The 288,358-nt window shown below is 43.3% G+C and overlaps 5 protein-coding genes and 1 long non-coding RNA gene across 16 annotated transcripts in view; 4 read left to right on the top strand and 2 right to left on the bottom strand.

Moving 5' to 3' along the window:
* The window catches only part of MCM2 (minichromosome maintenance complex component 2), a 20,352-nt gene extending 5,605 nt beyond the window's left edge, over positions 1-14,747 (top strand). Inside the window, exons 6-16 of the mRNA XM_028719195.2 lie at positions 2,765-2,972; positions 3,915-4,049; positions 4,810-5,001; positions 6,080-6,173; positions 6,722-6,972; positions 8,150-8,276; positions 8,515-8,627; positions 8,938-9,180; positions 10,476-10,658; positions 11,623-11,778; positions 12,645-14,747. Coding sequence (XP_028575028.2) covers positions 2,765-2,972; positions 3,915-4,049; positions 4,810-5,001; positions 6,080-6,173; positions 6,722-6,972; positions 8,150-8,276; positions 8,515-8,627; positions 8,938-9,180; positions 10,476-10,658; positions 11,623-11,778; positions 12,645-12,755 — 1,813 coding nt within the window. The 3' untranslated portion in view covers positions 12,756-14,747. The remainder of the gene's footprint in view (positions 1-2,764; positions 2,973-3,914; positions 4,050-4,809; positions 5,002-6,079; positions 6,174-6,721; positions 6,973-8,149; positions 8,277-8,514; positions 8,628-8,937; positions 9,181-10,475; positions 10,659-11,622; positions 11,779-12,644) is intronic.
* A 6,209-nt stretch (positions 14,748-20,956) lies between these two features.
* Positions 20,957-74,289, top strand: PODXL2 (podocalyxin like 2). The gene is made up of 8 exons (XM_028719193.2): positions 20,957-21,744; positions 47,598-47,888; positions 57,434-58,359; positions 62,031-62,105; positions 68,157-68,313; positions 71,564-71,625; positions 73,426-73,605; positions 73,780-74,289. The coding sequence occupies exons 1-8, from the start codon at positions 21,693-21,695 to the stop codon at positions 73,987-73,989; spliced, it is 1,953 nt and encodes a 650-aa protein (XP_028575026.2). The 5' UTR covers positions 20,957-21,692; the 3' UTR covers positions 73,990-74,289.
* Positions 74,290-80,879: 6,590 nt separating this feature from the next.
* On the bottom strand, positions 80,880-82,163 carry LOC144327014 (uncharacterized). Its single transcript, XR_013391989.1, has 2 exons — positions 82,030-82,163; positions 80,880-81,740 (listed from the first exon to the last, which is right to left on the bottom strand). It is a non-coding gene; the product is annotated as an uncharacterized LOC144327014 (long non-coding RNA).
* Positions 82,164-82,182: 19 nt separating this feature from the next.
* ABTB1 (ankyrin repeat and BTB domain containing 1) lies at positions 82,183-119,583 on the top strand. 3 transcript variants are annotated; one of them, XM_077924971.1, is made up of 12 exons: positions 82,183-82,308; positions 85,169-85,231; positions 86,730-86,785; positions 89,784-89,928; positions 90,691-90,850; positions 91,873-91,918; positions 94,063-94,179; positions 104,478-104,593; positions 107,825-107,923; positions 109,019-109,186; positions 113,827-114,027; positions 116,007-119,583. In XM_077924971.1, the coding sequence occupies exons 4-12, from the start codon at positions 89,894-89,896 to the stop codon at positions 116,211-116,213; spliced, it is 1,149 nt and encodes a 382-aa protein (XP_077781097.1). In that variant the 5' UTR covers positions 82,183-82,308; positions 85,169-85,231; positions 86,730-86,785; positions 89,784-89,893; the 3' UTR covers positions 116,214-119,583. The 3 variants fall into 3 exon arrangements, with proteins under 3 accessions (XP_077781097.1, XP_028575027.2, XP_077781096.1); XM_028719194.2 differs by having other exon boundaries at positions 82,196-82,578; XM_077924970.1 differs by lacking the exon at positions 82,183-82,308 and adding an exon at positions 82,741-82,759.
* Positions 119,584-137,601: 18,018 nt separating this feature from the next.
* Positions 137,602-285,430, bottom strand: MGLL (monoglyceride lipase). 8 transcript variants are annotated; one of them, XM_077924964.1, is made up of 8 exons: positions 285,296-285,316; positions 216,553-216,691; positions 197,252-197,358; positions 159,942-160,078; positions 155,023-155,133; positions 152,218-152,307; positions 143,858-144,073; positions 137,602-142,538 (listed from the first exon to the last, which is right to left on the bottom strand). In XM_077924964.1, the coding sequence occupies exons 2-8, from the start codon at positions 216,675-216,677 to the stop codon at positions 142,413-142,415; spliced, it is 912 nt and encodes a 303-aa protein (XP_077781090.1). In that variant the 5' UTR covers positions 216,678-216,691; positions 285,296-285,316; the 3' UTR covers positions 137,602-142,412. The 8 variants fall into 8 exon arrangements, with proteins under 8 accessions (XP_077781090.1, XP_077781089.1, XP_077781088.1 ...); XM_077924963.1 differs by lacking the exon at positions 285,296-285,316 and adding an exon at positions 218,369-218,671; XM_077924962.1 differs by lacking the exon at positions 285,296-285,316 and adding an exon at positions 217,306-218,341.
* Positions 237,372-286,094, top strand: KBTBD12 (kelch repeat and BTB domain containing 12). Of its 2 annotated transcripts, XM_028719182.2 has the most exons (6): positions 237,372-237,506; positions 243,919-245,101; positions 247,093-247,363; positions 252,186-252,336; positions 271,930-272,127; positions 285,365-286,094. In XM_028719182.2, the coding sequence occupies exons 2-6, from the start codon at positions 244,023-244,025 to the stop codon at positions 285,529-285,531; spliced, it is 1,866 nt and encodes a 621-aa protein (XP_028575015.2). In that variant the 5' UTR covers positions 237,372-237,506; positions 243,919-244,022; the 3' UTR covers positions 285,532-286,094. The 2 variants fall into 2 exon arrangements, with proteins under 2 accessions (XP_028575015.2, XP_077781086.1); XM_077924960.1 differs by lacking the exons at positions 271,930-272,127; positions 285,365-286,094 and adding an exon at positions 263,402-264,206.
* Positions 286,095-288,358: the final 2,264 nt, after the last annotated feature.

The raw sequence follows: 288,358 nt of genomic DNA, 5'->3' as shown, positions 1-288,358 counted from the left end.
GCTTTAGAGTAGACCCATTGAAATCAATGGGACTCGAGTTAGATCATCTGATGCCTCCCTGATTTCAGTGGGTCTACTCTAAACCTGAGTAAGTCTGAATCCAAACCTAGGTGGTGCAGAAAACACAAGTTGTTGTTTAGTCGTGTCCGACTCTTCGTGACCCCATGGACCAGAGCACGCCAGGCACTCCTGTCCTCCACTGCTTCCCGCAGTTTGGTCAGACTCATGTTTGTAGCTTCGTGAGCACTGTCCAACCATCTCAACCTCTGTCGTCCCCTTCTCCTTGTGCACTCCATCTTTCCCAACATCAGGGTCTTTTCCGGGGAGTCTTCTCTTCTCATTAGGTGGCCAAAGTATTGGAGCCTCAGCTTCACGATCTGTCCTTCCAGTGAGCACTCAGGGCTGATTTCATTAAGAATGGATACGTTTGATCTTCTTGCAGTCCTTGGGACTCTCAAGAGTCTCCTCCAGCACCATAATTCAAAAGCATCAATTCTTCGGCGATCAGCCTTCTTTATGGTCCAGCTCTCACTTCCATACATCACTATTGGGGAAACCATAGCTTTAACTATACAGACCTTTGTTGGCAAGGTGATGTCTCTGCTTTTTAAGATGCTGTCTAGGTTTGCCATCGCCTTTCTCCCAAGGAGCAGGCGTCTTTTAATTTTGTGACTGCTGTCACCATCTGCAGTGATCGTGGAGCCCAAGAAAGTAAAATCTCTCACTGCCTCCATTTCTTCCCCTTCTATTTGCCAGGAGGTAATGGGACCAGTGGCCATGATCTTCGTTTTTTTGATGTTGAGCTTCAGACCATATTTTGCACTCTCCTCTTTCACCCTCATTAAAAGGTTCTTTAATTCCTCCTCAATTTCTGCCATCAAGGTTGTGTCATCTGCATATCTGAGGTTGTTGATATTTCTTCTGGCGATCTTAATTGGGATTCATCCAGCCCAGCCTTTCGCATGATGAATTCTGCATATAAGTTAAATAAGCAGGGAGACAATATACAGCCTTGTCGTACTCCTTTCCCAATTTTGAACCAATTACTGTATTTTTCGCCCTATAGGACGCACTTTCCCCCCTCCAAAAATGAAGGGGAAATGTGTGTGCGTCCTATGGGGCGAATGCAGGCTTTCGCTGAAGCCTGGAGAGCGAGAGGGGTCTGTGCGCACCGACCCCTCTCGCTCTCCAGGCTTCAGGAAGCTCTGTGCAAGCCGTGGGAGCCCTCCCATGGCTTGCGCAGAGTTGCCTCTTATCCTGAAGCCCAGGCGCGCTGAGCAGTCACGCCGGGGCTTCGGGTAGCTCTTCGCAAGCCGCGGAAGGGCTCCCACGGCTTGCGCAGAGCAGCCTGTTCTGGGGGCTGGGGTCGGGGGAAACTCGGGCTTTCCCCTCCGCAGCCCCGCGTCTGGGGGTGAAATAATTTTTTCCCCTTTATTTCCCCCCTCCAAAAAACTAGGTGCGCCTTATGGGCCGGTGCGTCGTATGGGGCGAAAAATACGGTAGTTGTTCCATATCCAGTTCTAACTGTAGCTTCTTGTCCCACATAGAGATTTCTCAGGAGACAGATGAGGTGATCAGGCACTCCCATTTCTTTAAGAACTTGCCATAGTTTGCTGTGGTCGACACAGTCAAAGGCTTTTGCATAGTCAATGAAGCAGAAGTAGATGTCTTTCTGGAACTCTCCAGCTTTCTCCATAATCCAGCGCATGTTTGCAATTTGGTCTCTGGTTCCTCTGCCCCTTCGAAATCCAGCTTGCACTTCTGGGAGTTCTCAGTCCACATACTGCTTAAGCCTGCCTTGTAAAATTTTAAGCATCACCTTGCTAGCGTGTGAAATTAGTGCAATTGTGCGGTAGTTGGAGCATTCTTTAGCACTGCCCTCCTTTGGGATTGGTATGTAGACTGATCTTCTCCAAAACACAAGTACCCCCACCCAAATTAGGAGAATATTTAAGGAGATTGAGAACCTGTGTAGACCACATGTAGTTGTGCTCCAGCCTTGATTGGTAGTTGGAAGTCCCAGCAAAACCTGGACGGCCTCCGCTGGCTCCTTTCTCTTGTTGTAAGACCTGAATTCTCCCATTCTTTGGAGACCATGAACAACCCTGGAGAACAAGAGGCTCCAGAAAAATCCCAGCCTAGAGAGTAGGCTACTAGGGGCAGGAAGATTGTGAAAGGAGGGAATTTTGGGCAGCTGCAATGGAGAAGGGAGTTCATGGCTTTCTGTACACCCAGCGGATCACACCTTTATCTCCCCCTACCTCTGTCTGGCACCTTTGACTGGTCAGTCACCTGACTTAATGGTGACAGGCGATTGAAACTGTGCCTCCTAAAAGACCAAACGTCAGCTGACAGTTGGGCATTTAGGAAGTGCTGAGCCAAGGGTCCATAAGTCCTGTGCTTTGTGCTTCAGAAGAGCTGAGCCCCAAGGCTTGCAAAGTGTCTTGCACGACGTTTCCCAAACGCCCAGCAACTAGTTGACTGCTGCCTCCTCAGCTCTAGTATCCGCCTGGGATGTTGTAGCTGCAATTCTTTCCTTCTCACTCCTTGGGTGGCAAGACTTCTGATGGTTGTGGTGTGTGTTTCATTAGGGAGCTGCTATGAATAAGAACTCGTTTTCGTAAAATAATCCATTCTAAGACAGTGAACCTGTTTTAATTGCATTTCGATTGCCATGATAGCCTGCAGACGACTGCGGTTATTTTTCACTTCCCTAAAGTACGGGATCTATCTCAACAGTTATTTATTTCGCTTTTTCTCTCAGGCAGCTGCACTTGAACCAGCTGATCCGGACGAGTGGAGTTGTGACGAGCTGCACAGGGGTCCTGCCCCAGCTCAGCATGGTCAAATACAACTGTACCAAGTGTAGCTTCATCCTAGGGCCTTTCACGCAGTCCCAGAACCAGGAAGTAAAGCCAGGATCCTGCCCAGAGTGTCAGTCCGTGGGTCCCTTTGAAATTAACATGGAAGAGGTAAGCAAGGATTAGGGTGATTTTAGGAGTCTAGCTCCTACTGTTTTATGTCTTAAAGACATGCATATGTCATATATAGCTGGGACAAATTAGCCCAGAGCTCAGCTCTTTCTTCTTTGCTTGGAGGTGTTTAAGGAGAGACTGATAAGCCATAATATTCCATTTGACCTAGTCCAGCTTACCCAGACTGCACTGCTGCAGGCAACCCTATACATCACCTTCCCAAAGAGCAGTGGACTTGTAATCTGGTGAACTGGGTTTGCTTCCCCGCTCCTCCACATGCAGCTGCTGGGTGACCTTGGGCCAGTCACACTTCTCTGAAGTCTCTCAGCCCCACTCACCTCACAGAGTGTTTGTTGTGGGGGAGGAAGGGAAAGGAGATTGTTAGCCGCTTTGAGACTCCTTAGGGTAGTGATAAAGCGGGATATCAAATCCAAACTCCTCTTCTTCAGTGGCTTCTGCAGGGAATCTGGCATGTCTTGGGACCTTGAAGGGTGATGCTTTTGTTTAAAGTATTCTGAACTTTGTATGGTGGTGGTTTGGGGAGTGATAATCTGCCTTGTGTGGACACTTCACAATGCAGTAGATACTGTCTTTTTGCAGCTGCGTACTGACATGGCTACTCTCCTGGAGGCTTCTTGTGTGGATGTAAGGGCAAGGGGCCTGTCCTTGCATGAAAGCATAGAATGCCATACTAGTCCTCATAAATTCAGTGCTGATACATAGAAAACATTTGTACCATTTCTTTCCCTACAGAGCCAGGCCTTACAAGGCTTTGGGCTTGTAAACGTAACGGGAAAATTATCTAGAGAGACCTGTTTGCAATGCCTCTTTTGATATTGTGGCATTTCCATTCTGAAATGTTGGTTGATGTGTGTCTGTGTGTCCTTGTCCTTTTTGTTGCCTTTGACATGCTGGCTTATTAATACTGTTTCCCCACAGACGGTCTACCAGAACTACCAGCGCATCAAAATCCAGGAGAGCCCAGGGAAAGTGGCAGCGGGCAGGCTCCCTCGCTCCAAGGATGCCATCTTGCTTGCCGACCTAGTTGACAGCTGCAAGCCAGGAGACGAGATTGTGAGTACGATGCCAGAGGAAGGAGAGCGAGAAATCCAGAGAGACTACGGCACTCGCCAAACCATTAAGAAAATGGTCTGGTGTATAGAATTTGAGAAGGGGGTGCTTGTTATCTTGATTAAAATTGTACTGTGTGTATGAAGCATGCGCCTTAAATCTGTCAGAATGCTAACTCAAGGCTTCTTAAGCCCCCCCCCCCCAGTGGTTTTGTACATTATACTCGATAGCAGAAAATAAAAACTTGGGTCATTTCCATATTTTTGCAGATACTTTTTTTATCTGCATGATGACACACGCACCTGTCTAGGCTTGTAGGCTGCCAACTCATGTTTACATCTAGATTCCTTGGAAATTAAGACTCTTGGCATGCTGTGCAGAACTTCAAAGAAGCGAAGGCGCTGTTGTCAGCAGAATAGTTTAAAGGAAAACAGATGATGATGGGTTTTTTCCAGGTAGAAGTTGCAGATGTTGTGTTAATATGTCATATGCATCACATCTATTAAACAGAACAATAGTGTCCAAGCCACTCTGAGGAAACTTCTTCAGACACTTAACTATGCTTCGAACAGCATCAAATAGAGTTAGCAACTTGTTTCTAGAGCAGCTCAGTCACGCATATGTCACCAGGATGCCAAAATGCATCTATCGACTCAGCTTGGCTTTTCATTATCTTCAATGTCTCCTTTAGTTGCAGGGATTTGTCTTGGTACCAGTGACTAAAGAATCTCTCTCCGCACCCGCACCCCTTTTTGCCTTTCAGGAGCTAACTGGAATATACCATAATAATTATGATGGATCTTTGAATACTGCCAATGGGTTTCCCGTCTTTGCGACAGTGATCATGGCAAATCACATTGCCAAGAAGGATAATAAGGTGGCTGTTGGGGAGCTGACAGATGAGGACATGAAGGTCATCGTAGGCCTGTCCAAGGATGAGCAGATTGGAGAGAAAGTGAGTTTGGAACCAAATTCACCTTTGGGTTTTTTGTTTCCCACTTGAGGACAGGGAATGGGTTAACCAGTCAGAAACTGCATGGAGGAACTTGGCATGTAGACAGTTCCAGTGGGTTGCAGGTACTCTCCCCAAATATTTTCTGTCGCCCCATTTGTTCCTCCAGCGTTTAGCTACGGTGTGTTTGTATTTCATGTGTGCAGGAGAATTATTGCTCCCCTAGTAGCAGGCTTTACCACCCCTTCACTTCCTTAGTCTAGCTATTCATCCAAAGGCAAGCAGCCAGTGTGGTGTAGTGGTTAAGAGCGGTAGTCTCGTAATCTGGGGAACCGGGTTCGCGTCTCCGCTCCTCCACATGCAGCTGCTGGGTGACCTTGGGCCAGTCACACTTCTTTGAAGTCTCTCAGCCCCACTTACCTCACAGAGTGTTTGTTGTGGGGGAGGAAGGGAAAGGAGATTGTTAGCCGCTTTGAGACTCCTTAAAGGGAGTGAAAGGCGGGATATCAAATCCAAACTCTTCTTCTTCTTCTTTTGATTCCAAGAACAGAAAGGCCCACAGGCTTCAAGTAAAAAATAAATAAATTTCCCTGCTACAGAACTCTTTTGGAGTGGCCAATATGGTTCTCCAAAAAAACCTTTACACAAAATCAAAAGGTATGCTCACAATGTGCAGTTATAAGGTGCTGGGTCCCCTAACCCTTTCCAAATTAGCACATATAAATATGCACATTTGTCTATTTTATATCCCACCTTTCCTCCAAGGATCTCAAGGTAGTGCACATGATTCTACTCTTCTCTATTTTATGCGCGCAACAGCCCTGTGAGGTAGGTTGGACTGAGAGACTGTGATCCATTGAGCTTGCTGGCTGAGTGTCTCAAACCATAGCACCACGCATGCAGTCATGCACACCATTGTTCTCTCTTACCGCTGCATATGGCTGATGTTGCTATGCAAGTGGAACAAGGGCTGCACCTCTAGAGCCTTTAAGCAGCTTTTCATTGTAACATGGCTGCTTCTCTTGCTACCTCTTTGTCATCCAAGATGACGTCCTGAAAACAGCTGCTGCTTCCCTTGCAGATCTTTGCCAGCATTGCTCCTTCTATCTACGGACACGAAGACATCAAAAGGGGCCTGGCTCTAGCCCTGTTTGGAGGAGAACCCAAAAATCCAGGTAGGTCAAAGAGCTTGTTACCCAAAGAAGCTGTCTGATCAATATTGCCTTAACTGCTGCAGAGGTTATCTCTATAGTGCAAAAGGAAATTACACCAGAGAGGTGTGACTTGACAGACAGTTTTGAAAGGCCACTCTTAATTTTCAGTGCTGTTCACTCATCTCATTACAATCAAAAGAAATTGGTTAGTCTCCACTTTGAACGTTTTGCAGAAGACCTTTCTGCCCAAAATGTTTGCAATATATGGCATGATTCTAAAGTTCCCAGAGCTTGATTGGGAATTCTGTCCATTGTCCAGTTACCTGCTGGCCTGGTTTTTCTTTCCGGGTGTCTGTCCTTTCCAGTTTTATGGCCCTTGTGAAAGGATACCAGCACAGCATATCATTCTGCATTGTTTTATCTTTTTATTGTTGAAATACCTCCTTCAGTATTACGTTGTTCCTCTAGAGGGCAGCACTTGAGTTCCACATTTTAGCGTACAGTGCTGTACATGAACGATGAGCTTTTAGTTAGACTCGCTTTTTGTGTGTGTCGTTAAAACGCTTTAGGAGGGAAACATAAGGTCCGTGGTGACATCAACGTCTTGCTTTGCGGAGATCCTGGAACGGCCAAGTCTCAGTTCCTCAAATATGTGGAGAAAGCGTCCAGCAGAGCGATCTTCACCACGGGCCAGGGAGCTTCTGCTGTTGGTCTGACTGCTTACGTGCAGAGGCACCCTGTGAGCAAGGAGTGGACCCTCGAGGCAGGAGCCCTTGTGCTGGCAGACAGGGGGGTTTGCTTGATAGATGAATTTGACAAGGTGAGTGCTGATTTGGGCGCCAGGACCAAGGTAGATTTTGAATAAAGCTGCCTGGGCCGTCCAAGGCCTGTGAACCTGCCCATAGAGGTCAAGGTTGCAGACTCGGATCTTTGACCTGGAAGCAAAGGAGACACTAGTCCAGCAAAGCATTTAGCTTATTTATTTGTTTTTATTTTGCAAGGTTCATATGCTGCTTGATTGTAGCAAAACCTCAAAGTGGTTTACAAAAAAAGAATGAAACAATAAAATTAGCAGTAAACAACAACTATTTAAAACACCAACTATTCCCCCCCCCCCACAAAAAAAAATTAATTGCATAAGCAATGGATTACTGAAAGATTTAATGGTAGCGGAGTTTAGATAATTAAAAGGAGCTAATTAAAAGGAGTAAAAAACAAACATCAAGAAAGCAGTGGGAAGTCAAGAATAAACTTTGTATGTTAAAGAAGTTGTATATTAGGATAAATACTTTGAAATATTGTTGGAGACTTAATAGAAATGAGATAGATAGATAAATTAAAATCAACAATAAGCTGAAAAACCACATTGAAACACATGTCAGCATTTGGCATGTCTGGATAGCCTTGCCTAAACAAAAATGTTTTTAGCAGGTGCCAAAAAGTGTACAGTGAAAGTGTCACCCTGTTGTCAATAGGCAGGGAGTTCCGAAGAGTGGGTGCTGTCAGTTTCTTATTATATGGTACCTGTAACAGTGCCAGGTCCACAGATTGAAGCGGTCAGTGGGCATATATGGGGTAAGGGTAGGATAGATTTTAAAAATATGAACAATAAGTAAAATATAAACAGGTAGCACTAGCTTTTGAATTCATGACTCTCTGGGAAAATGCTTCTCTCAAGAAGTTGGGAAGAGAATATAGTGCAATGGCAGGGCACATGGAAGGTGCTAGGTACAGACCCAGGACCTCTGTTGTTTTTTAATGTAGCAGTTGAAAGGAAAGGCCTTCTGCCTGAGACTCTGGAGAGCCACCAATAATCAGAGTATGGTGCTCAATGAAGAGATAGTCTGGTCTGCTATGGGGTTTTCTGTCCTAGAAAATTCCCAAATAGGTAAATAGCTAAACATAGTTGCTTGGAGGCTTCTGGTGATGTCACTCTTTATTATAAGTATTCAGGGGCTGAGTTGCTTTGGTAGGTGAATGCCTTTGTCTTTCTTCAGATGACTGATCAGGACAGGACCAGCATCCATGAAGCCATGGAGCAGCAGAGCATCTCCATCTCCAAGGCTGGCATTGTCACATCTCTGCAAGCTCGCTGCACCATCATTGCTGCTGCCAACCCCATAGGTATGAGTCGGGCGTAGGAAGCTGTTGCTCTTCCACAGTTGCTCGAAAAGACGCACGCTGTTGGCTTCACAGCTGCCTTGTTCTTTGGATGTTCTGCTGTGTGTTTGTAGGTCTGGCGAGGGGGAAAGGAGTCTGTGACTGTAATCAGGGGTGCAAAGATGAATCGGTACCAGGAAAGGGGGAAAGCACCGATCTTTGGGTTCATCAGCTCTTTCTAAGCCGCTATCTTTCCTTCTAGGTGGGCGCTATGACCCTTCCTTGACTTTCTCAGAAAACGTGGATCTGACTGAGCCCATCATATCTCGGTTTGATATCCTCTGTGTGGTCAGGGACACAGTGGATCCTGTACAGGTATGAGGCTTTGCAAGTTCTTTATGACTTGAGCAAGGCTTGAGGACTAATTCGCCAAGGGGCTACCACTTGGCATAGTTTTATGAAGGAGCAGTGATAAATTCTGCATCCCAGCAGCCTTGTCCACTGAGGACACTTTGGATGAACGCAGCTGCTTAGTAACACGGTCCAGCTCTTGCATATCTTCAACCCAGGGCTGCCCTTTCTCTTTTCCTCTACGTTGCAAGTTGCTTGGGGTAGGTTTTTATCTTTTGGGACTTCTAAAAGACGTGATTTCATTGCCTGTTCCCTCTTCAATGACTCGTTGCAGGACGAGATGCTGGCTCGGTTTGTCGTCGGCAGTCACATCAAACATCACCCCAACAGCAGGGACGTTGCGAACGGAGACTCCCAAGAGATTGTCCTCCCAAATACTTACGGCGTAGAACCCATCCCACAGGAGATCCTGAAGAAGTACATTATTTATGCAAAGGAAAAAGTCCACCCAAAACTCAACCAGATGGACCAGGACAAAGTTGCCAGGATGTACAGTGAACTCAGGAAAGAATCCATGGTAAGCAGACATGGCAGGAAGTAAGGTGATAACACAGGGCAGAGGCGCCTCCACGCCTTGCTCTGCTCCCTAAAGATGCAGGAAACTGAATTGTTGGGCCTTGTGCAGATGATACCCCTCTCACCTGACAAGTGAAGCAGCTCCAAGGCAGCCCTGGAGCTCCTGTCTCTTTTTAGAAGAGTTTTATCTGCTAAATCATTCAGCTGGGAAGTTGCTCATCTTCTGCACATTGTAGTTTGTCTGCCAGCAGATGGCGCACTCTATCTAGTTGTCGGTAGCATTGAACTAAGGCAGTGTCCGCAAAACCCACCTAGGGGGTCTGCGGCTCCATTCACATAACAAAAAACTACCATAGAAATAACACACACACACCTCCAAAGCCAACAGCAACAGAGGCTCTGCAGGACAATTGGGAAGCACTGAACTGAGGTGTACTGGAGGAATTCGTTTGCTCCATGTTTTTAATCAAAGCCCAGTTCCCAGAGGATCTTCGTAGAATGGGATGTTACGGATCAGTCAACACTGCCAGCTTTTTTTCTTCTGTCAGCTTACAGTTTTGCACAGCGATCAAAGGGCTGCTTCTCAAGTTTAAATGTCTCCCTGCCCACCTTGCGGGTGACAGCAGCTTCAAGCAGCTAGGAAGCCTGATGATATGATTTCTGCTCAGGCCTTCCAAGTGGGGCCTCAAGTGATGGCTAATTGCCCTCCCAGGATCTCTTCCCCTTCCATCTCTTAAGTGTGATTTCCTGCAATTGGCCATCTGCTTTGAAAAACAAGGAGAACAGTGCATTACTGGCCCCAGGGTCACTTCTGGGCCACATTTGACACACCTGTGTGGTGACCATTGGCCTTCTCTACTCGCTTGGCACTGCTGTCACTTGTGAGGGAAAAAATATTTTTGAACTGAAAAGTTGTGTGTGTGAAGTTTAATTTCTCTGAAGTTTATCTAAATCTACAGCACTTGAATAATATTTTTGAGCATGCAGCTCAAGGGCAGCTTGAAAGGCAGCCCTCTGGTCATCTCAAACTGAGGGACTGAATGGACAAGAGTGATGTGGAACATGCTTGTTTTGAACCAAGCCTTAATCCTCTTTATTCATTATATTTCTGCTAATCTCCCTATACTCTTTATATGTCTTTCACTGTGTTTTTACTGAGTTTGTCCAGCTTCTACAATATACCACTTCACAGCGGGCAAAAGGGGCTTACAAACTGATACGTTGCCAACATGCATAGGCAACGAGGTCAGAAGCAAGCTCTTTGCAAGTTGGGACGCTCCTTCTCTCTCCCTGCAGGCGACAGGAAGCATCCCCATCACTGTGCGGCACATTGAGTCCATGATCCGGATGGCCGAGGCCCACGCCCGCATGCACCTGCGGGACTACGTAGTGGAGGACGATGTCAACATGGCCATCCGGGTGATGCTGGAGAGCTTCATTGACACGCAGAAATTCAGTGTCATGAGGAGCATGCGGAAGGTATGTGAGGCTGCGCTTGTGGGCTGCGTAGATGGGAGGTCCTCCTTTCCTTTTTAAAGGAATATGGGGTCAACAGCTTCAGAACTTCAGTGTAATTGGGGTACAGGGGTATACCCAAACAGTGGCTCAGTTCTTTGTACATGTTTATATTGGCCTCATTGGACCTACTAACTAGGCAGACTGAAAACAGCTAGGGGTGGTTAGACTAAAGACCCTCGTTATTTTTCCTGAGACGTCAAAGCCCCTAGAGCAGATGCACTGATTTCCTGTGTCAGTAGCCTGAGCCTATGAAACAAAAGAACAAGAGATCCCATGCAAGTGACTTTCTCCATTCACTGTCCTTTGCAGTAGGATATATATACAGTGGTACCTCTAGTTGCACGCACCTCTGGATACGTATCCTTCAGGTTATGCACGCGGCAAACCCGGAAGTATTTTTCCAGGTTTTGTCACATGCGCAGAACAGGCACCTCGAATTGCGAAAACCTTGGGATCTGACCAGAGCTCCGGAACGGATCCTGTCTGCAACCGGAGGTAGCACTGTAGTCCCCTTTTACGTTGCTTTCTCTTGGTAGCACCAGGGGATGGGACAAGTCAAATGACAGCAGAGTGTTAATGTCGCAACTGGTGGATATAGGAGGATATTCCAGAATGGTGGCAAATAGATGGGCTAAGTGCAGCATAATGTGGAACCCTTTTGATTAGTGGCATGGTTTTCAGGGTGAGTGGGAGGTCAGCCAATGTCAGCGGTTCTCCCCTTAAAAACTCAGTAGCCAGCCTTCTCAAAAAAGTCCAGCATTTTCTTCCTCAGAAAGCCTGTTCTGAGGTATTTTTCTGTGGTCAGTGGATGATTCCTTTCCTTAAAATGGCGTCATCACTGGAATGTACCCCCCCCCCACTCCTTTTAATCCGTGTGATGGTCTTGATGACTCTCCCAACCTTGCTTCCTGTTTTTCCTGCACAGACTTTCTCAAGGTACCTCGCCTTCAGGCGAGATAACAACGAGCTCTTGCTGTTCATTTTGAAGCAGTTGGTGTCGGAACAGACAATGTACCAGAGGAATCGCTACGGCGCTCAGCAAGATACCATTGAGGTGCCAGAGAAAGATTTAGTTGATAAGGTATGTGGGTGACTTTCCCCCAACCTACTTGCTGTGCTTGGGAGCCTAAATACCCTTCCGAGGCCCTCCTGCGTTTCCTTTCTAAGCTTTGGGCAAATGGCCTATGAGCATCGGTTGTTGCAAGGGGAAGTGTAATACAGTAGCACCAGGCAGGCCTCTGGGCTTCAGCCTCTGCAACAACTTCTTTGGACATTGCACACATGTCTTGAAGCTTTAATGCGGGGGATGATGAAACAGTAACCCTCTAAGGTGTTTCTGAACGACGGTTCCCACCAGCCACAGTTAAGTGTTGCCCAGTGGTCAGAGAAGTTGCAATCCAGCTATCCTTGGAAAAAGGACCTCAATGCGTAGAGATAAAGATCAAGGAAACTAAAGAGGTGTCACGTTCAATTTAGTAGCATTAAATCCTTGTGGATAAAATGTCCAAGCTGTAGCGATCACAGAAACAGATTTAATGTGAAGCAGAGTCTTAGTGGCCACCAGCCTGGTGGGCTGTGTGCTCCCTCCACTGCTGGAGACAGCAATGCTTCTGAATGCCTGTTGTTTGAAACCACAGGAGGGGAAAACGTTGTTGCACTCATGTCCTGCTTGCAGGCTTCCCATAGGCATTTGGTTGGCCACTGCTGGATTGGCCTTTGGCTTGATCCAGAAGAGCTGCTCTTCAAAGATGAGGCAAATACAGTTATTGTGTCCTTAACTCTTCAGTCATCTCCATTTCTGTTCTCCTGGTTGTTGTTGTTTTGCTAGACAGATATGCATTCATTATGAATCTGTTCTTGATTAAACTATTTGGAGCTTGTGGAAAAGTCTGGCAAACACACCTCTTTATATTATTCTCCTCTCTCTGCCCCCCACCCTCCTCCCAGGCTCGCCAGATCAACATCCACAACCTTTCTGCCTTCTACGACAGTGAATTGTTCAAGATGAACAGGTTCAGCCGCGACGTGAAGCGGAAACTGATTGTGCAGGCATTCTGAGGCCAGCAAATTCCTGAGTGGCTCCGGATAATAAGAATTTAGAACTGTGCTTCCGCCAGTGGTGCAGTGGTACACAGGCTGTTGCAAAGCAGAATCACAGGGAAGATCTGGATTATCTGCTACGAAGGGCTTGTGCATAGAATAGAATGGAGCCAAATACTCAAACTCCTAAGCTTAATTGTAGCTGAGCTTGCTGGATGAAATGTTGCAGGAATGGTTTCCTGCTGCTTCCTAAGTTTTTGAAATTTGACTCCACTTGGGCAGGTTTTTCTTCTTCAAATTACCTTCCTAGATTGATTAAACTTTAGCGGGTAGGGTTTGGGCACCCAGTGACCAGACACAGTTGAATTCTAGCTCCCATAGTCACTGACCTGTTATCACTGTTATCAGGGACTGATGGGAATTGGAAAGCTACACTGGGAGAGCCACAGGCTAGCCAACCTGGTTGCAAGGTTCTGCCCTTCTGTAACTGGGAATGACTTTGTTTAGGCTATCCAAACAAGCAGAGGGAACGTAAGCGCAAGTTGTACTCCATCTCTCTCCATTTATTATACAGTCCAAAGCTGAGCGCACAAAATTTTCACACCTTGAAGAAATGTGTTGTTTCTGCACATGAAGATGGCTCATTAATCTTCTACAAGGTAGTGGTGTGTAGACCCCTCTTCAGACACATGAAAACAAACAGGCAAAGCATTTTCCCTCTTGATTTGAACGTACAGATAACGTTCATAAGTCTGTCATTGAATTAACAGTTCCTGATCTATTGTATGTATGAAAAGCCCAAACTAGAACTTCTCTTCAGACTACAGTGTATCTTGAAGTACTTCTTTCCTATTTTGTAAGGCTGCTATGCACTTGTCTAGCAGGAGGCAGGTTTTGTGAAGTTTGTTTTGAAATGGAAAATAAAAGGTTTTTCCTTCTGTAAGAGAATATTAAATTCCTAAGTCCTTGTGCATCAACTGCATGTGCTGCTCTTCATGGAACGAGAGAATTTGCTGGTCTCTTGCCGCCTGAGCTTTCTGGCAAATTGTTTGTCTGCCCACTCAGCCTGCCTGTGGCAAGCTTAGAGACCCTTATTGTCTCATCAAAGACTGAATTGGAGACATTTAAGCTAGACAGAGCTGCACCTCCTTCATAGTCATTGACTAGTGGCAAAAAACAAACCAACTCAACAACCACCACTTCACAGCTGGCTGACTTGCTCCCTATTACATTTTCAACACTATGTAATTTGGACTTCTTTATTTAACCCCCTGAGTGTTTTTCTGGGTGTCTCATTGCATTACGTAAAGATGTTTCGGAGCCAGTTTTATATCTGTTTTTGGCTGGAGGTTGCTCCTCTTCTTCCTTAGGTCAGCTCATAGACAGTAAGTGCTTTTTAGTGTTCTCTTCCACCATATTTTTAGTGCACCGAATGAAAATGTTAAAGAGCAGAGCACTAGTCTGTGAAAATTCAAACCTAGGCCTCTTCCAGAAGCAAACATACTTCTAGAAGAATAACAGGGATGTGCTATATGCCAATTTTTCAGTGCCTGACTTTTACATACTCTAAGCTTTTTAAGACAGGACGAATAATCTAAATACATTGATGGCTGTGGGGCTTCTGTACCATACTTAGTTCTGGCAATACTGATAGTAACTAGAGCTTAGACTCAAATGTTGATGGAAATGCAGCCAGCTCTTCCATCGCCACTTCCCACTTAGGGGACATGTTGCTTTGTCTGGTCTCCTCTGCCATCAGCCAGCCCCCTTCCTTGCCAACCTTTGTGCCTTAATGTCTGTTTGTAATGTTTCCTGATTCTCCAGAGGTTAATTTGTTCTCTTCTGCAAGTCTGCCAGTCCACAGTTAGTCCTTCATTAGTATCCTGTATTATTTTACTCCGTAAACTCCCTGGCCAGAGATGGTTTATATTCTAGTCATTCTTCTGTCCACTTACTGACCTTATTGAGATTTGGTTTGATGATGGAATAAAGTTTTATATGCACAAATGAGCAGGAGCTTTTGAGATGGCTGCTTGATATATTGTATATTCTTCAATATGGCCACTGTACCATAAAAGTTCTAAACATAATTATACAAGATCCCCGCTGCCTATACAGGATCTAGTACCCTGTTTATTCTGAATGTGTTTAATATTGAAGGGCAAGAGAACTACCATTATCTTCTGGAGTACTTGGCATGGCAAGTTGCCTTGCCCATGCTGATTAAATATTTAATGATAGAATATCTGCTCTATGCTTCAATAGGCAAATGCTTTCTCTGGAAAGAATGGAAGCACAGTCCTGGATATCAGCAATCATCTCTACACTAAAGCTTGCTTTTGGCTTACTGATGCTGACTAAAAAGAAAATACTTAGCATGTTTGCTAGAAGCCTTGCATTCTCTCTCTTCTGTGCCCCCTTCCCCTTCTTGGTTATATATAGAAATATAGTGTTATATAAATCGTGGTGGTTAAACCTTTGATCTGCTATCTTAAGGTTTTGATGATTTTATTGCACTGATTTGTCATTTTTCCTGTACACAAAAAGTAATCCAAAGGGATTCACAAAATAGTATTGAAGGTTAAAACCAAAATACCATAAAAACTCATTTCTGCCTATAAAAGCCAGGTCTAGCATACCCCACCCACTGAAGAGACCACAAATACCTAAAACCTTCCAAATTAGGGGCCAGATGGAATTCTGGGTAAAGAGAAACGGGGGTCTGTACAAGAGCCCCCTCCCCTCCTGCAATTTCCAGCAACTGGTTTTCAGAAGCAGCGTTTCCTCTGCCTATGGAGGCAAAGCCAAGCCATCCTCCAACATACCTTTTCTCTAAACTAAAAAGATCCCAAATACCACACCCTTTCCCCACAGGGGAGTTGCTCCATCTTGCCCAGCCAATCTTTCAAAGAGAGTAAAGTTTGAGATATCCTCCCCCCCCCTTTTTTTTTTTTTTACAACTTCAAATTATAAGCTAGACACAGTAATCATGTAAGATGCCAGCTCTTAATGGGTCTGATCAACTGGTTTATTTATACAGTGGTACCTCGGGTTAAGAACTTAATTTGTTCTGGAGATCTGTTCTTAACCTGAAACTGTTCTTAACCTGAAGCACCACTTTAGCTAATGGGGCCTCCTGCTGCTGCTGCTGCATGATTTCTGTTCTCATCCTGAAGCAAAGTTCTTAACCCGAGGTAATATTTCTGGGTTAGTGGAGTCTGTAACCTGAGGTGTCTGCAACCTGAAGCGTATGTAACCCAAGGTACCACTGTATTAAGTAGAAGAAAAATATTGGAACAACAATTCTTCAGTCCCTGGAGCAGAATGAGCACAATTCCATCTCCCCAACCATGGTCTGGTCTCAAAGCAAACCTCTCACTATTTCCCCCACACACCTTTTTTGAGTGGGAGTGTCAGTGGGGCGATGATGATGATGATGATGATAATAATAAAAATTATATCCCACCCATCTGGCTGGGTTTCCCCAGCCACTCTGGGCGGCTTCCAACAGAATATTAAAAACACGATAAAGCATCAAACATTAACAACTTCCCTAAACAGGGCTGCCTTCAGATGTCTTCTAAAAATCAGATAGTTGTTTATATATGTCTATAGTATGTCAAGTACAAAGTTCAACAGTCAAGAAACAGTCCCATAGAAGTCCTGGAACATCCATGCCAAGGTCCATCAACGTGGACTCCAGCTCTGCTTCCCTTCTGCACTTTGCCTGCTGACTTGCAGCATCTGGGCTTGATGAGGCTGTGACCCTCACCTGTTCTGAACCTACTCCAGCTGAGGAATCGCACACCTCCTCCCTGAGCTAGTGAGCCCCACCTGGCCAGCCTCAGCTTCCCAGAGCGTTCTCTCACTGCTGCCAACACTTCGGAGCCTGCCTTGTTTGTGGAGATGGGTCTCTCTGGTTCTGATGAGAGGTCCTGCTCTCCTGGTCCCTGCACACTGACCCCCATCCCCTTGCCATCCTCTGTCATCCCGTGTGTACTTTCTGCAACCCCAACCTCTCTTTTTCCATTCCCAGCTTGCCCCAGTGGGTCCCAGTCACAGCTGCACCCCTCGCCAGGATCCTCTTCCTCCTCCCCTTTGTCTTGCCAGTTCATGACAGCGAGTCTTTTATGAAGAAATTGGCATGGAGTTGTTAAGACCCACACCGTGTCTTTTCTCAATTATGCAGTTGTTACTGCCATGATTTAATAGCTCTCCATTACGCTGAGCAAAAGCTTCTCTGCAGTGTTGCTGCTTCAGCACAGCCCAAGCTCCATTGGGAGCTCAGCTCAGAGCTGCACTCTCAACAGCAAGGAAGCTGCATGTTGGCTAAGTAAACCCACAGAGGTTATGTCTGGCCATCTTCTTACTGTTCACCTTGCAAGACTTCTGGCTGCTCATTCAATGTATTTGTGCAGCTGGCAAATAAGGTTAGAATATTTTTAAATGGTTGAGAACGACAGTATCTGCAAGTTGTGTTACTGAAGTGCCTTTCCTCCAATTTGGCCGAAACCATTCAGGAACTTTTTGCTACTGTACTATAACAGTTATACAGCACTCCTGGAGCTTAATTATTACAGCTAAGACTCTGTGTTGCCATGCATGATGCCATAGTGGAAATGCTTTTCTTCCAGTGCATGCATGAAGGCAAACTGGAAAAAGAACAGCTCTGGATTTGCTGGCTCAGCTTAAGAACCAGAGGTTTGCATTGACACCCAAACAAGATTGCTGCCCACTCAAGATGAGCCCTGCTTTGTTGTTGTTTAGTCGTTTCCGACTCTTCATGACCCCATGGACCAGAGCACGCCAGGCACTCCTGTCTTCCACTGCCTCCCGCAGTTTGGTCAAACTCGTGCTGGTAGCTTCAAGAACACTGTCCAACCATCTCGTCCTCTGTCATCCCCTTCTCCTTGTGCCCTCCTGCATCCCCCTGCCAAGTTATGCACCTAGGCTTATAGTTGTACGATTGCAGCTCTTGGGCTGGCCCTGCTGCCAATATTTATGCCAAGATTGTCCAACTTGAACAATTGCCATGTTGTTAGAAGTAGGTGGCAACTGGTTCCTCTATATTATTGCTTACATGGAGTGTGTCTCTGTTTTAATTGCTTCAGCTCAAGATAAAGAAGCCATAACACGACAGAGTATGTGCTTTATGTGCATAGTCTCAGGTTCAGTTATCAATACCTCCTGTTAGGAAATGCCTCTCAATAGCCTGGAGGGCTGCTGCCAACTGCAGTATAGGAAGAACATAGGAAGCTGGCTTACACTAAGTCAGATCCCTGGTCAATCAAGCTCAGCACGGTCTACAATGACTCTTTCAGCAGGGGTCTCTTCCAAACCTCCCTGGAGATGGAAAGGACTGAACCATGAACCTTCTGTATGAAAATCATTAGCTCCACCAACAAAATGCAGCCCTTCCAATAATCTTCCCAATAATATTATATGCCAGAGTCCAAAATTAATATAAATTATTGCAAGGGTCTTCCTCTCTTAAAAGTGTGGTAGTTTTTATAATTTTGTGGTCAAGGGACACGGTGCCTTTCTAATGTCCTCATAAATGTATAATTGGGATGTGTGATGCAATTTGAAGCATGTTGATGCAAAGGTTCTTTTGCAATGCTTCTAGTCAACAGGACAAAAGGGTTATCTTCCACCACATATAATCTGCACAGTTAGTGAGACAGATAAGAGGGCCATCAGAGCAGAAGCAAACTGGAATGCAGTATGATCTAAGCAAGCCCACTTCAGTCAGGATTTGGGAATCACTTGTTAAAATGACAACACAGGTGACAGCTTATCCTGGTGAAGCTCCACCAGAGGAATCAAATTGTGTCCCTTTTACATTGGAAAGGTTGTAAGATTCAAGGTCCTTTTCTACCTCTATGCTGGGTGACCATTTGTGAATGATTTGTGGACAAAGGTGTTGGCAGTAATCTCAGATACATTAATTTGACACACTCCTCTGTACAGTGGAACCTCGGGTTAAGTACTTAATTTGTTCTGGAGGTCTGTTCTTAACCTGAAACTGTTCTTAACCTGAAGCACTACTTTAGCTAATGGGGCCTCCTGCTGCTGCTGTGCCACCGGAGCATGATTTCTGTTCTTATCCTGAAGCAAAGTTCTTAACCCGAAGCACTATTTCTGGGTTAGCGGAGTCTGTAACCTGAAGCGTATGTAACCTGAAGCGTATGTAACCTGAGGTACCACTGTATTTAAGAATCACCCCCCCCAAAAAAAAATGGATATTTTTTTTCCACCAAGAAACTAATGTTCTTACTAGCACTGAGGTGACTAAAACCACCATGGGGTACTAAACCAGTATCAGTATGCTAGTGTTTGGCAAGTAGTGTTGCCTGAGGAATTAAACCTGCCCCTGCAGAGAAACTGGGGGGAACAATGGTTCAAGACCAATGTCTAGAAAGATGGTTTCCTTTTTCTCTCCTGCATGAACCAATTGATGCAAGTCTTTAGCCTCAGCCATCTTTTGCCTGCCCTGTGGTTCTTTTCATCCTTTGAATAGGTAGTACTCTTTATAAATCAAGACTCATCAGAACTCAGACTTGTACTCTTTTTCTTGTTCATTATGTTTAACTTTGCTTTAAAGATATTTTTTATGGGCTTTTAAAGTTCTCTTGTATGTCATGCAGGAAGAACTGTTGTTCAGCAACTTACGAATAGAATAAATGGGGCTTAAAGGTAAAGGTAAAGGTACCCCTGCCCATACGGGCCAGTCGTGTCCGACTCTAGGGTTGCGCGCTCATCTCGCTCAAGAGGCCGTGAGCCGGTGCCGTCCGAAGACACTTCCGGGTCACGTGGCCAGCGTGACAAAGCTGCAACTGGTGAGCCAGCACCAGTGCCGCACACGGAAACGCCGTTTACCTTCCCACTATAAAGCGGTACCTATTTATCTACTTGCACTTAAGGGTGCTTTCGAACTGCTAGGTGGGCAGGAGCTGGGACCGAACAATGGGAACTCACCCCTCCACGGGGATTCAAACCACCGACCATACGATCAGCAAGTCCTAGGCACTGAGGTTTTACCCACAGCGCCACCCACGTCCCTGGGCTTACTCCCTAGAAAATATGTTTGACCATCTTTAGCAATACTTCTTTGTTGATTAAGTTTAATATCCTGCCCTTCCTCTCAAAGGGGCCCTTGCATATACATACATGCAGATTTAGTAAATTGTTTAATTGGTTGAGGCCAAGATGATTAATTCCCTAATGCATGGATAAACATATTTCCCCCAATATTATTGCAACCTCCAGGGCTGCGCCTTGGAGCTGCAATTAGGTTATGGAGGCGAGCCCTTGTTATTCCTTGCGCCAGTGCTTTTTTTCTTTAAAAAAATATGTTTAGGGGTACTCTCATTTTCCTACTTTTAAATGTATTTTTAATCTTTGTTGGAAGCAGCCCAGAGTGGCTGGAGAGACCCAGCCAGATGGGCGGGGGTACAAATAAGTTGTTGTTGTTGTTATTACTCAGATTGAAATAATGCCCCTCAATGAGGCCAAACTTAGATTCACATAATATTTAGGGGTATGCATACTCCTGCGTCCCCCCAGAAAAAGCACTGCCTTGTGCAAACCTAAGTCCTAGCTCCTCAGTGATAACCAGCTACTTCTGTGACCCACAAATAACCGGTGGAGATCCCCTTCTCTAGCAGGATCCAGTCCCCTAAACCTTAAAGTCATAGAATCATAGAATCAAATGTAGAGAGGGAAGGTACCCCAAGGGTCATCTAGTCCAGCCCCCTGCAAAGCAGAAATCTTTTGCCCAATGTGGGGTGCAAACCCACGTCACTAAGTCTCGTGGTCTACCGACTGAGCTATCCCTTCAGATAACGACGCTCGCAGGATCGTAGCGTCGCCCACGAGCGCGAGAAGCGCCTCTCCAATGGCCTTCAGCTTCCAAAACCTTCCCAGTTTCCGCCCAAGCCCACGCACACACAGAGGCTTTTGCCACCTGAGTCAGCTCCAGGGGGTCGGCACCCACAATAAGATATCTGTGGGGGCTGGGCCTCCCAAGTCGATGGGCAAAGTTGAAGCCCTTCATTGCGGACCCCGCAATCTTCAGGGCGAGACCCTAGGGCTGCTGCAGGTTCTTCCCCGCAGGTTGCTCGCTGAATAGGGGGGTGCGCACCCGCTCCGTCTCCCTCTAGGACCCCGGCGGAAGCTGGAGCCCGGCCGCGGCCGGAATGCAGACCACTGCGCAATGCACACGATTTCTAATTCAGCAGCGGGGAGATCCTCGGTCGGCGGCAGCCGCCGGTCCTGGCGCGGGAGGGAGGGGGCGTGGTGGAGAGGCGAAGGCTCCCAGGAGCTGCTGCTGCTGCTGTTGCAGCAGGCGAATGAAAACGGCTGCAGTTGCTGGAACCTGAACGCCGGCCGCCCCCGCCGCCCCCTGCCCATTATTATTATTATTAGCCTTTGCTCCTTGCATTGGTCGCCGCCTGCGTTTGCTCCTTGCGCACACCCCTGAGAGAGAGGGGCGGGAGAGGCGCACGCGGCGGGGTTTGCAGAGGGAGCCTGGGCAGCGGCCAAGGCAGCATCTCTCCGCCGCTTCGGGCGGGTGGGGGGCTGTGGCTGGTTTTGGAGCAGAACCACTCGCTCGTCTGACTGGCCGCGCACTGCAAGCAGCTCTGCCTCTGCCTCTCCTCGTCGTCGTCGTCTGCCCCCCGCCTTCCCCCCTGAAGCGCGGCCGCAGGGAGGGGGCGCCCGGAGAGCGGGGTGCTGCTGCTGCTGCGGGGAAAGTTGCCGCTCGCTGGCGGGGAGGGAGGGCGATGCCTTCTGAGCGCGAGCTGCCGCAGGGGGGTGATCTCCTTTCTGCGGCCGGGAGGGGCAGAGCCCCGCGGGCGGCGGCGGCAGAAGCAGAAGCAGCAGCAGCAGCAGCAGCTGCACAAGCCGGGTGCGACTGAAGAAAGAGGCAGGCGAGCAGGAGGACGGAGAAGCACCATGCCGCCCTTCTTCCCGCGCTGGGCGCCGAGGCTGCTCCTGCTGGCCTGCGGTGAGTCGTTTCCTTTCCCAGGAACCCGAGAGGGATGCATCGGGAAGCGCAGATCCTGCGGTCCCCAAAGGCAGCCCCGGACAAAGGAAGGACCCCCCCACCGCTGGGGATCCGAGGCTGCCTGCAGCGTGGGTGGGGATCGCCGTGGGGGAACCCCACGCTGGGGGTGGATCGGTGGGGCAGAGGATCTGGTCCTCTGAAGCAGCCCGGAATGGATGGTGGTGGCCTCGGGGTTCCTAACTCGGGGGCGTTTTTTCCTGGTATAAGGCACGGGTGCGAGACAGCAGCTTGGGCGATTGAGGTGGGGGGCAGAATGGAAATAGAAACCGTTTTCCTGGAGGTGGGGCTGGGTCGCGCAACGGGAGGAGGCTCATACACCTTGGCAACCTCTTAATCTGGGAAGAAATACACATATAAAGGGGGAGGGGTTCGTATTAACTTTATTTCCAGTGCCAGTGTTTGAAAAGGCACACTTTGCGCGGGGGAAGGTTATTTATATTCTTGGAAGTTCCCGCTGTTGTTCCAATTCACCATGGTAAAGTATATACCGACCGTACAGCTTATGTCCTTCCTTCCACATTGCTTTCTGCCTCCCTTTCCTTCAATGGAGTTTAGGTGCTTCTTATTTTAAATGCCTTTTCCAGTAGCAAGGCTAGTTGCCATTCTAAAGGCGATGTGTCACCCCTTATTGACCACCATTGATGTTTCAGTCAGTGGGGTATCTTTCTATGAGGAAAGGTGTTTCTGTCATATGGGGCCACATAATACTTACCTGTAGAAAACAGCCTGGTGAGAGTGTCTCAAAGGTAAGCATTTTGCCGTTCCATTTTAAGTTTTACTTTATGGTGCCATGGAAAGTCATGAAGCACCTGCCCTGGCACTAAATAATGGCTTCTTTGTGTGGTGGAGCAGGGAGTATGTCAGTCTAGGCAACCTGGAACTCTCTTGTCACGGAACAAAACTTTGCAATTCAGAGAGTTCTAGCCCAGTTTCAATGCTGTGAAATTCAATGCTGCTTCACACACCATATTGGGAAGTGGTGTTATATCATGTGGCTACAAGCAGCAGGGAGCTACAAGAAACTGCAAATTCACTGCAGCCTATAGCCATATAACACATGGTGGGGGGTGGGATGGGGGTGGAACATCAAATGTATTTATTCAGTGCCCACACTGCAAACAGTGGGTGATATTTTTCCACTGCTGTTCCTCTCCATTTCAGGGAGGAGGGAGGGAATTACTATAGATTTCACTTGGACATTTGCGTGGCATAGTTGTGATGGGCATTGTGAATTAGCATGGAATTCACTAACGCCAGCAAAAAAATAAATATAGTGGTTAAGAAATGTAGTAATTCAATTACCCTTTCACTGGAAAAAAAAATGGCTAGTGAAGATTTGGCTGAAATGACAAAGTTAACTGCATAGACCTGTTTAAGAGATGGGCAGCAAGTAAAGACATTTGAGGGAAGATGGTTTCCTTTCAGTGACTTAATGGACCTAATATGTGTTTGGATATTCAGAATGTTGATCTACTGAGAGTTGTTGTTAATATGGATTTCTATGTTTCAGTAGTGGTGTTTATTGTTTTAGGGGTTTTTTTAAGGGATGAAGAAAGCGTCCCTAGAGATTGTTGAAAATAGCCTTGATGTAGTACAGTTTCTGCGTGCCAAAGCTGAGTTAGGATTCCTGCATACTGTATTTTCCTCTAGGGACTGCATCCAGAATTACTTTGTACTGCACTGAGAATCATTTAACCTATAACATTGTCCTGTCACCTTTTCCCCCTTAGGGTATTTTGATTGTTTCTCTTTCACCAAAAATATGCTGTCGAGAAGTCCTGATACCAAATTAGACTCTAGTTCTAAAGAGCCTAATCTGTAAATTTTGAAAAGGGGGGTGGGGTATTAATTAAAGCCGATTAAGTACAGAAGTAATTATAATTAGAATAGGTAGGAGGCCTGTGCTTCTAATTTTGTATAATCTCATTGGAGATATTTAAAGACGGAGACCCCTTTCAAAAAAATAAAACGAAGAATGTTGGAAGGGGCTATTTTTCTTAATAACGTGAGTGAACAAGCTCAGTTTTGTAATCTTGGTGAACAAAGTAAAATGGAACTTTGTAACAGACCATTAAATGTTTTCTTAAAAAATATATAATTAATCAATACAGTACTTGGCAGCAATTGGCCTGGAAGAATGAAGACCATCTGGTCATTCTGCCAGTGATGGGATTGGAGCAGAGCATGGTCACCCTTCTGCTTGTAAATTGTGTTTCATCTCTTAAGTATTGAGAATAGATCCTTCTGTAAAGAGACACAAGTAAAGTTATGTTAGCCATGTTGGCCCCTGAGGGGAAAAAATCCATGTTAGAACAATATCTTTCTCAGGCCGTTCAAAATATCACAAAATAGTATGCCAGCTTTAAAGTCCTGCAGAAATCTTTTATCAGACTAGATTGTTTATTTAAAAAAGGGGGAAAGGAGAGAAAACCTGGCCGGTGGTAACACCGTAAGTCTGCAACTGGTAGTGGCTTTAAAAAAGAATATGGGAGAAGGTAGCAGCCACTCAAGTGAGCCCTTCTGGGGGCTATGCAGGCAACAGGCTTCACCAAGGCCTAGTGGGAAGAAGAAACATAACTGGCTGATTCTCCATCTCTGAAAATACAAAAATCTGGCTGTTACCCAGGTTTATCTCCATCCATTAATGAAGCACACAGGTTCCTTGATAGGTGGGGGGGGGGGGTAAGAATGACGAGAAACTAGGGCAGGAGTTCCTTAGGCATGGCACCACCACAGAAAAGGCCACGTTCCCACCAGCCTAACCTTTTTTGGAGGAGGAGTATACAGCAAGACCTTGCAGCAGATATTACACTACAGGCAGGCTCATACAGGAAAAAGATTTCATAAATTCTCTCCCCACTCACTTAGGGCTTTATAGGTAAGAACCAACACCTTGAATTTTCTGGTCACAAATTGGAATGCAGCAGAGTTAGTGAAAGGCCAGTGTAATATTGAAGCACACACTAGATGACATTCTGCTCTAGCTGCAGTTTCTGAACCACCTATTATTTATTTAAATATTTCTATACCTTGATTTTGTAAAAAAAACATACAGCCTATAGAACATTACAATAAAGTCTTATAGAACCCAATGGAGCCATTTGGGATCCAACTTCTATCTAAATAGTCTCTGTCACATGCTTCTTGGTGTGATCATAGAATATGGTAGAACTCTGGGACCTCAAACTGTTAGTTCATGTGGTGTTGCAACAAAGCCTTTAAATAAGTTTGACTGATTCCTAGCAATAGGTGTTTTTCTACAGGGGAGGCAACAGGACATCAACAAAACTGCTCAAAGGTTTTTGATGCTGTGTTGTGTTGTGTACTGTATAGGTAAAGCCATGTCATATTTCTTAGTCCTCCTACAACTCATGGCAGGTGATAGATGGGCTAACAAAACACAAATATATGCTTTCCATAGATGGCAGCAGGTTCTAGACAAGACTGATTTGAAAACTCGGTGGGCAATCCAGTTATAAAATGGTTGATACAATCCTTGTGCCAAGTCCTCTTTCATTTAGTGAAAGTCTATTATTATTTTAAAAAAAACAGAAAGGCAGAAGTGGAAGCCTGCAAAAAAAATTTCACAAATCCTTTGTTTGCATGCACACACTTACTCTTTGTATTCATGCATCCCTATTCACTCCAGTTACATGTTATAATACTTCTTTATCTGCACCCATTTCCAGTTTTCTGAGACAGCTCCCCTTTTCTGAAAATTAGAGCCATTTTTTAAAATTGTGTTTTGGATACTTAATTTGTTTTATTATTCATTTATGTGATTTTAGGCTTGTAAAATAAAACAAATGAAGATAAAATAAAAAAATACAGCAAGACAAAATGCAGCATTAAAACAAAATCAAATAAGTTCAAAAGTAGATAAAATAAATTTGAGAATGTGGGGGGGGGGGAATCAGTAGAGTTCAATTAAATGATTTAATGCAAGGATGGTTACCTCCTAGTTCAATGGACCTAATTCTGTCAACCAGTAGCATTTTTCTGCCCTGATGGGGATGGAAATCACTCCCTCTCCTGGGAGGTGAGTGAGTGGAGAGGGGGTAATAACTACCCTTTAGCTGGTCTGTATGGATGGATTCCCTTGAAGCCCCCCAAAGTCTTGCTGCCTCTGATTTAAGAAGCTTGGGAAAATAAAAGGTCTTAGCGCCTGACCCAGAAAAGTAATCAAAGTTGGTGGCCAAGTAGACTTCTCTTGGGGGGACATTCCACAACTGGGGTGCCACTACTGAAAAGGCCCTTTCATCTCATCCATCTCTGTCCAGCCATAATTAAGTGCTCTAACATTTATCCAAAGCTTGCTTAACTTCACAAGTAGGCAAATAATAAATGTGGACCTGCAAAGAAACTCTGAGGGGGGCAGGACAGGGCAAAGGGGAGAAAGGGCTTTCCATCTTATCCTTCCGCTCCCTTTTTTCTTTTTTCTTTTTTGGCCAATTTTTATTGCTTTTCAAAAAAATTAACAAGTTCACATCAAATTACAGTGGTACCTCAGGTTAAGAATTTAATTCGTTCTGGAGGTCTGTTCTTAACCTGAAACTGTTCTTAACCTGAAGTACCACTTTAGCTAATGGGGCTTCCTGCTGCTGCTGCGCTGCCACTGCGCGATTTCTGTTCTCATCCTGAAGCAAAGTTCTTAACCCGAGCTAATATTTCTGGGTTAGCAGAGTCTGTAACCTGAAGTGTATTTAACCCGAGGTACCACTGTAATTTGAATTTAATGCATTCTTAAAAGTTGACTCCCCACCCTTGTTCTCCCTATCTTGCTGCATTATAAAACATTTATTTATCTGCTTACCAATTTATGATGCTGCTCATCTCACTGTCTTAATCCCTAAATCCCCATGTTAGCTTCAAGACTGTAAGGTTTGAGCTCACTCCTTTTCCCATTTGGACCTGAAATGCATAGTTTTGCCTTGGACTCGGGATCAATATGGCAGGCTGCATTCATCTCTTGCCCACAAGGCACTCTGTGCTCTTCAGTGGCGTAGGAGCCAAAGGGAGAACTGAGCATCCTTTCTCTCCACTGTGGCCTCAAAGAAACTTTGGGGGTTTCTGCGAGGCTGAAGGGAAGCGAGTGATGGGCTGCATCTTAATTTCAACCACTCTAAACAGCCAAGTGTGACCAGCTGGGACTAATGCCTGTATGCCGTCATCTTGTGGCCCTCCAGATGTGGAACTCCCATCAACCCCAGCCGCATGGCTGATAGTCAGGAATCATGGCTGTTGTAGTCTATCCACATCAGAAGAGCCACAGGTCCTCCCCCCCCCCCCCATGTATATAAATTTGGCCTTCACAAATCTTTGTTTGTTTATTGCAAATTGGGGGGGGGCTGAAATATTGGTACAGACCATTTCTGTCCCTAAGTTATTAAGAGGTTGGGGGGTTGCCTTTAACATATGAGATTCACTAAAGCAACAACTGGGTATTTTAGGTGTAGTTCAATATCTAACATAGTTTTGAGGTTGCCTTTAAGTTCAGCTCCACAGTTATGGGTTACTGAGATGTGGAAAGCTTGTTCCCATCCTTGGAACATGGTGGCCATACTGAAGGAAGTGCTTTCACTAGGAAACATTGGCACATCCTTCTGGAACGGAAGCCCTGCCAGGCTGGAGGAACAAGACCATTGTAACATTATGGTAGAAAGAGTGCATCAGACATTAAGTGTTAGGACATGTAATTTCTCCCGCCCCGCCCCATAAGCTTCTCCAAAATCTTCCTTCCTTCCAATGCCTACAGAGGCATTGCAATAACCTCGCAAACGCTAGCCCTGCTTTTTAATAGGGTTATTAAATTCAGCAAATTAAAAAGTCATAAAGCACTCCACAGCAGCTGTTGTTTTAAGACTCCAGATGTATAAGCGATTGGGAAATTGTAGCTGTGTTTGGACAATGATATTAAGTCAATATTGACAGGTGTTTTGCCCATCCATGCAGCTCCTTCACTTCTCAATTTGTGACATGAGCAATCAAATCAGGAAGTTTCTATCCATAGCAGTAATGTGGTTACCAGGTTCAGAACAAACGGGATATTATACCATATTTGAGCCATGGTTTTAATATCCCAGCTTGTTCTGAAGCTGCTGGCCATAGTTTTCCAGGTTGGCTAATTAGATATTTCCTTGTTTAATTGTGGCTTGTGTGAAGGGGCAGAAGACTCGTTCATATTTCAGCTTATTAAATTGAGAGATATCATCCCTTTCCCCCCCTTACTTCTGACCATGGAAAGGAAAAAGCAATGTGCCTGGTTGATGGGACACCCAACTATCATGTTGTGAATGAAATACTTTCATCGGCTTTGATCAATGGGAATTGTTCTTAAGTAAATGGAAATAGGATTTCTCCATAGTTTCTCTGCAATTCCAGGCCAACACTTCTAGACTGTAATAGGACATGGGTAGGCAAACTAAGGCCTGGGGGCCAGATCCGGCCCAATCGCCTTCTAAATCCGGAATCAGCATGTTTTTACATGAGTAGAATGTGTCCTTTTATTCAAAATGAATCTCTGGGTTATTTGTGGGGCCTGCCTGGTGTTTTTACATGAGTAGAATGTGTGCTTTTATTTAAAATGAATCTCTGGGTTATTTGTGGGGCATAGGAATTCGTTCATTCCCCCCCCCCCAAAATATAGTCCAGCCCACAACAAGGTCTGAGGGACCAGCCCCCTGCTGAAAAGTTTGCTGACCCCCATAATAGCACAATGCTAGAACTTTGTTGCAATGTTACTGAATAACTAGGATGAATAACTAGGATGGTTTGCCCAGGTTCATCCCAGCAAAGGTAAGAGTCCCTTCCCTTGAAGTAGTGCCTTTAACTTCCCATAATGAGATCTTCCATCTGCCAGGCACAAGATTGATCTCGGTCCTTGAGACTCCCTGGGGTTCTCATTCACGTAATGGCTCCTAAATAATTTTATGGTGATGAGAGGTAGCAGATGCAATCTGCTGCTAACTAAATTCTTAGCCTAATTAATAATCAGTGAAGGTTGTGGCCGTTCAAATGCTTGAACTGATTTTCCTGCTGCTACTGGGAACACGGATTTTATTTCACCAGAGGTCACATCAACATCACATTCTGAATACACATTTAGAGCACTTTACTCCCCCTTAAAGAGTCCTGAGAACTCTAGTTCCTAATCCTAGTAATTGTAGCACTATAAGAGGCAAACTACAGTTCCCAGAATTGCTTTGGGGGAAACCATGTCCTTTAAATGTATGGTATGGATGTGATCTATAGTGAGGATGGGTTCTATTGCCACAATAGGTAGCCTCAAGTTTTCTCTGGGAACTTAAGTTTATTTCTGGAATTAGCGGAACAGGAATTACACCGCTATTGGAAAAGTTATATTGGAAACTGAGGGTAAAAATGTGCTGCAGGCTGTGTTTAAGCCTGGCACTCCGATGGCATAGTAGCAGGCATTCCTCAGCCAAACTACATAGAAGTTGATTATGTTTACTACACAGTTTGGATGAATGAGCACTAGAGATGAGACCTTTCTACAGAAGGACATCTCTTTTCCTTCCTCGGTCACCCTCTTCTTTTGTGTGTACAGTGCTGTGAGATTCCAGAGGGTGTTAAATGCATCTTCCTCCTTTCGGCTATCTTGCTTGACTAATTCCTTGTTAGTTAATCTGCTCGACTCCAGCAAATTGGGATGGCTACACATCCAACACAGTCAATCTTTCTAAGGAACCATTTCTTTAATTATAGGCACCCGAGGTTTAAATAACTATATTCATACTCCAAGGGAGAGCTCCAGGTGACAGAGTATGAATTAGAGCACACATTCCTCCCTTGTGCTTGAAATGAGGAACAGCCTTGTAGGATGTTGTGGATAAATAGGCAAAATGGGAGCACTGAAATTGGCCAAAAGGAAAACTAAATGGTCTCCTAGAGCCCAGAGGCTATGCGATTTGCTCTCAGTTCTCAATGGTACAGTAATTTGAATGAGCCGTCCCCAAAGAATAAGGCTAACATATCTCATTTACATGAATATAGCTTGGGTGGATTCACACATGAGGCAAGGGGTAGCTGGGATTGCAAATCTTACTGCTTCTGGGTTGTGCTTTTCACTTGCAGAAGCATTCATATACTTTCTCTTCACCAACTCTCCTTCATATGATCTGACATACTGTAGTGGGCAAGAGGACCCAGAAAAACACTGTGCTGTGGCTGGGACTATTGCCTTCCCTGTAGCTCCCTGTGTTGTTTGAGCAGCCTAGCGTTACGCTTTTCCTACCGACTTCTCTGCAGGTCTAGGAGAGGACCATTGCATTGTTCTTCTCCGTCAGAAATAGGGAAAGGTGCCTTCACAACCCTCTGTGGGCAGTTTTGGACCTTTAGTGGAGGTTGCTCATTGGCTGTGAGTCCTGGAAGACCTGCTCCCTGGCCTTGCAGGCCCCTGCCTGGTCTGGTGAGGTCCTGACTGACACCCAGTTGCAAAAGCTGAGGCTGCTGAACAGACTCTTGGGTTGGGGTATTTGTGTGTGGGGAGGGGGGTGTTACTGTTGCTGATACTAATTTTTTGTGTCTCTATTTTTAGAGCTTCTTTTGATGTATGTGGAAATTGTTCAATTTGGTTGTGTACTTTTTATGTGTTTTATTTATTACTGATGACTACTTCTGCTATATTTGTAATTATGTAATTTATTTCATGTTGTAAGCTGCTTTGAGCATGGTTTTCACTATGGAAAGGTGGCGATGAAAATAAAATGATGTATGTATGTATCTACGTACGCTCTATTTTCCTGCAAGTGTACGGGATCTCTGCTGCCCTCACTCATCTTTAGGTTCTTGGGATATCCATGCATAGACATCCTACTTAGAAACAAATAGATGAGTGTGCTCCTTTATCTCTTGCAATGGAAAAATCGGGGGGTGGGGTGTGCTAGCAGTTTCTTTCCATAGGTTGACAAAGAGGTGGGATTATAATTCCAAAAAAACCCAGGATTTTTTAAAAATGCAAAATTAATTCTAACAATCTGCTGGTTTACAGTCTTGTGTGCCACTAGTCAATATTCATGTGTCCCCTACACAACATCATGGGTCGTTAAACTGGCATTTGCTTCCCTGCTTTTTGCTACTAGCCCAGAAAATATACAGGGCTCCTGGGAATGTGGGTGTGCTAGAATCTCTGTGGGGTGCCTGCCTCTTTCCCGGCTTGGTCTGTGCCAGAGGAATGCTGACCTCTCGCCTATGTTTTCTGCAGTCCTAATTAGAAGTGATTGCTCTGCTGGGCTTCCTAATCCTGCATTCAGAATGTTCTACTAATAAATGAGAGACTGGCAGCAAAAGTTGTGGGGGGGGGTTGTAGATATAGGGGTGCAGGACTCATTTCCTATAGAGAAGGAACCAGGGTCAGATGCTTTGGAATAATCATGGGGAGATAGACAAAAGGGCTCTGTCTGGGCTCTGAGCTCTCTCTGTGTTCACAGGCGGAAGCCACTGAGATTGTGGCTTTCTTGGTGCAAACCTGCAATCCTGGTGAGCCTCCAACATTGTGCGTGCAATCTGCACTACGTCCTGCACCGCCAACGTGGAGCAGCAGGATGTCAGCCCAATAAGCACCACGGACACGATTGCAGGAGCCGCTTAAGCGTGGAGTTGCCTCGTACTGCACCATTTCTTTGTCAAGACAAACGGCTCATCAGGCACCTGCTTTTTTTGACTGCGGAAGAAGCGTGTCAAATCACGATGGCACAACATTTCTGCCGACTCAGGGATTTTAAAAATATATAGTTAAGCTGTGATAAACTGCAGGAAACAATAGCTCGGAAGAAGGTGCAAGGATCGTAAAGCCCACAGACAGCTCCTCACTTTTCATGTAGCCAGATTTTCTCCTTTCTAACCATTAGAAATGTTCCTCTTCTACTCAGTTGGGAATAAAATGAAACTCTCAACCACCCTTGCTCTCATTCTGTATGAAAGAACACAGATAATAGCATAGGAAAGATGATCATGGGTTGGCAATGTGTTTGTTTATAGCGCTACTTCTGGATTGGATTTGCAGCCCTCTGCCTGTAAGAATTATTCTGCTTGATGGTGCTAAAGATCTGTCTGTCGTGGAGGCAATGTACTGGGGCAACAGGGGCCAGATACCACCATAAAGTTTACAAATAAGAGCACAATGGGTTCAACCACCCCATTTCTTTCCAGCTTCTCGTAATCAGTTATCCTGCCTTTGGACATGGAAGTTCCATTCTTCATTATCATATCTGATAGCCATTGACAGACCTTCCTCCACAACCTTGCCTAATCCTCCTGGGGGAGTGGGTGGGTGCAAAAATCTAAACATCCTGTGCTAATGGATTACATAAGCCAATTACACATTTGTGTGAATAAGTAGTTTGTTCCATTTTTCCTGTATTTTTTGCCTGCCAGTTCCACCAAATCCATGCGGAGCCACTGTATTTTCTATAAATGATTCACTATTTCCCCACTGTAGCTTAACTCACTGCTATCCTGCCCTCAAATTTTCTCCCTGACAATGTGTAACAGAAGTTCCTTGGGATCTCTGCCTGCCTTTTTCCACCAGTAGCTTGTACATCAGGGGACATCAGTGGCAGATGCTTCTTTTAGCTGATCATTGTTCCCCTGTCTCAAGTGATTATCAATAAATGACCGTTTTGGACCGAGCTCCGTATTTTGAATAACATCTGCTGGACAAGTGCTTGGGCACAAATTTGGGGAGTCTCTCAAATGAAAGCCTGATATAAACTGAAGCAGGTTAGCATGGGGTCCTTCTATGAGGTCCTACCTCCCCGTTGGCATAATCTTCACTTGTAGATTGTTCTGAATGAGTACTTTATCTCAAGCAGCAGATATTGAGGTACTATAAAGAACAGGAATAGCTGTTTGAGTTCATTTACACAAAAAATTGTGCCCCTCAATAACACTCAAGTATGGCAGTAGTTACCGCCTGCTGCCTCCGCATTTATTCATCACTAATGTATGTAGGAGATAGCCACTGTGTCAAAATCTGAGTGGACCAATATTTGTGGTTTCCCATCACCTTCATTAAAGCTGCTGTTCCTCAGGCAGTCAAACTGGGACAATGAGGCCTGCGTCTTCTGCCTTTCCTAACTCTTTGTCTTGTGAACCTAGAAGAATAACTTTTATTTTGTACTGTGTATCTCCGTGTGGCAGGAATTTGCCAGAGGACAATGTTTTTACTCTGGAAGGAAATTCCTTATTTATTATATGTATTTGGGGCAGTTTAATTACACTTGCTGCTCTGACATTGCTCTAGTTCGTAGGCTAAGTTGGTAAAGATGTGTTGAATTCCTGGCTAAGGGCAGAGAGGCTTAAGTGCTTCCACACCAGCCTTTTTAATAAATCAATCTATAAATATTATTTTTCTTTTTTTTCCCCTACACCAGACTTTTTATTCAGTGTTGCTCATTCATCTCTGAGACTCCAGGTGACATTCCTTCCAAACCATTGCATTCCTATCTCTCTCCCCTATTTGTTTTTTTAAAAAAATGGCATTAATATAGCCTTTGTTTGTTATATTTCTTTCCTCCTAAACATCGTAGACTCCACGTTATCCACTTGAACCTCACAATTATCCAAACTGCTTTGTCAGTCTTTATATTCTAAAAAAAGGGGTGGGGAATCTCAGAACTGGGGGCTGAATGGAACACCCCAAGCCAGGCCACACACCCTCCCCGGCCATATCTCCTATGAGTCCTTATTTGAATCTTCCTTGGGTGTTTTTGCTGGCCTGGAATGTGTTCTTGAGCTCTGATAATGCTTCTTGGTTGCGTAGATGGCAAGATGACAGAGGTGTGTGAGTGTGTGTTGGAAAAAGGCCCTGCTGTACAAAGGTAACATTTACCGGTACCTTCATTACTCCACCCACCTTTTCCTCTGGAAGGATGCTCAGGAGGTTCCTCACCCCTGTTCTAATGCAGCTTAAATAATATTTGGATCCCCATTTTCTGCACCTAAGATAAGCTAAATGTTCCCTGCTCATTTTGTTATATGTAGCAGGTACTGGTATCTTCTCCCCCTCCCACCATGAAAGTGTGATTCAGAAGTATCCTTACTCACCATGAGTTTGTAAATGATACTTCTCTTCTCAGTCACTTAACCAACAGAACTCCTATTAGCAGAAGACTCAAATCATTTGTAAGAGGCAGTCCTAAGATTACTGGCAGCTCTTGCAATCTGACTCTTTCAGTGTATATGGGAGTCCCTGCATGGTGTGTGTGTTGAGTGAGCTCACTGAGCGGGGAGCAGATGGCACCAACTACCAGTGCCCCAAAAGTCAGCTCACACCCTTCTGGACATACCTTGATATCTGTGAATCCAGTTGAACATGTGAAGCCCCACACCCCTCAAAAAAAGAGTGTGTGTGTTGAGGAGCTTCTCTGCAGTCAGAAGAACCCTGCACCAACTGATTGGAAAGCACGACCAGATGGATGTGCTGATGTTGGTGATGCGGCTAGTTTTTGTCTGTTTGTTTTGTGGGGAAAGAGCTTTACTTCTCTTCCTATTGGTGTGACCCTGGGAAAAGTAGGAAGGCAGATGGTTTCAAGGCTTCCAACCTCATAGGCATTTCTGTTCCTGGTCATCTTCTGTGGCTGTAGGTTGGAGACTATAGGTGAAAGTGCCCCTCGTCTTCCCCTAGGAAAAGGACTTGTCTTATCCTCATTCCAAGCTTTCGGAGGGAGCTTGCCCCCTCTTGCTCGCTGGCTCGTGGCCAAATGAGATTTTTTTTAAATGCCTGCTGCTTCCCTCATACCCAGGACATGTTGTTAGCACATTTAATCCTTACATTATTATAGTTGGAGGTAGCGTGTGTTGTGTGTGGTGGCATTCTCTCCAGTATATGCTTACCATAGGACTCCTTTCATTATTTATTAATGCATTGTTAATTATTACATCCACCTTTCCTTGAAGGTAGTCAAGGTGGGGTGCATAGTTTATTTATTCCCATTACGTCCTCAAAACAGTCCTGCAACCTGGGTCAGGCTGGGAGAGTGCCTGATCACCCAGTGAGCTTCCTAGCTGAGTGGGAAAATGAACCTGAGTTTCTCAGGTCCTGTTTGTTATTACTTTGATGGCTGTATGACACATTTCACTTGGAAACAGAAAATCCATATAAGAGAAATCCAATTTAGCCCCACATGTCAGGGAATTCAGCAAGCTAGGGGGAGAAGCTAAATTTGGGATATAAGCAATCAGTATTGGTGGTGTATTTTAGTTAAGAGGTTCAACCATTATGCCATACTGTGGGGTTTTGTTTTGTTTTGTCCTGGTTGCTGGCTCTGAGAGTACCATTGCCTTGGTTGGTGGCTATGAAGATGGTCAGCTAAGAGGAGGAATTTGAGGAGAGGATTATGATGGCACTGCCACATGATAATAATGCTGGGGTCCTCCCTGCCACAACATAGCCTCTGTGGATTTAATGATGCTTTCAGACACCCCCATTGGCAGGATTGGATTAGATGACCCCTGGAGTCCCTTCCAACCCTACAGTTCTATGATTCTTTTTATTTATTTAATTGCAGGCTTTGTGGTGGGGCGGTGGTTGGTTTCCTGTTTTGGGAGAGTGCCTACCTTTTTTGTCTGCATTTTATTTGTTTTTGGTTTTTGCAGAGGAAGGGTATAGGTGTTTTGCCTGTTTTGGGGTGCATTCTGAGAAACAGATATTTCATGGTTTCTGCAACAGATTTTCAGATGCAGCCCCCAATCTCAAAAAGGTTGGGGACTCGCACAGCTGGGCCCAGGAGGTTTCAGGGTGAGGGTACTAAAGTTGTAGAGCGGAATACAGTGCCAGGTGCCTGTGCGTGTGTCTGTCTTTATAATTTCGCTGGGAAACTCACTTGTCAAAGGCCCTCCTGCTTTTCAGCGTTGTTCTTTGTGTAACCTCGTTTCTTACATTCTAGTCAGTGACACTCACGTTCCATTACACTGGAGTGTGTTCCCCATTCTGGGGTTGCCATATGGCAGGCTGTAAACCAATTAGTCCCTCTCTTTTGGCTGCCTGGCTTGGCTTGGCTTGTTTGCTTCTTTAGCTCTGCTTCAGTGTTACGCCATGGGCAATCCTAATTATTTCAAATGGAAAAGTTAACACAGGCACTGGCAACCTCAGGTCTGTTTTCATCCCTCTGTGCTTAGGCCTTAAGAGGCTGCCATGGTGTGCTGGCAAATGTGTTTGTTCTGCGCAACACGTGGCTTTTTCAGCGTAGGCCTGCACACTATATAACACTTCTAGGCCCTTTGCCCATACATATCCCTTAATGATGTTCAGTTTCTAGCCTATTGGCATCCTTTCTACAGGCTTTTAATCAACTTGTCGTCGTCTCTCCCCCCCCCCCCCCCCAAATGCCCTGGACTTTATTCCATGCCTTTTCTGGATTCTTGAGCTTAGTCTCACTTTGCCTCCTCGGCCTAGTCCAGGCCCCTGACATGGCTCCAACACTAAGCCTCCTGACTCATTCAGCCCCCCTGTCCAACAGGTGGTTCCTCCTGATAGGTTTCCTTTTGGCTTTACAACTGGCCTAGTGTTTCCTTGGAGTTTTGTCCTTTGCTCTGTTAACTGTGTCGCTGCTTTGGGGATAACCTGCATCTGCTGTCCTTTGGGAATGGGCTCCCCCCCCCCACCATGCCACAGCTGTTCATCTGAGGAACAAGTCTCCCTTTCTTTGACAGCCATCCTGTGTAAAATGTATGCTACAATCCTACCGCTGTAGTCTTCTTGCTGCTGTTCGCAGAATTTTGATTTCCTTTTTATTCCCTGGTAGCTTATTTTTACAGAAGAACTGACCTCGGCTGCACCCACTTTGCCAGCTGAATTCTGTGAGCGATTCCCACAATCGCTTAAACTGTGATAAAGCTCCTCTCATTCCTGTCTTCTCCTCCTCCCCCTAACTGTGCCGTGATATGACTTTTAAATAGTTGGAAGGCAATTTGAGTCACACATTCACCGCCTTTTCATGCCTTGCGATAAGCTTCGCCTATGCTGGCCATGATGGTTAAGGTTTGGCCAGCTTCACTTTACTTGGTTCCATTGTAAAGGCATAGCCCTCTATGTTGTGGTCAACCCAACTGTATATATATGTTTGTGTGTGTGTTGTATTCTGTTTGGTCTGGTTTAACTCTGCCAGCTATGGTGCTTCAAATATCGAGGGGGAAAGTTTCAATTAATGAAATCCGTAACCCCACCTCAGATTTCTCTCCAATTTGCAGTCAAATCATTGCTCCCTCACAGCTGTCTAAACTAGGATTGCCATATTTCAAAATGTTGAAATCCAGACAGAAAAGTTGTTGAATTTTTGTGGGGGTCTTTGGGCCAAAGTTGTTGAGCATTTTTTAAAAAATCTTAAAAAAATAATAATGAAGTTTTTGAGCTATTTTTAAGGAAAATTGACAAAACAACACTGACGACAGGGGTTGCCATACGTCCAGATTTCCCCAGACATTTAAGCGATTTCCGCCGGGACACTGCTTCTAATGGCCGATTGCCAGCTATGTCTGGGAAATTCCAGACGTATGGCAACCCTAGTCTAAACTGGCCTGAAAGGTAAAGTGGGCCAGGTCAGGCCCCCTGGTCTGCCACTCAGTGAATAGCTTGTCATTCCTGTAATTCACTCACTAGGCCTTCCAAGGAAGTGAATTTCATATTCCATTTTTGCCTGGTCTGAGAATATGAGCAAATTTGATGTTAATGTACTTTGTCATCTGGCAGAGGTGTGATAGTGCGATTCCAGCGCATGATGATTATCATGACTTGCCCAGTTCTGCTTGGCCCAGGGCTGTGGCGGCAGACAGGTCTGATCTGCTTGGCATTTTAGGCTTCAGAAAGAGGCCAGAAAATTCTCTTGTCCGCTGTACTGCAGTGTAACTGATGCTTGCATAAGGGCATATGGCTAGGCTTGAGGCGCTCTGTGTTGGGGCTAGCCTAGAAACCACACAACTGGTGCCATTTTGGATTGTTTGGTATGCTGAACAAAGGATCAAGGAATTTATAAACTACACACAAACAAAGCAGTGAAGAAAGAGCATGTTCTAATTTTGTGCCGTTTCTCTGTATCAAATACTTGATGCAACAAAATTGTTTTATCTGTTAGATAGCTAGAATGTGTTTTATGCAAGAGACTGTCTAGATTGCTCTGCTGAATGCTTTCTTAGAAAAGAACATTCTGCCCAGATTAGCAGAGGAAGCTCAGGACACAGATTGGAACAGAGAAGTCTTGGGCCTTGATGCAGTTATTTCCCTGAGGCTTGTGTTTATTTTCAGGTGTCTCGGTGGCTGTAATAACTTGTTGGTGGCAGCTGTTAAGAAGCATTCCTTGCTAGTAAACTGGAGACTGCACAGCAGCCTTCCCCAACCTGATGCTCTCTAGATATTTTTGACTGCAACTCCAATTAGCCCAGTTGATGTCAGGGGTGCCAGGAGCTGCTGTCAGATTGGGAATGGCTGTTGTGCATGCTTAGGCTGAGTGTTTTACTCCTGTACAAAGGCACCACGGAGTCTAAAGAAAGGGAAAACTAGAGCAAACTCCTTGGATGCCTGAAGTCAGGAGGCCAGGCTCAATGCAGAAGAATTAGTCAGGAGTCTTTCCTTCTTGTGGAATCCGAAAAAGGATCTGGCCAGGGCCTAGAAAATCCTCGGTGTCTGGTTACCTTGGATCTTTTCATGTTGGCACCCAGGAATTTGCTTGGGTTTTAATTTCTGAGAATGGAACAAACCTGTTTTAAAATATGCTGTGTAAGTGCAAATGATGTGCAGACCCAATCATAATTGTAGGTACAGTCAGGAGATCTTTGTCTTGTTCCCATCTCTCTTGGAGAATAAAGCCACTCCCGATCTAGAGAGGGGGTGGGGTTGCGGGCTCTCGACCCCATCAACAATCTCGCGGGGCTAGCGTCAGCCCCGCGAGAAGCAGGGATTCCCCCAGCTCATCAATAATCACCGCCCACAGCGGCAGCCAATCGGCTGCCGCAAGGGGCGGGCCCGCCCAGGTTCACTTAAGGTCGGGGCAGCCCTGGCTCGCCCCTTTCGTTCCCCAGCTGCGGCGGTTTCCCACCCACCCGCCCTTAGGCTTTAGGCTTGCATTTGGACTTTGCTATGGGCCTTGGCTGGTCGCCGCAAGGGGCCGGGTAGGAGTTTTTCCATTTGGCTCAATTGGCTGTATTTCTAGCCACTTGGTTTTTTCGCCTACCTCGTAGCAAAACGTCACAACTCCTGGTTTTGGCGGTTAGGCATTGGCAGGGGTATTGCTAAGAAATGAGGACGGGGGGGGGAGGAACGCCATCACCTCCCCCAAAGATTGAAGGGTAGCTTCTTCCCCGCTGCCCCCGGACCTCTTTTGAAGCAAGGGGCTGCGGGGAGGTCGCTTCTCCCGGTGCTCCGAAGCGGGGCGGGGGGGCGGGAACACCTGCCCCAGCTGCCCCGCTTCTCCCGCTGCTCCGAAGCGGGGTGGGGGGGCGGGAACACCTGCCCCAGCCGCCCCGCTTCGGAACGCTGCTCCGAAGCGGGGCGGGGGGCGGGAACCTCGCACCCCGCCGCCCGGCATCGGAACGATGCCCCGATGCCGGGCGGTGGGGCGGGAACCTCGCACCCCGCCGCCGGGCATCGGAACAAGGTCCTGGACCTCTTCTGAAGGCAGGCGGGGGCAAAAGTCTTTGCTCCCCCCGCCTGCCTTCCCGGGACAGCGGAGACTTCTCCGCTGCCCCGGGCGATCTTAAAATGCTGGCGGGCGGGAGCGAAGCGTTCGCTGCCGACCCCCAGCATTTTAAAATCGCCCCGGGACAGCAGGGGCTTTTAAAATGCTGGCGGTCGGCAGCAAAGCCCTCCTGTCCCCGGAGCTTGCGGGGCGGGAGGTGGGAAGAAGGGCTTTTCTTCCCACCGCCAGCCTTCAGAACAGCCTTCTGAAGGCTGGCAGTGGGAAGAAATCCCTTGTCCCCCCCCCCCAGCCTTCAGAAGAGGTCGGGGGACAGACTGTCCCCGGACCTGGTCTGAAGGCGGTTTCCCTAGGAACGCATTAATTGATTTTCAATGCATTCCTATGGGAAACCGTGCATTGCAAGACGAAAAACTCGCAAGACGAAGAGACTTGCGGAACGAATTAATTTCGTCTTGCGAGGCACCACTGTACTTTTTATATAGTCAATATAGGCACAGAGTTAAATTTTTTAACATTTTCTAATGGTGGTGTGCCTCGAGATTTTTTTCATGAAACAAGTGTGCCTTTGCCCAAAAAAGGTTGGGAAACACTGCGTTAAAGGACTCCGGGGGGCGTCGCCTCGTCCGAAACCTACGGAGGCTAGGGCCTAAAGCGCCCCCCCCGAGCGGTGACCCCCTGGGAGGCGCCCAGGGATGTGCATCTCGGGGGCTCCCCCGGTTGGTGCTTAACCCTTCCCGGTTAGACCGGATAGTCTGGTAGGGCCAATGCCTAAGGCCAATACCGCTCTTTCCTGTAATCAATAAAGTTGTGGCCATTTTCGCCCATTAATCTTAATTTGGTGTCCGGTGTCTTTATTTACTTCATCTTGGGGATGGGGAGGGAATTGCCACGCAAAAGGTAACAGTACACTGAGTCTTCACTCAGTCTTTAAAACATCCCTGAACAAGTCCAAAGAGACAAATATCTTTGTATAATTGCACTGGCGCCTCTCATAAAGCCTCGTGTCTTATATGTCCTTGGCAGGACTGAGACGCACTCTAGGCTGAGGTACGCATATACAGGCCTATACTTGTGTTTTGTAAGGACTTGGTTTGTTGTAGGCAAAACATATGTGGATATTGCTCAGGGCAATGGTATTAGTAGTATACCAGAGGTTTTGTAGAATTGGTGTGGCTCCCAGTTGACAATGATAAAGCTGAACCAGAGTTCAAATCCCTGCTTTGCCATTACCATTGCTCAGTGAGCATTAGACATCTCACAATCTGTTAGATCTTTAACCTGCTAGCTGGGAAGAATATTTGAAGGCAGGTAATGAAGATTGTAAAGCATAATCTTTACACATTGATACTTGCATATAGCTAGTGCTGTTTTGTTAGAGCTATGTACTTCTTGCAGGACCAATTTGAGCAATAAAATACCAGAAGGCAGGGCTGAGTTTGTTTTGCATCGGTGGAAATTTGCTGTGCAAATTAGAGTTACAGTAGCGCAAAGCAAATCCAAGAACTTGGCTCTCAGATCCACCAAGTTTTGCAAAAGCAAATTTTCTGCAGCTCAGCTTAGCTGAAGTCTTGAAATTCCCAGGGTTAAGTTCATACTCAGAGAGGGAAGTAAATGTCAGACTGAGCCCACTGCTGATACTTTCACAACTGCTAATTCTTGTGCTTTGGCTAGCATTTCTTTTCTTTGGTTGAGGATAGTAGCCCAGCCTGGTAAACCGGATCATGAATCTTAAAGGGTTTAAACTGGGTAAACAGTTCAGTGTTAAATGAGGGTAAACAAACTGCTGGGAACAACCTCTTGCACTAATGGGATTAGCTCCCCTGAAGGCCAGGCTCGTCACAGGTGACCGCATTTTTAAGCTTTAGGACTTTTATAGAGAATGCGTGGGGAAGGCAGTAGACATGAGAGATGTTTCCAGCACAATCCTGTATATGCTTACTCGGAAGTAAACCCCACTGGCAATTACAGAAGAAGAAAAAGAGGTACTTAAAAATCTAAGGGTGGGTTCTTCAACAGTATTTTATAAAACTTTTAAAGATTTAATGGTCCCATATATGTCTAAACTGTACAATGATACCTTGTTGTTGTTGTTGTTTAGTCGTTTAGTCGTGTCCAACTCTTCGTGACCCCATGGACCAGAGCACGCCAGGCACTCCTGTCTTCCACCGCCTCCCGCAGTTTGGTCAGGCTCATGTTTGTAGCTTCGAGAACACTATCCAACCATCTCATCCTCTGTCGTCCCCTTCTCCTTGTGCCCTCCATCTTTCTCAACATCAGGGTCTTTTCCAGGGAGTCTTCTCTTCTCATGAGGTGGCCAAAGTATTGGAGCCTCAACTTCACAATCTGTCCTTCCAGTGAACACTCAGGTCTGATTTCCTTAAGAATGGATGCGTTTGATCTTCTTGCAGTACATGGGACTCTCAAGAGTCTCCTCCAGCACCATAATTCAAAAGCATCAATTCTTCGGCGATCAGCCTTCTTTATGGTCCAGCTCTCACTTCCATACATCACAGCTCTCACTTCCATACATCAATGATACCTTAGCTGGAGATTTATTGCCACCAACCTGGAAACTATGAAGAATTGTATTAATTCCCAAACCTTATAAGGTAAAGGATCCCTGGACAGTTAAGTCGAGTCAAATTTGTCTACGTGATGTGGCACTCACCTCCGCTTTCAGGCCGAGGGAGCCAGCGTTTGTCCACAGACAGCTTTCTGGTCATGAGGCCAGCATGACTAAACTGCTTCTAGTGCAACAGGACACTGTGACAGAAACCAGAGTGCACAGAAACACCGTTTACCTGCCTACCACAGCGGTACCTATTTATCTACTCCCACTGGCATGCTTTCAAACTGCTAGGTTGGCAGGAGCTAGGACAGAGCAATGGGAGTTCACCCCGACATGCAGACTGCCAACCTTACGATTATAAAGACCCTTCATTAGTGGAATCATATCACCCAACTTCTCTACTCAACTGTCATGGACTGGCTGGATGCAGAGTAGTAATGGGAAGCTCCAGCTGGGGAACCCCCAGAGAAGAAGAAGGGGATTGGTAATGAGATGGCGATGAGTGGTCAGAGGGAGAAGAGAGAGCAGACTGGAAGGAGGAGGTGTCAAGCTGAAGAAGCAATAGGGTTTGGTGAGCAGGAAGACCCTGGGGCAGATAACATTCTAGAATCAGAGGCAGGAAGGGGGTGGGCAGGAGACAGAGAATATGCAGAAGAATCCAGGGAGTCTCCCTCCCCTTCCCCCTGGAACAGTCAGAGAAACGAAGAAGGTAGAGTAAAGAGAGACAAGATGAAGGAGCCTTAGGCTGCTGGAGAAGTAATGTCCATTACTTTAGCGGGTCTGCTCTGAGTAGAAATAACATTGCATCCAGCCCATAAAGTTTGAATTGGTGCCAAAGAATTGGATGAATGGAAATTAAGATTCATGAGATCACATTAATAATTATTTGTATCCCTCCCTCTTCTCTCACTGAGGGAGATATACTTTTGTATCCAGTATACTGATGGATAGCACATGAAACTGTATAAGGCTTGCCCAATGTGTAAGAGTTCATGCTCCTCGAGTTTCAACCAGGTTAGTAAACCACTCCTCACCTTTCTTGGCTGAGGCTTCAATCTGAAACGCACTTACTATTGCATTTCTGTTGAACTCCATAGAATTTATTTCTCAGAGTAAACATGCTTAGGGTTGCATTGTAAATGTAGCTGTGTGTAATCTGGTAATAACTTGACTGCTGTTACAGTAAAAGCCAAAGAACCACTGGTTTAAATATAGAATACATTATATTATGCAATATGGCCAATTGGTGTCTCTCTAGTTCAGTGTTCAAGGAACAGAACATTATTTACCTAATAAAGAGGTATGAAGCAACCTTGCCACTTCCCCTGCCCCTAGGAATCTGTGTTGGGTTTATTTGTAACACTGATGGGAGTTCCTCGAGAAGGAAAGAGAAGGTGAATCTTGTGTCTAACACATTACCCTGTTAGGCATTTTTGACATGGTGTTTGCAACCCACACTTTCATTTTTTTAACAGATATATGCATAGCAGATCTAAGAGGGCTTATGTACTAATAAAACTGTTACATACGTATGCAGTAAATGTGTGCTTTTTAACCATGTGTATCTTACAGGTACATGCACCAGGGCACTGTGGTTTGCCACAGCTTTGTCACATGTACACATTGTAGCAAAGACATCTTTGGCTGCATAGCAAATAAGGTTGCCAGTCATACACTTTCATTTCTTTGTGCCTCTGTACCTATCCCATCTTATGAACTTGTGCACACAAGGGAATTAATACAACTGGGCAACAGGGTCCTAGTACTAGGGCCTTCAAGCCAGCACAAGATTCTAGCACCACCAACAGTGCAGCATAGGCAAGCAGTTACATGGCTTGGATAGGGAGGTGGGTTTGATGGCATTCTGCTGCCTGTCAGGCCCATTGGAGTCTGTTGTCACATTGAGATCATGGATGAATTGGGAGTGGCTGGTGGTTTTACTCAATTTGACAATCAAAGGCTCGTGCCAGTCATGGCAGCTTGCATATCTGTCGCCACAGCAGATAAACGGGATTAGTCTATTCTGAGTGCAACTAGTGTGTGTTTGTTATCTCACTTGCATATGTTTATAGTCCAAGCACAACAATTATACACCCACACACCCACACCCACACCCCTCTCTTTTGGGGGTCTCAAGATGCTGCTGTAGTGCTAATAATAGCTCAGTGACAGCTGCTGTGTGAAGGCATAAAAATCCTAGACACAATTCTGTTCTATCTCTCTCTCCTTGTAGACTGAGCTAGGAGAGTGTTCAAGCAAGATATAATCTGACCTGCAAAGGCATGCTGCATGCTCTATAATGGAGCATATTTTGGGATGTTTTGGCTTTAGTGTCTGACTGACTCAGCTATGTGCAAATAACTCTTGGTGAGAGTTGTCCATCCCTTGGGATGGCCAGAGAAGCCTTGGTTGGCTGCTTTATGCTGCAGTGCACTTCTTTTCAATGCTGCTTGCTCCTGTCATACTTTTGCTATCTCTGGTATTTGCCTTTGTCTTAGTTGATCTCCTTTAGCTAATTTTGTATTATTGATCTAAAATGAGAAAGCACATAGGGCAATTAAAAAGTCTCCAAAAATAAGGATGAATGAATCAGTTGTGGAAAAGCTCTTGCAGACCAAGCATTATCCAAGGCTCAAAAAAGGCACTCCCTTTGATTTCAAGTTTCTGGAATGAATAGTGTGTAAATTCTCCCTTCTGTTTTCATGTTTATGGAGTCCCAATCCAAAGACTGCTCTGGGTACCAACACCACCCCTTCTTAATACTTGCCCATTTGCTTACATGCTAATCTAACTTGGGTAACTGCTGCCAACCCACCCCTCTGTACACTCTGTACATCTAGACAGATATGGTCTCCTGGACCATAACAGCCAGGAGTAAGATGGATGTAGTACATGCACACCTTGCTTGCTTACTTCACATGACTTTCCAACTACAGCACTACTTTTTCTCCCTATTTTAATGAGTAATGTGTATTGAGCAATAGCAAAGCTTTGCTGTTTGATATAGTTTTAACACAGGGAATAGGATCTGGCCAGTTAAGTGTGCTCTCAATTCGCTACACACACAGTGTGACAGAAAAAGATGCCCATTTCAAAAAGTGCTGACTTTGACACAAATGAAAAATTGGGAGCGCTCCAGGTTATTCTTCCTTTTAGCTGTGGCTTGAAGTTTAAAGCTGCGGCTTGAAGTTTCCATTCCTGGCATGGTGTCAGGCTCAGGAAAAGTGGTAGTGGTTTGCCCAAAATGGCCTCGGGGGCCAGCCTCTGAGGCTTGTCGGGTGTCATTAGGCCCACAGCCTATAGGTTCCCGACCACTCAATTAACATAAACTCCTAAATGTGGACACATCAAAAACAAACAAAACAATGGATTGTGAGAAATCAAGACAGTATAGTTATTTACGTAAATGTCATGGGTCAGGGTGCAATTCTTAGTTCTAAAGAGTTTATTTTACAGAGTTAATTCTGTCTTGGCCTGCAGAGATAAGCACATGCATCTCTAGAAACTTGGTATGTCAAAATGAGGGAAAGCCTTCTTATCAAAGGGACAAAGTCTTTTGCAGTGCAGTGAAAACACAGTCCCTCGTTCATAATGAAGGATCTCTCTTTAGAATATTTTGAAGTTGTAATGAACAGTGAGTGGGCAGTTACTGAGGGTGTAATTGCTCAGGGTGACTTGGAAAAGGGAAACTGAATTTTAGAATTCCTATTAGCATAGTGACCAACCAAAGATCTCACAGAAAGATGCAGTAAAGGAGGATAAAGAATTGTGGTCAATGTAGAATCTGCCCTGTTCTCATTGAGGGACCAACGCATAGGGCAAGGCTAGTCGATTGTTACAGCACCAAGGACAGCTCTTAGTGAGTACTTACTACAACATGGGTTGTATTGAACTGAGCTCTTTTGTGGCTCTGCCTCCAGTCCACCTCTCCTAGGCTTTGTCCCCTTGTGGAAGACTAGGGCCAGCCTTTTGGTCAAAAGGTAGGCAGTTCTGTGTATCATAACTTTCTGTCTGCTGTGCTCCTAGCAGCACTCAACTGGCAAGGTATGCTATGGGGGGGCACTTGCTCCTCAAACCTAGGTGAAAGTGCTCATGAGGGTCCTAGCTCCAGTTCTGTGGGCTCTGGTGCTGTGAGAGTTGGATTAGTGGACTCCTGCCTGTCAACCTGAGGTTCAGTGGTCCCTCAATCATCAACATAGTGCTCAGAGCCAGGAACCCAATTTGACTCCTTAGCTTGATAGTACTGTACCCTCAGAAAAAAAAAAAAACAGAATTGGTGTCTCAGTCACTGCTAGACTCCACGACCCACACTCTGGAGGAATTTGAGGTGGGGGAATTTAATTCCTTAGTGAATTAAATATATCTGTTTCTGAGGTCACTATGGCTATGAAATGAATACGCAAAACAGACTATTCCCCACCCCACCCCTCTGTTTGCAGATGGGAATGGGAAGCTACTAGGTTCTGTCACTGAGACGTCTGATGATAGTTCATGCATTCATCTGCAGTATTTCAGCTTTTCTCTCAAAAAGGCTTAAGGGCTTTCTAGGCAGTCACTTTTCAATGCAGATACATTCATAGTTACCCACTGGTTTGTGCAGAGTTAAAAAGGGTTCCTTCAGGTTGCTTCACTTGCAGCAGTATCTTATTTTCCCCGCAGTGGATGCATTGTGGTTTTCGTACCTGAAAATGACGTTCTTCCCCCAGAGAGTATATTCATCACTTTTGTGTGATTGCTGTGGATAATGCATTTATACCAAAGTGAGTAAAAATGTTACTGTAAAGGCAGAGAAGCCTGTGACTGTCCTTGAGAGAATGTATGGACAACTCCACATGATCAGACCAAAGGCCCATGTGTCCAGCATTCTGTTCCCACAGTGACTAACTACATGGTTACAGGAAGCCTGCAAACAGGACATTGGAATGCAACAGCACTCTCCCCAGCAGCTGGTATTCTGCCACATTATAATTCTGCTTCAGACATTGGAGGTAGAACATAACCACCGTGGCTGGTGGCCATTGATAACCCCCACCTCCATGAATTGTATAATCCTCTTTTAAAGTCATCCAAGTCATGGGCATAGCCAAGGGGGAGGGCAGCTGCCTCCCCAATAAATAAAAATCAATAAAAATACATAGCTAACTGAGGTTCTGCCCCCCCCCCAACAAATGGCCAACAATCCTGGCTATGCCCATGATCCAAGTTGATATCCATCACTAACTCTTACAGGAATGAATTCCATAGTTCAACTATGTGCTTTGTGAAGAAGTACTTCATTTGGTCCATCCTGAGTCTTCTAAAATTCTGCTTCATTGGCTGGTTGTTGGTTCTAATATTATGAGAGAGGTTTTAATATTATCTACCTTTCCCCCACCCAAATGCATAATTTTATACACCTCAATTATCTCCCCTCCTTACCCGTCTTTCCCCTGAAATGTTGTAACATTTCTCCAGACCTTTGATCATTTTGGGTGCCCTTTTCTGAAGAGAGAGAGAGCTCAGTTACTTTCCCCCCCCCCTTCGAGGTTGTGTATGATTACTAAAACTGATATTGCTCTCATTCTTGTTTGTAGGTTCTTTGTGCATCTACTGTGCAGTTTCAGAAGATCCTGGTACTGAAGGACTGACTTCAACCTCCTTCGTGGATTTCTCAGCAATGTCTCACTTAGAGTCTCTAGATACCAGCAAACAGCCAAACTTGGAGGTGTCAGAACCAGACCTTGTCCCCAATGCCCTGCTAGCCTCACCTGGTTCAGGCTTTTCCAGCGAGGAGAATGAAGATTCCAAGATCCTTCAGACCCAGTATATTTGGGATGATGGTGGAGACATAAATGATTCCAGCTTGTATGTGGGACAGTCATCAGGTAGTCTGTTTTATCCCTCTCCCCCCCCCCTTGTATGTTGTTGGGAAGACCTCTGTTCTCTCAAATTGATGTGATTTGGGCTGAAGAAAGATGGGATTCATTTTAACTTCATATATGTTTCCATTGAGTTGTGTGTGCAAAGCTTAGGAGTCCCATGAGATGGAATCCTCTCATGGGTGCTTCCAGGCAGGCATATTCCAGGACTTTCTAATAATTGCTCTTCCACTGTTAGCTACAAGGAGAATTGCCATTGATTTTCCACACTTTGGGAGGTATAGAGGTGTGGGTGTAAGTATCATGCTATAATACAGATCTGAAGCTCAGAAATGGCTGAAATGGTGGCAGCAAAGTGTTTTCAAAATCAGTTTTACAATTAATGCATTAATAGTGCTAATAAATAATAAAAATCACAAATTTTAAAATATTGATAAAATGGTGCTAACAGGAAAGGAAATAGAGAAGGAGCACCCAACTATCAGTAGATTTGCTGCCAGAGGTATTACTGCATGTGTAAAAACTATGCCTCTTGGAAAAGACTGAAGATTAGCAATCAGCCGTGGATATTGTGCTCCTGTTCCATTCTTTACCAGAAGGTTTTCTGTGGTAAAAAGAAAAAAAGAGGGATAGAGATAGAAGTAGCATATGGAAGACGCAGGTGAACAACAATTTGGCAATGACACTATGTAAATGAAGAGTGAATTGTGGCCATTCTACAGTAAGCCTCCATGGTGGGGAAACATGTAGGTTGAGTTGGGTAGGTTTGGGATGAGGGAACAGATGCCTCCTTGGGATTAGTAGGTTGTGGGAAGAGTAGAGCTGATGAGGCTCCTGATCATTGCCATGCAAGCTGGATAGTTCAGGGGGACCTGTGGGACAGCTTCTGAACAGGAGTTTCTTGTTAAATAAGCACTGCACATTCTGCAGGTCTGCAACCAATACAGTGGTGCCTCTCAAGACAATCTCTTCGTCTTGCGGTTTTTTCGTCTTGCGAAGCGCGGCTTAGCGGCTATTAACGGCTTTAAGAAAAAGGAAACAAACCCGCAAGAACTCGCAAGACGTTTTGTCTTGCGAAGCAAGCCCATAGGGAAATTCCTCTTGCGGAACGACTCAAAAAACGGAAAACCCTTTTGTCTAGCGAGTTTTTCGTCTTGCGAGGCATTCGTCTTGCGGGGCACCACTGTGTTATGTACGAGTATAACACTGTAGTGATATAACTAATACATGGAAGCTGCTGCTGCGTTAGGACTTGGCAGAAATAGTTGCTAAAATCTTAATCCTCCTCTCTCTACTCCCAGTGTTTTATAGAAATATTGCCTTTCCTCGAAGCCTCGTTTTTCAAAAGATATCCTTTGCCAAAAAAACCCCCACAACCCACCATTTTAAGAGTGTGCTTTTGATATGCCTGCTGAGTGAGATATGAGGTGAAAAAGGGTGTGAGCGTATTTGGTTTTTCTGCAAAGCTCATGAGATTATCTTGTGCAATCTTGACCTGATTTTCAGGCATTGCTTTTTAAGTACAATGCAAGAAGTTGACCTTCATCCTTTATTGCCACCCCTACTGCCTTCTGTGCTTTCATTTTTCTCTCAGTGGATACCAGCCTAGTTTGAGTTTCGTCTGTTAGTAGAACACTATATCCTTTCAAGTTGTCTCTTTCTATAGACACCTGCCTGAAACAAACTTAGCCTTCTGCTAGGATAAAGACTACATTAGCAATAGCAAGCCATCTTATGGTTCCCTCTTGGTCATGTTATTCTCATCCACATATATTTATGAACCTGATTGAGGTAGAAGGAAAGAACCCTGACTCTCCAACATAACCTCTTCCCTTTCTAAGAAGCTGCTATTTATGCATTGCAATCATCCATGTTTTCTTCTGAGTCTGCCTTTTATAATTTTGCCAAATGCTTCTCTAGCCTTTGGCTGATTAATACTCTACAGCCTTTTAAATGTCTTTGTGGGAGGAGGGTTATTGGTTTGTTGTTTTTGTTTTAACTATTTATTTGTTCTATAACCTTGGTATCTTGTGAACCACCCTGAGATCTTATGATGAAGGGCGGTATATAAGTCCGATAGATGATAGATAGATAGATAGATAGATAGATAGATAGATAGATAGAAAATAAGCTGTTGTGTTTTCCACATGCCTGTTCTTTGTATCCATGGTAGATGTAGGTAGCTAAAACAGTGCAAGTCTGTGCATCTGTGGCACAACGCTAGTGTTTAGAAGCAGTATCACAACCTCCTTGCTGCTGTTTGTGTCTGGACTAAAAGCACCTTTGGCATATAAATCATTGGGTAGCTTTGGATGAAAGAAATAAAAGTTCAATAACCATCTTTGTCAGAAGATGAAGAGAAAAAGGAACACTCTTGCAGAGGCATCCCAGAGCTGGGAAGCTAAGATTTTCATACTGGGCCTAAATTTTTGAAGAAACTATTCAAAATATAGTAATGTGTAACACTCGAGTCTTAGTGTAAAAGAGAGAGCGGCGAGGGCAGGGAGGTTCTGGCATAACTGTGAGGAATCATGAGCTGTGAAATACAGCATTTATCAAGATGTTTGTTATCTCCCCTGTGTTTTAATTTAGTATTACATATTTACTAATGGGATAGAAAGGTTTCCTGTCACGATATTTAGACAGTGCTGGTGTTGGAGCTTTGGGCAGTTTAATTGTGATTCTTCTTATGTGCAACGCCACAAAAAGCTTTCCTGTTCTGGTGTTCCGTGCAACTGTCATAGTATTTTGACAAGTTCTTGGCATGCATGCTAACCCAGTACCTGAAAAATATGCATATTACTAGAAATACATGTGGACAACTGAATAGAACTTTATGTGCTTTGAATAGACTTGGACTGCTTAGGTACATGCTTTCCATTTCCACTTGTACATAAATACTTGCACGCTTGTGCTCCATTTTGGGCATTATTTCCTACCTATACCCATTTTATTTTCTAACTGTGAAGCATTTGTTAAGGGTTGCATTCTTCCAAATGCCTATACATCCACACACACCTGGATGCTTTGGACATATCCAGGCATGCTTATTTCATGCTTTCCCTCATGTGATCACTTAAAGAAACAAAACAAAAAGTTATTCTTTTATCAGGAAGCCCCCTAAACCAAACCAACCAGTCAAATAAACTGTGATTTATAGCCCAAGTCTGGAGGGCTCACACAAACTATGGGAGGATCAAATGTTCATTAAACTGGTCCCGTGAGGAGTGTGAGGGGAGCATGTTAGCAATGGTCTTGCTCTTGATCCTCTACTGTACAGTCTACACCATAATTTGGAGGACTGGAAACATGGCCCCTAAACCAACTCAATGTCTTTATGGCATTTAATTTACTTAGTTTGTACAACATATTGAATTATTCAACAGGTTGAGTGCTGATTTCTGTTTAAAAATTAATTAGAAACCCTGCTGCTTATTATCTTGCAATGAATTATAATAAGTGGTTCTAAATCAGAAATTTGTAACAATGACTTCCATAAGCAGAGCAAGACAGGTTTTTAAGCACCGCCTGTATACCAGTGTTGTAGCAATATATTGGTGTTTTTCCAACACACCACATGACAGTTCTTTTAGGAAGTACTATACAAAAAATGGTTGTTGTCTCCCCCTCCCCACATGACCTAAGGATATGAGGGCGCAGAGCAACACTTCTCCCAGCAAAACCACCCCTGCAGTGCCACTAGTCATGAACTAGAATTGGTGGGAGAGGCTTGTATTTCAAAGGGCTCTGCCAGAATGCTATTGAAAAATTTTGTTCGTTGTAGCCCTCCATGGCTCTTAGCGCATACATAGACAGAGGAATAGCACATTGTGTGTTTTGAAAGGAAGAGTGTCTCACAACAGCCCCCACTCAGTGAATAGAGGAAAATCCAGCCTGTGTTGCTTACTGACTAACCAAACTAACAAACTCAGTTTCAGGCACTTCTACTCAGCAGTAAACCCAGTTGGGTGCAAAGGGACTTCTCAGGTAAATGTGTTGCTTCCTGCCTGTACCCCTCACTCTGGGTCGCCTCTTCCTCATAAGTAAGCCCCACTGAGTGTAAGGGGGTTTCCTCCCAGGTAACTCCACCCAGAAAGGAGAGAATGGAGAGAAATGTTCACCCAGAAAGGAACAGCAGCAACAATGAAAAAGAAATGAAGCAAGGAGGGGTGAGGTTTGGTGGGTGAGGTTTGGGGAGCAGCACAGAAGAGGAGCTAAGAGACAGAGGGAAATGGCATAGTCCCCAAACTATGATATGGCAAATGCATGTTGCACGGCACAGTGGCATGTAATCATTTTAGAAAACCTTTCTATGTTACTACTGGTTAGGAAAAAGCAGGTTTTAGCTCCAGGAAAAAAAAATGAAATGTCACCCAAGCAATGGAAATGTCATGTGGTTCATACCTCAAAAATGCAGGAACAGGAAATCTACAAGATGAATTTGGAGACGGTGCTGATAAGCCATTGGTTGCTAATTGCAGCCACTTTCTCTGCTTAGTTCCAGATACATTAGAGGAACATTGAAATCGACTAGGGGCGAATCTATACTGGTCGGTTATAATGTTAAAAATGCATTATAAAAATGTGACACCAGAGGCCGCCGCAGAGCAATAATCCGTCAGCAATGGGAAATTGCATTGAGAGCTATATATCATGGTTTTTTAAATAGCCTTTAATAGCGTTTTTACAGATCTGTGTAGATCCAGCCTAGATCACATTCTACATAGCCGCTGGTCTAATCAATGTCATTCCCAAAGGGAAATGTTGAACTTGCTCCTTATAAAAGGTTATCTGAATGTATACATGAGCATATGCTCTATCCGGTAGGTGCCTTCAGCAACACTCCTTCCCTCGAGCTTGTGCTGAAAGCACCTGGTTTCTGTGCACAGACTGACAACAAATTTACATCTTTTAATCTCATCTTTAGCCAAGCATTAATGAAATTAAGTGTCTTGTAAAGACAACACCTAAGAGGCTTAGTGCTGAGCAGCACTCTGCCTGGGAACTGCTGGCGTGTGTCCGTAGTTTCTTTTGTGCCCTGGGTTTAAATGGACAATGGCATTTTAAATAGATCATTCTTATGCTGGGTTCTTTCTCCCTATGCCAGCATGGTCCAATTTAAAGGTTAAAGTTCATTGGTGACCAAAAATTGCAGTTGCTGATGGGACACTTGTTTCATTACATAGATGCTTCTTCCAGAGGTCCTGCTAAATGAGAGGTGGGTAATCTCACTCATTGCTATTACAGATCCCATAACACAAGATTAGAGTGTGAGCACTAGCTTTCTGGCCAAATTCCAACTTTGATAATTGCTTTCTGTTTCCTCAATATCATCCACTCACCTGTCTTCAAGGCCTCTTTACACGTGGCATTTTTCCTACATAGGAATCTGTGAAGAACGGAACACAAACTGTTGTTTGCATTAATAATTGTGAAGGACAGCACAAGCAGAATTATTCTATGAGCAGATGTGTCAAGAATTAAGCATGCCTTCCTGGATTGTGTGCTTACCACAAAATGAATATTTCTGATGTACTTTACAGGTGTCAGTATACATTCTTCCCCCACACCACCACCACATGGAGATAGTTTGTGTGTCAGCAGTGTCATGTATGAAATGGCTCTCATTCCTCCTCCATTTGTGTAGTATAAATGGCATCGGTACTTATTTGATCCTATAATCAGTTAAGTGTTAAGAGGTAGGCATACTGACTTTAGAATTGTTTTATGAAGTTGATGGACCATTTTGGAAGCTGGTCGTAATAGAAATGAATGTTCTCTTAATGGAAAAGCAAGAGAAACCTTTTTTTTTTTTTAAATAAGATGGCTTCTACTTAGCAGTAATTCAATTGCTAGTTAATATAATTTCCCTCTGTTTAATCAGATAAATCTGTTACAGCCAGATTGCATCTCCTAAAAGTAAGACAGTGGGCCCACCCTTTTCCAAGTATGGTTTTGTTGTTGTTGTTGTTGTTGTTGTTGTTGTTGGTTTGTTTGATTTAAACTTACCCACAGATATACATGGGTGGTTAGGAAAAAATAATTATTAGATTAGCACTACCATGTGGGCAGTCTTTGTATCGACTGCAGACAAAATAGGTGGAGCTTGACCATAGGAGAACTCTTGCATCAGACCAAAGGTTCCCACAGTGTGAAACTAAGTACCTCTGGAAAGCCCAGAAGCAGAACATTAAGGCACCAACCCACTCCTGTTGTTGCTCACCATCAGTATGCCTCTGAACCTAAAGATTGCAATAGTCATTGTGACTCATAGCCGTGAATAGCCTATCCTCCATGACTTTGTCTAATCCCTTTTTAAAGCCATCTAAGCTAGGACTATCATTATGTGTTTGCGCAGTGACTTCCATAAATTAATGATGCACTGTGTGGGGAAAAAGTGCTTCCTTTGTCCTAATTCTCATGCTGGGCAAGGAGATTACCAGCATGAATCACTTCCACACTTCAATTTATGATCAGTTGTTTGCATTTTTACCAGATTCTGAACACCTTTTAGCTCCTGTATGGAACAGACTTTACACTGAAGTGTTTCTTGGCGGGTTCCAGGTGGCTGCTTGGTTGCCATAATATACGTATGGCTGGCTTTTCCCTTTTTAAAGAAATAAACTCTTGGCTTTAGTGGTATTAGATTGGGACACTGTTTTGTGCCTCTTATATTTAAATTATTAAGGAAGATTAGGAAGCAAAAAATGGCTGGTCGTACCTTGTGAATTTTCCTCTTATGATCTAATTGATCTAATAACTGGTAGCCTGTTTTGCCCTTTATGCATTTGTTTTAGTATCTCCATTCACTCAAAGATAAAATGTATTACGAGTTGCAAAAAGGAACACAAGCAAAATCTCCTTTCACCTACCCTTTAAATCATTGTCTTTGCATTACCTTAGGCAGGGCTTTCCTTCCCACTGGGGACAGGTTATGCTTTGGTTTTTTCCAGCAAGCTATCCAATGTCCATCCTGAGGACCTTAAAACAGAGTACATCACAGAATCATAGAGTTGGAATAGACCACAAGGGCCATCGAGTCCAACCCCCTGCCAAGCAGGAAACACCATCAGAGCACTCCTGACATATGGTTGTCAAGCCTCTGCTTAAAGACCTCCAAAGAAGGAGACTCCACCACACTCCTTGGCAGCAAATTCTACTGTCGAACAGCTCTTACTGTCAGGAAGTTCTTCCTAATGTTTAGGTGGAATCTTCTTTCTTGTAGTTTGGATCCATACATCATTTCCTTAGGGAGAGCATATAATATTCAGTTCATGATCTGTGGCTCAGACTTAGGATAGTTACTTCATGAATCGCATCTGTGCTCTGGCCAGCACCGTTTGGATTAAGATTTTCATCTGAAGTTAGTAGGCCATCTGAATGAAGACTGGCAGGGGCAGCCTTGGATAAAGCAGCAGGCTTGTGTGTGTGCCCGCCAGCTCAGAGGACTAAACTAACATGCTGTGAGCTGTGTAGCTCGTTGAGGGGAAAAAGGAAGTATGGCATGTGAACAGCACTGAAGTGAAGACAGTAGCTTGCACTAAACGAAATGTTGAAACACCCCAAAGGTAGGTTGTGTTTACGCGACACATTTTGATTCTGGTGCAAATGGAGCTGCTTTTAAGGCAAAATATGATACTAAAGCTGGTTTAGAGTTTGCAAATAGAACAGCAGAGATACAGCATATTAACATAGTCTAGAGAGATCAAATGACCACAAATAGGAGCCAACAGAATAGAAACCATTCTCTTCTAAGGTATCTAAAGCTGCATTCACAATAAACACAAGTCAGCAGCATTTGTATTAATTATGATGTTGTTACAGAGTGCATATCTTTTTATCCAGAGAGGTGGTATTCACTGCCACACAACAACACCCCAGAATTATGGGATATGAATTGGACATCATGGCAGCAGTCCAGCAACATGTGCACTTAAGCCCAGGTCAGATACTTAGTGATAGTGCTGATCAGCTGTTGTTGGGGAAACTAAATCAAGCCCCCTGCTGCCCTTTGAGCAGCTGTTTGGCTGCATCACTTCTTCTTTTTTCTTATTCACTTGGGCTATGTGCATTCAACTTGATTGGGGGAGAAACCCTACCCTCCTAAAATTCCATAAAATTGGAATGCGGAAAGTAGTGCTGAGGGGAGTGTGTGTGTGTGTGTGTGTGTGTGTGTGAGAGAGAGAGAGAGAGAGAGAGAGAGAGATGCTGTGGGATTCGCCATGGTGTCAGAGTTCCTTCGCCATGAGTATGTAGTGCCATCTGAGATTCTCTGTATCTTCTGTGTGAACTTATAGTATATCAACATTGGCTGTGCATCAGGGATTAGGTACGTTGATTAAATGCAACCCACCCCCCCTTACTCATCACCCTTTCACAATGGACTTGCTTCTTCTATGTGTGCAATTGGGAGAAGGAGCCAATGTGGGCACTGCAAGGGGTTGCCTGGCTGGAGCTAGTCATGGGTGACAAGGCTTTGGATGGTTGCTGGGGTGAAAAGCTTCTTCTTTTGCCCACTGGTCGACAGGAACTTTACTTTTTGCAAAACTTGGCGGTCATGTAGTGAGGTTTTCACCCTCATTGTAGAGCTATGTAAGTTGAGTATAAGCTTTCGCCATAACTTTATTTGTTGGAAAGGGAGGTGACTTGGGCAGGATCTGTAGTCAAATGGAGGAACCACATAGGGGATCTTAGGTGGGGTTGCTCCAAAGACTAAGCTCAAGCTCATGGGACTGAGTGAGGGTTATCAATAGGCACACAGGTTGTGGGCAGGGGCCTGTGCCAGGGTGGGTCCCTGATGCCTATATAACTCTCTTCTTATTCCCCCAGCCTCTGGGCTGGGGAGGGATTCATCATCCAGCAGTTGGGCTGTCCAAAAACTGGATACTTGACCTAAGCTATACCACCTGGATTATTACCATAATCAATAAAAGTTGTGTCCAGTGAGCAATTAAACTGACTATGGAATATTTATTTCACTGTAGGGTGAAGGTGAGTAATAAATAAATAAAACAAAATAATCAATGTCTATATTTAGATACTCAGCCTGTTGAGCATGAATGATTGGCAATGAATCATTTTTAAGGGTTTATGACCAATGTACATTGTGCTTCATAAATGGAGTTTTTTTTTCATACTCTGGAGAGTGTTTTGAACAAAGAAGAAAAATGTCAAGGGGGAAAGAATGAATGTTTCTAATGCGGGTGAATGAAATTTGCATGTACCATCTACATGGGAATGTAAGATTTTAAGCATTGTGTAGCTTTGCTGGGAAAATGGGTTTTGACAAGCAATTTGAAGTAAACTGAGAGAATAAAGCTGCCTGGGGAAGTTCAGCTTGAAGGAGCTGCAAGAGAAAATTGGTGAAGTCTTTTGAGACAGAAGGAAAATTTCAGGTGAATAAGGATGGTAGATCAACTAAAATAATTGGTTGCTAACCAGACATCTATGCAGTGTCATATAAGGTAGAAGAAGATTTCAGGAGTGTGTTTCCTATTTCCCAGTCTTCCTGGATTGTTTGTTCATGAAACCTCTTCTCCTCCTCTCTTTAGATTACAGTTTTCCACTAGCCTCCCAGAAGGCCCTGCCTAAACGAAATGGGACACAAGCTAAAAATCCTTGGGAAACATCCACTCTCCATCATCCATCTGATTCCCTTGAACCTGACTCTGAAGCTCCTTCCACCAGTGTCCTTGAGGAAGAGGAAGGATTACTTCCTATAAACCAGTCAAGGGGACCTCCTCAGAGCAGCCAAACACCAGACGCTTTTCCTGAAGCACCTAGCCAGGACTCATTGTTCTCAATTCTTTTCTCCACAACAACCAGCAGAATGGGTCCAGTGACTGAAACAGCTGCAGACAGGCAAGAGGAAGAATCTGCTCCTGAACATGTTTCCTCAGGCTTTGATCTAGGGAGCAGTATGGGACCCAGCCTCTTGCCTCTGTCCTCCATTTTGTCAGCCACTCCGAAAGCACCTCAGCTTGTCTCAGAGGTCCCTGTCGAGGTTTCTTCAGAAGGTACAGTAAGAGGAGGGGTGGGACTCAGAGAACCCATAGCAACAATAGGTACAGTGGGAGCCGATGTAAAAGAAGTGGAAACCACAAGAGGGGAGAGGCAAAAGCCCATAGCAGGAGCAGAAATGGGACAAAGAGATTCCATAGAAGGGACAGTGGCCCCAGAAATGTCTACAGCGGAGAAGACAGGAGATGATTTTCTAAGAGCAGGATCGCATGGGGACAGCACTCTTGTTGCTGAGACGTTTTCTAGGTCTGCTAGCAGCCCATCAAACCCCAGCTCTTCAGTGGGTTTCTGGGACTGGACTGATAACCCAGCTCCTACTTCCACTTCCACTCCCAGTCAGAATAGAACAAAGCTTCCAGTCGCAGCAACTACTGCAGCAGAACGGAGCTTTGCACTGCAAACTGAAGATGTCCACACGGCTGTGCTGTCCACAGGAGTGCCTTGGAGTTTGACACAGGTAATATTCCTTTGTGTGTGTCTGTGTGCATGTTGAATATTTCAGTTATAATCCAGTGTTTCAAAGGCAAGGGCAAACAACTTGCATACAATTACTTAAATTTCCTTCATGCTAGTACGAGTGTGAAATGGCCTTTAAATTTTTAAGCAGCAACATAAAAGGCATGAACCTGAAATGCTGTAGAAGTATAGCCGTGCTGAGATGCTGAGGTTTAGGAGTAACAGCTCTTGAGTCCAGGTTTTATAGTCCAGGAATTTTCAGTTCCTGAATTGTAGGAGACATCCCCTCTTCTTCATTGATTCCTTCCAACTGCATCTTTTTCAGATTAATTCTATAAAGCATACACTCCTGTTTCATCCAATATCTAGTAAATGGTACTCGTGTATAAAAGGCTCCTCATTTAAACAAGAGGGAATGTTTTTCTCTTCCTTTGAGCTGTGGGAAATCAACCTTGATTTGCTGCGTTTTAATACATTTTAAATCATCGAAACAAATTCTATGCGGTTATTGTCAACGTATTTTGTTCCATAGTTAAAGGTTAGAAAAATAATGCTGACAAACAGATGTATTTCAACCTTGAAGTTAGTTTCAGGGGAATTAATTCTGGTGAACACGCAGTATTATTATTTTTATACAGAAACTAATATTCTAATCTGCAAAATGAGAAAGTCAATTGGTACTAAAAGGTAGACAATAAGAAAATGCCATGAATATGAGTCACTTGTGGTGTATTGTGTAGAAGAGGTTTTCCCCACTGGAGCAATGTGGCCTTCAAGTGCATAGTTGTGCATAAGAACAATTAGTGCTCTATGATGGGTGTGTAGCTTTATATGTGGATGGGTCTTTGAGGACCCCATAGTGAGAATGCATTCATTCAAATGGGCCACTCCTGTGATCAGGCAAGGCATCCTAGCATTTAGTTCCATCTGGAAAATAGCAGAGTAGATTTGTCTCTGTCAAAAAAGAAAAGGAGGTGGTGGTGGAATGCCACCCTGGCAATTAGCACAAACTGCCTCATCATCTTATTGTGTTCGGTAGAGCCAACCAAGGATAGGTTGCGCTACAGAAATAAGTGATACTCCTTCCCAAAGAGGTAGTTCCAGTCTTTCAGTTAAAGTGTATGTTCGTGACAAGAGAGGAGCAGAGGAAACTTTCTGCTTTTGTCTCTTATTTTTTTTATATGGAGACCATGAAGAATTGTGTCATTTTCCCTGTTAACAAGCAAGCATTGATTTTAAATATTTGTAAGCTGCCCTTCACTTAAAAAAAACCTCCTAGGTGCTCATAGCCATAGAAGCAATAATTGCAACCATAGGATAAAAACAGCAGAAAAAATTAAAAGCATTTCATACAATACAGCTAAAAACCAGCAGCATCAATAAAAAAAAAATTCCCACAGTGTTAAAAGATGCTGGATAACGTTCTGCAAAGCTGGACAAATAAAATAATTTTCACTCACACTCAGTGCTGGTACGATATGAGGTTTGGCCCCAGGGAGTTTCCCTAGGAAGGGAATTTTAAAAATATGCATTTTGACTAAGAAGTCCCTCTTCCTGGTCATCACAACCCTAATGTTACAAGGCAGGGGGACCTGAAGGAGGTCTCTGATGATGAGTGTAACATTCAGGCAGGCTTCTGTGGAGAAGGTGGTTCTTTAGACATTTCCTTTTAATGCATGCTGCTGAACGTGGGAAAGAATAGACCTTCACTCACTTCTTTACACAGAATTTAGGCCAAGATTTTGGGAAACAAGATTACTTTCCTATATGCCAGCAAATGCTTGTCAAATATATTATTGCATGCTACCCCAATCTCTGAGTGGTGAGAGATTCCAGAGGTGCCTGCACTTTACCTAATGTTTGGTTTCCTTAGAATGAAGTGGAGGCTGTGGTGTCTTTAGAATATATGTCTTTATTTATACATATATACAATCTGAGCATAGGATGAAGGGTCTCACCCCAACAGATCTTGCCTCTCCATTAAGTTTTCATACAGGCTCCCAGGTCACAGATCCAACACAGAGCAGATGTGTGTTTGTCTCCAGTATCAGCCAGTCCCTCATACCGGCCAGGTGAGGGGAGCAGAAGAAATGCCTAACCCCTCCTGGACAGCACCATCACTTAGTTATAGCTCTTGCAACCTAGCTCATTCTTTGAGATCCTGAAGAGAGCACTTAAATAGTCAGCTAATCCCATTATATTTCAAACTAGCAGCCTCTTCTACTAGATTAGGGCGGTCCAACTTTTCATACCAAGTGGCCACAAGAGAACTTTGACATGAAACCTGTGGGCTGCTCACTGCTTTGTCGTGGGGAGTGATGCCAAAATTTGGCTACAACACTCTTCCCCCTCGCCCAAGCCCCAAGCCGAATAAACATGGCACCAGGCTTTGGAAAGGCAGCATGAGTTTCTGGCAGGGTCCGAGAGCCCTCCCACCCAGTGGCGTAGCGTGGGGGGTGCAGGGGGGGCTGGCCGCACCGGGCGCAACATCTGGGGTTAGGGCAAATCCACGGGTTAGGGGGCGCCTTGCCCCGGGTGCTGACAACCCACGCTACGCCACTGCTCCCACCTCCTTCCCAAAGCATTTTAAATATCTCAAAAAACACTTGATCAGATCAGATAAACATGCCGGTACTTGAAAGAAGTGGGTAAGCTTGACTGGGAAGGGCAAAAAGGAAGGGACAACCAAGATTTGATCCATAATCTGTACTAGTGTCTTCAGAAATGAAGGCAAGGGGGAGTGCAGCTTATTTGGCAGCCCACTGGAGCCACACCTGCCCCTGTTCAAACATACAGTGGTACCTCGGGTTACATACACTTCAGGTTACATACGCTTCAGGTTACACACTCCACTAACCCAGAAATAGTACTTCAGGTTAAGACTTTGCTCCAGGATAAGAACAGAAATTGGGCTCCGGCGGCGCGGCGGCAGCAGGAGACCCCATTAGCTAAGGTGGTGCTTCAGGTTAAGAACAGTTTCAGGTTAAGAACGGACCTCCGGAACGAATTAAGTACTTAACCCGAGGTACCACTGTACATCTACCTTCACTCTTAAGCTGTGTACACACAACATTTTATTCTAGAAACAATGGAGAATAAGCACTTGTTTTTTCCCCACATAGTCCACACCGAATCTGCGTCTATTGACCTCCCCCCCCCCGCCCCGCAGCACTTCTTGAGAAACTGGTTTCATTCTGAAAACAAAATTTCATTGCAGAATGATTCAGCATTACCCTGCAGAGTGTGTCCATTTGAAAAGAGATGTAAGCAAGGAGTGTGTGTGTGTGTGTGTGTGTGTGTGTGTGTGTGTGTGTATCGACACCTGCCCAATGATGTTGTGAGTGGCCGTTTACCAAGATCGCAATAACTTCTTCATTCACCTGGGACATGTGCTGGGAGGAAAAGGCATGGAAGGTTTTCAAACAAGTATCAATCTAGATTGAAAGCAGCATTGTGAGAATGAGCATGAAATATTCTGGATTGAGGAAAGCTACATTTTTGTGCTATAAATGGGTTAGTGGTTACACAGCCTTAGACACCTCATGGTTTCAGCATGAGACCTTGGGAGAAGTGGTCTAGAAGCACAAGGCAGTTTCATATGTTCACAGGTTTATACTACTTCCCAAATAATTTCCTGCTAAATTCATGGAGTTCTCTGTGTGTGTTTTTCAGGTGACCTGCAAGGACTGGAGCAACCTGGCAGGCAAAAATTACATAATCTTGAACATGTCTGACAACATTGACTGCGTGAGTGGCTTGCTTTTTTATTAACATTATTTACTACATTTCTGTCCTCTTTTCTTTAAAGCTAAATCCAGATGGCCAACATTCAATGCACTGTGAACAAGTACTAGAATAATAAGTTATTGATACTAGCAACTCCATGTGAATTTTTACATGGAAGGAAGTCCCATTAACTTAGTAGGGTTTTGTTGCCAAATAAATGGGCATAGGATTGCAGCCATAGTCATCTGTATCTTATTGGAGTAGCATGGGATCCAGCCTTGAGGAAGTGGCAAATACACCCCTCTGGGAATACATGGATCAGGCTTTTTGAAATGTTGATGTTGATGAGGTCTCTGAAACAGAGGCGTGGATCTTGGCTTTCTCACATCTCATAGGTGACACATAACTGAGATTTGAGCGGGAGCACTCATGTCTTTTTGAAGTTCTGTAAGAAGCAACCCTGCAACTTGTCTTTCTAGGTAATTACAATGATGTCACATCTAGGAGTATAAAATAATACCCTGATGCTGCCAGAGGAGATATTTGATAGGCATGACCAGATAACTAATTTAGGCTAATATGCAGTAAGATTCTGCTTTTGTCAAGCAAAGCAAACATTTATTTCAGTAAACATAATGTGTAGAATAGTTGATATACCATCTCCAAACCACAGGACTCCAAACTTTAAGCTGCTTATGTACCTGCAAATAACAGTTGCTGCAGATTATTCCCATCTTCACAATATATGTACAGTTAGTTGCAGATCTGGCTGCATGCAGTGCCAATTGGCTTACAGTTGTAGTCCCTTCTGACCCCCTCCCTGGAGCAGTTAAAAACCTATATTGTGCTTTTCTTTCTTTTTTAAAAAGGTGCTTCTTGAAAATTCACACAATTATCTGTTCATCTGGCACTTTTTTTAAAAGCACAATCCATTTGAGAACATTGTTAAATAGCTCCCAGGAGGAAGGGCTACAGCTGTTCGCCAATAAATGCTGTGTAAATGAACTCTGCTGCAAAACCCACAGAACTGGTTTACCTTATGCTTTGACCAGGAGGGGAGAAAGTCTGTCTTTCATCAGTGCTGTCAGTATACTTCCAGGGCACAGCAACTTCAGTTTCTTCTGTCTGTCTCTATGTGCCCATAGAATGAATTTCTGTCTTCGCCTTTAGTCTTCTTATACAACAGCAGAATATTAAGAAGAGGAATAAGCCCATCTGTGAATCCAAGCAACCTATCTTGTATTTCCTGTACACAATGGCATGCAACATACAAAAGCATATTCTTGTTTTAATGCAAACACAAACAAAACATAATTCATCTTCATGTGTTTTCACACACATACACATGAAAACATTTGACCAGTCCTGGCTGGACGGTTGGACTTAACCATTATTATACAGTAGTTCCCAAGGATCTGGATCGGGGTAACCAGTGCTTTTGTAAGTTATTTAAAAATGAGGTGATTGTACTTCTACACTGATAAAAGTGTTGTGGGTGCCAGCACAAAATGGCTGCCATGGTCAGCAAAAAAAGAAGTGCCGGTGCTCTGGGGATAGCCAATGTGGTGCCTTCCTTATGTTGTTGGATTCCAACTCTCATCAGCATGGCCAATGAGAGGAGTCGTGGTCCAGTATTAAAAAGAAGGCACCACACTGGCCACCCTAAGCCAGATGAACCAATAATATATGGCCCTTGCTCCAGTCTCCATCTGTACCTAGACATGTTCGGTTACCTTAGTGCCTTGGCATAGGTGGACCAGAAGGCAACAAACTGACTAAGTGGTTGTGGGTAAACATAACTGGTGAGTGAATGAACTCGACTGCTGGCTGATTGAGCTGGCATAGCAAGTTAAACTTACTTTGCTTATTTATTTACTTTTATGGTTTTTTATTCTGCACCTTCATTACCACAGTAGCTCACAAATACAAAAAATAAAAATAAAAATGCAATATACATAATATGAAAACATACAAAATAAAAACAGCAAAGGACATATCAGTTAAGAATTCAATTCAGATAAAACCATTTAAAATTTCAGGTTTTAATGATTCTTAAAAGCCTTGGAAAACAAATATGTTTGTGCCCAAAAGGTGTCACATAGGTAACAGACAAGCCTTGGGAAGGGTATTCTAATGGTGAGGAGTCACCAACTTCCATACCTCAGATGGTGACAGCACCTGGAACAAGGCTTTGGATGACAATCTTAAAAGACTTGACAGAACTGCTAGATTGGTGGGCGATTAGCTAGGTGGGCTACAAGCTTATTCAGCTAGTGAAGTTTTTATTAATAAAGGTGGATCGCCTCCTGTATGAAAACCAGCAATTTATGTGTTTGGGCTTACACGTAGGCGGATGCCACTGGAATTACATTACTAAAATAACACTATGGTGATGATAAACAACAGTAACACTAAGAACAGAATAATAATAATAATAATAATAATAATAATAGCAAGCAGACATTTTCCTCCTGAACCATCTAGAAGGAGAAAAAATATGGTTATTAGTCTTTTCTATTATTTTAAAGTTGTTTCTCCTATTTGGGGCTGGTTTAGTATTTGAAGTTTATATAAATTTAAACTATTGAAACACAAAGGAGATGTTAACTTAGAGCTCTATTTTTGCAGAGTTTTAGTTCGAGAAAATAAATAGTAATCAGCTGTTGATTCAGAACAAATAGAAAACTTCTGCAGGCATTCTGATAATTTTAAATTCACATGATGGAAGGATACCAGGTATCTGTAGTGAGAGTCAGAGAGAAAATGTGCATTTACTTGCCTGGTTGTAATAACTGGCTCATTAAACTTATTAAGACTTAGCTAATTTTGTTCTAATAGTTATAGAAAGAAACCTGGCTTATTTTTCTCTGGTAGTTACAGAAAAATCAGATAATGTTCTTTTTTACACATTCACACTTATGCGCCAAAGGGTTAAGGTATTCCTTTATTGTTGCGTCAATGATGCTAGAAATAAAAGCAAACAATTCCCAGTGTGAGTAGTTCAGAGTTCCAGCCTGCTGCCACTAAATCTTCTTTAAGTGCCTCTTTTGCTTCCCTGTTATCTTGTTTACTATCTAGTGTCTGTTAACCAGACACATTCCTCTAATCCATTACTCTTCCATCAATCCCATAAAGCTGCAGTTAATTGATGATCTAAAGTCCCTTTTCTGTTAAAGATCTCCATTCATAAGAATGTGTAATGGAGCTGCTTATGAGAAACCTTTCTCTTTTTATAGTAGCGGTGAGGAAGTCCTTTAAAAAATTGTGAAAATGAGAAGGTCAAAACTGTATTTCATAATTTTAAAAATAGAACACCCCTTATCTAACCCACTCTAGAGCAGAAATTTATTTCAATTTTATTGTGGACATGCTTTATTTCCCCTGGCAATCTACTACTACTGTGTTTAAGGGCCTTAGAAATCTGCATGTCATATTTAGCAGCCTGCCACAGAATTGAGTCATATATACAGAACTCTGACTATATTCAGGTTTTTTTAAAGTAGGGACGTTCTTGTTCTCATGTTGTGAAGAATAGCTTGAATAGATTGGTCCTGTTTAAACTGCCTTTTCTGCCAAGGTTGTGGCTGCTGCCGATTTTGAGCTGCTTGGTAGAAATGAAATATCTTATTTCTCAGTTATCATATCTCAATCCTGATAGAAAACTCAGTTCTTAGAGTGCATATATACACACAGGAGAGAGGTAGCAGCAGGTTTTGGAGAAGCCCAAGGTTTGCAAAAGTGGAGAAAAAGTAGAAGTTGGCCCCCCTTCCCAAAACTGCCCAAGGAGAACTGAATATGCTAAACAGAATTTGTTTGACTGCTGGACGGGAGGGAGAAAAGGAAAACCAGGGGGTGAGGTGGAAAGACATGGAATAACCTGAAAGGAGTCATGGCTTGCTGGCTAAAACAAAATGAACTTCAAATCAAGATGGTGTCTAAAAGATGGAGCATTTCTGTCTTTTCAGTACATGTCATATGGAGCTAGTGGCAGTAGAAATTCCCTTTTAAAGATCACCAAATCCGATCGAACAATTGTTCAGTTACTTTCTAAATACATTATGCTGTCTGAATATAACTGTGCTTAGCACCATCCTCATGCTGTCTGATATATCCTGGGCCTGACAGCACTAGCTGCCAATTTGTTTCTGGGCCTAATTAAAAGTGCTGGTTTTGACCTATAAATCCTTAAATGGCTCAGGAACGCAATACTTCAAGGACTGCCTCTCTCCATATGAAGCATCCTTACCCTGTGATCATCATCTGGGACCCATCTTCATGTGACCCCCTCCATGAGTGGTCTGGAGGGTAGCAACACGAAAATGGGCCTTTTCTGTAGTGGCTCCCCATTTGTGGAATGCTCTCCCCAGGGCGGCTTACCTGGCACCTTCGTTACATATATTTAGGCGCCAGGCAAAAAGCATTCCTCTTCTCCCAAGTCTTTGGCTAATTAAACAACCCAAGGCCTTTTAAACTTTTTCTGTGGGGGTTACTGTTTTTGTTTATTGCTATGTTATATATTTTTGTGTTTCACCCTGTGATCTTTGGGTGAAGGGTTGCATAGAAATGTAAATTATTATTATTATTATTATTATTATTATTATTATTATTATTATTATTATTCGACATGTATAAAAGCACTGGTGCTTTCCCCTCGTTTCTTTTTGTGCAACTCATGTGAATGGAAAGACTATTTCCCTGTATGCAAAATTTTTTGACTCATGCTAAAGAACTTTGTATGGTTAATCTGAACTCTGGTCTGTTGGGTGGCTGCTTGGAGAGGCATCATTTATGCTATGGTTATAGTTGTGTGGCCCCAAGCTTGTTGCCCCTGAGGGGCCTTAACACCTATGTCCTCTCTCCATTCCCCTTTTGACAAGTTATTTGCCTGGCCATGGCAACATAAGTTTTCCTCAGCTGGCGTCCATAACCTTCGCCTTGTGAGGTGCGGTGCTGATGGGTCTTTGTGACTCAGGCCTGACTCCTTCTTGTCTTTCCCAATTAGGCCTATGCCTGCCCTGAGCGCTTGAGGTTGCCATAGCAACCAGCACTGCTAGCTCGTATTAATAATCTGGGTGGCCTTTAGGTTGGCACAGCAACTGAACAAGAATAGAAAGGGAGAAGTGGGAGAGGTGCTGCCAAGCGATGTGCATCATGTCAGTAGAAAAGGACCATTCCTATTTGACCTACAATCTGAGCTGAATGATGAGGCCCCTGGACTTTTATAAACACTTTTATTACTCTTTGTATCTTTCCGTTCCTCCAAGGAGCTTGGTGGGAGATGTACATAGGATCCAAGTGATTTCTGACCCCGGCTTGTTTACCTCAATGCATCAGGCACCTCTGGATTCTTATACATTTACTGTGATGCTATTTCTTTCCTTATAGTGGGGGCTGAGTTTTTAAGGTGTTTTTTTTTTCTAAAAGAGGAAAGTTGTTGGTTTTCTATGTGATTTTCCTTCTCCCCAACATTTCAGGTGACAATTTTCCATTTTGATATAAAACCCATTTCTGCAACTGGAAGACTAAAATTAATAAGTAAGTAAGAAAGAGTTTGAATTTTCCAGTTACAGAAATGGGTTTTATATCAAAATGGAATATTGCCACCTGAAATGTGACTTCAAGGTGAATAAATTCTCTTCATACAGGAAGCCAAGATTATGCAACCAGATAGTATGAAATGAATTAAATGAATTTTTGGTGAAATTAGGACCATGAAACTGGGTTGCAAGTAAATCTGCATTTTGAAAATGGCAGCAACCAAGATGGACATACCACGCGAGGGCATTATTAGGGAACATAAGAGGAAAATATTTGAACAGTAGGTGTTTGCAGGAAGAAAACAGGAATTGTAGTAAAGGAGTGGTTTGGTCTGCAAAGTGCCATTGCTGTTATCTGATATCCTCCATAGGCTTGGCCTTGAGACTGACCTAGGTCTCCTTTCCTGAAAACCTGCACCCAAACCCACAGGCTTTTTTTTCCTGCTGACAGGTTTGGTAGGGTGGGAGGAGTGTCTGCATTCAATGGGATGCACCGACTTCTGTTTAAGAGACTGACAAATGTTCTTTTTTGCAGGAGGACTTCCGTGTGGAGAGGGGCCTTCAGTTGCTGGCACTGGTGGATGATGCTTTCTCCAGGTATGAAAATGGATTGCAAGGCCAATGGTTGATCTCCTTAAGCAAACCCAATGAGAACGACAAACATCTGCTAATGACCTTGGCTGGAGAACATGGTAAGTTGTTATAGAAGGGCAAAAGATCTGAAGAATGTCTCACTATACTTTTGATGGCTCCAATCTTTGTGTGCTATTTCTCAATCTTCCTCCATGTTTGCTTCTTATTTCCTTTCCTAGGGCGACCTGTGATTCACAGATAACACTTTTGTCTCTCCATCCAAGTTTCTGAACTCTACTCGATGCATTTAAAATAGCTACCACTTCTTTAGAGAGGAAATTATTATGCTGATAATGATTATTTATTCAGTTTTTATACCACCTTTCCTCCAAAGAAGCCCAGAGCAGCAAATTTGTCAGTATTAAAACATTACAATAAAAATTCTAACAGTTAAAAGCAACCTTTTAAAAACAGTTTTAAAATTCTTAAAGCAATCACCTTGGCTCAGTCGGTAGAGCATGTGACTGAAGTTCGTTGGTTCGAGCCCCATGTTGGGCAAAGATTCCTGCATTGCAGGAAGTTGGACTAGATGACTCTCATGCTCCCTCCAACTCTACAATTTTATGACCTACTCTCACAACTAACAGTTTATGGGTGGCTAGCCAAAAACAGATTCTAGAATGTGATAGCTAACACCCTTCCCTTAGTTATATGGTGCTGTGGTTGCCAGAAGTTTCTTATTTTAAGAAAAACCCAGTTGCAAAGACATATTGATAGGCTCACGCCGAGTAGGCATCCAAGCAGGGAGAAGATAGCTAGCGCTCACAGCAGTGGCAATTGGGTATGCAAGTTTGGAACATGTTATGGTTAATATATGAGTGACACCACAAGCAGTGTCCCATGTCACTTTTTCTCTATAATCTCCCCCATAACATTTTAGTAGGGCAAAACAGTGGAACATGATGTCAGTGTTTCCCCATTGAAACGCGGCTGCAAGTACAGTGGTACCTCGGGTTAAGTACTTAATTTGTTCCGGAGGTCCGTTCTTAACCTGAAGCTGTTCTTAACCTGAAGCACCACTTTAGCTAATGGGGCCTCCTGCTGCCGCCGTGCCACCGGAGCCCAATTTCTGTTCTCATCCTGAAGCAAAGTTCTTAACCTGAAGCACTATTTCTGGGTTAACGGAGTCTGTCACCTGAAGCATATGTAACCTGAAGCGTATGTAGCCCGAGGTACCACTGTATCTGTGTGCATGTATGTATAATTCTTAATGCTTTATTATTTCAAATTTGCAATGGGCAACATTTCAATAAAACTGGCACCATAACTGCCACACCAAATGCAATGTCTTGGTTCAGTGGAACTGTCGCAGTGGTGGGTCTTTGTGAAACCATTTAAGTGAGCAGAGGAAGAGTTTCTCTGCTTTGCTACCCCCACCAAGTTGATTACTTCCAAGGCTACTTAACTTAGAATATTTCAGTCACTCTGTGGCTACCTTTCTTGAGATTTGTACAGAGAGAGACCAAGCAGCCACCAGTGCTGCTACTCAATTTGAGAATCCCTGTTAAGTGTCTCGATGCCTCTTGGCCTGAGGCTTCTCAGTCCACTTTGGTCTCTATGGAAACAACACACAGTAATGTGCTTCCTTTGCGGCCATAAGCCTAGGATGCTCTAGGACATATGGTGTTTATTTTGTTTGATTCATTAGAACATTCCATCCGTTTTGAGACAGCATACAACAAATACTAAAGACATAACATCTACATGAAAATAAAAACATAAAAAGGAAAATGCAGCAGGTGATCTGTGTGAAATATATAATAATATGTAGTAATATTGAAACACACTAGCCTTGGGCTGCCAAGACAGTCCCTGCATCCCTGCCTTGAGGCAGTTCAGGGGAAAGAGAAGCGTTGTTTAGATCCCCATTAATTTTTGTCTATAACTGGGCAACCTTCTTCCTGGAAACATGCGTGGCTTTCCTTATGCTGCTGAAAGTGGCTGCAGAAAACTTTGATAGAAAACTGTTGCAGTATCTCTAGAATTCTAAAATAATTATCTCAGGGCAGCTTGGAATGGTCTCATCTGTTTGCCTAAGAAGATCTGTTGTTTTTCTTTTCATTTCATTTCATTTATTTATTTATTGAACAAACAAAAGGGGGGAGGCAACTTTTAAATAGTACATCATGTGGTATTTTACTTTTCATTTTTTAATACAAATCACTAAGATTGAGTCTAGACATTTACCAATGGTAAAAAGGATCATAAAAGTACATCACAGTCATTGTTAAATAAACTACCTCATTAAATGATGACTTTCAGCACAATTGATACGAAGCCATTTGTTTTTTCCAATCATATACGGTTGGTATTGAATTTTCAATGGAATGTAAATTAATCGTTCAGTAAGGGCATTTCTCTGTAATCAAAAAGGGCTTGCCACTCTAGTAATCACTGGTGATTTTGGCAGCTCCCAGAACTGGGACTATGTGTCAAATTATAGACCTTAGCAATATTGTGAACTAAAGTAATCTCCTCCACAAATTGACAATCAGTTGGTATAAAAGAGGCAGAAAAAGAGATGAAGTTCAACACACCTCTTCTTGTCCACATTCTCCTTGGCTTATACCCAACTGACTGGGAAAATAACCATGTTTGACAAGAAAGCCATGTAAGAGCTGACAAATGGTTTTCTAGACATTTCACTGTGTGGTCACTACTACAGATATTGCCAGTCTGGGAAGAAAGCAAAGCTGATAAGCCATCCATCATTTTCACTGGGATACCCTCCCACATTTCTGAGAATCATAAGCTATGGTTCAGGTACTGTCAGATTTGGCAGTGGAACAATCAGTGGGGAAAGAGTGGATTCAGCAGATCAGATTTGAAGTGGAAGCACTGATTTGCGGAGGGAAGCATTTTATATTTCCTGCTTTCTGGATTCCTTTATTCCTCTCTTTCATCTGTCACTGCTTACATACTATAGCTGTCAACCTTCCCTTTTTTTGCGGGAAATTCCCTTATTCCAGCGCCGTTTCCCGCTGCTTCCCACTGCTATCCCGGATTGTTGGATATCCTATAGACTGTCCCTGGGACAGGTGAGCCTGCTGATCCCTTATTTTCGAGGCTGCTGATCCCTTATTTTCAAAACTGAAAGTTGACAGCTATGTTACACACATTGTAGCTGATGCTCTTGAGTTCTGAAATTGATCTAGTGCTCTGAAAGGTGTATCCTGTATTATTATATGCTCAGGAAATTCTTCTTTAATACAGGTATTCTTCTTCTACAGAAATGCAAGTGTATTAAAGAAGAGCACATTGAACTAATGTTTCTATTCCCCCCCCCCCTCCATGTGTTTCATCCTCTAGGAGTTGTCCCAACAAATGATGTTCTCCTGGCACTAGGTGACATGCGGAGGAGCTTAGCTGAGGTAAGACCATGTTCAGTCACACAGCAGACAATGCAGTTAAATTGCCCACCTTGAAAATTAGCCCCATGCTCTAGCCTAGCTGGGCTCTGAGCCCGGAATAGGCAAAGCAATAGCTCAGCATTCAGTACAGAAATCCCTTCTTTCCTGTCTAGTAACTGCTGAGTCATCAAATGCCAATTTCTGTTAGCTATGACTGATTCTGTGGATTGTCTCTTTACACTGTGCACTTTTTTAAAAGTTACCATTATAGTCTTTTGAGATCCTGCTTGTCCTTGCTGAAAAGCATAGAGAAATGCAGAAATGATTTTCTGCATCTGTCACACCAAAAATCACTTGGAGCTTTCTGAAGATGTTCCTGTGGGGTCTTTTGAAGGCATGGTGAACCTATAAATCTCTTCTATTCACTGTGCACGGGGATTCATAGTTTTCTTGTTTGGAGCAGCTGAACTTTCACATTTGATCTCTGAAATGCCTTTGTCGTCTAGGAAGCTTATCTCATTCTCTGTTCAAATGAAAATATGACCTTACATTGTCCTTGGGCATGCTTTGTACCCAATCTACCGTGTTACATGGACAATGTGAAGCTCTACAGCACTTTAATCAAGGTCACAAGAACTTAGAAATTGGCTGAGGGCCTTTCTGCATGATCACATCAGCCAATGTGTAATATTCTCCCAAGTGACTTCTTAGTGATATCGAAGTGATATCCTATATATTTTGTGTGAAATAACCTCACTGTATTTGGATAGCTGTGTTGCTGTTTGCATCTTTTTTTTTAAAAAAAAAAATCTTGTTAGTAGATAAACATAGCTTTAAAAGAACTGAAGAAAGAACAAACAAAAATATCCCTAAAAGAAATGACTCATAAAATGCTTTAGACATTGAGAAGAGGTTTGCTCCCACTTGCAACAAATTTAATCACAAACACTATCAGTTGATGTCTGTAACTTTCCACCCAATAATCACAATAACAATGGACTTGCTGCCTGGAGGAATTCATTTCCCCCAGCATTGTGCTCTGATTGTTCAGAAAATGTGACATACTACTTCTGCACTGTATAAGGCAGAGACTAGTGGAATGATATCTGTGAGCTGGAAATTACCTACAGAGTTCACAGAACTCACTACAGGTGAGATCCACATGTGTCTGCCTACACTGTAGGAATGCATAAGCAGCAGACTCAAAAAAGAATGGCTCCCCTTTGATCAGTTTCTTTGAACACCAAAACCCTTCAGCAAGAAGTCTTATTGCTTGATTCCATGGCGGCCAATTCTGATGGCTCATTAGAAAGGCTCTTCTTTGGGAGCAAAATTGGAGGGTAGGGGCTAAAAGGAGCCCCCAGTGGATGATCTGTCTCACAGACCTGAGCTTCAGAACCTGTTTTTAGAAATCAAAAGAAGAACTGCCTCTTCCTTCTTTGCCAACATAATATGCACCCCATCTTCTGTTATCAACTCCTGATTCCCCACAATCTAGCAGAATTTCCTCCTACAACACACTGCCTCCATCTCCGAACACATATGCCCTCCATTCATTGTCCCCATCCAGGGCTACGCTGTGCTAGAGCTCAGGCCAAATGTCTTATTTTCAGTAACCAAAGATTTGAGTTTATTGTGGTATGCAGTATTCATAATCCATTTTGACTTAGTCATCTTCGGAGAGAAAATATCACATCTTACTGCAGTGATTCACTTAAAACATTAGCCTAAAGATTTCTAGAACAAGTTGCCTCTGAAGAAGACAATTTATGCAACAAAGTCCTGAGAACAGATTGGAAATGCATCTATTTTTGTTTTTAGATTGGAATTCAGAACTACACAACTACTTCAAGTTGCCAGTCACGTCCCAGCCAGACCCATAGTGACTATGGAAAGCTTTTTGTGGTGCTGGTCATTATTGGCTCAATCTGTGTCATCATCATTATAACAGGACTGATTTACAACTGCTGGCAGAGGCGCTTGCCCAAAATGAAGAACATGGTGAGTCCCAGTGTGGCATCTGACTTGAACTCTAATTCTTCGAAGGATGGAGAAGGATTGTAGGAAGTGCTTCCTGATTTGCCTACCTTCCTTCCTAAATGTCAAGCTTTTGAATAAATAAATAAATAAATAAACATTTTCTCTCGCATCTTGTTTGTCCCATTTCTTTTTCAGTCACATGGGGAGGAGCTACGGTTTGTGGAGAACGGCTGCCATGACAATCCGACCTTGGATGTAGCCAGCGACAGCCAATCAGAAATGCAAGAAAAGAAGCCAAGTGTGAATGGTGGGGGAGCTGTTAATGGACCTGAGAGCTGGGATGTCCTCATTAACAAGCGGGCAGGCGAAGAGGGAGATGTGTTTGAGGAAGATACACACCTTTAAAAGAGGAGTCGGGTGTTTCTGATTGCACTCTTGTTTGACTTAAGGGCCATTTGGTGAGGGTGGCTCCTCAGGAACTTATTTTTTCAGGTTTGGAACGGATCTGCCCATCACGGTCCTGAGGCACCATCACAGTCCTGGAGTCGGAAGGGCCACCCTGAGCAGAGTGGGTGGGGGGTGGGGCGTGTTTGTGTGTTGCTGTCAGTAGCGCCAATGTTTAATCACTTTTAAATGCACTTGCTCTAGTTCTTTGGTAGGAGTGGAGGATGGCCAGGTTTGAAAAATAAATGGTATCAAGGCTTAGCATTGCCCCAGAGTGGTGTTTACTGAAGGATTTGTCACAGAGGCAGTAGGCCAGTTCCGCACAGGAAAAAGTGGGTTCACAACCTGTCTCAAAAGGTACAGTGGCAGCAAGGAAAGACGGCGTATTTCTTGTCTAGGCTTGGGATATGATGCATTAAGTCAGTCTTGCAATTCACCACTCACCTTGTTGCCCAGCATGAGAAACTTTTCCTTCTAGTGAATGACCAGCAGGATTTTCTACTCAAGCTGCAAAGTGGTTCATAACTGTTAAGTGCTGGGCTGACAGGTGTATTGAGTGAGCTGGTAATTTTAAAAAACTTCTCTGTAAGGTTGCTATTTAGGCAGAACAAATCTATTCTGCTCAGGTACCTGACAGAGCCCTAATTTTAGGTGCTAGCAGGATATTGCATTGCCCCTTCCCTTACTATGACATTTCGCAGTAACAGCACCTTTTGTGGATCCAAACCTAGTGGAAACTGAACTGATCTAGCTTGGTTGATCTGAATCCAGAAAAGTATTTTTCTAATACAGAATGAATTCCTGCTATCACCTTCACAAGTTTTCTGGACTGGCAATTAGAGATCAGAATTTTGGGGCAGCAATGGGCAGGGAAGCCAGCTGGGAAGTCTCCTTTACTTTAGTTAATGCACTTACTATAACAGCTACGCTGATTGCTGCACAAGTCTTGTTTGATTGACCTTGAATGAAACAGATGGAAAACTTAAGTGTCCTCTTCTGTACCAGTGGAGTAAATTTTGATTTCATCTACCCAGCTATATGCCAGGAATAGGTCAGTTTAAACAAATGAGGTTAGTACCTTAGTACAGTAATACCTCTGGGATCAAAACTAGGCTCAAGGGCTGCCATATGAATGCTTTGTTAGCATGCCTTGGGCAAACTAGAATGCCCCAGGCTTCTTTGAGAAGCACTTGCATATGCAGAACCTCCCATTTTCAGTGCTGATGGCTGGTCTCAATATATTTTTGCTTCCTTTTCTCCAGAATGTTACTCCGTTACACACATCTCATGGCTTGTCTCACTTCAAAAGGAAAATGACCAACACAAAAACTTGTTATGATTGCCTGTCTGGCTCAACCGAGTTGCCATTAATAATACTTGCTCTTTAACAGAACCATCACACACAAAGATTCATGTATATTTAATGGAGATTGCTGATTAACTTGTAATGGAAATCTGTTAGCATCCAATCCGTAGCTCTCTATGAGCACTGAAATCTGATCTCCCAAAGACATAAAGCAATCTTGTCAGCACAGTTTAATTTCACATATAAATACTGCATAAATCTTACATACAGTATTGCAAGGATTCTTTTTGTAAAATGTTCAGATGTTAGGCAACAGTATTGGTTCCCTAGCCAAATTCCAACTAAAATATTCAATTTATGTGAATGTCAGGATTGCATTTTCTCTCTGCAGGGAAGATATGTGCCAGGAAAACTATCTCTAAATGTTTATTCTTTTTCATGGTTTGGATTCTATGCAGTCATATTGCTGCACAGAGCTCATTCAGGATTTTAGAGATCTTTTACATCTTCCCCTATTTATTTATTTTACTCCATGGCTTCTTCCATTTTGTCCTATCTTAGGGTTTATGAGAGCAGTTAGTCATTATCTTTTTGGCTGTAGTTTATTACTTGTTTAAGATTTAACACACACATACACTATTTCCTCTCTACAATGAGTTAGGTTTGTACTCATCTTTGTTATATACATGGAGCCACACTGACCTCTGGTGGTGGCTGGGAAAAAGGATTAAAGGAAAAATAGTTTTGTTCTAGCGCCGCCTTCAAACACACAAAACACTATGATTTCAAGATGGAACGGTTAGAAATGAAACTACAGGCCAACTCTACTCCAAAGTAGATTAAAGGAAGCCAGCAGAGCACTTTCCAATGACATCTAGAATTAAGCTTGTGGGAATAGTGATGATAGACCTTGAGTCTTTAATCACATGGATTTAAAAATTAGCATAGAGCAATAATCCTGTTGGCTTCACTACTCGCCGTATGAAAAAATAGAGGAAAGGGAGCAATCCTTAATTATTACTAGAGAGATGTTTTACTGGACCAGCTTCTTTTGTTGGTGTGAGAAGTATGCAAGCTTTTGAATGACGGTAAAACTCTTTAAACAGTTAGAATGACCTCACAAACTTTTTGAGTCACCTTCTGATTTAATGCAATGTCATGCTATCATAAGATAATTCTTTGTAAGCCCACCATTTTGAGGACTGTATCATCTAGTACTGTAGATGGTAAACCACTTTCAGACAAGGAGATGTGTGTTCCTACAGAGATGAGACATTACCATTCCCCTGGATGTAGGGTACAAGTGAGAGACATTAAAATAAATGAAGGGGCTGTATAGTCTTAGTCCAGATACTACACCACACAATTATCTATGCTAAGCATAAGTAAGAACCCACACTATGGTTTCAGCTTCCAAATGTACAACTCTGCCCTCAACTTCTAAACTTCACAAATTCGCTTCTTTCACCATAGTGCTCCATAGAGCAATGTCCTTAAGTGATTTGTCAGTGGTTTGTGAATTCAGACATAAGGGCAAATTACAATTGGTACAAACTGTGGTTTGCAAACCAGCTTCCAGTGTTGGTTTGATATAATGGTTTACAAAGGATTTATATTATGTCTGAATATAGCCAAATAGTCACAAAGAGAGATGCTTCACTCAGCTTCATGGACTACTGCCCTTACTTGATGCATGGTTATGACATTCTAGGTCAATATGTAAGGAAATGCAGGGGGGATATGAGAATTCTTGGCAACTCAGCATGGTCGTGTGGTGACAGCCTTGCAGTTTGAGAACCACTGACTCAGAAAATATCTATGGGCTACCTAACTCAACATCTGGTGCAGAAGCCTCTCTGCTGATTGTTCCAGCAGTGGACAAGAGTACAGATTGCTACACAGATGTCTCTCAGCAGGACTTGCCTCGGACACTGATTTCTCATGAATCTCTGATGAAAATAAAGCATACTTTTCCACTCTCTAAAACCAAACACAACTCCCTCCTCCCAACTAAAAAAACTAATAAAGGCTGAGAAATCTGCTGTCCTAGTTCTTTTGTTACATGCTTGTGAAGATAAAGCCTCTGATACTACTATTAGCCTTACTATCCTGGCTCCTACACTGCTGTATTACATTAAGGATATGAATGGGATAGTGTGGATCTCCAAATCACTGCAGTGATTCCCAAATGAGGGATTGAGAATCAGCTGGATAAGAGTGGGATGGATAGATTGCAGCAGAGAGCTGCAATGGTTGGGGAAGAATTATAAATCAAATTATTCTGATTGAGATGATCCCATTAGAAAGACAGACTGCAACCCTACACCCACATAAAATTAATTGAACTTACTGAGACATATTTCTGAAAAAACATGCACAGCATAAAATGTACTGTTAAATTTTAAACATTTGGGAAACGCTGCACGATTGCTTCCTCTCATCCCCGAGTCTTATTTTTCTAAGGAGACTGAGAAAGTTGACCTTCATTTGGAAAGATTCCTTAATATACATAAAAGTAGGGTTCTTTTCTTGATGGAAATTTTGCATACTCCAAAATGTGATGGTTTTATCATCTGTCATTTCACTTGCTAGCAAATGTTCCTTAGTCACCAGTAGCACTTTTTGAAATAAAGTTTCTGGTCAAAATACAGAATCTCCTGTGTTCATTTTCCCAGCATGTATTAATGACTTAAGCCTCAGCTTGAAGAAAAAGATTGCTATGTTGTATGGGTGCAATATTTGTACATGCACGATGCATGTGTTATGGTGAGGGTTGAAATTTGCTAAGGCATAATCAATCAGTCAAGAGCTCTGTGCTAGGGCTAAATCTTAGGGGTGTTAAGTCTCTATAAGAGACTTAAGCTAGTTTTTAGCTCTGCCCAAGCAGTGAAGTTTAGAGGGGACATGGTAAACCAGAAATCTAGACTAAATCCCAATTTTAGAGAAATGTTTAAAAAATCAATATATAGTTCTGTACAGTAGAGTCAGCTTTAGATTATAAGGTAGGCTTAGCTTTTAAATCAAGTTCAGTGTTGCCATTCTTTGAGAAGTGGAAAGTGTGAAGACGGAAAAGTTCATTTTTCAAAAGTTGCTTTATTGCATGTGGGGCACCCCCACACCACCCCCAGGTTTGAATCTTCAGGAACAGACACTTATAAGAATAAGTTAACATTTCAAAAATGGAGGATTGAAACCATACACTATCAAAATCACTCCATCATTGGATCTGTTTAATGAAGACAGTAGAATTTTTGTTAATTTATCGTTTTAACATTTGTAATGCTAAGTATACCAAACAAATACCGTAAATTTCGCTCTATAACACGCAGATTTTTTCTCCTAAAAAGTAAGGTGAAATGTCTGTGCGTGTTATTGAGCGAATGTGTGGTCCCTGGAGCTGTCTCTCCGGAGCGAAGGGGCAAAATAGGCAAAAATCAGGCAAAAATAAGATTGGGCGGGCGGGCGGAGGGAAGAGGGAAGGCGGAAGCTGTTGCTTTCCTGCATTCTGCCTCAGGGTCTTACTGCCCACCCGCTTCTGTTGCTGCGTTTGCTCAAACTCAACAAAGAGCAGGGAATCCCCTGCCCTCCTGGCAAGCAGAGGGTTAAGGAAATGATCGAGTCCTTCTAATTCTTTCCTAGTCACACTGCGTGCAGGCTCCAGCCCACCACCTCCTCCTCTCCGTGCTCTAGGGACTCGCAGGCAGCCGAAAAACACGCAAGTGGGAGAGAGAGAGAGAGAGAGAGAGGGCTGGCTTGGGTGGGGTGGAGGGGACTTTTGCTTTACAATGGTAGGTTTCTCATTTCTTTTCCAAAAGCAGAGAGCCCTGCCCCCAGGCCCCCTCCAAATTACAGCTTCTCCAAGCAATGTACTGCTGGAGGGAGACAGTATGCTTGTTTGGAAGAGAAACCCTGCTTCCCTGCTCGTAAGTAACAGCAGGCTGGATTGCAGAGTGAGACATGGAAATCTCTGGATTTATATGCTGTATATCAAATATCTTAATCTATACTTTCTAACACGGCAGGTAAATCAGAATCTCCTGAGCCAGGAGGATTACAGCATCTCTCCTCTCCCCTTCATTAAAAGCCTAATACTCTTCTTTGAAGAAGTATAACGTGAGAATGTTTTTTATATATATTTTTTAAAGTTCATTTCCTCATTGTGCGCTATACACTGATAATTGCTGCCACAATAACAATTGATTGAAAATGGAATTTAGCCCCCCCCCCCCATAGAGAGCTGTTCTTCAAACGTTTAGCCTTAATACAGTGGCTGATGTAATACCCTTCTGCTTCACTAGGCATTTTATATAGGGACATTAAAATTGATTTTCTACATCTTGGCAGATGAAAAAAAGTGTGTTACATGCCCTATTGCCCAAAAGTGTGCAAGCACAGAGCAAAGGTTGCAGTGACAGAGGTGGCCAAAAAAGAAATACTGTAAATAAAAAAGAAATCATACTTCATATATCCTGTCTGTTTTTTCCTTAATAGGGACTTTTATAAGCATGGATCCACAGGATCTTTGCACTGGGTCACCCCAAATTCACCATCAGATAACATAGCATGTCCATGGCTACAGCCTGCACCAAAAAAATCACGCACCCACTGTTGCCTAGGGTCGCAGTGGTGCAAAAACGTGGTTACAAAGCATGGATCCACATGGATCCTCAGGATTTTTGCATTGGGCTACTCCAAACTCACTGTCAGATCACATGTCTGTGGCCACAGCATGAACCACAAAAATCATACATCCACTGTTTCATTTAGAATATTTTTTTTCTTGTTTTCCTCCTCTAAAAACTATGTGCGTGTTATGGTCTGGTGCGTGTTATAGAGCGAAAAATACGGTAATTTCTATGACTCACACTATCTTCAACTGCATGTGCAAGAAAGGTGACTCAAGCTGGGTTGTTTATCTTATGCTGCCCTGTCATGTTTTGCCATGCAGAAAAGACAATCATGGTATACTTTGAACCAAAGAACTCACTTTGACTCAAACAAAAAACCTGTTCAATATCAGGACTGAGTTCCAACACTAATATAAAAACAGTGTTTGCCAAGAACAACAAGTGTTTTATCTTCCTATTTTATACTGGGAGCTTGACTGTGGCATCACCTATTTTATTAACTAAACTGGAGATAGATGCCTTGAAAAAAGAAATTTTCTATAGAATTCAGAGGACTCTTACCACTGAAAGACCACCAGTCCCTGCTTGCCTGAAGCACCCCATGCAAACTGATCCATCCAAAACTCACTTGGTGGCTCTGCCCCATTACCACCAAAGCTCACCTGCTTTTGGCTCTGTACTGAACAGGTATTTTAAAGGCACAAGTTGGTAACTCTTATGATTATATGTATAGCTATGAGCATATACAAGTGCTATTTGCAAAACCACAAAAGCTAGTAAATGCCTCCTGGATGGACCTATGGGAAACTCAAGTGTGGGGGCATGAGCACAATAGCCCTCTCACTGTTGAATCCCAGATTCAGGTAGGTAGCTGTGTTGGTCTGACGCAGTCAAAATAAAAATTGTCCAGTAGCACCTTAGAGACAAACTAAGTTTGTTCTGGGTATAAACTTTCGTGTGCATGCACACTTCTTGAATCCCAGTAGCTGGTATTGATCCTGGGGATACCATACACCCCAATGACTAGTAGCCATTTGATTAGCACTCTCCATGAATTTGTCTAACCCCTTCTTTAAATACATTCAAATTGTTGTCCATCCCAACTTCTTGTGGAAGTGAGTTCCAGAGTTTAACATACACTGTATGAAGTAGTACTTCCTTTTGCCTATCCTGAAGTTTTAACCACTTAGCTTCAGTGGACGACTCAGGTACTAAAATTATGAGAGGGAGCAAAACGTCTCTCTATTTACTATGAATAATTGTACACACCTCTATCACGCCTCCTCTTACCCTAGTTTTTTACCAAATTAAAAAGTCTCAGGCAATTAGCAGCTTAAAATGCAACCAAGCCGTCGCCTCCACAACTCTTATTTGTGAAGCTGTCATCTGCGGGTAAGCAATGGGCGTCCCAAATGTACACGCGGTTTTAAGATTGCCTTTCGGATTAAAGCTGGTTTGAGGGGAAACACATCAAGCGGCAGTATTTCTCAAGAAACTACAAGATAGCTCTGGATTGTGTGCACACGGATTCAACAAAAAGTGGGGGGCGGGGGCGGCGCCTGCATTGGAAAGACAGAGAAAAGGATAATGTGGTAAAAAACCCCAAAACTGCACCAGCTTCCGACGTCCCTTTCCGCATCTTTTCTAGCTCAACATCTCTTATTTTGGAGACGAAGAGAACTGAACCGAACAGTCTTCCTTCCATACAATAAAAACTTGAGTAGGAAAGCGCATGGATGGCTGCCTCCCTTTTCTGCTTCTCCTACTTGCTTGCGGCCCTGCAACGAGAGACACGGGGGGTTTTATTCCTCCTAGTCTCCTGACATTTTTAATTTTCTTTCCATTCCTCTGGGGAGAGGCCACCGCGCGAAGAACACGGCGTCAGAAGTAACCAGGAAGCTCCCTTCCGCGTGCAGACAAAGTCATTGTCCGCTTCAGCCTCGCTCCGACCGAGGCTTCCGGGCCACAGATTTGCAGGCGGCATGGGGGGCGCTGGAGGAGCCCGAACTTTTTAAAAACACGAAGCCCTAACCCTTTTGAAAACAATATCTATATATACAGACGCACAAACGCCGGTGCTAATCCTCGCTCTTGGCACCGGAGAGGAAGAGGAGGTGGCGGCATCTAATCGCGGGCGAATCACAGAACGAAGCGAGGCGGGCTCTTGTGCAAACGGGGCGCAGCAGGAGGAGGAGGAGAAGCGCGCGCGGCGCCTGGAGAAGCAGCAGCTGCTGCTCGCCCGTCCGAAGCTTTGCCAGGCGGCGGCGGGAATTAAAGCTGCACACGCATGACGCCGGCCTTCCGCAGCCGCTGCCCGGTCTTCTAGTCTAGGCTGACCCAGGCGAGGTGGGCGGGCCTGCGCGCCGCCGGGTCCCCCAGGAAAGGGCGGGGAGCGAGGCCGGCCTCCTCGCTGGTGTGGAGCAGCCTCTCCGGCGCCGTGTTTACATCCGGCGCCGCTTGCCCTGGGCTGCCCTGCTCCTCCTCCTGGGCCTGGGCCTGCTCCTGCTGAAGCCGCCTTCGTTCCCCTAGGCCGGGTCAATGCGGCGCTTTCCGGCGGGCTATGGACACCAGCGACCTCTTCACCAGCTGCAAGAAGGGCGATGTTTTCCGAGTGCGGTGAGGCCCCCATGGGGTGGGGGGTGGGGGACCCCCGGGAGAGGGCCACACCCCCCCATCGGTGCTGCGCCTTGGCAGAGGCTGGGGCTAGGGAGCTTAATAGGGGGCTGTCCCTTGAGGTTCCGGTTTGGGGAGCACCTGAGTGGCAGGTGGAGGTTTAGGGGCTGCCCGGGAACTTAAGGTAAACTCGTCTATTTTTCCCCCTAGCTTTCCTCGAAGTTTGTTGTGTGTGTTTAGGATGTTTAGATGCCTCTTCTAGACAGCAGCAAAAAGTGCTGCTTGAGAAGTAAAACTGGGAAGGTATTTAGAACAAGCTTCTGGGCTTGTTTGCACACCTGAAAGCAATAACCTGGGTGAGAGGGCTCCGGGCATGTACAAAGTGCCTTCGGTAACCCCAGCTAATGCCTTCTCCACCCATCTAGGCTTAAAGGGAGGAGAGACTTCCAGATAGGAGCTTCGAAGTTCTAGGCGAGGCGGATTTCTGGCACACACTACTTTTAGAAAGCAAACGTGGGGCATAGGGGGAGTACTGGCTGGGGCTGGAAAAAATAGAATGGAGGATATTGGGCACAACCAGGGATATTTTGGAGGGAGAATGTCACAGAACTGTGAGGGGAATAGGGAACAAGCATGGACTGGATAACTTAAGAGTTCTGTTGGGTGTGGCAGCTCTTTGGTCTTCAACTGGTGGGTTGGAACCCACGACTGTCACAGCCTGATCTAACATGTTGCAGCAGTAGCAATACCATCATACAAATATGTGGTAATTTTTTTGTTTTAATAAAAAGGTTTCCAAATGCATGTTTTGGTTAAAAGTTGAGTCCTAGGTCTGGGAACATAGAAGACTATTGTGGCAGAGAATAAGTTAGGGGGCAGATAAATAGTTAGGAAGCAAAATTCTTTGCAGAAATTCTTTTCACCTGCCTGTATTTGCCAACCTTCCCTCCCCAAGCTACTCATATTTGGCAGTAGAATGGCTGCTACTGTGTTGCTTCATGTCCCTAATGGGAGGCCCCAAGTTCTTGCTGTGTTTTTAAAAAGGAAAACAACTTTTGCCTCTTCTGCCTATCAGCTCAGCTTCCTGTCCTGAAACAGCTGACTACTTTAGATATCCCCTGAGAGCAGGACCAAAAAGAAACAGACACACAAAAAGGCAAATGGTATTTTAAGGCTTTATAAACACATTTTCTCCTTTTTTAAACTGAAGATGATGTAAAATATAAACTATATGCTGCTTTTCCACACACGTGTGCCCAGTGTGACTCAACATAATACAAGCACTGTCACAAAACACATCATTACAAAGACAAAACAGTTAACATGACAGTAATTCATGAATACAAGAATAAATATATACCAATCGTATATTTAAAACAACTATCAATTAATTTCCTGATTCATTGCATTAAGATGTAGTAACAGCCAGAAAAGTAATGTTGATCACAATATTATATCAATTCAAATTCATTGTGATGTGCATAATCACCATAAGTGATGCTATCCATCAATTTCAATGTCAGTCTTAAGAACTAGTAAAAATCACAACACTTACAGCTTTCAGGTGCAACACAGTTTACAAGCAGAAACACAAAAAAGGGCAACAGTAGCAACATACTTGGAGAACATCAACCAGTTGTTGTTTTAAGGTTTTTAAATAATGGCTAATTTTTGCTCATGATTTTAAAATGTCATTTATATTTAAATTCATTCTACCCTCCCTCCTGCCCTTTTATTTTATTTTTGTAACCACCCTGTGAGATAGTCTAAATTCAGAGACAGGGGCTGACTTTATCCCCAGTCCTAGTCCAGTACTCTTAACCATTGCACCATACTAGCTCTGTTTTTTTAGGGCCTTTCCAGAAAGCAAAATAGAAACACAAACTATTTTTCTTTGTGTTTTCTGTGCTCCTGATAATCTGCATATGCACTGTTGTGCCCCCATAGAATTGGTGAGGATATTTGTCACTAACTTCTTAAAGGAAAAAAAAGGGGGAGGGGAGGTGTGTGCTGCTGTAATGTAGAGCCGGAGTAGCCCATGTGATGCCTCCAGATGTTAGACTAAACCAGGCTTCCTTAACCTCGGCCCTCCAGTTGTTTTTGGCCTACAACTCCCATGATCCCTAGCTAGCAGGAGCAGCGGTCAGGGATGCTGGAAATTGTAGTCTCAAAACATCTGGAGGGCCAAGGTTGAGGAAGCCTGGACTAAACTGTCCATCATTCCTCAAATGGCCAGGGCTGATGGGAGGTGGAATCCAAAAACATCTGGAGGGCAGCATGTTGGTTTCTTCTGATATTTCGGAAATTACACATACTTAAAAATCAATGGTGGAGGTAAAGGAGAATAAATGTAATGTGGGGGGAAATAGCCTTGCTGTTTTGTGTCCCTTCTTTTAAAGGTTGCACGGGCACTCCCAAACTTTAGTATACTGTGAACTGCCCTGAGATCTTATGAAGTAGGGCAGTCTAATCTAATAAATAATAATTAATAATAGGGAAAGGGGCTTTAAAAACAGATAATTTCTGAAGCTGTAGCTGAAGTGAGTTAGATGAATTCTTAAGTGCTAAAGCTGTGCCCTTGTTTGTCTTTCAGATACCTTCTTGAACAGAGAGATGTTGAAATCAATGTCCGGGATAAATGGGACAGTACCCCTTTGTGAGTGCTTTGGCCTTGAGACATACATGCTGTTTGGTAACTTATACAGGATTTAAAGAAATGCTTTCAGGCATTGCAACAGTTCCTCATTTTACTTCTGTTGTTGTGTTCAAAAAAGAAAACATTTTTTCTTATATCCTTCTCCTACATTCTGCTCCCCATTGTCTCAAGTTTTCAGTGTTCCCATGCTGTTTTTTGTTGACAAGACCTGCTGTTGGAAATAATTTTCCTCATTCAGAACAATATTCTGGAAGGCAAGTGAATGCCTGCCACTGCTTTTGGGATAATTTGTGGCAACCATTTTACTAGCATTTACTAGCATTCTAAGAAGAGGCTTGCTCCAATTGTGCCATTGGCTCATCTTGTCTAGCTCTGGTTAGCCGTATTGTTCTGGGAAAGTTGCAAACAGGGCATGAAGACGTCTTCTCTTGTTTGTCCCCAACATATGTTCATCAGCACTGTGCTACGTCTGTCATAAAAGAAAGTATAGAATGGGAATCCCTGGAGTTGTACAATGCGCCCTTGGGATATTGTCATGTCAGCATTTATATGATTGCATTAGCTGCTGATCTGTTTCCACATAAAATTCAAGGTACTGGATTTTATGTTGAATCCCTAAGCATCTTAGGACCTAGGTTACTTTTCCTGTATGAACTTTCCTATCACCTGTGATCATTGCTGCAGTTCTATCGCCCTCTGAAGTGAGATGAGTGGGAATTGGGAAAGGGATATTTTTCATTTTGCTGTCTCCAGGGAGGCCCACCTAGCACTGACTAGCCTGTCTTTACAGTGACAGATAAAAGACTTTGTATTCACCCAAACCTTTTAGTGTCAACTTTTAGAAGTTTTCAAAAATCTGGGATTTACATGCAAGTTACTGCTGCCTTTATCTCGCTAATGGAAACTGCTCTGAAAGTCTTGACTAATAGAGCAGGCTATAGATACTTGCAATAGAAATAATAAGCATGTACCCTAAAGTTCTCGTTGGTAAAGCTATCATACAGTGTGGGGCAGATTTCACCTTTCTCAGTGCTGTCCCATAGAACTTGATGGGAGCACTGAAAACCAAGGCAACTCTGTTTGCATAGTCCCACCCCTTCATCTGCATAGCCCTAGTTCACATCTCTTTTTTCTACTTGCACATGAAGCAAGTGTATATCTCATCGCTAGAAAAAGACCCTTCTTATCTTTGTCACAACAGAAAGAAGTGAGAATGCTATGGAGACGACTGGATCAATTTATTGTAAGGAGTTAACACCATGGGGGAAGCCAACGTGGTGCCCTCCAGATGATGTTGGACTACAACTTCCATCATCCCAACCATTGGCCATGCTGCTGGGGCTGCTGCGAGTTGCACTCCAACAACAACTAGAGGGCAACACATTCGCTGTCCCAACCTAATGTGATTTTAGGATCTTAATTAGATTGCAAAGTTGGTGCTGTGGGAGGACTTTCATTTCTAAGTGTCTCTTTCTTAACTCCTTCCTTGTGTTAACAGGTATTATGCTTGTCTCTGTGGACATGAAGAGCTTGTGCGGTACCTTTTAGCCAATGGTAAGAAAAACCTGATATGCTTCTTCTCCTGGAGACTGTGTACCCAATATATATGGTCACCTGTGTGTCTCTAGAATTGTCATTGAAGGTACACCAGAATTAAAACAGTATAATCCTGCTCTGATGGGAAACTGCATACCGTATTTTTCACCCTATAGGACGCACTTTTTCCCCTCCAAAAATGAAGGGGAAATCTGGGTGCGTCCTATGGGGCGAATGCAGGCTTTCGCTGAAGCTTGGAGAGCGAGAGGGGTTGGTGCGCACCGACCCCTCTCACTCTCCAGGCTTCAGGAACACATCCGCAGCCTAGGGAGTTCCCGCAGGGCTGTCTAGGCTGCAGATAGCAGCCTGCTTCCCAGAGCGCCGGGCATGCTGAAAGCAGAGCGCCCGGTGCTTCGGGAACACATCTGCAGCCTAGGCAGGTTGCGGATAGCAGCCTGCCGCCCAGCGCGAGGAGAGCCCTGAAGCAGAGCGCCCCTTGCGCCGAGCAGACATCCGCAGCGTGGGGAGTCCTGCAGGAGTTCCCCGCAGGGCTCCCCACGCTGCGGATAGCAGCCTGCCGCCCGGCGCGCAGGGCACCCTGGAGCAGAGCGCCCCGCGCGCCGGACAGACATCGGCCAGCCCCACAAGCTCGGGGGACAGCAAGGAGGCGCAGCGCCGCCATCCCGCTGTTCCTCGACCTGGTTCGGTTTCCCCGACCTGGTTTTGGGGGGAAATAAAGGGAAAATTTTTTTCCTTTATTTCCCCCCCCAAAAAAACTAAGTGCGTCCTATGGGACGGAGCGTCCTATGGAACGAAAAATACGGTAGTTGCTTTTGACTTGTTAAGCTAATCAAACAGCTAGAATCTTATTTTGCAAGGAAAACTTTTCCTCTCATGGTAGGGTGTTAGTACAGGGCTCAGTTTTTTACAAGTTTGTAGTACTAGCCCTAGCGTGACATTAAAATTGGATCTTAGCCAATGGGGAGAGCTGCTATTTTTAATCTAGTCTGCTTGCTGCCATTTTGTTTAATAAAACGCACCTAAAAGTAAATGTCCATTTGATGTTTTACTACATTTTATATATGCTGTAAGCCACCCAGAGTGGCTGGGGAAACCCAGCCATCATCATCATCATCATTATATTATTATTATTATTATTATTATTATTATTATTATTTATTAATCTCATTTTTTACTTAAAAAAAGAAAAAGTTAAGGCTCCTTGTTGGTACATTTAATATTTCTGTTCTCATCATAGCACCCAGCAGGGCAAAAATAAATGGATTTAGTGTTTGGCTTTACTAGAAGGAATAAATTCACCTGGAATACACTGAATCAGTAGCTGCCACCATTTATTGAGTGACTAGTAGGAACAGTTATCACCAGGAATATGTGCTTTTGCTTGCAGATCTATCTAGGTTACCAAGTAACAAGTCTGCCAGCATCCATTCTTGAACCACCCAGCTCCCAAGGGCATTATTGTGCTGTTTCTTAGTAACTTGGCTAAAAGGACAAAGGCAATAATGTAGGGCAGAGCTTTCCAAACCTTTCATGTTGGTAGTACACCTTTTAGACATGCAAGATTTCACGACACAGTAATTCAGTTTTACTAGCAAACAAGAGGTTAAACTAACCCCTTTCCAGCCCTGGGAGCACCGTGGGGAGCATTCGTGTGACTCACCTACACACTGCAGCCACTAATGTGCAGACACTAATGTGTCGCGACACACAGTTTGGAAAACTGATGTACAGTGAGATAAGCTTAGTTCTCTCACCCGTACCATCAAAATACATTGATTTCATTTAACCAATGTTAGGTCTGTTGTTTAACAGGTACAAAGAATATAAATCCAGTCAGAGAAATAAAACAAAAGCGTGGTTTCTAACTTTATTTATCAGACTATTTATAAACCACCAACACAATTATTGTTGAGGTGGTATACAATACAGTCATTGAAAATAACAGAATTGTACAGTTATAAAATCATAAGATGACCCAGGCTGAATCAGATTAAGTCTTTAAAAACACTTGGTGAACCAAATATATTTTCAGCAGGTGACAAAACATCAGGATTGTAGGCGCCTTTCAGATTTCCATAGGAACAGCATTCCAAACTTGGTATTAGATCATAATTCATAGCTTATAGCTAAAGCAAATAATAATCCTTCTAGGTATAAGAAATCCAAATCATGCTTTGGTGGGGTAATGTTGAATTTGGTAAGAAAGCTTGTCATTGAACATGCAGCTACATGCAGACTCTATTAGAAATGGGTATACTCCAACCAATGCAGACACAGACTTGAGAGAGAATTATATTGAATTTGGACAATAAATTTTATATTCCTAACTGTAATTAAACACGCAATCAAAAAGTTTTAATTTTTCTGGGAAGCTTTTTAGCTTGCTTCTAACTTGTATTTTACTAAATATTTACAGTGTACTTTAAAATAGATTCTTTTCTCTGTTTTTTAAATTGTAATAACGTCTCTCCAAGGAGCTCAATGTGGTGTTCATGGTTCTCCTCCTCAGTTTATCCTCTCATCAGCCCTGGGAAGTAGACAATGACTGTCCCAAGGTCACCCAGCAAGCTTCATGGCTGAGTGTGGATATGAACCCTGATCCTCATCCAACACTCTAACCACAATCCAGCTCATAGTGTAGCACACTGGATCACAGTGGTATGGGTGTAGCAGAAATGTTTTCTGTGAAATATTGTAGAATGTATTCAGCTTCAGGCAGCTATTTTCTTTTAAAACTGAGTAGTCTTGCAGTTGTCCCAAGGCAGAAATTAAGAGACTGGATATTATGGTTGAATGTTAATTTTACTTCATGAGCTCTGCTTTAGACCAGAAGAACATATGAAAGTACTTGTAACGAGGGGTGAAGGTTGCTCAGTTGTTTAGTGGAAGCAGTTCTTAGTACTGTTCTGCAGAGAAAGACAATATCACATATGTAAATGATCTGTCTCTTGTAATATGGCTTCAAACCTAAATGCCAGTTGGTATTGGTTTACAGGTGCCAAATGTGAAGCAAACACCTTTGATGGCGAGCGTTGTTTATATGGGGCCCTGAGTGATGCTATTCGGCGGGTGTTAAAGGAGTACAAGCAGATCACAGCAAAGTGCATGAAGAGAGACTACTATGATGTCTTCCTTCAACGGTAAAGAGAGAAGGGATGCCTTCACTGCAGGCGGTTAAGCATTAAAATGCATCTGTTTCCATTGGACTGCCACGCCCACTCCTTGGATGGCTGACCCCTCTTGCTTGTTTTGTTTCAGGAGATTCAAAAGATTTATTATGTTCTTGTCTTATGGAGGCTCGCTTGTGATAATGACAAATCTGTCAAGCCACTGTTAGTACACAGTAATTTGAAAGTTTATATATATATATTTAATTCCCTCCCCACTGAAAAAGCTTCTCATACAGTATACATGATAAAACTGATTAATCACAATCTACTGCGTAGGTGGCAGAAGTAAATAAGACTACTTAATATGTGTGTGTGTGTGTGTGTGTGTGTGTGTGTGTGTGTGCAGTCCTGTTTATGGAATGCTGTCCCCAGGGAGGCTCACTTGGTGCCATCATTATATTAGCTTTAGGCATCAGGCAAAAACATAACTTTTTCTTGATGGCGTTGAATCATAATTTCCTGTGGCCTTCTTGAGTGGTTCAGATTCTGCCTTTTTAAGAACAAGTTTGTCATTTCATTTTTTCACTGTTTTTCTCTGTGCTGGTTTTAATGTATGTTTTTCTTTGTTTATATATTGTAAGTCACTTTGAGTTACCTTGGTAAGAAAGGGACCAATTAATAAATAATAAAGCATTATTTTAGAACCTTGATTTTGAAGGAACAAGATTCTCGCAGTTGCTGAGTCCTCCAGTCCAGTTTTTTTCAGACTTGTTGTTCTCATTCTCCTTGCAGACTTCTGGAACAGGGTTACCAGAGTGACATTGTATTCATTGTGCATGGGAAGTCTTTCTGTGCCCATCGCTGCATTCTCGGTGCCCGGAGTGCATATTTTGCAGAAATGTTTGAGACCAAGTGGAAGGGGAAGAATATCATAGCACTAAAGCATCCATTGGTGAGAAGACTCAAGCTTTGTTTTAACTGGAATAGTGTCTGCAGTTGGTGCTTGCTTTATGGTTTCATGTGCCAAGTCTAGACCCTGATTTACGCATGCATCAGAATGAGACAGTAGAGTGGACTGTACCACTTAAGACTGTGGGTGAGGATGTTATTTCAAATACATTAAAAAACATAAAAATCAACTAACTAAAAAAACCATAAAAAGCAACTAACTCCCTGAATTAACTAACTCTCCACTTCGTTGAGAGGAAGTGGTTCTGGGCTAGTCCTCTCACTTCTATTCTCCTTTTTTCTTTTTTCTTTCTTTTTTATTTGCAGTGAATATTGTTAAATTTGGAACACTCAAAATGGGCTTCTCCTACTTGCAGTCTGAATGGCACAGTCCATTCTGCCACTTTATTCTGCTACACGAGTACAAAGCCTGATGTTACTAACTAATCAAGCTTCTTTAAAACAGTTTTACTTGGATTATCTCAGCAATGTTGATCTGGAACATCGTATTGAGATTTCATTGTGACTACTGTATTGAATCGACCCTGCCTGTTCCTACTGGTAAACATAACACACAAGCTATTCAACTTCTCACAAAACAGGTTTTCGTTTTTTTAAGCTAACTATATAAGTGGTTATCACAACTTGTGGTCAGTTCCACAAGTTAATTACTTTTTGAGTAACATTATTTAATGTTGTCACATGGTGCAAACGAGCTGGCATTGAGGAAAAGGGAGATACAGCTAAAATCTTGCCCTTTTTGTTGCTTGCCTCTCCAGAGTTAGGACTACTGCAGAATCTCATGGGCCCTCATTACCTTCTAGTTTGAATATAGCCAATGGGGTGCCCTCTGGAAGTTGTTGTGGACTTCTGATCATTGACCTGAAAGGCTGGGGCTGATGGGAGTTGTAGTCCAAAACACCTTAGCTACTGCTGTTCTAGCTTGTTTCTCACTTATATCAGTGTATAGTTCAAGCCATGGCAAAATGCAACCTCTGTAAATAACCACTTTCATTCATTATATAGATCAACCCAGCTGCCTTTGGTTCCCTTCTCCAGTACCTCTATACAGGTAAATGTGGGCATGTGCTGCATTGTAGTGCTTACAAGTGCTGCATTTGGATTGAGAATAACATCTTGCGTATATATACTTTGCATAATTATTTCAAAACGTAGCTTGTCAGAAATGGCTTGGGTGACGTACTTTTTCTCTTTCTCTTGCAAAGACTATACTGATGGAAAGCATTAGATACTGGGGCATAGAATAACAGCATTGATGGAGAGGCATGGAGCTGCACAAGTTGTGTTGGACCTTGCTAGAGTGAGATTATGGGGGATTCGGGTTCTTTTCTCTACCATCGTGTTTTTGCTTTGGGGTTAGCCACTCACCCACCCAAGCAACAATATTTTATTGCCCAAATACATTGTCTCCCACCACCCAGCTGATGGGTTTGTTTGTTTGTTTTGCAAGTGCTGTATCAAATGCAATAAGGCCACTGGCATTGCTAGTAATGATTGACACAACTTTGTGTTTGGACATATTCCTGGTATACCACACTGTTGCTCTAGTTTTACGTCTAAAAGCGTCATGGCATTAATCCCCTTTATTTCAGCAACAGTTACTTGAAATGTTGAGGCTTCAATTCTAAACACACTTGTTTGGGAGTAAGTCTTTCTGCAATTCAATGAGACTTACTCCTGAGTAGACATGCAAAGGATTCTGCTGTCTAGAAGATTTGTTTGCTGGTTGGGCATTCTAACCAGGCACAGACAGTGCTAACATGTTTTTCTACCTCCATTTGCATATGCCAATAGGGTTCCTCCCAATTCCAGAGCACAGCTCTGGATTGGAGCTACCAAAGGAATAGCAAAGAATAAACGTTTGTCTTATTTTTGTTTGTTTTTAGTGAACAAAGGTCCTTATCCTTCACTAGACAATGGTCATACGTTTCTGGATATTTGTACTCAGGAATATGTATGAATCTGGCTATTGAAGTTGCTCCTCTTTTTGCTTTTATAAGACAGGAGTACCTTGAAATACAGAAGGATACAGAAAGTGACACATGCATCTTTATTTAACATGTGGGACATGTGGATTAAACCTATAGAAGGGATTCTGGATTAGCCTTCTCTACATTTGCTCATTGCTTTGGGCAGATGTATGTGGGAAAGTGGCATACCAATTGAAATAATAGCTACATTACAGTGGTGCCTCGCAAGACGAAAAGAATCCGTTCCGCGAGTCTCTTCGTCTTGCGGTTTTTTCATCTTGCGAAGCAAGCCCATTAGCGGATTAGCGCTATTAGCGGCTTAGCGGATCAGCTGATTAGCGCCTTAGCGGATCAGCTGATAAGCGGCTTAGCGGATCAGCTGTTAAGCGGCTTAGCGGATCAGCTGTTAAGCGGCTTAGCGGATCAGCTGATAAGCGGCTTAGCGGATCAGCTGATAAGCGGCTTAGCGGATCAGCTGATAAGCGGCTTAGCGGCTTGGGAAAAGGGGGGGGGGGAGGAAAAAAACCCTGCAGGAACTCGCAAGACATTTTCGTCTTGCGAAGCAAGCCCATAGGAAATTTGTTTTGCGAAGCACCTCCAAAACGGAAAACGCTTTCGTCTAGCGGGTTTTCCGTCTTGCGAGGCATTCATCTTGCGGGGCACCACTGTATTGTAGTTATCAGAATTGACGGACTTGTATGTAACATTTCTTGGCTTTGTCATATGTAGACATGTGCATCCATATTTTATTTATTTGGGTGATAGTCAACCAAGTTGTGTATCTATAGTCTATTTGTTTACTTAGGGCGGCATGCATCTCTGTCATATTCTTTGTAGACTCATTGCAATTGATGGACTCAAGTCCACTGATTTTAATAGGCCTATACCAGTATCGCTAACATTGGATGTCACCCTTACTACAATTTTGTACTGTTAATCCATTCAAGATGGTTTGCAGTCTAAAATAAAAAGATACAAAAGGTAAAAAAATTTTCTCAGGACATATATCTGAAAAGCAACATGCAATATGGCTCAAAAGAAGTTGCTGTACTAGCTGTACAAGTGATCTTCTCAAAAATATAAATGCAGTCCTTCCTTAAGTCACAGGGGGGTGCTGAAACATAAATTTGCAGCTGTGGATATAAGGATGAATTTTACGTGTTGGTGAATAAATAATAGGGAGAATTGAAAGGGTCATTTGCTTTCTTTTCTTTTCTTTTGCCAGGCCGTTTAGACATAGATGTAGAATATGTGAGCGACTGCAAAAGATTGGCAAAACAATGTCGGCTCCAGGATCTCATCGAAGACTTGGAAACCAAGTGTAAAAAGGTGCATGAATTTGGTAAGGTCCAAATTGCTCAGACTGGCATTTTATATAAGAAAGTGGAAAGCTGCCTTTTTTCTGAACAGCTTATATTAATTAGCTAAAAATTCTAGTAATAACTTTTTTCTGTTCCGCTGTTCTCCTAAAGTGCTCAAAACAATCACAGTACACCATGCAGATAAGCAATTAACAATATGAAATATTCTTTAATTTATTATTATTATTATTATTATTATTATTATTATTATTATTATTATATTTCCATTTCTATACTGCTTTATAATTTAAAGAAAAAATTCTCAAAGTGGTTTACAACAGGTTAAAACATCAAATAAAACAATGCAGAATAAAGCATTAATGAAGAGAGTCAAAAAAATATCACGTATACATTCAAAGCAATGTAATTAACAGGAAACTAAAATATTATCTGAAAGATTTCAAAATAAAATATTACAAAATAAGTCAACTACAGAATACACATTTAGTGTAGTGAAGTTTTAAAAAAAATTATCATAGAATATATGAATATTTGGAAGGGACTCAACCCCCTGCAATGCAGGAATCTCAGCTAAAGCATCCATGACAGATGGCCATCCAACCTCTGCTTAAAACCTCCAAGGGAGGTGAGTCCACAACCTCGCGAGGGAGACTGTTCCACATTTCAAAACTTAAACATTTCAAAAGAAAACATTACTATTGGAAGTTAAATATAATATGCACATTTGAAACTGCATAATTAGCAAGAGAATAAAATATTGTTTAGAACATACCTGCTGCTATTGCTGCCAGTCCTGCCCATGGTGGTTGGCAGGTGTGGAAGCTCAGGCTTGATGACTTGTACTAAGAGACAGCTATGATGGTCTCTGGCCTTTTCAGCAGCCCTAGCTTTTGTAGCTGGAGTCAGTCCTCCCTGCCCTCCCAGGCCAGGGGGGGAAAGGCCTGCAAGGCAGGCAGCAGGTCTTCCAGGATTCACAGCCAAGATGGGTCTCCAGGATGGTAAAGTCAGTCAAGAGCAAGATCCAAAATTGCACAGTGAAAGCCCAACCAAACAAAAATGTCTTCAAATACATAGTGAAAAGATTTCCTGATTGAGGTATTCTAGAATTGTAGCACCCACAGAAAATGTCCTGCCTTCTGTAAGTTACCCAATGGATATTTTGAAGTGGTACAGAGAAAAGGAACTTCCAAGCTGATTTTAAAGCCCATGCAGGCAACAAAGTAAGTGTTCCTAATAGTTATTTGGTCTTAGGCCATCTAGGATCGTCTTCAGTGTCTCACATGCTGTACTGCAGTAGTCTATCTGGGAAGTAATTAAAGTGTAAATAACAGGCCAAATCTGTTGCTTTTAGAAACTGTGTAGGTCTTGCACTAACATGGGCAAGATCTTCAGGCTTATAGGTGCAGTGACTAAGGAGAGGTAGGGTAGATTCATGTGCCCTTAATTTGGTGACAAATTTCTGTCTCCATTGTACATCAAGTTACTGTGCTATGTATATACTAGTGGGTGAGCACTCTAATGGGACATTTAATTGTGTTTAGCATAAGCCTTTGTAGCATTTCTGTTTTCTAGAAAGAGTTGTGATATGTCATAACAGGGACACATGGGTATGGTCCAGCAATCTGCTATTTGAATATTACCTGCCTAAGGACCATTCCCATGATGTGGAATATAAATACTTGGAATAATAAGCAACTCACTCAAAAAATGGCTTAGTTATCCATCTTTGTACAGTAGTGCTATATTCTGAAATGCTACATTATTTGACACTGTCATGGTTTTAAATGTATTCTATTGCTGTAACCCACCCTGGGATCATGAATCAAGGAAGAACAGACTAGAAGTCAAACTTAAATATTTAGTGGGGCTCCAGGCCATTTCTAAACTGGATGATATAGGTTGCAGGAAATGAGGCAAGCAAAAAATTCGTCTCTAAACCAGATACGATTAATCTTGAACTGGATACTTGAGGAGCTCCCTCCCAGGCTTAAATATATAGGTTGTTTGCTTGTTTTGTAAGGTTAACTGTAGATATCAAACAATAATGTATTGTAGTAATGCTTGATAGATGCAGATAGATATTTCACACCCTGTAGTGTATGTTTTCTGCAAGTGTGTTAAGAATAGTTGAATTTCATAACCCATGAGCATAGTTTAATAAAAACCATGCTCTCATCAACTTAAAGAGATAATGAATAACTAATTTAGCTATATTTGTGTTAATGTTTGATTATATTTCAGCATCTCTAATTACACAGTTTTTCAGTTCTTTTATTTTAGGTTAAGCTGATTGATGCTAATAAACTCTTATTCCCAGAAATGCATAGTTATGATTTCTTCACGGATGGAAAAAGTCAGGTGGTTAACACAAGTTGCTTTACTGCCTTGGTTGTGTACTAAGACTACCACCTGGTGTCATCCCTGCCACCCACCCACACACCCACCCACACACCCACACACACCAAGGTCCATTGCACCAGTGGAGTTGCTTTCTCTCTTGGACACTTTGAAAGGCTAAGGCTGTCGTTTGTTTTGTCATATTAGACATCAGAATTTAAATAGTTGGCCAGGCAGATCATAAATTTACACTTCTTTAGGATTATTTTGTACTCTGCTTCTCACCATTTGTGAGAAACCCTTAAGTGATGAAAGGAACAGTTTAGCTTGCTTCTATATGCTGCTGTCTTCAAAACTGAAGGTGCTAGAGCATCCTTTATTGACAATCCCCTCTTAACATCTTCTTCTGCCACTGCTGCCTTTAGTACTGGTAACACTTAAGCTTTGACCCTGGCATAGCTAGCCATGTTGCAAAAACTACAAAATATACTATATTCCATTCAGCTTCCCACTTTTCCCACTGGGGAAGAAGGAAGCATTTGGACTGGTGTCCTAGAGGCACAAGTCCCTTGCTTTCATGCGTCTGGACCCTTGTTGGTGCTAAATGAATGTTAATTGCTGCTGCTGCCTTGTCCATTTTCTTGACACTTTATAAATGTGAGTTGATCTTACTGACGCTGCTGTCACCAAAAGCTATTTACTTTTGACTGACCATGCTCACATTTGTATTACATCTGTTCCGAAATCTTAATTACTGCAATATTGCTGTCATAGATTGAAAGATGCAGCCCATCATAGTGGTCCATTTCCCAGAAACTTGTGATAAAGTGCTTTACCAAAACTCATGACACAAATTGGTCTTTTAAAAACTCTCTGTGCCATAGACAACACATCTGGAGGGGGGGCGGTCTTGAGAGGAGGAGGCTGCCTCACTTAGCTGTTCTGTTCTTCAGCTTGCACTTCATCTGCGTTAACTAAGCACTTCAAGCAGAAAATTGCTATCTTCTAAATGAGCTAGAAACTTCAAACAAAAGCATCTCCATATACAGCCCTCTGACAATGTTCTTTTTCCTCTTCCAGAAAAGAATATCTTGCTGCTTCTTAGTGTCTCCTGGATAGGAAATATAGGCTGACTCAGTCCTCCTTGAAAGCAAATTGCATATGCTTTTGGCTTCTGAGTTTAAATTGGCACCAGGCTGCCAGTTTCCCTTTGGAACAGTTCTGTGAATGTACTTGAAACAGATTCTGCAAGTTAAAACTACAATAAACAAATTGCATGCACCCACCAAGTAGGGGAGAAATCTGTTCCTAACAACACACATGTACCCAAAGGCTAGGTAATCTGTTAGGTTGATGACTGAAATAGTGCTGAGCCTTAACTTTGTTCGCATTGAGCCTGTCACAATTGCAAAGCATAAGGAGAGGATGTTAAGGAGAGGAACCAGACTTGCCACTAGGCACACAGGCGTTCATTTTAGTCTCTTTGCATCCGTCTTAAGAACATGCTTTGTCAGGCCAATAGTCCATCTAGCACTACAGCATATTTTCCACAGTGGCCAGCCAGATGTTTCTAGGTAGTCCGCCAGCAGGATGTGAAGTCAACAGCTGCCTTCTGCCTAATAATAATAATAATAATAATAATAATAATAATAGTTTTATTATTTATACCTTGCCCATCTGGCTGGGTTTCCCCAGCCACTCTGGGTGGCTCCCAACAGAATATTAAAAACACAATAAAACATCAAACATTAAAAACTTCCCTAAACAGGGCTGCCTTCAGACATCTTCTAAAAATCAGGTAGTTGTTTATTTCCTTGACATCTGATGGAAGGGCATTCCACAGGGCGGATGCCACTACCGGGAAGGCGCTCTGCCTGGTTCCTGTAGCCTCACTTCTCACATTGAGGGAACTACCAGAAGGCCCTTGGTGCTGGACCTCAGTGTCCAGGCAGAATGATGGGGGTGGAGACGCTCCTTCAGGTGTACAAGGCCAAGGCCGCTTAGGGCTTTAAAGGTTAGCACCAAAACTTTGAATTGTGCTCGGAAATGCACTGGGAGCCAATGAAGATCCTTTAGGACCGGTGATATATGGTCTCGGCAGCCTCTCCCAGTCACCAGTCTAGCTGCTGCATTCAGGATTAGTTGTCGTTTCTGGGTCACCTTCAGAGGTAGCCCATGTAAAGTGCATTGCAGAAGTCAAAGCGGGAGATAACCAGAGCATGCACCACTCTAGTGAGACAATCTGTGGGCAGGTAGGGCCTCCGCCTGCGTACCAGATGGAACTGGTAGACATCTGCCCTGGACACAGAACTGACATGCGCCTCCATGGACAGTTGTGGGTCCAAAATGACTCCCAGGCTGCTCACCTGGTCCTTGAGGGGTACAGTTACCCCACTCAGGACCAGGGAATCCTCTACACCTGCCCAACCGCCTCCAAACACTCCCACCTTCACTGCCCTCACTGGTTCTGATTTAAAAGAGGTAGAGCTGGGTATCATCCACATACTGATCAACACCCAGCGCAAACCCCCTGATGATCTCTCCCAGCAGCTTCATATAGATGTTAAAAAGCATGGGGGAGAGGACGGAACCCTGAGGCACCCCACAAGTGAGAGCCCAGGGGTCTGAACACTCATCTCCCAACACCACTTTCTGGACACGGCCCAGGAGGAAGGAGCAGAGCCACTGTATAACAGTGCCCCCAGCTCCCAGCCCCTCTATCATCCTGCCTCTGAAATTTGGAGTTTCCAGTTACTCATCGTGTTTGTTTAATTGCCTTCTGAATCATCACTACATCCTGTGGCAGTGAATTCCATAAACAATTCCTTGTTTTCCTTTTTCTGTCCTGAATTCATTGGGTGACCTTAAGTTCTAGTGTTGCATGGCAGCAATAAGTCCTTGTGTGGGTATCTGTCCAATATCTTTTACAGTGAAAATTCATGCAGCTTCTTTGAAATTTCCCTATGCTCCTCCTAGTGATCCTTTCACTCTTCTGTCATCTAGTTGCCCAACTGTCTCCTTAGATTTTCTGCTCCCATTTAAAAATATGTCTTAACACTTTTATAATAAGCTACAAATTCTCTTTTCTGTGCCTCATCAACTTCCACTTGTTTTGCCTAAGTTTATGCTGTCCTCATTTGAACTAGACACAACTTCTTAAGGGAAGCCTTAATCGATCAATCAATCAGTCAGTCAATCAGTCTGTGTGATGTGCTTTCTCCAGTGCTTCTTTTAATGGGGATTAACATCCTAAAGAAACTTGAGCTCCTTGATTTTTCCTTCCAGTGAATACCCCCATTTTTGCAAAATTAAGTTAATTCATGGTCTGATGTATCCCCCAAGAACTTCAGGCAGTTTACTCAGTTTAGACTCAGTTTAGAAGTGGACATGGGATCATACTTGACAGTATTTGCTAAATAAAAATGATCCCAGTACAGTATGTGTTTTACCATTAAACACATGTTGCTTGAGTGTCCACACTCCTCGGCTGCTTTCCAATTTTTAATGCTCATCCAGACACATCATAGAATCATCTGAACCAGGGTTTCCCCTCTCTGTTTCTAGTTGAAAATATTCATTTACACGTGTTTATAAGTTTCAAAACAATAGGTTGGTTGGGGTTATTGCAACTTTATTGAGGACTGAAGGAAGCTTTTTGTAGAGATTAAGTGTTCAGTACAATATGATCTAGTGGAGGCATAGGCAAACTCGGCCCTCCAGATGTTTTGGGACTACAACTCCCATCATCCCTAGCTAACAGGACCAGTGGTCAGGGATGATGGGAGTTGTAGTCCCAAAACATCTGGAGGGCCGAGTTTGCCTATGCCTGATCTAGTAACTCTGTGCCAGCAGATCTAATCTATCTCCCTTCCTCTTCTGTCTTCTACCATAACGTAACCCTGATGTAGCTCCTCACAATTAACAAAAGGAGGGGCAGGGAATTGTCATTTCCTGAGATTCCTGTTGAGAAGTTAGTAGTCTCTCATGTGAGAAAGAAACAGTCTTTCCTCCTACCCACCACCTTCATATGTTGAAGCAAAGTTTCAAGTGGCAAAAGGTATAATTTCTTTACCTGCTGACAGTAATGGTGTATCTGTTGAAAGGCATTGTATTGCCTGTTTAGAATCACATTTCTGAGGCATATACAACTCGTTAATTTGGGGCAGGAGGGTTGGGAAGAAAGATATTGTACTGTGGCAGTCTTCTTTCACCCACCTCTCAATGTTGTGGTAAGATGACATCCCTGTGTAATCTGTAAAATGTCAAGAGCAGCAATTTATTATGGCAATGTGAGTCACCTGAGATTTGGAGACAAGTTCTAAATCCATTGAGTCACGCTTATCGTACCACCTCTTGTTCTGATGCAGAGTTAACTTAGCCAGCTCAGGAGTAACTTCCTTTTCTTGCTGAACTCCCAAGTGTAAACCAATGAAGACTTTTGGTATATTTCTAAATAGTTTATCATGGCATGAGCTTTCAGCTCTTGGTTACAAAACCTCTTTCCACGATAAACCACTTATAATACCAAAGGTGCTGAAATAGCAGTTGTGTTCATATTATTATAAACAAGTTCTCTGTATTAACAAAAGATATAAACAACACTCCCTAAAATAAAGACCACGTGAGCTGGGTGTAGGAGGAGGAGACAAATAACACTGTGTAATAATCACAAGCTGAAATCAATATGGCATCATAAATACATACTACTTGTTAATGATTTAGTATTGATCACAGCAGCTTGCTTTACTGTACCAAGCTATTCAGGTGCTCCTTCTTCATACAGCAAGGCTTTGGAGACTCATAACATGTAGGTAGTACTTACAGTAAGGAACTATATATGTGTACATGCCAACAAGTGCCCAGACATGCACTAAACGACCACTTCTTCATCAACAGTTATTGATCTATTCCCTTACTTTAATTCTTGGAATGGCTATGTAATATGAACAACAAGGAAATATTCATAGATGATGAACGCAGATGATGGCTGTGTTAATATGAGCAACAAGGAAAAAGCAGCCAGGAGCCTCATACTTGCATGCTCCCTTCCCTCTCTCATAGCAGAGAGGTGGATTTAAGCAGAGCTTAGTTTCACTTTCCACAAAACATGGCTTGCTTTTATGAGCTAGAGATTGTTCTTTAAAACAAGCTCTGGTTAGTCTTTGAACAAGCCAGCTTCAAACCATGGTTTATGAAACTACAGTTGTGTTATACTATAGCAGGGGTGTCAAACTCAAATTCATTGGGGGCCGCATCAGCAGTTTGGTCACCCTCAAAGGGCCGTGGTTTGGTCACCCTCAAAGTGGAGGTTTCCTGAATGCATGTAAAGTGGAGGTTTCCTGTGTAGAACGGCCGGCGCCGTTAGAGGGCAGACATTCTCTGGCTTGTAGGCTGCCGCGCATGCGCTGAAGAGGCGGCTTTCTTGTGTCAAAAAAAAAAAAAGCGAGAATAAAAGGTGAAGGCTGGCGGCGGCTACACGGGCCACATGACGAGGTCTGGCGGGCCGGATTCGGCCCGCGGGCCTTGTGTTTGACACCCGTGCACTATAGTTTCCAGTTCATAGGTAAAGGTAAAGGTACCCCTGACCGTTAGGTCCAGTCGCGGATGACTCTGGGGTTGTGGCGCTCATCTCGCACTATAGGCCAAGGGAGCCGGCGTACAGTTTCCGGGTCATGTGGCCAGCATGACTAAGCCGCTTCTGGTGAACCAGAGCAGCATGCGGAAACGCCGTTTACCTTCCCGCCGGAGCGGTATCTATTTATCTACTTGCACTTTGATGTGCTTTCAAACTGCTAGGTTGGCAGGAGCAGGGACCGAGCAACGGGAGCTCACCCCGTCGCAGGGATTCGAACCGCCGACCTTCTGATCGGCAAGTCCTAGGCTCTGTGGTTTAACCCACAGCGCCACCCATGTCCCTTCCAGTGCCAGTTTCATTAACTGTATGATTTGAAGTTGGCTCAGAGCTTGTTTAAAACCATTATTTCTCATTCGTTCATATTGCCAAGTCAGGTTCCCTAGAAAGGGAAACTTAATTCTGATGAACTCATTCTCCAAACCACGCAGGAAAAGTGAGCATGGTAGCTCAAGGCAAGGGGAGGGGAATGTCTGATCGTCCCAATAGATCCTTCCTGCTCTTGGATTTTATGCTGAACCATGCTTTAGTGTTGTGTGCAGATTGGGCCATTATTTCCATATTTGTGAGACAGGCTTCCTTTAGGAGATTCAGTTAATTGCCAGGGCAGGTACAAGCTCTGTTCTGATCTCGCCCAACATTGTTTTTGTGGTGTATTCCTCCCCCACCCCTTTGGACCATAACATCAAGTGCCAGCTTGTTTTCATGCAGTGCAGTGGAGTGCCTTGGTGCTCGTACAGTAAAGCAATCCTTTATTTCCTAAGAGTATTTGATCCCCTCAGCATTTATGAAGGCCCATCCAACCCTGAGCCACCCAGAGTTTGGGAACGAGCAGCACCACTTGACTTTTTTATTATGATTCTTTGTTGTCCTTATGCTAGGAGGGTGTTCAAGTATTTTTTCCTCTTTTTGAAGAGAAGTTCACTATAGTAGTAATCCTACTTGGCATTTATATAGCCTTTCTGAGAATTTAGAGCACTCTGTTTTACATTCCTTCTGCAATCCTTGGAACAACCCCGAAAAGTGGGTCAGTGTGAGCCACCACACTACAGAGCTGAAGGCAGTGGCTTTCTCAAGGCCCCCATAGTGAGTGCTGACGTAAAATTGTAGCCAGAGTTTTTACAGCTTGCATGTTTAACCAGTGCACATCAATGTGGTTTTAGCATGTAGGAGAGAGATTGGGAGCGAACAGTGTCTTTCCCAAAGAATCATGCTAAATGAGGATAAGCTGCCCGATTTCTCTCTGCTCCCTGTAGATGTTGGATCCCGAGGGTAGATAGAGGAGTTCTGTTTAACATGGTTAAACTCCAGAAATGACTAAGCGGTTGCATGGCAATTACCAGGTCAGATGTGTTCGTGTTTTTCTCTGAAACCATTTTCACATGTCCGTGAACACCCCCAAAGAGGTCACTATGGAACAGAGATGCGAGGAACCTGAGGGCTTCCAGGCGTTGTTGGACTTCAATTCCCATAATCCCTGACTATTTCACATGCTGGTTGGGCTGATGGGAGCTGGAGTCCAGCAACATCTGGAGGGCACCCATTGGCTCTCCCACTTCTGATCTGGAAGCAGTTTGATATTGATTAACCATATAAAGATGCGGAATTTAATACCAGCAACTTAATGGGGATGTGAATGCTGCTGAAGAGAACCATTTTTGTTTGTCTGCCTACCTCATGTAATCTGTTTAATGTATGAATGGGTGATGGGTGATATCAATAGAATTTGCCATTTTTAAAATGCACATGTTCAGTTGAATCGCTACATGTTTTTGGGCACTGATAAACTCCCCCCCCCCCCATCTTTAGCTGTGGTATTGGTGGTGTGTGCATTGGTGCCTGATCACAGATATTAATTCGGCAGAGCATGTGCATACTCTCTGGTCTTGTGGGGAAGATGGCAAATAAGAACTTGCCTTTGGCTCTCAAGATGCCTTTTTGGCCAACTAGTAGGCATGATTCCCCCCTCCCGTCCCCCCAGCAGTGTAGTCATAAATCTAAATCTCAAAATGCATGCAAATCTCTTACAAAGGAAGGCCTACTGCTCTGTGAAAGCAGTAACAGAAGCAGTCATGAGCATGAGTTTTGTGTGGGAAAATTCTACTTGTTTTTCTGTAGCCAGAGCTTTTCAAAGGAGGAGGAAAACATAACGCTTAGCAGTCTCTTCCATATTTTTTTTTAAAATGCTTTATTTATTTGCCTAACATTTGCATATAAGGGGTGTGGGCCATCCTTGAATTTTAAAAACATCCCCAGATAACTTTATCCATCACATTCCCAAGAGGATGTCCATATAGTCTTCAGGATTCTATACTTTGGAATATATATTTTTTTTTTTGCCTCTTCCAGTTTCTTCCAAGCCAGGGACCTGTGTGAAGGTGCTGACGATTGAGCCCCCAGGTAACTCGCGGCTACAGGAAGACCTGGCTCTGCTAGCAGACTGCGCCCTGCCAGCTGAACTCAGGGTAGGAAGTATATGTTTTCCCCTCCCTCTTCTTACAGGGTCCTGCCAGTTAAGCCCTCAGGAGTCCTGCACTTCTGCAATTTGTTCTGGTTTGCTCTCTTTAGGCTGTGCAGCAGCCACTCCGCTAGAGTTGAACGTTGTCAGCTTCTGCTTCCATGGTGTCAGGGCACCAATCTTGCTGGATTCCCTTACATCTACTCCTTTCTGCTCCCTCTCAGGCATCCACGTTGCTGTGTGAAAGAGGAGATAGTTGCCCGGAATATCTGCATGGGAGCTTCCATGCTCCTCTGTACTTTTGGTACATGACTGAAAGTGTGTGAGAGAGGTTCCCCCAATAAAATAAAAAAAAGACCCGGGTGGTCTGCTTTGCTATGTCTAGGCTATTCCACTCTCTTACAGCCTGTTATTCTCCTATATTTGGTAGTGTGAAATAGAAGTGGCAAATGCCATGCCTTGTTTGGTCCTGAAACAGCCATTTGTCTTCTTCGCTCTTCTTTGGGAGTCCCAACATACTGTGGTCTCTCTCCATGAAGTAATACTCTAGATTTGGCCTGTTCCATTGTTGGTCTTCTGTAAGAACGTGGCTAAACTATCTTGACTGTCTCAACTTTCAGGAGAGCCTGTGACCAGAACATGAAATGTGGTGACATATAAGCTGGGCATGAATTAATAGCACTGCTCAGATCATTTTATTGTAGAAGTCCTCAACTTTTGGTCAAAAGGTCTTATTTTCATGGGAAATCGTTTCTGGCCTCTAATGATATGAAAACAGTGAGGTGGGAGAGATAAGGGTGTGCTGCATGTATCTTGATCTTCTGGTTCTACTTGCTTTGGTGTTAGGAATGGGATTCCTGGATATTTTGGATTCTTAGTGCCAGATTGTGCTGCTTTATTGTTCCCTGGTACAGCATGGTTGCTTTTCTATGGCTTGGCACTTTGCCCGTTGCAACATGGTGCAGATCATGGATGCAGGAAGTGCTCTTGTGCATAGGCTTTCTGTCGCACATTCTCGAATTTCATAATGACCCACAGGGAAAATTTTGGACACCCAAATGAGTTCAGTCCAGTGCCCAAGGGGAAGATGCCTGATTTCTGTTTTAGATTTGTGGCAGATAATTGAAGCATGTCCATTTGCCACTGTGGTGAAACCCTGTGACTGCACTGATCAGTGTTTTAATTCTCTTGTTTTCTGCGCGCTAATGTGCGATTTATATGTAGAACCCTTTTTCAAATTTTTATTTGCTTTAAATGGGTTCAGCCCTTTTATTGAATTTGTAACTAAACTAATAAAATATAGCCCTAATATTCGGGAGTTTCTGTGCATATAAATCTGAACAGTTTATTAAAACCTCCTGCTTTCCTGTGCTTAAGACAATTCCATGTGGTAAATTCACACCGAGGAAAGGGAGCTCTCTTCTACTGGGTTGTCTCTTTGGCACATGCCAAGTTACCACTGTGCTGCTGCCACTGGCCAGCACCCACGCGCCCCCTGCGTCCTGTATTGGAAGTGACATCCCCCCCTCTCCATCCCCATTGGCCGAAGGTTTGGGAAAGGGGCGGGGTTGGGGAATATTCCGCTTCCCCAGGAGCCGGTAAGTCTCTCTTTTTTTTAATGTGCGGTATTTTTTCCTCGCACGTTTCCTGGCGATTAATTCCCATCCCCTTTTCTTCGTGGGAGCCGACAGCCTTCACGGTAATGAAACACTCCCACCCAAAATTTCTGGCCGGTTGCTCCAAGCGTCTGCCAATGAATTCGGAATTCTGCAAGACCTCTTGTCCTGCACTCCATGAAACAATATGAGTTGTTTCATAATTCAAGAGAGGAATGGTTTAGCAATCATTTTTTAAAATCCGCTTTATTTATTTTTTTATTCAAAAACCGCACTTTTAATTCTGGCTTCAGTCACCAGTCACTCCTACAAACCTATTCTTTCTCAGTCACCTGTACTTACTTTTTCCTGTCAGTGCTGTACTTTATGCAGACAAGTAGCAAGATGTCCACGTAGCATCTGTAGAGAATGATGTGATCCCCCCCCCCCATGTTTATCTCAGATTGCTGTTTGAAGTGGGTGGGTGGGTTTCAGAACTGTTTGATTATAAGTAGAGTCTGTGGCAACATTATTGACTCTTACAATGCAACTAACGACTCAAAGCTTCTCCTACAGAGCTGACTGTATTTTTGGCAGAGAGAGCTGATTGCCTCAATAGACACATGCCCTCTGGCTGTGTCCTTCTGCTGGGGGACATTACCTATTCCAGGCATGTCCAAAGTCTGTTTTGGGGGGCCTAATCCAGCCCCCGTGGCAGTTTAAAGCTCAACAACTTTGGTCGGCCCTCACGCATGTTCACTTCATCAAATCTGGCCCTCTTTGAAAAAAGTTTGGGCACCCCTAGGTTTGTGTGTTAATCTTCACTGTATAAACAACAGGAACAAGGAGACAAAGCTGCTGTTTGTCCCACAAATTTTGTTCAGTGAATAACTGACAGCAGCTGTGTATATTAGTAATATTTGGGAACGATCGATAATCTCCTAAGACTAAATGTAAATATCCCTGTCCTACAGTTCACTTACTATTTAAAAACAAATCTTTGTAATCTCAGTTCTCTGCATTTTACTATGTTAGCCTGATTTGTTTTTCAGACCCCATCAATAGCAAAACACCATGGTGGTCAAATTATGCACTGAAATTCCAAAGCCATCTTTTCTCTCCCCAATCCCCGATCTATAGCTATTACAGCTCTACCTATTAGGAAAACAGGTATACATGTGTTTAATTTACTACTTAAGGAATTGTCATGTGTTCATTTTTATGCCCTTTACTTTATCTCTTAATGTAATAAATCCTGGAATCAGGATGCAGGTTGGCAAAACTAAAGTTCTGCAGATTTAAGAGAGATTTGGATATTGTAAACTTCTGTATATTCATCTTCTTACCCAAATTATTGTTTACATCCTGCTCTGCAGCTCTAATGTTTTGAAGTTGTTATTACTGATGGCTTTATTTGCTAGATTCACTGAAATGAAATTAAAAACTTTTTTAAAAAGTAGAGGTGATCGTCTGAATGCATCCTCAGTCTTACAAAGCTTGGTTAATGCCTTGTGAGAATACTTTAGGATTTATTGCTTAAGTATAGAGGAATGTTTCTGTCTGGTGATAGGTATTTATTTTAAAAGGGTTACTAATACAGAAGGTGTCATAACAATTTTTTTCCCCTGTTTCTGTATGTACAGGTAGGTTTTGGAGAGTTGCCTTTTGACAGCACTGACAACTTTAGCAGCTGTCCTGACGTTTGTTTCCGGGTGGCAGAATACAATTTCTTGTGTCACAAGGTATGTATTCATATTGACTTAATTTACTAGGGCAGCTTTTTCGCTTGCATCTTCCAATTTGGCACATACCAAGGTATATTTTTATGGGACACGGGTGGCGCTGTGGGTAAAAGCCTCAGCGCCTAGGGCTTGCCGATCGAAAGGTCGGCGGTTCGAATCCCCGCGGCGGGGTGCGCTCCCGTTGCTCGGTCCCAGCGCCTGCCAACCTAGCAGTTCGAAAGCACCCCCGGGTGCAAGTAGATAAATAGGGACCGCTTACTAGCGGGAAGGTAAACGGCGTTTCCGTGTGTGGCTCTGGCTTGCCAGAGCAGCAATGTCACACTGGCCACGTGACCCGGAAGTGTCTCCGGACAGCGCTGGCCCCCGGCCTCTTGAGTGAGATGGGCGCACAACCCTAGAGTCTGTCAAGACTGGCCCGTACAGGCAGGGGTACCTTTCCCTTTAAGGTATATTTCTAAAGCCAGACAGATTTGTAACACTACGTTGCGGGGACAGGGGGAGCAGGGGTTCTAAGGAAGTCCTCACTGCAATTCATGAGCATGCTGATTGTCTACTACACAACAGAATCCTATGCCTGCCTTCTCAGAAGTAAGTCACACTGAGTTTTGTGGGACTTAGTCCTTGGTACGAACTATCCCACTATCTCTTGGAGGTGATTGGTATTAAATGTTTCTGCCTGACCGCTTTTCTCAGCCACATGGCTGCAGTGCTATGTAACACTGAAGACAACAATTATAGAGCCTCCAGCTGAAAATGAGAAGCTCACCGCATGCTTTTTCATGTTCCCAGGTCTACTAAGTGAGCTAGTGTGAACTGCCAGTACCTGGTATGCTGAGGCCAGCAGTCTGAACGCATGTGTAGCTGCATAAGTTGAGAATTGTCTGTATGTTTCTACGTTCTTTAAATGTGTGGGTTTCCTAAGCTGTATTATATCACTGATAGGTGAGCTGCCTTGGACTCCCTTGGGAGGTAGATGTAATAAATAAACCTTCGAAAGCTAGGAGGGTCAATAGAAATCATTCATATCTGGTTGCTCTCCTGGTGTGCAGGGCAATGCTGAGCCAGGGAGATTCCTGCTTTCTTCTCTCCTTGCAGGCATTTTTCTGTGGCCGCAGTGACTATTTCAAAGCACTCCTAGAGGATCACTTCTCTGAAAGCGAGGAGCTGCAGACCCAACCTAGCATCCCTGTAGTTACCCTCCATAACATTTCAGAGGAAATCTTCATCAGGGTCCTCTATTACATCTACAGTGATGACACAGAGGTGAGTTTTCAATTTTCACCCTTTCTGAGCACAGCCCATTTCTGGAACGTTTGTTCTTGCAAGGACTGCTGTGGTCCTAGGAGAAAAGTGCCAGAATTGCCACTGTGTGGTGGGAACAGAGTATTAAGCTTATTGAATGAGGACTGTTAACTTGCAAATGTCCCAACCATGGGATAAGAGAACCCTATATTTTCCTGTGAAATCATAGAGTTGAAAAGGGACCCTGAGGATCATCTAGTCCAACCCCCTGCAATGCAGGAAAATGCAGCTGTCCCATATGTAGACCGAACCTGCAACCATGGTGCAGGTATCAGCACCGTGCTCTAGCCAACAGCTATTCAGCTTACCCTGGATCTTTCACTTATCTTTCACTGCATATTAATACATCACCATAAAAAGCCATGCAGCAGTCCCTTGCTGCTTCAATAAACATTTCCCCCATTTTCTTCCCTTTTCTAGTGGGTCTTACGTCCTTCCCCCCAAAATGCTTGAATTTTATTTGAGGTTAGACGTGAACATTGTTTACAAGACTGCAGTGCAGCCATCCGTAAATGACAAGAAACAACCACCATGGATAAAAATATATCCACTAAGTCAACCTGTCTCTCATACTGACTGCTTTCTTGCCCCCATGTGGTCCATTTTTTCTGATGCCAACTGGGAGTACTCACTCATCTGAGGAATTCTGTGACAGCACTTGAATACATAGGGTGGTCAGTCTGCCACTAGGGGGCAGTGCCAATACACAGTGAACTGGCTAGAGATGCACTGTTTTCTCCTGTTTGTACTGCTGCTTGTCTCATTCAGAACAAAAGGCGTGGTTGCACTTTTCCCAGAAGTCCTAATCTAGATTGAATACTGGAGAGTGTGTGAATCCTTCACTTGTTGCACAGGACTTGGCATAGGATGCTTAAGGAATTGTTGAGTGTGCGTTGTGTTTTGAGTAACCAGAGGGTCTGCAAATGTAGGAGGTGAAAAACTTCAGGGTGGTGTCCATGCTGTCAAAATGGTTACAGGCATTTGCCTGTCGACCAAAAGTTGACGCAGAACTTTTGGTCACTGTGGAGCAAAAGTGTTGCCACTGTCAACATCAGCAGCCTGTTGTGGTGCTGTCTAAGCAAGCGAGTGGCGAATCTGTGGGAAAAGGAACGCGGCGGCGGCAACACTCAGCAACAACGGTTTGGGGGATGAAGCCATCACTGAAAGAAAGGCTTGTCAAATGTCTCGTTAATATCCTGAGAAGTGCATACGCATTTTGGCTGCAGTCTCCCGTCAGCTACAGGACTGACAGGTGAAGTGGGAGGTGGTAATCTCATTCCCAAGGAAATTGAATCCCTGTCATGCAGTGAGCAAGCTCCAGCTCACTGCTCTGAGCTCACAAACGCAGCAAGCTGGAAAGCAAGAGCACTTTCAGAACTGAAAAATAGCTGCAGCTTTCCCTCTCCTCCAGTGGAATTATTATACATTGGCTGTCTCTCTTGGAGCTGCCGTTTGCCTTGTTTTGTGTTCTGTTCCTTTAGAGAGCAGGGCTGGGGGACCAGATGTTGCTGGACCCCATTGGTTGTGCTGGCTGGGATTTTTGGGAGTGTGACTGAAGGCTATAGGTTCCCCACTCCTGCCTTAGAATACTTACATGTTGTGCTGGGGGTGGGGTGTGTGGAGAGACTGAGAGCCATCTTCAGCTAGTTGTTGTCAGACTCTTACCCCTAAATCTCATTGCATCTGGAAGGCATTTCACACTGTAGGGAAGTGAGATGCTAAAGGGTAGAATGTAGTGAGAGCACACTTCGCTCCGCAGAATACTCTCTGAGACCATGAATCTCTTTTCCCCCCCTTGATCTGTCGTCCTGCAGGGCAAGAAGCAAAGCTGCCAACCAAGCCATCTGTCCTTGTTTTCTTTCAAGCTAAGGAACTCTTGAAACAATTATCTTCTTCTTGACACACACACACCCATCTCTTGCTTTAAGGCTAGGGAAGTTTCTTTTAAAAATCATGACCCATAGCACAAGCATTCCTGTTCTTGAGTAATTCCAAAATTTGGGTATGGATTACTACTGAACTCCTTTGCATTTCAGATGTTATTTTTATTAATTACTTCCCCTTCACCATAACGTCCCAGGGCAGGTCACAACAATTTAAAACAAAATACTAAAAACAGTTTAAAGCAAACAGGATGGGTCTTACAAATACATATATCAACTGTCAAAGGTCAGAGATGCATCTTCATCAGCATATGAAGAAAGCTGCGTAGCGAGGACACCAGAAAGACCACTGTGAGGAGGGTATTCCACAACTTAGGGGCTGACACAAAAAATGCCCTCTCCAATTCCCCACCCCTGCTGAACTTCTGAAGGCAGTGGAACGACCAAGAGGGCCCAATAGAGTTTGTAGGAAAGGAGGTGACATTTCCGATATTTGGGGCCTAGGATGTTTGGGGCTTTAAACACTGAAATGAGCTCCTTGACTTGGGCCTGGAAATGAAGTGGCATCTAATGCAGCTGTTTTAAGACAGGGTTCTACAAGTTCCAAATGCGACCCCAGCCAGTATTGTGGCTGATGCACTTGGGCTAGCTGAAGTTTCCAAGTGGTCTTCAAGGGCAGCTGCTTGTAGAGTGCAATAATCCAGTTTGGAAGTTACCAGATGTTGGTACAGTGGCCAACATCTCTGTTGCAAAGTTAGCTGTAGCTGGCAAACCAGTCAGAAACAGCTGGCAAGCCAACACCCCTAGCCACCGAGGCCACCTGGGCCTCTAGGTGACCCAGGTGTAGACCCAAAGTACAGAATTTCTCTTCCAGGGACATGCAAGCCCATCCAGACCAGGCTGTCTCACATATTCACTACTGTAGATTCACTGCTCAGAGGTATGAATCTGTCTCCCTATATACTCCACTTAGAAGTGGGATCTTTTTTTGTTTCTATATTTTCCCACAGTAATGCCAAGGCTAGTGTTCATGGGAATGCCCTCCAAAAATGTCCAGAAACTTCTGCTGGTTTAAAAACTGGTGACCGGTGTTGTATCTGCTCCTTGTAAAAGGGGTATGATAGAAGTGTGAATAGTAATAGCCGGGGACAGGGTGTCATGAGCATTTTATGCCACTGCCAAAAGAGCTGTATTGCCTCCTCCTTGGTTACTGGGCACATTTTTACCTATAAAGTTCAGCACAACCTGGGACTGGGGTGTCTGAAGCAACATTCTCCACATGAACTCACCCAGCAGTGAATATCTTTGCCTGTCTAAGACCCTTTCCTGCCTTCTCCCTGCCTTCTGAGGTTAGGTGGTTGGAGAGAGATTGCTTTGTCAGGGTTGACACACACATTCTAGAATTACTCCCTGATTTGTTTCTGGCACTTTTTGCTATTATCTCTTAAGCACTAGATGAAGACATTCTTGCTTTGTTAGGCTTTTAATGACACCTGCCTTGCCTTTTTATGCTATCTGCTTCCCCGGGCATGTGTCTTTGTTTTCAATGGCTCTTCGTTTTGCGCCATCTGTTGCTGTTTTTATTTCATGGTTGGCCACCTTGAAACAATTCTTTTTAAAAAGGTACACAAGTTATAGTGCTAAAATGTGGCCTTTACATCTGTACTCTCCTTAGGTTCGCTTCCTGCTGACTTTGGTTTTAGTCCTCCTCCTAAATCATTTCTTTCTTTCTTTTTTTAAAAAAGACACATCTCTGGTCAATGTTTGCCATGTGAAGAAGTTTCAAAACACAGTGGCTGAGGAGGGAACTGAACAGTGCAAACTCTTCATCCTTGGAATAACAGTGAAATGGGCAAAAGCAATAGACCTGCATATACAGACATTCAGGATTTTCTCCCAACACTTTTTCGAAGAAAAGAATAGGGAGATCTTCCCCTCTGAGCCCAGTACAATGTTTAGCTTGTTAACACCAGACTTCATAATACCTACAACAATTGGGGCTGGCTCTGCTTTGAAGCAGAGTGAAGCAACATGCTATAGGTGGTAGTGGCAGAGAAGAGATGAGGCCATAGTTTGGTGTCTGAAGGATGCAGAAAGAAATGTTGGTGGGTGCCATTTAGGCTGTTCTTCAGGCAGCAGAATGCTCTGGGTTAGCACTGACATAATAGACCCAGCGCTGGATTTAGTGCAGGTGGTTCCCCTGCCAAGCTGAGGGGGCGCAAAATGATGATAATAATTTAAAAACCTATATTTATATGGGTGCTTACTGAAAAGATCCATTAAAAAAAGCAGGTGTAGCAAAATGAATTATTGTGCAAATAATCAATATTTAGATACCCAAGGCTATTGTAGAGCATCTTAGTGATGACTTCTGTGCATTGTCAGGAAATATATCCAGACAGAAGTGCACTTGGTGAATGCCCTGCAACTGAAGATTTATCCAGGCCTGAGAATTTTCCAGAAGTGGTGTTGTAAAATATTTTCACTGGTATGGGTTTGAGCTGGCAAAGCTAAGTCTTGTGTGTGAGTATTTGATTTGGTTGTGCTTGTGCCTAGACTTTTAAACTAGTTATGAACTTCAAGTCTTTGGGCAGAATATAAATAAATTGCATTTAATCATATAAATGAGTGTCACTGTTGCGGTCAGATGTGATTTCCAGACAGGGTTTTAGTTTTGATACCGAGCCCATTTTGATGGATGCCCTTTTGTCACGGCAGCTGTCTCCTGATAATGCCTATGAAGTGCTTTGCGTCGCAGACATGTACCTGTTACCTGGGCTCAAGCGCCTTTGTGGGAGGACTTTGGCCCAGGTTCTTGATGAGGAAAGTGTTGTCAGCATCTGGAAGATCGCCAAGCTGTTTCAGCTGACCCGGCTGGAGGACCAGTGCACGGAGTACATGGCAAAGATCATTGAGAAGGTAAGGAGGGGAGATTTCCCTAGGGATGGGTTGTATGCAGCAGCCAACAGGTAACCAGCAGTCATCTCTCTCAAGGCCTTTTAAGCCTGGTGTATGCATAGTTGCCCACATTTCTTAAAAACAAGGCATCATGTTCTCTCTAGAAGAGAGTGCCTGTAGAACAGCAAGGGATGTTTATATGGAGGACTGTCAATCAACTGCTTGCCTGAACTAGTTGCTTGGTTAGTTTATTTGAAATGTGAGGATTTTCAGGTTCAGAAGTAGCACACGAAAGAGCTCAGTATCCTAAGTAGTCCTAAAATATGGTGGCACAGTTTTTATTTTAGAGAATGTTCTCATACATTCTGTTGATTTGTATCAGCTGTGGCAGATTCAAGAGTCTATTACTTTACTGTAAGCTTCCATGGAGAAGCATTGGCCTAATAGTACAAGCTATATCTTCTTGTACTGAATCTTGGTTACAAAGATCAGTTTGTCCCACAACCCCACCAGGTTGTACCTTAAGCATTAACTGCTACATGCAGACCTCAGTTACGTGCAGAGTACATACATCCTGCTACTTTAATCCCATATTATATCATGCCGTATCCCCAAGAAATGCTTAGGTAAGGATTATTTGAAATATCTCCCAACTAAATGGGTGCAGAAATCTAAATTGTGCTTTAACTGGACAGTACTAACATGCATTTATGCCAATGTTTGCCCCAGGAGAAGAGCAAGAGTGCTGCCTTCTTTCCATCTCCTCTCCTGCGTGACCAGTTGTAGTACTGACAGTCCCATACTACAGTCCCATGAAGACAGGTTCACAGTCTTGTCTCTGCTGGGCATTTGGGAGCCCGGTCAATTCACTGATTTTTTTTTTAATGGCTCTAATTCGCACACCCACACAAGTTGCAACTGTTCTTAACAGGCTTTGAGAAAGGTGTGAAATTCTTTCTTGACTGTGAAAGCACATTGAAGAAAATGATTTCTTAACAGATCCACTTATACAAAAGTTCCTCTCCCATTTTCCCCCAGTGAAAACAAGCAGGAAGTGGATCTTAGTGGGGAGCCCTTTGTTAGCCAAACAAAAATCAGGACTTAACTGCACCGCTGTTAAGAATTCTAAAGGATTCTGTTTTTCCTGCACCTTCGCCGTGCTAGTACAATAGGCCACCAATAATTTTTTTAGATGATGAATTTATATTGGAATATAGAGGCACAGGCCTGTGGAACCATGCTTTTTGTAGCCTTTGGTGGGTATCGTACTTCATCAGCCTTTTTTGCTTCTGTGAAAAAGTGTTACAAACGCCTATTCCTGCTTTACAGGGTATGGGAATCTTTGTTAAATGTTTGAGCAGTACCCACAAAGGCAGTGCACTGGGACAGCTAGTGAAGAAGTTGACTAAGATTGCTTAGATTAAGTGGGTGCTATGTAATGGCTAAAACACCAGTTCTAGAGTGACCTTGTGTTGGGTAACTTTTTGTTTCTGAGGTTAAATAGTTCAGTAAATGGTGGGATGGAGGGAGCAAGAGGGATGGGTGGTTCCAAACAGAAAGCCTTTATGTAGCAAACATGTTTTTGTTTTTTTTAAGGTTTCAGATAGTTGTGCTGCCATTTTTTAATGTCAAAGTTGCATCCCACACCTAGGTCTGCATTTTTTTAAAGAGATGCTTTTCTTGGTTGCCAGGTCTTCTTCAAATTATTGAGCTGAATTAGGCCTCCTTATGGAAAAGGTGGTCTCTTTTGTGTGGTGTTACAATAGAGTGATTCTTCTTCCCACTATTCTGAAATTTAATATTATGCTCTCAGTGTGAATCCTTTTTATTTTATTTTTTTGGTAACTCATGTCCATGTGATGCATAATTGTACACACTGAATCAGAATTTCTTCTGTACTACTACCGCTGTTTAAAATTCTAAATGACATCATTATGCTGAGGACTCTAATATGCTTATCTGCCTGCCAATTTCCTTCACCACTTCTCTTTCCAATCCAGCTAGTGGAGTTTGAGGAGTTTGCTGTGGCAGTGAAGGAGAATGCTGAGGCAGTCGAAGAACGGCAGGAGACAGACTCAATCCCTCTTGTTGACGACATCCGTTTCCACATAACCAGCAACGTGCAAACATACAGTGCAATTGAAGAAGCCAATCAGAAACTGGAAGCTCTGGATAATCTTCTGGCCAGCATAGGACTTGAATGCTAATCTGGGACATCACCCTGTGTGACTTCACAGTAGATCACAGCTCAGAGTTCCCTCTCCTCACCCCCCTGGGTTTTGTAGCTGCTTTCCCCTTTTATGCATAATTTCAGTTTCTAACTTAACATTCTGACAATTGCATACTGATCTACCTTTCTTCTCCTGAGAACCAGGTCCCCGGAAGCAGCTCAGATTTGAAAACATTGCCGCTTGTACATGATAGTGCTGACGGGTGATCTGCAAACCAAATTTAATGAATGTATTGATTGGCATATTGTGAGGCTGCCAGATGTTGCAGGCCAGCGATGCCTAGTGAAAATTGGTGCAGCCTGCAAGAACATTGGCACAACACCTTCCTGCAAGCAGATTAAATTCAAGGCAGTCGCTGGTTAAGGAATGAATCAGACTGCCTTTCATGATCCATATTTTACAGGATAATTAGGGAGATAGGCACTTTTACTTCTACAGGGCTACAGAAATGTTGTGCTTGTGCAGTGGTATCTGCATTTGCCTGCTGCTTGCCTTGCAGAAATGGCTGTGTTTATTCATCCTGCAGCCTTATCTTCCAGATTTGCACAGTGGGGCAGAGCAGAACCTTGGCTTTCTAACCCAGATGCCTTATTATTCAGCAAGCTCCTGTTCAATTCAGGTGTCCCATTTGTTTTTTATTCCCCATTTCTGCAGTTCTTACTGGAACACAGTAGTACTCTACGAAATTGCATGGCTCGACTTTTGTCTCGAGTGCAAACACACTTGGCCACCTACTCTTTACATGTTACTTTTGTAGAGGATGCTCAAATGCTGATGTTTAGCAGGAACTTTAGTCATGTGTCTGTTCCACTTCAAGCATAGTTGTGACATTTTGTAGATATTGCTGGGCTTGGAAGTTTAGTTCAGGTGGTTTGCAAAGTCTTCAAATCCTGGTTTGGAGTATGTGAGTGTATGTGTGGCATGCACTTCCTCCTTTCTCACGGAAGCATAACTTATTGCCCTATTCAGGTAATGGTATGGGGTGGGGTGGGGTATAACTGTCATGCAACCATCTTCACCCCATGATCCCCCAGTGCCAATACACTTGACCTCACATTGGCATAGATCCAAATATCGTGATCAACACGTTGCGAAATTAGGGTCTATGAATCACATTACTCTGGTATATGCATGTTGGTGTACAGACAGTGGCTCACCACTGCTCAAGAGTGCGCAGTGTGTCATCTCCCCCTGCCCCTCCCTTTAGAAATAGCAGGAGTTGGAGGCAGCTACAATCTGGGCTTGCTTAGTGCTCATCCCACCATCACTAAACTCTACTGAATTGAGTGAAACATCTGCTTGTAACAAAGCTTACCAAGGCATGTCCTTTAAGGCTGCCACAAGTTAGTAGGTTTTTTTAACACAAACTCCTCTTAAAATCTTCCTAACAAGCGCTACTTTGAGACTTTGGCAATTGGAGAACATTTTGGGAGGAGGTGGGGATGTGAACAACGCAGGAAAGGGCTGTGTTGCCTAACATGGAAACTTTCCTAGCTAAGATAATGCAGTGGCTCTGTACCACATACCCTTAAGAATTATGTGCTGTATAAATATAAATATGACAAGGAGGCCCACTTTGGATTATCCTGGCAATGTGAGGATGATTATTCATATATACAAATACTATTAATCATGAGTACAATTGCATTAGTAGATGCAGTTGCTCTGGCTGATGTAATACTGGGCCTTCAGCTTTCCACTGATAAGTATTCACAATCAAAGCAAGGTCAAGAACTTGTTTTTTCACTTTCCATTGATGGGTGTGATGAAGTGAGAAACTTACATTGGGTCTTTTCCCATTTTCCTACCTGGTTTCTTGACTTGAACAAGATAATGACATTATATAACCATGTAAGCAGAGTCAGGGCTTACCAGAAGTTACTGCCTGCCATACTGGAGATTCATCTTCCTTTAAATGTTTTGTGATAGAATGGGAGATGGTAGGGTGGGGGTGTCCCAGATTCTACACCTGTAGTTCATGTCCCTAGAGAGATACAGTAGCAGGACTGAGTTTTTTGTGTTCTTGGCTCTATCTCAAGGCATATATATCATCCATATTTATGTGATGTTATTCCCATGCAGGCTCTCTTAAATGAGGCACTTAAACTCTGACTTATTTCAGTCTCTGCTTTGGAATACACAGCCATCCCAGTCTCTAAACAAGTCCCCTTTGAGCTGCCACAAATCTACAGTAAGGGTCCATGCAGTATTTGACAAATGAAACTAACTTGATGTAGAATTTGACACTTCTGACTCCTGATTTTGTGCCAAGGAAAGCACATCTCTTAAAAGAATGGTACTTGTTCAAAATCATGTGGAACAGTTATGTTACGCAGAGGCAGCAAACTAAAAAACCTGGCCAAGGTATTATTTTCCCTACTTTTCACCAAAAGTAGTCACAGAAGTTAAGTTTGATGCTAGAGTGTTTGGAACCTGGATTGGCTAGGCATAATTTCTCTCCATCATGTTATGGCGACAACTTAGAAGGGCACCTCACAGAATAAAAGGGCATCATATTGAAAGGGGCACAACTTTATTATTGAGCTGCTGGTTTCATTCTGTTCCGCAGTCTTCCTGTTATCATGAAAAAGGAATCAGTTGGCTATCTGCTGAATTTAGCAAACAAATTAGGTTTGACCTTTTAGAGTTTATGCCAATACTGAATTATTGGGGCAAAAACAAACCAGAAGCACAGAAAGTTTTTTTAAAAAGGCATACTAGTATTTCTTCTTTCAAGTGTCTGGTAAAGTAAATGTGAAATATAATTAGTTAATTGTCAAGAAGCATGGCACCTGGGTGCTTCTGGTGAAATGACTTCTGACTCTTTCTTTTAATTGTAGAGGCAGTGAAAGAGTGTCAGGGTGGCCTTTGTTTTCTTGCCTAGTAACAAAGGTTTGCCCAGACTCTTAAATATGCTGGAGAAATTAAGAATGGATTGCCAGTGTGAATGAGTTTTATAGTTGCATTTCTCAGTTCAGCACATTGGTGAATTGTCCTATCACTCCCAACTAACTGTCTGGTAGTATTTAGATTCTTGCCCTTTGCAAGAGGAAACAGATACTAGGAGTCACACTTACAAGTGAAAAATTGCCTATTTAAATAATTAAAAAATGAAATTAATGGATTTCTAATATTTATTGAACTTGTTTTTCTTGGCTATTGGTTGTAGTTATATTGCAAGACAATTTAAATTTAAATTGTTTCCTTTGTTTACATTGGTTCTGCCCTCTGCTACTTGTTAAAAATAAAGAGAATGTAAAGCTTTTCAGAATGGCAATATAATAATAATATATTTAAAAGCTTAATATATAAGCATGTGTGCAGCAATAAAGAGTTTATTTCATTAGATCTGGTTTGGCTGTGTGTCATTAATTCATTATATGAATGAGTGCTTAAAAGGGTTTCTTACATGCTCCCTCCCCCCCCAGGCAGTAGCTGTGGTTGTGATGACATGGAACTGTCAAATGCCACACAAATGTTTTTCCACCCTGGCACCATCTTCAGATTAATAAGTTGTGCACGTTATAAGCAAAGAGCTGGGTGTTTAATAGTGGTGACTTGACACCATTTAATTCCATGCTTCTAGTAATGATCCTGAGGTAAACATACTACCTATATTGCATAATTTCATAGTTCCTTCCTGAAATTCTAGTACCTCATGAAACCCTCCTCCCGTGACTCACAGCCTGTGGTAGCTATCAGGGTAGGAGTAAGAAAACAGGTTGGTGTGAGTGACTCGGAGGGTTTTACAATACAGTGGTACCGCTGGTTGTGAACGCCTTTGGTTGCGCACGCTGCGGGTTACAAGCTCCGGTGTGAGCGGAAATCACACGCCAGAGGCGCGTGCACAGCGGAAGGCACACTTTCGCTAATGGCGCCTCAGGTTATGAGCCGTTTCTGGTTACAAACGGATTCCAGTCGTAACCAGAGGTACCACTGTACCTGGTCCTCTCAGTGAAAACATTTAGGCCTAATATATGGGATCACATGTCACTGGTGGTCTGAACACAGTACTGACGGTTCCGTGTGACCCCCCTCCCCCCGCCTTGAACAGTAGTTTATTTTCTCAGTCCTAGCACATATGGATTTGCCTAATTTTATTTTAACAGCAGCATTGAATTTGGCTAGTCTGTGAAAGCAACTTGCCCATGAAAATGCAGGGACTTCATGACTGGGGAGAGGGGAGAAGGGAAGAAGAAACGTCCGCTTATTCTTGTATATTCTAATGTAACTACTAAAAAGGTATGTACTGAAACAGAAGGGACAAAACATGGGCATTGCAATGAGTCTTCCAAAACACTGTTAACATATATGAGTTGAACTCATGTATTTCTTGTATTATTATTATTTAAATTTGTATGCCGCCCTTTATCCGTATATCTGTAGAATGTGCTGTCTACATTCACCTTGAGAATGTCTTGTCATTGCAAGCCTAGCTAGGACCAGTTCTTGTTTACTCTCTTGCCTATTTCTCTTGTGAAGCCTTCAGAGTTTCCCATCACTGCACGTCCAGAGCTTCTTCTGAACTTGGGATCTTTTCTCAGTTTGTCGCGCACTGGCATATTTTTCAGTTTCCTCTCTCTCTTGTTCTCCATCCCTCCCACCAAGTACCCTGGAAGTTTTGTGCCTGCTTTATCTAGGCCTGGGTTACACATGCAGCAAACTGAGGTGGGGGCAAGGTGGCAGAATAGGCTGGGATGGCAGGTAGGGTGCATTAAAAACACAATTCTCTACACAAACTCCCTGCAGATAGGTTTGAGCCCAGACTGTTCTGTTTGTCCCCATTTTTCATTTTGTGTGTTAGTTGCAACGTTCAGAACGGCATCCATACCTGCACTCCTGAAACTTTCTCCCCCACCACCTCAATATTTTATCTCTGCTCATCCAGCCATGCACTCTTCAACTTGTGCCTGGACCTTGGCCCCAGCTGAGACTCTGTCTCCCAACAGCATTTTGTAACAAAATCAACAATAGTTTTCAGAATAGAAAAACCAGGAATAAAAATGGCATGGCATTGCAGTTCACATCTGTGAAACAGATATATGGTTTTCCCTGTTTCAGGGAAGCACTTGTAAGTTATGTCCTCTTGTTCTAACTAAAATTATGTCTCCAAGGTGGATTTGAGATAATCCACTGGTTAACCTTTTTAGCAGAAAATGAAGTGTCCAAAATGGTGTTACTCAGATTTTCAGTGTACAAGATCCTAGGCAAACTGTTTTCATTGTTTTTTGGTATTTTTTGGAAGAGGGATATTAGATAGATAGATAGATAGATAGATAGATAGATAGATAGATAGATTAGATATAAAACCAGGAAAGTTGAGCGGATCCACCTTCAGGAAAAGGGTTAATTACCTGAGTGCTTCAGAAAGGTCAAAACCGTGAGACTGCTGTGGAAGTAACACAAATGAAAGAGAAAAAGAAAAGTAAAAGAGAAGAGTGCTGTTGCTGATGCTGTCTGGTTGGTGGGCTGGTAAGTAGGTGAAGGCACTTCCATTATCGCTGTCTTTTCACTCGAGGGCTTTATAGGAACAGCGCTAAAACTAACATGAATAATTAAATAAGCCGGAGGTGCCTGCTTTAAAAGGGCACCAGTCACGAGACTTCAAACACTGCCATCAACGTGGCACATTTTTAAAAGGGTATTTCAATCTCTTGACTTCATGAGCTGAATGAAGACCAGGAGTGAAAGTAAGTGGTCACAGGAGGATAAAGAAATTGTTTGAGGGAAGAAAGTGTAATGCCTACGAAGTCAGGCAGACTTAGTTCCCTCATTATGAAAGTGGTATGACGAGCTTTTTAGCAGGAGGAATAAGACATGCAGTTTACAGAGGTGCAGACAAATCCTAGCCACACTTTAAGGCAGGATACCGAAAGTACATTATATTGCTGGAGAAGAAGAAGCAAGAGAAGCTGAAAATGTGTTCTCTTAACATGGATCATGGTAGGCAGTGATATCGGTGGGCATTTTGTTCCATTGCAAAATGGGGTGTCTCTTTTGAAGGATCCTTTTGAGAAGAGTGCTTCAAGACAGTACTGTGATGCTCAACTGGATCCCATTGAGAAGGTTGGGTGAATCTTTAGAGCAGGGGTGCCCAAACTTTTTTCAAAGAGGGCCAGATCTGATGAAGAGGGCCGTGATATGCGTGAGGGCCGGCCAAAGTTGTTGAGGGTTTTTTTTAGGATTTAACCCCAATGTTTTTGAACTTTTTAAAGGATTTTACCTCAGGACATATACTGCCATGGGGGCCAGATTAAATCGACCGCCGGACTGGATTAGGCCCCCGAAACAGACTTTGGACATGCCTGTTTTAGAGGCAGATAAGGCACATAAGTGGTCTTGAGTCCCTTCAGGGGGAAAGGTGGGGTATGTGTGAACAAACAAACAAACAAAGGACTTATGTTCCCATTTGGCACAACCAGTTATTAATGTTGACTCCCTAGAACTCTTGCTTGACAAGGCCCCAAATATTTTGAAGCCAGTAATATTAGTCCACCCAGGATTTAACAGCATGATAAAAAGATGTGTGAAGGCTTCAGGTAACTTCCCCCTCCCCCTACACACACAAGGGACATGAAGCTTGACTTGGTAAGTCAGAATGTAATACGTGATCTAGTCTACCCAGTTTGCGTTAGTGGTGGAAGCAATTCCTGTATTGCTAAAGACGACAAATGAGAAATGTGCCAAACCTTCTCTATTCTATTGTAATCCAATGGCACTACCTGTGTCTATTATTCTCTTATACCTGTGGAACTCCTGAACAAATGCATCTCCTAGATTGTTTTTTCCCCAGTACACATTCTCAGCATAATCCCTTTAACATGGTATTCTAGCTAGTCTCAGCTAACAAGTTGTGTAAGTTCAGAATTATTAAGAAGATGGAACCAGACTCAGTTCTGATTTGCTACCTTAGACCATTTGCATCAGAGATGGGACTTCTCTCACCATTGGTTCAAGCAACCATTCATCTGAATTAAGAGGTTGGCTGTTACTAATCTCTGATTTCCCCTAAAGACAGGAAAGCACCCCGATATTTGTCTCCTTGTAATCATCCCAAATTAAGAATCAAAACATGCTCTCACATTCATATCACCTTTCATGCAAGGAACTCTGCACATGGTCTGAAACCCATTATCCACTTCAACCAGGTAAAATATAACTAGGTAAGTTTGAGTGATTTTATTTGTGTGTGTGTGTTGCATTTCCTTGAAATAAATATATGGCCATTTAGGTTCCTTAGATTAAAAAGAATTTAAGCATTTTCCCCATGTGCTAAACTACACAGTTGTTAAACTACCCCTCTGTGTTTTAAGGACAATTCACAAGGTTCTGTAAGATTTGGTATCCTCTGGGCTTTGAAAAGAGTCAGTGCAAAGCTTGTTACTATTTAATATTTCATGGGCTGGGCTTAAGGGAAAGGGTGCTGACCAGCTGTATTTAGGATTTCTATCAAATAGCGTGATAGTTTTGCAGTTGTTCACAAGGCACGGTGAGCCTGTTGTAATTCTTTCAGGGAAAAACCTTTTATAGAAAGAGTTGGCCCCACCTATAGGGGAAAATCTGCCCCCCTCCACAGATTCCTCACATGGCAAATGACTGTAAGAAATGTGTTGCCATCCTCCAATGCTATTTTTATATCACTTCCAAAATATGTGGAATAACTATTTCCAAACTCTACCATATTTGTATCTTAAATTTGCATTGGGTACAAAGTCTGCTGCTAATCTGGATCCCCCTGCAAGAACGCAATCTGTAGATCCATCTTCCGCATAGGGAAAGGAAGCCAAAATCTAAATGGAGACATAGCGCCTGGCGAAATAAGAATTAGACAGGTGCTGCCAAACCTGAAAGAGAGGCTTGTGGCACTGAATTTTATGTACAGAAGGCTAGACGCAAAGGGGGGGGGGGGGACGACAAACAATAAATTAAACATGGTATCTTTTAAGCATTCAGTATTGTTTAAAGCTTCCAAGTGTGAACTTATTTAAACAAAAACCTTTCAGACAGTGCTGTGCTTGTTACTCTGGGAACAGGGCCTGCCTTGAGCAGAAGGACTGCAGTGGTGCATTCCTAGGGCAGCCATACATCCGGGTTTTCCAGGACACATCCAGGAATTGGGCCGCAAAATGGCTTCTGGGCAGATTTTGGCTGAATCGGCCAAATGTCCAGGAAAACCTTGACATATAGCAAGTAGGGCGATTAAAAAAAATAAATGCTATGCATTTCCAAGGTCCAATTCTTCCTACAGTTCTTTTAAATTATGGAACATTCAGCCTCACAGTCTAATGCAGAGGTTTTCAACCTTTTTGAGTCTATGGTTCCCTTGACCAACTGCATTCTTTCTGCAGCACCCCTGTGGGGCTCAGGAGCCCAGTTGTGTCACCCCTTTCCTGCGGAGCTGGCAGCCTCTCGCCCTTTTTTGAACACCTTCCCTTGTGGAGTCTTCCCTCAGCCTCCTCTATGCTTCCCTCTCCTTGGGAGTCCTCTGGGCAGCTAAAGCTGCCGCCCCTGGTCTCTGAGCTGCTTCCCCTGTCCCAAAGAGAGGTGCCTTCTCACACTGCCCCACAGGGCAGCCCCAGAGGCACCATTCACCTGGGGAGCTTGTAGCCAGGGCTCCTGCAACAAGCAGCTGTGCAAGCCTTTGGAAGGCAGAGATGCAAGAGGGCATCAGAGGAGGGAGGGAAGGAAAGAGGGACAGAGACCAGTGTTGCCCGCGGCACCCGTGACCATCATTCAAGGCACCCTAGTTGAAAACCACTGATCTAATAGACCCAGGGTGGAGAAAGGGGGGGGCACTTGTTTGCCTTTGAACTCTGTTCCAGCAGTGACTGCCTGAGCGCTCAGGCCGGTGTGCTCGTCTCTCCTGCCAAATTTTAGAAGCAAGATGAGGGTCATGTTCATACTCAGCTGCTGACTCCAGCTGGCTTCAGGGGAAGGCAAGAGTTGTAATTTAAAAACCCTTTTCCTAAGTGTTTTTGGGTGTTTTCCCAGTTTATGGAAACCAGCCCTGATACTGTTCTTCCACCTGTCTGGATGCCTGCCCCACCAGCTGGGGATATGAGAGGGGTGACCTGCACATTCATAAAGAAAAGCGCATCATGCAACATTCCTTAGACTGTACTGCATCAGAATGCAGGCGGCAAATGTATGAATAAAAGATCCTCCATGGCAGAAACTTTCCGAGTCAAAAACTTGCATGTCGGCAGACAAGAATCCCCACCCCCACCCCTCTTAATGCACTAGTTTTCTGTGCAATCATTCCTACCTGTATCTGAAATGCTGCAATATTGGGAGGACTACACCCTGTGTATTTTCTTCTTCTTCTGCAAATGTAGATTTTTATTTACAAGCCATTAATTCACAGGGCTGCTAACATACCTGGCAGTGTGCAACAAAATCTTCAAAGCTTCATAAAATTATCACTTAAAATAACAACAATTATACCATTAAATATCTGCCTTAGTTGCCCATGACATTTGCTAGCCAAATGTTTCTCACCCTGGCCAGAGCAATAGACTCTTATTTGGGATGGCATTCTTTCTAAAAGCTTATCCTCATCTGAATATGACAATGAGGACACATCACATGGCTCCACCATTCACAGTTCAGCTGTGATGTGAGATGCCAGGTGGGAATCTTGGAGGAATCTACTGCAACAGTGCATAGCCCTGAAAGTAGTAGATAGTTATATACAGTGGTTGTTGCTGTTTAGTCATTTAGTCGTGTCCGACTCTTCATGGACCAGAGCACTCCAGGCACTCCTGTCTTCCACTGCCTCCCGTAGTTTAGTCAAACTCATGCTGGTAGCTTCGCAAACACTGTCCAACCATCACGTCCTCTGTCGTCCCCTTCTGCTTGCGCCCTCAGTCTTACCCAACATCAGGGTCTTTTCCAGGGAGTCTTCTCTTCTCATGAGGTGGCCAAAGTATTGGAGTCTCAGCTTCAGGATCTGTCCTTCCAGTGAGTACTCAGGGCTGATTTCCTTAAGAGTGGATAGGTTTGATCTTCATGCAGTCCATGGGACTCTCAAGAATCTCCTCCAGCACCATAATTCAAAAGCATAAATTTTTCGGCGATCAGCCTTCTTTATGGTCCAGCTCTCACTTCCATACATCACTACTGGGAAAACCATAGCTGTAACTATACAGACCTTTGTTGGCAAGGTGATGTCTCTGCTTTTTAAGACGTTATCTAGGTATACAGTGGTATCTCGGGTTAAGAACTTAATTCATTCTGGAGGTCCGTTCTTAACCTGAAATTGTTCTTAACCTGAGGTGCCACTTTAGCTAATGGGGCCTCCTGCTGCCGCCGCGCCGCCAGAACACGATTTCTGTTCTCATCCTGAATAGAATTCTTAACCCGAGGTTTCTGGGTTAGCAGAGTCTGTAACCTGAAGTGGTTGTAACCTGAAGCATCTGTAGCCCGAGGTACCACTGTATTCCAGTTCTCTACTGAATCTCCAGAAGAAAGACATTTCCCCAGCTTCCAAACTGATCTATGTGTGGAGCTGCTTGTGTAAATAAGTGCTTGCCATTTGCATCCAGTGGTTTTTGTTCTTGGAACTATACTGCTTTTTTTGTTTTGTAGTGAAGCATAATTACAGTCATCTATACTGTAAGTTGCTTCATGCAAATTGCTCATCTAGTTGAAGTGGCTTAAAGTGATATAATATAGCCTCTGTAATAAGACCACTTAGTCTAAAATGACCTGAGGGCAAAGTGCTAACATAACTCTTGCTTTTCCAACTGACATTGAGTTAGGCAAATTTTGGTCCAGAAAATTGGGTGTAGATTCTTTTCTCCCCACTTGTCATGTTGGCTGCTAGAGCAACCTGTCAAGCTTAAGTAATTTGCACAACTCTGTGGGATTCACTTTCACAAGATAAGCTGATATATTTCACACCTCAACTAGAGAAGCTCCTTGCAGAGGGATTACAGCCTCCTATATGAAAAAAATGTTTGAAGCTTGTTTAAATAGCCAAGGACATCTAATGTTTGGAAGATATACTAACTTCTGCATGATGTGTTATGCAGAATATGCATTTCTGGTCTATTACAAGCTGACTCCCAATAATCTCACATTTTCATTTAAAAGTTGCAAATCCTCATAGTTGCAAATAGAAGCATTCTAGAAAGATGGGCTTGGAAATCACAATGGAGACCAGTAATTAAGAAAGAGACCTTTGTAGTTCTGAGAATTGCTGTGCTGTGTGTTTGCCACTGCCTCTGCCTCGCAGTGCCCTTCACCACCATCTTTCCATCTGAGAAGAATACATGTTCAACCCCTTCTTGACTCCACAGAGTAAAAATAAAAATAAAGTGCATCATTCTAGTTTGCACAAGATGCATTGACAATGCAATTTGTGTTTCCAGAATGCAGAAGTTTTGAATGGTAGTCTGCACAGAACTCAACAGCTATCGCGATAGTTTAAAAAAAACAGCCTTGATCATTGCCCTGTTAATTTATTATTGTAGCATGAATGCTTTTAATTCCACCTCCTCACATTCAGATTTCTGTTTCTGCTCTGCTGTTGCCATATCCTTTGAAGCAGAGGAAATAGCAAGTTGAATTATTACAGTTCAGTCCAAGTACCCCCTTCCCCCCAATTTATTTAAGCTGAATGTCAGCATTTGAGGATAATCTAAAAAGCTAGTGTAGGGAACCTACCAAATTTGGTCCACAGAGCCAAAAAGACTCCCCACCCCAGTCTAAACATGAAGCTTTGTGGGAATTTTGTTGTCGTTTCCCTAAATTATCAGAGTTCTTTGAAATATCCGAAAGCATTCCATGCCCAGTTTAGCTTGCTCACTAATGTGCAGATAAGAATAATGGGTTCTGCATACCTTGGGATGTTGTGACTGTTCTCAGCCTAAAAATGCACTCTTGCATATTTTGGGGGAAGAAAATCAAATTTAGATACATTAAAAAAAATGTTTAGATTTTGAGAAGTGTTTTTAACCATAGATTTATGCAGAAACAATGGGATTAGGGTTAAAAACATGCAAAAGCAAACCAGGGGAATCTGCCTATTGCTGGTCTGAACACAGAACCACAATTTCTAAACAGCACTGGGCAATTCCATTCATACACATAGGGGCCATTTCCTTTATAACTTGACACTATGCCTGTGGATCTTTGCACATTTCAAATTGCATTGCCATGGCTCAGTGGCAGAGTATATGCTTTGCCTGCAAAGGGGCCCAGGTGCAATCTGCAACATCTCCAAGTAGGAATGGGAGAGACCCCGACTTCCCATGTCAGTCAGTACTGAGCTAAATACACCAAAGCTCTAGTTCAGTAAAAGGAAGCTTCCTGTGTTCCTATGCATTTTAGTTTTGCAAGAGCAGACTATGCTCAGAAAGTAGCTGAATGATATCTGTACATACACATACTGTTTATATATTCTAACTCAAGCATTTTTGACTGGACCTTAACATTTCAGTGCCTAAGGGGGATTGTCCAAATGACAGCCTTCCCTCTTCTTCTCCGTTGCCTTTGGTACAAGCAGCATAATACCACATGACAGTTTTCTGTCCTTTAATGGTGTTCAGATTATTCTGCCCGAGGCAGCTGCCTCGCAGGGCCTAATGGCATGGCCAGCTCTGTCTACAATTCATGTTTATGGGAATATTCTGCTGCCAAAGGTCCGTATTGGACATGCTCATAGATTATTCAGGCAACTTGTTTCTTGAATGTTATGCAAGTATGCTCTGCGTTTACATTGTCTCCAGCACAGCTCACAGTGCTTGCAAAACATTTAAAACAATCATAACGACGACCACATTTCTAGCCAAAGCAATTAAGCATCTCTCTCTGCCTAATCGCTGGGGGTGCAAGACAGAATTTCAGCAGGTGCAATTTGTCCTGCAGGGTTGAGGAAAGTTGTACCTACTGACTAAAATGCCCCCTGACATGAACTGGCAGGACTACGGGAAGGAGGGAAAGGATACTAGTGAGGGGACACACCGGGGCAAGCTGGGGATGGGAAAGGAGAGGTTGGTGTAGGAAGTACTCAGGGGTGATGGAGGATGATGAGGGGGTGGGGGTCAGTGCACAGGAACCAGAGCAGCAAGGACCCATCACTAGAGTCAGACGGGCCCCTGCCTCCACAAACAGGGTGGGCTCTGAGGTGCAGGGAGCAGCAGATAGTACACTCTAGGAGGCAAAAGCAGGCAAGGGCTCACATCTCAGCTCCCTAGCTGGCCAGGTGAGGCTCGCTAGCTCTGGAAGGAGGTGTGTGATTCCTCAGCTGGAGTAGGTTCAGAACAGGTGAGGGTCACAGCCTCATCAAGCCCAGATGCTGCAATCAGGAGGCAAAGTGCAAAAGGAAGCAGAGCTGAAGTGTTATGTCTGCTCAACTGCCCATTTTGTGGGACCTTGACTTGGATGCTCCTGGACCTCTACGGGACTGTACTTCGGGTTTGACTCTGGACGGTATCTTGACTGTGGAACTTCAGACTTGGCTGCTTGGTCGACCCTGAACCTTGTTTCCTGACTTTTGGACTTCGCTTGTGTGGATCGACCCTCAGATTTTGGACTTGCTGCAAGGTAGGCCAAGGAATCAGGACACTCCTCTACTATATATCTGCTAACTCAGGGGTGGGGAACCTGCAGCCCACCAGATATTGTCAGACTGCAACTCCCAGCAGCAGGGCCCATGGTTGTAGTTGAAGGGTGGGAGTTTTCATTCAACAAATATCTGGAGAGTTAATGTTCTCCCATCCCTGTATTTACTAAACACACCCTGAGCAGCACTGACAGATGCCCCAATAGTGTGTTGTGATAGCTACATTCACTGCGTTACCCAGTGCTGGAAAAGTCAGGCATTATTCCTAGGGCACTCAAAGTGTCTAGCTGCGTAACCTAAGGTTCTCTGCATACTACAGCCACTCTGCCATTGACAACTAGAGTGGCCAATCTAACTCTGCAAATTATGCAAATTAATGTGTAAGTCCTTCAAAGCCATGCTAGTGTTCTAGTAGTTTTGGTGTGAGTGACAAGACCAGAATGGTGTTTTGCTGTTTGTTGGTACATGGAAAATTAGTGTAGGTATAAGGAAAGGTGAATTCCTGGATGCCAAGATCCAGATTTGGGATGTGTTGTGAGTTACATTTTATGTGTGATGTGAAAAATTTAAATAAATAATAATAATAAAGAATTAATGGAAACAAAAAATCAGCACAAATTTGAAATAAGTGGCCAAAAACAGTGCACTTTTGAAATGTTTGGCCTGTTACCTCAATTTAAAACAGCATCCAGATGTATCCAGAGACAAATCTGCTCCTTGATCTTGGGAACAATCATGCAAGATTTGGTTAAGAAGTGTATCCAAATGCATAGCAAACAAACAACTTTCCAAAATATGTAGTAAATGAGTCTTCACCACACTCATTTTGCTAACTAAACCAAAGGAGTTCAAAGGACTGGAATATGAAGCAATTCATAAGACTTGCAAGCAGAAGCTGTTGCAGGAAGTGCTGTTTCCAACAGCTAAAATACACTAGTGAAAGTGAATAGAAAGAGCCCATCCAGCTAAGGAGTCTTTATTTAAGGCTGTATTTAATGCTGCAATCTGTTGATATTAATGTTGGATATAAAACTGGATTCCCTGTTGTGGCTGGTATCAAGTGGCTGGGAGCTGGGAGGTGCCTCCAAAGAAACAGCTTTCCTCTCTTCAGCCTTTGCCCCCAGCTGCTTCAAAGGACCTATTGGGGCATTTTGTCGGTGAGGCGTGCAGATGTCTCCCACAGGGCCTTGCATGGAGAGGAAGCTTCCCAGGAAGGGAGCCTCACTAAACAGCTGCCAGGCGGGAATGGCTCTTCTGCCACAGTCCTGGGAAAACGTTGGCTGCCTGGGTGTCCTGTCAGCAGCGCCTTAGCAGTTCTGTCACACACAGAGCTCTCTCAAACAGCAGTTTTTAAAGGGGGGGGGGGGGGGGAGAAAGAGACAAAGCAAAGGTTGGAAGCAGAAAGCCAGTACAGCACCACCTCAGCCGCTGCTATGCCCATGCGTGCAGCAAACCTCGCAGCGCAAAAAGCCTGCGCTGGTTTATCATGAAATGAAGGCAGCACCTTGGAAAGCCATTAACCTTAGTGGAACCTCATTTGTTTACAACAGGATTTCTCCTGTGAATGGAATCGGAAGCTTATGTGGAAATAAATTAAGCAGCTTGGGCCCTTATTCTTCTTTCCAGCAAAACAGCTCCCCCCACCCTGCTCTATATAAAGGACTGGAAAAGCCTGGGTCGAATGGTTCCATCCTTCTCCCTTCTGTACTGCTTCTGCACATGTGTGTGTGCATGTCTGTGTGTGCGCGCATGCACGCACACACACACACACACACACACACACACAGGCACTTCAGGAAGCTCTGCTCTGGGAAGCTCTCACATGTGCACAGGTGGCGGTGGGGAACGAAGTGGATACTTCACATCCCTTCAAGAGTTCGTTTCCCAGGTCCCTCCTTCCCTTTGAGGGAGCTTTATAATGATCGTGCTTCAATAAGGGATGGACAAAAGAAGCCACCTGTGCTAGGGTGAACAGGACAGAACAAAAATAAAATGAAGTGCGCTGATCAAGTAGGTCCGCGATCCTGTTAATTAACAAAGACATCCTGGGCCTTTAAATGCTACGAAAAGGGTGGCGCTTTTCTCAGCGTGGAGATGTATTGCTGGGAAAAGCTGCACCTGCAGATTTTCTGCAGCTGTATCAAGGCCCAAGGCTTCTATCTCAGCCTCAACCGATGACAGCCATATTTACTGACGCTGCTTTGTTCTTAGAGGTGTTAAGGGGGTTATCGTTCCTTGATCTACAGGGCTCTTGTTTCTTCAGAGCTGCTAGTAACTAATTATTATTTTATTTTTTGTTAAATTTATTAGTTTCTTTCTTTCTTTTTTGACACACAAACCAACTTTTCTTTTAGCTACATTTCCCATTTCCAATTCTCCATACAATTATGGAGATGTACTAAAATGCATCTGGGGTGGGTGGGCTTTTAAATTTGTATTGAGTTTGTATTCATTGTTAAACATTATGGAAAATCAATTTAAAAAATAATTGGCAAAAAAAATAAAATGCATTTCAGGATCAAAATCTTTGGTGCACAGTTTAAAACCTACCTTAAAAAATAACAAAGCAGATAAAACGTAGAAAAGGACATCCAGAACAATCAGGTTGGAGATGAAAGATCTTCCTTGTGTGGGGAGTGGATCTTATAATGCTTGACGTTTTGACAAGCTTGCTACAAGACTGAGAACAGCGAGGATGGATTGAAGAAATAGATTTATCTCATAATGCTAGAACTTGGACCACCTAATTAAATGGATCAATAGCCAGTTTAGAGGGCGATTCCCCCCCTCACAATTTGATAACGGCTGCTAGTTTAAACGGCTTTTTTAAAAATCGTAAGAAGTAGGCCAATCAATGTGTATTAGCCATGACAGCTAAAAGTTGAATTTTTGTATTCAGTTGCTACTGGCCTCTCATTACCAGATGCTGAGAACTAATAAGGCAGGATCATGCTCTCTGCAGGTGGGCTTCCTAGACCATCTGGCTGCCTGTTGCTAGAGGCAGCATTGGACTAGATGGTCCAGTGGTCTGATCCAGTTAGGCAATGCTTTGTTCTTATGGAAAATAGTATAATGTTTGTGGTGTTGATATAAAGGTTCTGAACTTGTTCAAAAACTCTCAGGCATATAGATGGAATATTTGTGCTACCATGCACAGGATCGCTCCACTTTCTGATTATGTCAACACTGCACAGAAGACAATGCCATTGGCTGTCTCTTACAAGCTTTATAAGAAAGCATAATTGTACTTCTGAGATTGTCACTAGGGATGAGGAAAAATTGAGTATGTTCACATTTAAAGACAAATCTACCTAACCTTCCGAAACAATACTTGAAGCAAAACACAACCATTCTTTGAAGTTTGCGCTTATCTGAATTTTGCAATGCAGATCTCCAGCCAAGTAATGTGTTCAAAAATGCATATATTTGTGAAAATGACACACAAAATACAAGAAGTTGCTTTGGGAAAATGTGCCTTTTAGGAGGGGTATAAACTTTATTACAGTCACAGACCAGCATAATTCCTTTTAGAATAACTTTGCACTAAAATGCTAAAGAGGTCTAAAAATAATCATGAACAAGTGTGGAAATATGGGGAACTGAACTGAAGAATGGGAAAGTGAGAAACGGAGCAAAAACTGAAATTGAGAGATTTGCATATGCACAGTTGTTACTGAAGTGCAACTTAGAAGTATGTGGAAACAAAGGATACCTGAAGGAACTAGGCTCCTATTTGCTTTAGTAAGCATGTGGTTCTGGTGGGCAGACCTTAAAATGACTTCATCAAAACATTCTTTGCAGTGCAAGAAATTCCTGACAAGATCTAGGTCATGCTGTCTTCATCTCAAAGCTGTTCTGTGAGTTGTACTCAAACTGATTTATCCACTGATAAACAGCAACATTTGTAATTCTGGCTTGAAGTCAAATGAAACATACTACCTTAACACGTTGCAGCCTGCATCTGATTAGATGCTGATGCAAATGTTGGATTCCATGCTTCATTCTCAATTCCACATCTGACATTTCTGGGATAGCAGTAATACCGGTTCCAGATAGGAGGGGGAAAAACCTGAGTTAGAAAAACCCAGAGGACTTAATAGAAGTGGTTTGCCAACATCAATTCAGCTTTTGTAGAATTGGCTTCAGGTGTGGGGTGGTCATGCGGCTTTGTTTCTCAAAATTGTTCCCTCCACCCAATATTTGTGCATGTTTTACACAGAGACATTGTACACTAAGACATTGTACATTGCACAATTGCTTGCATTTAAACTCCCATTAAAAGAAGTGGTATTAAGATCACCTACTTCTGTGCTGAATGCAGGCTCTGCTTTGCAATCTATTATTGGGCAAGCATACAGTGTGAATTTGTCTTTGATACTCAGGTATCATGGTCAAATGCATATTTGCAGTTTCATAAACCTTAATAAATAAAAGACCCAGCGAACCAAACTGTACCTTTGCTTTGTACCCTTTCTGTGTTATGTATGGCATATGGCCAACACCACCAGAGGAAAAGACACAGAAAACCCAGATCATCCAATAAATAGCTATTGTGATACCCTATTCAGCATTAGTTCAGGTGCAGAGTGCCACATTCTTTTGTAAAAAAAAAAATTGCATTGTGAAAATAATATAAAAACCAAAAAGAATTGAGTGAAAATAGAGGATGACATGGAAAAGATAGTTTAAGGTGCTTTGACCATATAAACCAAAATATACTGGACCACCAAATAGGATGCAGAAGTCTAAAAAAAACACAAAAAACACTGCTGGAAAAAACACTGCTAACCAAATGTTCCCATATTTATCTTCTTCGTGCTCATGTTTATACACGGCCAGTTCAGATGAGGATAGGGAGTGCAAATCATTAATCCATCATTGTATACAGGGCAATGACGTCGTCGTCCAGTGTTAAAATGCAATGTGTTTGGCTAAGTGTACTGAACGCATGGCCTATAGGTCACGAACCCACGGTAAATTCCAAATAGTGGGGTTATAGTTCAACAAAACATGCATATCTTTGATATATAGCAAGCCTTTCAGGAAAGCTAAATTAATCATTCCCAGGAAAACATCACCCCCAAAATGGCTTGCAACTGGACAATTCCACATTATGTTGATAAGGAACCCAGTTTCCACCTCATATCACCAAAACCTCAGAGAGGGAGACAACATTGTATAGTGGAGACTATGAGGTATCCACTAACTCTAGTGCACAAGTTTTTTGTCAAGGGAGGATCTTTTGATAGTAGTGCTTTGGAACACTCCCTTTCTCTTCGTCATGGAAATAGGATATGTCCACCTGAAATCTTCAAAAGCTTGTCAACCCACCCAGGTCTTCTAGGTGCTCTGAGAGTGCAGATAGTCCAAAACAGACTGAAGGAGGTGTTTAAGTAGGAAAACTTCATGGATTTGTAATGTATGAGGCTAGAATTCTTCCTCCTGTCCAAAAGTTGGCCTGAAGTAATAGCCCCGCAGTTTTGTAAACTTGTACATCATTATCAGGAGCCTGAGATGCTTTCAGGGTGGACACAGCAGGTTAGCCACTGGTCAAATCAAGTTTGACTTGGACTAAGTAATATGGACAAGCCCACAGTTCCAGTTTGTACCTTGAGACACCTCTGCTCACCATTGTTTGCAAGCTTGTCGCCTTATGCCCAGGTGCAGCAGTAACCGGGTACTGCATCCCATACTTGTGGCTCTCAAGAGAAAAGCTACGTTCTTGCTGCTTGCCAGCAAGTTGGCTTCATTCTTGAGGATTGACTGACAGTGCAATGAAACTGTTGCTGTATGTTTAGACACCTGGATCTCGTCCTCACAGGGCTGGGAATTTGGAACTGAGGTCTGCGGAGTCTGTGCTGCCTCCAAAACTCACTCCCCCAATCTTTCCCCAAATTCTTGCCTGCTTTCTTGCATTAATTCCACCAGAGGAAAGTGCGTGTCCAGGCTTCACGGCAGAAGCAAGTGTCCCATTGGATGGGCTGTAGTAGACTTTCATCTGCCCAGAGCAGCATGCAAAATGATGAGTCTCTCACACCTACTTATGAAGTACTAAACCTTCAGAGTACAGAGAAATAGTTAAAACCGGCAAGCACCATTTGCTCTAAATGTTGCCTCCTGCAGGCTTGGCTAGATCTTCTAGCTATGCTTGCATTCTGCTGTCTACTTGTCATAAAACTCCACCCAATTAATTTGCTTGGATATTCCAGTTCCCCTCCCCCCCTTCACCTTACAGTGGAACTGAACTGTTGCCTTGGCAGCTTGAAGCTCTCTCTGAAAACACTTGGCTCACAGCCTCCCAGCTCAACAACCCCAGCAAAAAAAATATTAGGATGGATTCCTGATAGGAGATAGCAGATGTAAAAATGTGGCAGATGATGAGATTTTCTTAGAGCACAGGTGGTTGCCTTTCTTACTGAAGATATATGATGGCTGGCGGAGATATTTAAAAGTGAGCGTCAGCCAATGCTAGCAAAAATAAACATTAGGTATTAAGGGGGAGGGTCCCTAGCGCAGCAGGGGGGCAAAGGGGATTCTATCTTGCATCTCTTATTGGTAACAGGTTTTATTAGCTGTTCGAGGTTCAGCGTTTCCAAGGATGTAGATTGCAAGAAGCCTCCTAAGGGCCTCTCTAGATGTCATTTTTAATGTGCATTCATGATGGATCTGTGCAAATACTAGTATTGGGATGGTTATACGTGATCCTTTTTTCCACAGTTTGTGCCTGGAAAAGTTTTGGAGTGGACATATTGCTTTGTAATTGGGCGTATGTCCTGTGGTTTCCTGCTGAATTACTGATACTTTCCATAATGCTTGTAACTTTCCATAATGTTCAAGAGTTGTGGTTGTTTTGTCCCACTTTTGTTGTGCTTTATAGTGCCCCTCCCAAAGGCAATAATTCAGTACAGCAAAGTGGAAAAAAAAGTGGAATGTCCAGTATAAATCTACCACTGATTAATTCACCAGTGACGTTGCAGAATACACATGTTAAAAAAAAAAAAAAATCCATTTGGAGAGGCCCTAAAACAGCTTAAAAGGATATAATTGGGATTCTAAGCTCTGGTGTACTGTGGGCCTTGTTCACTCAGGCTGGAAATGAAATGGCTTAAGAACACCGGCATTTAAGAGCAAAGAAGTATCACGGGAAGTGTACGTGCATTTCAGAAGCTGGACAGACGGTGAAGTGATGGTGCAAAGTGAAGGAGCGGAAGCTAGGCAGGTATACTCAATGAAGACGCCATATTGGAGACATGGGAGCTCTAATAAGCTTAGAAGAGTCTGCTGGCCCACCTACTCCAGCATTCTGTCCTCCCAGTGGCCAATCAGATGCCTGTGGGAAGCCCACAAGGGGAAAATGAGTAAACATTTATATGAGCAATCAATGGCATTTTGGCATTTATTCTTTGTGCCCATGCTCTTTCTTTTCAACCATGTGAAAGTGTACACTATAGTCTTCATCCATGTGGTGTTCCCAGCCTGCACTTCAAAATGGCTCTCAATTGCCCTCACTGACACAACCCAGTGCCATCAACAAAGAGAATGAGCACGTGCCAGTAAATCCTGTTCTAACCTGGGTTTGCATTCCCAAAGGCCCCAGTCTTTAGAGTGTGGTAAAGACTTGAATTATCATTTGCAGAATGTCCCTGAGTTACTCCCCTTCGGTTAACGAGATCCCTGGTCTATTTATCAAATATTAACTGGGTAAAAGCACTGTTGTTGTTTACAAAAGAGCAACAACCAAACACCTCTGCAGCTCTTGATATAATTGGGTAGGTACAAATGCTCTCAATCATGCCATACTCAAAAAAACATATCTTTATTATTAGTGTTCATATACATATTATTTTTCTTTTTCTCTCAAAAGTATCTAAGTTGTACACATTCTCCTCGCTGTAAATACAGGCATTTCAAGTGTGTATGTATGTTGAGTGTCTAGTACTGTGTGAGTTGGAGCACAAAGTGAAACGAGCAGAAACAGTGGCACAGGAATTACTTGGAAAAATAAGTTATCTTGGTAAGATAATGTCATCAAAGTGGTAAGGTGACTGATATAAAAAGAGCAGGCTCATTATAAAACATTGTGCCAGACATGTTATGGGAAGGCTGGTTGTCATGCCACGTCCGGTGCATATGATGGCGGTTATATACATTAGTTACACACAACTATTGCTCTGTCATAAAGGAACTAAGTTCTCAAAGAGGGGGAAACTCCGTTGGTCCCCAGCACAGCAGTCTGGAAGCTGATACAAGTTCTGGAGAACTTTGCTCTCCAGAAACTGCATGCATCAAGTTAAAGTTAAAATTGTAGATGCTTCTGGTGAACTCTAGTTTGTGATTTTAAGGTAGGGCAGGCCTGTGCAATTTGTCACCTGCCAAGCTGAATAACAGCTCACTCACCAATGTCTGAAACTCTGTAAGACTCCCACTTCTGCTGCATGTCTAGGATTGTAAAAGCAGAAGACTTTGCAGACTACAGGTGAGGTTGTAGTCAGTTTGGTGGGTCACAAGTTGTGCAGGCCTGAGGTAGGGCAGCCCCAAGGAGCTTCAGCTGGTTTAATGTTGATTAGCAAGGCAGGCTCCTGAAGATCACCACTACAATCTCTCTCTTTTTTCTCAGGGCAGGTGCAAGAGGCCACAGCTATGGCCATAATGCAGCCTGTGGCTCTGCCCTTGTTTTCCTGCAACAATCCAAACGCTGCCCCTGGCTGCCAGCTGTGGTTGCTCAGCAAGTTACTTTCTTTAGAACACTGCAGAAGTCCAACTTCCCAGCATGAGCAAGCTTAGACTTGACAGGTTTAACTGCAGCAGAAATGATTTTTTGTTTTAGAGCCTTCACTGGTGTTGATCCAGCACAATTCAGTTTACGAACTGTTGTTTATTCTATCCCAGCAGGAATATAAGTCTTTTTTCGAATTCCCCAACATCTAGCAAATGAGTATTATTTAAATTGCCCCTCCCTCTTTTTGAAAGCAATACTTAAGTAGTTAGTTCTATTCTTTTAAAAGCTCCATGGCAGACGGAAGCTCAATAGGCCTATGCGAAGGTGGCCAGCTTCTATTTGCTCTTAAAGGAACATAACCTCCCTAACTCACTCTCCGGGTTGCATTTCCCCAAATGCATAGTCCTTAGCAAAATGAATGAACAGTAGCTATCACTTTCCCAATAACAGTAGCTATCGCTTTCCCATTCAGTGTGGTTTTTCAAACCTATGCATGACTTTGAGAGTTGAATATGGTTTCCAATCCATTTGTCTCCAACCTGTGATCCTGAAGATCACAGCTACTCCTGCCAGTCCCAGCTACCACTGGCAATGGTCAGGGGGATGGGGACTATAGTTCAAAACATCTGGAGGGCACCAGGTTGGGGAAGTCTGTTCTAACTCTTCTTTATCTATTGCTTCAAAGCTCAGGAGTTACAGCAGGCTTTCTCTGGACAAATTTATTCAAAGGCACTGAACTTAGAACCTCTTTTGGGCATGTATACAATAGAGGCCAGCACAGCAGTGCTCTTGTGTGTAGGAGTTAAATGCAAAAAAGCACTTCTCCTCCAAGGCAGCCAGCATTGACCTAGATTTCTCACACTGTGGCTAAACTCCCAGTTGATCTGAATAGGTGAAGAATTAAGCTAACATGCACATCTTTGGAATACTCTCCACCTTGATTGCCGTTTTAATGTGCAATATGCATTTTGAGTGCTTCTACTTCTGTGCCAACTGCTGCTTATCCATGCAGCTTACCTGATTTTTTTTTTTTAAGGCTTATAAATGCAAGGGCATTCACCTTAGCTAGTCACCACCCTTGCAATATTGCCTGTTCCCTCAGCTCGTGGAACAGGAAAAGAAGCCTATTATGAAGCCAGAAGAACAATAGTGTATCTAATTCACTGGGCTTTTGCTGCTGAAATAATTCCCACCACCCATATGCAACGGCAAGCATGCTGTTCTCCCACAGCCCAGTCTCCATTTTAGTAACGCACAGGCCACAACTACAGCTGCACTGGTTCAGTCAGCTGAGCTCTTATGGTAGGGCAAGTCCTCTGTGATGTGAAATGACTGATAAAATCTGCAACCAATAATTAATCCGGGGCCTGTCAAAGGAAATTTTAAGCACCCTGAAATGGTCACAATTAATTCTATAAAAAAGGGGCCTTTTTAAAATATCTGGATGAACTGCTAGGAGTTGCAAAAGTCTGTGCAAACCAGGCGACTGTTACTCCTACAGTGCTTCTCTTGCTGAGGTCTTGTGATGTGTTAAGCTTCTGCCACTCACACCCTTATTAGAGAACAGATCAGAGCTAATTAAAGTTAGATTCGGGGGCTGTTTGTTATTACACAAAGTTCTCTTTCACAGTTCCCAAAAGGAACTGGCTTTGGAGGTGGGAAGTGAAACTGTCATAATCTGGGTGGTTTTGCAATACAGACTACTGGTCCAGCTGAAAAATCTCGACAGTGGGGAATGCTGTGTTGTTCGCCCCCAGTGCAAAGCTGAAAGACCAGCAGGTGAAGAGAGTTCAAACTCCTTGCTGGGCATCTATTATATAAAGTCCTACCCACTATCCATACACCTCTAGAGCAGAAATGCATGGAAAAAGCAGGACTGGCACTCTTGTAGAAAGATCATGGTAGGCACCCAATGGAAAACTTTTAAACTGATTCTCTTTCCAAGTCCCTTTAACAGGAGACTAGCTCAGCAGTGCTAACTGGGTTATTCTAGAGGGGGAAATAGTAGTAAATAGAAGAATTCTGCTGCAAAGCAAAGTTGGCAGGCACCTCATAATCCTCACATTGGTTAGGGTGGAGGGGGGCACTTTTACACAGACTTTCAACAAACATGCCAATTTTGGGCTGCCTGAAAACACTGTTTGATAGCTAGGTGGCATGTTTTTTGCTAGCCATGGGCTGCTCCTTCATATTTTCCTGGTGCAGATGTGTCTGGGCTGGCCAAGCAGCTAGTCTCAGTGAAAGCTAATACCCCAAAGTTGTTGCGATTAAGAGATTCCACGTAACTATCTTGCTCTCAAATCCCTTCCCTCAGAGATGCGTACCATAAGCAGCCCATTTTATCCATTTCCTCACCCCTCCTCAATATCTTCCTCATATGCAACAAGAACTTTCACCCAACGGGTGGCTCTCTTCAATTCTTAGCACTGCCCGTTTTCCCCTCCTCAAGTAAGTATTGCCAAAAAATGCTAGCCCTAGTACTCTGCTAGTCAAGCTTCCAGGGCCCCCACGTACCACGGACTCTTGAGAATCCAGTAACTTTTACAATCGCCTCCTGTCCCCGACTCTTCCATTACTTTGGCTTCTTTCTTTCACTCCTTCCCCTTATTTCCTTCCAACCATGGATAGAATAAAAGAATAGGGAGACAAACACTACCCTACCCCAAAGGCAAGTTGTTTCTGTCTGGTCCATCCTAATTAAAAGGAGGAATGGGAGTGTGAGAACTGTGGAAAAGCAACGGGTGGCTACTCCCTGGTTTTCAAGTGGCAATTGCATTCATATTGCAACATGGCAGAGTTAAACTTGTGCTGCCTGGAAATCCCCTAAAGGGACATACGTTGCAGAAGTGACATCCCCTGCCTTCATTCTATACTCTGTTCCTCCTCCTCCTCCTCTAGATACCTCTGAATGACCTATAGAGACATTATATATTATATTTAATATTTTTCTTTAAATATAACTTTTGACTTTACATCTTAAGTTATCAGTTAACACAAATAACAAGAAAAGCAGCCCCTACGCGTATTTACAGAATACAGTTCTTGCACAGAAGAAGGATTTGGTTTCTGGAAGCAGAAGTAACATCATCAGCATCTCTTTTGTGTGCTTAAGAGTCTACGCCTTAAGGCTTGTAGACTTCTATGTTAGTCCTGTTCCTCAGTGGCGTCATTTTGGGGGCTGATCACTAAACAGCACTACATCTAGAGTGCTGCTTGCGCTGTTCCTGTGGTCTGCTGGACTCCTCCTTATTCTCGAAGCCCTGAGGGCTGAGAGGCCCTTTCGGCCTGGCCTGACCCTAAATCTAAACACAGTCATGGCCTGAATTCACACAGGAAGAGACTCCGCCAGCAGCCTAACTTCCTTCCTAGCTCCATCTCCATCTGATAAACGACGTTTCCCTTTGGGTCTGTCTTGTAGCCTTGGAAGTAGAGGAGGGAGGAATCGTCACCTGGCAAGAGTAGAAACTGAATGACAATTATTTTTTAAAACATTCTGAAGATTATTGCAATATTAAAAAAATGGAAAAAAATACCTCAGCACCTCAGGAACTCCCTGGACAACAAAGAACATGTTTAGAGAGTGTTGTGGGCTTTGAGGGGGGGATTCAAGGAAGTCCCTTAAAGCAGCACCCCCAGCCGGGAAGTCTGTACTGATACAACATTCCCATAGCTCTTTCTCCTGGGAAGAAAGCGCCCTTTAAACGGCTGCGTGGCAACCCCCTCCCCACAAGCCCACAGGAAATGTCTGTTTAAAAATAACGTATTTCAGGAGTCCCTTTAAGAGAAACATTTTTGCCCCCGAAAAGAGGTTGTAAAAAACAGAAAAGGGAAAAATATCTTCCCGGAATAGCCCAACAACCATTTAAGAAGGTCTCAAGCCAGCTTTTCTTTACGAGTGACGGGCTTCTTCAGCTGCTGAGGGTTTCTGACTAATCCACGACTGTATTTCTTTAAGGACAGATGCAGTCACCTCAGGAAGCTCTTTGTGGAGGGCATGGAAAGCCTCGTCATATACCTGCAAAGAGAAGGAAAAAGCACGGTTAAAGGCACAAAGCATAGCTATGCAGACCCATCAATTTCAACAGGTCTTCTTTGAGTAAAACCTAGTTGAATACGACCCAATGCATCCAAAGATGTTGGCACCATGCATCAAAACGATCCATTTGGGGGCTTTCTGCTGCCTACTGACAGTGGTAGCTTCCTGTCTGCCAGGGCAAAGGTTAACCCACCACCACTGGCACCCACAACTCCTCTCTGCCAGTGGAGGACCAGAGAAGAGGACACTATGTGCCATCCTAAACCCCTGCTCTCACCACCATCAACAGCAAGGGTGGGGGTTAGGATTGCACAACAGGCACTGTGTAGTATATGAATGAACTCCACAAGCTTACGATAACACCCTTCGCATCCTGCAAGCAACTGTGGCCGTCTGTGGCCTGCTAAAATAGAGCTGCACTTTAGACTAGCACTTTAACATGTATTAACAAGTCATCTTTCCCCTAATGCTCTGATGTACACAGAGTGGTAATGCTAGCGTCACAAAACCAAACAGAGATTGAAAAAGAAGCCCCACATCTCTCCCTTGTTCAACTGATCATAACTACTGTTTGTAACCATGGACTGAAAGCAGGTGCCGAATTCCAGCAGGCACCATCCCTTTTGTACAGAACTACACTGCATGCACTGTAATTCTTCATAAATACTTCAAAATGGCTCGAAAGGCAGTTTGTTTCAAGCTGCTCATCAACACCTGATAAAAATACATTCTATCCCTCTTTTTTGTTTACTCTCCTATTGCTAGAGCAGATGTTCACTCAAACATCGAATGAATAAAAATTAAGTGTAATTTAAATATTTTATGGCTGTGAAATCCTAGTAGGTATTGCACTCCCCGTTTTTGTTTTTCTGCACATGCTTCCCATTACTAACAGCATCAAGGGAGAGCTGGCTAGCCTGTTGTACTAATTGCTACCTCTTCATGTTAACTTCCTTGTGTTTTGGCTGAAATCAATAGAATGTTCACCCTACTCAGAACAGACCCAGTGAAATTAATGGACACGGCTAACTGGGTTCATTAATTTTAGCAGGTCTACTCTAAGTTAGCTGGGTGCCGTCCGGTGGTATTTATTTCCAAATAAATGTGCTTAGGCCTACTTAAGTATTGCCCCAGAATTTAACTCATTTCACCCTGTGGAAGATAGAGAAGTTGACACATGCCTCTCCCCCAGGTGAGGTTTTCCTCTAGAGTGCCTTACATCAGTCAGAAAGGAGCCCAATCGAACTGCCAAGCAGTAAACACCGATCCCTTAATCCTACAAAAAAAGCCAAGATAACCTTGAGAGTTTTATCCTGGCTTGGTGCCGTATCCATCAGCAAATAAGAGCCTTTGATATCGCAGAGTTTGTCAGGTGAACCATGGAGCACCAGCAGAGGAAGAGTCAGTTTGGGGAGCGCACGCTCTATTTTGGCAATGGCGTTCAGCAACTGGATGACGAAGGAGACTTTCATGCCGCCATGGTAAACCAGTGGGTCTGTGGTGTAAGAGTCAACCTGTTGAAATAAAAGGGACATTGAATGAACATGTTATGGCTTAACCAACTCCTCAACGGATACTTGCTTTAAAGGCAGCACATTTTAATGGACAGACACCCTCTTCTCATGTGGTGAAGCCTCCACAAAGGTTCTCAGTTTTGACTGCAGTCACATGAGAGATTTTAATTTATATGCTGCCTTCTACAGAAAACCATGTTCAAAGCAGGTCATAATATACAGCAACAAAAACAATACAATTCATTTTTTGAAAAATCAACACAAAGTATCAATAACCATCTCAATTCCAAAATATTTCAAAATTAAGCAGGACATAGTGATACATCAATTATATTAACAATAAGAGAGTATCAACCTCCTTTCTCTTTTGACTCATCACAGAATTCCATGGACTCTGCTGTGAGATTAGCTCCTCCTTCCCTCAGTTGGTAGCAGCCATTCCATCTCATTACAGTAGAGGGGGGAGGAGAGGAGGGCCACCACTGAGTCTGGTGGCACTCCTGCTGCCCCCACTCCCTGTAGTGGCCCTTGGCACAGCAGGGGGCCCTCCTCTTTCCTGGACAATAGAAGGCAAACACAGCAGCAAAAAATAAAAGCCACTTTAGCCAGCAAATGCTACCATCTATCGCTTTAATTCCCCCACAATGCCTCTGGAGCTCTTTATTGCTCTAAAGCAGCGCAGTCTTGGGGCCCCAAAAGCATTGTGGGGGAATTAAAATGGCGGCCGCCAGCCACCGCCACCTGGGCTTGAGCACTGGGCAAAGGAAAACCAGTGGACCAGCAATGAGAGGAACAGGGTGGCTGGAACCAGCATGTGGGGTACGTGGTGCGCCCTCCTGAGGGTTCAGGCCATTGGAAACTGCGTGGCAGTGCTTATCTTTGCGGCTGTGTAAAGAGTAAGTATGAACAGCAAATAACATGGTTTTTCTGAAATGGACTTTGCTCAATACTCATGGGAGATGCTGCATGTGCCAGAAGTTCAGTTTCTTGTTGGTTTGGGGTGGTTGCTTTGATTTTTTCTGAAGGCAGATACGCTTTCTAGTCAAATACTGAAACACAGTTTGGGTGCAAAAGTGTTGTTGGGGAAATGTGGGACGCAGTCATCCTGTGCCTCTATTTCTCCTACGGAAATATGTTTTTCTTAGAAATGCTGGGTTGTGTCCCTGTGCCTAAAGGGAACATGGGAAGGTTGTGGGGAAACCCAGAACAGATTTTGTTTGCCTGGATGGGGGAAGAGAAGAGGGAAAGGAAATTCTTCTGTACAGGTGAAAGTCCCTAAGTCCCTGCACCAATGGGATAACTTGGTTGCAAACAGTCCACTCTAAATAAGTAGCCAAGTATGAATCAAGGCATTTCTTCCCTTGCCTTTAGGCATCTAAACCATGGATAGGCAAACTAAGGCCCAGGGACCAGATCCGGTCCAATTGCCTTCTAAATCTGGCTTGCAGGCGGTCCTGGAATCAGCATGTTTTTACATGAGTAGAATGTGTCCTTTTATTTAAAATATATATCTGAGTTATTTGTGGCGCATAGGAATTCGTTCACCCCCCCAAAAATATAGTCTGCCCCCCTGCAAGTTCTGAGGGTCAGTGGATAGGCCCCATGCTGAAAAAGTTTGCTGACCCCTAAACCTTGCTTCTTCACTGTCCTCCTCCCATTTCTGCTCAGGAGAAACCTTGCTTTAGAAAAGTCTGGCTTCCTGTTTAATGTGCTTTCAGGGAAGAAGAAAAAAGAGATGGCTAACGGAACAACTGAGGCGAGTGCATGCAATTTTGCCAACTCCCTTTCTCAGCACCTGGGTGTGCTCTGACATTTTCACCCCGGCCAATTTGACTTTTCTCCTCCAATTTAAACAAAAGTGCTGGGTTGCTCCGGCTACTTAGCAACTGGCTGCAGACTAAAAGCTGCCAAGTTGTTTGTTTGGTGCTGTGACACAGCACCACGTGCAGGCAGCCCAGCCTCAAGCTGCTTCCCCGACAAAAAAGCAACAGATAAAGAATTCTTGGGGGAAGAAAAATCACAAAGGGGTGGGTGGGCGGCGTGACAGACGTCCTCTTCCCGCAGAATAAAATAATGTAGATAAATTCATATGACGTACCACCTTCGCCACCCTCATATGCAAAGCCACAAATGCCAGGAAATAGCCTAATGGGATTTTCTTTGTTTCTTCTTCCTAACCTTGCTTTATGCTGATTTTTTATTTTTTAATCCTAATGCAGGAGAGAGGTGTTGTTGTTTTTTTTTTAAAAAAACACCTAACCAACTTTTGCTGGGATGTTAGTGACCAGGGCAGCTGATGTGACCATGTAGAATGGGGCATATAGAGAGGAAGAACGGGCAGAGATGATTCGTCCCAAAATGGATGCTCCTCAATGCCTGTCAGTTTCCCTTAAACGCTTGTGTTTTCCTTCTAATGTTAGTAAACAGGATGGAGTCAAAGGTGTGGTTCACACATGACCTTAAACCAGTGTGGTGTAGTGCTTAAAGTGTCAGACCTGGTTGAAATCCCCACTTGGCTGTGAAGCTCACTGGGTGACCTTGGGCCAATCAGTCACATCTCCTAATCTACCTCACAGGGTTGTTGTGAGGATAAACTGGGAGGGGGAGAACTATGTATACCACCTTGAGCTCCTTAAAGAAATGGTGGGATACAAATGTAATAATTCACCCATCCACTAAATAAAACCATAGTTAACGTTTAGCTGTTGTTTAACACAAACAAGCTATGTGCTACTCCCCCCGCCCCATTTTACTCCTCCCTCACTCCTGGCAGTGCCTTGACAGGAGCAAGAAACCACAAGCCCTGGAATGGCATATTGAGTCAAAATGGTGACCAACTGTATCCAACCATAGACAAAAACCTGTTGCTCGATATCAGGAGCCATCATGCAAAATTTGGATATAATATCCTATTTCCAAACACATTTTCAAATGCATAATGAACAAACAAGTTCCTAAAACATATAGTAAATTATACTAATTTTATGAAAACCTCATGTTGTTTTTTAAAAAAATGCAGCTATAAAATGGCGCAATAGCAGCAGTAGTAATATGCTGCTGGCTCTTGAATTTGCTCTGTGATTCAGGGAAAAGAATATGCCCTTTCTAGCATGTAATCAGTGGCAATCCCACAACATGTTATCACTAAATTAATCTTTGATGTAAGTGGTAAGATAAATAAACATGCACTTATTTGAAAACGTTCCTGTTTATCCAGGCATTCAGTGACTGAAAAATACTGTCCCTAGCAACCCTGAGGTCACTGCAAGAAATAAAGGTTTTAACCACAACTGTCTTTTTAATCGAAACCGTTTTTAACTGTTTTAGGATGCTTCTTTTAAAAAACAATAACTGTGGATGTGCTTGCCTCCCTGGGCTCCTTTGGGAGGCAGGGCAGGATATAAATGAAAAGAGATAAAAAAACCAAAACTATGGTAGAAGGGACGCGGGTGGCGCTGTGGGTAAAACCTCAGTGCCTAGGACTTGCCGATCGTATGGTCGGCGGTTCGAATCCCCGCGGCAGGGTGAGCTCCCGTCTTTCGGTCCCAGCTCCTGCCCACCTAGCAGTTCGAAAGCACCCCTAAGTGCAAGTAGATAAATAGGTACCGCTTTATAGCGGGAAGCTAAACGGCGTTTCCGTGTGCTGCACTGGTGCTGGCTCGCCAGAGCAGCTTTGTCACACTGGCCACGTGACCCGAAGTGTCCTCGGACAGTGCTGGCTCCCAGCCTCTTAAGTGAGATGAGCACACAACCCTAGAGTCGGACACGACTGGCACGTACGGGCAGGGGTACCTTTACCTTTACCTTATGGTAGAAAAGCGGTTAAGTAAATACAGTAAAGCAAAACAAAGAAGAAAACATTGTGAGTTGCTTTGATACTGCAGAGTAATCATGATGCTTGCAACCCCCTCCCAAGTTTCCAGCACAGAAACTATTGCCTGGGTTCATCTGTTAGTGGAACCACAGAGAAGGACTACTTACTGCTAGTGAAACGGGGCTTCCCCCATCTCGGGGGTGGCAGTCAGGGGAACCCCCAGAACAGGGTGCAGGGGGAGCGCTTTCTTCATCAGGTAAGCACAAATGCTTGCACCAACTTAGTGATCTCCTTAGTGATCTGTTGAATTCCTCCTAATATCCTGATCCTTTTCTGATACAGTTCTTCAGCCCTAAAATTTGGTTTAATGACCTTTTCAGAGATTGGGAGGGGAAGACTGGTGTGTGGGAGAAGGTTGGATTCTGGATTCCCATCTGCTTTGTAATGATCACTCAGGTCCACTGAACCAGCTGGATGTATCTTAATGCAGATGGAGATGCATATTAGAATATGGGACCAATAGGGATTGTTCAACTAGATTCAGGGGCTATTGGTTTTTAAGGCAGGCAAGCCCCCCCCCCCAAGTATAAACCTATAGCAACACAGCCTTTGCATCAAACACATTTTAGATTATGGTGACAGCCTTGCTTTCTTTTGAAATTGCACCCCAACACATCTGGAGTTTTGCATCAGATTTAACAAGCAAGAATTTTTTTTTTTTTTTTATCAAAATGTCTCAAATCCACCATTTACATTTCAGTTCCTGGTTTGCAAAACCAAACTGCTATGAACACAAACAAGTCAGGAAATTCTTGGAGGACATCCCAATGATATTTATAGAGACTAGAAATTGGTCTGGCAGATGAATACGTGCAGCATGTAAATAGTGGCTGTTCCCAGTACAATCTAAACTTGTATTCTGCAGGTTTTGAGTGTAGATGACACTAAAATGCTGGGGATTTATTTCTGTCAAACTACAGATAGGTCATTTTTCAAAAGTAACCCAATGTCAGCAGACACGGCAATGTTTTCAAATTGCTTGGAAGTTCTGGTGCACATAGCAGAGACGGACAAACTTTGGAGTCAGAGATCAGCTGTGACTCACCTTGGGCATTTTTGCATCACTGGGCTCTGTTATTGCTACTGCTACTACTATTATTTCAATTTATCATCTGCCCTTCACCATAAGTTCCCAAGTTGGGTTACAACAACTGAAAATACAGCATTAAAAAGCTTTTAAAACAAACTATAGCCACAATAATAGGGTGGGTCCCAATACACACACCCTATAGGTGTCGGGAGGTCTGTCTTGAGCACACGTGTGCAGAAAGAGGCCCTAGAAAGGCTTGGATGAGCTTTTAATCTGATACAGTCTCATGTGCTTATCAGACAAATTCCCATGCTGTTTCCAGCAGATTCTAAATTTGTATTTAGTAGATTCTGAGTGTAGGTGGAACTAAGAAACTGGAGACTGCTGTGTGTGTGTGTGTGTGTGTGTGTGTGAGAGAGAGAGAGAGAGAGAGAGAGAGAGAGAGAGAGAGAGAGAGAGAGACTGTACAAACTTTTATAGGTAACATTTCAGAAGAAATCTAATCTCAGCAGACTAGACAATATTTTCAAATTGCTAGGTGTTTGCAATGTATGACGACACATCAAAGAGGTGTTCCTGGTTCCAAGCCATTTGGTAAGTAGTAGTGGTCAGTGCGATGGAACAGCATCACAGAGTTGTCTGGCCAACACCAGTGTTGCTACAGGTTAACTGGGCGGTGCTGGGGCAGGACTGCATGGCCTTACTGGTGGAGCCAATCCAACATCTGCACAGTCCTACCCACACCATTGCCCTTCCCTGCCCCAGCACTGTTCAGGTATGCTATGCCAGTGTTGGGAGAGTGGCTACACAACACCACCACTTCCATGCGAGCTGCTACTGCTAGTACAGGTCCAATACATTGCACATGTGGACTATAAGGATTGGATGACTTCCATGAACACTTGTCAAAAGTGGCCTTCCGGAGAGACGGCCCATTGTTTCTTCCTAGTCAAATATTGTCTAGCCTGACTGATAATGGCTCTCCAGGCTCTCTCAGGCAGGGATCTTTCCTAGCCAGATCTGTTATCAGAAGGGCAAACTACAAGTTACACTCAATATGTAGCTGTGCCTTTAAGTATTTCATTTGTTTTCTACACCAATTGCTGGGACCCTAGCATGGGGATTTGGAAGGCTTTAACTCTTTGGCCACCTGCTGTGGTTCTGATCTGTATTATTGCCCCTGTGTGTCTGTAATTTGTGCGGGGGGGGGGGGGGGGAGACACAGACCATCCCATACATTTCAATAAGAGCATTTTAAAAAAATTTTACTATGCAAGCTACAGGTACAGTGGTACCTCGGGATGCGAACGGGATCCCGTTCCGGAGCCCCGTTCGCATCCTGAATGCAACGTCAGCCGCGACTGCGCATCTGCGTGTGTCGCCGCTTCCGCGAAAGATGCCATTTTGAGCGTCTGCGCATATGCAAGTGGCGAAACCCGGAAGTAATGGGCTCAAGCCGAAGCACATTGAACCCGAGGTATGACTGTATGTTGAAGCCCCTGTGCCAGCAATTTAAGTTAAAACACCCCTGTACTGAAAAGCCCAGTGTTATGTACTGAGTTGAATAGGATCCAAAATGCAGCAGTCTAATTGGCCCAGAACAATAGGATTCAGAATGCAGCAGTCTGATTGGTCCTAGAACAATAGGATCCAGAATGCAGCAGTCTGATTGGTTCACAGGAGCCACCCAATCCAGCTCCAGGTGGAAGGGAATCCGCAACCTGATTGGCCTACAGGAGAATCCCGGAATTAGCCAATCATGTGGGGCCCATTGTGTAAATAATGTATGTAAGGCAGACATTCTGGGGGAACTTCCATTCCTCTTCACCACTATGAGCTGAATAAAGGGCATGAAATCCACTCTCGACTCCAAGTATATTTCACCCAGAAACACAGGAAATTTAGCATGCAGTCTGGCTCATGGACTCTTCAGTGAAAGATACCAAAGATTGAATCTGAGACCCTAAATGCAGAGCATGTGCTCAATTACTTAGCCACATACACCCAATCCTCCTGTAAGCTGCTATGTGTGGACCTCCCAGTTAAGTACAAGTGTTGTTGACAATGTTGACTACAACAGGCTGGATGTGCTAAGAAGCATTTTAACCTTGCTGCATTGCTGGCATCCTGTTGGCACTTTGCTGTCAGACACCTTCTTAGCATTTCCAGGGTGAGAGCTCCAGAAGCATGTATTAATCATTGCAATGCAGCTTACCTAGCAAGTTAGCAGCATTCAGTATATTTACAGTGCATCTGAGAGAAATTTGAGCTGGTAGGAATGTGCGTTCACTAACATGCTATAGTCTCCTACTTTTTTCGAAATCCCAGAGTGCCATTTCCTGTCAGTTCAGTTGATCTTTACAATGAACTACAACCCCGTCTAGCAATCCTTTGTCAGGCTCTGCTTACATTCATCCCCCCTCCCTGTATGCCCATGATTATGTTCTCCTTTAAAGAACAAGTACATTTTTATTTGTTACCGTTTTGATGCTAAAGCCGCTGTGGACATCTCTGGTTTTACTAGCGGCTGCAGATGCAGGTTTGCATCCTGTGCTTCAGGAAATGTCTGTAAGCAGCACGGAGGTGCTTGTCTACAGAGCTACTGCACAATGCAAGGTTGACTATTGGGCAGCCTCCTCCACCACTGGTGCATCATGGCAACTATGAAGTCAACCCATTTGCTTCCATACAGTGGTACCTCGGGTTAAGTACTTAATTCGTTCTGGAGGTCCGTTCTTAACCTGAAACTGTTCTTAACCTGAAGCACCACTTTAGCTAATGGGGCCTCCTGCTGCTGCTGCGCCGCCGGAACACAATTTCTGTTCTCATCCTGAAGCAAAGTTCTTAACCCGAGGTACTATTTCTGGGTTAGCGGAGTCTGTAACCTGAAGCGTATGTAACCTGAAGCGTATGTAACCCGAGGTACCACTGTATTAAGATGAAGAACAGGGACACAGAATGACAGAATGAATTTTCCCTGCTTCACAATACTGATGCAAAACATATGAGGATTAAGTCATTTCAGGCTGGATTAAATTTTCTCCTAAGTGCCGTATGAAATTCTCTCATTGTCTATACAGAAAAGGTCCCATCCCTTTTCCAAGGGCATTTCATCAGTTTGCACCAAGATGCAACTTGGCACTTGTAGTTCAGTCAAACTGCTGAGGCAAGAACAAATGGACAAGACTGGGAAACAAGAACAGACACCGCAGTGATTTGCAAGAGCAATAAAATTCTCACCTCTTTCTTATTCCGGGAAATGACGTTTGGGTCGATAGATCCCAGGGACAAGTTTGGCAGAACTAAGTTAAGTATTTTAGCTGCAAAAACCTGAGGGAGATGAATGTAGTTAGTAACTTGGACAGCAAAGAAGAGAATTGCAGGAGCCAGATCGGCAGGTGGCAGAAATGGTTTGAGGTTCTCTGTTGCTGTACCACCACATCAATGTTATATTCCAGCTGAGGATCCGGTCTTAAGTGCCAACTAACAGCTCTAGTACAAATACACTGAAAAGGCAGGAAAAGTTCCCACGGCCATTTACAAGGACAAGCATGATGCAACAGGCAGTGTTCCTCAACACATCTTTGTCCAGCTTCAGGACTCCTGCATTTCCTCCTGGCACCAAAATAAGCAGGGAGAGTGTCCTTGCTGAAGAAGCTAATACTGAGGCAGCGTTTCACTTTTCAATGCAGTCCAATTTTGTCTCAACACCATTTACTTCTAATTTCAGTCTGTTACAATGCAAATTGTCACCTGTGCAATCCACCCAGTATTTGCCTAGGCTGTAACTCTTCCTGCGAAGCACATTCTCTAGGGGGACACAAATAAACAAGAACAAATGTGCAGGCACTGACTAAGGAAATCTATTGCATACCTGCCCTCTGGGAGTTAAATGCAAAAGGTCTGAACTTCCGGAGCATACAAATGCCCACAGAAGAGAAGGAAAATGTATTTCTTTCTCCCACTAAAAGCATTTTGCAATCAAGCTCAATATTTGAAATTCTCCTCTGATCTTTTGAAAATCACCTTCTAATTAAGTGGTGATTGCTTGGAAATGTTGACAACCAAGAAAACAAATAGCTGGGCCTTTGTTTTATAGTCTCTTTGAATGTCAAATACTGTATCCAGAGATACTTCCTGCAAAGTATAAAGTGTGACCTTGCTAGAGTACAAATCCATTAAGTACGCCCAGTCACATAACATTCTCTCATCATCCTTCATCAAAGTTGCTATGGACTGGGAAATTATACTGTATTAGAGCAAAGATAAAAAGGATGAAATGAAGAGTTCCTCCAAGGTACCAAATATCAAAGCAGTCACAGATTTCAGAGGCATTTACAGGCATTGCAAATGCCATTGCCATGGAACACTCCTTTCGTACCAAAGCTTCATGAGCTCCATTTAGCACATGGGCCAAGAGAGAGATGTTAGGACATAAATGTATTCTCCAGAAATGCAAATGTGGTCCTGGAACTTCAAGCCACTTGGAAAAGTTCACCTTTCCACTGGCACTAATGCACATATTTCTACACGTTAGGAGACCCCCTCACAGAGCTATATTTCCTATCACCCTTAATGAACTACAGTTCCCAGTATTCTTTTTTTTGGGGGGGTGCCGCCATGACTATTAAAGACGTATAAGAGTGCTTTCAATATATGACATGAATGTGACCCTGTGCTTTGTTTGTGCACTACTACTTATACTCTGCCTAGTGTGTTTTGTCTAGGCTTAGTTCCTAGCAGTGGCCTGAGGAGATGAGTTGTCCTGGCTTCCTGGGGGATGATACTAAGTGAAACAACAGGCTTTTAATTAAACAGCTTTGTGTAACAAGTACCTTGATAGATAAAATACCTGCGGAAAAGCTAATGAACTCATCTGAGCAGGTTCTTGCACAGTGTCTTCTGCCAGGAGTTGTGGTTGGTAGATTTAACTCATTATGTGCATATCCATCTACATCAGGGTTTTCCAAACTTGGGTCTTCAGCTGTTTTTGGACTACAATTCCCATCATCCCCAAGCACTGGTCCTGCTAACTAAGGATGATGGGAGTTGTGGTCCAAAAACAGCTGGAGACCCAAAGTTTGGGAAACCCTGATCTAGATGATGGTACATATAAATGCATTGCATGCACTCTTTAACAAGACAAATAAGGCGGGATTCAACTATGTTTTATTCAGAGTAGACTAATGAATATGTCCAAGTTAGGGGCATCCATTTCAATAGATCTTCTCTGAGTAAAACTTAGCTGAATTCCACTGATATAAATAATGAAGATTAAGATATGTCCCCATTTTAAAAATCTAAATTTTACCATTATAAAGTCTGAGTAGAGCATCAACTGTATGCATGCTCCCATGCTTACCATTAACAGATGACAGGACTGGCTATAGGGATGGAGGCTACTTTTCCAATCTCAGGGCATCCCCCCCACAACATCCACTTAAATGCAAGCAAATTCAAAATTGCTTGTTGTGTAATACTGAGACTAAACCTATGAAGCTAAAGCAAACCAGGTTGAACCTCGCCTCCCAAGCCCACTAATCACATAAATATATGTCATTAGGCAGAATGATAACTGTCAAGTGTCCTTCCACTCATAGTGACTTTACAAAGGTAAACATGAACCTGGAATATGGAAAAATCTGGGGAGGGGGGAATTGTAAAGGTAAAATGACAGCAAAATCCAATTGTTATGTCTTTGCAGGTTTCTCTGCTCCATCTCTCTCTCTCTCAATGCTGCCTCATGTGCTTTCCTAAAAGGCAGCCACTGGGATTTTGCTATTCACATGTTTCCAACACATATTTAGCCCCTTAGTCTTTGTAGTGACCATGAATTTTCCTCTGAAAATTTCCTCTGAAATTCATTTAAAATTAGTAAGGACCTTAAATCAATCCTTTCTCCCTTTTCTTTTCTTTTTAGTGCAAATTGACATGTACAGAGAGGAAGGACTGGTGGGAAAAAAAGAGCTACTGGCTGGAGACTGTGTGAAGCTCAGCTGACATTTAGCTAGTGTGTTGGAAATTAATTTATGCCTGTATTTTTACCTTGATCGGTGTTGCTACATCTGGGCTTGCAACTACTAGAGGAGAAATTAATACCATGCCTGAAAAGTCATTTGGTCTTTCGCACGCAGTGAGGATGGAGATGGCTCCTCCCTGAAATGAAAAAGCAAGCAATATTTTGAGTGAAAACACTGGCAATTACAATGAGTATTATAGAGTCATAGGATTGTAGACCTGGAAGGGACACCAAGGGTCATCTAGTCCAACCCCCCGCAATGCAGGAATATTAATCCCAATAGAGCAAAGAGGGATTCTAAGTATTTTATAGGCAAGTACAGTAACAAGGTCTGTTACTGTACCCAGGTATCTTGTCGATTTGCTCTAGTGATGCGCTACAATTGAGCCAAAGCAGTTAACTTGAATTTCCTTCTACACACAACAAAAAACAATTTTAGATAAGAGTTTCATCCTCACATGCCACTGAGTTCAATTGACAACTATTTTTTTCTGAAGTGCCAACATGGGATCACAATGCCTGTGAAGCTGGCAATCTCAATTTTTATAACATGGATACAAGTGTGTATCACAGGTGTGATTCACCTGCCAATCCCAGCAGAGCAATTTTTGTGCTTCAAATGGGGTTCCAGTGCTGCTGCAGCCACTGCAACACTCAGAAGCACAATTATATGAAAGAAGGCATCCTGTCAATCTGCACACAGCTACTCTGTGATAGTTACAGCAAGCTCAAGCTCATCCACGTATAAATCTTAAGTTATGTATAGTTTAGCAGAGAGAAATGAGAACAGTAAACTACTTTATTTACTCCCCTCCCACCTATGAAATTTTAAACAGTAATTGGGGTGGGGCAACGAGGGGCAAAATAAGGGTATGGTTGTCCCAGTGGTGTGGAAAGGAAGGATGCCTCTGATGTGCATATAAAGGTAAAGAATATGGAGGAAGAACTGACACAATCAAAGGGGCACGAGATGGTTGTATGTTTTCGAGAAAGACAAGGTGAGTTAAGGAGCCATGCAACTGGAAAAGGGGAGATGGCAGAAAAAACAGGCTGGCCAAAAAAAATCCAGGATACCAACAAAAGACAAAGAGAAAACTGAATGAGTAAGAGAGTTGTGCAGCTAGACACTGAGTAAAACCTCAACTATTAAACACACACACACACACACACACACACACACACACACACAGGCAAAGCGAACTGTTTTCTGACATTCAGACATTTCTTAAAACTTACTGGGGGGTTTTCCTCCTCCAGAAGCTACAGCTCAAGGTCACGATGGCTGTACACAACCTCTGGTATCAGTATCAGAAGCAGTATGCCTTTGAATGCCGGTTGCTTGAGAGCTCAAATGGGGGGAGCGGTGCTGCACTCATGTCCTGCTTGTGGGATTCCCACAGGCATCTGGTTGGCCACTGCAAGAACAGGATGCTGGACTAGATGAGTCCTTGGTTTGATCCAGCATGGCAGTTCTTAAATTATTTTGTGTGTGTGTGTGTGTGTGTGTGTGTGTGTGTGTGTGTGTAGGGCTCCTTTGCTTGAGTGGGGGCTCTAACTGGCTGCCTCACATAGAGCAGCCAAATTCATGTGTGAATGGCCTGCAGGTACCTTGGGATTCAGAGCACAGCTCTCAGGCAAAACCCCTACCTTTCCCTTATGCATATGAGGTGTTTATGAGAACTAAGGCTGAATCATTTGGGCCTAGTTATTCTTACCGCCCAGTTATCCTAGCCGGCCAGAGTGGCTGGGGCAACTCAGTCAGGTGGGCGGGGTACAAATAATAAAAGCATGTCTGAACTGAAACACGAAGTTTAGGAAGAAGCATGAAGCACACATATGCGAGTTTTCACCACAGCGGCACAGGTCACAAACACCTAGGTAGGAGCTGGGCTCAACAGAGAAATAAGAGTCCTTTACATTTGCTTTGGGGAGGAAGGCCTAGTGTGGTGGTCTTTAAAAATCCTGTGAAGGACTGGACTCTGGAATCTTCTTGGAGACAGGGGCTTTTGCAATTAGAGACTAAACTAAGGCTTTAAATACTTGAGTATTGTTGGCTAATATTTGCCCAGTCTTTTAACAACATTGTTTCAACTAATCAAATGGCAAGGCTATCTTGGATCACAAATCAGTACAACCAGGACAGAGGCACCAATAAGCAGGGAGTGCTCAGTAGGAATTACAAACCATTAATTGCCTTGGTGAAATTCTATGGAGCTGGAGCGTCATAATCCTGTTTACATGTAGAAACGACAAGAAGACTATGTAAGACTTCTTTTTGATGAGGATTTAGGAATCAGACTATTGCTATAGTCAATTTGCCTTTAAAGGTATGCTATGAGCTTCAAACCAAACATCTTCATTCAAGTAGGTCGCATTCGGACTAGTGACGGGTGAACTCAATCGGCTTGTCTCAAAAATTACTTTTGTTTTGCTTTGAACTTTCCTTGGGAACACTCAGAAACTTAAAATTAATTATTTTTTGTGTGCTGAATTCTGCTACTACCCATTCCAAACAAAGAAAAGTCTTTCTAGAAACAGGAGAAGGCTGCCTAGCCCCTACTGAACCAAAAATGATGGTCTTGAGCATGTTCAAAGTTTTCATTTTCCTGCCAGGGAGCATGGGATTTGTAGTCATCTCTGTTTCCCAAGGCAAATTCAACTGAATTAATTAATAGGGGTCCTGTTCAAAGGGGAGTGAGGCTTTGAGAACTAGGGGAGTTCATGTTTCAGATTTCCCCGGTTGCAAAACTGCACCCACTAATCCTGACTCAGTATTTTCTTTTTAAACTTAACAATAGGTAATGCACTTTTCATGTGGCAAGCCTTTGAAGCATAATGCCGTGGGATATGGGGATGGCTAACAGCATGGTAGTAATGCTAGATAAAAGGAGGGGGCATCATATTGGCTTAGAAGATCTTCCAGGGGCCTTAACTAATGAGCTGATCCTACTGGTTGCCACTCTATAGAAAGGAACAACACACTGAATAACTATCCCGTTCCTACTATTGATGCAGGAGTGGACACTGGCACTCCTGCAGCGCTGATAGCTGCCTCCAGCCCTTGCTTAGCTGTGCCAAGCAAAGGCAATTACATAGCAAGGAGAGAGCCAGGGCCAGTTTTATGCCATGGGATCTGGCTCAGAGGTCAGAAGTCTGGGTTTGCTTTGCAAGTAAATGCAACACTGCAGGTAAATAAACCAACGCTTAATGACTGGAGATGCAGATTAACAGGGCATGTATCCCCATAACGAAAGCTGTTGCACTGCATGTTCTAGAGCCCTATACTGGCATACCATTCCTCTGAACTGTCTGGCAAGTGGCTCAAACAGACTACCTTTTGTATTTGCATTCCTGATCCTTTTTATGTTTTGCTTATATACACAATAATAATAACTGAACTAAGCTCCTATGAGGGTTGTGCATATTCTGTGTTTTAAAACTCAGTATTCCCATTCATGCAATAAGGAAACAAAAAGTCTTCATCAAGGAAAGCAGAATTCGGAGTTATGAGTAAATTGTGCATATTTGTATATATTCGCTTATTTTGCATAATTCATGCTTCTTTTGTTAAATGGCAGAGGGAGCTATGCTGAAGCTCCCATTCCGAGATCACAAGTAGCCCTGCTCAGCATTTACTTTGGTTTCTGAAGTTTTCTCCAGGCATTATCCATTTTTAGGTTATCTCTAGCTTATCTCCACAATCACAGGGACTAAGCACCTGGGGGAGTTAGCTTTGTTTTGGAAAAGAACACTGAGATGCCCAGGTCATTATTACGTGTCTACTATGAACTTCCATGCTTGCGTGGTTTGTGAACAAAGACAACACATAACTCTGGCTCAAAGTGCCACATTAACAGTCACATGCTTTTTCCACTTGCCTTCTCCTGGTGCTGAATCTCTCTGACCATAGCTTTTCCCTAGTGTAGGCTAGCTCTTCTAGGAACCAACAGACTTCTACTGGGTAGTTTCTGCTCCTTTAACTGCCATCTGATTTACAGTTAATCAAAACCATGTGCCTACCCAACATTTCAGAGTGCCTGAGAAGAAAATGAATGGGAAAGCCACAACTCTGCATAGAGTGGGACATCCCAGAAGGCAATGGGCTTACTTCAGTTCCTCATCCTTTAACCATTAATAGTAATTAATGGAGTAACAAGAAATAAAACATACCTAGCTTTGGAAAAGCTGTGTCTTCCCTACTTACTACCTCAGCCTTGAGCTTGATTAGTCTCTCAAACCTTGGCCATATTGTGGCCAGTCATGTGGGTTCTCTTTCTCTTTGCCTCTCACAGCTTCTCACCAAAAAAGCTCACCAAAGTGGCTTGTTTAGTCACCACACTGGTGCTCCATTGTTACACTGACTACGGTCCTTGAGTTGTAGAGAAATGTATTGGCCAAAAACAGTAAGAGGGGAAACAGCTCAACTCAACTTGCAAAGTAGTGTGTGTGTGTGTGTGTGTGTGTGTGTGTGTGTGTGTCTGTGTCTGTGTGTGTCTGTGTGTGTGTGTGTGTGTGTGAGAGAGAGAGAGAGAGAGAGAGAGAGAGAGAGAGAGAGTGTGTTCTTGGCTTGGTAATGTTGGGGAAAGACTGGGGGCCATAGTGAGGCCGAGAAAATGTACAGGGTAGCACAATATCTCAAAAGTACCTAGTGTTTTACAACTGTCTTGCATTTCTGGAAGATCTGTTTGCTCTTTGGAGCCCAAAGATAAATAAGAGTTGGGAGTGGCGTGTGTGTGAGTGTGACCCCCATCCCTCATGGTCATGCCTGTTTGCAAGTAACTCTATGGGTGCAATTACTGCTTTTAGCAATTATCCATGTAAAATGAACATAAAACGAAGAAAAAGGGGTAGGGAAACAGAAAAGACCAGAGTGGGGAAAAGTGTCCTCTGCTCCTGGGTAGGAAGCCGAGAGTCCATTAAGGAGGGATAGAGCAGGACTGCTTACCATGGAGTGCCCTAGAAGGAACACAGGGAGGCCTGGGTGGTCTTTCTTCATGAGGTCAATGTGCTGCAAGCTGTCTCTGACAAACACATGGAAGTCTGACACAACCATACGGTCTCCTTCACTCTGCCCATGGCCAACTGTGGAGGGGAAAGGAAAAGTGACCTGCTACATCAAAAATATTCAACACCTTGAATGTAAAGATGCTTGAGGCAGCATCGTATCTGAAATTCAATGGAGAGAGAAGGGGGGCGCTAGAGATGTGCAAAGAGCTCTTGTGAATTGTCAGGGGTGACCAATGGAAAAAACATCCTTCTGGTTAGCTATAATCATATGAAGATGTAAACGTAAGGCTAAGCCACCGTGGCCTGGACCCAAATAATGCTGCAGCATGCAAACAGATCTGCCCCCACACTCTTGCCTGGATAGCTAGCTCTGTTTGCTCTCAGTGTTGGGGACCTGGATTCAGCTGCCCTCCGGAATGTGCTTCTGTGAGTGGCTCTCCCTTGTTAGCTTGGGGATGCAGCCTGCCAGAATGTCTGTCAGTTATCATGACTACACAAATACCTTGCATATGAGCGCACGCAGAAAGAAATTTTCCAGGAATTACACAAAGATTATTGGCACCCAACTATGCGCTGCCAGTGTCTAAAGCATTCAGCTTGAAAAGAGATGTTGATTGTGCTGGGAGCAGCTAAAAAGGCATTTCTGATTCAAAGGCAGCAGATGTCTTGATCCAAACCTGGATACTGGAGTGAGTGAAGGAAATGGCTGACAGTTAAGGAAATGATGAAAAGGGTGGCATCCACAACGCAGAGAAAGAGGAAATGCATGAGCAACGGAAGCTGGGAAGGAGACACATCAGCTCTTACTGTAAATTTCAGGGTTAGAATCTAACTTTGGGGGGGGGGGTTTGGAAATGCAGATGTTAAACATCATATGAGATGCAGGGGAAAGAGAGAGAAAATGACATTTCCGAATTTTGTCTATTACTTTTCAGCAAGGAAATTTTATGCCCTCATCAGATATTCAGAAATCATCTTTGGGGAATCTCAGAGCCAAAATTAATTTAATTGCATGGCTAGCAGTCACATCTGTTTTGTTTTGTTGTTTTAAATGCAATATCTGGCACAGTGAGGGCAAGGCTAAGTCAACTTTCATCAGGACCACAGCATGTGGGGTGAGGCATTTTAACTCTTCCTTCTCATTCCCAGTCCAAATGAAAATCACCCCCTACACTACAATTAGTATTAGGAAGAACAGTTCCCATTGGCACGAATGGGAGGCAGCTTTTTCTCTCACGCTAATTGTGGCACGGGGTGATTTTTATTGGGATCAGGACTGGGAGGGAAGGATGAAATCTCCACTCTCGACATGCTTTGGTCCCAATGAAAATTACCCCCTCTACGCTGGTCATTACAGTTAAAATAGCATCTATTTTGATCCACAGGCAGCCCATGTACTTTAATTCTTGAACCCATTCCTCCCCTACCTAATTCTATAGAAACTCAATAGCTCCCTAAAAGATAACAGATAAATTAAAAATTACAAATCTCCTGATAACTATTCAGAAACATCAGTATGAGTAACTGTACAGAGGTGCATAGTGGGGCAATAAACTCTAATTTCACATATGCACTGAAGGGGTCTGGATGTGGATGCCTTTAAAAGGGGTTTGGGCAAATTCAGGGAGGATATCAGTGGCTATGAGCCATGATGGCTATGTCCTACTTTTGCTATTGGAGGCAGCATGCATCTGAATGCCAGTTGCTTGGAATCACAAGTGGGTTGTGCTCAGGTCCTGGCTGTGGGCTTCCCATAGGCATCTGTGAGAAGAGGCTGCAAGTCTAGAAAAGTCTTTGCTTTCTTATGCTCTTAGGTAATCTTGGAGGAAACTGTGTATGTGGCAGCTGTGAAAAATTCAGATTTCATACTACAGGTTATTAAGAGAGGGATGGGAAACAGTGCTTCTTGCTTGGTAAAAAGAACAACATAAGGGGCTCTGTAGAAACTAGCTTTCCTGCACAAAGGCAAATTTATCATCTGTTGCTCCACCCACTTTTGCCTATGGCTCCACCCACCGCTGGCATGTGGCCCCTGGAAGGTTGCTTAGGAGGGAATGTGGCCCTTGGGCTCAAAAACGTTTTCCACCCCTTGTTTTAGTATGACATGTGAATGTAAAACCGAATCACAGATTTGCAGCAAGATGCAGGGCTGGCTACTATCTATGGTTGCTTTTAAAGGAGATTAGACAGATTAATGGAAGATGTGTATATCAACAGCTATTAGCCATAACAGCTGAAAGCACCTCCATTGCTGGGACGAAACAGTGGCAAAAGGCCTTTTGACCCCTTTTCTGGACTATCTCAGTGGCATCTGATTTGCTACAGCAGGGGTCTTATGCTGCTCACAGCCTGAATGAGAACTGATTGCAAATTGTAGGAATATGGCCCATTGCTCTTAAAAATAGAAAAATAATTATTAGCCTCCCCCACTACCCATCTCTTGCCAGATAAGGATTGTTTGCAGCACTGGACTATTGAAATCCGTAATTACCCCTTGAGGAACAGAACTAGAGCAGCAATAAGCACTGATGATAAACTGATCTGAATAGGTGGGCTGGTGCCATATCACTGAGCCAAAATTACAGCTCCTTCATTGTAGCTCTAATTCCCAAAGGGGAAAATGCTGAATAGCCAAGCTGGGAGAAGAGGAAGAATTCAGATCATTGAGAGACTTCTGTCACTCATCAGAGGAACATTTGCTATAAAGTGTTTCTCTTGTTGCACCACAGGTTTTTATCTAGATCTGCTCATACAAATTCTGCAAGTGCTTCTTCAGTTCTGACACCTCCATCTAGTGAGATCTCACTCTTAAAATGAATTCGAAAACAGACACAGCAAAGGCCTTCCTATTAAAACACTAATTCAGGCTCATTAGACAGCTTTACATTATCAACAGATTTGTAGGAAGCAAGAGCATTGGCTGGGGGAAGGGAAGCAGGTGAATTTTTAATACGTTTAAAAACAGAAGTTCTGCAATGTACCATTCCAACTCCTCAAAACAGATAATGTACTGGGCACTTTGCTTGACTCTTTAAGTCTCGTGGGCCAATTAACACACAGCTTGATATCTTACTTTGTTTACTTAGGATCAGAATAGAGGTGGAAATCACAGAAATGCTGAAGGTTAGCAGCTGTGCCATGTGGATTCTGGGTCATAGCTGAGTGGAGAAACAAGCATGCAAGCAAACATATTTTTTACATGGATCTGCCCTTGGTTTGGCTGGAAACCAACAGCCACACAAGTCTTCTACACATGAATGAGGTAGCCTTGCAAGCAGTTTTACAAAACATTCTAGCCCCTTGTACCCAAATGGATTGTAGCTGAAAAGGAAAAAGATCCAGTCTCGTTTCCTCATTGCCCTCCTTCACCCCCAGAACCCTGTAATAAACAAAGGTCAGTTTGCCTGTCACTTTGGGCTGCTTTCTTAACCTAACTGAGCTGCCTTGATTGGACAGAAGTCAGGAAGAGCTCACCTGCAGCAACTTCCACCATCACTGGAGCTCCAGAACATGCCATTTGAGTCTCAAAGTCTGTCACCCCAAGAATCTGTGCGCATTCAGGATTTTAAAAACATTTTTTAGGTAACTGAGACCATTTTCTGAAGGCTTCCATTAAACATAGTGCTGTGGTCTGTGGTGGGATCGTGGTCTGACCACAGTAGTAGTAAGAACAAGAAAAAGGCTAGGGAGAGCAAAATTTAACACCTGAACGATCCCTCAGAAAGATGAAGCTGCCATATGCAGTTCTTTATTCTGACACACTTCACAGCAGGCCTCCTTGACTGCTTTGTAAGTAGTGAATTCAATCTAATTTCAGCATCTTTCAAGTTCAGAGGGAGCCGCTACAATAACACTCCAGTATCTTGGTATGCAGAGGCTGTGGACTTTCATCCAGTTTCCTAGGATTACTTGGACACGTAACTCAGCTCTCCTGTTTCCTCCGAGATTCTTTTTGAGAAGAGAGATAATTGCTAGCATTGTTTCTTCTCTCCCTTAGTTTAATTACATACACCAGATGATGATCCTTCTACTGCACCACTTGACAGATTATTCAATTGCTTACTGGACTCAGAAGCCTCAGCCTCATCTCTCCTAATTCCTTTTAAAGTAAGCAGTCCTCTTCCCGCTCTCTAGTGTTTACACTTCTCCAGTTGCGTAGATTGCTACTGTTGTTATTGTGGACATACGCTGGTTCCCTCGGCCTGAAAAGCCAGATGAGCGCCGCACCCCATAGTCACCTTTGACTGGACTTAACCATCCAAGGATCCTTTACCTTTACATTTTTTTACCTTACTGTTGATATTCTAATAAACCGGGGTGGGGAACCTTTGTCAACCCAAGGGCTGCATTCCCCCATCAGCAACCTTCTGGGGTGGAGGCAACTGTCATGTTGTGGGTGGGGCCAGAGGCAAAATGAGGGTGGAGCTACAGCTGTGATTCTTACCTATGGACAGCAGGCTACATTCCAACCACACAAAAGTAAGAGGTTTCCACACAAACACACACACACCCCTCCATCCTAGAAATCAAGACATTATCACAATTCAGTGACACATTCCACCCAGGCCAAAGCACTTAAGGAGGGTGCAAAGCACGGTTGGTGACCAAAGTGGCCTAGCGAGAGGGATTGTGGTGCGCAAGAGCTGGTGCAAAGGCAATTGAGAAATTCCTGGAGGACAGGATTCTGTGGTGCCTAAAGGGAATCTTCACGTTCAGGGGCAATATGTGCATGACTTCAAGATAGGGATGCAATAAGGCAGCATTTTCCATTCCTCCCTGTAGCAAGCAGCAATGTTTCCATTCCGCTGCAGTTCATCTTTCACCCAAAAGGACCTTACTCATCTTGCAGTCCGCTGTGGCAAAATTATGTAACTTACGTAACTAATTACATAAATTATGACAATCACATTGTCATTATGATGCACCTCATTTCAATGCAAAGGAAATGCACCTCATTTCAATGCAAAGGAAACGTAATGAAATGTAATCGCTTGCTGACTGAAAGCAATACTGTTTGTATTCACTGGATTTATTTCATTCTGGACACTGAACAAAGAGGTGAATACCTGCAATTTACATTCCTGTATCCACTTTCATCAGAATTCTCCAACATTCCTACTTGCAGGTGCTGAAGGCATACAATGGGGAAGGGGGTTGTTGTTGTTTTTGGCTTCGTGCCCTGCTTGTGGCCTGTAGGTTTCCTAAAAACATCTACCTGGCCACTGTTAGGAAAAAGATTTTGCTCCCATCAGACAGGTTTCTTCTCATGCTCCTATTAGGTTCTGGATCCTTTAAATGAATATCCAAGCTACATAACCAGGGAGCATATTATTTGCCTTTGGTTTCCAAGAGAGCCTTTATTTTTTTAAAAAAATCAAGATAATTGAAGAGTGTATTTCACCATTACTTCCTAATGGGAAATAATAGTGGCTAATTGTGATTTTCAGGTCATCTGAAATCTCTGAAAGGTAAACAAATATTTTGCCAAACCAGAGAAAGCCGGGGTTCAGCAAAAGAAGTGGCTAGACCAGAGATGGGGAAAGGGCCATTTTAGTTTAGTCTTCTACCCAGCAAACAAGCTTTCCCATTCCCGTCTGTCCTCTGTTTGTACAGATGTTTACTTCAAGTTTAAATAAAGAGGGAAAATGAATATGTGCGGCATGACCTCTCTTTCCTGGATGGCCTGGGAGCCATGCAAAATATTTGGATAATGAGAAGTCTGGATAAACAAGAAAGCAGCTTCCTTGGAGTTACAATGCCAATGAACTATATGGAGCACATACACATTGGTGGTAGGTGCAGGAAGAGCTTGGGGTAGCTGAAGTTCATGGGAAGGGGAGGATGTATGGAAACTTAGCCACTGGTTTCAGCTGGATCAGTTCTGTACACATTATTTTAGACCATGTCAGAAGAATTCCCCACAGAATAAAAGCACGTAAATCAAGAACGGGTTTTTAGGAAGGGAGTGGAGCTTGTACATGAAATACTGGATTTAACAAAATACATGGCATTTAATTATTCAAGGAACAAGCAACACAGCTAATTCAACCATTGTACCCAAGAAGAAGGAAATCCCAAGGGCGGGGCACCACTTCAGCATCTGGAAATTCAAGGGCTCGCATCCTTTTGGACATGCAAAGTCAACATTGTTCTTACAGAGCACAGGAAGCACCTCAAGCAAGCACATACACAAGGACACATGCAACATCAATCTGGGAAACATCTTTTAACACTGAGCAGAAGAGAGAGCTTTAAAAAGCCTTAGTCTACGTGCAGCTGTTTAGTTTTTAAAAACAAGCAAACCACAATTTCTATATTGCTTTCCCTCTTTAACAAACACTATTGTATAAAAGAAACACCAATCTGGCAGCGGTGGGGATCTAGCATTTGGCTCCAAGAATCTGGGGACGGATCCACTCTAGCTCCATATCAGGAAGCAATCCTACCCTTAAGCTAGGGACCACCAGTGCTGCTGTGTCAGCTTTGGATAGAAGGTGAATAATCTGCACCTTTGGAGCAGCCAGAGAACAGCCTCACTAAGTGGTTATAGCTTATTTTTAGAGACAAATGGATCAGATCTGTTTTAGTACTGGGAACGTGTTGAAGCTTCAACTTTTGCATGTTGTGCTGGAGCAGCTTAGGCAATGGGTGGTTTCATTCTTCCCATGTGCAGAGCTACATAAATGTACACATAGCTATCATTTTAGTGGGTCTGATGCATTAATTAGTGCATCGTGTAGATGGAAGACTCTTTCATGGTTTCCCTGCAACAGACTAACATGCCTCTGAAAAGTGTTTCCCCCTGTTCTGCCCCCCGCCCCCCGTCGGTCCATTTGGTTGGCTCAAACTTTTGCAAGGTCAGAATGGGTAGTGCAGCGCATGGCTGACTTCCAGCTTTGAGTATGGGGGTGTTCTGGGACTTTAAAAAATGGTATCTTGCCTGCAGGCTCCAAAATGCACTACAGCACTGAAAAAGCAACAGATTAATCTATAACCTGGATGCATCCAAACCACTCCCATTCATTGCAAACCCAGAGGCCTGCTTCCCTAACCATTTCAACCTGTCAAAAACTAGCCCATGCCAATGTTCAGTTGTCAGCCTGTGTGACTTTCAGCATGCTACTTCTAAGCCACATTTAGGGTCAGTGTGCCGAAGCTGAACTGCACAAGCACTGGTGAAAACCAACCACACTATGGCTGATGCTGCTGGAAACTAGCAAAAGCTGGCTTTCACTTGCAGTTACCATTGGCTGAGCTCATCTTCTATTTTCTGCAAAAGCGTGTATCAGTTCTACTTTTTATATTACTGATGTCGCTTGGCTGGAACACACAATCTTTGTTTCCAGCACGATCAACATCCATTTCTTTTCAGTGTTCGCAAGATTACTTTTCTTCTCCCGCCTCACACAGTACAACACATTGAGAAGGATCTCCTCCCACCAGGCTCACATTTTTGGAGAGCAGAGATATTTTTAGACTATTGCCTGCACAACACTTACATTATTGTTTTGTTGTCTTGGGAGGGAGGGGTGGGAAGAATAATTGGAAAGAGGCAATTTTCTAGGCTAAAATTATTTCTGCCTTATTGCTGTGCAGCAGAAAATCTCTCATCTGGTAAATCCACTGCAAGGGGTTCCCCCTCCCCTCCAGTGCTAAACAAAATGATCCCCGATATCAGAAGGAACATTAATTCCCATCGGATAGAACAGCTCGGTAAGAAAAATGACATGCCTCTGCTTCTATCAGTGCTGGGGGCCAAATCAGACTTGGGGAATCAGATATGCAACTCCTGCTAATATTTTCATAAATGACCTTTTTTCACCAGCAGTCTCTACAAAACCTTTTGAAAGCAAACAGACTGAGTGATACATTCTTGGCAAGGTTCACCTGTTAACGGCAACAGTACCACAGAACTGAGCGGGGGGGGGGGGGAACCATACCAAATTATTTCAGTAAACAGAATCAGGGGCAACAGAAAGGCTGCAAGGCTGCAGGACAGCAAACCATATCCCTGAAGTTAATATTTTGCATTTTGAATGGCTCTGCTAAATGCACAACTCATGATTTCTTCTTCTCAGAATGTCCTCAGAGCTTGCTCATGCACTGGCTTTTCAGCTGAGGCTAGATTCCTGGATTGATCCAATTAGTGTATAAGTGTTCTCCAAGAATGCTTCCTGGGTGGCTTATTCTACCATCCATGCACATATATTTCCATGCACATATATAGGGATCATGTCAAAAGTAAGCCTTTTGGTTGGAAAACATTGCAAGTTATATAGGTTGGAATCCCTCTGTCTTGGGATACAATGGAAGAGCACAACTTCAGGGGTGGAGTCAAACCATTGGAGAGTTACAGCGCCTGCTGTGGCTGTAGAGACCAATATGAGAGAGCGATGTTTTGTTGCAGCTGGGGCAGGTGAAGGCATCTGTTGCCTTGCATCACGCCAATATAGGCAACCTCACCTGGCTGAAGGCATACACCCTCCTTTTTTGCACAATGAGTCCTCAACCGGAATGCACAGGAAAGCCATGTGACTTTTTCACAAGTCTTCATGAATGAACTATTATCGCCTCTTCCCTTTGCTAATAGGCAGCATAAGGAGAACTAAATCTATCCAGGATTTCTCAGGTTCACTGAATATAACGAGTTTCCTGAAGAGAGATCAGAGACTTCTTACATGCAGACTAGTCAGCGCTGGGCCATGGGCAGCGATGTATGGTGGAGCGTAGAAGGTACATGTCCTGGCAGGATTGGAAGCAGGAGCAGGATGAGGCACTGCACCAGACCACCTCAGGCAGGGGTTAGGAGGCAGGTTGGCAGAGAAACAATACAGAAGGTCAATAGAAAGGAAGAGCTGGTTGCAGGCAGGGGTTAAGATGAGGAATCTGATCAAAGGAGGCTGGAACAAGCAGGTTGGGAAGCTGTAAACAGGTGGATAAGGAAGCTGGCCGGCTGGCAAGACCAGATCTGACTGCAGCCGAGAGAGAGAGAGAGAGAGAGAGAGGGAGAGGGAGGGAGGCAGGCTTGACCTGCAAGCATCTATAGCCAGAAATAATCAACAAGTTGTCTGGGGAATGGCCAGTAATGGGACTATCCCTTCCTTTCCCCTCTCTGTAGCCTCAAGCTGCTCATTAAAAGACTGAAAAGAGACACCAGTGAATACCTGACAGCAGTGTCTCTTGCTTTAGTGTGTACTTTCATTGTACACAATTTAAGGTCCTTATATAGCAGAAGCCCATAAAGAAAACCCACATCACAATAACTTGTTCTCCATTTATTTCAGGCCAACGATGTGACTACATGTGGTTAAGTAGTCTGGCCATTTTTTCTCAATGCGCTAGTAAGCTTTGTGAACTTAGTTGCAATGCTCTCTAAAAGACCATTTGCTGGAACAGGTGCACTGTTACAGTTTAATTAGGAAAACTGGTCCTGAGCCTCCTATGAGGAAAAGTCTTAGGGGGTTTTATATTGCTAATTTCTCAGGCTAGTCACTGCAACAACATGGATAAAGACCACCGACTGAAATAATTTTAGCGCATAGTTATTTTAGAGAATGGGTGGGGAACATTTTTCAGTCTGAGGGAAGCATTCCCTTGTGCACAGCTTTCCAGGGCCCACATTCCAGCGCTGGGCCGGATCAGAGGAAAAGGTGGGCAGAACAATAGTTGTGACCTTTGTCCAGTAAGCTGAATTTCAACTACCCAAATGTGAGAGAGTTCTAGACATTCTCCCCTCTGCATCCTCTACCTGGGCATGAAAGAACCACTACCACAGTTCAGGGACAAGCAAGAAACACTTGATGGTATGGGACAGGGACCGTGTCCCTGGGGAGGGACATGACCGTGTCCCTGGGGAGGGACATGGTCCCTGGGGAGGGACATGGCCTGAGGAGAGCCCTGAGTGACATATAGAGAGACCAATGGAGAACTGCACTTGGCCCCTACCCCAGCCCCTGGTGTTTCCCACCAATTTCAGAGATTCAAGATGTTGAACATGGTGCTATTCTGTTATGAGCAACACAGTGACAGCTTTCCCTTTACACAAAATCTTCATTATGGCAACACGTCTCAGGTTTTAAAGAGACGATACCTACCATTTTGTCTCTGTTGTTTTTAACTAAGAACATTGGACAGTGGGGGGGGGGGAGAAAGAGGATAAGTAGGGACACAGGATTTACCTTTAATAACTCAAGAGTTTTAGAAACAGGTGAAGCACAGTGCCAGAGCATTTGGTGGTGGTGGTAGATTATTTGCTGATCACACCATGTGTTTTCACACCATGGGCATTGAGGGCATCCATGCAGCTGTGCTTTACAGCAGCAGCACATGCTATTAAGTCCCAAATGACAGCTTGCTTAGTTGGAAAACATTTCCTTTTCAACAAAACTCATCCATTTCCAGCTCTTCTGTGGGGCTTTGTTCACTCTGCTCATGAGTTCTATATAACCCATTTGACTGGTTTCGATTCAAAGAGTGTTACTAAGCTTAAGCCTGTTGGTCAAGGGAGAAAGGAGGGGGTTTTCTGCAGAGGCACATCGGAGCACCTTCTCGTGTTCTGTTTATGTTGCAGAATCAAAGTTTGAGTTTCAAATAATGTTGGTGCCAGAGAAAACACAGAATTCTTATTTGACTTGAAAGAATCCTCTGTTTTCTAGCAGGAGCGGAGAGTAGGCCTTGTGAGAGAGCTGGAGCACAGACTTCCTTTGATGACTCCTTTGTCACCCTTGGTATTCTGCATTCTTTTTAAATGAAAAATTCTTCTCAAAACACCTCCCCTGTCATGACTAACCAATACAACTGCCATTCACCCAGTATGTTGAATAAATGCAGCTGGCTTAAAAATATAGAGAGAGAAGCTACAGTTCCCAGTAGATTGCTTTATCTTATAAAGATTGCATGATATTTCAAAAGTATCTTCTGAGTTTTGTGTGCATTAAACTCTTGCTTAAGTCAACCACAACAGTTTGTGCTAGCTGTAGTTTAAAACCCCAACCATAGTTTGAGCTTCCAAATCAGTGTTCGAAACTCCCATTATGCTAGTCGCATTTTGCGACAGGGAATTTCATTAGTGCGAGCAGTTTCTGAGCTCTGGGTGCAGTACTGCACCTAAGATTTCAGATTAAAACTGCAGAGTGGAAGGAAAGGAGGACCTTTTTCTGCCTGCCCACTTCCAGCTACTCTCTGAAGACTGGAGAAGAGACCCTCTTAAGAATATTAGGGGGGTGGGCAGGGGAAGGACCAGACCATGTATAAAATGAACATACTATTTTCAGCTTTGTATTCTTGTTATCAAAAAATCGTGCCTAGACATTTTGTTGTTGAGCCCATAACCTAGGTTTAAGGTGTAATTTAGCTCCTAACTTTCATATATCAGTTTCTAACACTGTTCCAAATGAATAAGACGATCACGGCTTAGAGCTCCTTGTCTACTTTCATTTCTGGTTTATTCAGCAATGTGATTTACAGGTCTACTGCTGTCCTCAGGAAGAGAAATTGAAATAACCATGGTTTGCCAATGGTTCTCACCAAACCATTGGATGCCACAAACCATAATTTGCTAATTCACTTCCAACCATGGCTTAATTGAGAATCACATTGAAAGAGGCAGCCAAGGACATGTGTGGTCGAAATATTTGTCCATGTCTTGGCTTAATAAGCTGACATAGGATTTTCCAAGCACAGCCTTTGTGTCCAAATCCACTCCAGCTCAGTTGGCACTTCCTTTTTTCCCATCAGACCAGACAGAGATAATGGTCAATGGAATTGAAAGACACTGAGAGGACAATGAAAACCAATAGGATCACACTCAACAAAATTCAGGTCAACCAAGGGTGTCTCATTTCCATGCTCAGGCCTGAGCCCTGCTAGTTGTAGATCTAGAAAATCATTCTCATCCAAGAGTGCTCAAAGGAAAGGGAGAACAATAAAGGAATGAACTAAATAGGGGAATAATATTTTTTACTATTTTAAAAATTATTCCTGCCACTTTTAATCATTAATACCAACGTTGTACTAGGTGCTACAGGACCTGGAAAAGAGTATAATTCTTGACCAACTGACTTAAAATAGACAAACCTGAGTGGGACACAGAGGAGATTCATCCTCTGTAGGCATTGGGAATATGAAGTGGCAGTGCAATGGAAAACCATGGTTGTGTAAGATACATGTGGGTGGAAGATTTTGCCTGATCCAGATGCTGGGAAAAGCCTGTCCTTTGACTATATTCAGCACACTTCCTTTGTGAATTGAGCCCTGTGTCTGCCTCTGAGCATTGCCTAGTCACACTGGCTCAGCTGCTAAACTAACTTCCATTGTCTCCTAACCAAAGCTCCCACTTCAGCTTCTCTTTGCTGTGCTCTGTGCGCTTGTCAAAAATAGCACATTCCCTACATCTCTGTGTGTGATCTGCTGGTATGGCTGAATCTTTGACCTTAAAATTCCGGCCTTTGATTAAAAAAGAAAAAGATCAAAGCATGAGATATCTCTTAGCCTTCATTCTCTGTACTTACAACACTTATACTAAATTATAATGGCATTTATTTCAATGCAGGAGACAGCTCTGTGTGCACAAAGGGACAAATGTACCAAACTATCCCGTCCACTGCTGTTATGAAAGATGCCTCTTGTGCAAGAGCTTCTTATGTACACTGGAGCATGCACAAAGCTCTCGAATGGTTTTCAAATTCTCTCTCTCTCTTAAACACACACACAAATCAAAAATATAATTTGCACAGTCAGAGATGAATCGTCTTAAGTAATTTAATAATAGAAATGTCTGAGGTGGGAGGCAAAATCCCTTTAATGGGATGGGATATATGTCATCGTAATAAGAAAGCAAATTTTAAAATACTAAAGCTTTCTTTTTAAGCAGGGCTAGAAGCTTTTTAAAAGAATGCTGCAATGTGGGTAGAAAGCAGGGAAATGCTAAGCAGTTGCTTTAATACTATGGCGACAGGTTTGCAAACAAATGTACTTACATCACCAAGAACTTCAGATGATAAAGACCTGGGACCCAATGCAACCAAAAGCTGAACACTTTTTACCAAGGGTAGCCAACAAAGTGCCCTCCATATGTTGCTGAAGTACATCTCTCACCATCTGTGAACATTGGTTATATTGGCTGGTGTTGGTGGGAATTGCAGTCCATTAATATCTGGAGAGCACCACGTTGGCTAGCCCACACCACCCTCTTTTTAAAAAAAATGCAAGTCTACTCAGAAGTAAGCCCCACTGAGTTCAATAGAGGTTACTCCAAGGAAACGGGGAGGGGGGGGGGGAGTAAAACTTCCCAGTAACTGAAAACTGTTCTTGTACTCTTCTGTTCTTTCCAAAAACCTGTTTCCAAGAGGAGGAAATAAAAGGGAAGAAACTATACTAGCTCCAGGACTGAAGTAGCTTGTTCCTTGGTTTGAAGGTATGTTGGACAACTAGGAAGGCAATGGATCCTTTTAGAGCCATGCCTTTCTCCAATCCCACTGAGGCATGCGTCAAGACCACCCACAGAACACTCTCTTTTTGGCTATACTGATGGTGGAATTCTGACATCAACAAGCCAGGATTGTCAGGGAGCAGAAATTTGACACTGGGTCAATCTCTCTGAGGCCAGAGAAGGCATAGGCAAACTTGGCCCTCCAGATGTTTTGGGACTACAATTCGATCATCTCTGACCACTGGTTCTGTTAGCTAGGGATCATGGGAGTTGTAGTCTCAAAACTTCTGGAGGGTTGAAATTGCCTATGCCTGGGCCAGAGCTTTCTCTTCAGCCTCAAAGTAGGAGATCTGATGCATCCTACTGTCCCTGAGATACTCTTCTGAACTGCAGGACCTGCCATTAATTTCACTGATAGAAAGAGGTTCAGCACATGTTCAACAATTTTGGCTCATCCTCTCTTCAAAATTGTCCCATTTCACAGCTGATCATTTTTTTCCTACCTCCTGCAGAGCAAGAGTTTTGCAGGCTGTGCTTAGCTTAACTCATCGCAGGTTTACTAGATTCCACATCACCTGGTTTCCTCAAAATGACAACGCACCAAGATGTGTTAGGTGTGAGCAACCACTAACAACTGCCTAATAGAAAAATAAAAAGCAACCTTTCTAATCAGACATTCATGGCAAGTAAACGATCTAGAAATCAGTTAGCTGATCACACTAATGAAATGCTGTTGCTATGGAAAAACACGGTCCTCATAAACAGTAAAACAAGGGGGGAACTCAGATTCACACTTCTGCATTTACTGTAGTACTCCTAAAGGATTAAATCTTCTGAAGAAGGGTAGGCCACAATCTTGGCACAATATTTTAGATAATCCGTTTATTTCCCTCCCAACATTTTCAGATTTAACTGTGTATAGCCAGATGTACCCAACAGATGGGAGATTATGCAAATTTATATTACTGAGCACCAATACACAAGCCCCAGTTTCTCAAATGCCCTTTTTCAAAAATCCCAAAACTCTAACCCACAGATCCCTAGCTAAACTGAAGTCAAGGAAGATCTACTTATTCACATAGAATCATAGAATCATAGAGTTGGAAGAGACCACAAGGGCCATCGAGTCCAACCCCCTGCCAAGCAGGAAACACCATCAGAGCACTCCTGACATATGGTTGTCAAGCCTCTGCTTAAAGACCTCCAAAGAAGGAGACTCCACCACACTCCTTGGCAGCAAATTCCACTGTCGAACAGCTCTTACTGTCAGGAAGTTCTTCCTAATGTTTAGGTGGAATCTTCTTTCTTGTAGTTTGGATCCATTGCTCCGTGTCCGCTTCTCTGGAGCAGCAGAAAACAGCCTTTCTCCCTCCTCTATGTGACATCCTTTTATATATTTGAACATGGCTATCATATCACCCCTTAACCTCCTCCAGGCTAAACATGCCCAGCTCCCTTAGCCGTTCCTCATAAGGCATTGTTTCCAGGCCTTTGACCATTTTGGTTGCCCTCCTCTGGACACGTTCCAGTTTGTCAGTGTCCTTCTTGAACTGTGGTGCCCAGAACTGGACACAGTACTCCAGGTGAGGTCTGACCAGAGCAGAATATGAAAATCTGCCTGACGGTGAATCAGACAACTGGTACATCCAGCTCAGTTTTTCTATACTGACTAGAAGTGATTCTGCAGAACTTTAGCTAGCAGTTCCAGCCCTACTTGGAAATGTTAGGGATTGGATATAGTGGGATATGCATATAGAGTACATCTTCTGCCACTGAGCTACAACCATTTCCCTTCAAATCAGACCTCACCAGGCCATTCTTAAAGCAACATTGCTAATAACCTCTAGTGTACAGTAGGAACATGCTTGCGATGCTAAACCCCGCCCTGCTTTTACCTGCCTTCTTCTAATTTTCACAAAAACATTTGGTTGCAGACTCACTTTCTGCAGCAGGCCTTTACAATTTAAGACTCACACAAATTAGCTGTGGTCACTTTCCTGTTCTCAAGGAAAAAATGGAAATTGTGGGAGGAGTCATCCCATCTAATGAATGTCCTCCTGTCCACCCTTGCAAATTAAGTCACATCCACATCACACATATAAAACACACCCCTCCCCCCAAAAAAGAATCATGGGAACTGTTACTTGTGAAGAGTGCTGGGAATTGTAGTTCTGTGGGGGGGGGGGTAAACTGTGCTTTACCAACGTGGATCTACTGACACTGGTGGCACTTCAGTGGAGTTGCTCCAGGTGACCCCAGCATGGATGAAAATCAAATTTTCTTTTTCCTGTGGGAAGCACTCTCTGGTGTGAATGATTGGCAACCTATTGACAGCATCACCAAGAGCTCTGTTTCTGCTTTGCCCTGCCTGTCAAAACCATTTTGCATCAGTTAATGTGCAATAGGGACATGTGTGATTCACAATGATGTTAAGTGGGAAGGAGCTCCTGCCCGAAACTCTAGAGAGTGGCTGCCAGTCAGTGTAGGCAGTCCAGAGCTAGTTAGACCAATGGACCTGACTCAGTATAAGGCAGCTTCCTGAGGAATACCTGAGCTTTCTGCAAACAATCAAATGAAGGCTGCTTAATTTAAACTCAGCCTCTGGCTGCAGCAAATGCACCTGACATGCTTCTGCGAAAGAAGACACATGCTTTCAAAGCAATGTGTCTTTTAAAACAGAATCAAGAAGATCATGCTTCACCTACAGAAGGCACAGGAAAGCACCGTTGCTTAGGTGTCGAAGAATGAGCTATGCAGCCAGTAAAGTGAAACTTTAACTTGACCTACTTCTGTTGCCAAACAAAAGGTATCAGCTTACCTCTGCCACATACAAGAAGGGAAGGCAATTGATCAGTGAAGGTGCGTGGTTCATTTCTGAGGATCACGACAGCAAGCATTCGAGAGACACTGATCTTAAAGCCAATAGCAACAAGGATCTGTGGGCACTTATTTGGGGAGCTCCTTTGATCCCCCAGCACTATATTAAGAAATGCCCCCCAAGTGAAAGGGAAAGTTCCTCTGCTTCCCTCCTCAAAGCAATGAAGATCTCACAACCATACCTGTTCATTGTGGAAGTGTTATGGCGTTAACCAAGGAGAGGGCATTTTAAACTGTGGCAATCTGGTTATAAAGAAGCATGGCTGGTGCCTTTGCCATTATATTTTAGGTGCCAGGCAAAAAGACTTTCTATTTCCCCAGGCTTTAAATGTTTTTAATATTTTTTAAAAGCTGCTGTGTAGCTCACTTTGTCATTTTTAAGTGCTTTTCATGTCTTTTGTATTTTGCTTCGTACATATGCAGTGGTAGTTTCACAATTAAAATTAAATACAGTGTATTTTTTTTAATTGTGAACCACCCTTGGATATGCATTAAGAAAGGTATATAAATGTTCTACAAACAGATAAATAAAGGCTGCAATTCTATACACACTTACCTGTGAGTGAGCCCATTGAGCTCAATGGCAGTTACTTTTGAGTAGAGAGGCAAAGGATTCAACTGATAAGGAGTCTTGATATTAGCTGTTCAAATTCTAGAAAACATTTACTAAGGACCTTGAATGACTCTCACTGGATCTAAGCAAAGCATTTGTAAGGTATTTTTTGTGTGTGTGAGCTGCCTTGGCTATAATAGATATATATAAATCTCCAAAGGTGCAATAGAAATGTTTAAAATCAGTATATTTGTTTACAATATTGTACTCTATCCTTCAACAGATTCCCAGGGCAGTAAGCAGCAGTAATGATGGCAGTGGTTGCCTAGGGTGCAATTCATCCACAGTTAAGCACTTTTTCAAGCCTATGGATGTAAAATAAATCCACTGAAATAGAATGTAAAACTGCTTAACTTTCTGGATCGTAACCATAGTAATTTGCAATTCACATACTGTGCAAGATAGCTGACCTCCTTTGCAAGCATTTTACAAAGTGCTGATCATCTTCCGAAGAACTATGCTAGATTGCAATGTTTTACTAGGATTTGGCAAGCACAACTCTGGGAAAGCCTTGATTACAATAACATTGTTCGATACAGTCAAGCAAAGGTGAAACCGACTGGAATAAATGCAAAGTCAGGAGATAGGCAGATCATCCCTATAATCAGGGATTTGGTTAGCAAGCCAGTACTGAAGAAAATATGCATGCTACTTACACACAGCAGGTGTGTTTTGGTTAGGTTTTTTACAAAAATGTTCCAAATCTACAGCATGGTGTCACACCAACCCGCATCATGCACATTAAAACATCAACTTATTTTTACTCTTAAAAATCCCACACCCACCAGTCTGCAAAGTGGGAGAGGCCTCACCCCCAGGAGCAGAACATGGTTGATATGTCTCAGGTTGCTTTCACCAGACTGCCACAACCAGAAGGTAGGATTGCACTGTCAAAGGTGTATATCCAGAGAAGGGATGGCTAAATCGGTTGATTTCAGTTTCTTTCAGTTTCCCAATTTTCCCAACTTAGTTAGCCCCCTTTCTGCATCAAATTGATTTTTTCCCCCTTTAAAAAGTCACACAAAGCTATATGCATTTTTTGTGCTGATTTCTCCTAATACATGTCTTTTTGTATGCATTTTCCCCTAATATATGCATTTCAGCAAGCAATTTCCCCATATATATTATGTTTTGTACATTGTTTCCCTAACAAGTGCATTTTTGTGCGGAAAACCACTTCACAAGATTTGGAGAAGTGTGAATTTCTAAGTCTAGCTGCAATTTGGCTTCGGTTAAGGAAGTACAAATTAGGTAGAGAGTGAGTGTGATGTATTGTTTAGAGTATTACACTAAGACCTGGGAGACCAGGGTTCAAATAACCATTCAGTCACAAAGCACACTTGGTATCCTGGGGCCAGCCACTCACTCTCAGCCTAACCTACCTCACAGAGTTGCTGTGAGGATAAAATGGGGAGGGTTCATTTCTGTTACCATCAGCAGTCTCTTACATCCCTATGTATCCCTCTTGACTTTGACACTGGCAGCTAGGGAACTGTGCTCACAGAACAGCCGCAGAAAAGCTTGATGGCTTCCAAAACCTCCCCACCCCACCTCATTTTTGTTTCCATTCCAGATTTACTGGTGTCTGAAACAACACCTTCAGGGTGCTGTAATGCAAGAGCCAACAGAACAGCTGATGATGAGTTTACCTCATAGAATAATCCACTTCCCCCTATACGCATGCCTGCAGAATAGTTATAAAATACACTAGGAGCCTAGCCAGGACTAACAACCTGTCATTTCTTTCCTCTACTGCTGTGGTTGAAGCAGGCCAGCTTCACAGCAGACCCACTCTTGGCTGTTCTGTGAAACAGAAGTGACTGGAGACTGAATTAAAAGAACAGCAAAAAAAGAGAAAAGAATAAAAATTCCTTGAGGCAAGTGTATCCCTTGGGGCTCTTGGTGGAGCAGCAGGTCTTAATGTGGGAGGTGAGCTTTCCCTAGGGAGATCCTTGCTCCCAGAGTAGGCATTGACTGGGACTTGTCAGGACGGAGTGTCAAAAAGAAAAACAAAGCTTCTCTCTTTGGCATCTTAAAGGCTTCAGCAGGAGCCCCTGTAATCCTTCTCCTTTCTTAGTTGTTTTTTTTTTAATCCCTTCACCTCTAAAAATAAGGGCAAGAGCAGGGTCAGGAAAAAATAGTGAACGATGGCCAGTAAACCTACCGTACTTTCCCTTTTGCTTGGGCGTGTTTACAGAGTTATTTCAATCACTGCTCCATTACTCTTGTGGCAAAATTTGAATACTATTGTGAGTGAAGGGACACTTCACACACTTGATGGTCATGCGAGGACTTGCACATGTGTTACTGTGGGATCAGAACTTGAACACTGCACTGTAACTTCAACTTGGTCACATGATCGGAGATTGCGAAGGAACAGACCAGTACATTTTATGTGCCTCCCAGTTTGGGATAACTCCTTTTTAAAGAAACTTTACCTGGAATCTTGAGTACTGATCTTATAGATGTGGCCGGAGAAATAACCAATGAGCATGTGTGGATTAATGTATAGTCAATGAAAAATGTTACCAATCTAATAAACACATGAGTTGATCAGATCTAGGGTTACCATATTTCAAAAATTGAAAATCCAGACACATAAGTTATTGAGGTTTTTTGCAATTTTTAAAAGGAAATTTGCCAATTAATAAACACTTCCAACATGCAACACCTCAGACAATTTTCGGAAATTCCACCCATACACTATTTCTGATGGATGATCCCGGATATGTATGGCAGCCCCATTATATCTCAACTTGAAATGCTCTGAGCATTTTACACAAATATGGAATGGGGTAAATTTTTCTGCAAGTCTTTGGAGAACAAAAAGGCCAGCCGGCTCCTACGGGGAATACAGCCCAAGGACTTAAATGCCTTGCTTGAGCATGCACACACACACATACACCATACACATACAAACATGACATACACCTGAAGATAATTTGAATGATACTTCCATGATATAACCTAAATTAAGACAAATTGCAGTGGGCTTACCTACACTATTATTTCAGGGGAAAACTGATGATAGCAACTAATGTACTAACTTGTTTTCTTAACACATTCCAGGAGTTTAACCAAAGACTGATGTGAGTCAATTGCAAAAAAAAAGATTCCCAGATTAATTAGGGCACTCTGGACACATTTCTTTCTCACTTTGAGATACCTCATTGTGCCAACAACACAGCAGTAAGCAAAATTAACAGCAAGCACATAGTGTCTTGAAATAAGAAGCAAGGGTGCAAGTTCCATCTACCTGAACAATAAATTCAAACAGAAAAGTTGCACACCTGAACCCTGATTTAGCAATCTTGGGCACTTCTGTGTTAAGAAGCCCACCATGTCCTACCATGCCCAAACTACAGTTCCTTCTTTGTGTATTCCAAAATGCAGGAAGAGAGGGATGGCACCAATCTGAAACAGACTGCAACCCTCAGCAAAAATCTAATCTACGGGATCTGAGTTTGAAACAACCTTTCTAGACACTTCCCGGTATATAGCCGTTGCAGCAATAAAAAGAAGCTTTGGACCTAACTTTAATGTGGACACATCCATTCCAACAGACCCCATTTGCTCATGTCAGCAATGATTTCCTTATAGGCATCCTGGGGATAGCTAATGTTATTGTTTCAATTATTTTATAACAACAGAATAAATTACGATTGTTTCCCATTTTGTTGTTCTTGAATTTCTTGAGGTGCTTGCTCCTTTTTTTACCCTGCTAGCATAATAAAGTGTTTGTGCTGATCAAAATGTATTTGCTTTGAATGATAGATGCGCCATTCTATTTGATTACATTTATTTTGAAAGCAAGAAGTATTACAGGAGCTCTTTTCTCATTTTGGAATATTGCCCATATATCACTTCCAAACCAGAATTGCTCAATAGCACTCCTTTTAGGGAGAAGAATTAGTCCAAGCATGAAGGCACACTGATAGATGTGCTCAGAACCGAGGATGGATGGATCAGCCTATTTCAGCTCCATATGCCTTCAATCCTAAATCCGTTCCATCCATTTTCTTTGGTGTTTTTTTTAACCATGGGAGGAGGTGAATTTTAAATGTAGGAGTTTTTGTTAGCACACACAGGTCCCGCTTACTAAACACAAGGTGTTCACTGGAAATTGTTCATATAACGAGCCCATAATTTCCATTATTTCCTATGGAAATATTTCTAATGTGGGACTTGCTCTCCACTCCCTCTCTCTGTGGTTTTTGCCTAAAAATGGATGTCACTGACCAGCGAAGCACAAACGAACAAGGAATTATGGAGGTTGGTGGTTTGGATATCTGAATCTGCAGAGCGTGTAACAAGGTTCCGGCATAATTCTTTACCTGCAGATGACTGAATTTTGGGATAGCAAGCATGTGGTTAGCAGGATCTGCATGCACTTTGCTCTAGATTTTTTGCATGCATTTCCTCCTTAACATTTGCATTTTGTGTGCTTTTCTCCACATCCCCCCCCCTTTTTTTAAATAAATCAAAAAACTAGCATACAAATTCAAGGTGCACAATCTGATTATGAATTTTCTTCCAGACCATTTGTAACTGTGAACTATGTTAGTCCATTTGAAAATGTGGAATGAATGACATCCAAAGACTGACTCTTTCTTCCTAGGCCATCAATCTTCTGCATCCATCTTTTACATGTTCTAGGAGTATTCCTATTTTCATCTCTGAAATGTCAAATGGTAGGTGGGAGTATGTCAGAAATCCATACATTCTCTAAGTTAGGTGAGAGGATAAAAAGGCTTGCTTGATCCAGTAGTTACAGCTGGGAACTTGGACTAAATACTCAGCTTGGTGCCAAAAATAATGGAGGGGAGCTAAGACATGCCGAGTAAGTCAATACTCCTAGCTTCAATGTCTTTGGAGAATTCATTCCACAGTCAGCTGCACAGGCTGTATGTGCAGCTTCATTGTCTTTTTATTTTTAGTTCTGTGTGGTCCAGCTGTTTCTTGGCTTGACAATGTTGCTCCGTTGAGCCTCCTGGGAGCACTGCACACAGTGAGAAAAAGGCACACTTGTCTGTGTAGGATGCATCTTTCAGAGCGGAAGAAACTGCAGGTGATTTTGCCTCCAAGACTAATGCAGCTTCTTTCGCTGGGCAAAGTGAGGAACCAACAACATTCAACTTCCCTGTAACTGGAAAAAAAGGGGATGGGAAAACACCCGGAGTCAGGACAGAGGCACACCGCTGTGGAATCACAAAGAGGTACTCCAAAGACAAGGGTGGCTGTCATCTGCTTGACTTTCTCCAAAGGAAAAGCCCAAAGGGTCTCCTTTTGAAGTTTGCGAGGTACAGCCTGGGGCTCTTGACAAACTGCCAACAAAGTCTTCTTCGTTTAAATGTTGTGTCTTGATCAAAATGCATCTCATGCTGGCTCTCCCCCAACCTTACATTTGAAGGCTGTTCCCATCCATGTTGACCGAGAAAAGTCGTTCCAACTGCATTCCATACCAATTGGCCTCTTCATTTCAGCTGCTGTAGCAAATTCAGGACCACAACTCCGTATCACCTGAGCTATGTAGCTGCTTTTTAAGTGCAGGGGGTTTATTTTACTTTCACAAAAATTACCAGAGTGGGGGTCCTGATCCAGACTGGTACACCTGGATGGGGTGGGCTTTAACTCTTTACCTCCTTTGTGGAACTGATCCTGAACAGGCCCTTTGCACCTGCAATTTGCACTTGGGGGGGGAGGAAATACCTTAATTTGATTCAGTAGGAGCTTTTTTCTCTATGCAAATCAAAACTGTGGGAGGCTCAACCTGGACTAAGTCCATAACAAGGACAAAGGACTTCCATGCTAGGGTCCCAAAACAGATCAGGGTCATTGTGCTGGCAATTCATGTAAATAAACCAAGAGTTATGCACTTAAAAGGAGACCTGCCCAACTAAAGTCATGTGTAGTTTGGCCCTCAGCCACCCCACGCTCTTCCTGCTTGCTGCCTTTTGAGCAGCAGACTGAATTTTGAAATCAAGGCACTTAATGTTTAAAAGGACGCAGGGACATCGTTCTTACTTTGTATTACCTGCAGTTTTATTGTGTCAATGGGTCCACAAATCTGTTCTGCATTGGGCTGGACAGAAGTGAGGCCAATTTAGCTATGCCTTCCCTTACAATCTGGGTTGTACTCAATGTAGCCTTAATTAATTAATATCACACCCTCTCAATGAAGCAACTTTTAAAAAGCACTCTTAAAAACAGTTACAGCTGGAAAGTGTAAAACAGTTACAGTCAAAACATTGTCTCATGCAGTGATCTCAGGGCTGCCAGGAACAGTGTCCTTCAGACATCAAATGCCTGGGTAAACAGCAGTGTTTTCAAGCTCTTCCTGAAAGTTAATACTGAGGAGGTTAGGCTCAACTCACCAGGGAGGACATATCACAAACGAGGAACCACCACTGAAAAGCCCCTGTCACAGGTCCACGTCAGTGGTGGCACCACCAAGTACACCTCACCTGCTGATTACAGGATCTGGGACTGGGGAAGGCGCCTTTTTAGGTATTTTAGGTACTTGGGTCCCAAGCCATTTAGGGCTTTGTATGCTGGTACTAACACCTTGAATTAAGGCTCACTAGCAGCCAGTGCAGTGCTTTCAGGACTGGTGACACATGGTCCCATTGGGCTGCCCCATTTACCAACCTAGCAGCCATATCTTGCACTAGCTGCAGCCTCCAGATCATCTTAAGGGCAGCGTCACATACAGCGTATTGAAGGAATCCAAACAGGAGGTCACCAGAACATGGACAACTGAGGCCAGGTTAGTCTACTCCCAGGAATGGCCATAGCTGGAGAATCCACCTAAGGTGGGCATAAGCACTCCTAGTCAAAGAAGCCATTTGATATTCCAGTGACAAATTGGAATCCAGGAATACTCCCAAACTATGAAGCTGTTCCTTCAGGGGAAGTGCACTCCCTCCCAGAACAGGTTGTGCATCTATTTCCCAGATCCGGAAACCAATCAACCACAGTACTTCCATCGTATCGGGATTCGGACTCAGTTTGTTGTGCCCCATCCAATCCATCACAGCCTCCAGACACCTGTCCAACATCTTCAAAGCCTCTCTGGATTCTGATGAAATGGAGAGGTAGAACCAGTGCTTTTTTCCCTAGGGGTACGCATACCTCTAAACATTTTGTGAACCTTTGTACTTTTGTCCATTTACTGTATTTATTTTTCCCGATTTGAACTAAAAAATGCTGATTTTCTTGAGTCAAAATGAGAGTACCCCGAAACATTTTTTTAGAAGAAGAAAAAGCACTGGGCAGAACTGATGGTGCCATGCTCCAAATCCCCAGATGGCAGTGCTCAATAGTTTCATATAGATGTTAAATAGCTTGGGGGCAGAATGGAGCTTTGTGGAACCCAACAAAGCCAAGAAGCCAAGCAACAATCTTGAAGTACTGTACTACTTTCTGGTAGCAACACTGCATGTAGGAGTGGAACTACTGTAACAAGAGTTACCGGTACCTCCAACTGGGGTGCAAAAACTGGGCATGAAACCAGGCATTTTGCCTGTCGCAAGGATTTCTGCTTCCACAATGGACCCCACCTCGTTTACCTGCTAAATCTGTTCTAGGGGTTCCCACAGCTGCCTAGAGCAGATTTGGGGGTGGGGTGGTGGGAGGAGAGGGGAGAAAGTCCAGCTGAATAAGTGGGAATTTCTGTGGCAGCTGAATACTGCTCTCTTTCTTTAGATTTAACACCCAAGCTCGAGTAGGTACCAGAGCTTTGCTGAGTGATCATAACTTGAGTGCTTGAATTTGTGAAACTGTTTGGAAAACCACAACCAAGCTATGCGCAATCTGTAGAGTCATCTGCTAGCCTTTCATGGGATTTTGTTCCTGGTTATTGTAGAGGGACCTTCTGTCTCTAGCTCTGCTTGGCAGGAAATGTATTATACAGTGCAATGCAACATAAAGACGTGTCCTTTGAAATGCTTTGGCTGGAAGGTGAAAATGAAGACTTTAAAAGGGTTGGGGTGGGAAGGAAAAAACATAATCATTGCAGTTTAATGGCCCTATCCCATTTCAGAAGTTAAAAGAAGATTGATTAGGGTGGGGATGGGGATTATGTCCCCCCCTGGTGATATAGTAGATTGGTGGTTGAAATTATTTCTGATCCCCTGCTCTATCATCTGCCTCAGAAGAAGGGGAATGTTTATAATTGCTTCTCTTCCTACCCCCTGCTTCTTCATGAAGGTAGATGAGATGCGGGTGAGAATTCCCAATAGGTCATCACAGCTTCCAGAGCTCCCATAAAACAACCAAGATGCTTGCGAAATTACCTATCTAAAAGCTTTCTTTGCTGGTAAAATATTCTAATTACTACAGCTTAGGTTTAGGAGCTCCCTGTTCTGAATTCCTAATAGCTGTAGGAACTGAGGATAACATTATTACAGTACTTCATTAATCCATCCTGCTGTGATGCAGGGCATGAAACAAGGCTTTAGTCGTGTCTTAGCATCCCCATCTAGCCCCAAAGATCGTAAAAAGATGTAGAGGAAGGTCAGAGCACATCTAATTTGAATGGTAATTTTGTATCTTCACCTTTTTATGATGGCGTTTGCAAGATCTAATCCAAAGGACCAAAGGTCTGGTTTCCTTAATGGGTTCTGTGCAGTGCAATTCAATCGGAGCTTGCAGGATATAAGAACAGCAGCTGCTGCCGGTAGTATATACAAAACCAAGCAAGGTCTATGAAGCTGGAGATGCTCAGATTTTCCTGAGCTAAGCCAAGAATTAAAACTACTGCTCAATAAAACTGAAAATTTGGGATTTAGGAGTTAGGACAGGCAAATGGAAGTACTTCTTTACACAAGACTTACTTAAACTATGGAATTCACAAAGTCACTTTGTGCTGACTGACCCCAAATTGGGCAGCTTTGAAAGAGGATTAGATACATTCTTGGAAGATGAACCTATCAGTAGTTACTAGTCATGATGGTTACCTCCAGAATCAAGAGAGATACCACAGCAAGAGAGGACTATTGTACTTGTATCTTGCCTGTGGGCTTTCCAAAAGCTGGCCACTGTGGGAACAGAATGGTGCACTAGACAGGTCTTCAGTCTGTTAAGAAGTTCACATAAGTAGTAGGGCTGCAATGACTGAATGTGCACATGGATTTCTGTGGTCAACAATGGAAGGAACAGACATCATCTCCATGTATTCTATATATTTTATTATGTACAAGCAACACAGCTATGCTAACTAGACCTCTAGAAAGATTCATGCCTTACTACACTTCTGTTTGCATGGGGGATTTAGCTGAAAGGGTTTGTCCATAAAGACGCAAGGAGCCAATTGGGGCACAAAGCTATTGACCACAATGTTCATTCTGTTGTTCTCTCTGTTGATTTGATTTTAATGCCTTCATTCAATGGCACAGTTGCCCAATGTGCTCATTCCTCGCCCACCATTACAATTCGAAAGGAACTTGAGGCAGGTAGAGCACCTCACACTTAGCATGTACAAAGAGAACCAGAGGAAAATGTTTATTTTGGATGAATTACTCCTGGATTTAAAAAAACAACCCCAGTGTGCTTTAATGAATGCCTTCTTGGATGAATGAACAGCGGGGAACCAACTCTACTGGGAAACTACTAGACCAGGCACCCCCAACCTTTGGCCCTCCAGATGTTTTGGACTACAATTCCCATTATCCCTGACTACTGGTCCTGTTAGCTTGGGATGATGGGAGTTGTAGGCCAAAACATCTGGAGGGCCGCAGGTTGGGGATGCCTGTACTAGACAATGTCTTTCCTATAATATTTTTGGACACAATTATCTTCTTTCCCCTGCTTTCCTTTCCTTTTTTTTTTTTTGCCACAAACCAACCTCACCATACCAGAAACAAATCTCTCCAAAAACTCTTCAGTAACTGCCTATCTAGCCATCCTTCTTTCCTTCCCCTCACCCCCAACAAGAACAAACATACTCCATTTCAACTTCTTCTTGTAAATCATCCCTTTCAAATGCTGCACACCAGCACACACACCACTAAAAGGTTTCTCTGCTTTCTGCAACAATGGGCCTTGAAAGGCTTCGAGATCAAAACCCTGCCCCTGCAGAAGAATCCCAAATATTTTAAAATGTACAATTCCTACTGCTCCTGCTTTTCACGAAACAGAACGGAACAGTAAAGCCTTTGTTAATGGCAGGGCTCTTTCCTGGGGAATGCAAAGCGCCATGGTTAGAATGGGGACTCTCTGGAGGAAAGAAATGTGCACTTCAGTCGCAAACATCTTAAAAGACTTCTGAATAATAGGAAAGAAACAGCCTTTCCTTTTTCCTTTGATCTGACCTTCCAAGTGAATGGAAAACAACATTTATCTTTTGGTCCTCAGTATTGTAAAGGAATATGCAATGCTGCAAAGCCCAGCCTGCCCCATGTATTTTTTGCTCAGCCTTGAATAGATGAAGCACCTCAGGATCAACTTCTAAACCAAGGATGAGGAATCTTTTTCAGCCCAAGGACCCCATTCCCTTGGGCAACCTTTGAGGGGCCACATGGCAGTGGCAGATGAGGCCAGAGGCAAAAAGTGGGCAGAACAACAAATGTAAAATTTGCGCTTTGTACAGTAGGCTAGTTTCTACACACACACTCTCACAAAGCCCTTTCTCTCCTTCAGCCAGGAGTCATTAGGCAAAAATTATCAAGGAGGGAGCAAAGAAGGGCCAGTGAGGGTTGTGGTCTGGGGAAGAGGTGAAACATGAGGAGAATCCCAAAGGCCAGGAAAAAAAGAGGCCTGGAAGGCCACATTTGGTCTCTTGGTCTAAGGAGTTCCCTCACCCCTGCTCTAAAGGGAGCTGTTAGGGATGGAGACATACGACAGCATCTTCCCGCTTGACGGAAACTTCTGGCATTTTAACACTCCATGGCCAGGCCCCTTCATGGGAAGGAGCTAAGAAGCATCTGGTTATGTTTCATTATTGATTACTTGCAATTATTAAGAGCCAAACAGATGCTGGGCCTTTCACAACGCTAAATTCCGTGGGGCTGTCATCAAGGAGCAGCTGCCGATAGCTGAGAGAAAACCACATTATTTGTTTTTAAAACGCTTGTTGGAAGTTTTCAAAGTTGTGAAGCAGGCTACAAGGTTACTGAAATCAATTATCCAGTCAAAATTGATAAGCACTGCCCACAGTGGACAAACAAGAAAGGACACATAGTTAATGTGTATCGTTCCCTCGGCATATACATCTTCTTGTTGTTGCGTAATGAGATTTCTGTTAAAGTTTTTCATAATTCAATAAAATAGTGGCTAAAAAAATACGAATAAAATAAGTAGAATATGGAGTCCTCTCTTAAAAGGATTTTTTAGCCCTTACCTCCCAGAGAAGAGAGTAGCTCCCCCCAGCTCTCACCTGATATCTTTCCTTTCTCCTCCCAACCTCTCACCCTAGGACACCAGCATTTCCCTATCTCTCACCCAGGGTCCTTCACATAGGCGCCGAGTCCATGGGGCCTGAGGGGGCCCGAGCCCCCTCAAAAATTTTATTGGGGGGGCGGAGCCCCCCCAATAATTAAAAAAATTATCGCGCGCCTTGGCTCCCTCGTCGCGCGCCTTGGCTCCCGCGGCCGGCGAGGGGAGCCCGGGCCGCGCGCGGCTGCTGCTGCTGCCGCCACCTCTCCTGGGGGCGCCGCCTCCCCGGGCGGGAACGCTGCGGGTGCGCGAGGGAGGAGGGCGGCCCCCGGGGGCTGGGAGAGCCGGGCTGCCGTGGCCGAGAGGGCTGCTCTGCTGGGCGCCGCTGACATTATTTAAGAAAATTATCGCGCGCCTTGGCTCCCGCGGCCGGCGAGGGGAGCCCGGGCCGCGCGCGGCTGCTGCTGCCGCCGCCGTCGTTTGTGATCATGGCGGAGCTGCCGCCTAGGGAGGAGGGGAGAGGGGGCTGGCGGGGGGGGCAGGCGGTGAAGGGGGCTTGGCTGCGCTCTCTCTCTCGGGCTCTCTCTCTCGGGCGCTCTCTCTCTCTCTCTCTCTCTCTCTCTCTCGGGCTCTCTCTCTCTCGCTCTCGCTCTCTCGGGCTCTCTCTCTCTCTCTCTCTCTCTCTCTCGGGCTCTCTCTCTCTCTCGGGCTCTTCCCGCCCAGGGCTTGTGGGCATCTGCTCTGAGACGAAGATGGAGGTGACTTCCCTTAAAGGTCATGGAATCATAGAGGTGGAAGAGACCCAAAGGTCATCCAGTCCAACCCCCAGCAATTCAGGACTCACAGCTAAAGCATCCCTGGCAGATGCCCCCCCCCCGACCTCTCCCTAAAAGCCCCTTCCCCTGTCTGACTGCTCTCACCACCAGAAAGGCCTTCCTAATGTTTTGTGGGAATCTCATTAAGCCTACAGAGCTATATATGCAAATAGATCTACTTATTCTTTCCCTTGAAGATACATTGATTCGTTTGTTACTGTGGTTTCGATCAATACTTTCCAAAGATCTTTACATTTGTCCATGCATGATCTTTGTCTGAAAGCTCATGGGTTGCAGGAGTTGTCATAGGAGGTTATATTTTTGTCCTTCCAACTGTTATGGAAATTACAGGGGGGGGGGCACATCTTTAAAGTTGTTAAATGTTGCAAATATTATGCCTGAATGTACCCTTTCAACTTGACAGCTCAGGGAAGTTACCTAGATAAAATCCTGTAACACAATGTATCAGCCTTAATCATTTTGCAGGTGTTAAGGGGGGGGGGGGGCAGAGCCTGCAGCCACCATCCCTTTCCGGTGGGGAGGGGGCAGAGGAAAGACAGGAAGCTTTTCCCTGCAGAGTTAGACCCCTTGGCTGCGTGGCCCTCGGGTCCCTTCAAACTCCTGGGCGTTTTGCTGGTGGGGGGCTGCGTGGGGGCCTGGGCGATGTCAGAAGAGGAAGCTTGCAGGCCTGGTTGTCTGTTGGGGGCAGCAGGAAGAGGCGGAGGGCAGGATGTGCAGCCCCTGCCTGGCTTTCCCGCTGGCCTTTGTTGCGGAGGCGGCAGTGTGGGAACGCCAGTCCCAAGGGCAGCCTCTGGGGTCTGGGTGCTGCTGCCTGTCTCCTGCCATGGACTTGGCGGGGGGGGGGGGGGCTGTGCTATTGGGCTGGGAGAGACTTAACGGGGGGGCTGCCTCTCCCAGCCAAAGCTGACCCACAAAATTGCAACCCAGTGTGTGTGTTTGTGTGTGGGGGGAACCAGCCTGCGCAGGGTAAGCCCCGATGGGGCTCCTGGGCTCCTTCTGATGCATGAAAATTGGAGGTTGTCCTTTACAGCTCAGCTCCCCAAGGGGCTCAAAGCCTCCCAAGTCCATTATCAGTCGGAGACGAATGAGTGGAAGCTGGAAGAAAGGGGGAATCTTTATTTTTCTGTTGAAACAGAGCCCTCCTTCCCACTGACATTTGCAAGGAGGGGAGGACCCCAAACAAAGGTGTGCAGCAGCTTTGAAAGACTTTTCCGGCTCAACATCAGGAAGAGCTTTCTGACAATAAGAGCTGTTCAGACGGTCTCTGCTCCCTGGGAGAGGCTAGGTGGCCATCTGTCAGGGATGCTTGAGCTAAGATTCCTGCATTGCAGGGGGCTGGACTAGATGACCTTGGGGTCCCTTCTGTCTCTATGATTCTATGATTAGCATAATACAAGCATCTCAGGAAGAGGCATCTACCAACAGAAATCCAAGAGTGTGGCTTCTCTCCTGTCTGTCAAGGGACCTGCAGATGCTGATTGCCTTACTTGGCCAGTTCCTTAGGACTGGTACATACAGTCATACCTCGGGTTACAGATGCTTCAGCTTAAGCATTTTCAGGTTATGGATGCACTGAAACCCAGAAGTACCGGAATGGGTTACTTCCAGGTTTCGGCACTTGTGCATGCGCAGAAGCGCTAAATCACAACCTGTGTGTGCGCAGACGCAGCAATGTGAGTTGCGAACACTGCGGGTTGCGAACGTGCCTCCCACATGGATCACGTTTGCAACCCGAGCGTCCACTGTACCTTGGTTCTCGAACAGAATGCGTTCCGGGAGTCCATTCGACTCCTGGAACCATTTGAAAACCAGAGTGCGGCTTCTGCCAGAGGAGCCCCCTGCAGCCAATCGGAAGCCGCACCGGATGTTCGCCCTCCAAAAATCATTTGAAAACCAGAACACTCACTTCCGGGTTTCGATTGTTCAGAAGCCGATTTGTTTGGGAGCCAAGGTGCTCGGCTTCTCAGGTACAACCGAACCTGAGTCCTTGGGGGCGCCGCCTCCCCGGGTGGGAGCGCTGCGGGTGCGCGAGGGAGGAGGGCGGCCCCCGGGGGCTGGGAGAGCCGGGCTGCCGTGGCCGAGAGGGCTGCTCTGCTGGGCGCCGCTGACATTGGAACTTAGAAAACTTCCCGGGGCAGGACCCCGGTTTGGGCCCCCCCAATATTTTTTATAAGTCGGCGCCCCTGGTCCTTCATCAACCCTCTACCACCCCCATGAGTATACAGCAGAAAACAGCCTCAATCAAAGCATTTGAGGTTCCTCCCAAATCACCCTTATCTTTCGGAGTGATTAATAATCAGACCAAAAGCAGTCTCAGGAGGCCTTGAGCTTGAGATGAACAGCTTAACCCTTGTCCCTCCGACCTCTAGCTCAAAATGGCCCCTACTCCCCCCTTCCTCTTGTTGCCGCTCATGAAATGCACCACTTACACACCTTTGTATAAAACCAGCCCTCAAACTGTGAAAGAACATTAAGAGACTAGATCAGTGATGTAAGGACTGCAAGAATGTAGAAAAGAAACAATGAAGAAATTCAGACTTAAGGCTCAACTTCAAATAAATCCAAATATTTGAACATATGGAAGTGAGGAACAATGTCATCCAAGCAACATTAACTTTGCCGACTGCAGTGAACCTCAAAAGAAACCCAGATATTGGGAAAGCACATTATAAAATACTGCATAAGTGAAGAAAACAGTGGTGCCGCCTAGTTGTATCCGTGTGTTTTAAAATAAATCTAAAAATACTGTGAAGCACATACGTGACAAAATGAAGCAATCTTGATCCACTTTCCTCTGCATGACTTTTCAATTGCGGGCGGGGTGGGGGGGGGATGTTACTACACAGAAGGCTTTGGTGACACATCCAAAAACATCTCCAAGACTCTAATGCCTTGATAATGTGTTCTGACTCACATAAACTAACTGAATGGAATAGCTTTACCAGGTGCAAACTGTTAATGGATTATTTTGGAAACTCAAAGGGATTTTTGAGTGTGTGTTTTTAAAGCATCTGTGGCTAAAAGAGCTATTCATTATTCTCCAGCATAAAAGACATTCAAGGGATACGGAGGGAGCACAGCCCTCATCATGCAGTGCCACAGAAGCCTCTTTACTTCTATTTTCCACCCTCCCCAGTTTCCAGATGTGCCATTTCCTCTGAAGTATTTCCTCTGAAGAACTCATCTCTTTGGGGTTTAAACATATACTATACATCCTGGGGGTGTATGTGTCTCAAACTGAAGAAGATGAAGAACCAAAAGCATAAAATGTAGAGGCCTCGACAAGTCCTAACTGCAGCCCCAAACTCAAAGGATGAAGGCTTCTGAAGACCTGGCACTCAAGCAAATGGCCTGGGTGCAAGCATGTCTACAGTTCCCATTCAGAAGGCATGAAATTGGTTTCACACAGCAGAACTCCACAGGAGCCAAAACATTTGTAACCTACGTGGATGCAGCCAATCATGTAGTGTTACACCCAACAGGCCCAGTCAACATGGTAAGACACTTACAACTGTTATGGTCCCAGCCCACAATACGGGTATGCAGACATATTTCAACACCTTCACAAAGACACAGAACAACTGGTCCCACATCCTTCAGTTGTTGCATCTCCTCCCAGTCATTCCTGGAGATGCTGGGATTGAACATGGGGTGTTTTGAGTACAAAGTATACCGTATTTTTTGCTCTATAAGACTCACTTTTTCCCTCCTAAAAAGTAAGGGGAAATGTGTGTGCGTCTTATGGAGCGAATGCAGGCTGCACAGCTATCCCAGAAGCCAGAACAGCAAGAGGGATTGCTGCTTTCACTGTGCAGCGATCCCTCTTGCTGTTCTGGCTTCTGAGATTCAGAATATATTTTTTCTTGTTTTCCTCCTCCAAAAACTAGGTGCGTCTTATGGTCTGGTGCGTCTTATAGAGCAAAAAATACGGTATGTTCTGCCACTGACTTACAGCCCTTCCCCTAAAGGCACGCTTGGCCTGACAAGCAACTCAGCAACTCTTCTTTCCAGCTACAATTATTATCAATTGTGCAGGCGCGAAAAAGTTGGAAGTCCATCCATACAGTGCCCTTTTATCTAACATCACAAAAGGCCTACCAAGGACTATATTCCAAGAATAGATTTTGGATCTCTCATTATAAAAACTTTCTTCACCTTCTGATAACCTATTGGGCATGATGTGAACAGCTGAACAATGTATGATGTTAGCATGGGTATACAGTGAGTTAGTGCATAGTGAAACAAGGAGTTTTGACAGGTGGCTGTTGCCAGCTCCTGAAAAACTAGGCCAGATACCTCAGCATCAGTTTCACTGAGATCCAATTCAAGATGATGATGATGATGATGATGATGATGATGATATTATTATTATTATTATTATTATTATTATTATTATTATTATTATTAGGAGTTGTCTCCATTAATAGACTGAACAAGGCCAGGGCCAAATAATACATTTTGTGTAATTCTATTTTGAAATAAATCTAAAAAATACAGCCAATGAAAATGAAGGACACACACACAAACAACACTACAGAACTTCCAGTACAATAACATAAAAGCTGATTTACAGTCCTTCGTACCGCAATGGCCCAAATACAAGTCGCACCCAAATATAAGCCGCAGCTTTAAAATTGATGGGGAAAAAGAAAAAAATACCCGAATATAAGCCACTCCCTTCCTTGCTGCTCCTGGCTGCATACTTTGGGGGGGGGGCAGGGGGAGAGCAGCACTGCGTTGCCGGCAGCCTTTCCCCTTCCTTGCTCTCTCCCTTGCCAACCTTGGGGGAGGGGATGGGGAATTACGCGTGGGGCGGGCGCTGCTTCGCCGCACTCCTGGCGCTGTTTACCCTGCGCTCCTGGCTGCGTACCATAAGGTCGTGAATATAAACCGCACTTTAACTTTTCACGGTTGGAATTTTGGGGGAAAGTGCGGCTTATATTCAGGCCAATACGGTATATCATAAAACTGACCACATTACTTTCTTTACAACGACAACGTGGTACAGAGGGTTTTCATGTTGCTGTTTTTCCTGGGCTGGAAATCACACCCCAAAGCTCCTATTTGTTCCCACAGGTGTTACACCTTGGGGGGGGGGGGGTGACTTTTGACTGGAAAACTGCAAGGAGAAGAGCCGAGCCCTATCCCAGCTATGCCATGGTGCCAATTCACCCCCATGGCTGAGTCTTTTCTAACCATGTTAGTTTTAAAAAATACTTTTAGCATAATGTGGAGTTTGGCCCTCAAGTTGGGAAACGAACTGTATAAAAAAGAACTTCTCAAATACCGTGCAACTAAATACCAGTATATTAAGCTTTATAACGCAAACATGTACAAACCTTGATGTATGAACAATGGACAAAGAGAGAAATGCTTATATGCTTGGTCAAAACATGTTTGGTATTTGTTATAGATTAACTAGTATTTGCTATACATTGGTGTTTGTCATACATTAGCATACCTATTTGTCAATGCTTCATGTATCAAGGAAGGCAGCCAGAGGAGCAGGAGGTACACACTTCACCTCCCAGCAGCAGCAGCAGCACTGCAGCATACCAGAAGGAAGAGGGGCGAGTAAATGGGGAGGTCAGCACTGTGGACACACCAGGGGGCTCACCAGATTAGCTGCCAGTGTATTCGCACAATGCCAACCTCTCCACCACCCCTCCTTGCTGAAAAGGCACAGGAGGCCAGATGTGTGCCATTGCCCCTCCTCTCCATTTGGTTCCACAAGAAGGTACTTTTTTTGTGTGTGGCTTTAAAATGTTATATATTCAGTTGTGCAACAGCTGAGAAGTTCCTTTTAAAAACATTTCATTTCCTAGCTTGTTTGCTTCTTGGGGGTTGTGGCTGGGCTACATTAATTTCTCTCTGTGTGTTTTTGACTTTGGCCCTCAAGTCACTGTCCATTTCTGGTCTCCATGAAGAACTCTGGGGCTTCAAAAAATCTCTTTGTATGATTGACTGAATATCGTCAGAGTCTTGCAAATACCAGAGAATAAAAACAAAACCAATGAATTTTCAAGTCCTCATGACTGAAGAGATGAATGGGCAATATATGCACCAGCAAAACCCTACAATGCAGCCCTCATGCCTAGCTCTTCTTCTAGTGAGAGACAAAAGAGTAGCAGAGCCCAAACAAATGCTTCGCAAGGCATTTCTCCCTGTAGGTTCCTGATGGATCAGGAAACAGAATGTGTGTACCTTTCAAAGCATAATAGCCACCATTAAGTGTCATTAACATGGGTTGGGTGGGGGGGGAAGAGATATATTCAACCCTGGATGCAGCTCAAGTGCACACTCCCAGATGGTCATTAGGGGGAATTATGAACTTAATTGCTCAAGCTGCATGGCTTCAGCATAAGGCTGCCTAATGAAATAATTTGGGTTTCTTGGGAAGACAAACATGGGGACATGGCAATCCATGTGCCTTCCTTAAACCTGCAGAGACAGATGAGAATTTTCCCAGAAAACAGTGGGATCTGTCAGGAAAAAATCAAGCATTGGGAGGGTGGAGAGAATGGAGCAAATGGAGCAAAGTGAAGCAGGGTCACTCTTCTTGAATTTAAAATGGGAGAGCACACTACAGATGTTGGCTCCAACCCACTTGTCCTCAATTGCCTGTTCTAATTAACAAGTCAAATATAAGAACTTTGTTCTGCCTTTGGAAGGAAGCAAAATTTGGGTGTGTGGAAGAAAATCCTTAATAATATTGTCATTTGGGGCGGGGTGGGAGGAAGGAGAGAAACATCTAAAAGTTATATAAAGTTTTGTTTTGTTTTCTTGAAGACAAGATGGCTTCATAGCAAGTGGGGACAGACAGGAAAGCAGGATCTTCTGGCAGATCTGAGTGTAGATTGGCAAAGGTCTCTGACTCTAAACTGCTTAACAATGGAAACAATAAAGTTGTTCTCCACCACCGCCTAAACTGCACTGCTGAAATGAAGAAAGCCAACCAGATGTGGACTTGTGTGTGACAGGATTATCTCATTTCTGTACTGAAAAGAAAATTTTAGGCTCAAAATGTGTGAAGACAGACACCCTGTGCTTTACCCTGACTCTTATAGGTAGATCTTGGGGTTCTAATAAAAACAAAGTAGGCCTGAAGAAGGCCCACTTCCTCTCGGGAGACAGATCCTTCTGTTTCTTCAAAGTTCCCTTCCCACCCCAGCTAAGCTAGTCAGAAAGGCTTTTATGAAACTGAGGGCTACAATGCATTTTTAGGACAAGGATAGGTCTATTTCATGGAGGACAGATCCAAGCAAGGATAGTTCTATCAATGGTTATTAGCCATGACAATGCTATGGAATCTCCAAGGTCCAGAAGCAATATGCCTCTGAACTGTAGTTACTGGAGAGCAATAACCAGGGAGATGCCCTGCTTGTGAGATTTCCAGAAGATGACTCTGATAGCTGGCTATGAAAAACAGGATGCAGGATTAGGTGGAACTTCGGTATGACCCAGCATGGCTTTTCGCATGTCCTTATGACAAAAACACAAACATTTTCCTTCCACAGATGTCCCCATAATTCCCAGAATAGTTAGAATTATGGTACAGTAGGGGCAACCAGAATGAAGGGCAAATGCAACAAAAACGGAAACCTTCATATCTAAGCTAAAGAACCCAAGTGTGTCATACACCAAAACTTTTTTATTGTGTTTATATCTCATCTTTCTTCTGTCATGGAACCCAAGGCACAGTTCATGTGGTTCCCAGTTGGTTACCTGGTCAGGCACTGACCAGACCCAGACCTCCCTAGTTTCAGTCACCTCATGTGCCTTCATACTCTGGGACCACATTCCTAGAGCACCAATGTTACTAGAACACGTTTTCCGTATTTCACCATCCCTCCCACACACACAATCTCAAGTACAGGTTGCAATGTAAATAGCATTCCAATCAATCCTCATATTTGATTATCTCAACATTTTGGATGTAAGCAACTGCATTACACATTCATTTGGCACTCAGACAAAATAATGCAGATAGGTGGAGCCACATCAGCTGTCTTACCATTGCTTAGAATTAATTCACGGTCTCTGTTTCTAAACACCGAAGAGCATTTGACTTCATCCCTTTTGCTATCTCAGCCACGCACTGTTCTTTCAATGGCACTCACCATGGTCATGGGCAAATACAAAAAAGTTGATTCCCGTCAACATCTGGGCCAAGTCATCATAGCGACAGCAGTGTTCTCCAGCACCGTGAGCAACGAACACCAGGCCCCTAAATGGAGCATCAAAGTAGAATGTGTCAATTTAGAAACCAGGGAATATAAAAGCAAACAAGCTGTGTTTAAAAGAGCAAGATTTAAAAGCTTCAGTATTGTTATTTACAAATGCTGTTTTGAAGCATTTAAAGCCCTGGGACCCAGATATTTACCAGACTGCCCATCCATTTACTGAGATCATAATCAGGGGCTCCCCTCCTGCCTCCTGATTTATTTATTCATTTATAAAAATATTAATACTACCTATTACAATCCATCTCAAGACAGTTTACAAATGAAAATTATACATAATATAAATGCAACTGATAACATGGCATGTGATAACTGGAGAAATAGGATGGAATGGAACTAAGCTGATCGTTCTGTTATTACATTTCTGTTTGTTGGATGGAAAGATCCCCCTCAGCTCCCCCAACATGCTGTTCCAGTGGTTCTCCTGACCCACTCTGAGTCAATTTCTGGGTGTTTGAGGATCACCTGGGGGAAAGAGGGGGACGTCCTATTGCACAAGAAGTATTTGCATAGGCTTCCGCTGACAGGATTCATTACCTGAATCCTGCCCATAGCCTTTTAAGTGCAGCCCCTCAGGTTTATTGGCCCTCATCCAGCCAACTACTGAACATTGGTTCAGCACTTGTCCAGCCTCACCTGCCTCCAATGACAGAGAAACAGAGCTGAATGTACACTGAGCTCAGTATGCCGATGACACCTCACTCCAAACCCTCTGATGGTCTGCCAAAAACTGCTTCATTAAAAAGCACGAAGTGGTAGATGGTAGGTAAGTCAGAACCATGCTGCTTCTTTCTGAAACCAACCCCACAGGTAGGAACAGAATCACTCTGCTACCATGCCCATGTTAGCCAGATGATACCGTGGACACTGTTATCAAAAAATTGCTAAGAGGACAAGCAAAATATGGTTCACAGAATTAAAAGCCGCTGAGAGGACAGGGAGAATCAACAGGGTTGTGTTCCCCCATCTTTCTCCCAACGGAGTTAACCCACTGGTGCAACCACAGCAGCTTTAGTGCCACACTCGGGCCTGAATCCAGATCGAAGTGGATCTAAGAAATCTGTTTCACCCCAAAGTATTCAAAAGTACCACCCTCTTGGGTATCTTGCCCCCACAGGGGATATTAGTGTATTGGTAATGGTTGTTAAAATAAGGCTACCAGATGTCGCCATTTCCCAGGGACAGCCCCCGGATTTACAAATCAGTCCCTATACAAAATCCATTGAAGTTGAAAAGCGTCCCCAGATTCATTGAAAAAAATCTGGTAACCTTATGTTAAAATCTCCCTGAGTAGCCACACAACTGCTTCATGACTCATGAGAGCTGACTGATCACAAACTGAATTTTCTCTTTTCACTGGTAGCTGCAGTACAGTAGCATTCCATCCATTCAAAACATCTGGAAAAATGTAAACACTATAAAGCAGGCCTGCAGAGTTTGTTACCCACCAAACTGAATGCAGACCACTAGCCACATTTGGTGGCTCCTGAGTTTTTTGCTAGGCATGCCTGAGACTTTAAAAAACAACAACAGGCAGTTGCTAAGCACCTCTCAGGCCACTGCTGGGCTGTGTTCACCATGATGGCCCAGGCCTACAGAACGGCCAAAGAAACACATCCATCTTTTGGACACTGCAAGACCCCACTAACCACAGTGCTTCTTTTGCAGTTATTTTCATCTCCAGATGCTACAACTCTGTTAGCAAGAAACTCTGAAATTGACACGTTCCAAGAAGAAACCAGCACAGGCAGCATGAAAGGCTTCTCTTGCACATCTTTTTTTTTTTTTTTTTAAAAACCCTCATATAAGTAACAGAGCCAAAATAGCTCTCTGCACAGCCTGAAAACTGGCTCTGCGTGAATGACCTGCAATTTCTATAAACTGGATTAAAACAACAAACGTGGCCAGGAGTCAGCAAATCCTAAAGACTGCAGTTTTAAGCATGCTGGCTTGGAAACAAATTCCATTGAATCCAATGGAGTAAATGGATTTATGACTGATATGCCAACATGCCTAAGTTTGAGCAAGTGAGTAGGACGGCGTTCTGCTGAACCTAGCAACGTGACTAACATCACACAGGTGTTTTATATAACACACCATGGCTGTAGTATTAGCAGTGGTTGTCAGAATTTCCAATAAGCAATGCAATTAAGTGGTGCTTGGCTTAATGTGAGAAAGGATCCCTACAATGGTATAATTGTGAGTTTTCTATCTCTCCCCATCACCACCACTAATAATACTCTACCTTGAGGATTTTCTGTAACACTAATGAGGTGAAAGAAGGGAGAGTCACCTTGTGGTGCAATTTTCAGATTGCCAAATCACTGGAGGTGGGTAGGGAGCCGGCTGGGCTTGTTCTTGGCCCTCTTGCAACAGATCTGGCAAAATCAACAGGTATTTTCCTCCCCACAGCACTAAGAGAGATGGTTGGCAGCTCAACCCACTGCTACAGGCCAAGGAGAAGGGAGCAATAAAAAAATTGGCTGTCTTAAAGGTTTGCCAAGTGCACTTATACTTGGCTTGTAACTTGCCACTTTCCTATGAGAATTAACAATTTCACACAGGGAACCAGGCAGAAAAGTTCCTAAACTGAAAGAGAGCAGGTTTTAAAAATTCTATCAGGCTATCCAAAATATTAACACGGATCCTTAGTTAGGTGGTGAACTTACACAAACCTAAGTGAGTTACATAAGAACAGCCTTGCTTGATCAGGCCTAAGGCCCACCTAGACCAACATCCTGTTCTCACAGTGGCCAAGGTTCCTATTGAGAGTCTGAAAAAAGGATGTGAGTGCAAGAGCACTCTATGCACCTGCATCCCCAACAACTGGCATTCAGCGACATGCTGCCTTTGACCATGGAGGTAGAACATAGTCATTATGGCTTGCAGTCATTGACAGCTCTATCCTCCATGAATTTCTCGAATCCTCATTTAAAACCTTGGTGACCATCACTATCCCTTGTGGTAGCAAATTTCATAGTTTAACTATCCACTGTGTGAAGAAGTAATTTATTTTGTTTGTCCTGAATATTCCAACATTCAAGGATTCTGAGTGGAAGAAAAGCTTTTCTCAATGCCCTTTTACCACACCACATATGATTTTATACACCTCTATCATGTCCCCTTCTTAGTTGCCTTTTCTCTAAACTAAAAAACCTCCAAATGCTGCAATACTTCCTCACAGGAGAGTTGCTGCCTCTCTCTTGATCAATTTGATTACGCTTTTCTGAGCCTTTTCTTATTCTACAGTATCCTTTCCGAGCTGAGGCAATCAGAACTATGCACAGTATTCTAAATGCAGTCACACCAGAGATTTGCATAACTGCGTTATGATATTGGCAGGTTTACTGGCAGTCCATTTCCTAATGATCCCTAGCATGGCATTCACCTTTTGCATTGCTGTCGCCCACAGGATTCTGTAGGAAGAAATGGACTGTGTAGAAACTATATTATCACTATTATCATCATCATCATTATTATTATTTGAATTTATATACCACCCTATTTATCAGGGATAATTCAAATATTCTCCAGAAGAAATAATGAGGATGCTTAATTCACCTTAATTACTCTTCCTAAGACAAAAGTATGCATGCTGAAGTATTCCAATGGGAAGCGAAATTGCCACCATTTGCACTTTCACCTGAAGTCAGGAATGGAAACAACACAAGCAAATACAAAGCAGGATTTGCTGTCATTTTTTTAGTCCATAAACATTACGGAAATAGTTCTCCTTTCCCCCCCTTCATTTCCCCCTCCCACACCAATGAAATTAATTACATAATTACTTATGCTAGTTTCGGCCACAGCAGACAGAGAGATGAACAGTATAGGTTTTAGCAAGAGCCGAACTGTAGCAGAACAGAAACAGCACTAATTGCGATGAATGCAGGATGAAATTCAGTGCCTCCTTTCATTTCGAAATGAGGGCTGGTTAACAACTACGTAGAGGGTGCTGAAAACACATCTCCACACACGGCTGCTGTAATGTGTAGATGTAGAAGCAGTTTACAGCGTGGACTGGTCCCACTGCACAAAGAATATCCACACCAGTGCTGTACATTCCTGGCACAGGAAAATGCTACAAAATACAGTGGTCAACCATTGTTGCAGCCAAGACTCCAGTTTCCAACAGTGGCTTGTCAAATTCCTCTGAGAAGCTTAAAAGTAGGACATGAAGGCAACAGTCTCTTTCCTTGCCACTCACCAAATGTTTGCCCCCAACAACTGGTATACAAAGATATACTGCCTCTGTTTCTGGAGGTTTCATTTAAATTTCGTAGCTAATAGCAACTATCCTCCAGCCACAGCATAGACTGACATGCATGCATTATAATAATTATTGCTTTCCTTTTAATCCCTTTCTAACAATCCTTAATATATGTACACAATCCATGCCCAGAACAGGGATGTTAATGAGCTAGTCTGTTGGTGGGAGGGGGGCGTGCTAGGCCAGAGCGCTTATCATTTAAGCTTATGAATATGTTAGGGTGTGTGAGGAAAATTACAGAACCTCTTTTACTTGAAAGGTTTCAGCGCAATAACTAGACCAGTTCTAAAATAGCATTGCTGACATACGCAGAGTGAACACTTGAAATTTAAATCCCTACAGAAAGATGATGTTGGGGGTGTGTGGAAATCAGCTAATAGAAACTGGGGATTGATTCTGAAGCAAACTCACATTTTAACTTGCGAGAGTGTGGGTTCTCTGCAGAAGCCAATCTGGACCCAATTCATACATTTATCTTTCAGGCAAGATGGTGAGCACAGAGATGCTCACTTCCTATTGGCTCCCAAGCCAATAAGTGCATAGTTTGATCACATTGTCCCACTGAGTCATGTGAGCACCTTCTACATCACCAAGGATGGAGGGGTGACACTCTTGTGGGACGTATCTACACATTCTTATGTTATGTGGGAACCAGCTACAGGGGAACAGTTCTGCAAAACCAACCAGATTACTATGTCAACATCTGAATTGGAGCTCGGGCTCAAATTACAAGCTATCCTAAACAATAGCCACAAACCTAAATTTCCCAGTAATGATTTGTTAAAGAAAATGAGTGATATGATGCTATTCAGCATTCCTGATTGCCCACATCAGAGAGCTGCATAGCTCCAAATAGCTGGACTATGCATTTCAAACTCTGCTCACTGTGAAAGGCACCATACAGTCAATAAAGCACTATCTGTCTACCTGGAGTGAGAGAGTGCAGAAGGACAGAGGCATAAACATCTGAGATTCTGAAAAACTGGTAAAGGGATGTGGTGCAGGCTTCAAAATTACTTGCGCCTGGAAAAAGTGGAATGCTTCCAATTAAGACATGACATATTCAGGCAGCCATCCTGTACCCAGCTACAGCTTAAGCTAAATCTTATTGAATTAAGAGGTTCAATTGTCCATAGCAGAGTGCAAGGTTCAAAATATCTCTTGAGTATGGGACTACCCAAGATCATATTTTTTTCTACCTCTGCATTCGTATTTCTCCAAGTCTTGAGTTTTCCAGAGCTAACTTAAAGCAGTATGAACAGCTTAGGAAATTTGAACTAGTGGTATCTGGGGCCATAAAACAGTTTTAGCACTACATAAACTAGCAATGTATGTGGCCATAAATACTGAATGTTTCCCATAGTGGTATTGCATACAGCCGAATCACAATCTTGAAGTCCTATGTGACAAGAATCAAATTTCAAGTATTGATTTCTTTCCAAAGAGAAAGGCAGTTGTGCATTTTTAAACTGCATAGAGAATAAGCACGTCAGTGTATGAAAAACCTATATTTCAGCACTGACTGCCCAGCTGCATTCTGTGACTGCTCAGAAAGCGGGTATGACATGAGGAAATACTCTGCTGTTTTAGTGTCAGAGAGAAGCATAAGCCTGGGGTCTTAAAAGCATGTTCCTTTCATATTTCACAGACATACATATACAGGGCGAGTCCTTTAAAAGAGGCCCCATGGAGACAGAGTACACATGTTTCACGGGGCCTCTTTTAAAAGACTCACCTGTATTGTGCATACACTGACACGTGAAAAGTAACATTAAAAAATGAACCCTGAAATTCAACATACAACAATTCTGCTAAGTCAACTGTTAGAAGAACATGTGCTTTAAGGGCTGAGTCATGGTTTCATGTTGTTTTAAAGGGTGCAACAGATTTGGCAGTTATTCTTGCTTACGCTAGATGCTATGTTAGTTCACAGCTGACTTACAGTTAACTCGTCTGATTAACAATCCTTAAAAGCTGACAAATAAATTGGACTATCCACAGCGGAGTAACATTTTAAAAAATACCTAAATTATGTAAAACGCTTTAAAATTTCTGTAAACTGCTTAGAGGCTTTGATGATTGAACAGTATGGAAATCCTGTTAAATAAATATATACAGTGGTACCTTGGGTTTAAGAACAGCTTAGCTGATGAACAACTTGAATTAAGAATGCTGCCAATCCGGAAGTAGGTGTTTTGGTTTGTGAACTTTGCCTTGGAAGCAGAACATGTTTCGCTTCCTGTTGAGTGTGTTCCATTTGTAAATTGAGTCCCCCGCTGCTATGGGAAAGCACACTTTGGTTTAAGAATGCTTTGGTTTAAGAACAACTTCCGGAACGGATTAAGTTCATAAAACAAGGTACCACGGTACATACATACAAGGTACCACATACATGCATACATCCATACATACCAAAAGTAGATTTGGTAAGATCTTTTGTCAGAAAAATAAATTTTGTCAAATTCAGTAGGACTTTATTTTTACATAACTGTATTTAGGTTCAAACTGCTAGCGGTATCATTGTGTATGTACTGTATGTATCATTATTTACTTGAAATTCTCTCAGACCTTCAGCACAGATTTCTTTTTAAGGGTTAACAATGGCTGCATGCATATCAGGCAGAAAAAGAGAGAGTTAAGTGTCCAAAAGAAAATGGATTTCCTGAGCTGGATGTCTCACGGTCACTTCTGACCTACTGCGAGGGGAGGCCCATGGCCTAACAGCACAAGAGAAGACCATGTCTGAGGCAACACTTCAGTCATGGTATCCCCTCCACCTTGAGATAAGGCAGAAATAATTGTTGCTGATTTTTGGCACTGCCAAAAAACCACACCTTTTTGCCCAGGTTTTTGGGCACAGCAGGGGGAATTGAGTAAACACTCCACTGTCTACTAGCGATGGTGAGCTGCAATCTTATAATTGTTTTGTTATTTTACAGTGTGTTAAGATGTAACACACCCTTGGATCAATGGAACTGATGAAGGGAGGAATGCAAATTGAACAAACAAACAGATGAATACTGTATTATCTTAAACTGGTTCTTGACATGGAGCACTGCACTGAGGTTACACAAACAATCCTGTAACCTTTTACCCTATGTTCATTATTCTAGGGGGGGGAACTAAGAGCACTAAGAGTATCCAGTAGATGGATAGAACTAAGCTAGACCAAGCAGCCAGTGAGATAGGAGAAGTCCCCAAATATGGGATCAAAAATCAGGGAACATTGGAATTCGTTTCTGTACCCAAACTGAAAACAGAAAAGGAAATCAATCCTCATTTGTAGCATAGCTGGCAACTGCTGAACCAAAACATACATGCACACCTACAACAATGCCAAAATAACGACTCTCGCATAAGCCTCAAGCTGTTATTCATTTATAGGAGAGCTGTGCTTTATGGGGTTCTCTTTCATCGAAGGCAGAAAAATTATAGCACATTTAAAAAGGCACTGCGCAGAAGCCTCAACATCCTATGAACTCCTCTAATTTTAACCCTGCCTGTGCTGTATCCTACAGCTTCTTTACACTGAGGATGCAAATGGTGAAAATGATAGTAATTATGTAAGTAATAGAAATGATTATACTACCGCAGTTATATGCATATATATCCCAGTAATTTAAAATGGGAAATATGTGCAAGGATGCACACACAGCATCATAAAAATTTCAGGGGGGGGACACACGCTTAGTTGTGAATTTTCTGCACGTGTACATCTTAAGGTAAAGGGACCCCTGACCATTAGGTCCAGTCGTGGACGACTCTGGGGTTGCGGCGCTCATCTCGCTTTACTGGCCGAGGGAGCCGGCATACAGCTTCCGGGTCATGTGGCCAGCATGACTAAGCCGCTTCTGGCAAACCAGAGCAGCACACGGAAACGCCGTTTACCTCCCCGCCAGAGCAGTACTTATTTATCTACTTGCACTTTGACGTGCTTTCGAACTGCTAGGTTGGCAGGAGCAGGGACCGAGCAACGGGAGCTCACCCCGTCGCGGGGATTCGAAATGCCGACCTTCTGATCAGCAAGTCCTAGGCTCTGTGGTTGAACCCACAGCACCACCCGTGTCCCTCGTGTACATCTTACTGACATAAATTAAAAGTACATGCTCACAGTCTAACCTTACATGACAGGGGGTTGGACTATATGACCCACGTGGTTCCTTCCAACGCTACAATTCTATGACTCTATGGCAGGTACTGTGGATGGGGAACCTCCAGATGTTGTTGGACTCCAATTCTCACAAGCCACAGTCGGCAGAGCGGTCAGAGATGATGGGACAGTAGTCCAACGACATCTGTAGAGCACCAGGTTCCCTGCTCCTGCTACATGGACTGTAGCCGTTATACTTATACCATGTCTATCGTACAGCAGCGAACCTTCGGCCCTCCAGATGTTGCTGAACTACAGCCTCCATCATCCCTGGTGAGTGGCCATGCTTGCTGGGGCTGATGGGAGTTGTAGTTCTGCAACATGTGGAGGGCCAAGGGGTCCCCACACCCATCATACAGTGTAGATGTGGAAAACTACCTTATACCTGGTCAGAGCATTGGTCTAAATAGTTCAGTTCTGTGAGCTGCTCTTCAGCAGTCCAGCTTGGAGATGCAAAGGACTGATCCCAGGAAACTTTGCACGCAAAGCCTGAGCTCCACCACTGAGCTACTGCCCTTCTCAAAACCTTCCTATTGCATGGCCTTTGTCCATGCATGTACAGCTCTCCATCTGCAATCATGGTATAATAAATTATTATTATTATTATTATTATTATTATTATTATTATTATTATTATTATTATTATTTCTGCTTGTTTTTACTAGGCCCACCAAGGCTAAAGAACGATGTGATGTCACAGGGATTGGCTTACAGCCAGGATGTTCTAGATGTGTGCTCAGTCTGATCCAAGACTGTTTTTCTTAGGCTTTCTAGGGTCTCCCTTCAACACAAGGAAGGACAACAGAGAAGGAAGTGTGTGCAGGAAATGGCAGAAGCTGAAGTGGGATAATAATAATAATAAGGAGGAGGAGGAGGAGGAGGAGGAGGAGGAGGAGGAGGTGGTACATCAAAATGTTGAGAGGGGAAATTTAACTTGTACCTGACTGGGCTCACTAGCTGAGTATTCTGCAGCCACATGCTCTGAAAGAAGCTTTCTGTGACACCTCTGTCTCTGCCTGCGGCATACTGTGGATTGAACACGCTAATCTGAGAAGGGATGGTTCTGCTTGGTACCAGGGTGTTGAACTAGATAATATTTTTTGTCTCTCTTGTTTTAATATTGTTTTATTACTCTCCAATAGGTATGAGAATTCTGTCTGGGTTAATAACAGCAGCAAAAATCAAGACTCTTATGTGCTGTTCTTCTCTGCCCCCAGATGTACAGATAATTATTTACAGTTGGGTAACTGATTGATTAATCAGGTGAAGCTGCCCAACTCATCAGCTAAAACCCCTTTAATCTACTAAGATTTCATTCTAATATCCCAGGCTATATGCCGTCGCCATGGCATATTATGAAGGTCAGGGCTAGGTTATATTCTAAAAATCTCAGCTGCTGTCTTCTTTCTTTTTCTCAAGTAGAATTCTGCATCTTGTGATTGGAGGAATATGACTGAAAATCAGAGCTCCCACAATGGACAGAGCTTCCTCCACATCAATGGGATTTCAGGGCTGGGATATTAATCACACTGCTGAAGTGCAGAACACCACACCGTTATATACACTTACTTGAGAGTAAGTTCTACTAAATATAGTGGAGCCTGCTTCAGAGTAGATATGAAAAGGACTGGGTCACACAGCTCCACTTTAAAATGACATTTAGGCATTGAATTGGTGCCACTGTGTATAACTTTATTTTTCACATTCGAGGGCAACATTTTCATAATGAAGTCATAAAACAGACTGAGGTTGAATCCTGACAAGATAGAAGTACTGTTTTGGGGGGATGGGGTGGGCAGATGTGGGGGACTCCCTGGTTCTGAACAGGGTAACTGTGCCCCTAAAGGACCATGTGCGCAGCCTCCGAGTCATTTTGGACTCACAGCTGTCCATGGAGACACAGGTCAATTCTGTGTCCAGGGCAGCTGTTTATCAGCTCCACCTGGTACGCAGGCTGAGACCCTACCTGCCCGCAGACTGTCTCGCCAGAGTGGTGCATGCTCTAGTTATATCTCGCTTGGACTACTGCAATGCGCTCTATGTGGGGCTACCTTTGAAGGTGACCTGGAAACTCCAATTAATCCAGAATGCGGCAGCTAGACTGGTGACTGGGAGCGGCCGCCAAGACCATATAACACCGGTCTTGAAAGACCTACACTGGCTCCCAGTACGTTTTTGAGCACAATTCAAAGTGTTGGTGCTGACCTTTAAAGCCCTAAATGGCCTCGGTCCAGCATACCTGAAGGAGTGTCTCCACCTCCATCGTTCTGCCCGGACACTGAGGTCCAGTGCCGAGGGCCTTCTGGCAGTTTCCTCGCTGCGAGAAGCCAAGTTACAGGGAACCAAGCAGAGGGCCTTCTCGGTAGTGGCACCCGCCCTGTGGAACACCCTCCCACCAGATGTCAAAGAGAAAAATAACTACCAAACTTTTAGAAGACATCTGAAGGCAGCCCTGTTTAGGGAAGCTTTTAATGTTCAATGGGTTACTGTATTTTAGTGTTTTGTTGGAAGCTGCCTAGAGTGGCTGGGGAAACCCAGCCAGATGGGCAGGGTATAAATAAATAAATATTATTATTATTTTCTTCTGATATATGCTGTGAGCCGCCCAGAATGCAATGGCACTGCACCGATTACAGGTAAGCATGTTGCCCTCTGTGTCTGGAGGCTCTCACAGTAAAGATAAAAACATGCTTGTTTACAATCCAAAGGATTTTTAAATGCATGGCCCTACTAAATTTAATGCCGACCTGTCATCTATTGTTTATAAATGGACAGCATGAAGCAGAATTCTTAATTTGAAGTTTAACTATTCCATATGTACCACTAGGTCAGTGAGATACTGATCTCTCTAAAGTTTAATTACTTACCGCTTCCCCAATACCTTTTTCTCCCTCTGGCCTGGCACAACAAAGAAACTATGTCTCTGCGCATGATTGACAGACAAGTCTAAAACCTTGCACTGAATAACAACGGAGGAAACGTTATTAAAATATTCCCTTGCAGCCCACAAACTGGCTAAAAGCACTGACAGACCAGAAAATTACATTTGCTCTCCATTTTTAGAAAGGACCATATTTTGCACCCTTGGAGCCTCCAAACCCGGGGGGGGGGGAGAGACTTAAGATATATATAGTACTCACCTCTGTATTTCGCTAGATCAGGGACTTTCTTTAAAAGAGGTTACTAATCATTCTTATCTTTAAACCATGCAATTTGTTTTCATCTGGCACCTTCTCCTTATCTGGCCGTCACCATCTATACACATTAACAGAGTGCAAAATCTTTCTACAAATGGATTTACTACAAGTATTAGGACAAACCCAAAGCAAGAGTGAGCTCTTGGCCTATACTTAAAATGTGGTACATTTCCTTCCATTACTTGATCAGTATCATCATGCAGTAATTTCCAGCTGAAAAGTGGAAGTAACATTTGGAGTCACTTGGCAGAAAACCTTCCTAGAGGAAAATTTACTGAAGTTCAGCTCTTTTTGTATGTGGGCTGTTCGTTTTTCCCTTGCTGGGAAATCAGCGGCTAGCTTGTATCTTTTATTTGGAATTTGGCCCTTTAAAAAAAGATATGTGCGTCTGAAAATCTACACTATATATAGTCACCTCCATCTTCCCTGTTCAACCCCTGTAACACTGTGCCCACAAAGGATTGCTGCTTTCCTTATTAGTAAAGAGACAAGCTGAGAACTACAAACACTCACAGTGGGTGGAAACAGAAAAGGCAGGAGAAAGTCAGACCTGTTCCCAGCCCTTTGTCCCTCCACTTGTATGAGGTCCCTTTGCCAGCGTTCTCCATGGGGACACAAATCTAAGGGCCACACTACGCAAGATGTTCTGCAAACCTTTAGTTCTATTTTATTGTAACGAATACCTAGCATATAGGGTGGGGAGGACAAAGCTTTACATCAGTTTCATTGCTGATTAATTTAAAAATGTTTTATTTCTTGCTAGCCACTGTGACAGCTTTGTTACAGGGCAACCTATAAATACTGCAAGCAAATAATAAACGAATATAGCAAATAAGCTGGCACCAGGTCAGAATTTCCACTAGATGCTTCTTTGGCATTTTTGCAGTGAAAGGCAGAGCAAAAAAGGGCTGCATCTTTTTTTGTTTCTAACCAGTTTTCCATTAGGAACCTAGGACGCTGCCTTGTAGTGAGTCAGCCCATTGGTCCAGCCAACTCAGTACTGTCCACACGGAATGGCAGCAGCTTGCATAAGCAGCTTTGTTGTTGTTTTTTATTATTGTGAACTGCTCTGTGATCCTCAGACGAAGGGTGGTATAGAAATTTGACTATTACTACTACTACTACTACTACTACTACTACTACTACTACTATTATTATGTTGGGGTGGTGGTTGGTTAGCATTAGAAAAGAAGGAGGAAGCAGAAGATTCTAGTCTAGTATCACTTTTCTATTCTTTCCTTAACAACAACAAAATTGCCACTGCTTCAGTCAGCAACTCATTAGCATTATTTTCTTCCTTACAAGGGCCCAATGAGAATGATGCCATATCATTACATAATACCATCTGCAGGGGCATTTTGGGGGGGAGGGGGGACGATAATTTAAAAAATGAAACTGTTAGCATCTGATCATGGTTCTAGGCGAAACAATTACAATATGACTGACTGTTTGGTCATGGGGGGATTTCTGTGGTCATGAAGACAGCCCCTGCAGAAGCATCCGTAAGTGGAGACTGCCTGCAAGGATCCCCCCACCTCCCAGTGTCTGTCATGCTAGAGACCTGTGTTCCAAGACATCTTCATGGTGTCATTAACCATGATTCATGGACCAGCTTGTTTGCCTTCTTTCATGGGTTTTCCCACTGCAAAACAAAGACAGATTTGTTTTTATGGAGCATTCTTGTGGCAACTGGAAAAAAATTATCGCACTAATGAGGCCTGTTTGAGCATCAACAGCGAGATGAGAAGCAGGACTTCTGTATCTTTTTTTAAAAAAATCTTATTTTGAAGCTGGGTTTTTTCCATCGTCGAGGCGAGAGAAAAAAATCATAAAGGGTGTCCCACTGAAAATTAACAAGGCAGTCGCCATGGTGCAGAGGAATGCAGTCACACTGAGAGGAACTGAATAGATAAGATGACTCCCTGGGAAAGAAGAAAGACTGGAAGCTACTCATGACATTGAGATATAGATGTGATGGTGTGCTGATTTGCCAGTGCTAAGTCTCCTCCTGCCTGCAATTATGTACTACTCCTAAAACACATAACTACTTCTTTGCAATATCTTCAGCCGGCCTAACACAACAATTTACATAGTATACTATTTCAGATTAAACACATTAGGAAGAAATCTAGCTGGACTGAATAATAAATAACAGCATACGTAAACACCTTGGTCTCTCCAGATGCTAAAAACCTTTTGTATCCCCCTACTTTCAAGGCTTCACTAACGCTGGCACTGATCCAACACAAGCATCATTATCTCATCTTCAATTAATAGATGGTAGGAGACAAGGGACACTCAGATAGCAACCTATCTACACTTAATAGGGAGCAAGTCCCATTGAACTCATTGGGACGTGTTGGGCCAGGAGCCAATCCTACTCTCCTAAATGCTGCCACCACTCCTAGCTTTAGGTCTGAAGGAAAGATACTTATCTTTACAAGAGATTTGTAGGTGAACCAGAAATTGCTCCTTTACCTACAGAGACATCAAGCAGACAGTAGTTTATTCAAAGATTCTATGTTTAAATAGACCCCTTTCTCTAATAACATAAGCAAGTTATATAAGAAATGGGTAGGCTCTCTTGATGGACAATTCACCAGATGAGTTCAGGCACTGCCCTAAGTGCAATGCACGGCCTTCAAAGTATCAATAGCACACTCCTCCTTCTCCGAGTACGGAATGATTAAGTTGTTATTACCATTAATTTATATACTGCTTTTTAAACCAACGTGTCCCCCAAAGAGTTTAAACACACATGCAAACGCAAACAAATGATTCTATGAAATACACACACGTACAATAAAATGCTGTATATCAATTTGATATTTTATTGTGTTTTCAATATTTTGTTGTGAGCCACCCAGAGTGGCTGGGGCAACCTAGTCAGATGTGTGGCATATAAATAATGAAATTATTATTCTTATTACTCAGCAAGCAAAACAGTGTAAGACAGCAACATCACAACACAGGAGGATTAAACAGTGCTCTCTCTAAACCTACATAACTAACACTTAGGGGCTAGAAACTTGAATAGGCAATAATAAATAGTAAAAGAAGCCCAACCCACTTAGAAGAATTAAGGGTTCAGGGTGAACAAGTAAACAATGGAAATAATTTCAAAAAAGGGAATGCTTCCAAGTATCAATAGCTGTCAAGTACAATCCTTCAAAAGCTTAGGACACACAAAAAAAGCCTTTGCTTCTTTAGAATGACCAAATGAGCCCTTACACAATGATTCTCCCCAATGCCTGTTGGTTGGTTTCCATGTTTGACAGAAGAAATTGAAAGTTGCTCAGTTGCTTTACTACTACACCTGAAGCTAAGAGCCAAAGGCCCAGAGCAGGCCTCTACCTTAAATGGTGTGTGCTTGTGTTCAAAGGGAAAACCATTTCCAAGGACATTTAAAAAAACCAAAAAATGGTACTGTATATAATTCGCTTTAGGGCGTTAAACATGAAAAGTGGCTGGCCCATATTCTCAAAAAAAGCAAGCATAATTTTTAACTCAGGAGACTCAGATGATTTATGCAGTCATAAACAGTCACCAAAAAATGTAGCTATTTATGAAGTGCTTAACTGATTTGACTGATTTTCTGGAAGACCAGAAAACCAAATGCAACAAGATGAACAAGGGAGGGGAGAAGAGGGTATTTTATTGTAATGTGAGGTGTATATTCTCTACATGTGGCAAGCAGGGGTTTTCTAGCCTTTATTGGAAAGACTTGGCTTAACTAATATTGAAAACCTATAGTAGGGGAATGTGCTTTTTCTCCCCTCAGCCCAGCCGCCCCTAGGAAGAGTTTACAATTTTCCTGCATTAATGATTACCTGAACTTCCAAACATTGCTGAACTACCTCGAACTTGTTCTTTCACTGTGTAGCTATAGCTTCAATTATATTGGGTAATTGTACCTACTTTCCTGCGTGCGATCTGTGTGCTGCTTTAATTAAAACAAACAGTGTTTCTCTCATTATTAGAAATGAAACAAGACTAAATTGACCCAACCCAGATTACACACCAAACAGACTGCAACATAACATTTCAAATGGATTTTGACATATTTTCCCACAGATCAAGTTCAACAAGTTGAACAGCTTCTGCAATTGGAAAGACACATCTGCATCGCCCTGTTGAGATACCTGAGCAGTGAAAGCAAAAAAACCACCCCACATCCTAAGTGAAAGCTTCTAGTCTACCTTAGAGCCTACAGCCTGGTGATCACCACCTTCAAAGCAAAATTGTATTTTTCACTGTGACTGTTGGCTCCTGGGTTTGTATACTGAATATAGTGGGAGATGGGGAGATACAGGTAAGTCAGCACTTCACTCAAGACAGGCCACAGGCATGTGGACCAACTGGATGAAACACAATTCCGCACAGATTCGGACATTATTCACTTGCACCTTGCACCAGTGTATAAAGTCCCTTCCTCTCCTTTCTTCCCTTTGCTCTAGAGGTTTGGGGAACCCCAAGAAGCAGATTTGAAGAACGCAAGAGAGGAAAGAGGGAGAGCGTGCAAAATCCTTGCACCACTGGAACACTCGCCGTAACACTACATGGAATTCTATCCTAAACTTCATGAGACTTAATGTTTCTATGCATGTGTGTCAAGTTGGGGAAGTTTACATGTGGTGGCTTTCTCATTTTATATTCACAAGGGGAGGTGTATGTGTGAAGCAATTGCCGCTTTAAAGATTCAAAAGTTGCTATGTCACAGAAAAATGCCTGAAACCTACCTAGCAAGTTCTAGAGTTTTTTCTTATGAACACTTAGTCCAATGCTATACTCAATAGGATCAAGGTAAAGCAAAACAAAACAAAAAAGAGTCACAAAATATAACTGTCTTCCTTCTGGGTTTGAACCCCCATCAGATTAACAGAATGGTAAAACTGACCCAAGGCTCCTCAGTATTATTATAGTTTATCATTAATAATTAGACAAAAGCCGTAGTGCTTCTAAAGAAGAAGCAGTGAATTAAAGGATGCTTTGGAAAGTGTCCAGGAATGCGTTTTCTCCAAGTATCCTAGTATTTCAAGATTGTCCCATGAAAGTCGGATGCGGCTGATAAATTATTATTCAGCAACCTACAATTTCCCCCTCTCTCACACATAACTCACAATACATCAGAGGCTAAAAATAAACGGCTCCACACACTTAAGAGCCACTTGTAAGTGAGCAGCCCTGATCCTGTTTACTTTGTTGTCACAAAACTAGGGCAATCTTGCTCTCAATTAACCACTTGGTGTGTGCAGACACCAAGCTACCAGGAGGAACGAAATGCCAAGTTCTAACTTTGCCATCCTTTCATTTCTTGATCAAAGACTCATGTGAGCACCACTAATTTGCTAAGAAATTAAACATGAAAGGGGAACGCAATTCTGCAACTCACTGAAGAACACTGTGGGCAGTTAATGATTAATTAGCATTATAATACGTGACAGGCTGGTTTCACAGAAGCAGCTTGTTTTGATTCTGAATTTGTTCAGTAGAGGAAATCTTTAAGGATGATGCCAGAACTCCTGTGGCAAGCAGTGCCAGTAAGTTACCCTCAGGTTTGGCAGAGCTGCCACATGGATCATGTAGTTAAAGTCTGGCCAAGGTAGATGCTTTACAGACAACTCCAAATCTTGTAAGGTTTGTCCACTGACCCTGGGAGGACTCAGGATAGAGCCTCTAAAATGAACACATCCTTGACTTACAAGTTGCAAAAACAAAAACAAAACAAACCCAGGTGCAAGCTGCTGAAGCAATTCATTTGAAATGATACAGAAGTACCATTTCGGAGGATGGCTTCTGTATGCTGTAAACAACAAAGCACAAGGATTCTACAGGTTTTGTTTCTAGGTGAAAGGTTGAAAGCTTAAGGTAGGCCTTGAATGATGACAAAATTACGCTAATGGATGCTTTTCATGAATGATATGGGACACAATGCACTAAAGACAGTGGCTTAGAAGAAGAATCAGGAGAGTCCTTTTTATTCAAAGAACTGCTTTAGTATCCCCAAACTTCAGCAGTTCACAAGTTTTATATGCTAAATAACTGAAGGCAGGAGGAACATAAAATGTCCACAGTCAGATCAATAGTCCACTGAGCCTTGTAACCTCTCTCTTAGGCTCACAGGAAAACACTAGCCAATGATCTTCATAGCTTCAAAAGCTAAAGGGAAAGATCACCTAGATCAGTGTTTCCCAACCTTGGGCCTCCAGCTGTTTTTGAACTACAATTCCCATCATCCCTGACCACTGGTCTTGCTAGCTAGGGATGATGGGAGTTGTAGTCCAAAAACAGCTGGAGGCCCAAGGTTGGGAAACACTGACCTAGATCAATTACTTCGTGCTTGCCCCATTGCTGCTCTTCCCATTTTCTAGATGTGCTGCTGGAGACAAAGTCATAGTTTAGAATGGATCATTGCTCTCACACAATATGGAAGTTTTATGTTCCTGTCTTCAGCCAGGTGTCACATCATGCAAAGCTTAACTACTGTAGTTGGGTAGCTACAGAATCCACTGAGACAGGAAAGCTGAATTCCCTACTGTTCCTTGGGTAACCATTTTTCAAATATGATTTCTTGCCTTGCAATGTAAAAATAAACAGAGCTTATCCTGTTCGCCTGCAGAAAAGACAAAGAGCAGAACAATAGTCTTACTCTTCTATATGTAACTCTCCTCTATTGCTAGAGCTGGCATTTATATTCAACAAGCCAGCTTCAGTAGAGAAAAAGGACAGAAATAACAAAAAGTGAGGAAAATCCACATAAGTCCTTCTACAGTGTAATAGTCGTGCTTCCTGAAGAACCATATCCAAGAAGTCATTATTCTGCAGGGGATTATGAAAAGGGGAATATCTAAATGACTGATTATTTGGTCATTTTGACTGTTATTTGAACCTATCTTCAGGGCTCTTGAGTTCCAGTAGAACCCTATGGCCAAGCTAAAGATTCATCTCAGTACGCAGCTACCATTAGGAAAAGTAAATAATCATGCAACATGTGGGCACCCTTGCCACTGAACTGAGATGTATAACCATTTTAACTTGGCTCTGAAGTTTTTACTTACTTGCCCTAAAATAATGGTAAGGACTGTGCAACCTGAACCTTCACACAGCTCTGAAACGCAACAGTGTTTGATTAACATATTTATTTACATGTTGATTTTTCTCACGACATTTGGTTTCACTGGGTTAAGAAACAGAACTGTCCCAATCTTCCAAGCCTTACTCATGTGAGTTGCTTTTAAGGCCTATTCTAATGAGTAGGAGGATGAATGATTAATAAGACAGCTCCTCTCTTACCGCAACAGCATGCAATGCCTTACTCAAGATGGGCTTACCAATAGTTATATTAGTGCAATATTTCAACATGCAACATTACTCCATCACAATACTGAAGGATCAAGGGTGTTACAGCCTTTGAAGTGAAGTTGCTTGGGGCAAGGATCTGTTTGACAAAGAACACATTCTTTGTGCTACTCTCTGTACACCAGAACAAACAGGAGTGAAGCTAAATGAAAGGTGTCTTATTTATTTACACACAAGAAATGCTCCCCTTTGCAGTGCTCACCTTGGTGGGGTGGATGGCTTCCAGTATCTGCAGAAAAGGTACTGCCCATCAGCGTTGACCAAATGAGGAAGGTCCCGATATGGGACATTCTGGGGAGTCTTCCGTGGGGAACTTTCCTCTGGCATTCTAGAAGAGTGACCTACAAGGTGTGGAAAGAGGAAATACACACTTTTAAGCATAATTGCTGGAAAGAGTCTGCATGCAAAGGAATCCGTGAATACCATACAAGGAAGAGAGTAATCCACAGATCAACTTGCACTATCCAAGTAAACCTCTTCCACTTTCCAAAGATGCACAAACCTAGGCTGGATTTCTTCTGCTCCATGCAACCGCTCTGCAGATTGAAGACTCACATTTTCTTTTTGCAGAAAGAAAATGCTCAAAGGGTAGAAAGGAGAAAGAGCACCCAACCACACTGCCTCATTATGGCTTGTAGTCCCCCCCCCCCCACTCCTCATCTCCCATCTGTGTTTATTTTCCATCAGTTTAGGGAAGCGGATCTTACACACACAAAAAAGATTTTAGCTGCAATCAAGTGCAAATTGTGAAGCTCCTGTATGGATACAAGAAGCCAGCTGCATAAAAGATTCATCATCTCTCTCTTTTTTTAAAAAAACAACACACATATCTCCAAAGAACGGCACAAGAGACACTGTAATGAGGTGACTGACACTGCCTTGTTGCTATGATCCTTTCTGACATGTGAGGGAAGGGAGGGTAAAAGAAAACCCCATACAGAACGTCGTAACAAACCTGATTTCATCCTGTGCACGGTTTGCCGGCATTGCAAGTCAAATGCAATCAAGGAGAGCGCTCTGCACGTCGCCGAGGAGCCGCAGGAACACCCCGCCTAACACCCAGCACCCCGCTAGTGGCTAGATCAATTCTTCACCGTTGCAAACGGCAGCTAACTGAGCCGCTACCAGCAGCAATGCTCACTTCCCACCCCTCCTTTGCAAGCTCCTGTGCTCTACAGGGGCTGGGCTGCCTGCGATCGGTTCTCGCTCTAGCTCTTCCCCCTCCCGCGCTCCTCTCTGCAAGCGCTCTCTCGCAGGAGGAAACTGGTCTTAATCAATTTACCACTTCTTGCTAATTTCAACACTCCCCCACCCCGCGCCGTTCTTCTTAAGCAAATCGCGCGTGTGGGCTGGTGGGAGGAAGAAGGTGGGTGATAAAGTGTAGCCGGGGTGTGGGGAGGAAGCAAGCAAGCAAGCAAGCAAGCAAGCAAGCAACAGTCCGCTTCCCAGAAGCTGCTCTCTCTCTCTCTCTACTCGCACACGCGCTCGTACACAAACATCAAAGGCACCTTGAACATTCAGCCATGGACCGGTTAAACTGAAAGTTCCCAGGCGGGGCCGGCTGCAGGTTGCTTTCAAACTTTGCTGCCAATACGAGGTCAAGGGAAGAGATGGAAGGGGGAGGAGAGAGATGTCTTTACTGCTGCGACCCCGGTTGGAAAATACCTGGGGTCCCTTCCTATTCCTTTCCGCAAGATCTGCTTCCAAACACCCGGGTATTAAACCCACCGGGTTACTGCATTTGAAAAGCAAGCAACCTTCCCCCCGACCGCACGCCCTCTGCTTGTGTGTTTTAGGGCTTCAGGAAAGGCAACGGGGAGACCCGCTTTCTAAATAAGCCCGTGTTGCGGAGCGGCAGCAGCGAGCAAGGAGCCGATTCGGATCCAAGCAGGCGCCCGCCGCGAGAGGACGCGATCCGCAACTCCGCCGAGGCGCGCGCGTTGCCTTTCCCGGCGGCGGCGGTGGAGGCGGGGATTGTGGCGGGCGGGCGGGCGGGCGAGAGGAGAGGGCTTCGTTACCAGGTGCCGAGACGCGCCGGGCTGCTTGCCGGGGATGGTGCCAGGCGCGGAGCTGCTCGCTCCGTTCGCAGGCAGGTAGACCTTACAAAGCGGCCGAGGCGCCCGAGGGGTTTATTCTAAGGCCGAGGAAATAAACGCCTTCCCTTTCTGGTAGGGCAGGCGGGCGCACAGGAGGAGGAGGAGCGGCGGCGGCGGCAGAAGGAGCTCTTCCCCACCTCCCCCGCGCCTTGCTGCGAGAGATCTTCCCACTGGTGGCCACGCGCGGAGACCTGGCCTGCTGGCCACGCCTGGGGCCGGGTGACTCTCCTGGGGCGCCTGGGCGGAGCCCTTCTTCCTCCTCCTCCCCCGCGCCGAACCCGGAATCTTAGGGCATCGCCTTGTTGGGTGTCAAGGAGGGCAGCGCGGTGTTATTCCTGCTTGGTGGCGCCTCTCGAGGAGGAACTAAGGAGGCCTCCGCATACCTGCCAAGCACCTCCGCCCGAGGGGTAAAGCTGCCAGTGGGCAGGTGGTGCCACTTGGCGGGGGTTCTGAGGGCAGAAGGCCTGGGCGGACGCTCAGTGGCGGACCCTGAGGCTTTTGGGGGGTGCCTCTTCGCAACCAGCAACAAGGCCTGGGTAACCATTGTTATCATCTTCACGGGGGTTGCTCCACGACAGATCACCACGTGTTTTGTTTTGTTTTTAAAAAACAACTTTACTACTACATTTCAGATTTTGATTAAAATTGCTGCACTGGGTTGGCTCACATGAAAAAGTCACGTGTGAATTCCCCACCCCCACCCCCAAATGCCTTTATAGTTTTCAAGTTATGAGGAAGATGGAAATTAGGGAAATGTTATATACGTGCGGGAATAAAGTCGCTTCTTTATTCATCCCTCCAGGATTAGGGACCCTGAAGATTTAAGCTTCATTAGTTTCATAATAGATCTGGCCCCATTTAGGGGAATGAGCAGGTGAGGGCCTCAAATACAGCACACTTGGCTCATAGCATTGAGTCACGACATTATCCTGCTATTGAAAAGGGGTGTGGGGTGGTGGTCATAAGACCAAAGTTTAAAATTGCCTAGATCAGGGGTCAGCAAACTTTTTCAGCAGGGGGCCAGTCCACTGTCTCTCAGACCTTGTGGGGGGCCGGACTATATTTTGAAGGGGAAAAAATAAACAGATTCCTATGCCCCACAAATAACCCAGAGATGCATTTTAAATAAAAGGACACATTCTACTCATGTAAAAACACTCTGATTCGGGTGCAACAATTATTCCTACCCATTGATTAAAAAGGCTACACCGGAACGTCCGTGGGCCTGACTTAGAAGGCGATTGGGCCAGATCCGGCCCCCGGGCCTTAGGTTGCCTACCCATAGCCTAGATGCATCCCTGACTAGTTATTCTAAACAAGGGGAAGGAGCACCTGCACTGATTTACAGAGCCCCCTCCCCAATACATTTTGTGGCACCCTCTCTCAGCCGCTGATTTTTGAAGGTGTGTGGTTTGAGTAAAATTGGTGGTAGATTGTTTGCGGTTTATGGTTTATTAATCTTCCACCACCAACAATCTGTAATTTTGAGCACTAAATCTGAGAGTAGCTCCTGGACCTTAGGTACACAGCTGTAATTTATTGTGAATTGCAGTTATGAGTGTTACTATTAATAGTGCCAAGCATAAATAATAATAGGGATTTTGTTTTGCATTCTGAATACATGGGCCTGACTGTGGAAGATACAGTCAGAATTGTATGGAGTATGAGTGTAAGCTTTGGAAAGTCTCCTGTTCAAATGCTGCCTCAGCGATAAACTCATTAGGTGACCTCAGCCCCACGGCTCTAATGTGTATAATAATAATAATAATAATAATAATAATAATAATAATAATAATAATGTTACGCATGGCATACAAAAGGACAAACAGCAGCCAGTTGTCATAGGTAGTTAAAGGACCAAATATCCAGCTACATGAAAGTAGCTTCATATGCTTGTTCTGATATACCATTCAGAATTATTGAGTTTATCTATGTAGAATACACTGTACAAAGGCTGCTCATATATGCTGCTACTATTAATGGTCTCCTGAGTCCACTAAAAAATTAAAAAGCACAGAGAGTCGCTCAGAAATTTTTATGTTATATGGTGGCACACAAATGTCATTAATAAATAAATATACATTCAAATCACAAACTTCAACATCAGAACATATAATCTCATATATTTATCTAGATATAGATGTATGGGACTACAGCTCCCACCAGCCCCAACCATCTGGCTAGCTGGGGCTTATGGGAGTTTTAATCCAGAATACCTGGAGGGCACCAGCTTGGCAAAGTCTGGCCTAGAATAACAGATGCAATGGAAAATGCCATTTTCTCTAAAGGTTTGCTTTTCACCCTAGAAAGTAAAGTCCTTGTAGAATACAGTGAGCATCCTTTATGAGTTGTACTTGTGGTCAGATAACTATAATAAAAATGTAGGCCAACTTTGTTACGAACAAATTGAGTGAAAAGTTAGTTATGGCAATTAACTTTGACTTAAGAGCCAAAGTTACTTCTTGATTTAATGAGAACTTCATGAACATGTTTAAAACTCTCCCATGAAAAACAGTGGTATATAAAGGGCTCAGTTTCTGTTAGATTGTGCCCTTAAAATAGTCTACTGCCTTCTACTTCTTATGAGGCCTAGATGGGCTCTCTCTTTGCTTCAAAACTGCTGCATTATTTCAGTGATTTTTGAACTGCTAAAATCCTAAGGCTCCAGCTGGATCTGAACACTTCTGGCTCATGAAATCTACATTCTCTCAAGTGACTGAAGATCTAATGGCATGGTAACAAACAAGTCAAACAAGTGAATCTTTCAGAGCATGTGCCAGTTTTTCCTAATCCCAACAGACTCTGTTGGGATTTTGAAATGTTGCCTTCATATTATGCCATTTCCTGTAATCCAGAAAGCTAATCAATGCCTTGAGATGCCACAGAATGTCTTGTCTGTTTTCAAGGATGCTTCCCAAATACAAAATGTCGCTGCTCACATTTTCAAAACAAAGGGATATACTAGCAAAGCTGATCAGAGCCTTATTATGTATTGGTTCTGCAGAAGAAATATATATAAAGCAAAGGAGATGGATAGCATTATTCACACAAAAGAAGCAAGGAAATGATAGAAGCAAGCTGTTGGGCTGTAAAGAATTCTTCAGGCTGATGTGCATTATTAAAATGAGGATTCAGGAGCATTTCTAAACTGCTAGCTTGCTGTGTCAGGGGAGTGCAACCTCATAAAATAGGCTGAACACCATCTCCCTGGACATAACCAGGACATGCCCACAGCACCTCCATCTTGTCATGATTCAACTAGTTTATTGGCACGCATTCAGCCAGCCTTTGCTTTTTCTTATATGATTCTGCCAGGACACACTGTCTAAACACAGCTCAATTACATTCTGTTTAGTATAACTTTCCATACAGATGAAACATCAACAGAGTAACATGCCATCACCTTCCATTGGGGGCATTCTTCTTTGGAGATCCTTCCAAAGTAATTGTAAAGGCCAACCCCTTCTGAACATCCCCAAAATTATGTAAGGAAGTTTTGGTTTTGTTCCATTTATGAACTTCTGGAATACACAACTGGCAAGGTCAAGATTAACTGAAGCTACTCTGATGCTGAAGCAACCATGGGAGGGCAATCACACAGGCATGTCTCTGGCACCTCCAAAGATCCCCTGATGCTTGTTGAAGTAGTGCAATCATGAGCTATAAAATAAAATCAGGTACAATGTTTTATTATGTTTCATACTTTCCTCTGAATATTTTATTTTGAGCACATTCTATGCAACCTACTGGGAAAATGGGTAGTCAAACCTTTTCAGTCTCATCCTCATAATGCAGCCAATTATATATATTTTTTTTCTTTCAGATGCCTATCAATGTCCAATAGCCTCTAGCACCTTAAGAATTACAGTAAACAGTATCTGAAAAACTAGGCATTGTGCCCAGGTAAATTTCAAATATGGAACAAAAGCCAAGGAGAGGAAATGAAAATGCCAACAACAACAACAACAAATTGAAAAAGTACTCTCAAACCACATTAATAATAAAAAAGAAATCCAAAGCAGATTTTCCTCCTTTTATAGCTTATATGAAATCACATAAAAGGATTTTATTAAAACTTCAAATAGTAAAAAGCAGAATTACAGACTTCCACATATTGTAACATCTTCAGAGTCCATGAATTTCTTTAATAAGCAGAATGGAGGCCTCCAAACAGAGCAGGCAATGGGGGAAAGAGCCTTTTAAACTTTTAGGTATAAAATGTCTTTAATAAAACTAATAATTTAAATGACTTATTTGTCAACCAGCTGTAATTGCGTGATGTGCTATTTAAAAGATTCAGGAAGTGTCAAATCACCTTTCGGATTTATGTAAAACGTGCAATGAGCTTTTGGGTTACAATGTGTGTTAATCAGTAGTTCCTGTGAAAGCAAATTCAGGGTGGTAAAAACAAAAATGAGATTGCAGAGAGCTCTAAAAGGATCTTGCCAAGCTGGGGGTTGGTTTCAGACTTCATTCCTGCCACTGAGCATCACCTGAGCAGAGTTCTGCTCCCAGGATGCTCTTGCCAGTGCTTTTGCCAATTCCCTCCTCTCGTTGGAGCCTCCACCAGCCAACTAGTGCCCTCTTACACAGTTCCAGAGGATCAGGGAACCTACCTGAATAGTGTGGGAGGTGGTGCTGGAGACTACAGCACTGGAACAGGGAAGAATAGGGAAGGAGCCTTTATATCCATCTAGGGAAGGCAAAGTCTGGATCCTGAGCAAATGGGCAGTAAAGGTGTGGTTCAATGGCACATGAATGCAGATGCCAGACTCTTCAATTCAATAGTTGGGGCACTAAACCAGCATCACGAGAAGCAACCACAGCAGATACCTTGCAAAAGCAGGTGTCCTTTTCGCCCCAGAATTATACCATGACTCCGGCTGTGTGCATAACCCTGTTTAGCCGGGATTGCAACCGGCAGTGGTATAAAGAGGTGTGGGTCTGCTGTGTGCAGTACAATACAGGCTGTAAAGAATGTGCCACATGCACCAGCATCCCTGTTCAAAGCTGCCATGTGATCAGCTCCGTTGCTGAAAAATGCAGGAAGTAAAAAGACGGCACACCAGTAGAAGTGGAAAGTGAATGAGACTTACATTTAAACAGAAGATGTTACTTGCTTACTGTATGTTTGGGATGGATATAGTACCTGTGGTGCTAAAATGAAAATGTAATGCATGCCAATATGTACAAAAACCCTCCCATGGTAGGATAAAGGGCCATAGCTCAGTAGTAGAATCCATGCTTTGCATGCAGACAGTCCCAGGTTCATTCCTCGGGGTCTCTAGGTAAGGCTAGGAAAAATCTGTGCCTGAAACCCTGGCGATCCACTGCCAGTTAATGCAGACAAGGCTGAGCTAAATGGAACAATGGCAGCTTCCTGCACCCTAGGTTAGCCCATGTTCTAATAAAATGCCAAGATCTCAGGTTCGATATGTTTACAGGCCACTTGCATATTCCTGAATTGCAGGGGGTTGCACCAGATGATCCTCAGGGGCCCTTCCAACTCTACAATCCTATGATACCTATTTCCCATTTCTTCCTCGATAGCCCTGGGTATGCGAGGAATGCAGAATCACCCTCTGCATAGTTTGGATTAATGCCATTGCAGACACACCTCTTGTACTCTGACACAACTGTAGGAGAAATTAATGAGTAGCAGCTGGCTGGCGGCCTGCTGTTCATCCTGGTTTAGATCCTGAAATAAGAATGGCCACCTGAGGAAATTCCATAGTGAAGGAGAAAGGGATCCCAACTGTGCAAGGCCATGTCAAAATATAGATGTCCCGGTCAGCCGTGGCTGCTTGCTGAGAATTCCAATGGGATGTATGGGAACAGCCAGAGGCAGGTGACCCTGTTGCTGCATCTCGCTGAGGACTTTGCGGAAGCACACACACTAAAGCCAGCAACATTTTCAATTGCAGCCTTGAACAAATGGCATGTTTACATATAATTGTTCTAGCAGGGTCATGTTTGCTTGTTGGTATACATAAAGGTTTGGTTCCTCAAAGGGAGTTCACCACATGACAGTTTCCATTGAGTCATAATGGAAATGTCATTCCCCTTTCTAGCAATGTTACATTACACCAGGGAACGGGGGGGGGGGGGGGGGGGAGTGGCTATACTTGCTAGGCGAATAAAATTACCTTCTCTTTCTCCTCATCTTCCACAAAACAGGAAGTAAGAAATAAAAGTAGACACAGTGGCCTCTGAGATATGTACAAGGAATAAATACTTTTTGCCTATTTCCTGGACACATACCACACGCAGGCTTACTCATGAGACAATTACAAGAACTTCTAATTTCCCTGTCATGTAATGAAGGGATGGAGCCCTTTCTTTCCCCCACTTTGAATCCCTTCCATTTCTGCCTATGGGATATATATTTGGGTATTGCAAATATTTTCTAATGGTACATCACAGGATGCCTGCTCAAAACTACTTCAGGTGTGATAGCCCTTAATATTCATATTGAAAAGATGAGTTGGCAACCAACATTAGGTATATTCATCTCTCCATCTTTGAAGCCCTAGCACAAGGGTGGCTAACCCATGGCCCACGTTTGCCTCCAAAGTTTTTATGGTTCCCAAGACACCCTCAAACTTGTTGTTTTCTAATGAAGCTAAGAAAAAAAGACTGTATTTTTGCGGCTCTCTAAACCCTTTGTCCTTGTCCATGGAGTTTTCTTGGCAAGGATACTGGAGTGGCTTGCCGGTTCCTCCTCCAGGTGGATCACATTTGGTCGAAACTCTCCACTATGACCTGTTCATCTTGTGTGCCCTGCTCGGCAGATGACACAACCTTGATGGCAGAAAGTGAGGAGGAATTAAAGAACCTTTTAATGAGGGTGAAAGAGGAGAGCGCAAAATATGGTCTGAAGCTCAACATCAAAAAAACAAAGATCATGGCCACTGGTCCCATCACCTCCTGGCAAATAGAAGGGGAAGAAATGGAGGCAGTGAGAGATTTTACTTTCTTGGGCTCCATGATCACTGCAGATGGTGACAGCAGCCATGAAATTAAAAGACGCCTGCTTCTTGGGAGAAGGGCAATGACAGGCCTAGACAGCATCTTGAGAAGTAGAGACGTCAGCTTGCCAACAAAGGTCCGTATAGTTAAAGCCATGGTTTTCCCAGTAGTGATGTATGGAAGTGAGAGCTGGACCATCAAGAAGGCTGATCGCCGAAGAATTGATGCTTTTGAATTATGGTGCTGGAGAAGACTCTTGAGAGTCCCATGGACTGCAAGAAGATCAAACACATCCATTCTTAAGGAAATCAGCCCTGAGTGCTCACTGGAAGGACAGACCGTGAAGATGAGGCTCCAGTACTTTGGCCACCTCATGAGAAGAGAAGACTCCCTGGAGAAGACACTGATGCTGGGAAAGATGGAGGGCACAAGGAGAAGGGGGTGACAGAGGACGAGATGGTTGGATAGTGTTTTCGAGGTTACCAGCATGAGTTTGACCAAACTGCGGGAAGTAGTGGAGGACAGAGGTGCCTGGCGTGCTCTGGTCCATGGGGTCACGAAGAGTCGGACACGGCTAAACGACTAAACAACAACAACAAGCCCTTTGTCCATTTTTCTTTCTTTCCTGAGTGCCCCCACAGTAACCCCACTGTGATACTAAAAGTATTTTGGGAGGTCCCTGAAGGGCTCCCGAAAGTTATCCTTTAAAATAACAACTGTCTACTCCCACAAATCCCTTGCTGCGAGTTTGTTCTTCCAAAAGCTTTTTCTTCCCACCCCCCAAAAATGTGCGCTTTCAAAAACCCATGTTGATGTGCAACTCCCAGAGAGTCCTCCATGAGTCAATGTGACCCTTGGCCCCCAAAAGGCTAGTCACCTCTATCCTAGCTAAAGACGATGACTTTTGCGTAATTCATGTTGTAATTTTGCTTGTTTACCTTATGATGCAATTGTTTGGTTGTTTTTCTGGTTGGCCACTGAGAGAAAAGGACGCTGGACTAGATGGGTTGCTCACCTGATCCAGAAGGCCTGTTCTTATGTTCTTGAAGACAGCTATCAGGGGAGACATCCCCTTAACCTTCTAACAAGCCCACCTCTTTCAACTGTTTCCCATCGCCATCCTCTGGGCACACACTAGGGCAGGGGGCGGGGAGACAAATCGAACCTGAGATCTTGGCATTTTATTAGAACATGGGCTAACCTAGGGTGCAGGAAGCTGCCATTGTTCCATTTAGCTCAGGCTTGTCTGCATTAACTGGCAGTGGATCGCCAGGGTTTCAGGCACAGATTTTTCCTAGCCTTACCTAGAGACCCCGAGGAATGAACCTGGGACTGTCTGCATGCAAAGCATGGATTCTACTACTGAGCTATGGCCCTTTATCCTACCATGGGAGGGTTTTTGTACATATTGGCATGCATTACATTTTCATTTTAGCACCACAGGTACTATATCCATCCCAAACATACAGTAAGCAAGTAACATCTTCTGTTTAAATGTAAGTCTCATTCACTTTCCACTTCTACTGGTGTGCCGTCTTTTTACTTCCAGTGTTTCAAGCGACTCCTTTTGTGTTCTCAGTGCCAAGGTTCTCAACTTAGTAAAGCCTGTGTATAAACCCATCATTATCCTGGCTACCTTCCTCTGGACTGTTAGTAACTGTAATGTATTTGCATTGTAAATGTATTTCACAAATAATAAATGCTACTGGGGAAAGGAGGTGGCAGTTGGCAGTTGGCTGGTTATTCCGTTAGTTCATTCTTTGAGAATGTGGGAGTGTGGTGACTTCAAGCAGACACTTTCTGAAGGAGTTTGTGAGGACAGTCAAGTTGTGGATAAATAACTTATGCACTGCTATGAAGGAGTTTTGAAAACAAAAGGACTGAGAAACGCATTGTATTCATATATGAGAATATATGAGAATATTTGTTGTTCAACTGCTGCCAACCTGACAAGTAAAGATTTATTTTCAAGTTTGTGTAAGGAATATGTCAGTTGGTAAAGTATGAAACTCTTAGGCTCAGAGTCGTGGGTTTGAGCCCCACATTGGGCAAAAGATTCCTGCATTGCAAAGGACTGAACTAGATGACCCTCAGGGTACCTTCCAACTCTATGATTCTATGATTTTATGACGAATAGCTAACACAGACTTGCTCCAGTTTGTCAATATCCTTAATATGTGACATCTAGAACGGGACACAGTACTCCCAACTCTTTCTATTTTCTCAATGCAAGCTGCCTGGGTAGTTTGGGGTCAGTCACTCTCTCTCAGCCTAACCTACCACACAGGATTGTCGTGAATATAACATTTGTTTGTTTGTTTGTTTGCTTGCTTGCTTGTTTGCTTGTTTCATTGCATTTATCTCCCACCCTTTTCTCCAAGGAGCCTATGGTGGAATATATGGTTCTCCTCTTCCTCATTTAATCCCCAAAAAAACCCCGGGGGGAGGGGACCATGTCCACCATCCCAAGTTGTTCCTTGCAGGAAAGATGAGCTAAAAATAAAAACCAATCAATCACATAAAATGCACATTACTGCTGTCTGATTATAAATGCTTTTAGCGATTGTGAGCCTGGAACTTGGAGATGCTATTTATTTGGATTAACCAGAAGCAAAAACAGGGGAAGGCAGAGTACGATTCTGTCTACATCAGGCTTGGTGGCTGCCTTCTCAAATTCAGAGAGTAACTGTAGAAAAAGTAATGTGTGTATTCAAAGGAGCTTGGTTTGCTGTGAGCGTGATCTTACTTGAATATGAGAGAACTCCTGCCTAACCCAGCTAAGTACCCAACATTGCCATTTTCTTAAAAGGCATGTATAATGCAAATGGGACCACTTGCGTCTTCTCTGTGTGTTAGGCAGGTGCTTAAGTGCTTTGCTGGAAGAAACTGTACTGGCTGCGCTGCATCGTGTAGAATCAAACCCCTCATGCGTACAAACGGCACATCTCACTCCCACTATATTTGCATGAATGCAATGAACCCAAGCTGGTATGTTGTTAAGAGGGTAAATGATGCCAGGGGTGTTTGGGGTGGGTGGGGGTGGTTTCCTTTTAATAGAGGAAAGAAATCAACTGCATATAATTAGAGCAGGGTATATAGTAGGTGTTGTGAGAACAATGGAGGAAAGAAGTAGATGTGAGTGGGGGAAGTACAGACTGATGAGAGAGAGAAAGACCATAAGGGGGGGGGGGTGAGAAGACAGTGTTGTGCCTGCCGCTACACATTCACAGCAGGATTTGCAAAGGGTTACTTCATTTTGGCATCCACAGGTAAATAGAATTTATAAGATCCTTCTGCTCCACTTCACTGCAGCAACCTCTTTAATTGCAGAAGGGTAATTTGATTTGTGAAGAAGATTTAATCAGATGCATGTGCCAAGCCATTTGCAATTCTGCTGAATAGGCGCATGAAGATCTGCTTCACTGATGATGACAATGGCAATGTGTAGGAAAAAATTATGCAAGAAGCAGTATTAATGTCAAATCTGGGAAATATGGATAGGACAAAGAAACATTAAGAACGAGCCATGTCTCTAAGTTAAGGTATCAGGAAACTGCTAGGAAGAGCAGCAGACAAAGGAAACAAGGGGATATGAAGCATGAACAGGAGGAATTTGCATGTGTGGGGGAAATCCCACACACAGAGCGCTCCAATAACATGCAAAGTGGCTTGAGAAAGGGACATCCAAAATGCTCACATGATCCAGGTGACCTGCTTATAAATGGCAGAGAAGTCATTAACCTGTCTCCTGGGAGAGATTGGACATTAAGGAGAGGACCAGGTTACTGGAAGAGATATGATTCTTGATACCAAGGATGGATGCCAGGAGCTGTAGCACAAAGCATGGGTACCAGCTGGAAAAATATCAACATTTAGCCTACCCTACAGATTCACAAATACATTTTTGTGTGTGCGTCAGATGCTTTGGCCCCAGAAGATAATGTCGAAAAGCACTGAAAACCACTGTGTTGGATTTTGGGCCACACTAGACTGGTGTTTTTAGTGGTTAGTGTATATTCTGCAACATGTCAACAGTGCAATGACAGTGCATTAGTGGTGGGTTTATAATGGACAAATCATTTGGCTTTCTTAGTTCTGCAATGATTTGCCAATGTTACCACATTATTGCCATCTGGAAGGACACTCTTCCACTACAGCACAACAAAAGCTGGTCAAAAAATTAATCTGGATCATTTGTGGTATAAAAACATGCAAGATGTAAACAGGAACTTAAATGCACTGATTGGAAATGAAGTACAGTAGTATGATTGCTGCAAAACTTTTGCAGGCATAAACAGCATTGATGGTGGGATCACATATAACTGCCCCACTACCATCGTAATCACAAATCATCGGGAAAGCACAATAAAAATGGTGTCTGGAGGGGCTCTTTGTGTCATTGTTACCTCTCACTCTTGCCACCTCTCACTCTTGTTCAAGACCCAAGGCTACACAAATGTGTGGAATCCATGAATGTCCATGAAATGCTCTGGATTCTAGCAAAGAAAGGTATCTGGGATATTATTATATTATATTATATTATATTATATTATATTATATTATATTATATTATATTATATTATATTATTATATTCCTAGAGAAGAAAACAATGTAGAGAAATAGGAGCTACTCTCGGATCCTATCATTACTATAAATCAACACATATGAATGGCTACAGAGCAAAACAGGCGCTCTAGTGCTTGGCCTAGACAGAGCATCCTTGAAAAGCATCTGGCCTTGAAAAAGTCTACTTGCACCTCATAAGTTAGGCTAGTTAACACTTTAAGAATCGTGGGCATAGGCAGCATTTATCTATAGTTGGGTGGTCCTTGACAAAGGTGAATGTGACATTTATCTTAAACAGATGCTGGGTGGTCCTTGGCTACAGCATACAGTGAATAAGCAAAGCCTTACCCTTAAGCAAGAAACACATGTAGCAGGGAATCTCTACCAGGGCGTAGCTGACCCTAAAGACAATAAAGCTAATGGTAAAGCTCTTACGGGGGGTCTAATGACATGTCTACATGGCTGTGTTCCACACTATCATTATGGCACTAAACCAGAAGCAAGGGGAACACATGGAAAGCATCTCCTCCAAAGCAGACATAATTTCCATCCCCTGTGAAATCAGAAAGTTGGTTGTGCAGATTGGGTGGCCAGTACTGATATCTAACCAATTCCTTTTTGCACTGTGACTGCCAGGAACAGAAGGGGAATAAGAGACAAAGTATTGGCATCACTGTCCAAATACACTGCATGAAACATACAGTCAAGCCCTTTCCATGCCTCATGCCAGTATGGCACAATGGAACCCTTCGTGTGAGCATTAAAAACAAACAAACTATGCCCATCAGGCATTCTCACAGCTTCCTAATTCTTTCTTTCTTTTTATTTTCAGCATTGATATGTTGTAATAAATGGATTTCCTTTTTTCCTTCCTGTTAAAGCTTTGCCAATGGTCTCTCATATCTCTCCCATCCAATATTATATTTTGTTGCATTAAAGGACACCATCCACTGGAAAGGCCTTGTGTGCATGCTCCATCGAAATGAATGAGAGTGGCTCTAACTGCCAAATTTGCTTGCATAATCCCCATTTAATTGCATAATCCCAATTCAGGACCATAATACCACAAGGACCACCTGTCTCCATATGAACAGCCCTGGACCCATCGTCTAAGGCCCTTTTTTGTGTGCCTCCTACACAAGAGATCCGGGGGGTGGAAACACAAGAATGGACCTTTTCTTCAGTGGCTCCCTGCTTGTGAAATAAGCTCACCCGGGAGGCTCACCTGGTACCTTCATTGCATATATTTAGGCATTTCTCTATAACCAGACCTTTGGCTGATTAACATTATATGGTCTTTAAATGTGTTGAAGGGGGAAGGGTTCTTGGTTTGTGTTTGCTTTATTATGTATTTTGTGTTCTCATTTTGTATTTTTATGAGGGAAACCGCCCTGTGATTTTCAGATGAAGGTTGGTTAATAATAATAATAATAATAATAATAATAATAATAATAGGAACTATGCAATGTTGAGCATGTGCTCTTATGTAGCTTCCACTCCTTTCAATGAGGGTTGTACGGGAGGACTTCTTGGTGGGTTGTATTCAAAGTAAACTTCTGAAGAATCTTTGATATTACATTATAAATGTTCTAATATAAATAAATATGTTCATTTAAATATTTATATTTTATATTTATATTTATATAAATAAATATTTTAGAAGCCGGAACCACACTGGGGCAAGAAGATATACTGTATAAGATACACTGTGTATAAGACAATGCTTTTTGCTTAAAAAAAAAATTAGGCAAAAATTGGGTGTCGTCTTATACACAGATAGTGAATGCAGAGCGGGGGACATGCGATTAATGGCAGCAGCAAGCAGGAGATTGGCAGCGGCAATTGGGCGGGTGATTGGTGGCTGCGGCAAGGCCTGCTGGCAATTGGCTGTGGCTGTGGCAATTGGGCAGGTGATTGACGGCTGCGGCAAGTGGATGGGTGGGCTGTTTGTGGCGGCAAGTAGACAGACAACTGGCGGCTCCGGCAAGGTGTGTGATCGGCAGTGGTGGGCAGGCGGGTGAGCGATTGGTGGAAGTGACCTCCCCCCCCCCCCCAAAAAAAGCTAAGCAACTTAATTTCTTAATTTCGGGTTAAAAAAAATAGGGGGTGTCTTATACACGGAAAAATACGGTAATATGCTTTGCATTTCCTCCCGCCCCCAATTGAATTTGCATGGGAATCCTGTACGTACCACTTTCAAAAGAATATAGATGCGCTACAGAGCATTTAGTACAGCACAGGGAAACAAGGCAAATACTTACTGTAGTTTTGAGCACTAGAGGGCAGAGTAATGATGACTTCATTTGCCAAGGGTATCCACTGACACCTTTGAACAACCTTTGCTTCTTAGAAACCTTCTCTGTCATGTGCCTTTTATTGTTTCCTTCCCCATCAACGGGTTTTGACTCGCCTCTGATGTCACTGTCACAGTCCTCTCTGCCCCACTGTCACAACTGCTGTGAGAGGGAGCAGCACCCGTTTCCTGGAGCAGAGGAGGACTTAAATGAAGTGCCTGGAGGGAGATCTTAATCTCCTCATTGTGGATACAGACAACATGTTCAACAGATCTGTTCTTTGATGACATTTCCCCAGTTGCCATGGTGGGAGCCCTGTGAATACTGGAGAGGCTGTCAATCATTTCATTAGCCACAGCGGTTTTTCAAAACATATTTCTGTTCATTTACATTTGTAACCTGGCCTGCACTTCATAGTCCCAGGACTGGCAAGAACATCGATCTGTCTAATTCCATAAGCAGATAAAACAACACTGAATTTTGTGTATGTTTTTAGCCGAAAGGACCCTGCCATTGGCAGCATGGCAGGCCCACAAGAGTTTTGTTGAACATCCATGCTAGTTTCACAGAAAAAGCCAAGCCATTGTCTTCCTTCTGGCAGGGCTTTCTTTCCATCTTCCGGCAGCTAATCCTCCCCAGATAAACACCGGAAGATTGGGGGGGTGGGGGGAGCAGTGAGACAATGGCACAACTCCTTCTCTCCAGCAAAGAGCTATTCCTGTTCTGTTGAGTTGAGAAGGGGAGGGTCCAGCTCCCCCCCACCCCGCTTCAGGCTGCCCCAGCCTTCCCTGCTGTTGAGATAGTTGTGGGGGGGAAACTTTGGGGATTTTAAAGGCTTTTCCCCCTGCAGGAGAAGCTGCAATATGTCACCAGATTTTCATTCTACATTCTGAAGCCTATGGGCAATTTAGTGAATAGGCTAAAGAGTGCTGGAGGGCTGCTCCCGAGTAATGACCCCTCCAGACAACCTGTTTATTCAACAGTCACCCTGATCTGCTTGCACAAAGTTTATGTGGAGGTTGGGTTATATCTCCCCTCGGCCATGGCGCCTACTCGGTGATTTTGTGAAGTCAAGCCTACCTTACAGGTTGACACGAAAATAAAATGCATACTCTTACGCAGAGCACCTTTTGAGCAAGGGTGAGGTGAAAATGGCAATGAATAAATAGAATATTTAGGGACAATACTGCGCCAACTACGTAAGAGTATGCTGAAAATGCACCTCTTTACCTTGTCCATTGGCACCTATTTTGAAAGACCCAGCTGCTTGACTTCTGCTTGAAAATTGTTCAAACCAATTTCTATATTGTGTTTCTACATTGTTGTAACTTGCCCTGGGCCATTATGGTGAAGGGCGGGTAGGTAGTAACTGATGATAGCACAAAAATAAATAAATAACATTTTATTGGGGGGGGATAGAAAAAGTGTAGTATAAAAAGTAGCAAGACCAATTATTATTTGTGATAGCAACACAGGAAATATAGCAACATAGGAAGCAACCATATACTAAGTCAAATTGTTGGTTTATTTAGCTCACTATTGTCTAAACTGACTGGCAGTGTCTGTCCAAAGTTTGAGACAGGAAGTCTCTCTGAGCCACAACTCGAGATGCTGGGAACTGAATCTGGGAGCTTTGGCATGCAAAGCAGATACTCGACCACTTCCCCATACATGTATTCATTGCTTAGCTTGGGTGTGATTTCCCACCAGGGCTCCACACATACATCTTCTTTAGTAATTCTTTCAAGGCATATCAGTATGGCACTGACTGCATGGCTTCTGAGCCCTTCATACTCTATGGCAGCAATACCCTTGCTAAGTGTCTCCTACGCAAGACCCTGTGGCAGCCATATAGGGTGTGCAGTGCATGAGAGTCGACAAGCTCCATGGGGCCAACCAAAAATGCTAATTTTGTTGCATGCCACAGTTACGCAATAATGTCAGTGTTTTATTTCTTATTTCTGATAATATTCTAATATAACTTTGTCACATCAATTAGCATTATGTATTAAAATGCACCCATAATTTCTGTATGTTCTAAAGATAGGTTAACAAGCAAAATACATAAGCAGGACTAATTAACTAACTGTGCATTATCTGTGGTCTCCCAAAATGGAGCCTGGGAACTTGAAAATGGCAGTAGTTTTGTCAAGGGAGCAAGGGTTTTCATGCCACCAAGGAAGATCTCGATTTAAACCCCCTAGACTCCAGGGATAGCATACTATTCACTTGTCCACAAAGGAAGCAGATTATCTTTGTAATATCAAATTCATATGGATAAATATAAATTCTCTCAAGTATTTATAGCCCTGCCTTTCAGAAAAGTGCCTTTTGAATGCTTCGTCTTCTTTTTTATTACCGGTGATGATGACAACATAACCTACTTTATAAGCCCCACATAACTAATATAACAAAAGAGAGAGAGAGAAAGAAACTGTAATTCTTTGCTGGATGGCACTTTGCTGCATTTAAGCAGCCAAAGTGGACAGAATTGTGGAGGAAGTTTTATTATTGTGCAGCCTGGCTCTCTCACACTGCCTTCCCAATTGACAAAAGCACCATCCATCATGCTTTGCATTCCAATTTTTCTATGCGTTCTTTTCCAGCTCATCATAACATAATTATGTCCCTTCTGTTTCTCCCAGCCAGGAAGCGGGACTTTTCATCTGCTAAGGCAACATCTGCATAATATAAAGATGACAAACCCTCAGCAATGGTGAAAATGTGGCTGAAACCTGCCCATATTGCATAGTTTGTAAATGTTGAGAGGTGCATAGCTGATTTCCAAAGGGAGTAAAGTGGGCCTGCAACTTCATTGGTTACCATTTGCAAATTGTATGCTACTACGTGCTTACGGGTCTCAAATCTTTGAAGACCCTAGGAACACTGTCCTGGTAAGAAGTGACTAGCACTGGAGAGAACTGAGTTAAGAATGCTTGCAAACCTTTAAGAATATTACTGTGGAAATTCGAAGCTTTCTTCTCACTTAGCAAGAGTAATTAGCAGCACAATATACATTTTTGTGGTTATGTAATCACCATATATGTAAAGCAGTTTACTTTCCCCAAAGAATCTGGACAACAATTCCCAGCCCCCTTAACAAGCTACAGTTCCCAGGATTCTTTTTCTGAGTCTAGGCTGTTTTCCAGAAGTTTTTTAAAATAATTTTTATTAAAGATTTTCTTTGTTTACAAAAGTATGTGCATTGTCTCTTTCTTCAGGTTGTGTTTTCTACAGATCAGTTATGTTTGTTTTGAGACAGTGTTAAATTGCAAATTGCTTCTGAAGCAATGACAAAATTGGATGTGAAAACTCAGTGTTTCCCAGTCTTGGTCCCAGTCTTGGTTGTTTCTAGTTTTTAGCAAGCAAGCAAGCAAACAAACAAACAAACAAACAAATCAATCAATCAATCAATCAATCAATCCAGTTCTAGGAAGAAAAAAGGTACTTAACTTTTATTTATTTATTTTAAAAAATACAGGTATTTTAAAAATGAAATAAGGCATATAAATTTGGCATGAGGAAAGACAAATCTGCAAATATGTTCTCTTTTCCTTTTCGTTCCCTCATTTCTGTTTGTGTAAAAGGAAAACACAAGACACACAGTGAGCTAAAACAACTGAAGAGTTATTGAGAGTCCGTTAAGATAACAAGCCTAGTTAGAATGGTAAATCTTGATAAAGAAACAGATTTCAGTTCTGATAAATGTTTACGGTGAATCAATGTTAAAAGGAAGAAAAGTATATGTTTCAATATTATGAGAATTGCTTATCCTTTTAAAGAAAAAGTGTAAGTACCTCATTCTATATTATTTTTTAAATTGCTAGTTAAAAATAGGTCAAAATTTAGATATGGAAAGTCCTTTTCAGTGGTACAACTAAAGTGATCTGGATGGTGTAAATTAAAACCTCTTCCTGCATTTGGCTCCTTAATCTCATTGGATGTCTTCTTGATCTGAACCTCTGAGAACCAAGGGAGAAAAATTAAATTTCATGTCTGCATAGCTAATTCCACAAGTCTAAAGAACTTTTCAGTTTTCCTTCTTACTCAGAGCTGATCTTTAAAGCTTAATCTTCAGTTAAGAATAGCTCTTTAATCTTCAGTCATAAATTGATCCCCATGCCAACCTTTTCTTATTCTGAAGACACCACTTTGTACTGTGGTCAGTACAAAGTTACATAAGCAAAGCAGCTGAGAGGGAAGCTGCCATTGTCTGTGGAACCTTTACTAAGGCTCCTCGCTGAAGTTAGGAACAACAGGTTTATTAAACAAAGCTTTATGCAACTCCCTGGCAGAGTTCTTAATGTCATAGCACAGTTTCTCCTACACACCATACATTCAAAAACATTTAAAGCACACAGACACACACCCTGCCTGAATGCTGGGAATTGCAGTTTATGCCTCACAGAGCTACAATTCCCATCCCCCTTAACAAACTGCAATTCCTAGGATTCTTGGGGGTGGCACACTTTAAACGTGCAGCGTCTACACAACCTTTGTGTATGGACTGGTTTCTATATCATGCTAAATCAAACCATATCTTTGTGTGAATGTGTTCAGGTTCCTTTGCTCCACCCCAGTTATTTTTGTTGCTGTGCCTTAAGGACAGCTCATGGTTAGCCTGCAGAGAGTTAAACCATGGGTCTGGATTTGGACAATACACATACCAGACATTGGCTTAGCTCCTCTCTGGGAGCCTGCATGTTCACGCTAAGCCATGCTTTGACATGCAAACTAGGCCAATGTGAAGAGAGTGAGGCATGAGCACAAATAGAGGATTGTCCTCTGTAAAGTTGAGCACATGGCCACCACAGTCCTTCCCCACCAGTATAGCAAAAGCAAGGCTGACTTGCCCCAGTTAATAAAGTCCAGCTCCAAGTCCCAGTTCTCTTAAAATTGGTTCACCATTTTATTTTTATAGCTACATGTCAATTTATACAGGGGAATCACAAATGCCAGGTGGTGAGTTGTCTCACCAAGTCCCAATGTGCCCCCGCGATGTGACATTAATACAGTTCTCTCAAAGTGCCAAGTCAAATAATATTGAGCCAAGCCTATTTATATCTCCTGGCTTTCATTCCGTCCACATGTGACTCTGGTATATGCACCAGGCAAAAGGAGGATTGCTTTTCCTCCTCTCTGTCTGTACCTCTCTACTCCTCCCACCCGGTCCCCCAAAGCAGGAAAAACCCAGAAGTAACAGAAATTACAGAAATGCCAAGAGAAAAAGGTAAATATGCCTCTTTTGGAAATGGATACAAATGTGGTGGCAAGGCTGAGCTTTAGGTGGCAGGGAAGTGATGTGGTTATATTTGTGATGGGAATACGGGCCTAAACTAGGCCTTGAGAAACAAAAGGAAAAATTTAACTGCGTTCTACAGAGATGAGGGTGCCAGCATATGGGAACACTTTGAATCTAGCATGGCAGACAATGGCAGCCATTCAATAAGGTTTCTTTGCAGTACTTCAATATGAAGCCACATTGTACATCAAATGCATGATAAATTATACAGAACTGCCTATGAGATTGCATGAGAGACGCCTGAAACTGAAGTCAAGATTAGAATATCTGTGCCTGAATGAGACTGAAGGAGCATTAAACTATTAGGTTCCAGGGCTACAGACATCAAACAAGGCAACTACAGAAAGCCTAGAAACTGAAATCAACACCAATTTCTAGAGAAATGTTTTCACAGAAAATATTTGCAGATGATTTATCAGCTACAGCCATGGAGTTACAGACTCAGATTGAGTATATTATTGTGCCCTGTGAGATCACAATACAAACTTAGATGCATAATTGCTCTATTGCTGATATGGGAGTTCTAATTTGGGTGTAGAGTACCTGAGCCTGACAGAATTGCTTAAGGTTACACATATTGGTCAAACACTGCCAGCAAGAAGGGAATGCAAAGTAAGGCTGCATACACACCATGCACATATAATACACATTACTTTAATGTGTACACATTTAATACGCATTACCTTCAAAATCCTGGGGACTAGTTTATTAAGGGTATTGCAGCTCTGTGAACCACAGTTCTCTGGCTTATTTGGGGGAGGGGGGGATAAAGTGCTTTAAATTTATTGTGTGTACACAGCCGAGTAAATAAGAGTTTTCATACCACTGAAGGAAATTAAGAGGCTGAAAACTGCCCCTTCACAGGAGCCAGTGACAAAAGTTGTGTAGTGCCAGTGTTTCACTGTACGTTGTATGATGGAACATACAGTTGCCACATATGACTTGTGAGTCCCTTAGCTAACAGGGACACTGGAAATGTCAGGTGTCTTTATGCTGTGAATCAACTTGTTATTTATACTAGAGATGACCAAAATGTCTTCTTGTAGCATGGGGTAGTCTGGGTGTCATCTTTCGATCTCCTCCAAACCTGTGGTTTTATATCTGCAAGATGAGAGGGGGCCTACTAAAGTGGTCAAAATAGTCTCTTCGTTAAGCTAATGGCCCTAGCCAAGACTGTTAAGTACCACTGTGCAGAACTAGAGTCCATATGACTCATCGCCACAGAAACTACTAGTTAGTGATGCTTCTAAAAGGCGACAGACCACTTCTCCTTTCCTAGTTGGAGGTTATGCCATTAGAGTGTGAGGTGGACAACAGACTAGGAACTAGTCTTGTCTGGAGCAGAGATCACAGAGCCAGACTTCCTCTTTGACTCCACAGCTATGGCCCTTAACTTGGGAGGGAGGTGTAGGTACTGTGTACCCCTGAGTACCCCCAGAAAAAAGCGCTGAGTAAGCCCCATTGAATTCAATGGGACCCACTCCCAAGTAATAATACAGATATAATACAGGTAACTCGCAACTTATATATGCATTTAACATGTGTGCATTCAGCTTACGTGCTTGGCAAGAAAGTGGGTGGGGAATTAAAGAGGGCAGAAAGGAGACAGAAACAGGGCAGGCGTCTAGGGAAGAAAATACTTTGACAATCCCACTTGCCATTGACCCCAATTTGTTTTGACTATACACAATTTGGACTTTACACACTATCCCCAGAATGTCACCCCCGCATAAGTTGAGAGTCACCTGTATTGCCGCCTTAATGCTCTATTTCTGCACAATGTTTGGGGGTATTTCATAACAGTAGTCCTGGAGAGCAGATGTACAAAGTGTTGCCAAAGCACAACTGCTAGGGGGTTTTGTTAAAGAATGGGAAAGCATGCTGTGTTAACTACCCTAATAATTACTAAATTTAAAGCAGATTTACTAGAAGGAAAACGAAATTAACATTGTCAGGACACAAAGGGTAACCAATAAAAGTAATAAAAAGGGAGAATGTAGCCTTCTTTCTTTCTTTTCTTTAAATGTGGTATTTCAAGTGTTTGTATTATACACAGTAAAGCAAGGTTTTTTAAGCCTTTCAAGCCTTAGCAATTAGCATATTAGGGAAATGATGGTGTTACAACAAAGCAGGGAGTTAAAACTGAAAGCCATACCATATTACATTTTACTGTTCATTATTGTATTGTGCTATTCATTAGACACAGAGAAGGATTTCTATATTTCATTCAGGTACCAAACTGCATCAGTACATAAAGAAACTATCCCTGTATTGATTTAAAAAAAAAAAACAAAACTGGAGCAAATTTAGTGCAAACCCAGAGAACCAACGTATTTGCAGATAGTGAAGCATTTTCCTCCACTCCTTAGCTGTAGCAAACTCACAGGAAATACCTCATGGGTTGTTACAAGCAGCACAACCCTGCTGCACCTACAGTGGTACCTCGGGTTACAAACGCTTCAGGTTACAGACTCCACTAACCTGGAAGTAGTACCTCGGGTTAAGAACTTTACTTCAGGATGAGAACAGCGGCAGCGGGAGGCCCCATTAGCTAAAGTGGTACCTCAGGTTAGGGTGGCGCTGTGGTCTAAACCACAGAGCCTAGGGCTTGCCAATCAGAAGGTCGGCGGTTCGAATCCCCGCAACGGGGTGAGCTCCTGTTGCTCAGTCCCTGCTCCTGCCCACCTAGCAGTTCAAAAGCACATCAAAGTGCAAGTAGTTAAATAGGCAGGAAGGTAAACGGCGTTTCCGTGCGCTGCTCTGGTTTGCCAGAAGTGGCTTAGTTATGTTGGCCACATGACCCGGAAACTGTACGCCGGCTCCCTTGGCCAATAAAGCAAGATGAGTGCCACAACCCCAGAGTCGTCCATGACTGGACCTAGTGGTCAGGGGTCCCTTTACCTTTACCTCCGGTTAAGAACAGTTTCAGGTTAAGAACGGACCTCTGGAACGAATTAAATTCCTAACTAGAGGTACCACTATATTAGGGTCCACTGAGCATGAACTGCTTAGAACCCCACCCCCAATCTATGCTCAAGATGTATTCTAGGAAATCAGATCAGTTGGGATCTTCTTGTGGTGAGGGCAGCACCGTAGCTTCAGAGGGCTAGCTAGGTTTTCTGCCCTGGGTGAAGCCTCCAGAGGGGCACCATTGAAGCTCCCAGCCTGTGTGTGCGCGCTCCCTAGTTGTGGGGGAGCAGTATTTGAGGAGCAAAATACATTGGACTGAGATTTGAGGGTCCTAATAAACCCCAGGTCTAGGCACATGTTTGTAATATATTTTTGAAGAAGAACAAATCATAACTGTTTCTTGCTATTCCACGTTTCCTTGGATAAATTCTCCTCCACCCAGGGCCATGGATAGAGAAGCCTGCAGGTATTTGTGGGAGCAGGCTCGAGTCACAACTTTGAACTGGCCTCCCCAAAATTATGCTTGATCCCTGTTATCTCATAAAATTTAAGTTTCATGACTTAATTTTATGAGATACATTCTAGTAAGTCTTCCATATTTGTGGTTTATAGCTAGAGTTAACAGATCTCGGGGTCTGAACCAAGCTTTCAGAAATTGAGCTTCTTTCTCAGGAGTCACACCCACACCATACGTTTAAAGCACACATCTTTAACAATTTAAGAGTCCTGGCTTCCCCGAAAGAATCCTGGGAACGGGTTACTTTAACCCCCTCAGAGTTCACAGCACCCTTAACAAACTACAGTTCCCATGATTCTTTGAGGGAGACCATGTGCTTTAAAGGGGTTTGATTGCAAGGTGAGAATTCAGAAGGAAGAGGGCAAGCTGTTTTCTACAGGTCCCATTCCTAGCTTTCTTTCACAGTTCCTTTTTTCCAGCATGTCCTTTCGCCGATATGGGGCTAGCATGGTTCTTCCTCTCCCTCCCAAAATGCTTTCTATCTTATGTAACCAAGATCAAAAAGAGAGAGAAATCTAATTACATGAGAATATAGAAATCACACACCTGGGAGAAGCATGCTATCCTCTTATGGCTTCAACAACCGTATGCACACCCATTTGGGAATTAGTCTGACTGAACAGGGTGGGCCATTTCCTTTTGGCAAGTTAACCAAGAGCATTTTGGGATGCATGTATGAAAAAGTGACAACTGTGCTGTTCTCATTATGTGAGAGAATTAGGTTTTGCTCAGGACCGTGATCTTACATCTTTGCCAGCATTTTGTCTCCCATGGCAACCTTCATGTCCAAAATAGTATGGTTTATAGGTCCCCAATCCAGCCTTGTAATTCTCTCCTCGTTATTAGATGTGCTGTTATATTAGTCCATAACCATCAGATGATGAAGACAAAATTGTTCCTTCCTGTCTTCCCTTCTCTTTATTCCCCTCTAAGAGCTGTTGAATTCTCAGCTCTACCTAGGAAGCTCCCTCAATCCAGGATGTCTAATGCAAAATATTATCAAAATGTTACTTCAGTGGGAGTCTTATTTTCATGTATTAATAGCTTTTTGGCAATTTGTCTCCAGGAACTGTTCTTTGAACAAAATCTAGCTACCCTCCTCTTTTATTATTGAAGAAGAGAGCTAAACTAGAGCAAGGCGCTTTCTTTTGGGAAGCTGTGTTCCTCCAGAATGTGCTGAATTTCCATCAGCCCCAGCAAACATCAGTATCATTAATATATGGTTACCAGACGTCCCCTTTTCCCGGGGACAGTCCCCGGATTTACAAATCTGTCCCCGGATTTCATTTAATGTCCCTGGATTTATATTTTAAATGTTGTAGATTTATTAGTAGGGAATGAATGTTGCGTGATTGGTTCAACGGCACAAGACACATCATATGGGGACTTCTGGTGAGGCAAAATGGTGGATGCCACAGCAGCGAGCAGCTCCTGAAGCCAGCCAGAGCCAACTGCACTACCAGGCTGGCTCCAGGCTGCTGAGACTGCTGCTGCCACCACCACTGCCGAGGGGGAACTGGGGACACCTGCCGCGTCAACTGGGGGAACCGCTGCCCCCCCCAGGACCCAAATCGAGCCAGGAGCAAGAGCCCAGCGACGCTCTAGGGCCAACGCAGGGAGAAGGAGGAGAGGAGGAGAAGGAAGAGAGAGAAAGAGGAAGGAGAAAAAAGAGGGGAGCCCCGACCTTGCTGCACCACTGAGGATGAGAAGTAGGAGAGCACTGGAAGGGCAAGGACACATGGCCGAGCCCAGGCCCAACCTGAGCCTACTCCACAGTGGCTAGTGCTCCAAGAGAGCAGGTTGGGGCCCAGAGGAAGGCTACGCGACAGAGGAGACCACAAAAGAGAAGATATTACTTCTTAATATATTTTTTTTAAATAACTTTAAAAAATATTCCTCTTTTTTTGTTAAAAAAGTGTCCCCGGATTCTTTGAAAAAAAATCTGGTAACCTTACATTAATACAGTAACAACAATTAAATGTATATCCTAACCTTCCTCCCAAAGGTGTGCGGGACAGCAAACACCAAAGTGATAAAAATATTCAAAATAAAATCTCATTTAATTAACAAAAACAAAAACATCTAAAGGCATTTTTAAACATTAAGAAACCTAAAAACATGGTACAATTAATGCTCAGTGATTATTGGAGTTGCAGGACAGATTCTCCACCTCAGCCCAATACAAGGATTTGGACTTGTGAGTATAGAAGCACTCAGCCTTTACTTGTGATTATAGCGAAGAGCTTGTGCATTGTTTCCCATAGGCTGCAGAATCAAAACACTTCCATTAGCTGAGTTTTCGCCCACAACAATTTATATTGGACACTGGATGTCAGAGCAAAGTTGCAGCATCAGTTAATGCCCAGTCAAGGTTTCTGCACCAATGTTTCCTTGCCGGAATCTGCAATGGATTTGGAAACTAAATAGGAAAAAGAATGTGTTTTTAAGTAGGCATAGATGTATGAATTAGTGAATAGTTTACAAAAATGCATGAGTTTTGATGGATGGAGACTGCAGAATTTATCCATTAGAATCCAGATTTATATACTAGGTCTCAATATTCTCATGAATTCTTAACATTCACACTATGAATATTCTGCATATTTGTTCAAATATTGCTATAGTAATGCATTATTCAGGATCTTGTCACTGACAAAGGACATAAATGAAACCAGCTCCTGGTGCAAATTGTTCAATCCTCAAAATCTGGAGTGGAAAAACACTGGATTTTTGTTGTTGTTCAACCAGAAATTGAAAATCCTAAATTTGCAAAAATAATAATAATTATATATTGCAAATTCATCTTCTCAAAATATTTACTGCCTTTAGGCTCTAACAGTAAAACTTGATTGTCAGACAATTTGAAGATTTGTTCACATAAGAAAATTACATGTTTCTCCTTCTCCCTTCCAGGAACATCATATTGAAGGAACTTCACTTTCAAAGCTATTAGATATGCCAATAGCATATCTTTCAAACCTCAAGCAAGTACAAGAGAAGATCTTAACAACACCCAAATGTTTAGCATGGATTACAAGTCCGAGGGTAAAAGGAAGCAGCGGCATAGCTTGAATTTACTGGATCAAATAAAAAGTATGAAAGATTTATCGGAAATGATTGATGTGGTTTTGGTGGCTGAAGGTGAAAAGTTCCCTTGCCACAAACTAATGCTGTCTGCTTTCAGTCCCTACTTCAAAGCAATGTTTACCTGCGGCCTGATTGAATGCACACAGAAAGAAGTAGAGCTGCATGACATGTCAGCAGAGAGTGTGTCCATACTTCTCCACTACATGTACACAGCTGAGTTGCACCTCACTAATTCCAATGTACAGGGCGTGGCCACCACTGCTTTTTTCATGCAGATGGATGACGTTTCCAGCATGTGTCAGGCGTACATGATGGAGCACATGGATGCTTCCAACTGCGTGGGAATCCATTACTTTGCCAAGCACATTGGGGCCGAAGAGCTGTCCGATCAAGCCAGGAGGTATTTGTACCTGCACTTTGCAGAGGTGAGCCTGCATGAAGAAATACTGGAGGTTGAAATGCAGCAGTTGCTAAACCTGATAAGATCAGATGACCTGAATGTGTCCAGGGAAGAGAGCGTCTTGGATTTAGTCCTCCGATGGGTTAACCACAGCAGGAAATTGCGAGCAGATCACCTCTCTGAGCTCCTGAAGCAAGTCAGGCTAGCGCTTGTAAGCCCTTCGTTCCTAGTCGAAGCTCGGAAAAGAAACACGGTGCTTCTCAGTAATGCACTGTGTAGTGAGATGATTGAGAGAGCATTAGAAACTATCAAGAAAACCAACCAACCTTCTCTCACCCTTCGCTATGGCATGGAGACCACTACCCTTCTGCTTTGCGTTGGCAATAACTCGCAGGGCATCAGATCAAGACACGGCAACTACGGCGATGCCAGTTTCTGTTATGCTCCTGTTACACAAAAGACGTACTTCATTTCCTCTCCGAAATATGGAGAAGGCTTGGGATGCGTATGCACCGGTGTGGTTACTGAGAATAATGATATCATTGTGGCCGGGGAGGCAAGCGCTGCCAAAATGTCTAGGCAAAAGACCAAGAAAATTGAAATTTATAGGTTTGTATCCTCTGACAAGAAGAAACTAAATACAACTAGCTACCCATCATAAACTTCAAATTACCATGTGTGCATAGAAGTTAAGGTTTAAGGTCTACAACACTCACCCCAATGCCTGTTTAATGCAGTGTGGCCTAAACCTCTTCCTCTGATCTTCTGGTATTCTGCCTAACTTCAGAGGTTGGCAAACTAACAGCCTCTTTCTTGGGCTTTAACCTCAAATCCATTATTTCATAACAGTGCTGATTAAAAAGATACCATATTTAACTGCGTTTATGAAAGATTTTGGACAATTATAATTCTTCATCTGACTTATACTGGTGGCATCTGATAAGTTTTATTTTTATTTTATTTAATTCACCAATACCAGTTTATTTATTATACAGTGGTGCCCCGCAAGACGAATGCCTCGCAAGATGAAAAACCCGCTAGACGAAAGGGTTTTCCGTTTTTGAGTTGCTTCGCAAGACGATTTTCCCTATGGGCTTGCTTTGCAAGACGAAAACGTCTTGCGAGTCTTGCGATTTTTCCCTGCTTCCCCCCCTTTTTCTAAGCCGCTAAGCCGCTAAGCCGCTAATAGCCTTTTAGCCGCTAAGCCTTTAATAGCCGCTAAACCACTAATAGTGCTAATCCGCTAAGCTGCTAATAGGGTTGCTTCACAAGACGAAAAAACCGCTAGACGAAGAGACTCGCGGAACGGATTATTTTCGTCTTGCGAGGCACCACTGTACTACCATAAAGTATCTGCTTTGGGTGGCTATGTTGTTGCCAAGACACAGGCTTCTATAGAGTTCCCCTTGACTCCTGCAGTATATTTAGTACACTGTGTACAATATCAATACAAATCAACAGTCGCTCAAGTGGAATTTCTACAGGCTGTGGACTAAATCTTTTATTTCGTAGCCCAATTCATTGATAACAATGGCTAGAGTGCCCTCTATGTGCCACAAATAATTCCATAGGCTACTAGTTATTGTTTTTTCCTCCTCCTTTTGCAATGGTTTAGTCCCTGTTGAATCACAGGCAAGTTTAGTGCTGTTGTTTACTCAATAGTATCATTACTACTGAAAGTCTTCACGATGTTTTAAGGGAAACTGAGGTTGGGTATAAATCCCAACAAAATCAAGAGGAATTATTTTGAAGTAATCTCGGTTAGGACTGAGCTGTAAGGCTAGGTATACACACTCCTCATTCTGTTTTCTACCTCTTAAAAAAAACAGGATAGAAGACAGAAGAATTTTCCTGACAGAAAATTATCCTTCCCGCTGATATTGCCACACCCTCCTAATAGTCAGTATGTTCTCCACTGGCCTTCCCTACTCTGATGCCCTCCAGATGTTGTAGGAGGGAATTCTGCAAGATAGCTGCTGCCTTGCTAAGAGCTTATTCTGACATTGGGCAGAACGGGTGACCTGTCCTATCAGATATAGACCTCCTGATAAGAGGGGGTATGCAGGATGCCCTCTCAGACAGAGTGCAGTGGTCAGGTTGGTATATAAAGGATGAGACACTTTTAGGCATCCTGGTTCCAACCTGCACTAGAGCTCTGTGTTCCAGTACCAGCGCCTCAAACTTGAGAGCCACAGATTCTCACACACACACACACACACACACACACACACACTGTATAAACCCAACACAAGCATGTGGCATATATATTGCAATCATTTTGGGGTAGAAGTTTGCCAAGGTATGAAGTTGTTTTGGCACATTTTGGCTGCAATCCTATTCCCACTTACGTACTCAGGAGAAAGACACATTGAGCTCAATAGTACTTCCTTCTGAGCATACATCATCATCATCATCATCATCATCATTAAATTTCTATCTTGCCATTCTTCCCAAATGTACATGTTTAGAATTGCATTGCTTGTCATTGTTGGAAAATAAAAATGAGACATAAAGAGAGGAATTAGGTATAAATGTTTCTGAATTGACCTGTTGCCCTGACAATTCTAATATTAGCTTCTTCTTCTTCTTCTTTTTTACAGGTACAACAGTCGGGGGAATCACTCTTGGCAAAGTCTGTGTACTGCAGAGTTTCGTGAGCTCTATGCTCTAGGCACCATCCATAATGACCTATATATCACAGGAGGTCAGATGAAACTGAAAAACCAATACCATATCACAAACTGTGTGGGGAAGTACTCAATGGAGCAAGAGAACTGGAGGGCCTTGGCTCCCCTCCCAGTGCCCTTGGCCTGCCATGCTGCAGTAACCGTGAAGAACAGGCTGTACGTGATGGGAGGTTGGACACCGCAGGTGAGGAATATCGCAGAGCCTTCTAGCATTTATGGTGTACTCTCCCACCCATACTGCCTGTGCTTGTTATGGAGGCCTGTACATATTCCCTGTGCCTCCACTCCTCTAAGAACATGTGCACACTCTTGTTTACTTCATCCAGTGTGCTCTCACTGCTGGTTTGAGAAGCGGTGTGCATATATCATTAGCCACAATTCATATGTGTTCTGTATCTGTCCTGACATTTCTTATGAAATAAGTGCATTTTTCTCCAAACCGAGTTGAAAAAAAGAATAACCTAACTGCATTTTAAGCCAGTAATGCACACACAGCCTTACTTTCAACCGTGTCTTCGGTTGTCATTCTCCACAGACACCTTTCACCTGTCTGCTGCTTTGACTCAGCCCCCACCATCCCATCACACTCTCCTGCTGTCAGTCGTCCTTCCCGCTCACTGGTTTCATAAGATGCTTATGCATTGTGGCAGAATAACCTTTCCCAGCTTGCAATCCTATGTGTACTTATTAGCCTAATTTCCTCCACGAGGTTAAGGAACAGTGATTCTTACTGCTCTTTCAACTGTAGCACCCAAGTGTAGAAATGAATTAGGCATTTCCTTGTTTGAGAAACACAATCCAAACAGTGCCCACTCCCTGCAGTAAAAACGCAATGCGCATGATGTCATTTAGAACTTGCTGCTCCTGAAACAGGACCTCAAGGTCTGCCACTTGTGGATGGGCTATCTCACTCTGGCCACTAGAAAGGCTGGCCCAAGTACCAGATGGGTAAGACAAGGGGAGCAGGATACACAAGGGGTGGAGTGTGAGCTGTGTCTTTGAAGAGCAAGGAGATCTGGAATATCACTCTAGTCAGGATGATGGAGGGAGGGAAATTGGAACCGGAAACTGAGCAAGGCTGTTTCAGGCAGCTGCCGTGAGCCAAGGAGCAGGGTGCAGAGAGAAGGAAAGTGGACAGGCTATCACATGCACGGGATCTGGCTGGGAGAATGCAAAGGTGGCTTTTGTCAGTTGGCTGCTTGGAGCTTCACCAAACAGCTTACGAGAGGCTTTTGAGAGTGGAGAGAGGATGTGGTGAACCCTCTGGGCTTTTTAAAAACGTCTGGCTGACCAACACTGTAAGAAACAGGAAGAAGACCTAGATGGGTCTATATGCAGCAGGATTCTTCTCATGTGTTCACATGTGAGCCCAGGGCCTTCTTAATGCTGACCTTGCATGCTGCAAGAGGCTAATTGCAATTCATGACTAACTTTTATCTCAGCAAATTGCTGATGATTCATTTATTACTCCCCGTTGTTCAGCTAACCTTTTAAAGTAGTAGATTAGTTGGTTTCCCATGGAGGATATTTGACAGATATATTGGAAATCCAAAAGCACAGAATGTGGGAAAACATATGAAAACATACTTGCCTATATTGTTTGTTCCTCTGGTGCAGGTCCACATCCATGCCATACATTTAAAGTACCCTTATACCACCTGAACAGGCTTGGCTTCCCCACCACCACAGAATCCTGGGAACTGGAGTTTAAGTGTGCTGCTAATTGTACCTCTGTGATGGGTATCGGTACTAAAGTTGCCAGGATTCTTTGGGGAAAATCATGACTGCTAAAGTGGTCTAATATGCTTTAAATATACAGCGTGGATGTAACCCCAGTAAGATTAAAGGTAAAGGGACCCCTGACCATTAGGTCCAGTCGTGACCGACTCTGGGATTGCGGCGCTCATCTCGCTTTATTGGCTGAGGGCGCTGGCGTACAGCTTCCAGGTCATGTGGCCAGCATGACTAAGCTGCTTCTGGCGAACCAGAGCAGTGCACGGAAACGCCGTTTACCTTCCCTATTTATCTACTTGCACTTTGACTTGCTTTCGAACTGCTAGGTTGGCAGGAGCAGGGACCGAGTATACATTTCATGTGCGCAAATATTCATGTCCCGTCCTGTTCTGTTCAATGTAACTTTTATTGTTTTACCTATTAGCTGTGAAAATCATGGGAATGTTGTTTAGGTGCTTTATTTACCTCACAATACTCTGATATTAACATAATTGATAAAGTGTCTAAATGTTTACCAAGTCCTGTACCAAGATTAAAAACAAAACAAGACAGCCGTTGCTCTGTGGCTTACAATCTAAAAGGCACAACACAATAAGAAAAAGGAATGGGGAGGGAAGATGAAAGCAATCAAATTCAAGTAGCTGTTCTGAAAGTTACGAAAGCTCAGTGGTGTCTTTTGATCTGAGCAGGCAGGCCTCCCTACCTTTAAGCACACATACATAAACAACCCAGCAGCCCTACGATGCAATGTCATGGGCGCTTTTCATACAGGCGGACGAAAGAACATGTGGTTTTGAGCAATGATTTTTTGAAGACGCTTAATCCTCATGTAATTATAGGCTGCATAAAAATGCCAACTCCTAATCTTACAGTTACACAAGATTAAGCCTCAATGGCCTTTTCATGACTTCTGTCAGTTGCATAGTGAACAATGATTGTTTAATTTAAGTATGGTTTTAGGACTCAGATACAAAAACCCAACAATACATGCCAATGGTTTTTTGAATGACTCCTTGTCATGTTTTCAAAGTAAGAACCCATCATTTTCATAGTCTGGATAGGACATCCCACATAGGTGTGTTTCTTTATTGTTTCCTTGTGCCTCTTTCACAAGCAACAGGTAAGCTTCACTTGGAAGGGAGAATCCTCCAGATTTAAGGCAGTGATCCACTGACTTATATGTATACAGGTGGGACAAATAACACAGGACTGAAAAATGAAGCAAATACACAGACAGTACCAGTTTCACAATAACAGCCCAGCCCTTCAAAATCCAGAGCCCAAATGGTTCTTTTAAAATTATCATGCATAGACTCTTCTCTAACTAATGTGAAACCCACTGAATTGTCTAAGATGGACTTTCAGACTACGTGCAGTCAAACTGCCTTTTCATGTCCAGACACTTCATTGATGATGAGGTTTTGCTAAGCTTCGGCATAGACCTTTCTTTTCACTTCACACAATGCAACAGAATGGCCAACAACATTATCTAGAGGTAATTCATCTTTTAATTATAATGTTTCTAACTAAGGCCTGACTTGCAGATTATTTTCCTGGCATGATAACACCATTTCAGCTTTCATGTGGTGAATACTCAATCTGAATATGCATTTCATACAGTGAGTTCATCATATTATAATTTCGTTGGTCTATGCTGGTGTGGTAAATGCCAGCTTTCGCTATGTGGGAGTGCAGTTAAATAAAATTGTCACAAGATGAAGTAGACATAGTATAATTACTTTAAGGCAACTTTTCCAGAGCAAAACATAAACTTGATGATTGGGTCTGAGGGTCACACAGCTCCCTCTTTCATTAAGCTGACCAGCATTAATTATTATGGAATTAATAATAAACAAACAAACAAACAATACCAACAACAACCACTTTCAACACACCCGCCATCTCATTGCTCTTTGCAATAATCTGGTAACATAGTCCAGTATTATTATGTCTATATTGCAGATGGTAGGCTAAAGCTAAGTGGCTTGCCTAAGAATAAACTGCAGTGACATTTGAAGTGGATTTTTCCCAGCTCATCCTCACTTGTTCGCTTTCTTATTAAAAACAGTTATTTTTGTTAACCACTTCCCCACATTAACTCAAGAACTATTCACCGTATACATTAGCATACCCTTTTGAATAACTACAGTAGGTGTGGGGAATCTTTGGCCCTCCAGATGTTGCTGAACTGCAACTCCCATCATCCCTGACCACCCTGACCATGCTATCTGGGGCTGATGGGAAGTGTAGTAACATCTGGAGGGCCAAAGCTTCCCCACACCTGAACTACAGTCTATCTAGGTCTTTTCCTTGTCAGCCATAGAAGACAACACACCCGTTGTTGAAACACCCCTTGTTCTCAGCAATCAACACCATCAGTTTAAGAAAGCACCATTAGGCTTTGTTCACTTGTGTTTTTTCCCCCCTGGGGATCCCGAGATTGGCAATAACCTGTGAGTTACTCTTGTTCATATGGTGTACAGAAGCCATACCTTTGCTGGGCTTTTTACCAGGGTATGTGTGAAAGAGAAAGACAGTACATACAAGTGATAGGAGAAAGTACTTGAGTAAATTCAGATTACTTGCAAAATAAAATGTGCATCTATCATCTATCTATCTATGGCTTTGGCATTAATAAATGATACCCCCAAAGTGTTCTTTCACAAATCTTCAAAGCACCTCTGGAAACATTTGAGCAACCCGAAAAAAACAACTTAAAATTTAGTTATTTATTAAATTTCTATACCGCCCTGCATCAGAGGATCACAGGGCAGTTTACAATATAAAAACACAAAAATATCAACATAGTAACAAACAAAAACAATTACCCCTCTCCAGTTTAAAAAGCCATATACAGTATATTGTTTAATTAACCAAAGGCCTGGGAGAAGAGGAACGTTTTAAAATTCCATCTCGGGGGAGGGGGGGAAATAAAGAGGTTTTTACTTTCTTCCGGAGACTTCACAGCAGCCTTATAAAAAGAGCTATGCTCTGTCAGCGCTGTGTCCGTAGATGGCTTGTTATTACCCAAATCCTCAGCTCCCTAACTGCAGAATATAAATGTGCCGTTATTCATGTGCCTTCCACAATGTATTTCCCAGCCACAAGTCATGGGTGCTGTTAAAGCCTAGTGAGTATGAATCACTTCGCTGCTATAATTGATGTGTTTATGTTATTTATCTGCTCAGCTGCCTTCCATGATTAATAGCATGCAGGCGTGCCCGGACAGCTCCAAATGTTGTATTATTATATGGCTGTCATATTTCATACAGATGGATCTTCCTGACGATGAGCCTGATCGATTAAGCAACAGAATGTTGCGCTATGACCCAGGCCAAGACAAATGGACAGAGTGCCCGCCAATGAAGTACTCGAAATACCGCTTCAGCACAGCTGTAGTCAACAATGAGATTTATGTCCTGGGTAAGAGCAAACAGATTTTTAACAGATAGGGCGGCCACTTTTTATTTTCCCCAGCAATTTGCCTCTGCCAAGTGAAAGATTTCACCCCCTCTCTCTCCGTATTGTAGGTTAAAGAAAAGGCACTGGGACAATAGGAAAGTACCCTTGAGGTCATAGGTAAGGAACCTGTAGCACTCCAGATGCTTTAGGACTCCAGCTCACACCATCCCCATCAGCATGGCTGAGGATTATTTGAGTTGGAGTTCAGTAACATCAGGAGGGCCACAGGTTTGACACCCAGGCCCAAAGTGGTGATAATATAAAGCCATTCTAAAAGGGGCCCCAGGTATCAGTAAGCTAGGAATGGCCCACCTTTCTTTCTGGCAATCAAACAAATATGTACAGGAGCACTGGCAAAATAAGAACAGCTCTCTCCATGTGCATTTGTCCTTATTAATTTTGGGTGCTCTTGAAGGGATCACTAAAAGGCATGTTAAGGCAAGCACATTGTAATTCTCCCTTCAAGCATCTTGGGGAACAAACAAGGGATTTTTGTTGACACGTGATGACACAGTTTTATTCACAAAGAAGGAAAGGGAATGGAAGAGAATGGGAATAGATAAAGAACTTTATGGGGCCTGAGCATGTTTCTTTTCGCTGGCACTCTAAATCCATAACTCTAAATCCAGGGGGGGCTGGATTTAGTCCCTTTTGCTTCCCCTCCCTGCTGAATACCTGATCAACATGATTTCTGCTAAGGTCCTAACAACTTGTTATAATCAGATAGAAGCCCAGCATGCCTCTTTTACAGGAAAAACCATCTGGGGAGTGAGTGATTGGGAGCAGAGAATTAATGTGTGCAAGGGGGGGGGGAAGGCTGAGCCTATTCTCCTTGCTGTTTCTGCCCCCCCCCCCCAATCTTGCATCCCAAAGTGGCTTTTCCTGGGAGCAAAGGGCCATAGGGCTAACTTATGCACATTTTCATTTAACATATAGTTTAATCCTCATTGCTATATGCATGCATCCTTCAGCAAAGGTGTCATAATTCAGACCACATGGGGCAGAATAAGATTTAGTCAATGATAAAGGGTTCATGACTCATACTAGGTTGGATGCATAAGCTTTTCATTTCAAATATACAGATCTCTCCCAAAACCGAAGTTCATGAAGCATTTGTGCTCGACCTTCAGTTTTGGATTGAATCAACACAAACTCTTTTCCACACGATCTGTTGCTGATATTCTCTCAAGAAGGAGATTCAGTCTGCAACACATCCTGTCAATTGTCAGTCTGTGCTCAATTTCCTGGCTTTCTCACGCAAAATCAGATGTGGGTTTTTTCCCTTCAGCACCACTGCAAACTGCCAAAAAGAAATTGCAGTGGCTTTATTCCAGATTTACACTTCCTAGTGGTATAACAATTTTGGAATGATTTTCAACAGTTTAGGTTGAAAACTGTCAGGTAGTCACAGAAGATTCCATTTCTTTTAATTGCTTATTTACCCCAGGCTTGGGGTATATGTCCAACCCAACTTTTTCTATTTTAAAAGGGTGAGCAAAGAGTGTTATGGCTAAACCAATCTTTACAATAGGGATGGAAAACCCATTGCCCTCCAACTGTTGTTGAACTCCAGCTCCCATTAGCCCTGGCCAGCATGGCAAATACTCAGGGGTGACAGGAGTTGTAGTCCAGCAACTTCTGGAGGGCCACAGGTTGTCTCCTCCTTATCTAGTTACAGGCAGAATGTCATTGTTATTTTGCATTGTGATTCCAGATAACATCATGCAAATATGGCATGCAGTTGGGGTCTGGTGGGGGCACATTCAATGATGAGGAACACCTAGATTTACTGCAAGGTGATGTGAGTTATGAATCTTTGCTTTAAAGGCAATACCGAAGGTGTCCTACCTAGACAGAGAGAAAGGCAGATTATAACATTGCAACGTGCAAGTTGAAAGTTTTCTTGTGGCGCAATCTTAGGCATGTTTGGTGAAAGCCGTCCAATAGATTTCAGTGGGGCTTCCTTCCAGACAGGTTTACATAGCATCGCAGCCTCATTCTGGCTAGCTCAGCTCTTGATCATTCCTATGACAGCAATGACAGAATGAGAATTGCAAGAGCTGGAGGTGACAGGCCAAAGAATGGTGGCTGCCGTGAGAACAGAAAACTCACACAGCTTGCTAGTCTGGGAGCCATGATTCCTCGAGACATTAATTGCTTCACAAGTGTCAAACAGCTGTGTTCAGAAAAGGATTCACAATGGTTCCCCACCACCACCACCCTCCAAAGAGGAACTGTTAGGATTGTGACAGGCAGGAGCTTTCTGTACTGCTGCTTTGGCAGTTTAGTGCTAAACTGCAAGTGGGGTTAGCCATGCCAGCAGGGCTGCGCCAGGAAGACACTTTTGCTGCCTGAGAGTGGAGCAGCAAATGGCATTCTCCATCCTGCAAGACAAGATGCATAGTTCCCAGGGAGCTGTCTCACTTATTTTGCCACCAGAAACAGAAAAATATTACAAGGGCGTCTTCCTCTTGTTGATGGCAAACATAAAATACTAATGCATTCCATATTAATTTACTGTCCTTTCATAACACAATCAGCTGCCTGAGGTAGACACCTCACTTTGCGTACGGGTAGGGCTGGCCCTGCAGAGCAAGAAAAGGAGGGACTATGTTTCAAGGGCATGTTTCAACGCCCTCCCATCAGATGTCAAAGAGATAAACAACTACCTGGCATTTAGAAGACATCTGAAGGCAGCCCTGTTCAGGGAAGTTTTTAATGTGTGACATTTCAATGTATTTTTAATCTTTGTTGGAAGCCGCCTAGACTGGCTGGTGAAGCCCAGCCAGATGGGCGGGGTACAAATAATAAATTATGATGATGATGATGTTAATCAAACATCAGAATTTATTTATTTTTAGAAGATATATATCAATATCCCACCCTGCCTGCCTCTATGGTAATGGAGCTCAGAGTGGTTTGCAGCAACTTTAAAATTACACAGAAATGGATACAGCAATAAAAGCATCCTAAAGCAAGGGGTTAAACCACTAAAACTTCTCAGTCCAGCAGGTCAACCTCCTTCCAGAGTAAAAATGTATTTGGCCCCATCTGCCGTATACATTTAAAGCCCTGCTGTATGACTTCAAGGCTTCCCCAAAAGAATCCTGGGAGCTGTAGTTTGTTGAGGGTGCTGAGAGTTGTTAGGAAACAATCTCCAGAGTTCCCGGCAAGAGGGATTGTTTAACCACTCTGAAAATTGTAGCTCCGGTTTCCAGAGCGATGTAACAAGAAATCCCTCTTCCCAGAGAACTCTGAGAATTATATCTCTGTGAGCAGAGCTTTCCTGACAACTCTCAGCACCCTTAACAAACTACACTTCCCAAGATTCCCATTGGCATGATATTGCTTAAAGATCATAGTGCAGGTGGGGCCTTAGCTGGTGGAAGGCCTAGAGACAGGGCCAAGGGGATCTTCTGAGATTTGGAGTGCCATCATCTAGTACTGGCTTTTATACCACTTTTTAACCTTATTTCCCATTGCTGTTACCCTGTGTGAAAATATTATTGGCAGTAGGCCTTCCGTTACCTATTTTATTTGTATACCACTTGGCGTGCTTTTTGATCGGTTTATAAATCTTCTGACTAATAAATAAATTGAGCATTTTACAAAACTACCCCTGGATTAAAATCATGTCAAAGTGATAGCTGCGGCTAAGTGGCTGGCACCATAGGAATGTCGCTCTGTGAATTTCAATTTATCTCAGGGGTAAATTTCCTCCCAAAGCAAATGTATAGCCAGAAGAAACCATGCCCAGCTTTCATGTTTTTAATGTGATTGGCAGGCCTTCAATGATCTACGTGGGACTCATTCAGTGTTCCCAACGCTGCACATGCGGCTCCTTACAACCTTAGTCTGAGGTTTCTGACTTTGGCTACTCAGGCATATAAAATGCTGAAATAGATGGACACAAATCTGATCCAAGATGACAGTCCCCTTACATTCCGATGAGAATGAAGCTCAGGTTGCTTGGGCATCTGATAGCATTATTAACTGGGAACCTGTGCTGTGTCTTTGATCAGATTTCCTGTCTTTATGCATTGGTTAAAATTCCTCAAGACTCCCTTACTACTTAAATGCCACACAGTCTTTTGAAGGAAATGAAGAGCATTTCCTGAGGTTCCAAACCCTTTATTCTTTTCACAGTATTTGACTGATCTTAGCTCTTTCTCTCCATATTTTCCCAGGAACATAACTATATTTGTTCAGAAGCCCAAGAAAGAGTAGTATTGTGTTCCTAATGACAGAGCCAATTGAATTCAGCCACTTTTTGGAAGAAAACCAGATGGGGGAAGGCACTGTTTGAGGTCATGCATTTTAATCTCTCACATTAAAAAAAAAGAGAGAGAGAGAGAGAGGCAAAATAATCCCTCACAGCTGAGTCTGTGAAAACTCATTACCAGCAACGGGCAAATTAGAAAAAAGCCTTGCCAAGGGCACAAACTTAAAAACACTCCCAGAAGAATGACAGTCTGTGAAATATAAGTCATCAGCAAGGGCTACAGCCTTACCATTAGGGGTGTTCATGCTGCATTGTTTGCCTGTTATGTAATCCCTGATTTTTTTATAAATAAGAACATACAGAAGGAATTAAAGGAGAAATCCTATTAGAAAAGGCTTGGAAATCAAAGAATCTTTGTTTATCCTCCTCAGTCTGGAATTCCACCTCATTAAAATCCCGTTTTCCCTGGGGCTCTTGCTGAGAGCTTCTTTTAAAAGTTTTAAGCAGTTAAGTGAGGTTCAATTAAATTCTGAATATCTTCATCATAAAATACTTATTTGAAACAGCACCCAGGGATCTCTCCAGAAAGAAAAGTTAGAATAGGCAGGAGGCTGCATTGCTCTAGTAAGCAAGTTTGGTTTGAATAAATTACACTGTTTTTAAAGTAAACACATTAGTGTATTTATTTTAGGAGTTTCTTAGAGTGATAGCGAATCAGCTCAGTTCTGGTCTGTGTGTTTGACAGTGAAGTCAGTGATTTACCAAGAGCTGACTGTGAAACAGTAAAAGCTGTGAACAACTTTGACCCTCTATTTAACACACACACACACACACACACACACACACACACACACAAACACACACACACACACATTCTTGGGAACTGTAGTTTGTTCAGGATGCTGTGAATTGTAGCTCTGTGCAGGGTAAACTACCATTCCTAGGATTTGGGTGGGATGTGCTTTAAATGTGTGGTGTTTATACAGCCTCTGTCCAGTTTCTGGAGACAAATTATGGGAAGTATTTAGGCGGGCTTCTGTTTGCTTTACCTAGCCCAGTTTCTCCCTCCTGTTTTGCTGCCAAGCTCGCTAAACCAATTGTGCGGCTTAGCACACACTTATCCTCTGATCCCAACCACATTTACTTTGGAGCAAGTCCTATTGATGTTGGTGGGATTTACTTCCAGATAAGCATAGACGGCAGCCTTTCTGGCCCAAGGGGCAACCGTAACAAATTGAAATGCTTTCCCATTTCAGTCTTAGAAGAGCTTGCCAGGTCTATCTTTATTGCTCCTTTATTTCTTCATGAACCAGTTATGCAGAGCTGGTTTACAGAGAATGAGAGAGCAATGTATGGGCTCAGGCTCTCAGCTTGACTGCTGGGACTAGTGAAGAGAAATGTTACAAGAGAGATTACAGCTATTAAACCCATTGTGTATTCCAAAGATCAATTTAACAGTGAATTATTTGGAGAGAAAGAGAGAGAGAGAAAAAGATTAGTTTCTCTCCCTTGCTCACAAACTGCGCTCAGTTGCAGGAGTATCCCCCCTTTTCTTCTTCCATTAAAGAGGCAGCACTAGTTGTAAAGCACTATTTAAAAAAAAAAAATAACACCAACAACTCACTGTTTGCAATTAATGAGCTTAATGAGGTCAGAGTTACTATAGTCTCCATTTGACATGGAACTGAAGGTGTTGTTTTTTGAAAAGGTAGGGAATGAACAAAAGGTCAAACGTTTCAAAAGAAATGTTTTTGCTCATGTCACCTTGTTGAGGTAAGACATTGGGCTGGGGAAATTGAAGATTGTTTGTTTGTTTGTTTGTACATTTCTATCCCACTTCTCCTACCAGGAGTTCAGGGTGGTGCATTGTGGGCCATGCACTGCTCTGTGGGGTGGTTTTGCCTCTAGTCTATTAATTTTAAAAAGTAGACAATTCTGAAGATGCTGGTAGGAGTAGAAACCTGACTCTCGGCCAGGTGCACTCCTAACACCTGTGCCACTTCTAGCACCTTCGCTGCAAGCTGGCCAGCCCTGCAGTTCAGGGCTGAAACGCTGAGGATAATATCCTTTCACTGACACCACATTGTGTTTTTACATCCAAAGCTTGCTTGATAATCCCAGCTTCTTAATGGCTGTGTCTTCCTTCCCATTTATATATGTGTTTTATAAACACAGATTTGTTAAAATTTAAAATCCATTAAACTCATTGCTTGCAGAGCGAAAACGCTTTTTGATTGCAGAGCTATCCAGGCGTGATATAGAAAGCTCGGAAGCATTAATGGCTTTGATAACACAAAGATGTCTCTGCTGGTTTGCTGTAGTTATGCTGTGACATATGAACTATTTCCCAGATAAAACAAATAATGTTCTTACTGCACATTGAAGGAGGAGGGGAAAGTGTATTTATGGCACTAGGGAACACTGTTTGGACTAAAATTCTGCCCCCTTTTACACGATAAAAAGACAAGCCTGGACACATTGGGTGGTATTAAGTTTTACTCAGAGTAACTCCATTGAAATTCGTGGACCTAACTTGGGGCTCATCCACACTTCCATTCCCCTGGGAAAACCCACTGTTTATTGCTGAATCAGAGCAAACGGCAATCAAGTTTTCTGCAGATTGCCGTTAATTCTGATTTGTTGCTTAAGAGTGGGTTTTCCGGGGGAAAGCAGAGGGGCAAAGACAAAACTGCTTGGATTTCTGCCTAGAAAGCACAGGCCAAGCAGAAGTGTGGACGAGCCCTGAGTCTGAGTAAGACATAGCTGAATATCACCCATAGTGAAATATTTTAGATATTCAGGCGGCATACACACCATACATTTAAAATAATGGCTCCCCCCAATGAATCGTGAAAACTGTAGTTTGTTCAGAATGCTGTGAATTGTAGCTCTGTGGAAGGTCAACTACAGTTCCCAGGATTTTGGGGGGAAAGTTGTGCACTTCATGTATGGTTGGGTACGTAGGAAGCCTTTTTCTGACCTAAAAGTTTTCCAGCTGCATGGAGATTTTGATGCAGAAGCCATCCCCTGCACACATTCTCCAGGCGGCAGAGCTGCAAAAGAAACTGAAACAATTCCCAGAGTTCCTGGGAGGAGTGTTAAGCCACTCTAGGAATTGCAGCTCTGTGAGGGGAATGTGGGAGTCTCTAAACAACGCTCAGCACTCTTAACAAGCTACAGTTCCCAGAATTCTTTGGGGAAAGCCATGACTGTTTAAAGTGCTGTGATGCTACTTTAAATCATGCAAAAGTCAGCAACAAATCACATGTTCCAGTAGAAGATGGGGGCGTTTCTGATCACTGTTGATCCATAGGTCTAATGCACTATCAAAATGGGTAGATGTGGGAAATGAACTGCACTACTAGCTCAAAAACAACAGCAGCCCTTTGATGACATACCGTATTTTTCGTTCTATAGGACGCACTTTTTCCCCTCCAAAAATTAAGGGGAAATGTGTGTGCGTCCTATAGAGCGAATGCAGGCTGCGCCGCTAAGCCCAAAGCCAGAACAGGGAGACGGAGCACTGCGGAGCGCTCCGTCTCGCTGTTCTAGCTTGGGGATTTCTGCGCGCACAGCCTCTCCAGGGCAGCTGGGTGCCTTCACCCCGCTGTCCTGCAGAAGCTGCAAGGCTGTTCCCAAGCCAGAACAGCGAGGCGGAGGGCTCCGTCTCACTGTTCCAGCTTGGGGACGGCTGTGCGCAGAGCGTCTCCAGGGCAGCGGGGTGCCTTCACCCCGCTGTCCTGCAGAAGCTAGCAAGGCTGTTCCCAAGCCAGAACAGATGGAGGGCTCCGTCTTGCTGTTCTAGCTTGGGGATGGCTGTGCGCACAGCCTCTCCAGGGCAGCGGGCGCTGCGCTCCAAAGGCTTCAGGGATCTTTGAGGCTGGCAGTGGGAGAAAGCAGCGCTTCCCCCCACCACCAGCCCCACAAGCCTGGGTGAATGTACCTTGAACGCACCTTGTTTTAGAGGGGGAGAACAAGAAAAAAAAAATTTTCCTTGTTCTCCCCCTCCTGTGGTCTGGTGCGTCCTATGGTCCGGTGCATCCAATGGAGCGAAAAATACGGTACTTTCTTATTTTGGGGCCTGTCCTGTTTTTACTGTCACTCCTGGGGACGCATCGGGAAATGTCATGGGCAGAGCATATCCACACAGGTGTGTACTGTGTGCCTCTGTTTCTTCCAGCACTTTTGCTGAAGACACGCACATGATTGCTCAGATTCTAACATTACTTCATCCCTATCTACAATGCTCAGTTCAAAGAGTATATGAGACACTTCTTTCATTATTTCCTGTTTACCAGCAGCATTTTTTAACTGCAGTTTGCCATACATAAATCCAACATAAAATCGAAAATGTAAATCATCATAAAACAATCAGTTAAAATAATAGAAAGAGCATTCCACGGAAGAAGGTGACTGCACGCCATCACTCTCCCCACAAAAGGCCTGGAGAAAGAGGTGTGCCTGCACCCGTAGATGAAAAACCAACCATTTGGTGTGAGATTCACCTCAGACAAGGGGCCACTACAGAAAAGACCCTCTCTCATGCACCACTGCCCTTGAACTTGGCAGTATTGCACTGGAACAATTGCATTCCACTGTTCCCTGCCTTAGATTCTGCACAACAACACTCTGAACAGCCCTAAGAATCACAACCAAATTTTCGGATGGAAAGAATATTGTGTTTTCCCAGCTTCAAAATACTGCATGTTACGTGCTGCTGCTGGTGGGAATACTAATTCAGATAACAGCAACATTCCTTTGAGGAAATACATTTGGATCTGCCACAATAAATTGTTATCAACTGATTGCCTAGGGAAACCCTTATTTGTGTAAACTCAGAAATCCTTATTTGCATAAACACAACCCAAGAGAAACATCAACACAGGAGAAAAGGAACTTTGAAAAATTAATAATAATCTTGATGCACAGCTGCTAAGTGGGACTCTTCCCTTTTTTAATTTATAATGATTCCACCGTCTCATAAAAAAATCAGGGCAGGGCAGACCCTCCAAGTGTCCCTATTTTCCAGGGACATCCCTGATTTAGAGAAGTTGTCCCAGTTTCTGATTTTATCCTGAGATATCCCGCTTTTCCTTAGGACGTCCCTATTTTCATCGGAGAAATGTTGGAGGGTATGGAATTATCTGACTCCTGAGCTTTCTGAAGGCAATCCTATGTAGGGATTTTTTTTTTAAAAAAAATGTTTCATGATTGACTATGTTTTTACATATGTTGGAAGCCGCCCAGAGTGGCTGGGACAACCCAATAAGATACGGTACGTGGGGCATAAATAGTAAAATTATCATTATGGAATGGGATGTCCCTGTTTTCATCGGAGAAATGTTGGAGGGTATGGCAGCGTACAACTAAATGTATACAATAAAGCACTGTTAAAATAAATCACTGGCTAATCGAAAGAGTTTTAAGCAGCTACTTAAATAGGTCTGTTGGCATAAGGAGGTCTTCAAGAGATGCCTGAAAGTCAAAGGTGAGGATGCCTGGCGAATCTCAGCTGGAAGAATGTCAGCTGAGACCATGGGACCAGTGACACTAAAGGCCCAACTTCTAGTTGAAGCCAGCTGGGCCTCTCTAACACATAGGACACCTAAGGACGCTTCTCCAGATGATCATAACTAGTCACAATCATATATCTTTTGGTGTTGCCCTTCAGCACCAGCAATGCAGGGAGGACTTTTGGGGTGAAGAGAGCCCTACAGTCAGCACAGCTGCCCTTCATTGCAGGCAGAAAACAGGTTCCCTCCAAAATCAACAAGGAGCCTTGTGCCACCTTAAAGACTAGCACATTTCATTACAGCATAGATCTTCAAGTCTGTGAAAGCTTGTGCTACGATAAAAAAAATATGTGTTAGTCTTTAAGGTACCGCATGACGCTTGGTTGATTTTGCTGCAACAGACAAGCATGGCTGCCCCTCTGGGGGAAAAAATGCTCCATCCAGGGTTCTTTGTTATATTGCAGCGATGATCATATCTCTTATTAGGATTTAGGCTGGCGTTGTTGGCTTCCATAGCAACAGAACGAAACCTAAAGGGAACAAAAGCTTGCCTTGGTCTTTTCATGGAGCAGTCACCTGTTTTATCTGCTGGTTCTAGAAGTCTTTGAGAAGCTTCAAGCTATCACTTAGGAATGCACAGAAAACTGTAGTGAGGGCTAGATGTCTTCTACTAGGAATTGGATTCATTTAAAAGAACCTTACAAGGGCACTCACCGCTGACTGTACATTTGTGAAACCATTGAAAGCATTGATGTGGCCTGGTTTCTCTGCCCCATCCCAATTATTTTATATCTGTCAGGCATATAGCTGGGGAGAGGAAATGTGCCTGGAATGAAACTACAATTTGAGTCCTCTGTTGTGGTATATCTGGGTCACACAGGAAACATGCAGGTATTCTGGAATCAGAAGGCCTTTCTCATAGGAGCATACCTGTAAGGCAAATGCAAGTTGAGCGCCAAACTATTCATCAGGGTGTCTTTAAATTTATATATTTTGAACTGCATTCCCCCCCCAAAAAAATAGTTTCCAAGCCCCCAATATAATTGAAATTGGTTTCTTTCCAAGTAGTTACCATCATTTTCTGATGAGGAGGTGTCCAGTCTCCCTCCCTGGGCTTACGCACGCAGCAGTATATAATGATTTTGAATGGCCTGTCAAAGCTGGCTTTTCACTATTAAGAGAACTGCACACATTCTGTTCCAGTTCAACATAAATCCCCTGCTTTGTTTCAGAACTGCAGCGCTGCAAAATTATTATCTTTTTGATTGCAATTTTCATTTTGAAATAACAGTGACAGAGGGAGTACCCGCAATGAGGGACCTTTTGAAAATGCTGTTTGGAGTAAATGAAGGAAAGAACCTTGAGGATAGTTCCCTTGACTTGTCACTCACAGCCCTGACTGCACATCAGAACATTTTGTGAAGATGCTCCCAGGCTGTCACTATTTTCAGGTGGGATTCACTCACATCCGAGCAAATTAAGGCTGCACAATACAAGCTGATTTAAAGCTCTTGCAAAGCAAACTTTCTCCAAAGGATCAGACCTTTTGCAATAAGTCTACTCACCTCTCTTGGTGCAGTGGTGTTGCTGGACAGAAGAAGCTTCACTGGGGCCCCGACGGTGGAATTCAAACGGCAGTACCCTTCCTGATAGGCGGAGGAGGCATATACCCCCGCCACCTATCAGGAGCTGGATCTTAGCTTGCACCCTGCATTTGCTAATGGGGATGCAGGCTGAGACGTGGGCTGTGCCAGGGGGTGGAGCCAATGGAGCTGACAGTGGGCTCCCCTCGGATCCGCCCCATGCCCATTTTAGCAGCCCACACCTGGGGCACAGCCTGTTTGTTCCTGCGCTGGGTTTCACCCCATACCACCCACCCACTGTTTATACTGATAGGCAATGACTTTGCTGTGGCTACAGTGGTCGCTGTTCTTTACAGGGCCGGGTAGGATTTTGCCCACTAGGAATTTGCATTGGCACTGACCTGGTGGTTTTGCCTACCTCACAGCAATTCGTCACAACTAGTTGAGCATTGGAGCAATCCCTTGTTTTGGAGGAAGGGGAGGTTGCAGTCCCCGCCTGCCCCTCCAAACGCAGGGGTATCCCATTAAAGGGATCCGGGGGAAGTGGTCATGTCCACGTGCCCTGGGGGGGGGGGGGGCAGGGCCAAAGGCACTCCCCCAGATGGTGGTCCCTGCGGGGGTCACCCTATTTGATGTAAGTCTTAGGAACCCCCGCCTGGATTGACGACACGTCACTTCTGGCAGGCGGGCCAGAAGTATTTCGATTGCCCCATGCCCAAGCCAAACCTCTTTCATCTGTATTAAATAAAGTTGTGGCCTGTTTTGACCCCAAATCCCCAGTCTGATTGGTCTCTTATTTATATGGGTTGAGGTATGGGAAGTCCGATGCCTTGACCTGCAAGGAAAGTGGTGGGGAAATGGACTGCAAAGTGTTGGATAATACTTGCTTGATGCAATGTTGGGCTTGTCCACAACAGAGCTTACTGTGGGTTTGGGGCCCCTTGCAAGCTCATGAGGACTGTGCCCTGCGGACGGGAAGTGGGGAAGGCGGCAAACAGGTGGAAAAAATGGACACAACATCATTCTGGAATTGAAAATGGCCACCACGTTATTGATTACAGATGTAGGTCAGCATTGGCTTACGCACTGGGTATGTAGCCTGACTCAGCCTCCTGCCTGAAGTTGTTGATATGGGTTGTGCCTGGGTTAAGGGTTGCCTCAAGATGCAGATTAACTAAGCTGCCCCCACCCCCGGCCACCATTGGATGTTCTATGGCCCATCCACTCCCTATTTGGGCTTCAGGACAGAATCTTCCACCCTGACCCCTTAACTGGGGTACACTGAGATATTGCAAGGGGATAATGCACCATCTCACACACCCATTCTGGGAATAGACCAAGGATTCAAGACAATGTCTTATCCACCACATGAGCCGGCCCCCACTTTGCTGGCTTGCCACCAAACCCACCTACAACTCCACCAACTCAACAGGCCCCAGTACACATCTAGCAACCAACTCTCTTTGTCGGCAGGTGATAAGTGCACGCCATCCGGATGATACAAGTCCTTGACGAATGCAATGCCTGGGTGCCGTATGACTCTGCCACCCAGGCGCTCCACACTGCTTTGTTCAACTTCGACAGGGAATGATTGATATGTGCAGGCTCCCTTGAGCCACGCCATTGCTGTTGTTGCAGGAAATGCCCCATACTGTACCAATCTCCCTCAGAGTTTCAGCCTCATCACAGCCTTGTTGCCGCATCAAGATCTGCCGCCGACTGTGCTGCTGACACTCTGTGCAACTGGCCAAAATACTACAGTGGCGGACCCTTGTAAATTCAGGTTTACATGCCACAAAAAATAATCCAATAAGCGGGGGTGGGGGGTGGGGGCTTTCCACTTGTCCTGTGCTTTCCAGGCACAGGTCTGAGTGGTTTTCTGTTTGCCGCACTGCTTTCCTGGAGAAAACACACACTTTACCACTGAATCGGAGCAAACGTTAATCCGCGGGAAACCCAACTGACGTTTGCTCCAATTCAGCGCCATAGGGCAGGTTTCCTCCGGGGGTGGGGGTCTGCAGGAAAGTGAAAGTGTGGATGAGCCCTCAGTTAATCTGTCTGTAAAAGGGGAACAAAGCTGACAAAGTATTGCTAATTACTGTGACAACAGGATTACTGTGAAGACATGAGTTCAGAACTGCGAGTGACGCTGCACCTATCAATCCGTGCCATCGTAAGGACAATAATACAAATTGAGTCAGGAGGAACAGAATGCCCAGCAGGCTCCTCCTCCTCCCCCAAACAGCTTCATCCTAGTGAGGGACTGAGAGATGCTTTTAAAATGTAAATTTAATTACCAAGGTTATGCCCAGCTAAAGAGGATGTGAGGGGCTTAGTCTGAAGCATACATGGCAATGGCCAAAGCCAGCTGTAAGAAAGATGCTGTTAAGGAGCTTTTCTTCTTTATCTGCCTAATTTACCAGCTGACCAGACAAGGGCACTATTTAAATCAGAGAGGTGGCATGTACTTGCCACTCTGAGACTACGAACAAAAGGCAAGGCATTAAAAAAGCTTGTTCCTCAAAGCCATTTGTATTTATTTATTTATTATATCCACCACCACCCCTTTCTTCCTTCAGGGAGCATGGGATGGTTCTTTTACCTGCCCTTCTCATTTTATCCTCACAACTGGAATGGAGCAAGCAGGATGCATTGCTCTGTTGACCGAGAAAAGGCAGAAGGCCTGGCTCCTAGTATTTATAACAGCTCCTGGCCTTGTACACCTCTGTTTCTTTTGATGCTCAAAAGAGGACTCTGAGGTTGAAGCAGTCTGTGACAGCTCACCAGCCAAATCCCCTGTTGCTTAAGGTTTTCCAAGACCAAGCAAAGCAAATGAGCAAGTCACTTCTAGGGATTCTACTAAAGATGTTTGGAAACCGTATCTTCAAAATTGTACATTTTGCTACTTCAAGCCCCACATATTTACATTTCATGAATGTGTAAGGTTGTGGTTTTTAAAATTGCCCATCTTATTCTGAAAGCATCCAAAGAGCCTCAAAATTCAGTGCACATTCATAAAGTTCTTAGATGCAGTTACAAAAGCAGAGAATGTTAAGAAGCGCAGTGGGCAGAGAAGTTCCCAATTGTTGGGTACAATTTCAATATGCTTCAGCAAGCAAATACTGTATGCATAAACAAATAGCTACTTTACCTCATAAGCAGATATCACTGGAAACTGTGACAAGAGATATTGCAGCCTGGAGCTATAAATGGAAAGAATTGTATCTGCTCTAACTGGCTTTGAATCAAGTCCTAAGACCACCATATGCTGCTGAACCACTTAATTATATAATGAACCTGTTTAAATGGGAAATCTCCAAATGATCATACTGCGAGCAGAAAAAAAAGACTGTGTATGTCATAGGGAAATCCTTCATTTTATTGCCTCCTGAAGTGAATCCTCATTTTCTCCAGTAAGTGAAGAAGCAGTAACTCAGTAGAGTTTAGATAATTTGCTCACCAAATCTTCAGCACAACAAATTCTTTCACTATTTAGGGTTGATATAGAAAGCATCTGTTTTCTTCTCACCCAAAATGTGGGTTCTGCTAATGCAGGAACAGATTTGAGAGCCTGTTGAAAATCTGGCCCTCCTGTGGCAATCTGAGAACACAGCTGTCGTTTTATGTTTAAAACCGGTCACTCCACCTTTCCTAAATAATAATCCTTTATTGGAAATAGAATCAATGCACATTATATGGTGGGTGCATTCAGCAGTGTAGATGCAGAAGTTTATGGGTCATGCTAGCACATTCATCTCTGCAATTTAACAATTACAGATTGCCCACCTAGAACTGCTCGGTGGGGGTGGGGGAGATTGTAAGCAGCCCTACTGAAGCCAACAGGACTGCTCCAAAATAAGTTCAATTGTATTCCATGAAGGTCATTCTTATTCTGTGCTAGCATTGTCAATATTTTGAGAAGAGGGCTCTGCTGAATATCCTGCTGGCATCTCTCTCCTCCCACCCACAAAACAAGTGCTGAAACAGAGTTGAAATAAGTGTGTGTCGCGTGTGAGCAATCTAACTGTTGAAGGATAAGAAAATACATGTTCCGTATATGATGCCTTACCTCCTGCTGGGTCAAAATTGAGGAGGACATCTTTGGAATCAGCCATGGGCATTCAGAAAGAGTGGACCTCTGAAGGTTTGAATGGATCTGTTTCTGTGCTTGTGAGATGTGCCAAGCACCTAGGAGAATCTGAATGCACTGTGGGACACTTTGCTTTGGACCACAGCAACACTGATGCTCCAGAGTGTACTGTTAGCAGCATACAAATGGAGGATGCCTCTGGGATGCTGCAAATCTGTCCTAGCCAATCAACGCTGAGCACAGACCTCTCAATTTACTGGTAATTGGTAGAGTTTCTTTTGTTCAACAGGAGAATTATAATAAGCATGCTTATTAGGGCTTGGGAAATTGTTGTAGCGGTGACATAAAATTATATTGTTATGTAGGCGTTTGTGTGGTGTTTTCAAAGCATATACCTTTCACTCTAGCAGGCAATTCATTCTTATGATACCTGAGAATGGAGAATCATTTGTTCTGTGCCTCCATCATATCACTTTTGTCAGGGGAGGAGCCCATAGCTCAACAGCAGAGTGACACATACAAGAGGCCACAGTGGCAGAGCTTGCACACAGAAGGCAATAGCTTCATTTCCTGGCATCTCCAATTAAAATAATGCCAGGTATTAGAGCTAGGAAAGACCACTGCCTGAAAGCCAAACTAGATGAGATATAACAACATAAGAAAGGGCTTGGTGGATCAGACCAAAGGCCTATCTAGTTGAGTGTTCTGGCCAATCAGCAGCCCACAAGCAAGATGTGAGCACAATAGGCATGGGGGGTTAACTGTTTGTTTCCCACTGCAGTCTGATTCACGGACAGGGGGAGCATAATTATTAGTTGCAGTGGAAGGAAAGCTCCCATTTGCAATCTAGCTGGAATGAGTGTATTGTTACACTCCCTGAGCACTAGGCTGTGTGGATTCAAGTAGCAAACCATGTGAAGGAAGAGACTACCAAACTTCAAGGTTATTTATTCCTCCATATCTATACATGTGCAGAGCAATCCTGTGGATATTTATTGGAAGTAAGCCCCATTATATTAAGTGGAACTTATTCCCAGGCAATTGTGCAGAGGATTGATCCCAACTCATATGATTAGTTAAAAGTTTTGCTGTTGACTTTTGTGGGGGAAATATTTATTCCAACGTAAGTACGTGCACATTTGCAGTGCTCAGCTAGCAATATAATTTATTGTGCATTCCTTATTGGGTAATATGCTAGCATCTTTTAAACATGGCCTCCATCCAAAGGCTGAAAATAGTTACACATTCAGATACAGATTTCCTCCAAGGCCAAATAGTGCTTTAATACCAGACTCGTCACTCAGCCAGATACCCCCCCCCCCATTTAAAATTAATGTGCTTTTGTGCAAACATCCACTTTCAGATATGTTAACATTTCATTCTGTGTTAAGTAAACACTGCGTGCCTCTTGGTACATGAAGTGAGTTTTTAGCCCCAACAGCAAATACATGCAAGCTTTGATTGCTACAACTGAGGGCACTTCCTACCTTATGTACCACATTCAGAAGCCTGTGCGTGCTTCAGGGTGCGTATGTAGCTTCTGTACCAACAAGCTGACCCATTCTCTTCAACAGAACTAGCAGTTCTAGGCATGATTTCCTTTAAGCCCACTGAGCTCTCTCATCCATTGCTTTGAATGTGAGGAGTTCCATGTGTGCATCAGAGCTCTGGCCCTACAAAGAAATACTGGCCCCATAATGTGTGCTTGTGATCATAGGTATGGCAGGTCACCCCCATCTATTTAATGCAAGATCCTGGGGAGAGGTACATGGCTCTGCTTCTGAGGACATTCAGAAACCTCTGAGCCATTCCTAGAACCTTGACCTATCACAAGTCACAGAACTTCACAGATGAAGGAAAACTTCCCATTATGGTTTTAAAGAAGGGAAGGAGTGGTAGAAAAGCACCTGTGATCTAAATACAGAGGAAGCAATGCAGCATGCAGCTAACGGTGTGTTCACATGACCATGCAGTGAATCCCTCACCTCACCCTGTGCATTTCTAGGTCTTTGCTCCTAGCTGTTCACATCAGCACAACTTCATTAGTGTCAGATTCATTTCTATTTATGTACATACCGAGGGGACAGTTACGTCTTTACCCTATGTAAAGGTTTTCGTACCTTAGCTAGAGATGAATTGGAAATGGCTTAAGGACTTGAATCAGTGTGAAGCTTGTTTAAAAAATAATGCATTGAACAGTAGTACTTTACACCATAACAGAGGATATATAAAACATTCTAGATAACGTTGTGTGAACACAGAATAAAAACCCAGCCCTGAGAACACACTGAGGGATGAATTATTTTGATTATTTAATTTCTATACTGCTTAATATATTAAAATATTTCTAAAATCGAAGCAACAACAGACAACCTGAACCAAAGATTACACAGTTACATATAAAAATATTATATTTATACAAAGTTACTTATATATATAAATGAATATCAATTCATTTTCCTTCTGACGTACCCTCCCTCTCAGCCTCTGAGTTCTCACCCAGGGTCCAAGCAAACGTTTAGCTCACCCACCAAAGTCTCACAATAGAAGTTCCTGGAAACAGGGGACATCACCCTAGTCTCTCACTCTGGACTTGCTTTTCATGCGCAGACCCAAGGTGGACAGGACTTCCTCAGGCTGTATCCTACTCAGCTGGACTCCCCACACCCAGTTCCGGGTACAGCAAATTTGTTGAATTTCCCAGGGGGTCCAGAGGATGGGGAAAGGGTCCCACTCCATTTACATCTCTTTCTCCACCCTCTGTCCTCTCCTCCTTCTCCATTGCACAGTAAACGGGAGAGTGAACACAGCCTAAGTTGTGTTGGCTTCAATCGGACTAAAAATGCTTAACTTTTGAGCATCTTGCCCATTATGAACGATGCACAATTTGAGCTGACCGTTTATAACTTGGGCACAACCACTGCAGCCACAGCCTAGTAAAATATATTGGCCTGTTCAAAATGTACTTCTTGCCACATCTGGCTTTGATAAAGAGTTGTGGGAATTCTCTTTCAAAGAGGCAGCGAATTCATGTTTTGTTTAATTAAGAGGTATCTGAATAGGCACATTTCCACCTGATCCATTTGTGTGTGTGCTCGCACAGAAAGTCTGCATTTCTTTCTTATCTGTTGCACACAGTCCACATTCTTCCTTCAGGGGTCAGCTCACTTCTGCTGTGGGGATATCATATTTTCCCAGCACTCAAACTAAAATATTTTGTACCTTGGAAAACGAGACGGTTCTCCCCAGATACTACATTCCTTGCTTTGGTTGCGGCAATGAGGAATGTGGTTCTGCCAGTGCAATAGACAAATTTATTATTCAGTGTGTGTGTGTGTGTTTCCCTTAATGATGCTGTGTCCAGCCATAATTTTGAAAAAGGAAGGGGCAAAGAGCAGCAAGGTATACCACACCACCTTGTGACCATTTCTTTATGCATTCATATATTCACTTGTCCATCGTTAATTCTTTCAAAGGTATGTGCAGTGTTTTGCCTCTCTTGCTATGGAATGCACATCCAGCCTGGTTTTTTTAAGGGGTGAACAACAGTTTAAGTTTCTCCAGCACACCAAAACCATTTAGTCCTCTCTTCTCCTATTTATATGCACATAGGACAGAATAAGGAACCTGGAGTCCTCCAGGTGTTGATGGACAAATTTTTAAATAATATTTTTGACATACAAGTTTTCCAATATACCAGACTTGCACAAAACAACAGATTAAAAAAGAGAGTGTGTGTGTCTGTGTGTGCTACTCTCAACCATATCAGCAGCCACAAAGGAGCACCTCACCAAGCAAGTATGAGGTGTGTTCATAGAAGACACTCAACAAAATGTCACCATATAAATGTTAAAAACACACACACACCATACAATGGGGTAACATGCAATTTTGTATTGGATTCCCCCCCCCCATTATCCATAGATCAGGAAAATATGAATTAAATGTATGGGGAGTGTACGCTACCACTTGGATGAGGATAATGTTGTGTGGATGACGTATAAGACATATCATATCAATCAAATCAACTTTAAACAGCCTTGTGTACACAGCTGATATTAAGAGCCATTAGTGGCAATGCATTCCTCCATGTTTTCTGCTATCATTAATGTATGTCTCTGTCTGTTTGTCTTCCTCTGTCTACAGGTGGGATTGGCTGCCTTGGTCGAGACAGAGGACAGTCACGGCAATGTCTTGATGCAGTGGAGATCTATAACCCTGAAAGGAATTTTTGGAGAGATGGTCCTCCCATGCCCTATCCTCTTCTCTCCTTGAGAACTAACTCTACCTCTGCTGGTGCCGTGGAACGGAAGCTCTATGTCTGCGGGGGATTTCGTGGAGCAGGTACTGGATAAATCCAAAGAGAATGTGGCTGTTTTTGTAATGTGCATTAGGAGCCACCAAGGCATCTGAATACAGATTCCATCATCCTAAGAGATACAATTTGCATCCTGACCAGCTTTTATAATCCCTTCATTCTTCTGATACATGAATAAACTGAGCATCATGTCGCCTGTTCCCTTGGAACCAAACCTGAAGGGTGTTTTTATTTTCCCAAGCTTTTCAACCCTCTGTATGTTGCCCATGTCCTGACTGGTGTTTGTTTTTCATGCTGCTGACTACTTTTATAAAGTTGGTAGAGCAGGAGAATTTTAATCTCAGGTTCATAGTTTCGACCCCCAATTTGGGCAAAAGATTCCTGCATTGCAGGAGGTTGAACTAGATGATCCATGGGGTCCCTTCCAACTCTACAGTTCATATATTTTTTCTCTCTCTCTCTTACACACACACACACACACACACACACACACACACACACACACACAATCTAGGCAGAAAAAATGAGAAAGTTGCTATAACAGAGTTCCCAGCAATATCTGTGGTTCAGCTTTCTCCTAGTGCCTCTTAAATGAGACCCCACCCTGTGGTTTATATTATTCCACCTGATGTGGCCTTGAGAACATGGCTCCGCAGCCATCCATCATGTATGTAGGGCTGGCCCTAACATTAGGCAGGGTAAGCCTTATACAGCTGATTTTGGGTTTCATGAAAGGGCAGCAGATTGATATTTAATTTAATATGGGCTGTATCCAATTAAGTAATTGGATGAGAGCAAGAACTTCCTCTACTTGTTTACCTGCTGAAGGCGACAAAATCTGCTTTGGAGGGTTAGGGGAAAACCCAGAATTGAAATTTTTTTTTGGGGGGGGGGCAGGGATGCACAGGGAGATGTGTGTTCTGTACAGCTTTACTGGAGCAGTGAGTGCCATTTGCTGTTCTCATCCCAGGCCTGTGTAGTGAGCATTGGTGTGAACCTGCCCGCACTCCGTGTTTACACCAGAACATTGAAAAAATCTGAAGGCTTGCTTGCCCTTCAGCTTCTATATGTGGATCTCCACAGCTGTCGAAACTAAAAACAGCAATGCCCTTGGCCAGACTCCCCCTCTAGTGTGCAATGTGTACTGTTCCTTATCCTTGATACTGCGCACGACTGCTTTCTTTGTTTTCATATATTCATGGAGCTTACAGGAGAATAAGCACTAAGGAAGCACAGAACAGGGTTATCTTATCATTACTATTAAAGTCCTGAGAGAGATTTCATGTTCCCCAAATAGTGAGAATAATACTGTCCCACTTGTGTAAAATCTGGTCCCTGTCCCACAAGGTCAGCCTCACTCACACACACCGGCACGCTAAGCATGGACTTTTCACTGTCATAGTAGCAGCTATTGAACCAATCGGCATCCTTCGCTTCCTAACTCATCAGCATACTTGGATACGGTTGGTTAAAAATATTTTGTCAGGCGTCTTCAGGCATGCAGTCTTCTCATACTGTGGCTGTTCGGTTTTCTTTCTCTGCCCACCCCCACCCCCGCCTGCCAAATACACCTAGGTCTTAAGTACATCAAACATGTATTCCCACCTGACACAGCTGCTGTTGCCACAGTTCCTTTCACAAGGAAAACGCCGGCAGACAGATACATTATCTAGCACTAATGAATGTCAAGTCAGGTTAATTACTTCCCAGATTCTCTGCTTAGGAACACCACAAAACATGCATCCATCTTTTATGTGACAGCAGTTCCAGCTGGGCTAGGTTTGAGTTGTTATATCTCTTCATTTTAAAGCTCTGTGTTCTGGATTCTATTCAAAACTAACCCTTCTTCCCACTGCCATTCTTTAAAAAAATAAAATAAAAATGACAGACATATTCATGTGTTCTCAAGAGGCCTGGAACTGTACAGCTCAGAACACGGGTGATGATGGTAATAATACATCGCTGTATTTCTGTGGTAAATCTTGTGGGCCCCTCCAGGCATTCTTTTTATTGTGCGTTCAGGATGATTTGTGCTCATGGTGGTATCAACGTAGTTACGCACGATGCTGGTTTCCCTTGCAACAGTTTTGGGGTATACCTACTGTTTTGTTTCCAGTCAGAGCATGTCGCATAGTTTCCTCCTGAAATTGTGTCACTTTGTGTACAACAAGTATTCAAAGTGCGTGTGTCTTTTCTCCCACTTTCGCTGTGCTATAGTGCAAGAGTACCTTGACAGAGGGCAACTATGCGGTGACACTGAGGGAGCATTGCAGAACAACTAATGTTGTGTGGACAATTATTTCATCAATAAAACACCAGAGTGAAGGGGCCCTGGGTGTTTTGCACTTGTAATAGTGCAGCCTATAGCACTGACTGGCTGAGCTGGTGTGTAGCACTTAACAGTTTGCAATCCAGCTTCTGTGACTTTGGCCAGGATGTAGTTAAACATCACAACGAAAAGTTTGGATGGGCTGAAAATCTCACAAAGGAGCAGGTTAAGGATTATGAAGAGATCCTGTGACATAGGACAGGGATTAGCAAACTTCAGATTTGTGGGTTCTACTCATTATTTTTAAATGAAATCTCAAGTTCTGCCACCTGGAGCTGGGTGCAAAAGATATACGCATGCTAAGAATGAAAGGACTCTGAGCCCAGCAATTGTGTGTTCAGTTGTGTGTGTCTGCAGGTGGATTTCACATACTGATTTGCCCTAACCTGCCTATTCTTTGCGGGCTTCTATTCATCTTTTATTTTCATTCAGATCTGAAAAACAAAAAGCTGAAACTTAGTAGGTGAACAAATTCTGAGTACTTGTGGCATGCATCAAGTAAATGAAGCAATTAGATTCAGCATGACTAACTGACTTATCATCATACAGTTTCTGAATAAGGCCTTTTGTACATCAGAACTGCCATGATAAACACCCTGTCAAAAATGCCATCATGATGGGAATTGGAGCCCTATCCTGATCTAGAGAAAGGCAGGACTGGCACTTGAAGGAAAAAGGGAGGTGTTTTTCACAGAAAAGTTTGCCACAACGAAAGAAGGGCTAATGACAAACCTCAAATCTCATCATCACGAAAAACTGACTTTGCACGCAGAACTGCTCAAGTTACTTGCTTTGGAGAGTTCTTGGAATAGTCCCTTTCCCCCTGTTATTTAGATGTGGGATAGCTTTCCTCCACCCCGCTGCCCTTAAAGGGATGACAAAATGTAGCCCAAAGTTGGAGGTTGGGGAAACAGCATGTAAACAAGATCCTGAACTAGTGCTGGAGGTTCCCAAATGCATGAACTCACAAAACTCAGTATGTGTTTGTACTGCAAAGTGAACAAAATGTGACCAGAGCCCCTGACAGCTGCTTTCAAGACTGTGCATTTATCTGAAATGTCTGTAAAATAATTATTTATATTACAATATAAATATTACAATTTGAGAATCCCAAGTGGTGCTCAGGCCAGTGGACGTCAATACTGGCTGCAGATCATCACACAGCTACAGGCCCTCAAGTCTTAAGTTTGCATAAACAGTGACCTGGGCTGAAGAGGCAGCTATGGCGTCCATTTGACACTGAGATGGAGTCTGTTCAGAGAACTGTTGAGACTGCAGGCAGCTATGATTTTTCGTGCTTGATTTGCTGCTTAATATTGGCTCATCCTTGCTATTAGTAATTGCTGTCTTCCCATTATTCTATACGACTGAAGCATTAAGAGAGCTCATTATAAGTAGCTTGAAAACTCTGCTTGAAATCCCTTTTCCAACCTGCTCTGACATCAGCCAGGAATCCACACACTTTCTTCCATTAAAGCAGTAAAACAGTTATTTGCTTATTAACTGTGCTGATTCTGCTAATATGCATCTAATGATAACATTAAGGCAGGGAGGAATCAATCTTTTTGTTCTGGTGATTCTCCCCGCTCAGCTCCTTTCCACCTCTACCTCTCCAATTATATCCTAGTGTCGCAAATAGTGATGTCCTCCAGTTGTCAGCAATATTAAATCCAGCAGTGGGAGGTTCAGCAAGGCCATTTCGCATTAGAATCTCTATGTCAATTACAGTTTATAGCTTTGCTTGCCCCAAGAGGCTATTGTCTTTAAATGAACACTCAGGAATATGCAGTGGACAAGAGCTGCCTTGTGTTTTCCAAGTGGGTTGACTGCTAAGCCATTGCCTGTATATTACTGATTTCAAGAGAGTTGTTGCAGACTGGTAGCACAATGCTTCAATTACGGCTCTTTCACTCTCAAGCTAAACCTCCGGGCCTCCAGGGGCTGACAGCTGTGGCCTGTGTTTGCCTGACACAATTGTCACATTTAGTATTCTTCACTAAAGGAAAGGGCAAGCACCAGCTTCAGATGACTTGAGGTGGTGGTAGAGAACTGGTGCTTCACTTGCAGAGGTAGCAGCAGCCAGAGGCCATCAGTGGAGAAGGTGAGCTGTTCACCTGGCCCTCCTCCACAGCTGCTGGATTTCCCCACTTACCCAGCTTATTGGCAGATATTTTGCTAGTTTGAAATGACTGTGCATTAAGCAATCAATTTTATTCTATGCTATTCCGTCAATATGGCCCTTGATGTGGTTGAAAAAAACAAGTCAGCAATATCAGCATTATAAAAACAGTTATAGAGAAACAGTATGAGAAAGGAAAACATCAGTAATATCGGGGCGGTGTGTGTGTGCAACAACACATTGTTTACACAGATGACTCAACTTAAAAACTAGATGGGAAAGTGAGTTTTTGCTATAGGCCTAAATTGGGTGGCCTTTGCAGGCTTCAACTAGACAGTGAATGGTTTGAGTGCCACCACTGAAAAGGTCCTGTCTCTGGTGGGAAACAACTCCAACTCTGATGGTAGTAGTACCCAAAGCAAAGACTTTCCATTTGATTTATACTTGCAGAGTTGGGAAAGGGAGGACACTCCCCAAAACCAGTTGTCACAGGATTGGAGTTATATAATGCCCATGGCTAGCTCCAAACCAAGAATGTGCTGCAGGGTACATGTCTCCCGAGCCAGAGTAATATGGCGCTATTGGGGCTACAGACATGCCTTCTTTGCACGTGGGACACACAGGTCTAGGTTGCTTCCAGAGACTATCACTATTTTGTGAGAGGGATTCAGCTGCAAACTAGAAATGTATGAACACTCAATAAACAGTTTGTTTGGAGAAGTCCCTAAACCACACACTCCTACCACACAAGGCCTTGCAAACCCCTGCCAACCCCTGGTTCTATGATGCATGCTAGAATCCCCATTATCTCATGAATCCCCATTGCCACTTCTAAGCTATTCAGTTTTTCAGTCTGTCGGACAGGCACATTTGCCCAATATTTTTACCAGCCACAAGAGAACTCTTTAAAACAAAATTATTGGAGATGTTATATAAAAAAGTAGACAGAAAAGGTCTGGGAATTCCAAATATAGTTTGGTACTGTCAAGCGATAAAATTAGCTTTAATAAAGGACTGGTTTTCTCTAGATAAAATCATAGAAGCAGAGTCATTACTTGGAAAAAAGAGATGTTAGAAATATGCTGCGGTATGACGATGACAATTGGGAAGGCATAATTGTCAAAGTTAAAGCAACGGTATGCCCAGGACTTTCCCCATTAACTTCATTTTTCTATAATGAATTCATAAACCCTGATTCTGGTCTAATAGGAGTTTTTAAAGATCGGTAAATCACAGGTTTAGATGTTATTAATGTATTATTGACTGGACAAAATATCACCTATGAGAAAATTACAAAAATAATGGGAGGAACAAGAAACCCAACGTTTCAGTTCTTTCAGATTAGGGGAGCAGTAAGTTTTATACTTACAAAATATGAAACACTAATAAAATAAAGTAAACATGAAAGGGGCCATAGGTAAATTCTACTATATGATTTGAGATACAGAACAAACAGTAATTTTATGAGAAAATGAGAAAGGGATGTTAGATCTGAAATAAGAATAGATGAATGGAAATGGTTATGGAGTCATATTCTATGTAGGCTGGTATCAGCAGATTTAAGCAGATTTAAGGGGAAATAATTTCGAAATCCTGTATCAATAGTATGTTACAACATACAAGCTGAATTTAATATATCAAACAGGACTGGATAATGGTTGGAGATGTGGGGTAAGAAGAGCAGATTTTATGGATATATTTTGATAGTGCCTTATCATCCAGTTTTTTTTGGAATATAGTTATAATACCATCATAGAAATGGGTGATCATTATACACTTCTTGAGCCTAAAATAGTGCTTTTAAGGTTTTGTGGAAGTGACAGTCCATTTATTAACAGCTTTAAAAATAATGCAAGCAAAGAACTGGGAAAACAGCAATGTACCATCCTTATTAGATTGGACTGAGAAAATATGATCTCCTGTAACAATGATGAAATTAACTTGCTTTAACAGAACACATATAAATCAGCCAGATAGATTTATGGGGAAATGGGCTATGTTCTTTCTGTTTTCGAATAGTAACTATCAAGACAATGCATAACCATATGATGCTTTTAATCTACTGCAATCACATAAACATTACTCATTATTCTTTCTGTGTTGTACAATAAGACAAGCATATGGGAGAGAGCGGTAGGATGGAAGAGAAAGCACTAGAAAGTGCTAGCAAAGTATCTTTTTGGAATTAATAACATCAGTTTCAACAGCACCCCCAACTGATGCTCTCAGGACACAAGAGGAAATTTGATGACTTCTGCAGCTCAAAGAGTACCATGTGATTGTAGAAGTCCGCTCACCTATCAAAAGCCGGATCCTGGCTTGCATCCTGGTTTGGTGAATGGGGATGCAGGCTTGGACATGGGCTGTGCCAGGGGGCAGAGCCGATGGAGTGGGAAGGTTTCCCTCAGGTCCACTCCCTGGCCATTTAAACAGCCCTCACCTGGGGCCCTAGCGAGAGAAAGAAAGCAACACTCGCACATATAGTGCTTCTTTTGCCACTTCTGTAGCAGTGTTCAGGCAATCGCACATCAAGAGCAACAGGAAGGAATTCCTACTATAGAACCGGGCCTGATTGTGAACCAGTAGCTTGGCAACTGTACAAAGAGAACTTAGAGGATGGATCATAAGGAGAATAACCTGTTAAGGGTAGGAATTATTTCTGACTGTGGCCATAGACTGATGCATAGAATGGAAAAATTAACTGGTCTGGATTTCAAGCATCTATTGATCTGATAAAAATAAAGAAAATTGTTGTCTGGATAGCAGGGTACTGCTGAAGAGGTAGCCATGCAGTGTCGAGTACTAACAAAATGTCAAGGATAAGGATGCTAGGTTCAGGAAGGGGTGGAGATTTTGCACTCTCTCTTATATCTGGCGGGTCAAATTACCAAGAGCAGCAGTTCACAATGGTTTCATCCCCTCTGATAGACCCACCTCTGCTTCTGAGAAGTTAGAGGGAAATATTTGGGTCGTGCAAGGGCTAGAAGGAGTGGTAGTGCTGGGGGAAAGTGATAGGATCTTGAGGGCCCCTTAAGGAAAAGAGAGGGTGCGGCTGGGACAGAACAGATGAGGTGAGAAGGGTAGCAGAACAGCAAGGAGACCGAATCATAGAATTGTAGAGTTGGAAGTAACCCTGGGGGGTCTTTTAGTCCAACCTCCTGCAATGCAGGAATCTCAACTAGATCACATGGATGATGAACAATAATAACAGTGTGGGAGACTGGGGACTTGCTATTGCAGTTCTTGACCACATAAAGACTTAGAAATTTCAGTGACTCAGGAACTAGATCTTATTCCCAAACTATGCAACAGCCTTCCTGTTTGACACTGTTCAGATCATTTATCCTCTTTTCTCCTTTTGCCAACATCTGTTTCTGTGGGTTATAGCATTCATGAAAGCAACTTACCCAGTATTATCAGACTTGGGTTACATCCACACCATACATTTCAGGCGCTGGAAGAATCCTGAGAACTTTAGTTTGCTAAGGGTTCTGACCTCACCATGCTACAAGTTGCAAATTACAGTTCCTGGGATGGTGTAGGCATGTGCATATACGTACTTTTGACAACCAAACCAAATCAAACTGATTTGATTCCTTTTCATAGTTCAAAGGACAGGAGGCAACCATCCGCCATAAAATAAAATAAGACTCAACCCTTCCATTTAAAAAAATTTTTTAAATGTGCTTTGGACTCCAACTTCCTATTTTTTTGCTGTTCTTGCATGGAAGAACATTAAAAAGTACATGACAACTCAAATATTGAATTGCAGACACTTTCTGGAGATGATGATAGATAGAGAGATAGATGATAGATAGATGATAGATAGATGATATAGATAGATGATAGATAGATAGATAGATAGATAGATAGATAGATAGATAGATATGAATGAAGTTGGAGTTTCATCTTCAAAACTGGCTTTCCTGAAAAATGCAATTTTCCCATAAAAAGAGAGAGAGAGAAAGTAGCAGCAGCAATCGATATGTCGTACCACAGGGGTAAGTATAAACTCTAACCACATATGGAATGCAATTTTCAAAGAACAGAGAAGCAGATTAAATATTTATTCAGCATACCCTAAAGCAATCTGTAGGCTTCCCCATGCAATGGCCAGTCTTGAGTGGAGCAGGCCAAGTCAGCCTGTCATACAGCTGTAACAGCAAAACCCAGCCTGGTTATGTCTGAGTGGCAAAATGCATTCATACTTGGAAATGGAAGTTTATGAGCCTCCAAGTAGTGCTTCTTCCCTTGTAGAGCATCTGCAAGAATGTTGCAGAGCATAGTATGGCTAGGAATATGAAGCAAATATGTTTCCTAATAAAAAACAAATAAAAGTAAGCTAGTGGCACTTATCCAGGACAGAGGTGCAAACATGAAAACTGGAGTTTTAAAGCCTTACCTGGTCCTTAAAAAAAAATATTCACTGCTAAATTTGTGACTTGAAAAATACATCAAGGATACTATCCATAATGTAAAAAAAAAAAAAAAGTAAGAACAAAGCTATACATAAAAATATAAACAGAAACCAGCTTGCCATGCTCACAACAAACCCAATAGTCTGTGTGGGTTTGCACGGTCCTGTACTTTATTGCACCAATAGCTAATAAACACATTCTATTTGTTCACAAAGAGATCATCAGATTATCTTCCCTCTCTGTCTCACCTTAGTTTAATAATATGTACAATATCTCATACTTGAAATATCTATTCCTCCAGTGTTGATATGCTCATTTTTCCCAGTTATAAAAGATGATCATTTTACGGGCCAGTCTTGACAGACTCTAGGGTTGTGCGCCCATCTCACTCAAGAGGCCGGGGGCCAGCGCTGTCCGGAGACACTTCCGGGTCACGTGGCCAGTGTGACATCGCTGCTCTGGCGAGCCAGAGCCGCACACGGAAACGCCGTTTACCTTCCCGCTAGTAAGCGGTCCCTATTTATCTACTTGCACCCGGGAGTGCTTTTGAACTGCTAGGTTGGCAGGCGCTGGGACCGAATGACGGGAGCGCACCCCGCCGCGGGGATTCGAACCGCCGACCTTTCGATCGGCAAGCCCTAGGCGCTGAGGCTTTTACCCACAGCACCACCCACGTCCGTATGATCATTTTAAGAACTGTCAATAACTGTTGAACTAATTCCCTATATTCCAATGGTGTTTGATCCTTTATCAGCGCAAATAAAATAAAGGATCAATTAGTAGTACTGTACATATCTTGTTATCACTTCGATCTCCTTTACCATGTCAGTCCAAAATTTCACAACCTTAAAGTAATCTCAAAATGTAACATTCCAGATTAGCTGCCTTACGCCTCCAACATATATTACTTGCCATACTGTACTATGGACACAACTGGCTTATAATGGTGTTAAATGCCAGCATCAGATGAATTTAAGGCTTGACCTAATTGTACAATAAGTGACATTTTGCCAAATCTCCAATGATCCATTGAGATTTTATCTAGTTTGCCAAAACAAGAGTATAGTACATTCACTTTGGGTAGTTGCTTCCATGACAAGAACAGATAAATGCCTGTGGAATTCTGACTGGTTAATGACACCTTCCTTTCTCTCCTTCCTATTTGCCATTATATGCATTTATTTTTTTAAATGTTTTAATCTTTAGACCATAAAGAATCATCAGCAAGAATCCTCATCTGATCTATGTAAACATAGACACCCAGCGATGCTGCTTCCTTTTCTCCTAGCACTGCTTCCACAATTTCAACGATCTATTCCTTTTTTTAAAAAATAAATGTTTTTACAGCTGTTCACTCCCCTCTTCAGCACATAAGCTTGAATCTCCCATTCCTCCAGACCTATGTCAATTTTGTGAGCAATAAAAAGCTAGAGAAATGAAATGTAGCGTATGTGACTTTATTGGTTTCACTTCTTAGAATTGCAGTTACTGTATGCAAAGTGATAAAGGACTACTGTATTTATTTAACTTGTTTTCTATCCTCCCCATCTCAAAAGTCTCAGGACATGCAACTACACAAAAATAAAATCCATAGGTACAATCTTTATTAAAACACAGAATACAAACATCATAATACAAACAATTACCCCATGCCAAATAAATCACTGTGCACATTATTCCAATGGCATAATTTCATCATCCATAAATAAGTGATAATGAGCACCCCTGAAAAGCAGCAAAATAGCCTCTCCTCTTGTTCCACTTTTACAGTCCTCAAGAAAGGCCAAGGTTATAATGGAGATATTACAAATGAAGAGAAAGCCCCAATTCAGAGTCCAGTAAATAATTTCCTGTGTTAACAGTGAAGAAATTCACTGGAAATTCAGTGGGAATGCAACAAAAAGACATTTGGGAGGATGTGCATTGGAATTGGCTATGACTCCCTGCTGAGGGTGAACAGTGGCAAACCCAAGTTTGTTGCTGTACAATGTGTGAAACTGCTCAAAGAGTTATAATCCACTACCCCAATAGCTGTACCAAGCCAGGCTAGACCTAGAAATTCCTCAGAGCAGAGAATGAAAAAGATGAGCAAATCCTATCCACACATTTTTAGCTACAGCAAAAGTTCAGCTGAAAATTTCAAACTGGTATGGGGGGGGGGGAGTAGCTTTAAAAAGAACTTCTCATTAATACCAAAGCAGTTGGCTTTTTGTAATAGGTGTCAAAAAGCCCAGCTTTTGTGCTAGAAAATAAATGGCTCTTCCGTTCACCTATAAAAGAAGAGGGGGGAAAGAACTCTGAAGCAAAATTCTCTCTTGCTTGGTGGCTCTTTTGTTATGGTACGATTGCTCAGCCATGGTTAACAGCTGCTCTTTATAAAAACTGGCTTTAACAGAGTTGCTTGAATCTAACTGCTCTTGCCAAATCCATCAGTTTTTCCAAACAGGCAAAGTACAAGAGAGGCACTGAAAGTTGTCTCCACCCTGCGTACGAGATGGCTGCTTAACACTCATGCCCATGGAAACCACAAAACTCAGTTTCCAGAAGCCTGGAGGGCATTTTCTTACACAATGCATTTGAGAATATCTGACATCTCTTTGTGTGTTGCATGTGAAGGCTACTAATTTGGGGAAGAATTTGGAAAGGATGTTGAATGTTCATTGCAACCAATAAAGGTTTAGTAATTGCATTCTGGGTTAAGTTTAAAGAGGCAGGTCTCATCCTTGTAAGTAAAAGTACCCTCAGTTTTATCCACAACAACAAAAGATAACCAGGATCAGAATGGCATACTTAGGATAGCATACGTACCTTTTAATGCAGATCTAACCATTACTGAATCTACTTGTAAGCCAACATCCACTCTAATTAGTTCGTTCACTTCTTAGTTTCTCTTTTTTCCATGACCACACCAAACATTGGGAAACCATCCCACATTCCTTGCAATGTGTTTTCTGCAGGGTTATGCCGTTTCACACACCAAAAGATTCCAGCCATGGCAAATTAGTGCTCGAGATGTGAATGCAGGGCCCAGAGCCAGGAGTCATAAGAGCATAAAGATCCCTGCTGGACCAGACCAATGGCCCATTTAGCCCAATCTCCTGTTCTCACAGTGCCCCAGCAGATGCCAATGGGAAGCTCATCAGCAGAACATGAGGGCAAAAGTCACTCTTCTTGTGAGCTCCTCAGCAGCTGGTGTTTAGAGTCCTTTCTTACTGAGGGCTCCTAGCCTAACATATCTTAGAGTACTCCATTGCAGCCATTGGGAAATGTAAAACAAGTCATTTACTTGCAGTGAAATAAATATAGCACTAGGTTTAAGTTATGTACGAATAATATTAGATTATTTGGCATGCAAGATTTTTATTCGTGGGTGAAGTCCCCACCATCCCTTGAATTGGGGGGTTGGGGACAGGGCCCAAATAACTGTTAACTCACTTGCATGAATTCTTCTGTCCAAGCGGCCAAAACAAATTGGATTGTTTGCACACTAGCCCTTTTTTCAATAACTCCAATTTCTCCGATACTCACTTTTTACAGATAACCCAGAAGCTATCATTGTTTGGTCACTGTCTTCCAGTGTCTTCAGTGTTGTTTTTCCCCAACCCCTGAACTGATGCACATTTTCTTTTTCTTTTCTTGTCAATAAAAAGCAGTTGTAGCACCAGCATAGATAAGCAAAACCCTACTGAGGCTTTTACAGGCAAGCAGGCCCTTTCATTAAAACTCCTGCTAGCAGGGAATGCCCATGTTACTTGTATTCTGTTCAGTATAGATGAGGATAAGAAATTAAATTATTGATTTCCTTTCATTTATTTTTTATCTTTATTTCATTTTGCAAAAAAGGAAAGAAAGTAGGTCCAAGAAAACCAATAGTTAAAGATCCCCTATCTCTGCAAGGAAGCAATAAACCAGGTAAAACCAGTAAGGAGGGAGTTTTCAATTAACATTGCAAGGGAACTTTGCTGGAAAAGATTTACTTGTAAACAAACTTTATAGAAAAAGGACAATTCTGGACCATGTAGCACTATATTAGTTTAGAATGCATTCAGCATGCAATTAGTTTGGGCACATCCAAGAACCAAGTTCATTTCCTTTTTAGATACAGTGGTCAAAGTAGAAAACCAATACTCAATGAATGATGTTTTTTGTTATAAGCCAAACGAAAAAGGACTTGGCATTCTTACATCAAATCAGCACAACCTGGAGTTTCCAGACACATTGTACAGCTTGGAATACAAATATTGGGTTTGCAAATCATGCTTCAGTCACTGCCATATCTCCTTTTAATCTAAGCATAACATAAAAGAATTTTTTGCTTTGTTACTTACATCAAAGATGGTTTCTTGACTCCTTTGTTGATGTTGCATTTCATTTTTCTTTTTCTTTTTTGGTTGCAGCTCGCCATGAAGTTATCACCAAAGAGATCTTAGAGCTGGACACCTGGGAAAACCAGTGGAATGTTGTGGCTGTCAACGTCCTCATGCATGATAGCTATGATGTCTGTCTTGTTGCTCAGCTGAACCCACGGGATCTCATTCCTCCTCCTCCTGATTTAGTGGAGTAATAGGCATGCAGGTTTCCCTTGCAGTTGAGATGTGGAGCTTAGAACAGAGACTTTCATATAAATGGCCAGCAATGTCTCCTGGACACCTAAAAATGCCAGGACAACTGTTAGTTAAAGCATCTGGAGCGAATGTGAGCATTTGCAGTCACTCAAAGAATCAAGAAAACATTTGCACATTCAGAAATCAGAATTCTATACCAACATAAATACTGTGAAACCATTAAATTGTCAGCAGAGGGCCAAATGGAATGCAAAAGATGGCCTTAGGGTGCAATCCGGTACCTGTTTACCTGGAAGTAAGCTCAACTGAACTCAATGGGACTTACTTATGAGTTAACGCACATCGGATTGTGCTATTAGTCTCATAATCAGGTGGAATTGGCTCAAAAGTCAGATTGCATTGGCCCTGTGTTGATGGCGGAGTTTGCAGATAAGCAGCCTTCTTTCATACAGTCCTGCATACTGTACAACCATAACCGTCCAGGTGTTGAATCTCAGCTAGAACAGATAGAACATTAGTTCTCTTGAAGTTTGGAATAAACTATCAGCAATGGTTTCCTAAAGTTCTGGTTTGGTGCCTTATACAATGAAGGATTTTGCTTGCCTTAATACCTCGGGGCTTGCTTCTTATAATTTCCATATGGAACAAAGAGGAGGTCCATACAAAGCTGTAGGACACAAAGTCAAAGCATTGGTGTCTATTACTGGTGACCTCCAGATGTTGTTGTACTACAACTCCCAGCAGTCCCAGCCAACATGCCCAATGGATGATGGGATATGTAGTCCAACAACATTTTGAGCACACCACATGGGTTACCCCTAGTCTGCTATGTCTAGCAGTAGCTCTTCACTGTTTGAGGCAGGAATTTTTCACTATCCCAACACAGAAGTGATTGAACCTGGGACCTTTTGCATGTGTTCATCTACTGAGGATTGAACCTGGGACCTTTTGCATGTGTTCATCTACTGAGTTGGAGCCCTTTTCTGTTGGTCTGCTGCTACCATAAGGCAGGCTGGGACATTCAGAACTTTCCACCCAGGTTGGTCTTATTGGTCCTTTATCCATCTCTTCTGTCCTGAGTTTGACACTAGATCATTAAGGAAGGGCAATCTCTGCTGCTTCCACTAGTGGAATTATCCTTACCTACTGCTCACCTGGGGTAGTTTGTACTGAGGTAGAGAAAGGGTGAGCTGAGAATGCAGATGTCGCATCAGTAGTAGCCCTGGAGATCCTAGGAGTGAGAAAGGGAGAAAGAACTGAAAAAGGAAGAGAATCATAGGTGTGAGGGTCCAGAATGAGTGGTCTAGGGCTTTTGGGAAGCAGTCATTCACTTTTCAAGTGTAATGTGTAGCCAGCCCATATTTAAAATTCCTGCTGCAGGAACTTGAACAGAGGAAAAATGAGGAGAGTGAGATATATTTCCTACCCTGTTTATGACTCATCAACTTTACCTTGAAACATCAATAAACGTTTCATAAAACACACAAAGGTAGCATGAACTTCACAAGAACTTGCTCAATGCAGAACACTGTGCTAGGGTTGAATCAGCATGTGTATGTGTTTAATAGAAAGAATTAATCTAGAAAAGAAGTGAAGCTGTGAGCCTCATGACTCAACCTTTTCCTTCCTGTGTGCTTTGTAGGTAGGATGTATTTGACAGTTAAAACATTTACATTTGAATGTTTCACGGCTATACTGTCAACACTAGAAGAAAAGGTTTTAGCCTATAGTCTGGGGAAATGTGGGTGCTGCTTCCATAGATTACGTTGACTCTTGATTCTGATGTGGGCAAAAGGCCATTGGGATGCTTGCAAGTGCACACAAACCAAGTATACATCGCTTTGTTGGAGTTTAGAGATGATAAACAGTACTGAAGAACTTTCTCCACATATACCCTAAGGTTTGATGCTATATTTGTCCAGTTTGTCCAATAAAGCTGCTACATTTTTACCTAGATCACCTCCAGACTGTCAGCATGTTGTGGGAGGGATTCAAGCACGTCCCAAAGTTTAAGTTTGTGCAGTTAAATTGGATTACAGCACTTTGTTGCTGTAGCATAACAAATCCACATTTCCCCTCCTTTAAAAAAATGACCTTGTGGAGAATTGGGAATACACTGAAAAGTATAGGATGAACAAATTATTAATAAGAAGACATATAAATACCCTGTACGAGCTATGTGTGAGTGTGTGCGCATGCAAGCACAGCATCCAAACTCACAAATTAAAAATCTCTATTGCTGCACACCAACCCAATCTCTGAGCGGTGCAAGATTCCAGGGGTTCCAGGCGCTTATCCAGGGTTCGTTTTTCCTTCTGGAAATGAGGCACGGCGGAGACTGTGGTGTCTTTATTATACAGTATATGGTTTATTTACACATATATACAACCTGAGCCTACGATGGAGGGGTTCACAGCATTTATACCCCAAGAAGGTCTCTCTTCTCCTGTAGCTGCAGCCTTGGATTCAAACAGAAATTGAGCATCACTGACTGGCTGGCTGGCTCCCTAGCCTGCTGCCTTTTCTGCTTCAACCTTCTAGCTCACATAATGCCACTCTCCACTCTGGCCTTTGTCTTTCCAACTACTGGCGAGCTGAGGCACAGATCCACTTTCTTTGTTCCCTTAAGTGCCCATTAACTGGTCCTAGGCTATCACCTCACCAGGAAGCTAGCTTGGCTATTTCAGGAATTTGAATCCTTAATTAGATTTTACCACTTGCTGGATCCAGGCAAGTACAGCCTACTTCCTCCTCAAACTCATAACACTATTCCTCCCCCCCCCCTTCAAATTGCTGAGCAGCGCCAGGTACATCTTGCTAGTGCTC

The sequence above is a fragment of the Podarcis muralis genome, chromosome 2 (genome assembly GCF_964188315.1).
Source record: "Podarcis muralis chromosome 2, rPodMur119.hap1.1, whole genome shotgun sequence".
Taxonomy (NCBI): Eukaryota; Metazoa; Chordata; class Lepidosauria; order Squamata; family Lacertidae; genus Podarcis; species Podarcis muralis.
The sequence above is the reverse complement of the archived record's forward strand: the minus strand, read 5'-3'. Positions and strand labels throughout refer to the sequence as shown.

Excerpts from the sequence above, each read along its gene's own strand:
- PODXL2 (XM_028719193.2), top strand. The coding sequence starts at position 21,693 with ATGCCGCCCTTCTTCCCGCGCTGGGCGCCGAGGCTGCTCCTGCTGGCC. Across the intron at positions 47,889-57,433 it reads GTATGTGGGACAGTCATCAG|ATTACAGTTTTCCACTAGCC; the intron begins GTAGTCTGTTTT and ends TCCTCTCTTTAG. Across the intron at positions 58,360-62,030 it reads TGCCTTGGAGTTTGACACAG|GTGACCTGCAAGGACTGGAG; the intron begins GTAATATTCCTT and ends TGTGTTTTTCAG.
- ABTB1 (XM_028719194.2), top strand. The coding sequence starts at position 82,523 with ATGGACACCAGCGACCTCTTCACCAGCTGCAAGAAGGGCGATGTTTTC. Across the intron at positions 104,594-107,824 it reads CCCTGCCAGCTGAACTCAGG|GTAGGTTTTGGAGAGTTGCC; the intron begins GTAGGAAGTATA and ends CTGTATGTACAG. Across the intron at positions 114,028-116,006 it reads TGGCAAAGATCATTGAGAAG|CTAGTGGAGTTTGAGGAGTT; the intron begins GTAAGGAGGGGA and ends TTTCCAATCCAG.
- MGLL (XM_077924961.1), bottom strand. The coding sequence starts at position 216,877 with ATGGAGCAGAAGAAATCCAGCCTAG. Across the intron at positions 155,134-159,941 it reads TCCTTCTAGGGCACTCCATG|GGAGGAGCCATCTCCATCCT; the intron begins GTAAGCAGTCCT and ends TTTTCATTTCAG. Across the intron at positions 144,074-152,217 it reads TTTCCCGGAATAAGAAAGAG|GTTGACTCTTACACCACAGA; the intron begins GTGAGAATTTTA and ends TTATTTCAACAG.
- KBTBD12 (XM_028719182.2), top strand. The coding sequence starts at position 244,023 with ATGTTTAGCATGGATTACAAGTCCGAGGGTAAAAGGAAGCAGCGGCAT. Across the intron at positions 247,364-252,185 it reads TGGGAGGTTGGACACCGCAG|ATGGATCTTCCTGACGATGA; the intron begins GTGAGGAATATC and ends TATTTCATACAG. Across the intron at positions 272,128-285,364 it reads CGGGGGATTTCGTGGAGCAG|CTCGCCATGAAGTTATCACC; the intron begins GTACTGGATAAA and ends TTTTGGTTGCAG.